This window comes from Chelon labrosus (assembly GCF_963514085.1).
Source record: "Chelon labrosus genome assembly, chromosome: 4".
Lineage (NCBI taxonomy): Eukaryota > Metazoa > Chordata > Actinopteri > Mugiliformes > Mugilidae > Chelon > Chelon labrosus.
This window is the reverse complement of record NC_140340.1, coordinates 7948297-8236654: the sequence shown is the minus strand read 5'-3', so window position 1 is coordinate 8236654 and position 288358 is coordinate 7948297. Positions and strand designations below refer to the sequence as shown.

Below are 288358 nucleotides of genomic sequence, written 5' to 3'. Positions count from 1 at the left end.
AGATCAGCTCTGGTCCAGCGTTTTTCTATCTCGACGTTTGCCCAAAGCATTTTACGCACACATTCACACCCTACTTTTGTTCACTGTCTTGCCTAAGGACACATGTGTTGGTTTAATTGTTGATGTATGTTTTATTATCACAGCGAAGAAGAGCGTTGATGCACGTCTTGTGACTTTAAACCGTTTCAGAAAGTTCACAAGTATAAACTGATCCCAAAAGATTCTTTCGACACATGCCAGCAGTAATATTTTAGCTGATTGAATAACTGACGCCTGCGCTGTTTTGGGCCTTCGTGGTGTCATTTCACGTTAACTTCAGTTGTCTTTTCACATCCTCGCCGCATTTTTCTGCAGAGGAGCGAAAACATATTCGTCACGCTCGTCTGAGCTCTTGGGGGACGCACGTTACACAACTTGCAACTTGCACCAACAAGTGTTTGCATGTTCAAATGCAGTTCTTGTAATTTGTCCTCCACAAATCACCATCATAACAAATCGGTGCATGTTACTTTAACGCCTCAGATGTTGCATGTGTGATGCGTCAGAGATGACTCAGCTTCGTCACTGTGTTCACAGTAAAATGTGCATTTTTGTCTTTCAACAAAGCAGAAAAAAAATCAAATATGCTGTCGCTCTTTATCGCCAAAGCGCGACGTGAAGCAGCTCTCTACTTGTGTGTAGTAAGATTTCATGGAGCAAATACATCTTGTATACAAATACAAATACCTTTTTGCAACACCCACAACAGCCCACTTTTCAGTATTGACAATGTCAGTGAGTTATCAAAAAACAGTTAGGAGGACACACAGCTGTGGATTAATTCTTATTCAGTGCTTTAATTAGTATCTCTAAAGTTCACTGTAATGAAGAAACATGTCACCCTGTGAAAGAATGCCTCACCGATGTATATTCGTATACAACGATCAGCCATAACATTATGACCATGACAGGTAAAATGAATAACATTGACCGTCTTGTGACAATTCAGTGTTCTGCTGGGAAACTTTTGGACCTGGTATTTGTGGATGCTACCGCCCACCTCGACCAGAGCAGACCAGGCACCCCCCCACCCCATAGCAATGACACTCCTTGATGGCAGCAGCCATCCCCAGCAGGATGCAGCCTGACACAGACACACACACAAAAATGGTTTAAGAACAACTAAAAAAAAAACAAAAACATGAAGAACAGCACAAGGTGTTGACATGGCCTCCAAATTCACTAGATCCCAAACTGATCAAGTAGCTGTAGGATGATCCACAGAGGCCCCTCCCCTCAACCCATAGGACCCAAATGTCCCCATTAACACAGACACCACAGGACACCCTCAGAAGGCCCATGTCCATTCTCTGATGAGTCACAACTGATCTGGAGGCACAAGGGAGACCTACACAATATTAGGAAGGTGGTCATAATGTTATGCCTGATTGGTGTATTTAATAGTTATAGGTCTCTTCACAGGTTCAGTTGACAATATAAAAGATTTATTCTTTCAATCTGAGCATCTGACCCAATATCATGAAAGGTATTAACACGCGGTTGTTCATTTTTTTTCCCAGTGGTCGTCTGCGCCGGCACCCAGAACGGCCTGAGCACGACGGGAAATTCAGACATCCAGTACAACCTGATGAAGAAGATGTACAGCGGCTGTGACATCGTGATGGGCAACCTCGAGATCACCATGATGGACCACAACAGAGACTTCAGCTTCCTGAAGGTGAGTCAGTGAACGCCGCATCAATGAGACTACTGTACAGAGAGCAGAGCAACTCGATGCTGTTCCCTTCAATGAATGTAGCTCATGTGAAGGTGAGTATTGAAAACTAGTCTATACAAGGATGTGAATCAACCTTTTCTACTCTCTGCTGTGGGAAACAACGGCACAAGTGAGGCTCCAGAAGAGTCACAGCATGCTCGGTTTGATGATATCATATAAAGCGGATGATGTCTCCGTCTCAATGAGCTCAATTATGTGTCTAACATAACAAGCAAACCACACCTCTGCTGCCAGTTTGTCACCTTCATAGCAATCCTCCTTCCTCATTGATTTATTTTTTTTTATTTATTAATCTTGCAGTCTATTAAGGAGGTGACAGGCCACATCCTGTTCGCCCTCAACGAGTTCAGTCGCCTCCCACTCGACAACCTTCGCATCATCAGGGGCTCCACGCTGTACGAGGACAAGTACGCCTTGGCGGTGATGATCAACTACCAGAAGGACGGGCAGCATGGCCTTCAAGAGCTGGGCCTGACACACCTCACAGGTACACAGGAAGTCACGCAGTTAATGTATGGAGTGTGCTTAAAGCGTGGGCAGGCCGTAGTGTAACTGCAGATAAGAGCGCAGGCTGGACGTGACAACCTGTTACTGTTGGGAGCTCTCACGCCCGCACAGTGCAGCCACACCTACAGAATAACGGTCGTACCGGCCACGACGTGTGCACTCGCGGTGATGTGAAGTCCCTGGAATGTCTCATGCGCTCAACCGCTCAACTGCCAGTGTAACATGAGCTCAAGCACATTATACTTCGGCTTGTATGAGTTGTAGTAAACAGCGAATGGCAGGGGTTTTGATGAGCATGAGTCACGGGCCTGTCGAGGCTTGCTTTGCTAATTGTCCTGCCCCGTTTTTTTTAATTTTATTTTTTTACGTGTGTGCCTTCCACAGAGATACTCGAGGGCGGAGTCAAGATCTTCCAGAATAAGTACCTGAGCTACGCCCCGCAGGTGAACTGGCTGGACATAGTGAAGGATGGGACGGCCGATATTATGATTGAGGACAATGGGCCTGAGAGTGAGTGCAAAGGACAATGACCACACATACACTGTAGGACATTTCAAGTCAGTAAAACTTGGACACAAAAGTTCACATGCCGCCTTAAAAATACGAGTAAACACAACCTGTGTATCAACTCAGAAAGTGTTTCTTGTTTCAGCTTCATACCATGAGTTAATACAACTTATTAGGTTACATTATCCATTGAAGAAACCTCCTTTTATCTTTTGAAATGAGCTCCCATACCCAAGTTAAGAGCATTTTAACTGTATTCAAATCACTTGCCGTTTTAAGTTGAGAGCCCTGAGGTTTTTAAATTGTTTCTACTTAGATTTTGCATCTTGACAACAAATGGCAAGTCTTAAAGTTTACCTGAACGATTCAACTCACATCTTGTTTGTTCAAAAGAATTTAGCCGTTTATGTGGGACATTAAAAACTGATCCACCCAAATTCCTGGTGGGGAAACGGCTTCTAAAATCAACTCATCCATTACACTTACGGTGCCAGTTTTTTACTGACGTTGTAGTACCGTGGTTTAATCCTATTTCAAAACTTGTTTTAAAGGTATTATCATTTTATAGTAACAGTTCTGTCAAATTAAAAAAATGCAGCCTCTATATTTCCCAATATTTGTAACATACCACCCCTCCTCCACCTCCATTGCTTTTTTCAACCCAAAACCTAAAGACACACAGACACAGTAAACACAGACAGAACTCACACAAAGTCCAGACAAATGAATTACTTCAAGTTTAATTTTGAAAACCTATAAAGTATAGTTCATGTCATGACTATTGGAGTTAAAGAGAAGAAAAACAATCACCTAACTTAATGGGGCGGAGATGTTTCACAGTGATAGGAGCATCAGTTACCTTAAAGGATGGATTCTGTTCATCACTGGCTGTGAAAAGACTATTTTAAGTGTAAGAAATGAGGAACAAATTCCACGCTTTTTGTTATCTGTAGAAATGCATTGTGACGTTTAGATTTCAGCTAAGGTAAAGTACGATATCTTTCAGAAAAGTCCGTGAAGATTCTCAATCATCCAGGTCATGGTCATATCTGAAAGAAGCTAGAACAAAAGCAACTGGACTTTCAGGGTTTCCTGAAGACATTTCAACATTTGGGCCAAGGGGCTGCAGTTCGAACTGACGAAGCTAGTTGTGGTGAAGTGAGGAAACGTCTTCAAGAAACCCTGAAAGTCCAATTACCTCTGTTTTAGCTTTTTCAGAGTCACAGACTTTTTGTTTGTGCACTGTGAACTTATCAAGGTTACGTCTTCCACCTCTTGCACTGAAAACTGAAGGGGATGATTACAGCAACCAGTGACTCTTTAAGTGTTAATATGAGCATCTAACACTGACCCTTTAATCACAGATTTATGGTTTGTTAAAATCCGTCTACTGACAATAAAACTGTATTTCAGAGCCCTGTGACAGAGCCTGTGGAGACGTGTTGTGCTGGGGTCCAGGAAATGACACATGCCAGATTTGTGAGTAACATCTAAACCTTTATCTAGAATCTCTTTATTTTACACACAACGACTCTGTTTTGTAATGTCGTGGACGCCTCGAGGTGTTATAAAAAATGCCTCAGAGATGAGTCATCATGGATGCTGGATGGATGGATGATTTACGTATTTTGTTTAACATTTTTAATCGTATTTAACTGTGTACATATAGATGATTTTAAGGATGTGTCACAGCTGCTGTGATGGATTAACAAATTAACAGACTCTCCACTCTCTTTTCAGTGACAAAAACAGTGTGCGCCCCTCAGTGTAACGGCCGATGCTTTGGTAGATACCCAAGCGATTGTTGTCATAATGAATGTGCTGGAGGCTGCACTGGTCCGCTGGATACAGACTGCTTTGTAAGTCTGAACTTTCAATATAGCTTTTTTTTGTTGTTGTTGACGTGTCACAATATGGAAAACATCGATGTCATAGCTTAGAATAACACCTTTTCATGTTATTTTAACATCGTTAACATTATTTCCTGTTGTGAACTATCCACATATCTGCTGTGGCAAATGTATCTCAGACCAAAACAGACAATCTGTTGGCTGTGTTTTTTAATGTAACACGCGTGATATTTTGCAGGCTTGCAGGAACTTTAACAACTCAGGATCTTGCGTGCCACAGTGTCCACAGACACTGATCTACAACAAGCATGCATTCAAGATGGAGCCCAACCCCAATGCCAAGTATCAGTATGGCACTATATGTGTGCTCCAGTGCCCCAGTGAGTCCCCACACATGCTGCCATGCGGTTTTTACGTTTGCTTCTCATAAAGCCTCAGTTGAGTTCACTGAAGGTTTAATTTAGCCACAGACCTTTTTTAATTTGTGTTATTTTCTTCTTCTTCTTTTTTTTAATAGTAAAGTTTATGGTGGATGGCAGCTCGTGTGTGAGCAACTGCCCGCCTGATAAAATGGAGGTGGTGAAAAATAGAGTGAAATGGTGTGCGCCCTGTGGAGGCCTGTGTCCAAAAGGTATGACGCAAGACGAAGCTACTGCTACACAAACATATCAAGACGGTTGTTTCATGCAACAAATAAACCACGCTAAGATAACTATCTACGCTGGTTAAAGTATCTTTTCAGTATCTCAAGTGCAATTTTACAAAATATGACTAAAGTAGTGAAACTGGTTTTTAAATTGTGCTTGAAGTATCCAACGGACAAGTCTAATGCAATGGAGCTAATTTTATACAAATCTTTACCTCTGGTTGAGTTACTTACTTACTACTTACTTAGTTCTCTGTTAAATGTGTTAAAATAAAAAATAAAAATGTGTTGTGTCTCCATAAAATCAACTTGAATCTAATCAAGTGCTTTGCATTTATACTCATGGACAGTAAACGTACCTTCCTTCCAGCCTTACTCAGATTTATTAACCCTTTCTTCTCCCTCTTCTTCAACTTCGCCCCAGTTTGCCACGGTACAGGAACTCGAAACAGACAAACGGTGGACGCTCACAACATAGACAGCTTCATAAACTGCACCAAGATCCAAGGCGGCCTTCACTTCCTGGTGACGGGGATTAATGGGTAAACGAAACTCTTCACTCTAGTTGTTTTCATAAAGTACAACAGAGATTTTACATAATTTATTTGTGCTTTACGGATGTTTTGGTGCAGATTGACTTTATTTATTTGTTTCTTTTGGCTCAAAGTGATGATTACAACGGCATACCAGCTCTAGATCCAGGAAAACTGAAGATCTTTAACACAGTGCGGGAGATAACAGGTGCGTATGTGCATGAATTGCTCTTTTTTCTTTTTTAACTGTCAATAGATTTGTTTTTTTGTTTTCCAAATGTTACGCCGTGGTGTTTGCCGTCTGGTTAAGGTCTTTATCTCCGTTTTCAGACAGCCTCATTATCCAGGCGTGGCCCGAAAACATGACTGACCTGTCGGTCCTCTCCAACCTCCAAACAATTCAAGGCAGGACACCTTACAAGTGAGCAGTTGTTTTTTTGTTTTCTTCCTTATTATTGTTTCTGTTTCTTTTTTTCAAGATCATCAACATCATTCATGTTCTAGGTTATGTTGAATGCGCTCTTTAATAAAAGCTGATGGCAGCTTTTATTAAAGAGAGCATTCGACATGTATTTAAACTGAAAAACTGAAAATTATTTCCATTTATTGACTTTATTAGGTTTGCACATAGTTACAGGTTTCACAGTTTGATATTAGAAGAATTATGTTTAAGCACCACTCAGTTCAAGTTGAGTGAAATGTCAAATCTTAAATAGTGACATTCATGAGAATTCACATTTTCTGTTGCTGGGAATCTATAAAATTTTATTTGTAAACCTTAAACTATTAAATTTCACAACATAACAAAATTGCAAAACCTGAATTTACTATGTGGAGTTTAAGCCTCAAACATAATCACACCATTGTCAACAACGGATTTCTAACACGTATTCACTTCCTGCTCTTACAGGGGTTACTCTCTCCTGGTAATAAAGATCCAATCCCTGACCTCCCTCGGGTTGCGATCACTGCAAAGAATAAACGACGGCGGCGTCTACATCAAGGGAAACAAAAAACTCTGCTACTACAACAAAGGCAACTGGACGCGCATCCTGAACAGCGGCTCCCAGACGTCGAAGCGCCAGAAGATCAACGTTAAGGAAAACCGACCATTCGCCCAGTGTGGTGAGTGGGTCATTTTAAACCACGTCGTTGCTTAAGGTAGGCCACGCCATGATCTTAAACACAACATCCTCTCTGTTCTGTTGTGTCTTCAGTCAATGAGGGTCACGTGTGCGACCCCTTGTGCTCCACGGATGGCTGCTGGGGTCCTGGGCCGAACCAGTGTGTTTCCTGTAAGAAATACAGCAGGGGAGGAACATGCGTGCCAGACTGCATGTTCTTATCTGGGTCAGTCATCACGAAATAGCTTCTGATATCGATAACATTAATAGGCATGTTTACCTTAATGTGAGTAATGTCAAGGGCTTCAGTGTTATCTATTGTCTGTTGTGAATTGCCCTTTTCCTGATTGCAGGGAGCGGAGGGAGTTTGCTACGCAATCAGGAGAGTGTATGCCCTGCCACCCTGAGTGTAAGGTCCAGGAGGGGCAGGAGACCTGCATGGGCCCGGAATGAAAATTTAATGAGTACATCACACCAGGCTTTAAAGGTCAAGGGAGATGAAATAACTTTGGGCTTAGGTGTTCTGCTGCCACCTTGTGGTTTAACAACAGCCATTACGATGCACCATGTTCAAATTAAAATATCTGCCTGTACTAAGTGTCTCTCTGTCTCCAGGGAGCAGATCAGTGTACATCATGTGCCAGCCTGCAGGATGGTCCAAACTGCGTCTCCTCGTGTCCTGAGGGTGTGATGAGCGGGGAGGGAGTCATCTTTAAATACCCCAACAAGCAGGGCCGCTGTGAACCTTGCCACCTCAACTGCACCCAAGGGTAGGGAATTACTAGAAAGCTGAGGTTATGTTTTTTTTTGTCTGTTTTTTTCCTTCAAACTAACTTATTTTGTATATTGTGTTCAGGTGCACGGGTCCAAAAATCGGGGACTGTGTGGGGTCTGCCCGGTACATTTCTGGGTAAGTTCACCTCTAATTTCAACAGATTCGGTGTAACATTTTAATCCAGCATCAAGTGCTAACCCTCTGACGTCTTCTTTTCCACACCTGTCATCAGACAAGCGGGTGGTCAGATTGTCATCATGCATTTTTCATTCTGTGTTTAAGGATTTAGACTAACAGGATTATTGTAACTGCTAAAAGAAAACATCAAAATACCTCCAGCAGACATGAAGGATTGTTTATTTCTCACTTATTTTTAGTTAAAGTAATTTCACAATGGTTTTCAAGCTTCGAGTTATATAGTTATATATATATATTTGTTAGACAGTGTAGCAAACATGACTTTTACTTGATTCAAATGTATAATTTATTAATGAAACTTTGATCTTCCATAATTGTAGAGAGAAAGACTGCACAAAAGGAGACCCAGCAGCGTCCTCTGTTGTTGGTAAAGTGTAAAAAGCTTACAGCACCTGGTGTTCCCAGGCGATCTGCCGTCCAAAGTCCATATCGCGACCAATGGTTGAGCGCTGTTCAGCAGAGCCAGCGCTCAACCCACCAATCGTTGAGCGAGGCACATTCGTACGGCGGCCATGACAGTCTGACATCGCAGTGGACAGTTTGAGTGAAATATTGATTAATGTGTATTGAAACGGTGCCGTTTGTAAGCCGAATAGTAGGTCGCGTGGCAGTTATACATAGGATTTAATTTTACGTCCCGACATTATGTATTGTATTCCAACTGTCTTCTTTATTTCCCTGCTTTTCTAACGGCAGTTCGGTCTGTAATGAGCGCCGTAGCGTACACTTCAATGGCGACCTCGCTGCATTTACACAACACATTGACGACTTGGCAGGCCCATAATCCAATTCTGACTTATTTATGTGTTGTGCAAACTACGCCGAAGTCTCGGCAAACGGTGTAAGATTTAAACAATTGTGGCAACTTGAGTTTTCCATAAGCGGTATAGTATTTTTCCAGCTTTGTGTGTGGTTGTTTCCGTTCCGCTAATGGAGTTTGGCGTTAGTGACATAGTAGTGAACGGGTTTATATGTTGCCATGGTTACCGGCCGCGTGTATGCTGTGATAACTGGTAAATCTCTTTCTACTGTGTAGTCAATGTGTTTATGTCGTTCACTGTCATATGTTCAACAGCAGATTTTGGTCACAGTGGGAATAAGTTACTATCACCAAATCACTATACATTCCTAACATCCAGCTCATGTACAACATAAATCTAATACTGCAGTATAGCCTATGTCACTACATTTGATAAACATCATTAAGTAAAATTATACCATTTATAACACCTGCCTCACCGTTACTGTTAATGCAGGTTCTGCTAGAGAGCCTCAACCAGCAGAAGACACTGGTAATGGTGTTCCGAGTTTTACTGGGATGTGGTTCGATTCCCTGCAGTGTCACTTATTGTTGTGGCAAGTATCAGGTCCAATATTGTTTTCATTCTAATTATTTCCAACAAATGTCACTGACTTTCATAACACCAGTTACAAAGAAGGAACACTTTTCATTCATATAATAAATTAGATGCAATACTATCTAATGATTATAGTGTTTACACATATTAAACTTGTATGATTCTTTGTAAGCAGATGCAGAGCCTCCTTCATACACAACACTACACACACTATATCAGCATTACATTGTAATATTGGCTGTTATATATATGCTTATATATTATTATTATTATTATTATTATTATATTTTGTTGAAATTGATTTGTTGTTTTTAACTGTTGTTTTGTTGGATCTGATATTACTTTGTTCAAGCAATTTGGGCTGCATTCTTGCATGAAAGATGTTCTGCTCTATAAATAAAGTTTATTATTATTATTATTATTATTATTATTATTATTATCATTATCATTATTATTATTATTATTATTATTATAGAATAGAATATATTTTATTGCATATTTGTTGCATAAGAATGTGTGTGTGTCCTTTTTTTGTTGTTGTTGTTGTTTTACATTGTGAGCAGAAAGACATCCAGTGCTTTATCTGACTCTAGGCAATCTGTTACTGCCATTAATAAAATTCTTTGTTTGTACATTTACTGGCTGCATATTTATTTGTATAAGATGTTACTACAAGTTTTCACTTCCCACCAATAGATTAGGCAGGATTTCAGAAAATGGGCTTATTCAACATTTTTAGGGGTATTCAAGGTTGCTGAATCCAAATCTGCTATGTGCCAGGCCTATAGGCCTAATAACATAGGCAATGTGTTAGGTGACTAGGATAGAAAATTTAAGTATCACATATCAACATGAAACCTCCCTGGCTTGTTCCTTATGAACAATATTAGTTGTTATTTTAAAGAAACAACTTAAATAAGTGAAATAAAAATAAAATAAAATAAAAATAAAATAAATCTCAATCTGTACACATAAAATATAGGATAAGAGCAGATATATAGACTAAACCAGGGTTTTGTACAGTGAGTATATACAATAGTGCAGATTTATTATTTAATGTTCATGTGGATGGTCTCACACTCTGTGACTGCTCAGAGTTCATCAGAGCGACAGCTATCAGGTCTTTTATACATGTCACTGTCCACCAGCGTCAAGGAAAGTGACAAAGCAGAAGAAAGCAGCGTCATTTAGCCACATCAATGCTAATGCGAGAATGTTGCTCTTGAAGTAGGCTACTTATTTAGCTTTAAGGATGTTGATCGCAGGAACTGGGTCAGAATGGGGAGGTGCCAAAGAAACAAACAAACCGAACTTAAAACATCTTAAACATTAGCTACAGTAGAATAGCATCTAACAGGTGGTCCCTCCAAAAACACTGTGTGTCGATAAGAAAATCAAGTTCTATTACAAACACACAAACATTTTATTTCTCACCGCAGATCAAAGTGTGGCTCAGACAGGATGTTGTCACCTCATCATTCAATCTTTCATTAGCCTTGATGTTGCAAAATGATGTCACTTTCTTCTGCTTTGTCACTTTCCTTGACAGCTATAAACACTCTCAGATGCTCTTGAAGGTGAACAGTGACATGTATAAAAGACCTGATAGCTGCCTCTGCTCTCGCTTACGGCCATACCACCCTGAACACGCCCGATCTCGTCTGATCTCGGAAGCTAAGCAGGGTCGGGCCTGGTTAGTACTTGGATGGGAGACCGCCTGGGAATACCAGGTGCTGTAAGCTTTTTGCACTTTAGCAGCAACAGAGGACGCCGCTGGGTCTCCTCTTGTATGAACGGGATTGTCTGAATTTACTTTTTACTCTGTGTGTCCTTTTCTTGTGACATGTGGTTGTGGTCAGATTGTCATCACGCATTTTTCATTCTGTGTTTAAGGATTTAGACTAACAGGATTATTGTAGCTGCTAAAAGAAGACAAATCAAAATACCTCCAGCAGAGATGACGGATGGCTTTTTTCTCACTTATTGTTAGTTAAAGTAATTTCACAATGCTTTTCAAGCTTCGAGTTATGTCGAATATATCTATATTTGTTGGACAGTGTAGCAAACATGACTTTTACTTGATTCAAATGTATCATTTGTTAATGAAACTTTGATCTTCCATAATTGCAGAGACAGCGACTGCATACAAAAGGAGACCCAGCAGCGTCCTCTGTTGTTGCTGAAGTGCAAAAAGCTTACAGCACCTGGTATTCCCAGGCGGTCTCCCATCCAAGTACTAACCAGGCCCGACCCTGCTTAGCTTCCGAGATCAGACGAGATCGGGCGTGTTCAGGGTGGTATGGCCGTAAGCGAGAGCAAAGGCAACTATCAGGTCTTTTATACATGTCACTGTTCACCTTCAAGAGCATCTGAGAGTGTTTATAGCTGTCAAGGAAAGTGACAAAGCAGAAGAAAGTGACATCATTTTGCAACATCAAGGCTAATGAAAGATTGAATGATGAGGTGACAACATCCTGTCTGAGCCACACTGTGATCTGCGGTGAGAAATAAAATGTTTGTGTGTTTGTAATAGAACTTGATTTTCTTATCGACACACAGTGTTTTTGGAGGGACCACCTGTTAGATGCTATTCTACTGTAGCTAATGTTTAAGATGTTTTAAGTTCGGTTTGTTTGTTTCTTTGGCACCTCCCCATTCTGACCCAGTTCCTGCGATCAACATCCTTAAAGCTAAATAAGTAGCCTACTTCAAGAGCAACATTCTCGCATTAGCATTGATGTGGCTAAATGACGCTGCTTTCTTCTGCTTTGTCACTTTCCTTGACAGCCACAGACGCTCTGGGGCGCTCATGAAGGTGAACAGTGACATGTATAAAAGACCTGATAGCTGCCTCTGCTCTCGCTTACGGCCATACCACCCTGAACACGCCCGATCTCGTCTGATCTCGGAAGCTAAGCAGGGTCGGGCCTGGTTAGTACTTGGATGGGAGACCGCCTGGGAATACCAGGTGCTGTAAGCTTTTTGCAGCAACAGAGGACGCCGCTGGGTCTCCTCTTGTATGAACGGGATTGTCTGAATTTACTTTTTACTCTGTGTGTCCTTTTCTTGTGACATGTGGTTGTGGTCAGATTGTCATCACGCATTTTTCATTCTGTGTTTAAGGATTTAGACTAACAGGATTATTGTAGCTGCTAAAAGAAGACAAATCAAAATACCTCCAGCAGAGATGACGGATGGCTTTTTTCTCACTTATTGTTAGTTAAAGTAATTTCACAATGCTTTTCAAGCTTCGAGTTATGTCGAATATATCTATATTTGTTGGACAGTGTAGCAAACATGACTTTTACTTGATTCAAATGTATCATTTGTTAATGAAACTTTGATCTTCCATAATTGCAGAGACAGCGACTGCATACAAAAGGAGACCCAGCAGCGTCCTCTGTTGTTGCTGAAGTGCAAAAAGCTTACAGCACCTGGTATTCCCAGGCGGTCTCCCATCCAAGTACTAACCAGGCCCGACCCTGCTTAGCTTCCGAGATCAGACGAGATCGGGCGTGTTCAGGGTGGTATGGCCGTAAGCGAGAGCAAAGGCAACTATCAGGTCTTTTATACATGTCACTGTTCACCTTCAAGAGCATCTGAGAGTGTTTATAGCTGTCAAGGAAAGTGACAAAGCAGAAGAAAGTGACATCATTTTGCAACATCAAGGCTAATGAAAGATTGAATGATGAGGTGACAACATCCTGTCTGAGCCACACTGTGATCTGCGGTGAGAAATAAAATGTTTGTGTGTTTGTAATAGAACTTGATTTTCTTATCGACACACAGTGTTTTTGGAGGGACCACCTGTTAGATGCTAATCTACTGTAGCTAATGTTTAAGATGTTTTAAGTTTGGTTTGTTTGTTTCTTTGGCACCTCCCCATTCTGACCCAGTTCCTGCGATCAACATCCTTAAAGCTAAATAAGTAGCCTACTTCAAGAGCAACATTCTCGCATTAGCATTGATGTGGCTAAATGACGCTGCTTTCTTCTGCTTTGTCACTTTCCTTGACAGCCACAGACGCTCTGGGGCGCTCATGAAGGTGAACAGTGACATGTATAAAAGACCTGATAGCTGCCTCTGCTCTCGCTTACGGCCATACCACCCTGAACACGCCCGATCTCGTCTGATCTCGGAAGCTAAGCAGGGTCGGGCCTGGTTAGTACTTGGATGGGAGACCGCCTGGGAATACCAGGTGCTGTAAGCTTTTTGCACTTTAGCAGCAACAGAGGACGCCGCTGGGTCTCCTCTTGTATGAACGGGATTGTCTGAATTTACTTTTTACTCTGTGTGTCCTTTTCTTGTGACATGTGGTTGTGGTCAGATTGTCATCACGCATTTTTCATTCTGTGTTTAAGGATTTAGACTAACAGGATTATTGTAGCTGCTAAAAGAAGACAAATCAAAATACCTCCAGCAGAGATGACGGATGGCTTTTTTCTCACTTATTGTTAGTTAAAGTAATTTCACAATGCTTTTCAAGCTTCGAGTTATGTCGAATATATCTATATTTGTTGGACAGTGTAGCAAACATGACTTTTACTTGATTCAAATGTATCATTTGTTAATGAAACTTTGATCTTCCATAATTGCAGAGACAGCGACTGCATACAAAAGGAGACCCAGCAGCGTCCTCTGTTGTTGCTGAAGTGCAAAAAGCTTACAGCACCTGGTATTCCCAGGCGGTCTCCCATCCAAGTACTAACCAGGCCCGACCCTGCTTAGCTTCCGAGATCAGACGAGATCGGGCGTGTTCAGGGTGGTATGGCCGTAAGCGAGAGCAAAGGCAACTATCAGGTCTTTTATACATGTCACTGTTCACCTTCAAGAGCATCTGAGAGTGTTTATAGCTGTCAAGGAAAGTGACAAAGCAGAAGAAAGTGACATCATTTTGCAACATCAAGGCTAATGAAAGATTGAATGATGAGGTGACAAAATCCTGTCTGAGCCACACTGTGATCTGCGGTGAGAAATAAAATGTTTGTGTGTTTGTAATAGAACTTGATTTTCTTATCGACACACAGTGTTTTTGGAGGGACCACCTGTTAGATGCTAATCTACTGTAGCTAATGTTTAAGATGTTTTAAGTTCGGTTTGTTTGTTTCTTTGGCACCTCCCCATTCTGACCCAGTTCCTGCGATCAACATCCTTAAAGCTAAATAAGTAGCCTACTTCAAGAGCAACATTCTCGCATTAGCATTGATGTGGCTAAATGACGCTGCTTTCTTCTGCTTTGTCACTTTCCTTGACAGCCACAGACGCTCTGGGGCGCTCATGAAGGTGAACAGTGACATGTATAAAAGACCTGATAGCTGCCTCTGCTCTCGCTTACGGCCATACCACCCTGAACACGCCCGATCTCGTCTGATCTCGGAAGCTAAGCAGGGTCGGGCCTGGTTAGTACTTGGATGGGAGACCGCCTGGGAATACCAGGTGCTGTAAGCTTTTTGCAGCAACAGAGGACGCCGCTGGGTCTCCTCTTGTATGAACGGGATTGTCTGAATTTACTTTTTACTCTGTGTGTCCTTTTCTTGTGACATGTGGTTGTGGTCAGATTGTCATCACGCATTTTTCATTCTGTGTTTAAGGATTTAGACTAACAGGATTATTGTAGCTGCTAAAAGAAGACAAATCAAAATACCTCCAGCAGAGATGACGGATGGCTTTTTTCTCACTTATTGTTAGTTAAAGTAATTTCACAATGCTTTTCAAGCTTCGAGTTATGTCGAATATATCTATATTTGTTGGACAGTGTAGCAAACATGACTTTTACTTGATTCAAATGTATCATTTGTTAATGAAACTTTGATCTTCCATAATTGCAGAGACAGCGACTGCATACAAAAGGAGACCCAGCAGCGTCCTCTGTTGTTGCTGAAGTGCAAAAAGCTTACAGCACCTGGTATTCCCAGGCGGTCTCCCATCCAAGTACTAACCAGGCCCGACCCTGCTTAGCTTCCGAGATCAGACGAGATCAGGCGTGTTCAGGGTGGTATGGCCATAAGCGAGAGCAAAGGCAACTATCAGGTCTTTTATACATGTCACTGTTCACCTTCAAGAGCATCTGAGAGTGTTTATAGCTGTCAAGGAAAGTGACAAAGCAGAAGAAAGTGACATCATTTTGCAACATCAAGGCTAATGAAAGATTGAATGATGAGGTGACAACATCCTGTCTGAGCCACACTGTGATCTGCGGTGAGAAATAAAATGTTTGTGTGTTTGTAATAGAACTTGATTTTCTTATCGACACACAGTGTTTTTGGAGGGACCACCTGTTAGATGCTATTCTACTGTAGCTAATGTTTAAGATGTTTTAAGTTCGGTTTGTTTGTTTCTTTGGCACCTCCCCATTCTGACCCAGTTCCTGCGATCAACATCCTTAAAGCTAAATAAGTAGCCTACTTCAAGAGCAACATTCTCGCATTAGCATTGATGTGGCTAAATGACGCTGCTTTCTTCTGCTTTGTCACTTTCCTTGACAGCCACAGACGCTCTGGGGCGCTCATGAAGGTGAACAGTGACATGTATAAAAGACCTGATAGCTGCCTCTGCTCTCGCTTACGGCCATACCACCCTGAACACGCCCGATCTCGTCTGATCTCGGAAGCTAAGCAGGGTCGGGCCTGGTTAGTACTTGGATGGGAGACCGCCTGGGAATACCAGGTGCTGTAAGCTTTTTGCAGCAACAGAGGACGCCGCTGGGTCTCCTCTTGTATGAACGGGATTGTCTGAATTTACTTTTTACTCTGTGTGTCCTTTTCTTGTGACATGTGGTTGTGGTCAGATTGTCATCACGCATTTTTCATTCTGTGTTTAAGGATTTAGACTAACAGGATTATTGTAGCTGCTAAAAGAAGACAAATCAAAATACCTCCAGCAGAGATGACGGATGGCTTTTTTCTCACTTATTGTTAGTTAAAGTAATTTCACAATGCTTTTCAAGCTTCGAGTTATGTCGAATATATCTATATTTGTTGGACAGTGTAGCAAACATGACTTTTACTTGATTCAAATGTATCATTTGTTAATGAAACTTTGATCTTCCATAATTGCAGAGACAGCGACTGCATACAAAAGGAGACCCAGCAGCGTCCTCTGTTGTTGCTGAAGTGCAAAAAGCTTACAGCACCTGGTATTCCCAGGCGGTCTCCCATCCAAGTACTAACCAGGCCCGACCCTGCTTAGCTTCCGAGATCAGACGAGATCGGGCGTGTTCAGGGTGGTATGGCCGTAAGCGAGAGCAAAGGCAACTATCAGGTCTTTTATACATGTCACTGTTCACCTTCAAGAGCATCTGAGAGTGTTTATAGCTGTCAAGGAAAGTGACAAAGCAGAAGAAAGTGACATCATTTTGCAACATCAAGGCTAATGAAAGATTGAATGATGAGGTGACAACATCCTGTCTGAGCCACACTGTGATCTGCGGTGAGAAATAAAATGTTTGTGTGTTTGTAATAGAACTTGATTTTCTTATCGACACACAGTGTTTTTGGAGGGACCACCTGTTAGATGCTAATCTACTGTAGCTAATGTTTAAGATGTTTTAAGTTCGGTTTGTTTGTTTCTTTGGCACCTCCCCATTCTGACCCAGTTCCTGCGATCAACATCCTTAAAGCTAAATAAGTAGCCTACTTCAAGAGCAACATTCTCGCATTAGCATTGATGTGGCTAAATGACGCTGCTTTCTTCTGCTTTGTCACTTTCCTTGACAGCCACAGATGCTCTGGGGCGCTCATGAAGGTGAACAGTGACATGTATAAAAGACCTGATAGCTGCCTCTGCTCTCGCTTACGGCCATACCACCCTGAACACGCCCGATCTCGTCTGATCTCGGAAGCTAAGCAGGGTCGGGCCTGGTTAGTACTTGGATGGGAGACCGCCTGGGAATACCAGGTGCTGTAAGCTTTTTGCACTTTAGCAGCAACAGAGGACGCCGCTGGGTCTCCTCTTGTATGAACGGGATTGTCTGAATTTACTTTTTACTCTGTGTGTCCTTTTCTTGTGACATGTGGTTGTGGTCAGATTGTCATCACGCATTTTTCATTCTGTGTTTAAGGATTTAGACTAACAGGATTATTGTAGCTGCTAAAAGAAGACAAATCAAAATACCTCCAGCAGAGATGACGGATGGCTTTTTTCTCACTTATTGTTAGTTAAAGTAATTTCACAATGCTTTTCAAGCTTCGAGTTATGTCGAATATATCTATATTTGTTGGACAGTGTAGCAAACATGACTTTTACTTGATTCAAATGTATCATTTGTTAATGAAACTTTGATCTTCCATAATTGCAGAGACAGCGACTGCATACAAAAGGAGACCCAGCAGCGTCCTCTGTTGTTGCTGAAGTGCAAAAAGCTTACAGCACCTGGTATTCCCAGGCGGTCTCCCATCCAAGTACTAACCAGGCCCGACCCTGCTTAGCTTCCGAGATCAGACGAGATCGGGCGTGTTCAGGGTGGTATGGCCGTAAGCGAGAGCAAAGGCAACTATCAGGTCTTTTATACATGTCACTGTTCACCTTCAAGAGCATCTGAGAGTGTTTATAGCTGTCAAGGAAAGTGACAAAGCAGAAGAAAGTGACATCATTTTGCAACATCAAGGCTAATGAAAGATTGAATGATGAGGTGACAACATCCTGTCTGAGCCACACTGTGATCTGCGGTGAGAAATAAAATGTTTGTGTGTTTGTAATAGAACTTGATTTTCTTATCGACACACAGTGTTTTTGGAGGGACCACCTGTTAGATGCTAATCTACTGTAGCTAATGTTTAGGATGTTTTCAGTTCGGTTTGTTTGTTTCTTTGGCACCTCCCCATTCTGACCCAGTTCCTGCGATCAACATCCTTAAAGCTAAATAAGTAGCCTACTTCAAGAGCAACATTCTCGCATTAGCATTGATGTGGCTAAATGACGCTGCTTTCTTCTGCTTTGTCACTTTCCTTGACAGCCACAGACGCTCTGGGGCGCTCATGAAGGTGAACAGTGACATGTATAAAAGACCTGATAGCTGCCTCTGCTCTCGCTTACGGCCATACCACCCTGAACACGCCCGATCTCGTCTGATCTCGGAAGCTAAGCAGGGTCGGGCCTGGTTAGTACTTGGATGGGAGACCGCCTGGGAATACCAGGTGCTGTAAGCTTTTTGCAGCAACAGAGGACGCCGCTGGGTCTCCTCTTGTATGAACGGGATTGTCTGAATTTACTTTTTACTCTGTGTGTCCTTTTCTTGTGACATGTGGTTGTGGTCAGATTGTCATCACGCATTTTTCATTCTGTGTTTAAGGATTTAGACTAACAGGATTATTGTAGCTGCTAAAAGAAGACAAATCAAAATACCTCCAGCAGAGATGACGGATGGCTTTTTTCTCACTTATTGTTAGTTAAAGTAATTTCACAATGCTTTTCAAGCTTCGAGTTATGTCGAATATATCTATATTTGTTGGACAGTGTAGCAAACATGACTTTTACTTGATTCAAATGTATCATTTGTTAATGAAACTTTGATCTTCCATAATTGCAGAGACAGCGACTGCATACAAAAGGAGACCCAGCAGCGTCCTCTGTTGTTGCTGAAGTGCAAAAAGCTTACAGCACCTGGTATTCCCAGGCGGTCTCCCATCCAAGTACTAACCAGGCCCGACCCTGCTTAGCTTCCGAGATCAGACGAGATCGGGCGTGTTCAGGGTGGTATGGCCGTAAGCGAGAGCAAAGGCAACTATCAGGTCTTTTATACATGTCACTGTTCACCTTCAAGAGCATCTGAGAGTGTTTATAGCTGTCAAGGAAAGTGACAAAGCAGAAGAAAGTGACATCATTTTGCAACATCAAGGCTAATGAAAGATTGAATGATGAGGTGACAACATCCTGTCTGAGCCACACTGTGATCTGCGGTGAGAAATAAAATGTTTGTGTGTTTGTAATAGAACTTGATTTTCTTATCGACACACAGTGTTTTTGGAGGGACCACCTGTTAGATGCTAATCTACTGTAGCTAATGTTTAAGATGTTTTAAGTTCGGTTTGTTTGTTTCTTTGGCACCTCCCCATTCTGACCCAGTTCCTGCGATCAACATCCTTAAAGCTAAATAAGTAGCCTACTTCAAGAGCAACATTCTCGCATTAGCATTGATGTGGCTAAATGACGCTGCTTTCTTCTGCTTTGTCACTTTCCTTGACAGCCACAGACGCTCTGGGGCGCTCATGAAGGTGAACAGTGACATGTATAAAAGACCTGATAGCTGCCTCTGCTCTCGCTTACGGCCATACCACCCTGAACACGCCCGATCTCGTCTGATCTCGGAAGCTAAGCAGGGTTGGGCCTGGTTAGTACTTGGATGGGAGACCGCCTGGGAATACCAGGTGCTGTAAGCTTTTTGCACTTTAGCAGCAACAGAGGACGCCGCTGGGTCTCCTCTTGTATGAACGGGATTGTCTGAATTTACTTTTTACTCTGTGTGTCCTTTTCTTGTGACATGTGGTTGTGGTCAGATTGTCATCACGCATTTTTCATTCTGTGTTTAAGGATTTAGACTAACAGGATTATTGTAGCTGCTAAAAGAAGACAAATCAAAATACCTCCAGCAGAGATGACGGATGGCTTTTTTCTCACTTATTGTTAGTTAAAGTAATTTCACAATGCTTTTCAAGCTTCGAGTTATGTCGAATATATCTATATTTGTTGGACAGTGTAGCAAACATGACTTTTACTTGATTCAAATGTATCATTTGTTAATGAAACTTTGATCTTCCATAATTGCAGAGACAGCGACTGCATACAAAAGGAGACCCAGCAGCGTCCTCTGTTGTTGCTGAAGTGCAAAAAGCTTACAGCACCTGGTATTCCCAGGCGGTCTCCCATCCAAGTACTAACCAGGCCCGACCCTGCTTAGCTTCCGAGATCAGACGAGATCGGGCGTGTTCAGGGTGGTATGGCCGTAAGCGAGAGCAAAGGCAACTATCAGGTCTTTTATACATGTCACTGTTCACCTTCAAGAGCATCTGAGAGTGTTTATAGCTGTCAAGGAAAGTGACAAAGCAGAAGAAAGTGACATCATTTTGCAACATCAAGGCTAATGAAAGATTGAATGATGAGGTGACAACATCCTGTCTGAGCCACACTGTGATCTGCGGTGAGAAATAAAATGTTTGTGTGTTTGTAATAGAACTTGATTTTCTTATCGACACACAGTGTTTTTGGAGGGACCACCTGTTAGATGCTATTCTACTGTAGCTAATGTTTAAGATGTTTTAAGTTCGGTTTGTTTGTTTCTTTGGCACCTCCCCATTCTGACCCAGTTCCTGCGATCAACATCCTTAAAGCTAAATAAGTAGCCTACTTCAAGAGCAACATTCTCGCATTAGCATTGATGTGGCTAAATGACGCTGCTTTCTTCTGCTTTGTCACTTTCCTTGACAGCCACAGACGCTCTGGGGCGCTCATGAAGGTGAACAGTGACATGTATAAAAGACCTGATAGCTGCCTCTGCTCTCGCTTACGGCCATACCACCCTGAACACGCCCGATCTCGTCTGATCTCGGAAGCTAAGCAGGGTCGGGCCTGGTTAGTACTTGGATGGGAGACCGCCTGGGAATACCAGGTGCTGTAAGCTTTTTGCAGCAACAGAGGACGCCGCTGGGTCTCCTCTTGTATGAACGGGATTGTCTGAATTTACTTTTTACTCTGTGTGTCCTTTTCTTGTGACATGTGGTTGTGGTCAGATTGTCATCACGCATTTTTCATTCTGTGTTTAAGGATTTAGACTAACAGGATTATTGTAGCTGCTAAAAGAAGACAAATCAAAATACCTCCAGCAGAGATGACGGATGGCTTTTTTCTCACTTATTGTTAGTTAAAGTAATTTCACAATGCTTTTCAAGCTTCGAGTTATGTCGAATATATCTATATTTGTTGGACAGTGTAGCAAACATGACTTTTACTTGATTCAAATGTATCATTTGTTAATGAAACTTTGATCTTCCATAATTGCAGAGACAGCGACTGCATACAAAAGGAGACCCAGCAGCGTCCTCTGTTGTTGCTGAAGTGCAAAAAGCTTACAGCACCTGGTATTCCCAGGCGGTCTCCCATCCAAGTACTAACCAGGCCCGACCCTGCTTAGCTTCCGAGATCAGACGAGATCGGGCGTGTTCAGGGTGGTATGGCCGTAAGCGAGAGCAAAGGCAACTATCAGGTCTTTTATACATGTCACTGTTCACCTTCAAGAGCATCTGAGAGTGTTTATAGCTGTCAAGGAAAGTGACAAAGCAGAAGAAAGTGACATCATTTTGCAACATCAAGGCTAATGAAAGATTGAATGATGAGGTGACAACATCCTGTCTGAGCCACACTGTGATCTGCGGTGAGAAATAAAATGTTTGTGTGTTTGTAATAGAACTTGATTTTCTTATCGACACACAGTGTTTTTGGAGGGACCACCTGTTAGATGCTATTCTACTGTAGCTAATGTTTAAGATGTTTTAAGTTCGGTTTGTTTGTTTCTTTGGCACCTCCCCATTCTGACCCAGTTCCTGCGATCAACATCCTTAAAGCTAAATAAGTAGCCTACTTCAAGAGCAACATTCTCGCATTAGCATTGATGTGGCTAAATGACGCTGCTTTCTTCTGCTTTGTCACTTTCCTTGACAGCCACAGACGCTCTGGGGCGCTCATGAAGGTGAACAGTGACATGTATAAAAGACCTGATAGCTGCCTCTGCTCTCGCTTACGGCCATACCACCCTGAACACGCCCGATCTCGTCTGATCTCGGAAGCTAAGCAGGGTCGGGCCTGGTTAGTACTTGGATGGGAGACCGCCTGGGAATACCAGGTGCTGTAAGCTTTTTGCAGCAACAGAGGACGCCGCTGGGTCTCCTCTTGTATGAACGGGATTGTCTGAATTTACTTTTTACTCTGTGTGTCCTTTTCTTGTGACATGTGGTTGTGGTCAGATTGTCATCACGCATTTTTCATTCTGTGTTTAAGGATTTAGACTAACAGGATTATTGTAGCTGCTAAAAGAAGACAAATCAAAATACCTCCAGCAGAGATGACGGATGGCTTTTTTCTCACTTATTGTTAGTTAAAGTAATTTCACAATGCTTTTCAAGCTTCGAGTTATGTCGAATATATCTATATTTGTTGGACAGTGTAGCAAACATGACTTTTACTTGATTCAAATGTATCATTTGTTAATGAAACTTTGATCTTCCATAATTGCAGAGACAGCGACTGCATACAAAAGGAGACCCAGCAGCGTCCTCTGTTGTTGCTGAAGTGCAAAAAGCTTACAGCACCTGGTATTCCCAGGCGGTCTCCCATCCAAGTACTAACCAGGCCCGACCCTGCTTAGCTTCCGAGATCAGACGAGATCGGGCGTGTTCAGGGTGGTATGGCCGTAAGCGAGAGCAAAGGCAACTATCAGGTCTTTTATACATGTCACTGTTCACCTTCAAGAGCATCTGAGAGTGTTTATAGCTGTCAAGGAAAGTGACAAAGCAGAAGAAAGTGACATCATTTTGCAACATCAAGGCTAATGAAAGATTGAATGATGAGGTGACAACATCCTGTCTGAGCCACACTGTGATCTGCGGTGAGAAATAAAATGTTTGTGTGTTTGTAATAGAACTTGATTTTCTTATCGACACACAGTGTTTTTGGAGGGACCACCTGTTAGATGCTAATCTACTGTAGCTAATGTTTAAGATGTTTTAAGTTTGGTTTGTTTGTTTCTTTGGCACCTCCCCATTCTGACCCAGTTCCTGCGATCAACATCCTTAAAGCTAAATAAGTAGCCTACTTCAAGAGCAACATTCTCGCATTAGCATTGATGTGGCTAAATGACGCTGCTTTCTTCTGCTTTGTCACTTTCCTTGACAGCCACAGACGCTCTGGGGCGCTCATGAAGGTGAACAGTGACATGTATAAAAGACCTGATAGCTGCCTCTGCTCTCGCTTACGGCCATACCACCCTGAACACGCCCGATCTCGTCTGATCTCGGAAGCTAAGCAGGGTCGGGCCTGGTTAGTACTTGGATGGGAGACCGCCTGGGAATACCAGGTGCTGTAAGCTTTTTGCACTTTAGCAGCAACAGAGGACGCCGCTGGGTCTCCTCTTGTATGAACGGGATTGTCTGAATTTACTTTTTACTCTGTGTGTCCTTTTCTTGTGACATGTGGTTGTGGTCAGATTGTCATCACGCATTTTTCATTCTGTGTTTAAGGATTTAGACTAACAGGATTATTGTAGCTGCTAAAAGAAGACAAATCAAAATACCTCCAGCAGAGATGACGGATGGCTTTTTTCTCACTTATTGTTAGTTAAAGTAATTTCACAATGCTTTTCAAGCTTCGAGTTATGTCGAATATATCTATATTTGTTGGACAGTGTAGCAAACATGACTTTTACTTGATTCAAATGTATCATTTGTTAATGAAACTTTGATCTTCCATAATTGCAGAGACAGCGACTGCATACAAAAGGAGACCCAGCAGCGTCCTCTGTTGTTGCTGAAGTGCAAAAAGCTTACAGCACCTGGTATTCCCAGGCGGTCTCCCATCCAAGTACTAACCAGGCCCGACCCTGCTTAGCTTCCGAGATCAGACGAGATCGGGCGTGTTCAGGGTGGTATGGCCGTAAGCGAGAGCAAAGGCAACTATCAGGTCTTTTATACATGTCACTGTTCACCTTCAAGAGCATCTGAGAGTGTTTATAGCTGTCAAGGAAAGTGACAAAGCAGAAGAAAGTGACATCATTTTGCAACATCAAGGCTAATGAAAGATTGAATGATGAGGTGACAACATCCTGTCTGAGCCACACTGTGATCTGCGGTGAGAAATAAAATGTTTGTGTGTTTGTAATAGAACTTGATTTTCTTATCGACACACAGTGTTTTTGGAGGGACCACCTGTTAGATGCTAATCTACTGTAGCTAATGTTTAAGATGTTTTAAGTTCGGTTTGTTTGTTTCTTTGGCACCTCCCCATTCTGACCCAGTTCCTGCGATCAACATCCTTAAAGCTAAATAAGTAGCCTACTTCAAGAGCAACATTCTCGCATTAGCATTGATGTGGCTAAATGACGCTGCTTTCTTCTGCTTTGTCACTTTCCTTGACAGCCACAGACGCTCTGGGGCGCTCATGAAGGTGAACAGTGACATGTATAAAAGACCTGATAGCTGCCTCTGCTCTCGCTTACGGCCATACCACCCTGAACACGCCCGATCTCGTCTGATCTCGGAAGCTAAGCAGGGTCGGGCCTGGTTAGTACTTGGATGGGAGACCGCCTGGGAATACCAGGTGCTGTAAGCTTTTTGCAGCAACAGAGGACGCCGCTGGGTCTCCTCTTGTATGAACGGGATTGTCTGAATTTACTTTTTACTCTGTGTGTCCTTTTCTTGTGACATGTGGTTGTGGTCAGATTGTCATCACGCATTTTTCATTCTGTGTTTAAGGATTTAGACTAACAGGATTATTGTAGCTGCTAAAAGAAGACAAATCAAAATACCTCCAGCAGAGATGACGGATGGCTTTTTTCTCACTTATTGTTAGTTAAAGTAATTTCACAATGCTTTTCAAGCTTCGAGTTATGTCGAATATATCTATATTTGTTGGACAGTGTAGCAAACATGACTTTTACTTGATTCAAATGTATCATTTGTTAATGAAACTTTGATCTTCCATAATTGCAGAGACAGCGACTGCATACAAAAGGAGACCCAGCAGCGTCCTCTGTTGTTGCTGAAGTGCAAAAAGCTTACAGCACCTGGTATTCCCAGGCGGTCTCCCATCCAAGTACTAACCAGGCCCGACCCTGCTTAGCTTCCGAGATCAGACGAGATCGGGCGTGTTCAGGGTGGTATGGCCGTAAGCGAGAGCAAAGGCAACTATCAGGTCTTTTATACATGTCACTGTTCACCTTCAAGAGCATCTGAGAGTGTTTATAGCTGTCAAGGAAAGTGACAAAGCAGAAGAAAGTGACATCATTTTGCAACATCAAGGCTAATGAAAGATTGAATGATGAGGTGACAACATCCTGTCTGAGCCACACTGTGATCTGCGGTGAGAAATGAAATGTTTGTGTGTTTGTAATAGAACTTGTTTTTCTTATCGACACACAGTGTTTTTGGAGGGACCACCTGTTAGATGCTAATCTACTGTAGCTAATGTTTAAGATGTTTTAAGTTCGGTTTGTTTGTTTCTTTGGCACCTCCCCATTCTGACCCAGTTCCTGCGATCAACATCCTTAAAGCTAAATAAGTAGCCTACTTCAAGAGCAACATTCTCGCATTAGCATTGATGTGGCTAAATGACGCTGCTTTCTTCTGCTTTGTCACTTTCCTTGACAGCCACAGACGCTCTGGGGCGCTCATGAAGGTGAACAGTGACATGTATAAAAGACCTGATAGCTGCCTCTGCTCTCGCTTACGGCCATACCACCCTGAACACGCCTGATCTCGTCTGATCTCGGAAGCTAAGCAGGGTCGGGCCTGGTTAGTACTTGGATGGGAGACCGCCTGGGAATACCAGGTGCTGTAAGCTTTTTGCACTTTAGCAGCAACAGAGGACGCCGCTGGGTCTCCTCTTGTATGAACGGGATTGTCTGAATTTACTTTTTACTCTGTGTGTCCTTTTCTTGTGACATGTGGTTGTGGTCAGATTGTCATCACGCATTTTTCATTCTGTGTTTAAGGATTTAGACTAACAGGATTATTGTAGCTGCTAAAAGAAGACAAATCAAAATACCTCCAGCAGAGATGACGGATGGCTTTTTTCTCACTTATTGTTAGTTAAAGTAATTTCACAATGCTTTTCAAGCTTCGAGTTATGTCGAATATATCTATATTTGTTGGACAGTGTAGCAAACATGACTTTTACTTGATTCAAATGTATCATTTGTTAATGAAACTTTGATCTTCCATAATTGCAGAGACAGCGACTGCATACAAAAGGAGACCCAGCAGCGTCCTCTGTTGTTGCTGAAGTGCAAAAAGCTTACAGCACCTGGTATTCCCAGGCGGTCTCCCATCCAAGTACTAACCAGGCCCGACCCTGCTTAGCTTCCGAGATCAGACGAGATCGGGCGTGTTCAGGGTGGTATGGCCGTAAGCGAGAGCAAAGGCAACTATCAGGTCTTTTATACATGTCACTGTTCACCTTCAAGAGCATCTGAGAGTGTTTATAGCTGTCAAGGAAAGTGACAAAGCAGAAGAAAGTGACATCATTTTGCAACATCAAGGCTAATGAAAGATTGAATGATGAGGTGACAACATCCTGTCTGAGCCACACTGTGATCTGCGGTGAGAAATAAAATGTTTGTGTGTTTGTAATAGAACTTGATTTTCTTATCGACACACAGTGTTTTTGGAGGGACCACCTGTTAGATGCTAATCTACTGTAGCTAATGTTTAAGATGTTTTAAGTTCGGTTTGTTTGTTTCTTTGGCACCTCCCCATTCTGACCCAGTTCCTGCGATCAACATCCTTAAAGCTAAATAAGTAGCCTACTTCAAGAGCAACATTCTCGCATTAGCATTGATGTGGCTAAATGACGCTGCTTTCTTCTGCTTTGTCACTTTCCTTGACAGCCACAGATGCTCTGGGGCGCTCATGAAGGTGAACAGTGACATGTATAAAAGACCTGATAGCTGCCTCTGCTCTCGCTTACGGCCATACCACCCTGAACACGCCCGATCTCGTCTGATCTCGGAAGCTAAGCAGGGTCGGGCCTGGTTAGTACTTGGATGGGAGACCGCCTGGGAATACCAGGTGCTGTAAGCTTTTTGCACTTTAGCAGCAACAGAGGACGCCGCTGGGTCTCCTCTTGTATGAACGGGATTGTCTGAATTTACTTTTTACTCTGTGTGTCCTTTTCTTGTGACATGTGGTTGTGGTCAGATTGTCATCACGCATTTTTCATTCTGTGTTTAAGGATTTAGACTAACAGGATTATTGTAGCTGCTAAAAGAAGACAAATCAAAATACCTCCAGCAGAGATGACGGATGGCTTTTTTCTCACTTATTGTTAGTTAAAGTAATTTCACAATGCTTTTCAAGCTTCGAGTTATGTCGAATATATCTATATTTGTTGGACAGTGTAGCAAACATGACTTTTACTTGATTCAAATGTATCATTTGTTAATGAAACTTTGATCTTCCATAATTGCAGAGACAGCGACTGCATACAAAAGGAGACCCAGCAGCGTCCTCTGTTGTTGCTGAAGTGCAAAAAGCTTACAGCACCTGGTATTCCCAGGCGGTCTCCCATCCAAGTACTAACCAGGCCCGACCCTGCTTAGCTTCCGAGATCAGACGAGATCGGGCGTGTTCAGGGTGGTATGGCCGTAAGCGAGAGCAAAGGCAACTATCAGGTCTTTTATACATGTCACTGTTCACCTTCAAGAGCATCTGAGAGTGTTTATAGCTGTCAAGGAAAGTGACAAAGCAGAAGAAAGTGACATCATTTTGCAACATCAAGGCTAATGAAAGATTGAATGATGAGGTGACAACATCCTGTCTGAGCCACACTGTGATCTGCGGTGAGAAATAAAATGTTTGTGTGTTTGTAATAGAACTTGATTTTCTTATCGACACACAGTGTTTTTGGAGGGACCACCTGTTAGATGCTAATCTACTGTAGCTAATGTTTAGGATGTTTTCAGTTCGGTTTGTTTGTTTCTTTGGCACCTCCCCATTCTGACCCAGTTCCTGCGATCAACATCCTTAAAGCTAAATAAGTAGCCTACTTCAAGAGCAACATTCTCGCATTAGCATTGATGTGGCTAAATGACGCTGCTTTCTTCTGCTTTGTCACTTTCCTTGACAGCCACAGACGCTCTGGGGCGCTCATGAAGGTGAACAGTGACATGTATAAAAGACCTGATAGCTGCCTCTGCTCTCGCTTACGGCCATACCACCCTGAACACGCCCGATCTCGTCTGATCTCGGAAGCTAAGCAGGGTCGGGCCTGGTTAGTACTTGGATGGGAGACCGCCTGGGAATACCAGGTGCTGTAAGCTTTTTGCAGCAACAGAGGACGCCGCTGGGTCTCCTCTTGTATGAACGGGATTGTCTGAATTTACTTTTTACTCTGTGTGTCCTTTTCTTGTGACATGTGGTTGTGGTCAGATTGTCATCACGCATTTTTCATTCTGTGTTTAAGGATTTAGACTAACAGGATTATTGTAGCTGCTAAAAGAAGACAAATCAAAATACCTCCAGCAGAGATGACGGATGGCTTTTTTCTCACTTATTGTTAGTTAAAGTAATTTCACAATGCTTTTCAAGCTTCGAGTTATGTCGAATATATCTATATTTGTTGGACAGTGTAGCAAACATGACTTTTACTTGATTCAAATGTATCATTTGTTAATGAAACTTTGATCTTCCATAATTGCAGAGACAGCGACTGCATACAAAAGGAGACCCAGCAGCGTCCTCTGTTGTTGCTGAAGTGCAAAAAGCTTACAGCACCTGGTATTCCCAGGCGGTCTCCCATCCAAGTACTAACCAGGCCCGACCCTGCTTAGCTTCCGAGATCAGACGAGATCGGGCGTGTTCAGGGTGGTATGGCCGTAAGCGAGAGCAAAGGCAACTATCAGGTCTTTTATACATGTCACTGTTCACCTTCAAGAGCATCTGAGAGTGTTTATAGCTGTCAAGGAAAGTGACAAAGCAGAAGAAAGTGACATCATTTTGCAACATCAAGGCTAATGAAAGATTGAATGATGAGGTGACAACATCCTGTCTGAGCCACACTGTGATCTGCGGTGAGAAATGAAATGTTTGTGTGTTTGTAATAGAACTTGTTTTTCTTATCGACACACAGTGTTTTTGGAGGGACCACCTGTTAGATGCTAATCTACTGTAGCTAATGTTTAAGATGTTTTAAGTTCGGTTTGTTTGTTTCTTTGGCACCTCCCCATTCTGACCCAGTTCCTGCGATCAACATCCTTAAAGCTAAATAAGTAGCCTACTTCAAGAGCAACATTCTCGCATTAGCATTGATGTGGCTAAATGACGCTGCTTTCTTCTGCTTTGTCACTTTCCTTGACAGCCACAGACGCTCTGGGGCGCTCATGAAGGTGAACAGTGACATGTATAAAAGACCTGATAGCTGCCTCTGCTCTCGCTTACGGCCATACCACCCTGAACACGCCTGATCTCGTCTGATCTCGGAAGCTAAGCAGGGTCGGGCCTGGTTAGTACTTGGATGGGAGACCGCCTGGGAATACCAGGTGCTGTAAGCTTTTTGCACTTTAGCAGCAACAGAGGACGCCGCTGGGTCTCCTCTTGTATGAACGGGATTGTCTGAATTTACTTTTTACTCTGTGTGTCCTTTTCTTGTGACATGTGGTTGTGGTCAGATTGTCATCACGCATTTTTCATTCTGTGTTTAAGGATTTAGACTAACAGGATTATTGTAGCTGCTAAAAGAAGACAAATCAAAATACCTCCAGCAGAGATGACGGATGGCTTTTTTCTCACTTATTGTTAGTTAAAGTAATTTCACAATGCTTTTCAAGCTTCGAGTTATGTCGAATATATCTATATTTGTTGGACAGTGTAGCAAACATGACTTTTACTTGATTCAAATGTATCATTTGTTAATGAAACTTTGATCTTCCATAATTGCAGAGACAGCGACTGCATACAAAAGGAGACCCAGCAGCGTCCTCTGTTGTTGCTGAAGTGCAAAAAGCTTACAGCACCTGGTATTCCCAGGCGGTCTCCCATCCAAGTACTAACCAGGCCCGACCCTGCTTAGCTTCCGAGATCAGACGAGATCGGGCGTGTTCAGGGTGGTATGGCCGTAAGCGAGAGCAAAGGCAACTATCAGGTCTTTTATACATGTCACTGTTCACCTTCAAGAGCATCTGAGAGTGTTTATAGCTGTCAAGGAAAGTGACAAAGCAGAAGAAAGTGACATCATTTTGCAACATCAAGGCTAATGAAAGATTGAATGATGAGGTGACAACATCCTGTCTGAGCCACACTGTGATCTGCGGTGAGAAATAAAATGTTTGTGTGTTTGTAATAGAACTTGATTTTCTTATCGACACACAGTGTTTTTGGAGGGACCACCTGTTAGATGCTAATCTACTGTAGCTAATGTTTAAGATGTTTTAAGTTCGGTTTGTTTGTTTCTTTGGCACCTCCCCATTCTGACCCAGTTCCTGCGATCAACATCCTTAAAGCTAAATAAGTAGCCTACTTCAAGAGCAACATTCTCGCATTAGCATTGATGTGGCTAAATGACGCTGCTTTCTTCTGCTTTGTCACTTTCCTTGACAGCCACAGATGCTCTGGGGCGCTCATGAAGGTGAACAGTGACATGTATAAAAGACCTGATAGCTGCCTCTGCTCTCGCTTACGGCCATACCACCCTGAACACGCCCGATCTCGTCTGATCTCGGAAGCTAAGCAGGGTCGGGCCTGGTTAGTACTTGGATGGGAGACCGCCTGGGAATACCAGGTGCTGTAAGCTTTTTGCACTTTAGCAGCAACAGAGGACGCCGCTGGGTCTCCTCTTGTATGAACGGGATTGTCTGAATTTACTTTTTACTCTGTGTGTCCTTTTCTTGTGACATGTGGTTGTGGTCAGATTGTCATCACGCATTTTTCATTCTGTGTTTAAGGATTTAGACTAACAGGATTATTGTAGCTGCTAAAAGAAGACAAATCAAAATACCTCCAGCAGAGATGACGGATGGCTTTTTTCTCACTTATTGTTAGTTAAAGTAATTTCACAATGCTTTTCAAGCTTCGAGTTATGTCGAATATATCTATATTTGTTGGACAGTGTAGCAAACATGACTTTTACTTGATTCAAATGTATCATTTGTTAATGAAACTTTGATCTTCCATAATTGCAGAGACAGCGACTGCATACAAAAGGAGACCCAGCAGCGTCCTCTGTTGTTGCTGAAGTGCAAAAAGCTTACAGCACCTGGTATTCCCAGGCGGTCTCCCATCCAAGTACTAACCAGGCCCGACCCTGCTTAGCTTCCGAGATCAGACGAGATCGGGCGTGTTCAGGGTGGTATGGCCGTAAGCGAGAGCAAAGGCAACTATCAGGTCTTTTATACATGTCACTGTTCACCTTCAAGAGCATCTGAGAGTGTTTATAGCTGTCAAGGAAAGTGACAAAGCAGAAGAAAGTGACATCATTTTGCAACATCAAGGCTAATGAAAGATTGAATGATGAGGTGACAACATCCTGTCTGAGCCACACTGTGATCTGCGGTGAGAAATAAAATGTTTGTGTGTTTGTAATAGAACTTGATTTTCTTATCGACACACAGTGTTTTTGGAGGGACCACCTGTTAGATGCTAATCTACTGTAGCTAATGTTTAGGATGTTTTCAGTTCGGTTTGTTTGTTTCTTTGGCACCTCCCCATTCTGACCCAGTTCCTGCGATCAACATCCTTAAAGCTAAATAAGTAGCCTACTTCAAGAGCAACATTCTCGCATTAGCATTGATGTGGCTAAATGACGCTGCTTTCTTCTGCTTTGTCACTTTCCTTGACAGCCACAGACGCTCTGGGGCGCTCATGAAGGTGAACAGTGACATGTATAAAAGACCTGATAGCTGCCTCTGCTCTCGCTTACGGCCATACCACCCTGAACACGCCCGATCTCGTCTGATCTCGGAAGCTAAGCAGGGTCGGGCCTGGTTAGTACTTGGATGGGAGACCGCCTGGGAATACCAGGTGCTGTAAGCTTTTTGCAGCAACAGAGGACGCCGCTGGGTCTCCTCTTGTATGAACGGGATTGTCTGAATTTACTTTTTACTCTGTGTGTCCTTTTCTTGTGACATGTGGTTGTGGTCAGATTGTCATCACGCATTTTTCATTCTGTGTTTAAGGATTTAGACTAACAGGATTATTGTAGCTGCTAAAAGAAGACAAATCAAAATACCTCCAGCAGAGATGACGGATGGCTTTTTTCTCACTTATTGTTAGTTAAAGTAATTTCACAATGCTTTTCAAGCTTCGAGTTATGTCGAATATATCTATATTTGTTGGACAGTGTAGCAAACATGACTTTTACTTGATTCAAATGTATCATTTGTTAATGAAACTTTGATCTTCCATAATTGCAGAGACAGCGACTGCATACAAAAGGAGACCCAGCAGCGTCCTCTGTTGTTGCTGAAGTGCAAAAAGCTTACAGCACCTGGTATTCCCAGGCGGTCTCCCATCCAAGTACTAACCAGGCCCGACCCTGCTTAGCTTCCGAGATCAGACGAGATCGGGCGTGTTCAGGGTGGTATGGCCGTAAGCGAGAGCAAAGGCAACTATCAGGTCTTTTATACATGTCACTGTTCACCTTCAAGAGCATCTGAGAGTGTTTATAGCTGTCAAGGAAAGTGACAAAGCAGAAGAAAGTGACATCATTTTGCAACATCAAGGCTAATGAAAGATTGAATGATGAGGTGACAACATCCTGTCTGAGCCACACTGTGATCTGCGGTGAGAAATAAAATGTTTGTGTGTTTGTAATAGAACTTGATTTTCTTATCGACACACAGTGTTTTTGGAGGGACCACCTGTTAGATGCTAATCTACTGTAGCTAATGTTTAAGATGTTTTAAGTTCGGTTTGTTTGTTTCTTTGGCACCTCCCCATTCTGACCCAGTTCCTGCGATCAACATCCTTAAAGCTAAATAAGTAGCCTACTTCAAGAGCAACATTCTCGCATTAGCATTGATGTGGCTAAATGACGCTGCTTTCTTCTGCTTTGTCACTTTCCTTGACAGCCACAGACGCTCTGGGGCGCTCATGAAGGTGAACAGTGACATGTATAAAAGACCTGATAGCTGCCTCTGCTCTCGCTTACGGCCATACCACCCTGAACACGCCCGATCTCGTCTGATCTCGGAAGCTAAGCAGGGTCGGGCCTGGCTAGTACTTGGATGGGAGACCGCCTGGGAATACCAGGTGCTGTAAGCTTCTTGCAGCAACAGAGGACGCCGCTGGGTCTCCTCTTGTATGAACGGGATTGTCTGAATTTACTTTTTACTCTGTGTGTCCTTTTCTTGTGACATGTGGTTGTGGTCAGATTGTCATCACGCATTTTTCATTCTGTGTTTAAGGATTTAGACTAACAGGATTATTGTAGCTGCTAAAAGAAGACAAATCAAAATACCTCCAGCAGAGATGACGGATGGCTTTTTTCTCACTTATTGTTAGTTAAAGTAATTTCACAATGCTTTTCAAGCTTCGAGTTATGTCGAATATATCTATATTTGTTGGACAGTGTAGCAAACATGACTTTTACTTGATTCAAATGTATCATTTGTTAATGAAACTTTGATCTTCCATAATTGCAGAGACAGCGACTGCATACAAAAGGAGACCCAGCAGCGTCCTCTGTTGTTGCTGAAGTGCAAAAAGCTTACAGCACCTGGTATTCCCAGGCGGTCTCCCATCCAAGTACTAACCAGGCCCGACCCTGCTTAGCTTCCGAGATCGGGCGTGTTCAGGGTGGTATGGCCGTAAGCGAGAGCAAAGGCAACTATCAGGTCTTTTATACATGTCACTGTTCACCTTCAAGAGCATCTGAGAGTGTTTATAGCTGTCAAGGAAAGTGACAAAGCAGAAGAAAGTGACATCATTTTGCAACATCAAGGCTAATGAAAGATTGAATGATGAGGTGACAACATCCTGTCTGAGCCACACTGTGATCTGCGGTGAGAAATAAAATGTTTGTGTGTTTGTAATAGAACTTGATTTTCTTATCGACACACAGTGTTTTTGGAGGGACCACCTGTTAGATGCTAATCTACTGTAGCTAATGTTTAGGATGTTTTCAGTTCGGTTTGTTTGTTTCTTTGGCACCTCCCCATTCTGACCCAGTTCCTGCGATCAACATCCTTAAAGCTAAATAAGTAGCCTACTTCAAGAGCAACATTCTCGCATTAGCATTGATGTGGCTAAATGACGCTGCTTTCTTCTGCTTTGTCACTTTCCTTGACAGCCACAGACGCTCTGGGGCGCTCATGAAGGTGAACAGTGACATGTATAAAAGACCTGATAGCTGCCTCTGCTCTCGCTTACGGCCATACCACCCTGAACACGCCCGATCTCGTCTGATCTCGGAAGCTAAGCAGGGTCGGGCCTGGTTAGTACTTGGATGGGAGACCGCCTGGGAATACCAGGTGCTGTAAGCTTTTTGCAGCAACAGAGGACGCCGCTGGGTCTCCTCTTGTATGAACGGGATTGTCTGAATTTACTTTTTACTCTGTGTGTCCTTTTCTTGTGACATGTGGTTGTGGTCAGATTGTCATCACGCATTTTTCATTCTGTGTTTAAGGATTTAGACTAACAGGATTATTGTAGCTGCTAAAAGAAGACAAATCAAAATACCTCCAGCAGAGATGACGGATGGCTTTTTTCTCACTTATTGTTAGTTAAAGTAATTTCACAATGCTTTTCAAGCTTCGAGTTATGTCGAATATATCTATATTTGTTGGACAGTGTAGCAAACATGACTTTTACTTGATTCAAATGTATCATTTGTTAATGAAACTTTGATCTTCCATAATTGCAGAGACAGCGACTGCATACAAAAGGAGACCCAGCAGCGTCCTCTGTTGTTGCTGAAGTGCAAAAAGCTTACAGCACCTGGTATTCCCAGGCGGTCTCCCATCCAAGTACTAACCAGGCCCGACCCTGCTTAGCTTCCGAGATCAGACGAGATCGGGCGTGTTCAGGGTGGTATGGCCGTAAGCGAGAGCAGAGGCAGCTATCAGGTCTTTTATACATGTCACTGTTCACCTTCAAGAGCATCTGAGAGTGTTTATAGCTGTCAAGGAAAGTGACAAAGCAGAAAAAAGTGACATCATTTTGCAACATCAAGGCTAATGAAAGATTGAATGATGAGGTGACAACATCCTGTCTGAGCCACACTGTGATCTGCGGTGAGAAATAAAATGTTTGTGTGTTTGTAATAGAACTTGATTTTCTTATCGACACACAGTGTTTTTGGAGGGACCACCTGTTAGATGCTAATCTACTGTAGCTAATGTTTAGGATGTTTTCAGTTCGGTTTGTTTGTTTCTTTGGCACCTCCCCATTCTGACCCAGTTCCTGCGATCAACATCCTTAAAGCTAAATAAGTAGCCTACTTCAAGAGCAACATTCTCGCATTAGCATTGATGTGGCTAAATGACGCTGCTTTCTTCTGCTTTGTCACTTTCCTTGACAGCCACAGACGCTCTGGGGCGCTCATGAAGGTGAACAGTGACATGTATAAAAGACCTGATAGCTGCCTCTGCTCTCGCTTACGGCCATACCACCCTGAACACGCCCGATCTCGTCTGATCTCGGAAGCTAAGCAGGGTCGGGCCTGGCTAGTACTTGGATGGGAGACCGCCTGGGAATACCAGGTGCTGTAAGCTTCTTGCAGCAACAGAGGACGCCGCTGGGTCTCCTCTTGTATGAACGGGATTGTCTGAATTTACTTTTTACTCTGTGTGTCCTTTTCTTGTGACATGTGGTTGTGGTCAGATTGTCATCACGCATTTTTCATTCTGTGTTTAAGGATTTAGACTAACAGGATTATTGTAGCTGCTAAAAGAAGACAAATCAAAATACCTCCAGCAGAGATGACGGATGGCTTTTTTCTCACTTATTGTTAGTTAAAGTAATTTCACAATGCTTTTCAAGCTTCGAGTTATGTCGAATATATCTATATTTGTTGGACAGTGTAGCAAACATGACTTTTACTTGATTCAAATGTATCATTTGTTAATGAAACTTTGATCTTCCATAATTGCAGAGACAGCGACTGCATACAAAAGGAGACCCAGCAGCGTCCTCTGTTGTTGCTGAAGTGCAAAAAGCTTACAGCACCTGGTATTCCCAGGCGGTCTCCCATCCAAGTACTAACCAGGCCCGACCCTGCTTAGCTTCCGAGATCAGACGAGATCGGGCGTGTTCAGGGTGGTATGGCCGTAAGCGAGAGCAAAGGCAACTATCAGGTCTTTTATACATGTCACTGTTCACCTTCAAGAGCATCTGAGAGTGTTTATAGCTGTCAAGGAAAGTGACAAAGCAGAAGAAAGTGACATCATTTTGCAACATCAAGGCTAATGAAAGATTGAATGATGAGGTGACAACATCCTGTCTGAGCCACACTGTGATCTGCGGTGAGAAATAAAATGTTTGTGTGTTTGTAATAGAACTTGATTTTCTTATCGACACACAGTGTTTTTGGAGGGACCACCTGTTAGATGCTAATCTACTGTAGCTAATGTTTAAGATGTTTTAAGTTCGGTTTGTTTGTTTCTTTGGCACCTCCCCATTCTGACCCAGTTCCTGCGATCAACATCCTTAAAGCTAAATAAGTAGCCTACTTCAAGAGCAACATTCTCGCATTAGCATTGATGTGGCTAAATGACGCTGCTTTCTTCTGCTTTGTCACTTTCCTTGACAGCCACAGACGCTCTGGGGCGCTCATGAAGGTGAACAGTGACATGTATAAAAGACCTGATAGCTGCCTCTGCTCTCGCTTACGGCCATACCACCCTGAACACGCCCGATCTCGTCTGATCTCGGAAGCTAAGCAGGGTCGGGCCTGGTTAGTACTTGGATGGGAGACCGCCTGGGAATACCAGGTGCTGTAAGCTTTTTGCACTTTAGCAGCAACAGAGGACGCCGCTGGGTCTCCTCTTGTATGAACGGGATTGTCTGAATTTACTTTTTACTCTGTGTGTCCTTTTCTTGTGACATGTGGTTGTGGTCAGATTGTCATCACGCATTTTTCATTCTGTGTTTAAGGATTTAGACTAACAGGATTATTGTAGCTGCTAAAAGAAGACAAATCAAAATACCTCCAGCAGAGATGACGGATGGCTTTTTTCTCACTTATTGTTAGTTAAAGTAATTTCACAATGCTTTTCAAGCTTCGAGTTATGTCGAATATATCTATATTTGTTGGACAGTGTAGCAAACATGACTTTTACTTGATTCAAATGTATCATTTGTTAATGAAACTTTGATCTTCCATAATTGCAGAGACAGCGACTGCATACAAAAGGAGACCCAGCAGCGTCCTCTGTTGTTGCTGAAGTGCAAAGAGCTTACAGCACCTGGTATTCCCAGGCGGTCTCCCATCCAAGTACTAACCAGGCCCGACCCTGCTTAGCTTCCGAGATCAGACGAGATCGGGCGTGTTCAGGGTGGTATGGCCGTAAGCGAGAGCAAAGGCAACTATCAGGTCTTTTATACATGTCACTGTTCACCTTCAAGAGCATCTGAGAGTGTTTATAGCTGTCAAGGAAAGTGACAAAGCAGAAGAAAGTGACATCATTTTGCAACATCAAGGCTAATGAAAGATTGAATGATGAGGTGACAACATCCTGTCTGAGCCACACTGTGATCTGCGGTGAGAAATAAAATGTTTGTGTGTTTGTAATAGAACTTGATTTTCTTATCGACACACAGTGTTTTTGGAGGGACCACCTGTTAGATGCTAATCTACTGTAGCTAATGTTTAAGATGTTTTAAGTTCGGTTTGTTTGTTTCTTTGGCACCTCCCCATTCTGACCCAGTTCCTGCGATCAACATCCTTAAAGCTAAATAAGTAGCCTACTTCAAGAGCAACATTCTCGCATTAGCATTGATGTGGCTAAATGACGCTGCTTTCTTCTGCTTTGTCACTTTCCTTGACAGCCACAGACGCTCTGGGGCGCTCATGAAGGTGAACAGTGACATGTATAAAAGACCTGATAGCTGCCTCTGCTCTCGCTTACGGCCATACCACCCTGAACACGCCCGATCTCGTCTGATCTCGGAAGCTAAGCAGGGTCGGGCCTGGTTAGTACTTGGATGGGAGACCGCCTGGGAATACCAGGTGCTGTAAGCTTTTTGCAGCAACAGAGGACGCCGCTGGGTCTCCTCTTGTATGAACGGGATTGTCTGAATTTACTTTTTACTCTGTGTGTCCTTTTCTTGTGACATGTGGTTGTGGTCAGATTGTCATCACGCATTTTTCATTCTGTGTTTAAGGATTTAGACTAACAGGATTATTGTAGCTGCTAAAAGAAGACAAATCAAAATACCTCCAGCAGAGATGACGGATGGCTTTTTTCTCACTTATTGTTAGTTAAAGTAATTTCACAATGCTTTTCAAGCTTCGAGTTATGTCGAATATATCTATATTTGTTGGACAGTGTAGCAAACATGACTTTTACTTGATTCAAATGTATCATTTGTTAATGAAACTTTGATCTTCCATAATTGCAGAGACAGCGACTGCATACAAAAGGAGACCCAGCAGCGTCCTCTGTTGTTGCTGAAGTGCAAAGAGCTTACAGCACCTGGTATTCCCAGGCGGTCTCCCATCCAAGTACTAACCAGGCCCGACCCTGCTTAGCTTCCGAGATCAGACGAGATCGGGCGTGTTCAGGGTGGTATGGCCGTAAGCGAGAGCAAAGGCAACTATCAGGTCTTTTATACATGTCACTGTTCACCTTCAAGAGCATCTGAGAGTGTTTATAGCTGTCAAGGAAAGTGACAAAGCAGAAGAAAGTGACATCATTTTGCAACATCAAGGCTAATGAAAGATTGAATGATGAGGTGACAACATCCTGTCTGAGCCACACTGTGATCTGCGGTGAGAAATAAAATGTTTGTGTGTTTGTAATAGAACTTGATTTTCTTATCGACACACAGTGTTTTTGGAGGGACCACCTGTTAGATGCTAATCTACTGTAGCTAATGTTTAAGATGTTTTAAGTTCGGTTTGTTTGTTTCTTTGGCACCTCCCCATTCTGACCCAGTTCCTGCGATCAACATCCTTAAAGCTAAATAAGTAGCCTACTTCAAGAGCAACATTCTCGCATTAGCATTGATGTGGCTAAATGACGCTGCTTTCTTCTGCTTTGTCACTTTCCTTGACAGCCACAGACGCTCTGGGGCGCTCATGAAGGTGAACAGTGACATGTATAAAAGACCTGATAGCTGCCTCTGCTCTCGCTTACGGCCATACCACCCTGAACACGCCCGATCTCGTCTGATCTCGGAAGCTAAGCAGGGTCGGGCCTGGTTAGTACTTGGATGGGAGACCGCCTGGGAATACCAGGTGCTGTAAGCTTTTTGCACTTTAGCAGCAACAGAGGACGCCGCTGGGTCTCCTCTTGTATGAACGGGATTGTCTGAATTTACTTTTTACTCTGTGTGTCCTTTTCTTGTGACATGTGGTTGTGGTCAGATTGTCATCACGCATTTTTCATTCTGTGTTTAAGGATTTAGACTAACAGGATTATTGTAGCTGCTAAAAGAAGACAAATCAAAATACCTCCAGCAGAGATGACGGATGGCTTTTTTCTCACTTATTGTTAGTTAAAGTAATTTCACAATGCTTTTCAAGCTTCGAGTTATGTCGAATATATCTATATTTGTTGGACAGTGTAGCAAACATGACTTTTACTTGATTCAAATGTATCATTTGTTAATGAAACTTTGATCTTCCATAATTGCAGAGACAGCGACTGCATACAAAAGGAGACCCAGCAGCGTCCTCTGTTGTTGCTGAAGTGCAAAAAGCTTACAGCACCTGGTATTCCCAGGCGGTCTCCCATCCAAGTACTAACCAGGCCCGACCCTGCTTAGCTTCCGAGATCAGACGAGATCGGGCGTGTTCAGGGTGGTATGGCCGTAAGCGAGAGCAAAGGCAACTATCAGGTCTTTTATACATGTCACTGTTCACCTTCAAGAGCATCTGAGAGTGTTTATAGCTGTCAAGGAAAGTGACAAAGCAGAAGAAAGTGACATCATTTTGCAACATCAAGGCTAATGAAAGATTGAATGATGAGGTGACAACATCCTGTCTGAGCCACACTGTGATCTGCGGTGAGAAATAAAATGTTTGTGTGTTTGTAATAGAACTTGATTTTCTTATCGACACACAGTGTTTTTGGAGGGACCACCTGTTAGATGCTAATCTACTGTAGCTAATGTTTAAGATGTTTTAAGTTCGGTTTGTTTGTTTCTTTGGCACCTCCCCATTCTGACCCAGTTCCTGCGATCAACATCCTTAAAGCTAAATAAGTAGCCTACTTCAAGAGCAACATTCTCGCATTAGCATTGATGTGGCTAAATGACGCTGCTTTCTTCTGCTTTGTCACTTTCCTTGACAGCCACAGACGCTCTGGGGCGCTCATGAAGGTGAACAGTGACATGTATAAAAGACCTGATAGCTGCCTCTGCTCTCGCTTACGGCCATACCACCCTGAACACGCCCGATCTCGTCTGATCTCGGAAGCTAAGCAGGGTCGGGCCTGGTTAGTACTTGGATGGGAGACCGCCTGGGAATACCAGGTGCTGTAAGCTTTTTGCAGCAACAGAGGACGCCGCTGGGTCTCCTCTTGTATGAACGGGATTGTCTGAATTTACTTTTTACTCTGTGTGTCCTTTTCTTGTGACATGTGGTTGTGGTCAGATTGTCATCACGCATTTTTCATTCTGTGTTTAAGGATTTAGACTAACAGGATTATTGTAGCTGCTAAAAGAAGACAAATCAAAATACCTCCAGCAGAGATGACGGATGGCTTTTTTCTCACTTATTGTTAGTTAAAGTAATTTCACAATGCTTTTCAAGCTTCGAGTTATGTCGAATATATCTATATTTGTTGGACAGTGTAGCAAACATGACTTTTACTTGATTCAAATGTATCATTTGTTAATGAAACTTTGATCTTCCATAATTGCAGAGACAGCGACTGCATACAAAAGGAGACCCAGCAGCGTCCTCTGTTGTTGCTGAAGTGCAAAAAGCTTACAGCACCTGGTATTCCCAGGCGGTCTCCCATCCAAGTACTAACCAGGCCCGACCCTGCTTAGCTTCCGAGATCAGACGAGATCGGGCGTGTTCAGGGTGGTATGGCCGTAAGCGAGAGCAAAGGCAACTATCAGGTCTTTTATACATGTCACTGTTCACCTTCAAGAGCATCTGAGAGTGTTTATAGCTGTCAAGGAAAGTGACAAAGCAGAAGAAAGTGACATCATTTTGCAACATCAAGGCTAATGAAAGATTGAATGATGAGGTGACAACATCCTGTCTGAGCCACACTGTGATCTGCGGTGAGAAATAAAATGTTTGTGTGTTTGTAATAGAACTTGATTTTCTTATCGACACACAGTGTTTTTGGAGGGACCACCTGTTAGATGCTAATCTACTGTAGCTAATGTTTAGGATGTTTTCAGTTCGGTTTGTTTGTTTCTTTGGCACCTCCCCATTCTGACCCAGTTCCTGCGATCAACATCCTTAAAGCTAAATAAGTAGCCTACTTCAAGAGCAACATTCTCGCATTAGCATTGATGTGGCTAAATGACGCTGCTTTCTTCTGCTTTGTCACTTTCCTTGACAGCCACAGACGCTCTGGGGCGCTCATGAAGGTGAACAGTGACATGTATAAAAGACCTGATAGCTGCCTCTGCTCTCGCTTACGGCCATACCACCCTGAACACGCCCGATCTCGTCTGATCTCGGAAGCTAAGCAGGGTCGGGCCTGGTTAGTACTTGGATGGGAGACCGCCTGGGAATACCAGGTGCTGTAAGCTTTTTGCAGCAACAGAGGACGCCGCTGGGTCTCCTCTTGTATGAACGGGATTGTCTGAATTTACTTTTTACTCTGTGTGTCCTTTTCTTGTGACATGTGGTTGTGGTCAGATTGTCATCACGCATTTTTCATTCTGTGTTTAAGGATTTAGACTAACAGGATTATTGTAGCTGCTAAAAGAAGACAAATCAAAATACCTCCAGCAGAGATGACGGATGGCTTTTTTCTCACTTATTGTTAGTTAAAGTAATTTCACAATGCTTTTCAAGCTTCGAGTTATGTCGAATATATCTATATTTGTTGGACAGTGTAGCAAACATGACTTTTACTTGATTCAAATGTATCATTTGTTAATGAAACTTTGATCTTCCATAATTGCAGAGACAGCGACTGCATACAAAAGGAGACCCAGCAGCGTCCTCTGTTGTTGCTGAAGTGCAAAAAGCTTACAGCACCTGGTATTCCCAGGCGGTCTCCCATCCAAGTACTAACCAGGCCCGACCCTGCTTAGCTTCCGAGATCAGACGAGATCGGGCGTGTTCAGGGTGGTATGGCCGTAAGCGAGAGCAAAGGCAACTATCAGGTCTTTTATACATGTCACTGTTCACCTTCAAGAGCATCTGAGAGTGTTTATAGCTGTCAAGGAAAGTGACAAAGCAGAAGAAAGTGACATCATTTTGCAACATCAAGGCTAATGAAAGATTGAATGATGAGGTGACAACATCCTGTCTGAGCCACACTGTGATCTGCGGTGAGAAATAAAATGTTTGTGTGTTTGTAATAGAACTTGATTTTCTTATCGACACACAGTGTTTTTGGAGGGACCACCTGTTAGATGCTAATCTACTGTAGCTAATGTTTAGGATGTTTTCAGTTCGGTTTGTTTGTTTCTTTGGCACCTCCCCATTCTGACCCAGTTCCTGCGATCAACATCCTTAAAGCTAAATAAGTAGCCTACTTCAAGAGCAACATTCTCGCATTAGCATTGATGTGGCTAAATGACGCTGCTTTCTTCTGCTTTGTCACTTTCCTTGACAGCCACAGACGCTCTGGGGCGCTCATGAAGGTGAACAGTGACATGTATAAAAGACCTGATAGCTGCCTCTGCTCTCGCTTACGGCCATACCACCCTGAACACGCCCGATCTCGTCTGATCTCGGAAGCTAAGCAGGGTCGGGCCTGGTTAGTACTTGGATGGGAGACCGCCTGGGAATACCAGGTGCTGTAAGCTTTTTGCACTTTAGCAGCAACAGAGGACGCCGCTGGGTCTCCTCTTGTATGAACGGGATTGTCTGAATTTACTTTTTACTCTGTGTGTCCTTTTCTTGTGACATGTGGTTGTGGTCAGATTGTCATCACGCATTTTTCATTCTGTGTTTAAGGATTTAGACTAACAGGATTATTGTAGCTGCTAAAAGAAGACAAATCAAAATACCTCCAGCAGAGATGACGGATGGCTTTTTTCTCACTTATTGTTAGTTAAAGTAATTTCACAATGCTTTTCAAGCTTCGAGTTATGTCGAATATATCTATATTTGTTGGACAGTGTAGCAAACATGACTTTTACTTGATTCAAATGTATCATTTGTTAATGAAACTTTGATCTTCCATAATTGCAGAGACAGCGACTGCATACAAAAGGAGACCCAGCAGCGTCCTCTGTTGTTGCTGAAGTGCAAAAAGCTTACAGCACCTGGTATTCCCAGGCGGTCTCCCATCCAAGTACTAACCAGGCCCGACCCTGCTTAGCTTCCGAGATCAGACGAGATCGGGCGTGTTCAGGGTGGTATGGCCGTAAGCGAGAGCAAAGGCAACTATCAGGTCTTTTATACATGTCACTGTTCACCTTCAAGAGCATCTGAGAGTGTTTATAGCTGTCAAGGAAAGTGACAAAGCAGAAGAAAGTGACATCATTTTGCAACATCAAGGCTAATGAAAGATTGAATGATGAGGTGACAACATCCTGTCTGAGCCACACTGTGATCTGCGGTGAGAAATAAAATGTTTGTGTGTTTGTAATAGAACTTGATTTTCTTATCGACACACAGTGTTTTTGGAGGGACCACCTGTTAGATGCTAATCTACTGTAGCTAATGTTTAAGATGTTTTAAGTTCGGTTTGTTTGTTTCTTTGGCACCTCCCCATTCTGACCCAGTTCCTGCGATCAACATCCTTAAAGCTAAATAAGTAGCCTACTTCAAGAGCAACATTCTCGCATTAGCATTGATGTGGCTAAATGACGCTGCTTTCTTCTGCTTTGTCACTTTCCTTGACAGCCACAGACGCTCTGGGGCGCTCATGAAGGTGAACAGTGACATGTATAAAAGACCTGATAGCTGCCTCTGCTCTCGCTTACGGCCATACCACCCTGAACACGCCCGATCTCGTCTGATCTCGGAAGCTAAGCAGGGTCGGGCCTGGTTAGTACTTGGATGGGAGACCGCCTGGGAATACCAGGTGCTGTAAGCTTTTTGCACTTTAGCAGCAACAGAGGACGCCGCTGGGTCTCCTCTTGTATGAACGGGATTGTCTGAATTTACTTTTTACTCTGTGTGTCCTTTTCTTGTGACATGTGGTTGTGGTCAGATTGTCATCACGCATTTTTCATTCTGTGTTTAAGGATTTAGACTAACAGGATTATTGTAGCTGCTAAAAGAAGACAAATCAAAATACCTCCAGCAGAGATGACGGATGGCTTTTTTCTCACTTATTGTTAGTTAAAGTAATTTCACAATGCTTTTCAAGCTTCGAGTTATGTCGAATATATCTATATTTGTTGGACAGTGTAGCAAACATGACTTTTACTTGATTCAAATGTATCATTTGTTAATGAAACTTTGATCTTCCATAATTGCAGAGACAGCGACTGCATACAAAAGGAGACCCAGCAGCGTCCTCTGTTGTTGCTGAAGTGCAAAAAGCTTACAGCACCTGGTATTCCCAGGCGGTCTCCCATCCAAGTACTAACCAGGCCCGACCCTGCTTAGCTTCCGAGATCAGACGAGATCGGGCGTGTTCAGGGTGGTATGGCCGTAAGCGAGAGCAAAGGCAACTATCAGGTCTTTTATACATGTCACTGTTCACCTTCAAGAGCATCTGAGAGTGTTTATAGCTGTCAAGGAAAGTGACAAAGCAGAAGAAAGTGACATCATTTTGCAACATCAAGGCTAATGAAAGATTGAATGATGAGGTGACAACATCCTGTCTGAGCCACACTGTGATCTGCGGTGAGAAATAAAATGTTTGTGTGTTTGTAATAGAACTTGATTTTCTTATCGACACACAGTGTTTTTGGAGGGACCACCTGTTAGATGCTAATCTACTGTAGCTAATGTTTAAGATGTTTTAAGTTCGGTTTGTTTGTTTCTTTGGCACCTCCCCATTCTGACCCAGTTCCTGCGATCAACATCCTTAAAGCTAAATAAGTAGCCTACTTCAAGAGCAACATTCTCGCATTAGCATTGATGTGGCTAAATGACGCTGCTTTCTTCTGCTTTGTCACTTTCCTTGACAGCCACAGACGCTCTGGGGCGCTCATGAAGGTGAACAGTGACATGTATAAAAGACCTGATAGCTGCCTCTGCTCTCGCTTACGGCCATACCACCCTGAACACGCCCGATCTCGTCTGATCTCGGAAGCTAAGCAGGGTCGGGCCTGGTTAGTACTTGGATGGGAGACCGCCTGGGAATACCAGGTGCTGTAAGCTTTTTGCAGCAACAGAGGACGCCGCTGGGTCTCCTCTTGTATGAACGGGATTGTCTGAATTTACTTTTTACTCTGTGTGTCCTTTTCTTGTGACATGTGGTTGTGGTCAGATTGTCATCACGCATTTTTCATTCTGTGTTTAAGGATTTAGACTAACAGGATTATTGTAGCTGCTAAAAGAAGACAAATCAAAATACCTCCAGCAGAGATGACGGATGGCTTTTTTCTCACTTATTGTTAGTTAAAGTAATTTCACAATGCTTTTCAAGCTTCGAGTTATGTCGAATATATCTATATTTGTTGGACAGTGTAGCAAACATGACTTTTACTTGATTCAAATGTATCATTTGTTAATGAAACTTTGATCTTCCATAATTGCAGAGACAGCGACTGCATACAAAAGGAGACCCAGCAGCGTCCTCTGTTGTTGCTGAAGTGCAAAAAGCTTACAGCACCTGGTATTCCCAGGCGGTCTCCCATCCAAGTACTAACCAGGCCCGACCCTGCTTAGCTTCCGAGATCAGACGAGATCGGGCGTGTTCAGGGTGGTATGGCCGTAAGCGAGAGCAAAGGCAACTATCAGGTCTTTTATACATGTCACTGTTCACCTTCAAGAGCATCTGAGAGTGTTTATAGCTGTCAAGGAAAGTGACAAAGCAGAAGAAAGTGACATCATTTTGCAACATCAAGGCTAATGAAAGATTGAATGATGAGGTGACAACATCCTGTCTGAGCCACACTGTGATCTGCGGTGAGAAATAAAATGTTTGTGTGTTTGTAATAGAACTTGATTTTCTTATCGACACACAGTGTTTTTGGAGGGACCACCTGTTAGATGCTAATCTACTGTAGCTAATGTTTAGGATGTTTTCAGTTCGGTTTGTTTGTTTCTTTGGCACCTCCCCATTCTGACCCAGTTCCTGCGATCAACATCCTTAAAGCTAAATAAGTAGCCTACTTCAAGAGCAACATTCTCGCATTAGCATTGATGTGGCTAAATGACGCTGCTTTCTTCTGCTTTGTCACTTTCCTTGACAGCCACAGACGCTCTGGGGCGCTCATGAAGGTGAACAGTGACATGTATAAAAGACCTGATAGCTGCCTCTGCTCTCGCTTACGGCCATACCACCCTGAACACGCCCGATCTCGTCTGATCTCGGAAGCTAAGCAGGGTCGGGCCTGGTTAGTACTTGGATGGGAGACCGCCTGGGAATACCAGGTGCTGTAAGCTTTTTGCAGCAACAGAGGACGCCGCTGGGTCTCCTCTTGTATGAACGGGATTGTCTGAATTTACTTTTTACTCTGTGTGTCCTTTTCTTGTGACATGTGGTTGTGGTCAGATTGTCATCACGCATTTTTCATTCTGTGTTTAAGGATTTAGACTAACAGGATTATTGTAGCTGCTAAAAGAAGACAAATCAAAATACCTCCAGCAGAGATGACGGATGGCTTTTTTCTCACTTATTGTTAGTTAAAGTAATTTCACAATGCTTTTCAAGCTTCGAGTTATGTCGAATATATCTATATTTGTTGGACAGTGTAGCAAACATGACTTTTACTTGATTCAAATGTATCATTTGTTAATGAAACTTTGATCTTCCATAATTGCAGAGACAGCGACTGCATACAAAAGGAGACCCAGCAGCGTCCTCTGTTGTTGCTGAAGTGCAAAAAGCTTACAGCACCTGGTATTCCCAGGCGGTCTCCCATCCAAGTACTAACCAGGCCCGACCCTGCTTAGCTTCCGAGATCAGACGAGATCGGGCGTGTTCAGGGTGGTATGGCCGTAAGCGAGAGCAAAGGCAACTATCAGGTCTTTTATACATGTCACTGTTCACCTTCAAGAGCATCTGAGAGTGTTTATAGCTGTCAAGGAAAGTGACAAAGCAGAAGAAAGTGACATCATTTTGCAACATCAAGGCTAATGAAAGATTGAATGATGAGGTGACAACATCCTGTCTGAGCCACACTGTGATCTGCGGTGAGAAATAAAATGTTTGTGTGTTTGTAATAGAACTTGATTTTCTTATCGACACACAGTGTTTTTGGAGGGACCACCTGTTAGATGCTAATCTACTGTAGCTAATGTTTAGGATGTTTTCAGTTCGGTTTGTTTGTTTCTTTGGCACCTCCCCATTCTGACCCAGTTCCTGCGATCAACATCCTTAAAGCTAAATAAGTAGCCTACTTCAAGAGCAACATTCTCGCATTAGCATTGATGTGGCTAAATGACGCTGCTTTCTTCTGCTTTGTCACTTTCCTTGACAGCCACAGACGCTCTGGGGCGCTCATGAAGGTGAACAGTGACATGTATAAAAGACCTGATAGCTGCCTCTGCTCTCGCTTACGGCCATACCACCCTGAACACGCCCGATCTCGTCTGATCTCGGAAGCTAAGCAGGGTCGTGCCTGGTTAGTACTTGGATGGGAGACCGCCTGGGAATACCAGGTGCTGTAAGCTTTTTGCAGCAACAGAGGACGCCGCTGGGTCTCCTCTTGTATGAACGGGATTGTCTGAATTTACTTTTTACTCTGTGTGTCCTTTTCTTGTGACATGTGGTTGTGGTCAGATTGTCATCACGCATTTTTCATTCTGTGTTTAAGGATTTAGACTAACAGGATTATTGTAGCTGCTAAAAGAAGACAAATCAAAATACCTCCAGCAGAGATGACGGATGGCTTTTTTCTCACTTATTGTTAGTTAAAGTAATTTCACAATGCTTTTCAAGCTTCGAGTTATGTCGAATATATCTATATTTGTTGGACAGTGTAGCAAACATGACTTTTACTTGATTCAAATGTATCATTTGTTAATGAAACTTTGATCTTCCATAATTGCAGAGACAGCGACTGCATACAAAAGGAGACCCAGCAGCGTCCTCTGTTGTTGCTGAAGTGCAAAAAGCTTACAGCACCTGGTATTCCCAGGCGGTCTCCCATCCAAGTACTAACCAGGCCCGACCCTGCTTAGCTTCCGAGATCAGACGAGATCGGGCGTGTTCAGGGTGGTATGGCCGTAAGCGAGAGCAAAGGCAACTATCAGGTCTTTTATACATGTCACTGTTCACCTTCAAGAGCATCTGAGAGTGTTTATAGCTGTCAAGGAAAGTGACAAAGCAGAAGAAAGTGACATCATTTTGCAACATCAAGGCTAATGAAAGATTGAATGATGAGGTGACAACATCCTGTCTGAGCCACACTGTGATCTGCGGTGAGAAATAAAATGTTTGTGTGTTTGTAATAGAACTTGATTTTCTTATCGACACACAGTGTTTTTGGAGGGACCACCTGTTAGATGCTAATCTACTGTAGCTAATGTTTAGGATGTTTTCAGTTCGGTTTGTTTGTTTCTTTGGCACCTCCCCATTCTGACCCAGTTCCTGCGATCAACATCCTTAAAGCTAAATAAGTAGCCTACTTCAAGAGCAACATTCTCGCATTAGCATTGATGTGGCTAAATGACGCTGCTTTCTTCTGCTTTGTCACTTTCCTTGACAGCCACAGACGCTCTGGGGCGCTCATGAAGGTGAACAGTGACATGTATAAAAGACCTGATAGCTGCCTCTGCTCTCGCTTACGGCCATACCACCCTGAACACGCCCGATCTCGTCTGATCTCGGAAGCTAAGCAGGGTCGGGCCTGGTTAGTACTTGGATGGGAGACCGCCTGGGAATACCAGGTGCTGTAAGCTTTTTGCAGCAGCAGAGGACGCCGCTGGGTCTCCTCTTGTATGAACGGGATTGTCTGAATTTACTTTTTACTCTGTGTGTCCTTTTCTTGTGACATGTGGTTGTGGTCAGATTGTCATCACGCATTTTTCATTCTGTGTTTAAGGATTTAGACTAACAGGATTATTGTAGCTGCTGAAAGAAGACAAATCAAAATACCTCCAGCAGAGATGACGGATGGCTTTTTTCTCACTTATTGTTAGTTAAAGTAATTTCACAATGCTTTTCAAGCTTCGAGTTATGTCGAATATATCTATATTTGTTGGACAGTGTAGCAAACATGACTTTTACTTGATTCAAATGTATCATTTGTTAATGAAACTTTGATCTTCCATAATTGCAGAGACAGCGACTGCATACAAAAGGAGACCCAGCAGCGTCCTCTGTTGTTGCTGAAGTGCAAAAAGCTTACAGCACCTGGTATTCCCAGGCGGTCTCCCATCCAAGTACTAACCAGGCCCGACCCTGCTTAGCTTCCGAGATCAGACGAGATCGGGCGTGTTCAGGGTGGTATGGCCGTAAGCGAGAGCAAAGGCAACTATCAGGTCTTTTATACATGTCACTGTTCACCTTCAAGAGCATCTGAGAGTGTTTATAGCTGTCAAGGAAAGTGACAAAGCAGAAGAAAGTGACATCATTTTGCAACATCAAGGCTAATGAAAGATTGAATGATGAGGTGACAACATCCTGTCTGAGCCACACTGTGATCTGCGGTGAGAAATAAAATGTTTGTGTGTTTGTAATAGAACTTGATTTTCTTATCGACACACAGTGTTTTTGGAGGGACCACCTGTTAGATGCTAATCTACTGTAGCTAATGTTTAGGATGTTTTCAGTTCGGTTTGTTTGTTTCTTTGGCACCTCCCCATTCTGACCCAGTTCCTGCGATCAACATCCTTAAAGCTAAATAAGTAGCCTACTTCAAGAGCAACATTCTCGCATTAGCATTGATGTGGCTAAATGACGCTGCTTTCTTCTGCTTTGTCACTTTCCTTGACAGCCACAGACGCTCTGGGGCGCTCATGAAGGTGAACAGTGACATGTATAAAAGACCTGATAGCTGCCTCTGCTCTCGCTTACGGCCATACCACCCTGAACACGCCCGATCTCGTCTGATCTCGGAAGCTAAGCAGGGTCGGGCCTGGTTAGTACTTGGATGGGAGACCGCCTGGGAATACCAGGTGCTGTAAGCTTTTTGCAGCAACAGAGGACGCCGCTGGGTCTCCTCTTGTATGAACGGGATTGTCTGAATTTACTTTTTACTCTGTGTGTCCTTTTCTTGTGACATGTGGTTGTGGTCAGATTGTCATCACGCATTTTTCATTCTGTGTTTAAGGATTTAGACTAACAGGATTATTGTAGCTGCTGAAAGAAGACAAATCAAAATACCTCCAGCAGAGATGACGGATGGCTTTTTTCTCACTTATTGTTAGTTAAAGTAATTTCACAATGCTTTTCAAGCTTCGAGTTATGTCGAATATATCTATATTTGTTGGACAGTGTAGCAAACATGACTTTTACTTGATTCAAATGTATCATTTGTTAATGAAACTTTGATCTTCCATAATTGCAGAGACAGCGACTGCATACAAAAGGAGACCCAGCAGCGTCCTCTGTTGTTGCTGAAGTGCAAAAAGCTTACAGCACCTGGTATTCCCAGGCGGTCTCCCATCCAAGTACTAACCAGGCCCGACCCTGCTTAGCTTCCGAGATCAGACGAGATCGGGCGTGTTCAGGGTGGTATGGCCGTAAGCGAGAGCAAAGGCAACTATCAGGTCTTTTATACATGTCACTGTTCACCTTCAAGAGCATCTGAGAGTGTTTATAGCTGTCAAGGAAAGTGACAAAGCAGAAGAAAGTGACATCATTTTGCAACATCAAGGCTAATGAAAGATTGAATGATGAGGTGACAACATCCTGTCTGAGCCACACTGTGATCTGCGGTGAGAAATAAAATGTTTGTGTGTTTGTAATAGAACTTGATTTTCTTATCGACACACAGTGTTTTTGGAGGGACCACCTGTTAGATGCTAATCTACTGTAGCTAATGTTTAGGATGTTTTCAGTTCGGTTTGTTTGTTTCTTTGGCACCTCCCCATTCTGACCCAGTTCCTGCGATCAACATCCTTAAAGCTAAATAAGTAGCCTACTTCAAGAGCAACATTCTCGCATTAGCATTGATGTGGCTAAATGACGCTGCTTTCTTCTGCTTTGTCACTTTCCTTGACAGCCACAGACGCTCTGGGGCGCTCATGAAGGTGAACAGTGACATGTATAAAAGACCTGATAGCTGCCTCTGCTCTCGCTTACGGCCATACCACCCTGAACACGCCCGATCTCGTCTGATCTCGGAAGCTAAGCAGGGTCGGGCCTGGTTAGTACTTGGATGGGAGACCGCCTGGGAATACCAGGTGCTGTAAGCCTTTTGCAGCAACAGAGGACGCCGCTGGGTCTCCTCTTGTATGAACGGGATTGTCTGAATTTACTTTTTACTCTGTGTGTCCTTTTCTTGTGACATGTGGTTGTGGTCAGATTGTCATCACGCATTTTTCATTCTGTGTTTAAGGATTTAGACTAACAGGATTATTGTAGCTGCTGAAAGAAGACAAATCAAAATACCTCCAGCAGAGATGACGGATGGCTTTTTTCTCACTTATTGTTAGTTAAAGTAATTTCACAATGCTTTTCAAGCTTCGAGTTATGTCGAATATATCTATATTTGTTGGACAGTGTAGCAAACATGACTTTTACTTGATTCAAATGTATCATTTGTTAATGAAACTTTGATCTTCCATAATTGCAGAGACAGCGACTGCATACAAAAGGAGACCCAGCAGCGTCCTCTGTTGTTGCTGAAGTGCAAAAAGCTTACAGCACCTGGTATTCCCAGGCGGTCTCCCATCCAAGTACTAACCAGGCCCGACCCTGCTTAGCTTCCGAGATCAGACGAGATCGGGCGTGTTCAGGGTGGTATGGCCGTAAGCGAGAGCAAAGGCAACTATCAGGTCTTTTATACATGTCACTGTTCACCTTCAAGAGCATCTGAGAGTGTTTATAGCTGTCAAGGAAAGTGACAAAGCAGAAGAAAGTGACATCATTTTGCAACATCAAGGCTAATGAAAGATTGAATGATGAGGTGACAACATCCTGTCTGAGCCACACTGTGATCTGCGGTGAGAAATAAAATGTTTGTGTGTTTGTAATAGAACTTGATTTTCTTATCGACACACAGTGTTTTTGGAGGGACCACCTGTTAGATGCTAATCTACTGTAGCTAATGTTTAGGATGTTTTCAGTTCGGTTTGTTTGTTTCTTTGGCACCTCCCCATTCTGACCCAGTTCCTGCGATCAACATCCTTAAAGCTAAATAAGTAGCCTACTTCAAGAGCAACATTCTCGCATTAGCATTGATGTGGCTAAATGACGCTGCTTTCTTCTGCTTTGTCACTTTCCTTGACAGCCACAGACGCTCTGGGGCGCTCATGAAGGTGAACAGTGACATGTATAAAAGACCTGATAGCTGCCTCTGCTCTCGCTTACGGCCATACCACCCTGAACACGCCCGATCTCGTCTGATCTCGGAAGCTAAGCAGGGTCGGGCCTGGTTAGTACTTGGATGGGAGACCGCCTGGGAATACCAGGTGCTGTAAGCTTTTTGCAGCAGCAGAGGACGCCGCTGGGTCTCCTCTTGTATGAACGGGATTGTCTGAATTTACTTTTTACTCTGTGTGTCCTTTTCTTGTGACATGTGGTTGTGGTCAGATTGTCATCACGCATTTTTCATTCTGTGTTTAAGGATTTAGACTAACAGGATTATTGTAGCTGCTGAAAGAAGACAAATCAAAATACCTCCAGCAGAGATGACGGATGGCTTTTTTCTCACTTATTGTTAGTTAAAGTAATTTCACAATGCTTTTCAAGCTTCGAGTTATGTCGAATATATCTATATTTGTTGGACAGTGTAGCAAACATGACTTTTACTTGATTCAAATGTATCATTTGTTAATGAAACTTTGATCTTCCATAATTGCAGAGACAGCGACTGCATACAAAAGGAGACCCAGCAGCGTCCTCTGTTGTTGCTGAAGTGCAAAAAGCTTACAGCACCTGGTATTCCCAGGCGGTCTCCCATCCAAGTACTAACCAGGCCCGACCCTGCTTAGCTTCCGAGATCAGACGAGATCGGGCGTGTTCAGGGTGGTATGGCCGTAAGCGAGAGCAAAGGCAACTATCAGGTCTTTTATACATGTCACTGTTCACCTTCAAGAGCATCTGAGAGTGTTTATAGCTGTCAAGGAAAGTGACAAAGCAGAAGAAAGTGACATCATTTTGCAACATCAAGGCTAATGAAAGATTGAATGATGAGGTGACAACATCCTGTCTGAGCCACACTGTGATCTGCGGTGAGAAATAAAATGTTTGTGTGTTTGTAATAGAACTTGATTTTCTTATCGACACACAGTGTTTTTGGAGGGACCACCTGTTAGATGCTAATCTACTGTAGCTAATGTTTAGGATGTTTTCAGTTCGGTTTGTTTGTTTCTTTGGCACCTCCCCATTCTGACCCAGTTCCTGCGATCAACATCCTTAAAGCTAAATAAGTAGCCTACTTCAAGAGCAACATTCTCGCATTAGCATTGATGTGGCTAAATGACGCTGCTTTCTTCTGCTTTGTCACTTTCCTTGACAGCCACAGACGCTCTGGGGCGCTCATGAAGGTGAACAGTGACATGTATAAAAGACCTGATAGCTGCCTCTGCTCTCGCTTACGGCCATACCACCCTGAACACGCCCGATCTCGTCTGATCTCGGAAGCTAAGCAGGGTCGGGCCTGGTTAGTACTTGGATGGGAGACCGCCTGGGAATACCAGGTGCTGTAAGCTTTTTGCAGCAGCAGAGGACGCCGCTGGGTCTCCTCTTGTATGAACGGGATTGTCTGAATTTACTTTTTACTCTGTGTGTCCTTTTCTTGTGACATGTGGTTGTGGTCAGATTGTCATCACGCATTTTTCATTCTGTGTTTAAGGATTTAGACTAACAGGATTATTGTAGCTGCTGAAAGAAGACAAATCAAAATACCTCCAGCAGAGATGACGGATGGCTTTTTTCTCACTTATTGTTAGTTAAAGTAATTTCACAATGCTTTTCAAGCTTCGAGTTATGTCGAATATATCTATATTTGTTGGACAGTGTAGCAAACATGACTTTTACTTGATTCAAATGTATCATTTGTTAATGAAACTTTGATCTTCCATAATTGCAGAGACAGCGACTGCATACAAAAGGAGACCCAGCAGCGTCCTCTGTTGTTGCTGAAGTGCAAAAAGCTTACAGCACCTGGTATTCCCAGGCGGTCTCCCATCCAAGTACTAACCAGGCCCGACCCTGCTTAGCTTCCGAGATCAGACGAGATCGGGCGTGTTCAGGGTGGTATGGCCGTAAGCGAGAGCAAAGGCAACTATCAGGTCTTTTATACATGTCACTGTTCACCTTCAAGAGCATCTGAGAGTGTTTATAGCTGTCAAGGAAAGTGACAAAGCAGAAGAAAGTGACATCATTTTGCAACATCAAGGCTAATGAAAGATTGAATGATGAGGTGACAACATCCTGTCTGAGCCACACTGTGATCTGCGGTGAGAAATAAAATGTTTGTGTGTTTGTAATAGAACTTGATTTTCTTATCGACACACAGTGTTTTTGGAGGGACCACCTGTTAGATGCTAATCTACTGTAGCTAATGTTTAGGATGTTTTCAGTTCGGTTTGTTTGTTTCTTTGGCACCTCCCCATTCTGACCCAGTTCCTGCGATCAACATCCTTAAAGCTAAATAAGTAGCCTACTTCAAGAGCAACATTCTCGCATTAGCATTGATGTGGCTAAATGACGCTGCTTTCTTCTGCTTTGTCACTTTCCTTGACAGCCACAGACGCTCTGGGGCGCTCATGAAGGTGAACAGTGACATGTATAAAAGACCTGATAGCTGCCTCTGCTCTCGCTTACGGCCATACCACCCTGAACACGCCCGATCTCGTCTGATCTCGGAAGCTAAGCAGGGTCGGGCCTGGTTAGTACTTGGATGGGAGACCGCCTGGGAATACCAGGTGCTGTAAGCTTTTTGCAGCAACAGAGGACGCCGCTGGGTCTCCTCTTGTATGAACGGGATTGTCTGAATTTACTTTTTACTCTGTGTGTCCTTTTCTTGTGACATGTGGTTGTGGTCAGATTGTCATCACGCATTTTTCATTCTGTGTTTAAGGATTTAGACTAACAGGATTATTGTAGCTGCTGAAAGAAGACAAATCAAAATACCTCCAGCAGAGATGACGGATGGCTTTTTTCTCACTTATTGTTAGTTAAAGTAATTTCACAATGCTTTTCAAGCTTCGAGTTATGTCGAATATATCTATATTTGTTGGACAGTGTAGCAAACATGACTTTTACTTGATTCAAATGTATCATTTGTTAATGAAACTTTGATCTTCCATAATTGCAGAGACAGCGACTGCATACAAAAGGAGACCCAGCAGCGTCCTCTGTTGTTGCTGAAGTGCAAAAAGCTTACAGCACCTGGTATTCCCAGGCGGTCTCCCATCCAAGTACTAACCAGGCCCGACCCTGCTTAGCTTCCGAGATCAGACGAGATCGGGCGTGTTCAGGGTGGTATGGCCGTAAGCGAGAGCAGAGGCAGCTATCAGGTCTTTTATACATGTCACTGTTCACCTTCAAGAGCATCTGAGAGTGTTTATAGCTGTCAAGGAAAGTGACAAAGCAGAAAAAAGTGACATCATTTTGCAACATCAAGGCTAATGAAAGATTGAATGATGAGGTGACAACATCCTGTCTGAGCCACACTGTGATCTGCGGTGAGAAATAAAATGTTTGTGTGTTTGTAATAGAACTTGATTTTCTTATCGACACACAGTGTTTTTGGAGGGACCACCTGTTAGATGCTAATCTACTGTAGCTAATGTTTAGGATGTTTTCAGTTCGGTTTGTTTGTTTCTTTGGCACCTCCCCATTCTGACCCAGTTCCTGCGATCAACATCCTTAAAGCTAAATAAGTAGCCTACTTCAAGAGCAACATTCTCGCATTAGCATTGATGTGGCTAAATGACGCTGCTTTCTTCTGCTTTGTCACTTTCCTTGACAGCCACAGACGCTCTGGGGTGCTCATGAAGGTGAACAGTGACATGTATAAAAGACCTGATAGCTGCCTCTGCTCTCGCTTACGGCCATACCACCCTGAACACGCCCGATCTCGTCTGATCTCGGAAGCTAAGCAGGGTCGGGCCTGGTTAGTACTTGGATGGGAGACCGCCTGGGAATACCAGGTGCTGTAAGCTTTTTGCAGCAACAGAGGACGCCGCTGGGTCTCCTCTTGTATGAACGGGATTGTCTGAATTTACTTTTTACTCTGTGTGTCCTTTTCTTGTGACATGTGGTCGTGGTCAGATTGTCATCACGCATTTTTCATTCTGTGTTTAAGGATTTAGACTAACAGGATTATTGTAGCTGCTAAAAGAAGACAAATCAAAATACCTCCAGCAGAGATGACGGATGGCTTTTTTCTCACTTATTGTTAGTTAAAGTAATTTCACAATGCTTTTCAAGCTTCGAGTTATGTCGAATATATCTATATTTGTTGGACAGTGTAGCAAACATGACTTTTACTTGATTCAAATGTATCATTTGTTAATGAAACTTTGATCTTCCATAATTGCAGAGACAGCGACTGCATACAAAAGGAGACCCAGCAGCGTCCTCTGTTGTTGCTGAAGTGCAAAAAGCTTACAGCACCTGGTATTCCCAGGCGGTCTCCCATCCAAGTACTAACCAGGCCCGACCCTGCTTAGCTTCCGAGATCAGACGAGATCGGGCGTGTTCAGGGTGGTATGGCCGTAAGCGAGAGCAAAGGCAACTATCAGGTCTTTTATACATGTCACTGTTCACCTTCAAGAGCATCTGAGAGTGTTTATAGCTGTCAAGGAAAGTGACAAAGCAGAAGAAAGTGACATCATTTTGCAACATCAAGGCTAATGAAAGATTGAATGATGAGGTGACAACATCCTGTCTGAGCCACACTGTGATCTGCGGTGAGAAATAAAATGTTTGTGTGTTTGTAATAGAACTTGATTTTCTTATCGACACACAGTGTTTTTGGAGGGACCACCTGTTAGATGCTAATCTACTGTAGCTAATGTTTAGGATGTTTTCAGTTCGGTTTGTTTGTTTCTTTGGCACCTCCCCATTCTGACCCAGTTCCTGCGATCAACATCCTTAAAGCTAAATAAGTAGCCTACTTCAAGAGCAACATTCTCGCATTAGCATTGATGTGGCTAAATGACGCTGCTTTCTTCTGCTTTGTCACTTTCCTTGACAGCCACAGACGCTCTGGGGCGCTCATGAAGGTGAACAGTGACATGTATAAAAGACCTGATAGCTGCCTCTGCTCTCGCTTACGGCCATACCACCCTGAACACGCCCGATCTCGTCTGATCTCGGAAGCTAAGCAGGGTCGGGCCTGGTTAGTACTTGGATGGGAGACCGCCTGGGAATACCAGGTGCTGTAAGCTTTTTGCAGCAACAGAGGACGCCGCTGGGTCTCCTCTTGTATGAACGGGATTGTCTGAATTTACTTTTTACTCTGTGTGTCCTTTTCTTGTGACATGTGGTTGTGGTCAGATTGTCATCACGCATTTTTCATTCTGTGTTTAAGGATTTAGACTAACAGGATTATTGTAGCTGCTAAAAGAAGACAAATCAAAATACCTCCAGCAGAGATGACGGGTGGCTTTTTTCTCACTTATTGTTAGTTAAAGTAATTTCACAATGCTTTTCAAGCTTCGAGTTATGTCGAATATATCTATATTTGTTGGACAGTGTAGCAAACATGACTTTTACTTGATTCAAATGTATCATTTGTTAATGAAACTTTGATCTTCCATAATTGCAGAGACAGCGACTGCATACAAAAGGAGACCCAGCAGCGTCCTCTGTTGTTGCTGAAGTGCAAAAAGCTTACAGCACCTGGTGTGCCCACGCTATCTGCCGTCCAAGTCCCTATCGCGACCAATGGTTGAGCGCTGTTCAGCAGAGCCGGCGCTCAACCCGCCAATCGTTGAGCGAGGCACATTCGTACGGCGGCCATGACACCGCAGTGGACTCTTTGAGTGAAATATTGATTAATGTGTATTAAAACGGTGCCGTTTATTAGCCGAATAGTAGGTCCCGTGGCACTTATAAACAGGATTTAATTTTACGTCCCGACATCGTCTCCTCCATATTGTGTTTCAACTGTCTTCTTTATTTCCCTGCTTTCCTGACGGCAGTTCGGTCTGTAACGAGCGACGTAGCGTACTCTTCAAAGGCGACCTCGCTGCATTTACACAACGCATTGACGACTTGGCAGGCTCATAATCCAATTCTGACTTATTTATGTGTTGTGCAAACTACGCCGAAGTCTCGGCAAACGGTGTAAGATGTTAATCATTGTGGCAACTTGAGTTTTCCATAAGCGATATATTATTTTTCCAGTTCTTTGTGTGGTTGTTTCCGTTCCGCTAATGGAGTTTGGCGTTAGTGACAGTTTCGGAACGGGTTGATATGTTGCCATGGTTACCGGCCGCGTATATATTATATGCTGTGATAACTGGTAAATCTCTTTCTACTGTGTAGTCAATGTGTTTATGTCGTTCACTGTCACATGTTCAACAGCAGATTTTGGTCACAGTGGGAATAAGTTACTATCACTAAATCACTATACATTCCTAACACCCAGCTCATGTACAGCATAAACCTAATGCTGCACTATAGCCTATGTCACTACATTTGATAAACATCATGAAGTAAAAGTATACCATAACACCTGCCTCACTGTTACTGTTAAAGGGGAACTCCGGCGCAAAATGAACCTGGGGTTAATAACACATGTGTACCGAGTTCGACCGTTCTCTGGTATTTGTTTTCATGCATTTGTTTTGTTAGTCAAATGTGACCAGTTTTCTTGCAAACCGCTATTTAGCGTATAACGCTAGCCTTCGGGGCACACGTACACATGAAAAGAAATCGCTATTTCTATACCACTAACAAGGCTCACAATATCACCACACTTACATTGTAGCATAACTAGGGTCTCTACATGTAAACCGGAGCATTGAGAACTTTGCAAGTATACAGGCAGTTTATTAAAAAAGGGATACAGTACCGTTCGCGTCTGGCCCGCCTATCCAGGCGGGCGCCATCTTGGGGAAACTGAACTGTCTGTTGCCGGAAGAAAGCACTGAGAGCACTGAACGAAGAGAGTTCTTCACACTTCACACTTCACACCTTTAGCACCACCCCCTGCACAGAAATCCAACCCAAGCATGCCTGATAAATCTTCAAAGCCATGTGGGGCCTGCCAAGTACCTCAATGTGGTGGGCAGCGTAAGAGGTACACACCCTTCAAGGACAAAGCTGCTGGAAGCAGACAGAAAATCTTCACCTTCTGCCCAGCAACAGGAAATCAACCACTTTTGGTTTTGATGGTGTCTATGACAGTTTTGAACACTTTAAAAATGTGGTTGATGAGGAATTAAAGAAAAGGAAAGTAAATTAGAAAGCCAACATCTGTGAGCTGATACAGATCCTCCCTCATACACAACACTACACACACTATATCAGCATTACATTGTAATATTGGCTGTTATTGTTAAGTTAAGTGAAATTAAGTTTATTGTCATTGCATAAAAAACATATACAATGAAATTTCGTTTGGTAGTCTCCTACAGCAGCAAAGAGCTAAATATCAATAAATAATAACTAGAAAATTCCCGCAGGAAATTTTGAGAGTGCCGAGTGGGCTGTTGCCGGGGTTCTGTATTGAAAAAGCACACCTCAAATAGTATTTTTTAACATGTATATTTACACACATGAGCCACTAATTCTAGCATTAGCCACAAATGTTAGCACGCTAGCTACTCATGGCAGTAAAGCATTAACCACAAACGTTAGCAATTAGCATGATGAGCTAGCCACTAATTTTAGCATTGGCTTAGTGTGGTATAGCTTCACAATACCCTCAAATAGTAATTTTTAACATGTATATTTACACACATGAGCCACTAATTCTAGCATAAGCTGCTAATGTTAGCAATTAGCATGATGCGCTAGCCACTAATTTTAGCATTGGCTTAGTGTGGTATAGCTTCACAATACCCTCAAATAGTAATTTTTAACATGTATATTTACACACATGAACCACTAATTCTAGCATAAGCTGCTAATGTTAGCAATTAGCATGACGCGCTAGCCACTAATTTTAGCATTGGCTTAGTGTGGTATAGCTTCACAATACCCTCAAATAGTAATTTTTAACATGTATATTTACACACATGAGCCACTAATTCTAGCATTAGCCACAAATGTTAGCACGCTAGCTACTCATGGCAGTAAAGCATTAACCACAAACGTTAGCAATTAGCATGATGAGCTAGCCACTAATTTTAGCATTGGCTTAGTGTGGTATCGCTTCACAATAGCTCGAGGCTAACTCCGCGGTTTAGTCCGCGGCGGTTAGCTAGCTGCTAACTCCGCTAGCTCGCTAACATACATGAGCTATGCTGGAAGGCTAGCCTAAGGCTAAAACATTGGGCAGCTAGTAGTTAACTTCTATTAACAGTTCAGCTATGTTGGGCACAAACACTTAACATATAAATAATTCTAGAAACTCACTTACCTAATAAAGTGATAGCACCAACAGAGGAGGGAGGGAGAGAGAGAGGGAAGGAGGGAGAGGGAGAGAGAGAGCGAGAGGGAGAGAGGGGGGGGGGGTCATGGAGTGTTCTGTCTCCCCATTGTAACAGTCTGAGAGTCCCTAATGTTTTGTCAGTCTGTGTCTGTAATGCTATAGTGGGAGGGGAGGTGGGGGGGTCATAGTGTCAGGTTCTGGCTCCCTACTATAGTCCTGTAATGGGTTTAGGGGGTCATAATGTTTTGGCAGTCTGTGTCTGTAATGCTTAAATGGAGTGGAGAGGGGGGGTCATAGTGTCAGATTCTGGCTCCCTACTATAGTCCTGTAATGGGTTGAGGGGTCATAATGTTTTGGCAGTCTGTGTCTGTAATGCTATAGTGGGAGGGGGGGGGTGGGGGGGGGGGTTGGAGTGGGGGGGTCATAATGTCAGGTTCTGGCCCCCTACAGTACTGCAGTAATGGTTTGAGGGGGTTTTAATGTTTTGGCAGATCCTGTTATCCACTGAGAACTCTTTTCCCGCCACTCGGGTCTGGTTGTCATGGCTACCAGGGTCAACTGCTGCTCCTTCTCCTTCTCCCTCTCACCTCTGCCTGAAGGTTGAATTATGCTTCCGCGTAGTGATCACGCAATGGTCACGCAATGGTCACGCAGTTGCTTGGACGCAGTGTGAGACCGTGATGGTTCTGCGTGGGGTTTACGTGTCGAAATGCATGCCACACCGGTAGAGGGCGCTATGGTTTTTTGTGACCGACCGACCGACACTCTTGTGACTATCTCGCCTCCTTATTTACCTTCCGGCTTTTGCCGTAGTCACAGTGAACGATGGACACCGAGACTAACTCCGCGGTTGAGTCCGCGGCGTTAAGGTAGCGGCTAGCTAGCTCCGTTAGCTCCGCTAGCTCGCTAACATACATGAGCTATGGTGGACGGCTAGTCGTTAGCGTCTGTTAGCAGTTTAGCTATTCACTGACCTAATAAGATGAAGGAAACGGGTCAGGGATGTTGTGTCAGGAGTTTCAGCAAAGCAGCCAGATATAATTTGTGTTTAAAATAAAGAAAAAAGGTCAAACATGACTGAGAAGTTGTCATTCAGTCAATGAGAAGAGCAATAGCTAAGAGGCCCAGCAGCTGTGTGAAAGCACCAAGGGAGACAGGGATGGTTTGGGGGGTTTTAATGTTTTGGCAGATCCTGTTTTCCACTGGGAGCTTAAATAGTGGCGCTAGCTGCTCTGCTTTCTCTGTCTGTCATTTTACACACGCAGATTCAAATTAAGTGCTAAGAACTACTAAAATGGCTGCCTAATGTTAGCATTAGCAGAGCCCGTCTACGGAGAGCCTTCCCACTCTCTATTAAGTCCCATTGTAACGAATTTTGGTTGCAGTTCCACCAGATTTCCACTGGGGGCGATCGCCATGAGTGCAACATGAATGGGACTCTATGGAGCTAAACGGCTAAATGTGTCTCTTTCACCCGATTGTCGTTGAGAAATCTCAGATTTGATTGTAGGTTTTGCAAGTTCAACATGGATTATAGGTCAAAAGTTGAATGAACGAGAACTTATGTCCTTTCGTTTTCTTACAGGTTGAGTTGTTGTTGCCCATAACACGCTAGCATTGTGCTAATGAACGCTGATTGGTCAGTGAAGGACTGATTACGACCAGATCCCGCTTGACGGCATCGTGGCATCCGAAGCGGGACCAGAATGTTAAGACGGACTTTTTAGCCCAAGTTTTTTTTTTTTTCGGCCCGGTCTTTTAAAACAACGAAACAGAAACTCTTCTAGCACGATTATTTACCCGTGTCAGCTGTGTTGTCCATGCCTCGAGAGAAAAGAAAGTGCAGAGCGCGAAAGCACCAAAGCAGTGACTGAAGGATTGCCGTAAAGCAGTATCTGGTCGTACGATGTGTATGACGTCATTGACATTTTAAAATACTTTTTAAAGCAAAATAAGTGACTCTAAAAAATCTAACACCCAGCAGTGTGTAATTTCTTTGCATCTCCTTTCAAATTCAATATTCAAATTACTGCACAAAAAATTATATCCTGAGAAAAGTGGATTTTGAGGGGTACTGCTCCATAGACCGCCATTCATTCTGCACTCGTCCTGAGAGCGCCCTCATATGGAATCAGAGTGGAACTGCAACAGTTCAGAACCCGGAAGTTCAGTGAGAGTGGAACTTCTCCCCATATTAGACGTTCTCTGGCATTAGGTTAATGCATGTCTTTAATTTTTAGTGGCAAGAAATTAGTGGCTAGCTATTCGCTAACATGCTAATGGTGCCACTAATGCTACCACCAATTTCTACCACTAAAAATTAGCATTAGCCGCTAATGGTAACAATTAACATGACGCGCTAGCCACTAATTTTAACATTGGTTTAGTGTTAGCATGTCTTTTAAGCCACTAAAAATTAAATACATGCTAATTGCTAACATGCTAATTGCTAATATGCTATTCGCTAACATGCTAATGCTGCCACTAATGCTACCACCAATTTCTTGCCACTAAAAAGTAGCATTAGCCGCTAATGGTAACAATTAACATGACGCGCTAGCCACTAATTTTAACATTGGTTTAGTGTTAGCATGTCTTTTAAGCCACTAAAAATTAAATACATGCTAATTGCTAACATGCTAATTGCTAATATGCTATTCGCTAACATGCTAATGCTGCCACTAATGCTACCACCAATTTCTTGCCACTAAAAAGTAGCATTAGCCGCTAATGTTAGCAATTAACATGACGCGCTAGCCAATGACAGACAGACACCTGTCATTGTTCAACTTAGGTGCCAAAAGCCAAAATGGCTGCCCCACATACCAGTTACTTATGTCAGTTGGAAGTTTCCCGCCTCTTTCTGTGGAGACCCTCCTCTTCTGCTGCGTGTGAGCGTGTGTATGCCCGTTGGGGCCTTGTTGTCACGGTTACCAGTTTGAATTTCAGTTAGAAGATGGCTAGAGGGAGAGAAAATGCTGAAACAAACCTCCTCGAACAGGAAGGCCTTGTGGCCAAACCGTGTTTCCAATCATTGAACCGACTTCACTTTGGGCATCTTGAGTCTTTCCTGAACGTCTAGATATGCAGTTTGTGGGTAAAATGAAGAAATGTGAGCTATAAAGAGCGATTCAAAGAAAGGATTGCTTCTGCTTTGCTCCAGAAATTTAACATGGCAGTCTATGAAGCTGTGGATGGGTGTTGCTGGCGCATCTTTGCGTCTCACGCCAAAACTATAAGACTTTACAGCTTTAGCAGACGAATTTGAGCGAGAAGACAAATTTTCCTACGTTTCTATGTATAAATTATGTCTGAGGTGTGAAATTTGTGGCCACGGGAGCAGTTTCTGTTTTATTTTTTGCCTATTTTCTTCTCTCCTCCTCACTCTACCTGCCACTCTAGCACCAACATTCCGCGCAATACACACCCATTATAAACCCTGAAATTTGAGTAAAAACCTACACAACTCTGAGGCTTCATAGTTTAAAAACGGTAAAAGTTGTCGATAAGTGAAGTGAATCGCTGAAGAGAAGGCAAGAGTACCTACGTTTTAAAATTTAAATGGAGTCTCTCGGTGAAAGTATGCCAGAGCAGTTCATTGTTGAAAATGTCTGTTGATTTTTTTTTTTTTTCGGGCTTCTCCATTCATTTCAATGGGAAATTTCTCGCGGTTTTTCGCAAATAAATTCGCGAAAAACTCGTCAATCCCTTATAAAAGTAATAGCACGGGATTCGGGATCAAAACACACGTTTTGATATATCATGTGTTGGGGTCCTCTCGCCGGTTCGGGCCGCATTAATCGGCGAAAAAGGGCGGAAAATGAATAATAAGTAAAAAAAAAAATAAAACTGCAAAGAAACACGCAGAAGATCAATAGTGGCCTCGTGTCATAGGCACTCGGCACTAATAATAAAACTGCAAAGAAACACGCAGAAGATTAATAGAAGTGTCATAGGCACTCGGCACTAATAATTAAGTGTTTGCACACATAAAGTGCAAAGTGTCAGTGTCAAATAAATACATCAACATATTAAAAACATAAGTTACATTCGGAGTTGAGCAAGAGATCCACAGCCCTTGGATAAAAACTGTTCTTTAATCTTTGGATTTTAGCCCAAAAGGTTTTCAGCCTTCCTGATGGGAGCCTGCTGAACAGACCGTGTCCAGGGTGTGCGGGATCCATCAGGGTTTTGGAGGCCCTCTTGTGTAGACGGCTCTGGTAGATGTCACTGAGGGAGGGAAGAGTGGAACCAACAATCCACTGTGCCGTTTTGATAACTTTCTGGAGGCTTTTCCTCTCAGCAGAAGTGCAGCTGCTGTGCCAGATCGTGCAGCCGTAGGAAAGATGCTTATATATTATTATTATTATATTGCTGAATCCAAATCTGCTATGTGCCAGGCTCAAAAAATTAGTTTTAAGCCTCTAATTTACCACAATAGCATAGGCCTATAGGCCTAATAAGATAGGCAATGTGTTAGGTGACTAGGATAGAAAATTTAAGTATCACATATCGACATGAAACCTCCCTGGCTTGTTCCTTATGAACAATATTAGTTGTTATTTTAGATATTGGATGCAAATTAGTGCATAATTAATGATGTAACTTAATTTGGATGTGAAAACAAAATTTCACATATTTTATAATACGATTATTTGGTTGTCTCAGGGTGAACAGTAATCTACAGAAGTTTCATGGCTATATCTATTGACTTTTTTACGCTGTTCATTTGTAATGCATCGTCAATGGGGTTCATATGATTATTTCTCTATATTGAGGAATTACAGCAGATTTGAATTCAGCAATCTTGAAAAGGCTTACCCCTCAGATGTTGTATTTACTACAAGCTTTATTCTCCATTCATTAATATATCAGTCATCATTAATACATCATTTGCTAAGACTCCACACTGTCTTAACGACCCCTGAAGTTCTTCCTCATCCTTGGCGCAGCCTGGGATCGAACCTGCAACCTTCTGCTCCGCAGCTTGGACCCCTCCATCCCCTCTTCCCAAGAAAAGTATTACTGATGACCCAGGTTGACTATATGGATTTGGGGGTGTCATTGGCCTTGGCCAAGCAGTCTCTCATTCAAGTACTAACCAGGCCCCACCCTGTGTAGCTTCCGAGATCAGGCGTGTTCAGGGTGGTATGGCCATAAGCAACAGCAAAGACAACCATCAGGTCTTTTATACATGTCACTGATCACCTTCATGAACATCTAAAGGTGAAAGTAACTTAATTTAGTCACATCAAGGCTAATTCAGATTCATATTCAGAATCAGAAAACTTTATTTGTCCCCTGGGGACACCACTAGGGAGGTGAGAGCTCCGGCCCGAAGGACATTCAGAGCTTTTGTTTTACTTTTCTTGGGGATAGGGATGACTGTGGAGTGCTTCCAAAGACTCAATGACAGACAGTAAAGGTCATGAAGAGCAACAGGATAAAAACGTAATTCTCCCCGTCGGGGAATCGAACCCCGGTCTTCCGCGTGACAGGCGGAGATACTGTCCACTATACTAACGAGGACTACGGCGCATGCTCAGTAGAAGCCGGAAGAGTCGGAAAAAGCGGAGAAAGGAGTATTGGCGCATGAGTGCTTGTTTTTGGGTGCTGCATGCGCTTAATTAGCCTGATTGGCACATGATCAAACATGATGTTCAGTCTCCATCTTAATCTTCATCACATTCATCATCCTCATCCTCAGTCATTGACGTCATCACTTTAGAACAGAACGAGAACGATGACATCAAAGGGAAAGTTTTTTCCTGTGATGTTCTTTGATGTGTTACGATGACGCCACACTCCGAACATCTTAAAGTCAAATCAGAGCAGAAGTTTCTCAACAATTAGCCACGATCAGCAACGATCAACGCACTCAGACTACCGTCAACCGACTCGCGTCCGTCAGACACAGTCAGATACTCCGAACAACCCGTTCACACACATCCGGCATCGTTAACCACAGACAACGAGCGCCACCTCGAGGATTTAACTGTAAACTACAGTTTCCTACAACTGATCAATCCTGATCATAAATGCCTTCACAGGCATCGAGAAGAGCTCAGGCTCGCACCCACCAGGGTAACTCTCAACATGCAGGAGTGCCCCCCAGCTCGGATATGCACTCACAACCCGGTTTGCGCAGAGCTCATGCTCGCGCCACCCAGCACCGCCAGCACCAGGATAACGTGCAACCTGCAAGAGTGCCCCCCAGCTCAGATAGGGGCTCACATGAGGGATCGAGAAGAGCACAGACTCACACCCCCCAGCGTCCCAGGCCATGGCACGACACACAACCTGGAGAGATGCATCAAAGCTCTGATGTGCTCGCAGTCAGAGAAGAACTTCATTTTGCGAAGAACCAAATTCAGGGGATGAAATCTGCATTGAGCACCATGTCAGGTCTTGCGACCCAACAGGAGCACACAAATATGCAGATGGAAATCAACAATCGCTGCTTACAGAGCAAGCTGGGCAGAAAGCTGTATATGGCCAACGAGAAGATCAGCCAGTTGGAAAGAGCTTTAAACGCCGCAAGGAAAGATGAGGAGCAGAACCTGATGAGAGAAGAACAAATCCGCTCACTCCGTGCTGAAGTAGAGGCATCAGAGAAACACAAAGTCTTCTGGATGAACACTGCAGACCGTCTGAAGGCTACCTATGAGAATGAGCTGACAAAGCTCAAATCGACATACGACACCCAGCGCAGCTCTGACCTGCAGCAAATGGAAACTGAATGTCAGAAGAAGGTGAACCAGCTGCAGGAGCAGGTCACCGAGAAAGACAACCTGATCAACACTGTAAGAAGTGACCATTTGGTCATTTCATCTGAGCTCAGCCTCAAACAAGCTGAACTGGACCAGAGCATCAACAAGTGCCAGGCTCTGGAGGAGAAGTTCAAGGAGGAGCTGGCTGAGAGAGAGGAGAGCTCAGAGACCAGACTGAAAGAGATGGAGAAGCTGTGGCTGGAGAAAGAAGAGGCCCTGAAGGAGAAGGCCAGCAAAGCCGAAGAAGACCTGAAGCTTGCGATCGCCGAAAACATCCGTCTTCAAGAGCTTGCCCTTCAGAACAAGAAGAAAACAAAGAAGAAGAAGAAGAAGAAGAGGGGCTTGACGCGTGAAAAGCAGCAAAACGGCAGCACTGTGTCTCCACCGCAGGACGACAAACGAGACAAGAAACAAAGCTTCTCTAGAAAACAACCAAAGACCAGTGATGATGAAGCTGTTGTATCTCCGTCTCAGGATGAACAGAAAGACAACAGAAACAAGAAACATCATGGCTTGTGGTGCAGAGCTCGCAAGATGATGAGCCGCCGCCGCAGCGACACTACACCGGACTAGACACCCCCCCCCAACCATTACCCTATCCCCTTCCCCCTTTGTGAAGTTTCTCAGTCATCCAGATCCAGAAATTTTAAACTTAACCTAACCACTAATTCTCTAATTTCAAACTTTAAATTTATAATTACATATTCCTCCAAATTCTACAGATAACTGGACATTTTTAAAAGCTTTAAAAGTGTTTTAAAAATGTTGCACCACTCTTGCTAGGGGCTTCCTCAGCCCTAAGAGATGAGTGGTGCAACCAGTCCAGTTGTTTTTGTTCATACACCATGATCTGGGTGACTGACAGTCTTCACAAACATTTCCACCCCAATAAAAATAAATAAAAAGCATTAACATTAACCTCTGTGAGAGTGTGTATTACCTTACCATCATATAAGTTAAACTGTGTACAGAAAGCACTAATCTGTATTAATCATGAGGTCAATGTCAAGTTAAAGTTTTATAGAAATAATTCAGGTTTAAATATTTATTTAGGATATTAAGGTTTCTGTGTGTTTCACAAATTGCAAAGTATTCAGAAATAGTTTAACGTTATAAACCATGAATTTGTCTTTTACGTTCTTTACTGGCCTCATTTAAAAACACCACATTAATTCAGAATTTCTCAAACATTATAAACCATTACAATAATGGATTTCCTGCTTGGCTGCAGAAGAGTAAACCTAAACATGTGTTTCAGTTTAAACCTAAAAACAAAAACTGCGAGGTAGAGAGCATTAGCGCATGTCTGGTTGTCTTTGGGTGCTGCATGCACTTAATTAGCCTGATTGGCCACACCTGAGAAGATGTGAATAAATGGAATAGTTGAAGAGGCCTGGACTAGTCTTTAGCAGCACAAGACTCACCATGTCTCACCTTTACTTTCTGTCTCTGTCCATTTTATGTTAAGGCCCTGGAGCAAGGCTACAAGTACAGTATATAGTCACTATGGGATTTAGGATTTATTTATACATAGAGACTGACTTTGATGCTGCTGTTTTGAGAATTTTACATGAGGAGCAGTGTATTATAGAAAACCCCAGACCTTTTCAGCCAAATGTTCCTCAATCCAAAGACGCATACCAGGAATCTATCCATTGAGCACATTGCACATGATTTTAATGTTTCTCAATGTCCTCAACTTGAATATAAGAGTTCCAGTCCAAAACTAAATGCCTTGATTTAGAGGGAAATATGGACTTATGTGATTTTCTGATTAGCTTACTAGCTCATTGCTCATTTGCCACCTTTATGTGCAATACCTGTGCTGTGAGCAGAGTTTACTGACTCTCTTTTATTTTAACAAAAAAAAACCTGTCACATGTTTCATTCATTCACAAGAAGAGGCCACAGCGTCCTCTGTTGTTGGTAAAGCATAAAAAGCTTACAGCACCTGGTATTCCCAGGCGGTCTCCCATCCAAGTACTAACCAGGCCCGACCCTGCTTAGCTTCCGAGATCAGACGAGATCGGGCGTGTTCAGGGTGGTATGGCCGTAAGCAACAGTAAAGACAACTATCAGGGCATTTATACATGTCACTGACCACCTTCATTAACATCTGAGAGGAAAACTAACTCAATTTAGTCAGATCAATGCTAATGAGAGAAGAGAACAAGTTAAAAAACAACATAAGCTACAGTAGATTAGCACCTCACAGCACCTCTAAAAACGCTGTTTCCATAAACGACAGTGGCTACATATATTAAATACACGTTTTCTAGATGTCACAGTGACACACCATTTCAGTTTTGCATAAATGTATTTAACAAGGTGCACCTGTTGGTTTTCTGGTGTCTGCTTCCTGATTGAGAGACGAGGTGACAACATCCAGTCTGAGTAGGGTTGCCGCCATCTCCCTGAAAAACAAAATAAATAAATAAAAAGGACACCTCATTGGCAGGGCCTGTTAATTGACAACATAATTAATAGAATAAAATAAATATCTTTCTTAAATAGAACCCTGTCCTGTTTACCTTAAACTGTATAAATTAATATAAAACAATAGAAAGCAGAACATTCCTCTTGTAATGGTGCCATAAGAAATGTGCAAACATAAGTTGTTGCTTTGTTGTCTTCCGGTGCCTCGACCAGTGAGCTGACAGCGCAATTCCCGCTGTCAGCTCATTGGTCACAAAGCAGGAGACGGCCTGGGAATCTTACCGTAGATGTTCATATAAAGCGCCCTGTTGTTCATTAATTCCATTGACATTTTACACAACATTTTTGATTCTTGCGGTATTACGGGACAAAGTGCATCCCGTTTCAGCTCAGTACTGGACGCGTACTTTTTCTAAATACGGGACGATTCCGTTTTTCAAGGGACAACCATAGGTCTGAGCCAGAATTTGATGTGTGGTGAGAAATTTAATGTTTGTGTGTTTTTTAAGTAGAACTTGATTTTGTTATGGACAAACAGCGTTTTTGGAGGGACTGTCTATGAGATGCCAATCAACTGTGCAGGTTGAGCTAATGTTGTATATGTTGTTTTTTATTATTTTATTATTTTATTACATCCTTAGTTACAGTTTGGCACTAGCTTTGATGTGGCTACTCTGACTTACTTTGGTCTGTTTTGTCTTTGACATTTAAAAACACAAAGATATTTATGAAGGTGATCAGCGACATGTATAAAAGCACTTCACCAACAACAGAGGACGCTGCTGGGTCTGCTTTTGTATGCAGTCTTTCTACAGTTGCAGTTCATTCTTTGCCAATAAACCTCAGGAAGATGAGGATAACTTGTGAGGGATTGAAAGTAGTGCAGTAACATATATACAGAATCAACAAGTTTCTAACAAACCATTGACTGAATAAACCTCAGGAAGATACGGATAACTTGTGAGGGATTGAAAGTAGTGCAGTAACATATATACAGAATCAACAAGTTTCTAACAAACCATTGACTGTATGATATAAACAAGGAGACCCAGCAGCGTCCTCTGTTGTTGGTAAAGTGTAAAAAGCTTACAGCACCTGGTATTCCCAGGCGGTCTCCCATCCAAGTACTAACCAGGCCCGACCCTGCTTAGCTTCCGAGATCAGACGAGATCGGGCGTGTTCAGGGTGGTATGGCCGTAAGCGACAGCAAAGACAACTATCAGGGCTTTTATACATGTCACTGATCACCTTCATGGACATCTAAAGGCGAAAGTAACTTAATTTAGTCATATCAAGACTAATTCAGATTCAGATTGAGAAACTTTATTTGTCCCCTGGGGACATCACTAGGGAGGTGAGAGCTACGGCTTGAAGGTCATTCAGAGCTTTTGTTTTACTTTTCTTGGGGATAGGGATGACTGTGGAGTGTTTTCAAAGATAGGGACCAAATCACAGACGGTAAAGGTCATGAAAAGCAACAGGATAAAAATGCAAATCTCCCCGTCGGGGAATCGAACCCCGGTCTTCCGCGTGACAGGCGGAGATACTGTCCACTATACTAACGAGGAGTACGGCGCATGCTCAGTAGATGCCCTAAGAGTCGGAAACAATGTTATGCGAAAACGGAGAAGAGAGCATTGGCGAAGGTCGTTGTCTTTGGGTGCTGCATGCGCTAAATTAGCCTTGTTCTATCGTGTGGCGTAGGTTGTTAAAGTTGGACTGTATGTAAGGATGAATCTCCCCGGTGTGTCGATCAGAACACAGGAAACTGGAATTATGCAAACCGATGTTTACTTGAAGTCAAGGGTACATTAGCACAGCAAAGCACAAAGGGCAAGTTTCCAATGAAATGTCTATTTCAACTCAAATATCTCTATGTGTGTATGTGTGGTCTGAAATAAAACAAAAGATACACCATATTTACATTAGTATCACCATACAAAACTATACAGTCATAACACTGACTTTGCTTATACTGCTTAAACTATACAGGTGAAACTAAGTTCTTCAACTATACAACCCCTATCATGCTACAATGGTGCCACCTAGTGGCCTTATGCGTCACTGGAAAGGGGAACGCACTGTCTAATTATCCAGCGACGTGACGGTTTAAATTGGCATGTATTCTGCGATATGTCTAACATGAAATACTGCAACAGAATCGACTGGAATGAGGTCAACTAATATTCTAACTGATTGCTAACTTTCCTCTGACACAAATCACGTAACATTCACACCAAACAGCAGCAGGAATCTAAATCATGAAATGAAACTTAACGGCAGAAAGTCCTTTGAAGTTAGCTCTATAAGCTACATGCAAACGGTTTTACAGGCGATCTCTGGTAAATTATAAACCAATCACTTGAATACTACAGTAAAAACAGACTTAACACTTAGTATTTGTACAGGGTTACTTACTTATTTTGGGCAATTACGCACACAAGGCACACAAAAGTTTTTTCTACCGAGTCACTGCTGCATCTAACTTTTAAGGTAAACTAAGAAACGGGAATGTTCTAACTGGCGCATGCGCACAGGGATGGCCTTTCTAACATAGCCGCCCACAAATTTGTGTCCAAATTTGACGCCTAGAAAGGCCACTCCAGTGTCCATTTGGGTCGTCAGGGTCGTCCTCTGTGTCCCGGATCTCTGGCACCACAATCAGACGGGCGATGGGCCTAGTGTAAACTCGGTCATGGGTCTGCATCTCAGCCGTCCTCACTCGTCCATCCATGCTTGGAAAGACCTTGGTCACTTTGCCTATCAGCCCTGATGACCGTGGTACTTGGGGATCAATCAGCATCACCACCATGCCGACTTCGACATCTGGAGAAGGATTCTGCCACTTCCCTCTGAATGCTGATGAATGCTGACCAAAATCTTTCTGCCAACACCTGGGAATGTCTCGTTCTCCTCTTGCTCAGCAGCTCGGACTCTGGATAAACAACTTGAGGTAGGGAGCTATCTGGCCACCCCATGAGGAGGCAACTGAGCGTCACTGGGTCTGCATCTGCTAAGTCCGTGGAAACATATCCGAGGGGCTTAGAGTTCATTATGGCCTCGATCTCAGTAAGGACCGTCCTAAGGACTTCCTCTGTAACAGTGTGGAATAAAGGGCTGCCTTGACCGAGCGGATCTCCCGCTCCCAAAGTGAGGAGCAGCAGGAGGTTTGTAATGGAAGCTGATCTGTCGCTTGGCCAGGAGTTGTTTCAGTTCAGAGCTCAGTTTACTGTAGGCATCTCTGAGTTCAGTTTTTCCCCCACGGAAGTTTGTGCCTTGATCAGAGTAGAGTTCTGCAGGCTTGCCTCGGCGGGCAATGAACCTTCTAAGGGCCATGAGGAAGGCATCACTGTCGACGGATGTCAGGATCTCTAGATGCACAGCCCTAGTTGTTAGGCATTTAAATATCAGGCCCCACCTTTTCTTGTTTCGGCGCCCCACCTTGATCAGGAATGGGCCTAAGCAGTCCATTCCAGCAGAATGAAATGCTGGTTTGAACAGCCTGAGTCGAGGTGGTGGAAGATCCACCATGTGGACCACTATGGATCCATATGCCTTCTCTGAAGCATCACAAAAAATGTGGATATTATGGGTCACCTGAGCATTGTCCAATGCTGATGGCAGGTAGCACCTTGGCAACACCATTTGAGGCATGTACTTCAGTTCTGATTCCCACTCTATCCAGGCTTGCAAGAGGTGTTTATCCCAAAGCTGTTGAACAATAACCCTTGCCCGGGTGGTAAAGGGTAGGAGAACTCCAAGAGGATCATATTGAGTGGCCAACACACGGTAGATGTTCCTCATGGTAGGAGCATTGTATGACACAGGTCTGTGTTTGAAGCCTAAGGTGTCAGTGTCACAGAACCAACTCAAGCCCAAAGTGGATTCTCTTACTTCTGCTTTGTCTTGCGAGAGCCACAGCTCCAACTTGGCAGATCTAGCATCAGTTGGGAGGTGACTCACAACGTCTGGCTGGTTGCTGGCCCACTGCCGGATGTCAAATCCTCCAGATGCTAGAAGGTCCCTTAACTTGTTCAGCAGATAACGGGCTTCCTGACTGGTTGTGAAACTCTGTAGACAATTGTCTACATAAAAGCACTTCTCCACAGAGAATCTCATGTCTTCTTCTGCTGTGCTGTGTGATGAGACATGTCTCTGCAGGGCAAAGGTTGCACAACAAGGACGGGAAGTGGTCCCGAAGGGTAGTACTTGCCACTCATAAATGTCAGGGGTGTCATCTCTCCTCATGTCGCGCCATAGGAAGCGTAGTAGAGGCTTGTCTCACGCTATGAACATAAATGACAAGCAAAGTTTGCCAGCAGTTTATTTCTGGGAAAGTGTAAAGTCTTCTCCTGGATATTTATACAGATTATACGAAGTCACTTAAATCTGTCAAATTAAGTCGAGGAAAAACGTAACAATGTTTCCGCCCGGTTTCGAACCGGGGACCTTTCGCGTGTTAGGCGAACGTGATAACCACTACACTACGGAAACTGCCCAAGACAATAACAAGTTGCAAAAAAAAAAAAAAAAAGCTACCAGCCTTTAGCCACACTGTTAGCCTGGATTCTGGATTTTATATCTAATTAAAAGTTTAAGTGGAATACACTTAAAAAATCAAAGTTAAATGCCATTACTATACAATCCTGAGTAAATTCATTTTCTCTTGGCAGCTATGTTTTTTATTATTAATGAATTTGTTTCTCTAACATCCGTAGTTACAGTTTGGCATTAGCCTTGATGTGGCGACTCTGACTTACTTTGGTCTGTTTTCAACTGTGCAGGTTGAGCTAATGTTGTATAAGTTGTTTTTATTATTATAATTTCTTTATTCACCTTCATGAACACGAAGATGTTCATGAAGGTGATCAGTGACATGTATAAAAGCCCTGATAGTTGTCTTTACTGTCGCTTACGGCCATACCACCCTGAACACGCCCGATCTCGTCTGATCTTGGAAGCTAAGCAGAGTCGGGCCTGGGTAGTACTTGGGAGATGTACTAACGGGAGACCGCCTGGGAATACCAGGTGCTGTAAACTTTTTATACTTTACCAGGGTTGGGTAGTAACTGATTACATGTAATCTAGATTACGTAATCAGATTACAAAAATCAAGTAACTGTAATCAGCCCAGACTACAATACAAAAATGCGTAATTAGATTACAGTTACATTGTTGGGGATTACCTGATTACATTTTATCATGCAAACAATGCAACTTTTTTATGATAGCCTAGCCAGTGTTTTCATTTGACAAGCAGCCCATTTGTTTGTTCACTAGATGTCATTATCATCCATTTGCCTGTGTAGTTTCTTGACAAGAAAAAGGTTCAAATCAAAACCCAAGATGGAGGAACCGTCAACGTCAACCAACCCAGATAGCAAAATCAGATTGGCAGATAGCAGACCGCTGGTGGCATGCCACTTGTGGTCCACCGTTGGACCACCATCTCTTGAAATTTAACTTATCATGAATATTAAGAAAATACATGAAATGTTATTAAAGTGATGGATGAAGTATAACTGAATAAATGAAAAAGGTTTTATACCAATAGTGACAAAATATTGGGGCATTTGATGACAACTCGCTCGCGGACCGCCAGTGAACCAATGAGCAAAACTCCAGCGGACTGCCAGGTCTATCCCCAGTGGGCTGACGGTGGTCCGCCAGCCTCTTGCTATCTGGGAATAGACCTGTTCCAGTCGGCAAAAATACGTTCAGTACTTGGCAACATAAGAGGAAAATAAGATTGTGTATGTCTTGTACAAGTTGTGTAAAAAGTAATCCTAAAGTAATCAGATTACGTTACATGTTTTGGGTAATCCAATAGATTACGTTACTGATTACAAAATTGCCATGTAATCTGTAATCAGTAATCGATTACATTTCAAAGTAATCTGACCCAACCCTGTACTTTACCAACAACAGCGCACGCTGTGACCTCTTCTTGTGAGTGAATGAGACATGTGACAGGTATTTTTGTTAAAATAAAAGAGAGTCAGAAAACTCGGAAAATCACATAAGTTCATATTTCCCTCTAAATCAAAGCATTCAGTTTTGGACCGTCACAACCACATTTTCACCCTATACACTGCACTGATACTTTATTTTATTTAGTTCTTCGTTTTTGAATTAAACAATCTATCACAAAATATGAAGCATTTTATTTAAAAGCACTATACGCATATTATATCAGCGCAATTCCTCCTCGTTGCCAACAAATCGCTGCCGTTGTGGAGCCGGAACCTTAGTTCCTGTTTTTGTTTTCTCCCGGCCCGTTTGGATGTTACACCCCAGACGCTTCCCCTGAAACAAGCGAACTCATTCAAGGGTTACTTGCTGAAGGTAAATTAGTCTTACAAGTTCAAGTGTTTTGAATAATGGCCGTAAAATGTACACGTATATTCTTTTAGGCATCGTTATATTGAGGGAGTAGTGATTTTTTTTCGTATGTGTGCGTTTTACGTGCAGTTGTTCATGTAACTGGCTGCGCAGGTTAGCTAGCACGCTTGCTCTGAATCGCAGCTAACTCTAGTTAGCTTGTCACCCGGTTTCACGGCTAACTTAAAATCAAAGTTTCCGCTTTGCTTTTTATGATTTCCTTCAGTTTTTAATTGTCCACGGGTCTCACATAACCATCTGATGTCTTTTGCAGGTCCTTTGCTAAACGTTGAAAGATGTTTTTGACCAGATCGGAATATGACAGGTAGGTCTGGCACAAACTGCTTTGTCATTTATTGAGCACTTTTGAGTAAGGATGAACAAACTAATGAGAGCCTAATAAAATTTAAGATGCAAGTACAGCGGATTGTATAATTTGACGCCACGGGAAAGTCTGAAATCCCTGTTTTCGTCTAATCCTTGTTAAACCCTTGTTTTTCTGTTAGCTAGTTAGCAGCTAACAGTCAAGTCTTAAGGGGAAAAAAAGTTGCTTTCACTTTCGGAATCGACACTTCATCAACAAAAATATACCGTTATTTTATAATTTATATATCACTTTTATGCCAGAGTTGTGCTACATTTTTTCCTCAAACATAATTTTTTTTTTTTATAGCAACTTTAACCATTTTGACTAATTATGTGTAAACACATCTGTTCTCCAGAGGTGTGAACACATTCTCCCCTGAAGGAAGATTGTTCCAGGTTGAATATGCCATCGAGGCGATAAAGGTGAGTATTACGCGCTGAAATTCCTCACGCTGGCTGATTTCTGTTGAATAGTAAACTTGAAAACAAGCGTCTCTCCATGAAAGCTCACCGGTTTTCTCTCTGGTCTGGCCTTGCACCCTTAGCTGGGCTCCACAGCCATTGGCATCCAGACATCGGAGGGGGTGTGTCTGGCCGTGGAGAAGAGGATCACCTCTCCCCTGATGGAGCCCAACAGCATTGAGAAGATTGTGGAAATCGACAGTCACATCGGTACGTGGAATAAAAACTGATTCGTTAAATCCTTAATCTTTACAAACAACTTATATGTGTTAAATTCTCACAAATGAGGCAGGCATTCAGTTGGTTAACTTACCCGGTTAATTGATAATTGTTTGCAATTGAATTAGTGGATTCTAAATGTATAAAAGCAAAACAATGTAGTAATATCAGTGTAGATATTAGAGGACATCACGTGGTTTCGAAAGATAGCAATAATGGAAGTAGAGATGTATACTGGGTGACAAATTTCCCTGTCAATTTCCCTGCGGGAACATCCCAAAGGGATCAATAAAGTTGTCTATCTATCTATCTATCTAAATGGAGCAACAGGTGGTAAGGTGTGAGATGAGACTAAATTGATAGAAGGAAACTGGCTAATTGTCCAAGATGCTTTGAATAATAAACAATCGGCCTCGATAATTTGAACCTGGGGAACTGCTACTCGTTTTATAAAAGCATGAGATTCTCTCAGCAAATATTAATCTAATTTTAATACAAACATTCTTCTTTCATGAAGTGAATTTGTGTATGAAAAGGTATTTACGCCATTACTTTTGAAACCATTCTCCTTTTACTTCTAGTGTCTTTAATACATAATACATTGGTAATTCCAAGATGTCTGTGTGACATGACCAGCGGCAGAATAACTGACAATGTTAAAATGATAAATATTGATTATCTGCCTAAATGCTTCAGGTGGTATGTCTAGATTGACTTTTAAAGTTAATAATCTGTCTGTTGTACCATACAATAGTTTATTTATTTATTTATTTATTTATTTAGAGGATGAGACAAGGACAAGTCTATCTTAATAATCCATCCAGTAGTTTCTCTCTACTCTTCTTTGCTCCAGCTACACTTATAAACCACTTAAGTGTATGAGAGGTTAGGCTCACTCACATCAAATAAGTTCACGGGTTTGTATGTATTACCATTACAAGAAAATACTTGAACCTTCACATTGTTATTGCTTAAATTTAAAGTTTTATCATGGTGAACGTTATGCCAATATTCACTCTAATAAAACGTTCCACCAGGTAACATGAATAGACATCACATTTCTCTCAGTTTGATGTTGCAAATCATTGCTCTCGACTACTGCATGTGAAGGACACACAGAGTCTTAATTTTCTTTCTTTCCACCTCCTAGGTTGCGCCATGAGTGGCTTGATAGCTGATGCTAAGACTCTCATTGACAAAGCGAGAGTGGAGACACAGGTATGAATTTTAAGCATGGTGTCATTTAAGCAGTATGCTGAACATGTGGTAACTCAGCAGTTAACAAGGTACTCTCCTTTTCAGAACCACTGGTTTACCTACAACGAAACGATGACAGTGGAGAGTGTGACTCAGGCCGTGTCCAACCTGGCGCTGCAATTTGGAGAGGAAGACGCAGACCCTGGTGCCATGGTCGGTCACAAAGCCAACCCTCGTAGCTTTTCAGACCCAAACTGTGGTGGTGGTGTCAAAGAAAACGATCATTTGTCGGTCTCTGATTTCTTACCCTGTGCTGTATTTTCTACAGAGTCGACCCTTTGGCGTTGCTCTTCTGTTTGGGGGAGTCGATGAAAAAGGACCCCAGCTGTATGTAAAGATAAATGTGTGACATTTAAAAATGTAAAGGATGTTTACTTGATCTTTACACCGATGCTTTTGTTTGTGTGTAATCCAGCTACCACATGGACCCATCAGGAACCTTTGTGCAGTGTGACGCTCGGGCCATCGGCTCTGCGTCTGAGGGAGCACAGAGCTCTCTGCAAGAGGTTTACCACAAGGTACAGAACACTACATATTGATATTTAACCTCTGAATGCATTTATACCTCTGTACAAGGGACCCAATGGCTATGCGTGACACTGTAATTCATTTGTTTCTTCCTGATACTGATAATAAAAATAGTTTTTCTTACGTATTTATCTCAAAACTGTATTGTTACGCCCCAGGGTATTTCATAAGATATATTCTTGTATAATGGTATGCTTGTGACATACCAGTATTGTTCATTTTGTCCCTTTCTCTGACGTTAGATGCTATGCCAGTGAAGATTTACCACAGATAGCTGTTGAGGATCAGATATTTCAAAAGCCCATTGGAGCGTGAAATATTACAGGATGAGAAGTGAATCTTATAAATCCATCTAGTTATTTGATGTCTCTCTCTTCTTTGCTCCAGCTACAATACTTATTTAGTGAGGGAACCTCATATAGTTACCTCAACTGCCAAGACTCTGCTGCTTTAAAAAGTAAAAGCAGTTTCCCAGGCCAAATGTTCAGCTTAGGAAACCGGAAGATCTCACAAACGCACGCGCTTGGAAAATATTGGCATTCAGCTGCTTTGGCCACGGCTACAGGAAAGGAACGGAGAGAAGTGCCACGACTTCAGATGCTGATGAAATACTGTAGTAGTCTTTAGTTTGTTCAAAATCAGAACGGGTTAAGATGGAAAAACTCCCACGGAAATGCTGGAGACGCCTCGTCTGTCCCATCTGCGCTGCGCTGATTACTGCGCTGACTAATTTAGGTTTGTTTGGTGTCGCAAACATGAAAAGTTACAGTTGACTGTGTGTGCAGGATGAGGCGGTAGAAACTTGAAAGCCATCTGCACAGAAGAATATTAGTGGAAAAAACATATTTTGTGTGCGAGTGATGTATAATCAGTAAATATAATCTTAAAATATTGCTTAATCCACTTTACATAAGTTCTGTTGTGAGTGGCAGGTGTTGGAAATCAACCCGTGCTTTTCAGGTTTAAAGGAAACAATGTGCTCATACCTTAAATATGTGGTAGTTGTTTAAAGAGGACTGAAAAGTTGTATATTTTGTGTGTCCCTCACAGTCCATGACATTAAAAGACGCCATCAAGTCGTCTCTCACCATTCTGAAGCAGGTGATGGAGGAGAAACTCAACGCCACCAACATTGAGGTTTGCTTCTTCTTGAACACTGACTTACTCTGAATGCCTTTAAATCCCTGATATTCATGCAGACTTTCTTTGTCCGTGTCTCTTCCGTAGCTGGCGACAGTAGAGCCTGGCAAGACCTTCCACATGTATTCCAAAGAGGAGCTGGAGGACGTAATCAAGGACATCTAGAGTAGAGAGACTTGGTCTTGGTTGGAGTTCTGGGCTGGCGAGGAGAGAAGATAAGCGTATGAGCGTACCTGGGTCGGATGTCACAACTTTCCAACAGCACATTCTCGATCTTGTTGCGGTCAAAAAGTTTTGTTTTTTTTGGCGCGCACACGAGGTTTCTATTTGCATTGTGCTGATTTTGTTCTCGTCTCCCAGTGTCTGAACATCTCTGTACAGGGGTCTGACCAGTTCTTACAACTGAGCGGCAGGTAGAAAAAGAATAACAATAACGGTGGGGGGGCGGGAGGGGGTGTATTTTTTGTTACGAATCAGTACTTCAATTAAACTCTTGTATTCAGAAAGTGATGGACTCCTTGCAATTTTGTTGTTTCTCTCTAATCCAAAATTATTTGTGCAGCGGGGCGGCACAGTGGAATGGTGGTTAGCACTGATGCCTCACAGCAAGAATGGTTCCGGGTTTGAATCCATGGGGCGACTGGGGTCTTTCTGTGTAGAGTCTGCATGTTCTCCCTGTGTCTGCGTGGGTTCTCTGGTTCCACCGTCCAAAGACATGCTTGTTAGGTTCATAGGTGATTCTAAATTGGCCGTAGGTGTGAGTGTGAATGGTTGTCTGTCTCTCTGTGGTAGCCCTGTGATAGACTGGAGACCTGTCCAGGGTGTGCCCCACCTCTCACCCGATGGGATAGGCTCCAGCGCCCCGCGAGACCCCTCACAGGATCAGCTATTACACAAGATGAATGAATATTTGTGCAACCACTGTTTTTTGTTAGTTTAAAAAACAAGTCACAAGTTTGCCTTAACTATATCTTATAGCTTATATAAAGTAGTTCTGTGCATAAATATTAGTGATTTATAACTAAGCTGTAAAGCCTCAGTAAATAATTCATTAAATATAAACATTAGTTAAGGATATGACGCTGTTTGTATGTGATGTTAGTTGGGGAATATGTGTCAAACCTGCATATATGGAACCACAAAACTGACAAGAGTAGTTCTCTATTATCAAAAAAAACAATAATAATGATTTTAAAATTAAATAAAAAATAAAATAAACTGAATAAAGTAGTTTTCCTGTGATTTCCAGTGAGGTAATGGAAAGTTTTCTTCTACAAGTTCATTTTTTTATTTATTTTTTTGGACTTCACAAACTTGTAAATCTTTCGCAATCCTACCTGAAGACTTTTTGTTCTGTTTTTCTCCATTTTTTTTCTTGGAATCTCAAACTAGTTCAGAGAATAATAACTCCGCCAGTTATCGAGCTTCCTCTGGTCGTTGCGCGCTCTTTCCACCGGGGGGCGGTGTAACACCAGAACACGTCCGCTTCTTTGGAGGAAGATTCCTGTCGTCCAATCAGATCGCGGGTTATTCTGGTCCTGGCCAATCACGTGGCGCGGTGGATGGGCCGTTGTTGAAGATGCTTTCTGGTGATGTAGCGGGGTGAGGGGTGGATGGAGGGAAAGGGGGGAGGAGGGGTGAATGTGGAGCCAACTGGTGGTGGGACAGTTGAGTTTCTCGCTGAGCCCGAGAAGTTAAGCGGTTTGGGTGAAATCATGATCTCTTGCATTTTGGCGCTCGGGCTGTTTTCGTCCACGCTGGGCAGATACCACCACCGAGCAGAGGACCCGTCCCGCGTGAGGAGGCTGCGGGGGGAGTTTGTCGTTGATGAGGAGCGAAGCATTTTGGAGAGCACGGAGCTTTTGAAACGCAGCGCAGGTCTGGATGAGCAGACATGCACAGCTTTGCCTGGAGTAGAGGCAGCGCTGCTAAACAGCACCAACTCTGTAAGTGTCTCCACAGCCACGATGTTGTGATTTGATAAGTGGGCAGGGGGGGATCTGCGTGGGGCATGGAGTGTGTCAGACACTCAAATAAATGAATCCATAGTTTAATAAGAAGTTCAACTTTACAGCGTCTTTAAATCTGACCCACGAGAAACGTGAATCATGCAGTTGAACTGATTAGTAATCGGTGAGTCGATCGATCTGTTGATTAATCGATTAGTGCGTCATCAGAGAACGTTTGACTAAACGAAAAGTGCCAAACATCTGATGTTAAAGCTTTTCAGAAGTTATTTCAGATTGTTTTTTTTCTCGTCTCGAGTTTGAAGTTGAGGACAGCTGTTCAGATAAAATGCAAATTGAAAACCTCCCTCAGGTACAGTCTCTAGTAATTAACATATTCCACAATTTGTCCGATGTTTCATTCATCAGTCGTCCTTTAATAAGGTAATAAAGTCTCTGAAGGCCATAATTAATTAATTAATTAATTGGAGCCTCGAGGTTTATTTCAAGGGATGGAAAAAAAACAAGAAGTGTTTATTATTCAAATAAATATGGTTTTTGAAATGTTTCTCATGCAAAGGTGACATGTTGAAATGACTTGTTATACCTAATCGATAGTCTGGGATTATTTCCATTATCAATTAATCTGGCAGTTTCTTCATTAGTAGGTTAATGAGGTTGTAAATTGTTTAATAAAGGAGTCTGAACAGCAAAAACAAAAATATATATTAAAGGGGAGCTACTGTTTTTTACAACCTGGACCTTATTTCTGGCATAAAATACGATATAGTGGGAGTGACTGGGGCACCGAAATGCAGCCTCTAAATAAAGAATAAAGAAGACATCATCTGGGGTCTGTAGGTCAATCTACAGACCCCGGATGATGATAACAGGTAACTCCGGACAAAACGGCGAATAGCACTAGCGTATCACAACAAAATATTGGTGAAATGATCAAGTTTTGCGGCAGATAATGTGTTATTTAGAGGCTGTGTTTCGGTGCCCCAGTCACTCCCAGTACATGGATATACGCTGATCTGATTATCTACTGAGGGAATACAAATTACACAAAAGTTATATGGGTGAGTAAATGAGATTATTTTATGCCAGAAATAAGGTCCAGGTTGTAAAACACAGTAGTTCCCCTTTAATAATCTGTGCTATTATTAAACATCTTTTGTCAGAATAGCTGCAGATTGATTGTCTGATGATCACCTGATTATGTTCAACTCAGTTACACTCTTTATATTTTTTTATTTTTATTGATCTAAATTAATGTAGGCCATCGGTCCAGGTCAATGACATTATGTCTGCAGACCGTGGTTCTGGTTTGTCGTGCTCTGATGGACCAACGATGCAGGATGAATGGAGAATGTAACCGCAGGCGTTCATAAACATTTAGTTGTGTGCTTCCAGGCTGATAACATGTGTTGCTCTCTCTCTCTCTCTCTCTCTCTCTCTCTCTCTCATACCTGGGATCAAGACGAATGCTGTCATGGTGATGGGGTGCGCGGTTTCAAATTATTTTAAGTCTGCATTATTTATTTATTTATTTACTATTTTTTGCTTAGTTTCTCATCTCACCCCAAACTCCTGTCACACAATAGACCAAACAATAAATAGCCGTGCTGAACATTTTGTAATAGGAAACCCAGCAAGAACAACCCTGTCGTCCAGGGGAATGTTCAAGAATAACAACTTTGTCCAAAACTACAGACAGAGCTCCACGGGACAGTCCTCCTGAAGTGTACACTCATGTGTGCTCGTGAGATGGAAGAAGTGGACGTTACATCATTTCTGGCTCAAACACCTGGTCTGGCTTTTGAGCATGAAAACGATTTGGTGTGCTCTCAGATAGCAGACTCCTCCCGTCCCCTCTGGCCTTTCTCCCACACAAACATTCCCCACCTTTTTATTTTTTTAATTTTTTTAGATTTATTCCGAACCTGATCCGATCGCCTGCGTGGACTGATGTCTGAGTCATCAGACCTGCACATTAGATCACACAAAGCATTGCATGCATTTGCATATCAGATCAGCTCTAACTCACTTCTCTGTTTGCTCCTTTTGGTAGTGTTTTGATCCTGGCTGAGTGCACCGAATGTGTTTTGTCAGCTCGCCCCGTGCGATTTATTTAGCTGAATCTGTCAGGTTTACAAAGTAGTGTGCTGTTTCCATCCCGTCCTTTAGCCTCTCTGGCCAAAAATAAATAAATAAAAAAAATAAAGCAGAGAAAAAACATGTTGTGTTTTCAGTGTGAACTGTAGCTGGGTTGCAGCCAGCTGTTGGAGCACCAAGAAAAGCAGCAGAGTTGATGTTCCACATGGTCAGAGAGAGAGAGAGAGAGAGTTAGTTAAAGTAAGGGCTGTTGATACACGGGGAGAGAAATCCAATGAATAATATTAAAGGAGGCACTGTAGAGTCAGAAGGTGGAGAGATGAAGTAGTGCTGTACACCGATCAGCCACAACATTAAAACCACTGATAGGAGAAGTTAATAACATCGACCATCTTGTGGCAATTCAGTGTTCTGATGAGAAACCTTTGGACCTGGCATTCATTGGTGTGGATGTTACTTAGACATGTAGCACCCACCAGACCAGGCACCCCCACCCCATAGCAATGACACTCCTTGATGGCAGCAGCCATCCCCAGCAGGATGCAGCCTGACACAGTCACACACACAAAAACACTTTAGGAACAACTAAAAAAAACCTGGCCTCCAAATTCACTAGATCCCAAAGTGATCAAGTATCTGTGGGATGATCCACAGAGGCCCCTCCCCTCAAAGATCCCCCCACACACTAACAACATTCTGTTGCCAGACACCACAGGACACCCTCAGAAGACTCATGTCCATTCTCTTATGAGAGACAATATTAGGAAGGTGGTCATAATGTTATGCCAAATCGGTGTATATAGTCTGTGTTTGCATCTAATTGTTTCCTCACTGGTACAGCAAATAGAAGCTTTATTATTAGTATTTATTTGACATTTCGCTGTTTTCATCTTCTCTTGGTGTGGGTTTGTCACAGCATAGCCAACAGCTTGGTTCATACTCCCAGAACGGTTCTATGCAGAGCAGTTTGCCTCAGCTTTTACACCTAAGCTCCAGTGCATTGACATCGCTCTGTATCATTATGCCGCTAAAACATTAGTTTGGAGTCAGAGCCGATGAATGTCGAACAGCACTCACTTTTACTGAAATCACTGCAGTGCAGAAAAAAAAGATAAGACATCCGAGCAGATGGCGCTTCGATGCTTCTCCGGGCCACCGAGAGACACGGACGGACCAATCACAGCTGTTGCGGTCTGCGGTCACCGCGTCGTGTTTTTCTGGGATGTTGCGCGTCAAGCCAGATTTATGCGTCTCGTTCCAGCCGCCGTTGTTTGCGCGCAGGCTGAAACTCGACACGGCTGACAAGATGTTGCGTTTTCGTGGTGTAATTACGAAATGACGCCAACGCACCAGCAGATGCATACAGTGGCCTAGGCCTAGGAGTGGGATCTGCCTTGATCCGGCGCAGAAGTCTACACCAACCATCAGTCACTAATTGATTCACCAGTCCATGACCTTTTCACAATGGAGGACTGACTTATTAACAGATCAAAGGGTTTGAATCCCATTTTTCTTCTGAACAGATAGATCCTCTGCCTTTTACTTCTTTTGTATTTCCGTGGGCATTAACAGAGCCAGCTTACCACTCTGCTCGAAGCCTGCTGCCGATCTGCAGGCCCGGCCTGTTAGATCAGAGCTCAGTGTTTGACCTCCCCCTCTGAAGTTTTATGTGTGTAAACATGGTTGAAGCAGAACTCGCTGCAGAGGGAATAAGGAGCTCTTTGTGTCGGTGTCTGACCTCTGAGGGAGGACTTCGCTGGGCTCCCACCAGTCTGCATGGATATACTGTATGTGCCTGTGTCTGTGTGTTGCTTGCTGGCGTGGGCCGAGCCGCACGGGGGGGGGGGGGGGGGGGTTGGACGAGCCTTTTCAGAGACGATCCGGACTCTTAAATTCTACACGTGATGCAGCATGAGGTCATGTCTGGTTTGTGAGGCCATGTCCACTGCTTTCTCGTTGCACACCCCATTGTTGTGCCCATCGCAAGACAGGACAGGACAGGGTACTCATTTTCTAATCTTTCCTGAAGCATTAAAGCACACACTCCTTCTTTACACTCCTCCGTGTGGATAAAAAGCATCTTCCGGCAGCTTCTAGCCGACCTGCCGTGTAATGAATTTGAAGTTTGTTTGGGTTTCAGTGAACTGGAGCTGGTCGAGTCAGCATTTGCCTAAGTTGTGGTTTCACAGGAACAGATGTGGGGGTAAAAAAAAACCCAAAACAAAACACCCCGCTGGTTAAATTTAACACAGGTGTACGAGCAGCTGGCAGAAACATTTGACCCGATCCTGAGACAAAACACAGCATGAAACCTGTTGACCTCGGCATTAACATCTGACTTTAAATAGTTGGAATTTCTGCAGATCCCTCACGTAGCTTCTTCCTGTCAAGTTTTGTGCAATATTGTCGAATCAGGATCTCCCAACATTGACAGTTTCAGAGTATTCTCTGGCATTTCTAGGACGGACGTTGGAGTCGGGTTCGTACAGACGGCATGTTCTCATGCTGAATTATGAAAACTTTGGTAATCCTTTCATTTTTTTTTTTCTTCAGTGCTCTGGTTCGTGAGCAAAATCTTGCAAGACTGTTAAAGGGGAACTACTGTTTTTTACAACCTGGACCTTATTTCTGGCATAAAATATGATCGTTTACTCACCCATATAACTTTTGTGTAATTTGCAGGCGTTCGGGAGATATTTAGATCTGCGTATATCCATATAGTGGGAGTGACTGGGGCACCCAAACGCAGCCTCTGAATAACGCATTATCTGCCACGAAACTCGTTAATTTCACCAATATTTCAAGGGTCCGTATCCGGGGTCCGGATGATTTCTTCTGACCTGGATGATGTCATCTCTGAGCGACGGTCGGCTTGTTTACCTGTAATTTGCTCCGCTCAGAGATGACATCATCCAGGTCAGAATACATCATCCGGAAGTCTTAGATAATGCGTTATTTAGAGGTTGCGTTTCGGTGCCCCAGTCACTCCCACTATATGGATATACGCAGATCTAAATATCTCCCGAACAACTGCAAATTACACAAAAGTTATATGGGTGAGTAAACGATCATATTTTATGCCAGAAATAAGGTCCAGGTTGTAAAAAAACAGCAGTTCCCCTTTAACAAAACCTTCTGCCTCAGATTCACTTCTGTCGCAATTAGCCTTCTAACACAATAATAAACTGTGAAATAAAGGTTATTATTGACATTGTGAACATTTTGGCATGCTCGCATTAGCGTTTAGCTTTGCTAGCACTAGTCTTTTATCAATTTTATCAATAATGTTGAAACAAATCTCCTTTCATGACTGTTATAATGTCCTGTTTATGTTTAAACTGTGTTGTTTAACCTTTATTTAACCAGGAAGAAATTAACTCGGGTTAGTTTCCAGTCACTCTGCGACATATTCCATGCAAGAGGTGCAGAGTGGACAAAAGCACTTTTACCCAATTCAGTACATGTCAAAGCCCTGTGATAGACTGGCGACCTGTCCAGGGTGTACCCCGCTTCTCGCCTGATGACAGCTGGGATAGGCTCCAGCAGACCCCGCGACCCTTAACAGGAATAAGCGGTTACAGAAGGTGAATGAATGAAAAAAGAAGTACATGTCAAAAATAACAGACGCATGTGTTCGGACAAAACCAGGAAGATCCCATTGACATTAAGAACCTCTTTTTCAAGGGAGTCCTGGCCAAGATAGACAAATACAAAACAGAGTCACGAGATTACACAGTTAAACACGCAGATTATAAATAAAAAAAAAAAAACACAAGTGCATATTGTAGAGTTGGCCTCTCAGTTTGGATTTAAAAGCGCTCAGTGAAATTAACTCGGTTAGTTTCTAGTCACTCTGCGACATATTCCATGCAAGAGGTGCAGAGTGGACAAAAGCCCTTTTACACAATTCAGTACAGGCCAGTGGAACAGAGTAATTACTGATCTTGTAAACGGAGAGAGTTAAGGACCAGCACTTCTCTGTGCAATTAAGGTACAAATGTAAGAAAAAAAGAAGGCAGTATTACCTTATAATGCAATAAATTTGGAGGATGCTGTTGGTGGTGCTGTTAAACTGGATTGATTTAATGTGTTTCTTTGTTATTTAGTCTAGCCCACGGACTGAAATGTCAAAAATAATAGACGCATGTGTTCGTACAAAACAATAAAAGTCAATAGTGCTACAAGCCGCAGGCTCTAGAATGAAAACACACTTGGGTCAGCAGTTCCCTTATTTGATTTAAAAAAAAGCTGAATACCATACCGACCTTCAGGAGGATAAGATTTAGATGTTATATTAGAATGGGTTTGTTTTAATAAAATGTCAAGTCTACTAACGGCTGTGTTCTTATGTTCAGCACGTTAAGAACGTTTTTAAATCATTTGAATAGAAAGCAGACACCACAACAACACTCATCACTGATAGTCAGTCTTTAATATGAGTGAAAATGGATGGTTAAACCTGGGTTCAGTTATTATGATATTATAACTGACGAATAAAGCTGTTTCTTTAGAAGCAACAACTTTAGAAGCAAGTTTTTTTGTTTTTTTTTCATGGCTCGACAGATTGAACAGACGTCTGCGAAGGAAAGAGCGGAGAAGTTGTCAGGCTGTTCAGTGATCTAAATATTAAAGAACAGATGGATGCTGGCAGCGAGGGCGCGATGTAGAGGTTAATGCAGCAGAGACGGAAAGTAGCGTTCACAGACTTGGACAGCCAGGCCGAGAGACTTTCCACTGGACTTGTTTACAAGGAGTTTTCTGCAGGCAGGCTGCAGACCTGGTCATCTTCTGTGGCTTTTTATTGGCCTGCACACATTCACACTCTACCTCGCTAGCTAAAAGAAAGGAGGGGAGAAACTTTTCCTCAGACTGCAGTTAAAGACGTTGCTCAGAGCACCAAACACTTGAACGCTAGACACTAGACTTAAAAATGTTTAGGTGAATAGGTGAATAGTGAGGCAAACATTTGTGTATTTCTTCTGTTATAAAATTTGGAATAGATTCACCCCTAATGTAGTGTAAATGTGTGTGTGTGTCCTTGTATGTGTGTGTTCATGCTGTACTGAGCGATTGTCTTGTTCTCTGGCCTCAGCTTTGTCATTTAGACAGGAATGTAGGTCACACACGCAGAGTGCATCCAAATGGGTGAGTTACTTTGGACAGTATGGACAATTTATCCCGGCCTCTCTCGGCTGACGTGTCCACTTTCTAATGAACGACTGAAACTCCATTACATTTTGTGCGTTTTAGCCTCTCTACTTGCTTGTTAATGTCCCGACGTACCATTTAGTGAGCAGTATCGCACCAAACTCCCAAATATTTCCAATAAGCTTGTGTCACCTTACATGGTGGTGGCATAGACTGTATACAAATATGGACAATGCATCCCCACTTCCTCGCATTGGCCAAACTGACGCTAGTTTCCCGGGACGCCATCTTGCGAGTTTGGAGCCACGTGGAGCTAAGATATATCGATGACCCGTCCTCACCTCACTTCCTCCAGACTCACTCGTGTTTTAATTTAATCAATACTCCACTCTGCTCTACCTCCACCAGTTACAAGGAAATGATGGATATGCACTGTACTTATTTAAAAAAAAAAAGAAATTCCAACTCTCACGCTTCAACGGGACCGCTTCACAGAGCGGTTGGCATGGCAACTTGTAGTCATTATGATGTCACATCCTGTTTTTATAGCGTCAAATAGGACTAGGACAGAAGAATGTACACTTGAGTATGCATCAGTATTATATTAACTACCTAAAATAACAAAAACCATCCTCGAAAGAAAATATTTGACGCGTATTTTAGAGTTTTGGTTTGGCCCAAGTCCCATCTGCTAACATAGAGGGGGCGGAGCTTATGACCTGTACTGCAGCCAGCCACCAGGGGGAGCTCTACTTGATTTGGCTTCACTTTAGAGGAGCTGATCCGTCGTCCATGTTAATACAGTCTATGTGTGGTAGTGACGAAACATTGTGCATGAATAACTCACTAACTGTTTTGTCTAAAAAATTTCTAGAAGAGTTTTTTTCTTCCTTTTCAGTTCACGTTCAAGGTGGACACCATGTCAGGTTCACTGTCACTGGCCTGGGTGGGCGATGGATCAGGGGTGAGTTCTTCAACGTGTACATAAGTATTTTGACTGTGAATGAAACCGATTTGGATTGATGTAGCTCCAAGTGTTGCTCTTCCCAGGTGCTGCTGGTTTTGACAACGTTTCAGGTGCCGTTGTTCATGGTGCGTTACGGCCAGTCCAACCTCTACAGGAGGTGAGAAATGCCTCACAGCGGGCGCCATACTGAACGGGTAATAGGTTGGTAAAAAGGTCCAACCTTTTTTTTTTTCTTTTCTGTGCACCAGTGAAGACTACGGGAAGACGTTCAAGGAAGTGACTCATCTGATCAACCACACCTTCATCCACACCGAGTTTGGCATCGTCATCAGTCCAGACCACTCAGGGAAGGTGAGCGTTGACGCTTGTGCAAACGCAGTGAGACATCCTTTACTGCAGGTTGACAAGGCTCATACCTCCCTGCTTGCATCTTGTGTAGGGCTGCTTTTGTTTTCAGTAAATCTGCTTGTGATTGTCCAGAAATTTAAGAAGAGAAAAGCAAATCATTTCAAAACCCGGCCTGGAGAATCTGTGTTTAAATATTTCTATTATCTGGTTAATTGCATGAAAGGCAGTTTTTCAAGTCCGTGTCTTTGCTTGGTTTCAGGTGATCCTGACTGGTGACGTGTCAGGTACCAGGGGATTCCGACTGTTTCGCTCGAAGGACTTCGGCTTGACCTTCGTTTCAACCGACCTGCCGTTCGATCCCCTCATTCAGATGCTGTACAACCCCAGGGACTGCAACACACTCCTGACGCTCAGTATCATGGTAGCTGCGTCCAGTTTCTCAATAATTACATTGATTTTAAGTCGAATGCTTACTTACTTCTGTTTCATGCTACTAGATTGCCAGTAATTAATAATAATAATTATAATAAATAAATAGTTTCACTTACTTGGCTGCTTTTTCCCTGCAGTTGGACCTGTGGCTGTCTGAGGACTTTGGCGCCACCTGGAGGAAGATCCATGACAGTGCGTGTTTGGTCAGATGGTGAGAACTGCTCGAGCTTTTTATTAAATTACAAATACACACAGGACAGGTGTGCTCTTATTGGTACTAAATATGTAACAGATGGCACAACAGGCAGAATTTGGGGACTCTAATATAATTACTGGGCTGGGCTGAACTTGGTGTTTGACTTTTCGGGTCGGGCTATGCCTTATAGTAAAGTTTAGCTCTTTTTTAACTTTATTTCTGTTATACTTCAGAATAAATAAACACTTCAGCAACAGTTTGCTTGCTAGAAAGTAGTCGACATGTGCGTCTGTTTTGTAAGAGAGTAGCCTCAGTGTGTGTCCTCTGCCCATAGTTGTTTTTCCAGCTGTCTCCTGCACCACTCTTGTTTCGTTTGAGCACCGGAGTTCACACGAAGCTGTGGCGTCAGCCTGCGGTTGTTAGCGCTGCATTGTGGGAACACTCTGATAGCTCCGCGTGACCACAGCTGTCGTTTAGGCTCTCGGCAGAAATCGGCCGCGGAGTGAGGGAGCTGAGGTCGCCATCGGCGCGCATCATGAGTCAGCAGCGGCATTCTTGCTCAGGCCGCAGTCCTTGAACCGGCAGAATCTGCGCGACTGTGTGGAAACCCTCCATCCCCTCTGTGGCGGTGAAGAACCACAGAGAGAGAGAGGGACTGGAGCGCAGCCTGCGGGGTTGATCGCTTTAAAGAAACCATAACCATAATCTGATTTCTACAAATTCCAAAAGAAGTGGATTTATATTTGAACTAGGACAAGTCTGAGAACAATTAGATCTTCGCCTCCCTCTGATTCCTCCCTTCACGGTTTATTTTTCTCACACACAGGGGTCCAAACAACAGCATCTACTTCACAACTAACTACAATGGATCATGCAGTGAGTGAAGTTAACATAATCCCCCATATATGAACGTGTTTAGAATTCAATAATACATCCACCTTTCTTCCTGTCAGGTGACAAAGGAATGCTTGAGTTGAGGAAGACACTGGACTACGGTAGAAGTTTCCAAACCATTGCAACGAGAGTTTACTCCTTTGTGCTGGGAGGAAAATTTGTTCTTGCTTCCATCATGACCGGCACGGTATGCGTGTGTTTCCTTTATTTGCCTTCAATGCCCCTAGGTGTGTTAACCTTTCTTGTACTTTTGCATGTTTCTCTGCATTTCTCTGTTTGTTTAATGGCATAAATGGTGATAGTGCATGTTTTTTACTCACCCATACAACTTTTAGATATTTAGATCAGCGTATATCCATATAGTGGGAGTGACTGGGGCACCGAAACGCAGCCTCTAAATAACACATTATCTGCCGAGAAACTCGTTCATTTCACCAATATTGTAATCGTACGCTAGTGCTATTCCCCGTTGAGTCCAGAGTTACCTGTTATCATCATTTGGGGTCTGTAGATTGACCTACAGACCCCGGATGATGTCTTCTGACCTGGATGATGTCATCTCTGAGCGACGCATGCTACTGCTAGTTTTTTGCAACATGGCTGAATATTTTTCCGATTCTGAGGTTGTGGACGAACCACAGCAGTAGCAAATTACAGGTAAACAAGCCGACCGTCGCAGGTGCGCACTGCGCTCAACAGATAATGTGTTATTTAGAGGCTGCATTTCGGTGCCCCACTCACTCCCACTATATGGATATACGAAGATCTAAATATCTCGCGAACGACTACAACTTACACAAAGTTATATGGGTGAGTAAACGATAGTATTTTATGCCAGAAATAAGGTACAGGTTGTAAAAAAACAGTAGTTCCCCTTTAAATGTTAAAAAAGTTTCATATATTTAAAATTTGTGAAACTCTGAATCTATTCCTGCTTCGCTTCTGTTTGTTGCTCTTTAACCCAACACAGTGACTAGACAAATGAATATAAAGCAGAACATAATCAAACCGGTGTGTCTGTACGTGTTAGGGCACAGAGCGCATGATCCACGTCTCGGTGGACGGAGGCGACACATGGAACATGGCTCAGCTTCCTACGGTCAACCACGACCAGTTCTACTCCATCCTGGCAGCCAATCAGGACATGATCTTCATGCACGTTGATGAGCACGGAGGTCAGAATTAGTGATGATTGATGCAGCTTATACTGTTTCAAACGGCGCTGTTTGCTGTGATTGTGCACGGGGACGTGATAGAAAACATTGTTATAAAGTTTTTATTTATTTATTTATCCCTGTCCTATTCACATTCAGTTATTTCATTAATCCATTTATTCTTGTTTAGAGTTATTAGTTAAGCTAGTTAGCTAGAAGGACAAAAGATATTAAAAGGCTCTCCTTACAAAAGTGAATGAAAATGAGTCAAAACTCAACAAGACTTCAGTTGCGTAGGCGGTCCATGTTCACACAGCTGAAAGAATATAGTCTCTAAGTGTCCTCAGTTCATCTTGGGTGTATTCAAACCTGTTTTTAAAGCATCCCGCATGTGATCGGATCACCCAGGACATACTTTAATACCGGTTCTGACCAGGGCCAAACTGTAGAGAATAATCCAAACCATGTGCTGTGTTTCTGTGTGTGCTGTGCGGACCAGACTCCGGCATTGGAACCATCTATGTGTCAGATGACAGAGGAACTGTGTTCTCCAAGTCCCTGGAGCGCCATCTCTACACAACCACAGGAAGTGACACAGACTTCACCGTTATTTCGTCCCTCAGGGGCGTCTACATGACCAGCGTGCTCACAGAGGGTGGGTTGACACAATGTTTTAAATGTTATGTTACCCTTATGTTATTTTTCATCCATGTAATTTGAAAAAAATGTACACTCAACAGTGTTTCCCACAGATTTGAAAGCAATGTGTGGTGGTCGGCCGGCGGGGGGGGGGGGGGGGGGTGAAAAGAATGATGGGATAGGGTATGTGCCCTGGGGGGGGGGGGGGGGGGGGGGTGGATTCCTAAAGGGATTTCCTAATTCCTAAAGGTTAATAATTAAAAAAAACTGTTAATAATTGGTTACACAGAACTTTATTACATTAATTTTAACACCCTATATATACACCGTAATTTCCGGACTATAAGGCGCACCTGAATATAAGCCGCACCAGCTAAATTTTGGGGAAAATACAGATTGTTCCATATATAAACCGCACCCGACTATAAACCGCACCCACACAATAAATCTTTCAATCAATCTTTCAATCAATCGATCGATCAAACTTTCACATCTTTGACATTACAAACAGCATTCGTGCAGTGCACAAATAATACAACGGCGCGCTTCCTGCAGTCATAGTACCGTAGTAGTGCAGTATAACAAAAAACAAAGCTTACAACGCTTGACGAGGCAATAACGTTAAATGGCTAAATTTAATTTGTTTGTAAAAGTGCTTGCCTGTAACACGGCAGCAAAAGTGCAGTAACCCGGCTGCTCAACAAAATAACCAGCATCTTTTTCGAAAACAGCCAACACAGCAGTAAAGGTGCAGTAACACGGCCGTTTACTGTATCAAAATAACCAGCCTACTATACCAGAAAAGTCAGTCAGATCGATCGCCTTTAACTTAAAAGCAGCTCTCGTACTGCATTTGGACTCACTTGGTTTGTTTTGCTCTAGTTACCTGGCGCCAACTGTCTGTCTCGCTCTTGCGCTTCCATGATAGTGCGCCCCTGGTGACCGTTAGCTGTAAAAATCCATATATCCGTTGTATAAGCCGCAGGTTCCAAAGCAAGTGACAAAAGTAGCGGTTTATAGTCCGGAAATTACGGTATGTGTGTGTGAGAGAGAGACGCGTGAGTGACAGAGAGACGAAGAGAGAGCAGGGAAAGGAAATGCAGCTGAACGAATACGCTGCGTGTTTTAAATAGCGTAAAAAAAAGAATAACGAAACGCAATATGTGACGGTCGGTGTTAAATCTTTTTTTTTTTTTTTTTTTTTTTTTTTTTTTGGGTCTGTGTTGAATCTGTGGCGGTCGGAGTTGAATCTGTGGCGCACCGCCACAGATTCGTCTATGTGTGGGAAACACTGCTCAATTTGATCTTAAATCAAGGTTTATGTTGTCAAAACAGGAATAAGGCTGTTACATACTCTGCCAGAAGCGAGAAGTTTATTCTCACATCTTCAGGCTGCGAGAATGTCGTCAGCTTGTTGGGAGTTCTCGCAGCTTGTTCTCGACACGTCAACTGGGCAGAACTTTTTTCTCATGTGGTGTCTGGTTACTGTTCTGTGATTGTCCAGAAATTGGAGTGGATGTGGTTCATGTGAAAAAGGGGAAATGCTAGCATCATACTGTGTGTGGGTGCATGTTGAAAGAACGCCATGATCTGACGGACACGGTCGTCAAAACGACTGGCCGACATCCGAAAATAATAAGAAAACTGCCTCTCATCGTCTTGTCTCCCGCATCTCCCATAATGCTTAGCTCATGTGATGTATACTGCAGTGGGAGGGCCCTATGAGGACGTTCCCAGAGTTCGGCACTAGAGTATCTTGTGAAGTGTAAATTACCTGGCCAAAACTAACTTTTTTTCTTGTTCTCGCAGCCCAAGGAGCGAGAACAAACGTCTCGCTTCTCATGGTGCATGTAACAGCCTTACTCTGGCTTTTTCTTTAGTAAAGCAGATTCATTATTTGCTTTGCAGATGCAAGCAGGGACTTTCCTTTCTCTGGGCATTTTTTGGAAACTCCAGTATGGAACAATGAGTTGGCTTCAGAGCAGTGAACACCCAAAATTCACATTGTTCCTTTTGCAATGTCAGTGATTTTCTTACAGCATAATCTTTTTTACTTTTTGCAAAAGAAAAAAACAACAACATTTGATTTCCACAGTGCAGCACTTAAACAGGGTTGTGTGGTGGTTAGCACTGATGCCTCACAGCGAGAAGGTTCAGGGTTTGAATGCATCGGCTGACTGGGTCCTTTCTGTGTGGAGTTTGCATGTTCTCCCTGTGTCTGCGTGGGTTCTCTCCAGCTACTCCAGCTTCCTTCCACCGTCCAAAGACATGCTGGTTAGGTTCGTTGGTGATTCTAAATTGGCCGTAGGTGTGAGTGTGAATGGTTGTCTGTCTCTCTGTGTTAGCAATGTGATAGACTGGAGACCTGTCCAGGGTGTGCCCCGTCTCAGGACAGACATCTGGACATCTGCTTGGACTTTGGTTGAAGTAAATGTGTAAACTTTCTGTTGTATTTGTTTTTCTTTGCAGATGGTGTAGCTGAAACAGTGATCACCTATGATCAAGGAGCGAAGTGGCAGCCGCTGCGCCGACCGGAGAACAGTCACTGTAACACAGACACCTCTACTAATAGACCTAACAGAGTGAGACGGATGCAAATCTAAATATTTCTTTATCGGGATGTGCATGTGGTCGGCAAATAGTCTTGATGCCTTTGTCGGTATACACTAATTATGTCACCAGACGTCACCCTCCTCATTGTGTCTCTACAGTGCAGACTCCACATCCATGCCTCCTACAGCACGGCTATGAGGATGAACGTCCCCATGCTGCCTCTTTCCCAGCCCAATGCCGTGGGGCTCATCCTGGCCCACGGTGAAACACGCGAGCACATGAAAATCCTTTCAAACGCGATCGTTGCGTCGGGTGTTTCTTTACACTGCGTCTCTTTTCTCTTCAGGCAGCATTGGAGATGTGGAGTCGGCTCTCTACCCCGACGTGTACGTGTCTGATGATGGCGGCTACTCGTGGCAGCTGGCTCTCAAGGGCCCCCATCAGTACGCCATCCTGGACTCTGGAGGCCTGCTGGTGGCCGTGGAGCACGCCAGCTCTGTCAACCAGATAAAGTGAGAAAGGATGATCCCGTTAAAGGGGAACTACCGTTTTTTACAACCTGGACCTTATTTCTGGCATAAAATACGATCGTTTACTCACCCATATAACTTTTATGTAATTTGCAGTCGTTCGGATGATATTTACATCTGCGTATATCCGTATAGTGGGAGTGACTGGGGCACCGAAACGCAGCCTCTAAATAACGCATTATCTGCCTCGAAACTTGTTCATTTCACCAATATTTTGTTATGATACGCTAGTGCTATTCCCCGTTGAGTCCGGAGTTACCTGTTACCATCATCCGGGGTCTGTAGATTGACCTACTAACCTCGACGACTTTGTTTATGATGGACGTCCTTACCGTTTTGAGCCAGAGTATACGGATGAGGAGCTCGTTGAAAGGAGGATGCGGAGGCAGAGAAGAGGAACAGCTGGCCAAAGAACAACAAACCGCGAATAGGCAACAGGTAACTCCGGACTCAACAGGGAAGAGCACTAGCGTATCATAACAAAATATTGGTGAAATGAACGAGTTTCGCGGAAGATAATGCGTTATTTAGAGGCTGCGTTTCGGTGCCCCAGTCACTCCCACTATATGGATATATGCGGATCTAAATATCGTCCGAACAATTTCAAATGACACCAAAGTTATATGGGTGAGTAAACGATGGTATTTAACGCCAGAAATAAGGTCCAGGTTGTAAAAAAACTGTAATTCCCATTTAAACAGCGACTTTGTTGTAGAGTTGATTTTGACGGCGTTTTCTTTGGGGCTTTTCCCATACTCTGTCCCTACACCTCTCAGGTTTTCCACAGATGAAGGGCAGTGCTGGCACACGTTTAACTTCACCAACGACCCGCTTCACTTCAGCGGCATGGACAGCGAGCCCGGCTCTCGCTCCATGAACGTCAGCCTGTGGGGCTACAGGAACGGCTTCAATAAATGGGTGGTGATCACTATAGACTTCAGGAAGCTCCTCACCAGAAACTGTGAGTCTACGGGAGAAGCGTTTGTTTGCCGTTAGGACCGGTGAAATTTCACTTACTGCATGTGTGTGCATGATTGTGCAGGCAGTGATGGGGACTATGTAGAGTGGCTGGCTCACTCTACAGAGACCAGTGGATCCAATGACGGCTGTGTGCTGGGCTATAAAGAGACCCTCTTACGCCTGAGGAAAGATTCAGTCTGCTGGAACGGGAGAGACTTTGTAGTCCACAGGAATCGGTCGCCCTGTCCATGCACAGAGGATGATTATCACTGGTATGTCCTTCCATTTACCTTCATGTTAGAGACCGAAAGTATATCCTTGCTTGATTTTTTTGTTGTGGTTTATCTAAAGAAATTTTCTTGGCTGTTATTTGTTTGTACCCTTTCCATTAAAAAAAAAATCATCAAAATATAGAGGTGCATTTAAAATGAGCTGACACCAGCTTTGTCCTACAGTGATTTTGGGTATTACCGGCCAGGCAACAGTTCAGAGTGTGTGGAGCAGGAAGAGATGAAGAACCGTTCTCTGGAGTTCTGTTTAAATGGGACCACTGAACAGCTGCAGACCAGCGGGTGAGGATGTGTATGATTCATGCCGACAACCTCTTACCAACCAGAATAAATTCTAGTACTGTGAGAAACACTGATCAGGCATAACATTATGACCACCTTCCTAATATTGTGTAGGTCTCCTTTGTGCCACCCAAAACAGTTGTGACTCATCAGAGAATGGACATGGGCCTTCTGAGGGTGTCCTGTGGTGTCTGGCAACAGGATGTTGTCAGTGGGGGGGCCTTTGAGGGGAGGGGGGCCTCTGTGGATCATCCCACAGATACTTGATCAGTTTGGGATCTAGTGAATTTGGAGGCCAGGTCAACACCTTGTGCTGTTCTTCATGTTTTTTTGATTTGTTCCTAAACCTTGTGCCTGGTCTGGTCTAGGTGGGTGCTACATGTCTAAGTGACATCCACATGAATGAATGCCAGGTCTAAAAGTTTCCCAGCAGAACAATGAATTGTCGCAAGATGGTCAATGTTATTTACTTCTCCTGTCAGTGGTCATAATGTTGTGCCTGATCTGTGTATGTACTGTACTTATCCTAAGAAATATACAATAGGTACACCAACAAATACAAGACATAAGAGAAAGAGACCCGTCACATGATGTGACGTCACACTAAGCCTTCGTTGCTGATAGATGTTGGTTTGGTGTATTTCTGCATTTTTGTACAAATATTTTTGATCCAAGCAGGAAAGGAGTTGAAACACATCTGTTTTATCAATGTTTGTAGAGGGTGCTAAAACCCCTCAGCACCCCTTCTTCGTCCGTCTGTGCCAATAGAGAGGTTTTTGAGATTCCCTCCACTTATAGTATAAATCTTATCAGCCTTAAGCTGCACTGTCTCGTTGTGAATTTTGTCTTTCGTGGATCTTGCCACATTTAAGCTACCGGAAGATTCCAGGAGACCGGTGTGAGGGAGGCTTCCAGCCAGAGAGGAAGGAGACTAACCTGTGGAGGATGTGTACCAGCGACGTCCTTCATCCCAAGTCTCTGGTCAGTGCCTCTCATTCTAAGAAGAAGAGACTACTGAAGCAAAACCAATAAAGGGACACTTCGACATAGACAGAGCTGAATGTGTAAAATGGGTTATCTTGTGTTGTAGCAGTGTGCCATGAGCCAAGTTTCCAAAGAAGTGTCGTGCAAATTCTAGAAAATCGGTTAAAGAAAATGCAGCTTAGTGTTTTTATACCCGCTAATAAAACATGAATATTTAAAATTGGGTGCACTCATGTACAGATTGGTAAAGGAAAGAACGGGCAGGTGCGATTAAACCATTGTTGCACACATGGCAGATCAAGATGCGATGAAATCATTGAACAATTTTCTTTCTCTGGAAACAACAGACTGAAAACAGTTCACCCAACGCTGCTGTCATAGTGGTGGTTGTCATGGCGATCCTCCTGACGAGTGCCGTCGCCGGTGTTTGGCTCGTGAAGAAATATGTCTGCGGAGGACGGTCAGTTTTTATTTATTTATTTATTTCGCATTGCCACCCACACACGTAGACATTGTTTACATTCCTCTTCTGTTTCTCTCTCTTTCTAACATTCACTTTTGTTTTCCATCAGGTTCCTCGTGCACCGATACTCCGTCATGAGGGAGCACGTCGAAGCAAACAAAATAGAAGGAGTGGATGATATTGACCCCCACTACATGGAGACGGGAAAAACACAGTACAACGAAGATTCAGATCAGGTGATGCTGTGTAAAACGCCGTACTTTTAAGCGAAATCTTCTGATTGTCCATCAGCTCAGTTATGTTGTTTGTGTCTCCTCGTAGGATCTCTTAGAGTAAGATTTCTCTCCCACTCAAAGGATTTAGAAGACTAAATGTAATGCAGTCTTTCACGATGCCTGGGCATTCCTGTTCCTCCCACATGCTGATTAACATCTGCTTCTCACTTCTCGCTATCCCCTCGTGGCTGGAAGACTCAGCAGCAGCGGGATGGCTTCTTCTATTGCTTCCTTGTACCAGTTGTGGCTCCCACAAATAGGCCCAGTGAAGGTTTTGGGGACAGGGGATGGGGATGGGTAGGGGTGGGGGGGGGTGAACCCAGTGCAGAACAGAAGAAAGCCTCCGGGCTCCCTGGAGAGCTTTTGTTGTCTCTGTCACAGAAAGTTCTGTAAAGACCGTTGAGCGTGAATACGTGCCCTGTTGCGCTCTGTATGTTTCTTTTTCATGTTGACCTGAGAAGAGATGGCCCTGCGCTGCAGAAGCACAATGCAGACGCTACAGCTTAGATATAAGGGCTTGCAGAGTGTTTTATTGAGAGCGAGGGGATGCTGAGCAACAGGACACGGAAAATAGTCTGTATTTCAGGATCCCGTCCATTAAGTAGTTTTTGTTCCCCATACATTTAAAACTTACAAGATACAGTCTTATTACTTGTAGTGGGCCTTTTAAACATTTATATTTCGTCAGTTTCACCAGTCACTAAAACTGGGCAATTGCACAGACTACCTGCTGTTCTTGAGTTCCCTATTAAACCATTTTTTTTAGAAATATATATATATATATATATATATATATATACAGAGAATTCCGTGACCAATAGTTCCTTTAGTTTTAAACCTTGAACAACTTAAAGTGGAACTGCCGTTTTATACTACCTGGTCCTTATTTCTGGCAAAAAATACGATCGTTTACTCACCCATATAACTTTGGTGTCATTTGGAGTCATTCGGACGATATTTAGATCTGCGTATATCCATATAGTGGGAGTGACTGGGGCACCGAAACGCAGCCTCTAAATAACGCATTATCTGCTGCGAAACTTGTTCATTTCACCAATATTTTGTTATGATACGCTAGTGCTATTCCCCGTTGAGTCCGAAGTTACCTGTTATCTATTCGTGGACGTGTAGCAGTTTGTTGTTCTTTGGCCAGCTGTTCCTCTTTCTGCCTCCCCATCCTCCTTTCAACAAGCTCCTCATCCATATACTCTGGCTCAAAACGGTAAGGACGTCCATCATGAACAAAGTCGTCGTCCACAACCTCAGAATCGGAAAAATATTCAGCCATGTTGCAAAAAAACAAGCAGTAGCAAATTACAGGTAAACAAGCTGCTCAGGGTGCGTGCGACGCTCAGAGATGACATCATCCAGGTCAGAAGTTAGTCGGTCAATCTACAGACCCCGGATGATGATAACAGGTAACTCCAGACTCAACGGGGAACAGCACTAGCGTATCATAACAAAATATTGGTGAAATGAACGAATTTCGTGGCAAATAATGCATTATTTAGAGGCTGCGTTTCGGTGCCCCAGTCACTCCCACTATATGGATATACACGGATGTAAATATCATCCGAATGACTCCAAATGACACCAAAGTTATATGGGTGAGTAAACAATTGTATTTTATGCCAGAAATAAGGTCCAGGTTGTAAAAAACGGTAGTTCCCCTTTAAGATAAAATTCTAAAATATAACTGTAATCAGAAGATTAAAATCAAATGCAAATGCCGGCTGTTAGAAGTGGAACATTATAATTTTAGAAGAACTTGTGTCTGTTATCAAGTGGACTTAATTCTCATTCAGGGAGGATCTGAAAGAAAGTGTGTGCAAAAAAAAAAATCGACACATACATAAAAGAATAGAGCTGCATCCAAACAAGAACTACACAGTGTAAAAAAAGGGTCTTTTTATTAACTGGCGAAACTTATGACATAAATGTTAAAAGGGTCTGTCATTATCGTGAACATAGAAAATGTAAACACTCTTTTTTTCATACCGTGCAGCTTAGTGCCGCCAATTTCTTTCAACTCTTCCGTATGTGTGGTGAAAAAGAAAGACTTGAATTATTGCCAAAGCACTTTTACTGTTTAGTGTTCTAATTTTAGAGGTGAGGCTTGAGCAACCTAACCTTAGTCTGGCATTATAGGAGTGTGAAGGTAATGCTAACACAAGGCCTTTACTTGAACTTTCTGGTAGTTTTGCTTAACATGATGCAACAGTGTGTTGCTGTTTTTGTTGTTGTTTGTTTTTGTTTTGATTTGGTTTATGCTTCCAGTATCAGACCAGTACGCATTTATCTAATGATCTTTATGCAGGTGCAGGCGTTAATCATCAAAATGACTAATTGTACTGTTTTAGGGTTTTTAAAATATTCACAGTAACGATAAATCTGTCAGATTTGGTAATAATTAACATGTACTTTACACAATTACACCTGTGTCTCTGTAGACACTTATCTGTTTTATATATGAATTATCTAGATGAGATGTTGGCTGGCTGTCATTTCTATTATCTGCAATGTAAGAAACTGCGACGTTTGACACACATGCAGGGCTTTTGGCTAATGCTTGTATTTTCCAGCAGAGGCAATAATATTCCAGTGAATAAGCTATTGTAATAAACCGTCCTAATGTCAAGGCGTATACTCAAGGACCGTTGGGTGGACTTTGTTCGAGATGAAAGCAAACGCATATGCTTGATGCTTCTTAATTTGGGCTACTCACCTGGCAACAAGAGACCTGGATTCAATGATTTATTTTTGCACTGTATCTACAGATCTGTGAAAATGCTGCATTTTGTAGTGCTCTTTGTACAGCCACGTTTTGTAAAGTATTAGGGCCACGGGTTGTGTCATTCTTTCCACCTTGTTTACTTAACTGTTTCCTAGGATATCAGAGATGAGTATCTCTGAACTAAGCTGTTCTGTAGCACAGATGTTTTATAACAATGTTTGCATTTATGGAACGAAATAACACTATCTCTTTTACACCTGTACACGTGTTTTGTGTTTTATTAATGCACAATTTCTGCACGTTGACAAAGCATGTTCAAAATACAATCTGCTACAATACGAGAAGTTGTTTGTCATGTTTTCATTTGGTCTTATAATTTAATATACTATGAGAGTTTGGTAATGTTCATGGGGGGGGAGAAAGGAACTGTAGGACGGGGGGCAGTCAGTCTGATTGGTCAACATAACGTGCAATTCATAATGTGCAATAACAAAAGCCATGTACAATCACCACAATCATAATATATATATAATTTAATCTTTATTTGGGTGTTGGGTACTTGGGGTATTCTTGTTTATATTTCTGAATATTTTGCACATGTATGTCCAACAGTGCTGTGTGTGACGGAGATGTCAATTTCCCTGCGGGAACCTTCAAAAGTCATCTATCTCATCCAACCATCCATCCATCCAAAGTATTAGGCACATTATTGCCGCCTTCCTGCAGTCACAACAAGACCAATTAGTTGGCCATGGCAATAAACAAGACTAATTAAAAACATGTGCACGTCTATAATTCACACAGCCTGGCCAAAAAAAAAGTCGGCACCTGGATCTAGCTAATCATATAGGTAGGAGCTTCCTATTGGATAATTACTGCATGGGTGATTATGTTTCAGCTGGCAACAAGTTATTTGACCCCAATTGATGCAATGAGTAGCTTCTCATTTCTTAAACAACCATGTCTAAAGACACATCCTGTGGTCTTGGAAAAGATGTTAGTCTGTTTGAGAAGGGTCAAATCATTGGCATGCGTCAAGCAGAGAAAACATCTAAGGAGATTGAAGAACCTACTAAAACTGGGTTAAGAACTGTCCAACACATTATTAAAAACTGGAAGTATAGTGGGGAACCATCAGAAGAGAGGCAGATGAAGTGATGCCTAGTGCCTACTGTACAAGCCTGCGGGGTCAGTGCTATGATCTGGGGTTGCTGCAGTTGCTCCGGTCTAGGTTCAGCAACATTATGTGTCCAAAGAATGAGGTCAGCTGACTACCTGAATATACTAAATGACCAGGTTATTCCATCAATGGATTTTTTTTTTCTTCCCTGATGTTCACGGGCATATCCCAAGATGACAATGCCAGGATTCATGGGGCTCAGATTGTGAAAGAGTGGTTCAGGGAGCATGAGACATCATTGTCACACATGGATTGGCCACCACAGAGTCCAGACCTTAACCCCATTGAGAATCTTTGGGATGTGCTGGAGAAGGCTTTGTGCAGTGGTCAGACTCTCCCATCATCAATACAAGATCTTGGTGAAAGATTAATGCAACACTGGATGGAAATAAATCTGGTGACGTTGCAGAAGCTTATCGAAACAATGCCACAGAGAATGTGTGCTGTAATCAAAGCTAAAGGCAGTCTAATGAAATTTTAGAGCGTCTTTGTTCACTTAATGCTGGTACTACTTAAAATGAGATACCTTTTTAAAAAGAGGTCTTAGTTGTGAACTAAACTGAGTTATACTTAATCAAATGTTACATATCAGTCACAATATTTCTAAGAATAAGTTTTGGCTAAGCATTTATAAATAAAATACCAAATAGAATAGATTTTAACTAGACAGTTCAAATGATTTTGTCAACTTATTAATTATATTATTATTAATAATGACAAGGATACTAAACTTTTTAAGAACACGTTACTTGAAACTGGACAATAAGATTTATGTTTCATGTAACAAACACGTGACAAAATAGATAAAGCTCTACTTTCAATTTTACTTTCCTTAACAATGGAAATGAATGTCCAGTATGTAATGGCAGCCAGTGACGCCGCGTGTCAAACACCAGGGGGCGCCACATTCTAACTACGTATCCGGAAGTCGTGTAGCCACACTCATCATTTTGAATCTGTAGTTCAGCTAGCAGCCTCCTGTTTGTTAGCATCGACTGTTGGAAACTCAACGTTTAGTTAGCGGTACATTTATAAGATGTGGACCGGCTGTTAACGTCAACACTGCGCGCGGAACAATGTAGCGGCTGTGAAGTAATGTCAACTCTTTACGGTGAGAGCGTTTAAGGAACGCATTGTTAAGCAACCAGCTAGTTAGCACACGTTAGCCGAGGCGTTAGCTAACACGTTTGCTAGTAACGGCAATTTACCACCTGCCAAAGTTACACAGACGTGTTCCAGTTTACGTGTCTGTGGACGGTAGCCTCTGCAAGAGTGCGTTTTACTACAGTAGTGTGCTCGAAGCTAGCTTGTTTATGCGGACATCGTTTATTTTGAGAAATGCTGTGACAAGAAGGAAAGTAATGGTGGAGTGGTGTAACGACTCTACCCGTGCAGCTGTCCGGTAGCCTGTTCGTGCGCAGGCTGCATGTCTTCAAACAAATTAGGCCAACGACTTTTTACATTGCGCATTTTTTATTCGTTTACTACCTTTATCGTTAACATTATCGTTAGCGTAATCAGGATACTCTGAGTTTATGGTGTGACATTGTGTTAGCGTCGTGGCCGTGGGTAAGATTATGTTTCGGTTAATTATTAGCTTGTCAAAGTCAAGCTCGTAATTACTGACACCCACGCTCAAATATCTGACTAGTAGTGAAACATTTTTATTTGACTTATAAGCTTCTCCCGACTGAAAATGACTAAGAAGTAATTAATAATTTAAATACTAATAATGTGATACGTGAAAATGTTAATTTATATCTCTTGAACAATGTCCTGTTGGGTTTCGTGACAAGTCATTTCCAGCCAGAAGAAACTATAAACATGGCATGAATATGAAATATAGCTTTATGCATTTGAAGACGGCTTTACACTGTATATTATAATCCAATACTTGTGTTTTTCAGACTTCGTTTCTTTACTATGAGCTCCCTACCAGCCCAGCCTCCAGCGGCAAGCTCATCCTGCAGGACGCTACCTGGAGATGGGAATCAGGTACAACTAATCAAAAACTATTAGCATACACTCACTTGCCTGTTCATTAGGAACACTAGTGAATAATATAAATGTATTCTAATATAACAGTCCTGCTTTGAATCTTAGCTTAATGACCGATATAATGCTCAGTTTGTTGCTGAAGCAGCGTTAGAAAGAGTTAATTCAACTGTATGATCATACTGGAGGACATAGCTTGTGGTGCTATTAAACACAAAAGTGTTTCTGTTATTTAGTCTAGCCCACTGACTGAAATGGGCTTCTCAAAAAAAATAACAGAAGCGTGTGTTGGTACAACACAATAATTCAATAGTTCTAGAAACCACAGACTACAGAGTGCAAGCACAGTTGAATCAACAGATCTCTCTGTTATTTTAAACAAATGCTGAATACCAAAACCTTCATGAAGATAATATTAAGTGCATGACTGTTATACAAGAATGCATTTTTGCTAGTGGACCTAATGTACTGGCAAGTGAGTGTACTTAAAGTTGAACTACTGTTTTTTTACAACCTGGACCTTATTTCTGGCATAAAATACGGTCGTTTACTCACCCATATAACTTTTGTGTAATTTGTCACCGTATATCCATATAGTGGGAGTGACTGGGGCACCGAAACGCAGCCTCTAAATAACGCATTATCTGCCGCTAAACTCATTTCACCAATATTTTGTTATCGTAACCTAGTGCTATTCCCCGTTGAGTCCGGAGTTACCTGTTATCATCATCTGGGGTCTGTAGATTGACCTACAGACCCCAGATGATGTCTTCTGACCTGGATGATGTCATCTCTGAGCGCCGCGGGCACCCGCGACGGTCGGCTCGTTTACCTGTAATTTACTACTGCTAGTTTTTTACAACACGGCTGAATATTTTTCCAATTCTGAGGTTGTGGACGAACCATAGCAGTAGCAAATTACAACGGGAATAGCACTAGCATACGATAGCAAAGTATTGGTGAAATGAATGAGTTTCGCGGCAGATAATGAGTTATTTAGAAGCTGAGTTTCGGTGCCCCAGTCACTCCCACTACATAGATATACGCAGATCTAATTATCTCCTGAAGGAATACAAATTACACAAAAGTTATATGGGTGAGTAAACGATAGAAATAAGGTCCAGGTTGTAAAAAAATAACAAAAAAACAGTAGTTCCCCTTTAATTCGTACATATATTCGTATTTAATGCTGTGCTGTTGTCCACTCAGGTACAACCAAAAGCTCCTCTCCTGCAGATTCTGCGTGTAGCCGGAGCCCAGGAAGATGTCTTCACCCTCAAAGAGGTGGGCCGTCTAATGAAATGTCAACGATGATTGTCTTTGCTGCTCGTTTCACTGTCGCACAATTATGGATTCATTGATCGTTTTTTAATACGCATTGGGCCGTATAGGTGATGCACTACTTGGGTCAATACATCATGGGGAAGCAACTCTATGACAAACAGAGGCAGCACATAGTCCACTGCCAGGATGATCCTCTGGGAGAGCTGCTGGAGGTGGAGAGCTTCTCCGTCAAAAATCCAAGGTATTCATCCACCTCAAAAAAATCAGTTTGTAATCAGTAATGCTGATATGTATGTTTATATATTGAATATGGAAAATTATTCTAAATGTTTGTTTCCTCATTTTGCAGCCCGGTGTATGAAATGCTCAAGAAATACTTGGTTGTGCTTGGTTGTACTGGTAAGTGATATGCTGACGTAATTCTTTTGTCAGTTTTTGTGAAATGATGATGTTTTGATCAGGCAGAATCAGAAAAGAACATTAAATGAGTGGATTTATTTAATGCAGGCTGCACATTATACACTTGTTATGTATTGACATTCAATCATGTCTCTTCCTCTGCGTGGTGTGTTTGATGAATTCTTGTTTTCATCTACGTCTTACCATGGTATGTGTCGGAGTGAAGCCTTGTCGGAATACGGCAATCTTTTTTTTTCCTTCACATTCTTTTTGGATATTCACTTTTTTTTGTGTGTGTGTGCGTGTTTGTAACATTTTTTACATCTCTTGTGGATGTGGGGATTCAACATAGCATCAGAAGAACACTTGTTCTTCCGAGCCACAGAAGAAGGCCTTAGTGAGAGAGTGTGTGATGCAGTAATTAAATAGGGGGGGTGTCCTTTTTCTGTTACTGTGTCTTATCTGAAATGCAGACGCTGCAGAGAATCTTTCTGTGGGCCGTGAATGTGTAGAGGGCGGAGTGGAGGATCGTGGTCAGGTAAAGCCGAAGCATGGTGCTCAGAAGAAACAGAGACCCTCAGCCTTTCTCACCTCACTACACACAACACGTTATGACAGGATCGGCAGCCAAAAACCTGGTCCAGACTTCAATTTGGCCTATTCAGATTGTAAATCCAGATAAGTTGGTCACTCGCAAGTTATGATGTGGACAATTTGTCCTCAAGATCTTGTTTGCCTAAGATACAGGTTATATCTAGTAAGGTATAAAGTGAGCTTCTGTCGGCTTGTGTGTACTGGGGAAGAGGAGGTAAAGGCTGCTGTCTTCGTTGGTGTGCATTTGTACAGAGTGGCACCGTCTCTGTACAGCCCCATCCTTGGTTTGGTCTGGTGGTATTGTCGGCACATTTTGTGACCCACCAGCTCCACCCAGTGGATGGGGGGCAGAGTCCCTGTCTCTGTCTGTGTCAGAGTTCTCTTCTCTGCTCCGATCTTTGGAGGATCACAGCTCCTGATCAGTCTCGGGCCTAATGATAACCCTAATTCACCCCTCTTCACCCTTCCCCATGTTCCTACACCCGTTCTTCCTATTCCCTCCAATATTTATCATGTACAGCTTACTCCATGCCATTTATTTAATACAATTTATCTCATTATCATTGACCCGCTGTCAGATTTGAGTATTTCTTAACAAATCAGTTGTATTTACAATTACTGCATGTGCTAAAACCACTACAGGGTTGAGAGAGTTTCTGAAATATTTGTATTTCCTTCTTTTATAGCTTTGATAAAAAAAAATTCTTGCTGGTGTATATATTACACAAACTTTGCTTGTGTTTCCTTTGTCATAGACTCTATATCTGTCTTCTTTGCTCTATCCTGCTTTCTGTGTTTAGAAGATAGAACATACTATATAAAAATTAAATCATCATAAATTTGGTCTTACTGCCATTGGAGTAACACGGGATTCTGTGATCACAGTTTAATTAATACACCAGCTTTTCTTTCTCTCTCTGTTTCGCCCACCCACTCAACATTTTGGTGCCCAGTTATATCTTTAAGTGTTTCCTCCCTCCCTCCCCAACTGGCCCATACCCTAATTGCCCAGCCCCTTGTTCCCTGTACCACCTCTCCATACTCGGAGGCCATTTTGAAAAGGAGCTGCGAGTCCTCCAAGTATACAGTCATGGCTCTGTGTCCTAATTTTTGTCCTACACATCTTCTTTCTCTGTAGATGTGTGGAGGTGTGGTCAAAGCAGGTATGGAGGCTGGCAGTGATAGGCCTCTCCTGCAGACCCCCTCCCAGAGACGACCTCGGGAGCCAGATGATGGTAATCAACAGTCTGTTACACAAGTAGCTCAGGCCTGCGCTCGAGCCAGGCTTCTTATATAAAGCTGAATTTAACTGTTCAAAACCTCTCCAGACTCTCTTGAAGGCCTCCCACGTTCAGCCTGCAAACGGCCCAAGCTGGATGTTACTCTGGATGAGTGGGACCTCTCTGGCCTGCCCTGGTGGTTTCTGGGTAATCTCCGTAATAACTACAGCCGCAGGAGCAACGGCTCCACTGACATCCACACTAACCAAGTAAGAAACCTGAAGTTCGGGCTTCATTTGTGTAGTTTCAGTCTCAAAAAAAAACTGACATGGTTTAGTTTGAAAATGGCATGAACTGGAGCGTGACAGTGGTGGTCTGACTGATATGTCAGCTGTCTCCTGCACAGGAAGAGGACACGGCCATCGTGTCGGATACCACAGATGACCTCTGGTTTTTGACCGAGGGAGAGAGTGAACAGGTGAGCGTGGAGATGAAAGAGGCAGCACTGGAAGAAGGCAGCGAAGGAGAGGCTCAACTTGAGGATGATGATGGAGGGGGGAAGGAGGAAAAGGCAGATCGAGAGGTAGGTGTTTGTTTAGGCCTTTGCTTTTATTGCTTCCACCTAAGATGCTATCCTGCCAGTTAAGATGCACTTGAGGTTTATAAAAAGTAACTTTCATTTCTATTGTGTGTTATTTAGATGTCGGAGGAACCAGATGAAGACTCCCAGTGTCTGAGTGATGACACGGATACAGAGATCTCCACACAGGTTTGTATCTTAGTATTTCTTAGTTTTAGATTTTTGTGGTTGTTGAGTAAAAGTACAAACACCAGACTTGCCCTTTTGTCCATATTATCCCTCAGGATGCATGGCAGTGCACAGAATGCAGGAAATATAACATACCTCTACAGAGGTATTGTGTTCGCTGCTGGGCCCTGCGTAAGAACTGGTACAAAGATGTCCCTCGACTCGCCCATTCCCTGTCTGTTCCTGACATCCCTGCGTGTAGCTCTCTCACTACCCATGATGACGAAGATGACAGCGACACAGGCATTGATGTCCCAGACTGCAGCAGGACCGTGTCCGATCCCGTCATCCTGCCTTCTCACTCCACAGCTGATCGACCATTACCCACTATGGTTATGGGGAAAGGCAAGGGCCCTCGGCCCTCCAACTTTCACAAGGATGAGCAGCTCTCAGGAGGGGAGAGTCAAGAGAATCTGGGCATGGAGGTTGAAGATGTTCGGCCCGAGGCACTGTTGGAGCCTTGCAAGCTCTGTCGAGTGCGACCTCGTAATGGAAATATAATCCACGGACGTACAGCTCACCTGCTTACTTGTTTCCCATGTGCAAGGAGGCTACATAAATTCCAAGCTCCTTGTCCAGGTTGTGGAAAGATTATTCAAAAAGTTATTAAAATTTTCATTCTCTAAAAAGCCCTTCAACACGTCTGTAAGGCTGTAGGGACCTAAACAACAAAAAAAAAAATACAACACACACTCTAAAACACATTCATCCATTCATCTGCATGCTCCTAGAAACATACTAAACGTGCACCTTATCCATCTTTAACATCTACAAAGATATACACAAGATATAGCACTTGGTGAAGCTTGCTCTTGGCTGCATGGTTTATTTTATGTCACACTGCCTCTGAAGTATTGCCGGATGAAATCCCTTGGACTTTGGTGCCACATAAAAATAAGGGACGTTCAAAGGAAGACATATTTATATATTTATTAGAAGATCACAAACTGTAGGAGTGCACAGTTGGTGTGGGCCCTTATTTGTTCTCATGAAGGTTTTTTTTTTTTTTTCAGGCTATGTGAATTTTCTGAGTGCATTACATTTGTCGAGTGGTGGCATTTAAGATCTGGTGTTTTTTTTTTTCTTGTGTTCGTCTTGTTTGACTTTGTTTTTCATATATTCACTTAATTCATCACCGGGACAAAAATGGAAATGTTCTTTAAGTATCTTTTGGCCTATGTTTTTCTCGTTTTGCGTTTAAATCCTTTTTGTGTCTCCTTAGCCATTGTGGCTTTGAGCGTTAAGGATAAGATTAAAACCAGAAAGGCAAGCTAATCTTGAAAAACAATTAGGGTTCTCCACAGTTAAATATTCAGGACAATATCTTACTAAGATTTCTTTTCTCTGAGCATAAGTTAATGTTTTGTAGATTACGGTAGTGTGTTGGCTTAAGTTCTGTTTCTCTCAAACAGTATTTTAAAATGTTGACTTTAACCTGCTCAAGAATGCACAGAAGTGTTAATTGTACATTTTTCTCTTGGTGATAAGTTGATGTTAATATGTATTCAATATTTACAAAATGCCAAACCAGGTATGTCTGCAGTAAGTATGTCATGTACGAGTTCAAATTCACAAAGGGTGCTTTCCATCCCTTCCTAAACCTAGAATGAACCATTTATGTATATTTTGTATTTAATTTATTTATGATTATGTTTTAATTTCGACCACAACCCATGAAGCAGACAAAGGCTGCACTTGTTACAGGGTTCTAATGTATTTTAATTTACATTAAACTTAAAAAAGAAAAAAAAAAAAAAAGTAGACGGGCCCAGTTACCAAATGCACCCTCAGTGAAAATGACTTATTTTCGGGGTGTTGGGGGTTTTATTTCAGCGTTACACTGCCATGTGATGACTTTGAATTTAAATGCTATATTATAGTTTTTATTTTAATGCATCTGCATTACCTGAAGATTGTATCGCAGGACCACGTAGATACCATTTCTTTTCAGCGAGTGTCGATAAATAAATACAGATGTACACATGTTTTCTTTTTGTAATTTAAGATGTCCAGTGACGGTAGACATTTAACTCTTGGCTCTGCTTGGTGTAAAGAGTGTATCATAGTTCTTGGATTTGCTGTTGACTTGCGCTTAATCTTTCTGCCAGCAGGTGGAGAGAAGTTGGGAGTATTGCAGCTTGCCAACAGAAACTTAACTGTACAGTACCAGTGACAGCATAATGAATATGATGTTGACTATATAGAGCATGCCTCTTGTCGTGACTATAGCCAGCACTGAGCTGGTGCCAGAGCTTTATTAGCCATGTAAAAGATTAATATAACCTGTTGTATTTATCAGCATTAATGTGCATCAAGAGAAGGAGACCTCTACTAGACACAGACCTCATATAAGCGGTGCAGTATACGTACCAGCTGTACTGGTTCAGATTGACCAACGTAATTGTGACAGTGACTGGCTTTAAGACTAATGTGCTCAAACATGGTACAGCTAATGCATTTTTTTTTTTTCTACTTGTCATGGAATAAAAACATGTTTGCTAAACGGTAAAAGAGTTAATGGTTTGATCTCATTCACCAGAGGGACAGTTGATGTACAGTGCCCACTGGTGAAGTGTGTGTGTGTGTGTGTGTGTGTTTGAAGAATAAGTCATTGTATGACAGGCCAGCTGTCATGTGTCTTCTCCTTCTCCGCCGGTCTCCAGCACCTGCGACTCTCCTTTGCTTACTCACTGTTCTCGTTCTCCTTCACCGTCTTATTTTTGTCTTGTTCTTGGGAAGTGGGGCAGACACCCTACCCTCTACAGTGTATATATCGCTGTAACACCGATACGTAAATACTGCAGCTACTTTAGCTCAGGGTGCTATTTAGACGAGGGTCATTCATTTGGGTATGCTTCCCCGTTTGTGGAAAGTCCCCTACCGTCTGAAATTGCCCGATGATTCAGTAAAGCACATGATCTGTATTTGACACGGAATATCTTGTTACTAAAATAACTGATTTGGTAGTGTTTGAATCCTTTAATTTATTATGTGTATGAGCAATAGGTTGAGGTCTAGATGAATCTCTTTTATTTGTTAATCTGTTATTAGATTCATGGTGGGTTAAAAATATAGAGATAATGCTACTTGAAGGGGAACTACCGTTTTTTACAACCTGGACCTTATTTCTGGCATAAAATACGATCGTTTACTCACACATATAACTTTGGTGTTATTTGGAGTCGTTTGGGAGATATTCAGATCTGCGTATATTCATATAGTGAGAGTGACTGGGGCACCGAAACACAGCCTCTAAATAACACATTATCTGCCACGAAACTTGTTCATATCACCAATATTTTGTTATGATACACTAGTGCTATTCCCCGTTGAGTCCGGAGTTACCTGTTATCTATTCGTGGACGTGCAGCGGTTTGTTGTTCTTTGGCCAGCTGTTCCTCTCTCTGCCTCCACATCCTCCTTTCAACGAGCTCCTCATCCGTATACTCTGGCTCAAAACGGTAAGGACGTCCATCATAAACAAAGTCGTCGTCCACAACCTCAGAAAATCGGAAAAATTTTCAGCCATGTTGCAAAAAACTAGCAGTAGCAAATTACAGGTAAACAAGCTGACCGTCGTGGGTGCGCGTGGCGCTTAGAGATGACATCATCCAGGTCAGAGGTTAGTAGGTCAATCTACAGACCCCGGATGATGATAACAGGTAACTCCGGACTCAACGGGGAATAGCACTAGCGTATCATAACAAAATATTGGTGAAATGAACGAGTTTTGTGGCAGATAATGCGTTATGTAGAGGCTGCGTTTCGGTGCCCCAGTCACTCCCACTATATGAATATACACGGATCTAAATATCTTCCGAACGACTCCGAATGACACCAAAGTTATATGGGTGAGTAAACGATCGTATTTTATGCCAGAAATAAGGTCCAGGTTGTAAAAAACAGTAATTCCCCTTTAATACTAGTTTGGACTTGTCTTTCAGTTCAATCTTATTTAAGGAATTGACATTTTGTGTGTTTGAGAGACTGGAAATATAAAATTAATATTAAGATAAAGGAACAACAAGTTGTCAGAGTAGTTTTGAATTGACTAAGAGATCCTTTAAGATCCAACCTTACCTACTGCTAAGTCTCTTTATTTAAATAAGGCCAGTGAATATTATTTAAAGCATTTATTTACAGTAAATCACTGGAAACATTAGATATATAAACAGGTGTCGGCCCGTGTTTTGCGCTGCAGCCTTAAATGTTTGTGTACCGAAATGCTTCCCCTCGCCCTGTGTCTAATTCAAGAATGGCATACTGCCCCGTCGTGGCGTCTGGTGCGTCACAGAGCGTCGACGCAAAGAATGGCATAACACCCCTGGTGACATGGCACCCAGAGCTTGGCAGCTCCAGAATGGCACGGCCCAGGGAGTGGTGGCGGTGGTGGGGGTGACGGTCGGGGTATGGGGGATCTGCATGTTTCCATGGCGACACTATCTCCATCCCAGCATCCCGGAATAACTTAGCACATTCTCTCTTTATCCTCTATGGCGTATGCAATACTTCCTACGGGGGGGTAAAATAGTTATTGCCCCGAGTCTTGTGGAACATTTTTATTGTTTTTCTCCTCTCGCTGCCTCTTGATTTATCTGCTCCCGTGAAGCTCATTTATAGAAACGGTATATGTCTGTGTCATGTCCTCCTCTTCCTTTCCGGTGTCCTTCCTGCATACCTCCTCTAGGACGGCGAGCCCCGACCTGCTTACCCTCCTCCGCTTTCTTCTGCTTGTGTGTCTGGATATCTGTAACTGTATCTGCGCGGTCGGGACCTTTGCTTTCTCACCTCCATACCGATGCACAGAGACACAAACACACACACACACACACACACACACACACACACACACACACATTCCCTCTGTTGTGTCCGACTATTTGGTCGCTCCAGAAACCGGGCCGCTAAATTTGTCCCACTGCTGACATGGGAGAAGGTCATCAGAGCCGGAGAAAAACAAAGACAGGAATACAGAAGGAGGCGTGTAGATGTGGAGAATTTGAAAATGAGATTATATAAACGGGGGAAAGATGGGAAATGATAGAGATGTGATGACAAGAGAGGAAAAGCAACAGAGCTCGTCCTTCCTTGTGTCTAATGCGGCAGGAAGATCGATAAAAGACGCAGGGCATAGTTTCCGCAAGGCCATTCACAGAAACCTTCAGGCGTCTACTCATTACAAACAGAATTCCACGGGCCATGTCGACGTGTAAACTGCTCTCAGATTAAACCTGAAGTTTACTAGCCAAGGTCCGCGCGGTCTGATTCTTGTGAGCTAAAGTTGTCGTCCGGCCTGCGCAGCCCGCCTGGAGCACCGTGCAGCCTGTGGCATCAATGGAATATATGCAATGCAAATAATCCGCTTGTTTGTAGCATTGGAGCACAGATTATTTACAGTAAATAACTTTAGGGGGACCATGTGCTGCGTTGGTATGTTAGTGGGAAGTGGGTTATGTACGAGAGTTTGTGTCTGTGTGTCGTCCGAGCCTCGCAAGCGAGCGGGGATGCCAGTGAAGGGAAGGGCAGCGGATGGCTCAGAGGCTCAGGCCATTCCTGCGATTTAACATGACACCACTTGCACTAAGACTGCGACAGCTGCATATGCACATGCCGGCCATTCTGTTTGTTGTAGGGGATTACTCTGCGATAAAAGACCCAGTGAGCAGCAAGCGTGGCCGGGCTACAGAACTACTGTTCCCCGCCCCCCCTGCCCCCTCCCCGCCCTCCGACTTAGAAAGCTTTCTCCAGGCCTCCAGAGCCTTGTGAAAACACAGGTGGAGCACTTCATTCTCAACGGCAATGAATGGGAGTATTCTCCTGATGATCGGCCAGGCCGTAGTAGTGTCACATCACCTTTAGGCATCTGTCAAACGCGACAGCGCGGCAGCTTATGTAAGGTTCATTACTCAACAGAAATAGTGGTAGCGCAGTGGTTCAGTAATCACATCTGACTGCTTCTGTTCATCTTTGATTAGTTTGCTTTTATTTTTTTATGCTTACTGATTATTGTTACTGTCATCTTTTACTAAAAAAATGTTATATATGGATGCTCAGTTATCATGGCGACAGGATAGAAACGGTTTCTGAGACGACCAATTCTCTTGCCGTCACCATGGTGACCATGTCCTCTCCCAAAGGCACTTAACGGCTAAATAATGTCGTTGCCCACCCAGGCCCGGATTGCAAACAGAGTGCTGCTTTCCAGTTTTTAGGAGTTTTGGCCTAAAAATTTGACATCACACTTAAAAAGAATTATTATTTTCCTTCCAGTTTTACTCCCACCTCCTCCCACAACTGTTTACATCTCGTTACGGGACAGGAGTTTAGCTCACCTCAGACATTTATTCGCTGTTATCAGGTGTATTTATCTCGACACAAACATCAATGATCTGAATTAACTAAATGAAGACTTTATGAGTTAATGAAATCCAAGTAAATGACTTTAAGAGAAAATACATAAAATCAATAAATGCACTTTTTAATAAAGTTGACTAAAGCTAATTACCAAAACTATGTCAATTTCCTAGCCATAACACCTTTTTTTTGCTGATTAGAGACACTTATCGGAACAGTTTACCTATAATTGGCGCAAAATATTTGTGGGAATTCATTCAGAAGTTTGAGACAAATAAAAAAAAATAAAGCATAATCAAAAGCGTGTGTTTTGTCATTGGTTTGAATCTTCTGCCCTGCGTCTTGTATCTCACATCCTGTACACTCCTCCACTGTTTTGCCGTTCTCCTCTTACATATCTGAGATTTCCCGACTGCGCTCAGATGACAGTTCTCCAGGTCAGTGATGATCTTGAGGCTAACCTGGGGTGAGGAGGACTGATCCCTCCCTCCTTCCCTCTCTCTTTCCCTCCCTCCCTCCCTCCCCCCAAGCTCAGCTGTCCCACAATGTGCTGCTGCTTGTCACCGAGGAGAAGTGGACCAGTGTTGCCAGTGACAGGGCAATCCCTGCACACGAATATGCACACACAGTCAAATAGTTTTGGCTTCTGCATTTTTAAACCATCACGCAGTTATCTAAGACTCAGACTGAAGGGTTATTGCTGTCAGTCTGGTTTCTCGTATGTGTTATTTAATATACGTATAAAGTATAAAGTCTAAAGTCTAATTTTAATTCCTCAAACTTCAGTAAAAATGTGTCTACTCTGTGTTCAGTTAGTCTCATTTGAATCTATCACTGTTTTTATCAACTGAATTTAAAAAAGAGGCGACAATAATGAGCACAGTAGCTGCAAATATTAAGTAAACACTTAATCTCTTCTGTTAAACTGTCTCAAGTGTTCACTTAAAAATGCTGAGAGGGGACTTGTTCCTCCAACAAGTGTGTCATCTACTGCAAAACACACACACACACACACACACACATTTCTCTAGTTCTGCTGACAATGGGTTAAGATGACAGAAGGTTATGAGTGACTCTGACACACTGCAGGACCCCCTCCCGGCTGTACCCCTGGGTCCAACACAGGCGTCTTTGTACTCGCTCCGCCATCAGTGACTATCCATCACAGCCTAACCTGACAGCCCACTGCAGCCCTGTGCCAAGCTACGGCTACAGCACACACTTTGGCCAGACCCCAAAACCGGAGCCCAGACCCCAGGGCTAGACCCCGACCGACCTGCCGGGTCCTGCTGAATCGCTGCCTAATCCTGGAGCTTGTCTTACGTTTCATTTAACAATGCGTTGCGCAATTATGCAAACGTTCAGTCGTTTTTGTCTTACAATTTTGATAATTTTAGGAAAAGAATAAGAAATTCTAGTCTCTGACCAGTAACTCATTGAACTAAAATGACCCAGCATCACCCTTAAATGTAAAGCAGCTGCCATTAATGATCGAAGTAATGCCTGTTCTTTTCACTTCAAAATATGTGTAACAAAAACACACCTATTAACATGTCCTTTAAAACAAAAGTCCCAGAATGTGAAGTAAATATTGGTCTACCGCCACAAAGAGGCGTCATCGGAGGCTGCTTTTTATCTCCTAAAAATCACCTTACTCAAATTGCATTGGCAAATTGAAGGATTAATAAAGTATTCTGGTTCTGATTCTGATTAAAGAAAGACTTTTTTCGCGTTGACAGTTTATAGAAAAGGTCTTAGCTGCTGTAAGAACTGTTTACTGACAGTTTTCAGGTAAGCTGCGTCTTCTGTGTCTGTTCAATTCAGTGTCACCAGAGATTTAGAGGGTTCGGGTTAGGGTTAGTGAAATGAGTGAATGATGTGAACGAACAGTATCAACTGTTGTAATGTTTCTAAGTTACAGTAAACACTTCTATTAATGTTTAATCGATGGTTCTAGGACTTCACAGTTGAGTGAGACGTATTCTGTGTTACACATTTTCTCCACACAACTTCTCAACTATTTCCTTTATACTGTAAAGTTCTTTTCAGAATCCATGGGCAGTAGACTACATTTATATATACGGATTATGTGATATAGAAACATTAGAGACGGTCAAATTCTACCGGGAGGACAAAAGGAAGGCTTGCCTCATAATAATAATAATTTTAAAAAAGCTAAGTACAAACATGTTTAGCATTGTATTTTGTCTTTTAGAACAACTGAAAGTGTGGACAGTTATAGAAAGAGAAAGGGAAACATGTGCCAAATGTCTGAGCTGACTCACTGACAGTGGTATGCACCATGCACCAGCACCCTGTACATTTTTTCTAAACTATAGCCACACAGAAAACCAATTCCACCCCCTTTTTTTTTTTTGGCGACAATCTAAATTAGTGTGATAAACCTATTGGTAGCGATGCACGGGGATGCGACACATCTCACACTATCTCAATAACTGCAGGCCACCTCTCCGCTGACCGAGGTTGTGTGTTTTGGCTCCATGTCCATGCCAGCGGAAGCCGGGCCGAATTAGCTGGTGAGCTATGAGGTGAGACATGTCCTGGGAGGATTAACACCCAGCGGCTAGGCTAACACTGCGACTGGCTGGAGGAGGTCAGGACAACGACCACCGCGCCCTTTTTGCGTGGTCGTCTCATTATTGTTTCCGAGAGTAATGTGAGCCAGTGTCAACTTGACTCACTGAGCCGTACTTTCCTGTACAGACCTGCCTGGTTCTGGATCTTGCATACTGTAGCTCAGAGGGTCACTTGCGTCACACTGTGCAACTGTCTCAGGAAGGAAACTAAGTGGACGCGAATGCCGGTTACATAAACCCTGGCATGAACTAAACGTTGACACGTTTAGCTTTGACCTAGCTGATCATTATGAATTGCTTCAGCTACGCACATGTACAAGTGTTCAACTGTGACCTAGATTGTGGTAAACAACAATCTCTGGCCTCATTTACTTCCCATCAAATACAAGGAGTCAAACAACTTCGTGTCACTGCATATCGCTGGCTCCCAGTAGAAGTGACAGCTGTCTCCAGACTGTCCCTACTAACCCCCCCACGCCCCTCATAGCCGAGCACTTCATGTATGGTGTCATAGAGAAGGGGACGCAAGTCTAGGATTATCTCATTAAGATCCCACGTCTTTGATCCGAGGTTATCTCTCCCATTTCCACGGCAACCTGATCATATCCTGGCCTCTTAAGACACACACATCATCAGCGCACAAACCCAGAGAAGGGCACCGGCACGCACACACAAACGGTCCTTAAAGCCCTAGAGAGCAACGGGCCCAACAGAGATGTGAAGCGTAGATGTGCAGCAACAGCTAAACGTCGTGTCAGATTTCTGGGGGCTCGTGCTAAATTTAACCCTGTGATCCTGCAGCAGGCAGAGGGGTTTAAATGCCAGCCTACAGTTGCTCCACACCAGTTGTTCTCCACACGTCTTCCACTCATCACAAACTCTGGCCAGGAAGAAGACAGGCACACACACATACAGTCGAACACACGCTCCAGACGTAGGACTGAAGACCACAAAGTGAAGACCAGTTCCAGGGGAAGCAGGGATCTTTGGCCCTTACATTCAGACCACGGCGTTGTCCAGTATGGAGCTTTTCGAGACCAACCCTTACTTCTTTCCTGACCAGCGCTTCTATGAAGGAGGGGACAGCTACTTCCCCTCTCGACTGCCCGGGGCGTACGACCAAACTGGCTACCAGGACAGGAACTCCATGATGGGCTTGTGTGGGAATCTGTCTGGAGGTGTTGGAGTTGGGGTGACGGGTACGGAGGACAAAGCCTCTCCATCCAGCCTGTCCCCTCACTCTGAGCCCCATTGTCCAGGTCAGTGCCTGCCTTGGGCCTGCAAGCTGTGTAAAAGAAAGACAGTGACCATGGACCGCCGCAGAGCTGCCACACTGAGGGAGAAGAGACGCCTGAAGAAGGTGAACGAGGCCTTCGACGCTCTGAAGAGGAGCACCCTGATGAACCCCAACCAGAGGCTGCCCAAGGTGGAGATCCTGCGGAGCGCCATACAGTATATCGAAAGGCTGCAGGCCCTGGTGTCCTCCCTCAACCAGCAGGACACAGAGACGGGGCAGCAAGGACTGCACTACCGACCCACCGCAGGCCAGCCCAGAGTGAGTAGGACGGAGGTGGGATGAGGAGAGGCAGAAGGTCACTGAGGAAAGAGCCGAAGGGCAAACAGAACGGACAGGGAAAAAAAAAAAAAACTATTTAAAAAGAGAAAAGAAAGATAAATATTACATAGATGTAAAAGTTTTTACTTGATAGAATAATCCACTCTGAAACTTGTTTGGGAATTGATTGCTATGAGTAAGTTTTGGGGTTTTACTTCGGGAAACGAGTTGGCGTATGTGTTTAGTCATTAAATGAACGTAAAGACATACATTCATATGTTTTCAGTAGTTTTTAACGTTCAATAATGTTTCAGAATATCCAACAAACTGTAAAGTTGCCGAAACACAACAAGAAACAGACTTGTGTAAATGTTATCATCTGTTATATTCGCGTTCTTTTCCTTTTTTTGAAGGAAAAGTCTTGTTTGTGTTTTGCCTCTGAGGGGTCACACTGTGTGGTATTACCCCGCACTGTAGTGTGTGTTGAGTTTCTCTTTGTGGGGTGGTGTTGTAACAGAGTGACTGACAGCAACTCCTGTGTGTGCATCTCCGTCGTAACAGGTGTCGTCGTCAAGCGAGCCCAGTTCGGGCAGCACCTGCTGCAGTAGCCCAGAGTGGAGCAGCACTCCAGAGCAGTGCACGCGGAGCTACAGCAGCGAGGGTGAGTAGGACTCCGTCCGATTAGACGGCGCAAACGAATCTACAGTATTCATGCACCGTCTCAGATGCTGATGAGTGTGTGGCTGGGCCTCTCTGCAGAACTCCTGAGTGCTGCCGAATCTCCAGAGCACGGGAACATGCATGCCCTGACCTCCATCGTGGAAGGCATCTCTGCGGCTAACGGACCTGTGGCCTTTCCCGTGGACATTCCCAAATAGACCCTCCAGCCAGCGGACCCATAGGTGCACAGACGGCTACAGAGAAAAAGAGACAATTGGTGATGGAGTCTGACAACCAGTCCCGAATTAAGTTAATTAGCTGTGCGTCCACTGACCTGTGTGTTCTGTCTTATGCTAAATTTTTATGATTGAACAATATTGTAACTCTGAATCTGAAACTGAATTCCTCCTGTTCACATTGAGGCCTTATTCCCTTTGTTAGCTGCCTTATCCCGTGGTCCAGACTGGTCTAAAGACACAGGAGCTTAATCTAACTACAGATTTAAGGACTTTGCTGCATGACCCCCCCAACAACTAGTTTCTAGAGGGCTTGCCTCCAGAACGATAGAGCCACAGAGGAATGCCTGTTTTTTCTCCTTACTTAATTTAAGTGTTCCTCTTTTCAAAATCTTTCCCTGATTGTTTCATTCTTTTTTTTTCGTGTGTGTGAGTTTCAATGCTTAAAAAAACCATGAGTTTATTTGTGGGGCCAATATGTACCGTGGCAGTTTTGACCAAGATCTGCTTAATTTAAACTGGTAATGAATGCTAGTGATGTAAATACGTTCCCTTTTTCTACAGAGTGGTTTTGCCATTTTATTTTTTATTTTTTTGCTAACTTATTTTTGACTTTTATAACTAAGATTGTTGTGTATTTGTAGATGTTCCTGAAAAGTAATATTTTCTGTTGAATTCTCGCAATAAAGACCATTTTCAGTAACGCTGCCTTGAACCGACGGTAACTCGGAAAGCAACACGACAGCCACACTTTTTTTTTTTTTTTTTTAGAAAACAGCTTTACTTATGTCTATATAGTGTCATAAATACAGTACACTTTTTTTTCCAATAGCCAAATAATAAAATCTTGATTTGTCAGCATTGTTTCACACCTGGAATAAAGACACAGTACTCATAGCTGCCACATAGCACGTTACACCTTTTAGACACCTTGGAAAAACTGTCAAATAAATAAAATAAATTAAAATAAAAAAAGAAGATTGTACACCCATCCAGCACTTCACTGGTTCATATGCTGTGTTCTCATTGGATGAGGAATTGGTCAGCCATGAGTACTGACTGCTCACCGGCAAGTCTCCATGGCAACTAAATGGGAGGTGACAGACGAGAAGATGAGACGAGTCCCGTCCCCTTCGAGCAGTTCGTGTGGTGGATATCATTGGCTGATGTTGAGCAGCAGTTTAGTTTGATTCGAGAGAACGTAAGGAACCGAGAGAGAGAGAGAGAGAGAGAGAGAGAGGAGCTACAGTGTTCACACTACCAGTTAAATCATGGTCACATGGCTGGGGGTCGGCCTTTCCTTTCACGCACTACAAGTCCCGAGCAGAGAGACCCATTCGCTCGCCGTCACACACACGCACACACACTCAGCTTTCATATTAAAGGATTCTCTCTATTCTAGGCTACATAGTGTCATACAGAAGGCGAGAGAGGTGGAAAGAAGGAGAGGTAACAGCTACATCGTGTCCGAAGAGAAGGAGGAAGGAGGAGGAGGAAAGAACGGGAGAAGAGGGGGAAAAAAGAGAAGAGAAGTTTGAAATTGGACCCATGAACCTGTGAAGAGTCCTTGTAGAAACACACACTTTCCACTTTAGTGAGCCCCCTCCCACCAACGAGTCACACACTTACAGCATACGGCAAAAGACGCACAAAGGTCCGACACAGAGAGAAAGAGAAAGAAAGAGAAAGAGAGAGAGAACAGTCACTATCGAATACAGGGCATTGGGTTTCATACAGTAATATCATATTGTTTTTCCATATATATTTCCAATATATATATATATTTATATATAATATTTCTATAAAAAACATAGGTCATCCATTTTATGTACAGAGACGATAAATGAGTAATACCTTGCATAACCGGTAGAAGGGTAATGTGCAGTGGGGTCTGCCATTTATACAAGTATTCATCATTCCCAAGTCCAAACCAACAACTGGTCACCATCCCCTCCTTCAAACTGCTCAACTCGTGTGTTATGCGAAGGACTTGATGACACAGCAAGATTGGTTTGGACTCGGCCATGTTGAGACTATTAGAACCAGGACAAAAACCCACAGCTGAGACCAAGGGAGCAGGAGCACAACACCACAACAACAAGGCTACTGGGAGCACTGGGGTTAAGAAACTGGGAGAGACCGGGACGAGCCTCCTTTACAGCAGCGAGCGCAGCCAGTGAGCACTCTCAGGGGTTCAAAGGTCAGAGTTGGCCTCTGTATTGCACGTGTCCGAAGGAGAGGTGAGAGGTGAAAGGTGGGAGGTGAGGCCGGGCAACAAAGGGGTGAAGCTTCCCCCCAAAGGCACCCAGGTCTCCCTCTCCAGATTTGGCATATCACTCTCAAAAGGCCGCAAGCATATGTCCGTATAGGTAATGAGAATGCACTGGAAAAGAGAGGGAAAAAAAAGAAATAGAGGAAAGTGAGACGGGGTACTACTACCTCTACTGGAACTTAGTTTAACCCTGACATGTACAACAATAACAGATTAATTTTAAATTAAACCATTTAAACAGCAAAAATCCATATTTTTTCTTTTCCCGAGCAGAAGACACCACTACTGAATCAAAATCTGGAGACAAGAAAATACTAAGTTGTCTTTGAGCCTCGGTATCTTGATTTTTCGGTTTAATGAGCCAGGACAAATTGTAATAACAAAATCTGTTGTTAAAAGAAAAGGGAGGTGTTTCTGTCTAATTTCTTATTATCAATCAATTCCACCAAAAAGACTAAAACCAGTGGTGTTCCCTGCCTTCTCTAGCTTGAAACCCATTTAATTTGCTTGATGTAAATGTTAAAGCGGTTAACCTGGACCTTATTTCTGGCATATAATACGATCATTTACTCACCCATATAATTTTTGTGTCATTTGGAGTCCTTTGGAAGATATTTAGATCCAGTGGATCGCTGCATATATCCATATAGTGGAAGTGACTGGGGCACCGAAACGCAGCCTCTAAATAACGCATTATCTGCCGCAAAACTCGTTCATGTCACCAATATTTTGTTATGATACGCTAGTGCTATTCCCCGTTGAGTCCGGAGTTACCTGTTATCATCATCCAGGGTCTGTAGATTGACCTACTAACTTCTGACCTGGATGATGTCATCTCGGAGCGCCGCACGCAACTGCGACGGTCGGCTTGTTTACCTGTAATTTGCTACTGCTAGTTTTTTTGCAACATGGCTGAATATTTTTTCGATCTGAGGTTGTGGACGATGACTTCGTTTATGATGGACGTCCTTACCGTTTTGAGCCAGAGTATACGGATGAGGAGCTCGTTGAAAGGAGGATGCGGAGGCAGAGAGAAGAACAGCTGGCCAAAGAACAACAAACCGCTGCACGTCCGCGAATAGATAACAGGTAACTCCGGACTCAACGGGGAATAGCACTAGCGTATCATAAAATATTGGTTTCACAGCAGATAGTGCGTTATTTAGAGGCTGCATTTTGGTGCCCCAGTCACTCCCACTATATGGATATACGCGGCGCTCCACTGGATCTAAATATCTTCTGAACGACTCTAAATAACACCAAAGCTATATGGGTGAGTAAACAATTGTATTTTATGCCAGAAATAAGGTCCAGGTTGTAAAAAACGGTAGCTCCTCTTTAAGAAGACTAAGCAACTTGCTAAGGATCTGCATATGCTCTGCGTTGTCGCAGTAGCTTCTGCGTCCATTTGAAAAAGTTTAAACTGCCTTTAAAGCTTCTGGGAGTTGAATATATTCTGGGGTTGTAATGTCTCACTCATTTAGAGGCCATGTTTATATTCAGATTTCACTTCCCTTTTATCTCTGTTTTGGTCTCGACCAATCACGTGCTAGCTAAAATTCTCAAGTGCAGCTAGTTGTCACTGTAAAGTTAGTGTCACATTCCTGCCACACAGCTGAGCAAAGCTGGTTAAAAGCATACTAACCCCCAGGGTTCAGCGCTATTTTGTTAACTCACCTGTTAGCATTAGCGCTCCTGTTAGTAAGTAGGGTGCAGTTAGCATGAATAGGTCCGCACTGTCGAGGGGTCGAGTCTCGGGGGCGCTGGGGGAGGAGCTTGAGAGCAGGTGGCACAGTGGCACAGCAGGACAGACAGATACAGAGCATGCAGTTAGTCAGTCAGACAGAAGCACACGTACATACAGAAAAATACATAGGTCACTTTTGTTAGCGTTGGAACACACCTTCCGGCTGGAGCTGCTTTTTAGATGCTAAATTCATAGAGGGTGGTATGGACATGGAGGGCATTCGGAAGCCAGCAGGCAGCGTTTCCATGGAGCCCGCCATCATCCCCAGACCCGCTCCTCCCTCACGTGCCCGAAACCTCTTGCGCCACGACGGAGACCGTCGAAAAGACTTGTCGTCTCCACTCTACAGCGACACAGAGGGAGAAGCAAGTTAGCAGAGTTTTCCCCCAACAATATCTTATTTGATCAAAGCAGCAGCTTGAAGAGGTCACCTCCTCTAGTCGGCGGTCGGTCCCCAGGGCTAACAGGTTGTTGAACTCCCTCTCTAGGACCTGGCGTGCCTGAAAAACAAATTCAGTGGCTGTGAGCAGGGAATAAAGTGGATCTGTGAACAATACATAGACAGTAGGTAATGGCAAAGCTTCTGTTAAATGTCCAGGAACAATCACAATGCACTGAAGCCTGATCAGGAAATACTGGAACAACAGAGCACCTTTGATCTGAGAGCAACTGTTAACTGGAGAAGTAAATGTTGGCAGGCAGAAGAAGGAAATGCTGACTGCACACAAACAACTAAAAAAGTAAATCAACCAATCCCATTAAAATAACTGACTGCTGGAAGATGGACTGGTCACAGAAATGCCAAAAGGGCTGATGTCAGCTTTAATTAGGGGTTTTAGTTAATATTCTTTAGTCCATATAACACTTTTAGCATTTTGAGTGTATTGTGTATTTTCTTCCATCACCACCTGTGTGTTCTGCATAGGAATCTGCAGGATGAGCGCTAGGCTGCTGTAGTCGAAGGTCTCATCCAGAGAGATAAGTGCTCCGTGAACGCCGCTCTCGAGGAGGTTGCCGCTGTACTCCCTCAGTCCAATGGACTGGACCCAGTGGATCACCTGCTCATTCGTCCACACCAAAACATCTAAAGCGAAACGGAGAGAGAAACCGAGGCAACATAATTTAGAGAAAGTGTATGAGAGAGAGAGAGAGAAATAAAGAGATAATGTGCATGTCCACATAGTGTCAACTCAGTGGCACACTCCCTTTGTTCATTTAAAGCGCAGCTGTCAGCCAGCTTTCCATGTTGGAACAGGCGGGGTGTGTGCATGTGTGTGTGTGTGTGTGTGTGTTTTCATGTGTGTGTGAACGGGACAGGATTCTGATTTGACACGACAGCTGAGTCAAGTTCATGTGCTGAACTCAAGGTCAAAAGGGCGAGAGGGCTGGCTAGACCTAAGTGTGTGTGTGTGTGTTTGTGTGCGTGTGTGCATGGAGAACTCTTGGCAAGTGGAGCTTTAGATCAAGACTGTAGGGCTGCTTTGGTTGGACTTTTGACAGTCGAAGGAGGAGCAGCTGGTCAACGTGCAGTCCAAATTGAAAATCTCAGATAAAACCACTAGGCGGTACTCTGGCCTGACGGCGGGCTGCCGGTGTGTGCACGCTCGTGAACCAGTGTCTGAACGTGTTTTATATGATTGCTTTTTTTTTTTAATCGGTGTGCATGCATGCATCGTGTTGTGCGCAAAATGTACCTTTCATGTCGTGTTGGCTGTCCTCTCTCCGCCGCTCCAGGTCTTTCCTGTCATAATTGAGTCTCTTCAAGCACATAATCCCATATTGAAGACTAGCCCTGTTACACACCCACACACAGACAAGCACAGGCACATATGCGACATTAGCCTCCTTCATTTACTAATGTATCCAGTTGGAAGAGGAGGCAGATTAATCTAATCGCTGTAGCAGCAAACCTATGGAAGCTGTCCACCATCTTGAGGTGACTCCTCAGGTCCTTCTTGGTCAAGTGGTCCAGCATGCGTGCGTCCACCAGACACTCCATGAAGTAGGAGCGGTACTGAGGAAGGCCGAGGCTGGGCAGCCATTCGTTCCCTATCCACTCGTGATTCATGTCTCCGTACGCCAAAGTCTATAGCGGGAACAGCATAAAATGATGTGTGTCTTTTTGTATGAATTAATACAACATAAGATATGTTTAAGTGTCTGGATCCAAATGTGCTGCAAGTCAAAATGCATTTTGAGAAATGATTATCAGCGATGATGACAAAAACAGCTCCATCCCGAGGCATGCCGGCGTACTTTCACAGCTTTCTGGGACACTGGGTCATTAAAATGGAACAGGGATGTTTTTAATGTTAGCAGTAACACCTGTGCTTCAGTGACAAACCACAGCCAGGTCCATATTATAGCACTATCTAAAATTGTGCATCTTGTCCTAGGATATTGATGTGCTTACTCTGGATAAAATATTTTACTTTGCATCCTTTTCACAGCTGATGTCCCTCCTAACAGATATAAGAAAGCAAACAGGAGACTGAAGGACAATGAATATTTTGCTTATATCTAACAACACCTATCTATCTAACACTGAGGAAGGCTAAGATATAACAGCCCACTTATCACAGGTCATCATAATATCAGTCTGAAGGTGAGGTTGCCCTTCAAATAAGTGTGTGTGTGTGTGTGTGTAGAGAGCTGGTACACTTTGGCTGTGTGTGCAGACAGATGTTCGCAGATTAGTGGCCTCACCTGTGCCCAGCTGCCCTCCTCATTCTCCTGAGTGGCAGCATGGCAGAGACATACATATACAAGGTTAAAGAGACAGCGGTTGATCAAACACACACATTCAGAAACACACACACACACACACACACACACACACAAGATTTTACTTTGCAACAAACCTCCAGTTAAAGGGGAACTACTGTTTTTTACAACCTGGACCTTATTTCTAGCATAAAATATGGTTGTTTACTCACCCATATAACTTTTGTGTCATTTGCACTTGTTTAGGAAATAATTAGATCAACGTATATCCATATAGTGGGAGTGACTGGGGCACCGAGACGCAGCCTCTAAATAACACATTATCTGCTGTGAAACTCGTTCATTTCGCCAATATTTTGTTATGATACGCTAGTGCTATTCCCCGTTGAGTGTGCAGTTACCTGTTATCATCAGATGATGTCTTCTGACCTGGAGGATATCATCTCTGAGCGGCGCGTGCACCCGCGACAGTCGGCTTGTTTACCTGTAATTTGCTACTGCTATGGTTCGTCCACAACCTCTGAATCAGAATAATATTCAGCCATGTTGCAAAAAACTAGGTCAATCTACAGACCCCGGATGATGATAACAGGTAACTCTGGACTCAACAGGGAATAGCATTAGCGTATCATAACAAAATATTGGCGGAATTAACGAGTTTTGCGGCAGATAATGCGTTATTTAGAGGCTGCGTCTCGGTGCCCCAGTCACTCCCACTATATGGATATACGTTGATCCAATTATTTCCTAAACGACTGCAAATGACACAAAAGTTATATGGGTGAGTAAACAACCGTATTTTATGCTAGAAATAAGGTCCAGGTTGTAAAAAACAGTAGTTCCTCTTTGACAGTAATAACCCGTCAGCACTCATACTATTACTCGAACTTAGTTGAATCAACAGAAGCACATAAAAATAAAAAAAACGTATTAGTGTTTGATGGATATTTAAAGAAGGGGGTCTTCCGGGATAGGACATATGTGTGTCGCGGTGGGGACGGCGTGAGCGTGAGAAAGTGTCGGGTGGGGGGGTGGGGGGTAAACGAGGGAGGGGAGCACCCAGATGGTACTGACCGCTTTAGTGGAGGAAGCCAGGTTCTCCATCTCTTCATGAGTCACCCACACATTTCCGGAGGACTGCTCAGAGGATGAGAACACACCCAAACGAAAGCACACATACAAACAAGCACACACACACACACACACACAAAAAAGCATCCAAGAATGCACTCATGTGTATATTTTCACACATACCATCCACACAGACACACACACACAGACAAACATTGTGTTGAGTGATGCCAAGTGAGGGAGTGTATTTTAGGCAGGTAGCTATATATGGCACTATTTGTGTGTTGATTTCCCAACAGTAACCCATGCACTGTGTGGCAGGTGAAAAGTTGAAAGCCTGAACCAAGCCTCTACTGTGGTCTGAACAGAAGAATAAAACAAAAAAGCAAAATAAAAGTGTGATAAGGCATCACGTGAAGGTGCAGAGTGAAGGTTAATAATAACAGTGGTGTTCATGTACTTATGTTTTTGCATTCCTATTTACATTCCCGTAAAAACATGTCCTTGTGTTCACGGGGGTGTGCTGGTTGCGTTCGTTTACCGTTCTGGACGTGAGCGGCGCCGAGGGGCTGGTGAGGGAGACCATCTCCTGGATGGCCAGGCGGAGTTTGAGTCGGTGGAGAGGGTTGCTGATGCCAATCTCCCTCTGGATCTCTGTGTCCGACAGAGCGGACATGATGGCTCCGCTCTTCACGTTGGCACGACAGGCCGCCACATACCAGGCTGGCATGCCGACCCACAGCTGGTGAGAGCCATCAAGACATTCAGCGTCAGCACCGTTGTCGCCATAAATGGTGGGGAACGAAGGAGAAGGGAGCGCAGATCAGACTGTGTGGTCGGTCTGGTACTTGATATTACGCCATTCCTCTGTGTATTGTACGTAATAACAGCCTGATAGTTTTATGGAAACGTCGTGTTGTTAAATAAGTAGAATACCTCGAGCCATGAGACGACGGTGGGGCCGTCCCACTGAGCAAATGCCAGACCTCTTTTTCTTGCATCTTCTAGGAGCTCGTGTCTGAAAAACAAATCAAAGAATGAATAACTGTAACAACTGGAGCAAATATTTTCAGACAATAAAAGTGCTCTTTTACTTTTTCTTCATCCTGCGGTCCCTCTCGGCCTGCGTGCCCAGCTTTCCCAGAGTCATAGTGTCACCGATGCCCATCTCAAAGTCTAAAATACAACGCATATGTGTCAATCTCTGCCTCTCTGCCTCTATATCACAACCGCACACTACGTGGGACAGAATGTGGTTATGGTATGTAGTCTGATGTGTACCTGATAAGGCTGGTAGAGGTTGCCCCTCCCTACCAAGAGTCTGCTCCATTCGACCCTTCTCTTTCTTCCCAAACAATCGGCCGATGGACGACTTGATTCCCTTCTTCTGTTTGCTACAACCAATTAAAAGAAGACCAACAGAAATTAATCGGAGTTGGTATGAAGCACAGAGTGACACTTGTTAAAGGGGAACTACCGTTTTTTACAACCTGGACCTTATTTCCTTAAATACAATTGTTTACTCACCCATATAACTTTTGTGTCATTTGGAGACTTTGGACGATATTTAGATCCAGTGGAGCGCTGCGTCTATCCATATAGTGGGAGTGACTGGGGCACCGAAACACAGCCTCTAAATAACGCATTATCTGCCGTGAAACTTGTTAATTTCACCAATATTTTGTTATGATACGCTAGTGCTATTCCCCGTTGAGTCCGGAGTTACCTGTTATCATCATCTGTGGTCTGTAGATTGACCTACTAACCTCTGACCTGGATGATGTCATCTCTGAGCACCGCTTGTTTACCTGTAATTTGCTACTGCTAGTTTTTGGAAACATGGCTGAATATTTTTCCAATTCTGAAGTTGTGGACGACAACTTTGTTTATGATGGACGTCCTTACCGCTTTGAACCAGAGTATACGGATGAGGAGCTTGTTGAAAGGAGGATGTGGAGGCAGAGAGAGGAACAGCTGGCCAAAGAACAACAAACTGCTGCACGTCCGCGAATAGATAACAGGTAACTCCAGACTCAACGGCAAATAGAACTAGCGTATCATAACAAAATATTGGTGAAATGAACGAGTTTCGCGGCAGATAATGCGTTATTTAGAGGCTGCGTTTCGGTGCCCCAGTCACTCCCACTGTATGGATATACGCAGCATTCCACTGGATCTAAATATCTTCTGAAGGACTCCAAATGACACAAAAGTTATATGGGTGAGTAAAAGATCGTATTTTATGCCAGAAATAGGTCCAGGTTGTAAAAAACGGTAATTCCCCTTTAAGATGCTTTGTTCACCCTGTGTGTCACACTCTACTAGCTGAGTGTCCGTATTTACCCTCGTCCATCCTCCAGACTGCCTGTAAATTGGGCAAAATTGGTTTCCAGGCGTAAACTGCGGGGGGAGGAGGGAGGTGAGGTCTCACACTTGATAGTAGCTTTGTCCACTTCCACTGGAGACTGAAAGAGTCACAAAATCAAGTTAGCTCGGTTGTGAAAAACATAGTTTAACAAAAGAAACCAGAAAAACTGTGCAAACTTACTGCTACTTTCCTCCTGTGTTTTCTCAAGTCGCTCGGCTGTTGGACAGAAACGAACATACTGCAATTAAAGAACTCTTCTTTGAAAGGCACCACGTTTGTGTGTTTGTGTGCTCTCTGACCAGAGTCATGATGCCTAGATGGTGGCTGGTGTTGCGCCCGTGGTGTTTCGGTGTGGAGTGGCCACTGGTGGGTGGGGAGGAGGAGGACGCCAGGGACTGAGCAGTGGCAGAGGTCGGCAGGGCCCGGGGCCGAAGCGTAACGTTGAGGCCGTCCATGCTGCCGCTGTTCACACGGGACTCGATCTCGTCCGAGCGCAGGTCCGCCGACTCTCTCTCTACCTGGATCATCCTGCAGGCACAGCCGCACAAAGTACACGGTCTGAGCCTGCCGTCCTTCATTTACATACACTCAATTTTATTTAGCTGCTTTACAACAAGCGTTTCTGTAATATTCTCAGGGAATCGGTTTATAAAAATAGGCAACAATTCATGATAAAAACCAGCAATGCTTAAAAAAATGATATAAATATACCATCTGTATAACCACGACTGTAATGCCTTGACAGAGTCTGGCTCCTCTGCAGCATAATCAGCCGCTGTTTTGCATTTTTTTCCTGAAGCATATTCTGAGGTGCCACAAGAGGACCCTGTTAATGTAAACTGCAATAAACAGCGTCCTCCTCCAGGATGAAGCTGAGCCGGTGAATAAAGGTCCTCATGCGAAAATGTAATATTATCATTGGTTATTTTTGCACAGTTTTCTGCATTTAATTTCATTCCTTCCTTGTGTATGTACAGTGTTAGTGCAACATTAAACATTCAGATACACAAGAAATAAAAAAGACACAGAATTCGAGATGCGTTGAAAGTTATCTTATACAAGGCATCTGTCATGGTTCTGTATTGAGTTTGATGTTTTATTTTGTTGAGTGCTTGGTTTCCTGTTAGTGTTACTCCCTGTGTTTTCAACTTGTGATTGATTCGTTGGTATCTCCTTGTGTGCTCCGCCCTGATTTGTTTCACCTGTGTCTCGTCACCCCTCTGCCTACTTGTGTATATATAGCCCTGCCTTCCCCTTCGTTCTCTGTTCCGTTGTACTTGTCACCCACCTGTATTCATGTCTCATAGTAGTTTTGGTCTTGTCAAATTTGGATTACCTGCCATCTCTGCAGCTCTCTGTTTTGTCTTGTTTTTTTCATTAAATGCATTTAGTGCCAACTAATGCCTCAGCCTGCTCTGTCCTGCGTTTGGGTCTTACCCCATTACCTGCTATGCCCTTGACAACATCGAGGCAAAAGGTTGTAATTGTATTGCAAATCCAGAACTGAAGAAGCTACTCGGATGAGTGGTGAAACGTCTTCTCAAAAAACTCTACAAGTCCAGTTGCCTTTTTTGAACCTTTTTTGGATGTACCATGACGTGGATGACTGAGAACCTTCACAGACAAATTGTACTGCAACCTAAGTATTTCATCCTTTTATCCAAAAACGACTTAATTGATATCCTCTAATATCGTTTATTAATTTGCATGTATTCCTTTTTGACGGCGTTAAACTTGCATCCCGGTATTTCTTCCTCTGTGAACCCAAATAAGGACGCAGATAACCGGATAACACTTTCATCAAAGGTTCCTTTACATAAACCTGGGTTTTGGAGACTTGATTGTCTTTGTTATAGAGACAATTACTAGGGAAATTAAATATTTCTACTACTTGACATTAACCCATAGTAGCCGGTCAAATCTTTCTCTTCTCTATTTGTAGTCCGTCATTACAGGTACCTGGTGCTTTGTTATTCTGATTGTGTTATGTATTAAAAGATAAACCATGAATGCGTGGGGCCTTTCTGTGTGGAGTTTGCATGTTCTCCCTGTGTCTGCGTGGGTTCTCTCCACGTTCTCCAGCTTCCTCCCACCATCCAAAGACATGCTCGTTAGGTTCATTGGTGATTCTAAATTGGCCGTAGGTGAGTGTGAAGGGTTGTCTGTCTCTCTGTGTTAGCCCTGCAGGGTGTACCACGCCTCTCGGCCAATGACAGCTGGGATAGGCTCCAGCCCCCCCGCGACCCTTCACAGGACAAGCTGTTACAGAAGATGACTGGATGAATGAACGTGATGTGTTATGGTGTGTGACTTAAATACATTTTTGTTGTATACTGCAAGATTTTTTTTTTGTCTTTTATTTTTAGCTGTGTCTCTGTGTCTTTTTACATCTCTTTTAACCAAGTAGCTCTCTGTCTACTGCCACTATCATCCTGTGCATCCTTTCTGGCCACAGGCCTTTACGCATTGCTTTAACAAGATGAAGCAGCAGCTTCTGTAGGATCCTCCGAATGTTCCATTTCTGGTAATTATTTGCGCGTTATCTCTAATATTGTGCTCTCCTCGCATCTGTATCCTGTTTCTCGTTGCTGCACTGACCCAATTTCCCCCACAGGGATCATGAAACTGTCATGTGCCGTAATGTAATGTGTCTGTAATATGCCACCTTATCTCTTCGTTGATAGCGTCGAGCTGCTCCTGCAGCATGAGAGCCAGAGTCTGAGCGTCCGACTGGCCGCTGGGGGAAAGCAGGGCCGAGCTAACGTCGTCATCCATGTCGGACTCTGCCTCGATGTCGCTGCCGAGGAGGTGGCTGACGCTCCCGCGCAGAGACGGGTAGTCCTGTTCGAACACCGCACACACCTAAACACAATATATGAACATGAGCTGTACGCAGACAACAACAGACAGCTTTACGCGCCTTCATTTAAACAGAAATAAATCTTAAACCTACAGAATGCACCACATGGATGAAGTCTAATCAAATGCCTACATGTATAAAACATGACACTTAAATAAATCGGTGGAGAGGAAATATTTGCCAAGTTATGAGAAGACGTGGATGAACTGGAAACTTACATCACACAGCATGTCCATGGCAGCAGGTGAGAGAGAGACAGGAAGACAGAGAGGTTAGTAGAGAATGGGACGTCAAGCGTGAAGCACTGACACTTACTGGCAAAGCAGACATGAACCTGGACTTAGCACCGGTAGGAGCTGCATGTGGTTAGAAGAATAGTTGAAATGTGATCTTGTACATGGTTAGCAATCCTGCCCGCTGTATGTATGTGTGTGTGTGTGTGTATGTGTGAGGAACTGTGGAGTTGCTTTGGCCTCATAAAAAACATTACAAGCACCTTGTTTGGGTCGTCCCGTAGCGCTGACAGCCTGCCCTTCTGCGCCCGCCTGATCACAGTTGTGCTGTAGTGGCCGTCCTGGCCCTCCACCACGGAGAAGCGGAGGTCGCTGGAGCTACCCAAGTGAGACCTGAGATCACAAACACAGAACAAATCACCATCAACAATGAATGAACACGCTGGGGTGTGAGCATTAATGTCATCGTAGGGACACTAGAGCGGAAGAACATCTGCGCGTACCGAGGGTGGGTTCCATCTCCAAACGCCCCGCTGCGGCGCTTCAAATGGTCGATCTCGTTCCTCAGTTTCTCTATCTCGCCAATCAGCCGTTCCTAAGAAGAGGAAGAAGAGGTGCATCCAGGGCAGAGGTGGAATTAAATTAAAGATATCTGGCACATACTTTCAGCATCGTATCGGTTTGTTAGTGCAGGTGCATTGAATGAATATTTTGGAAATACACTTTTTGGTTTTCTTGCAGTGGTTTGATGAGAAAATTGATGGCACTCTCATGCAGTGAAGATTGGAAGAAAGGTATTTTCCAAGTCACTGCAATTTAGGTTTGCACAGAAAACAAACAACACATAGATATAATGTGAGGCTTTGACTTTTCTGTGCCTGTTTCCAGTCTTCATGTCAAGCTACCTAGCCAACTAGCTGCTTCAAAGGTAAAAGGTAAATACCACAAAAGTGTAATTTGAGTAAATGTATTTGATTATGGGGGCGTGTAAGTTGCACAGGTGGTGCCCCGTCCTACTGACCCTGGTGTGGTGGAATTCCTCAAGCTGTTTCTGGCAGTTCTCGAGGTCTTGAATGAGGGAGTTCTAGACAATAAAAAAAATGCTTGGGTCAGAACATATTATTAATTTGGTCTGTGAGCCGAATCCATGTGTACGGGCCTTGCCTTGTCCTCCAGGGCGGCCATGCGTTCTTTCAAATGGAGCTGCAGCCTCTCATTGGACTCTGTGAGCAAACGATCCACGGTGTCGGATAAACGCTTGTTGTGCTCCTCGTTCATTTTTTCCCTCTGACGAGCCTGATGAGCAGAAAAAGGGGGGGGGGGAGTCCAGACGAGAGAATGACATCATCAAGTTTTCTCTTTGATACAGACTCCATGTGGGTGTATTTATGCAGCTAATCAAGCGTCTCTACACGGATCAAAGGATGAAGTGTGTGTTTAGCTGGGGATCACCAGCTGCCAGATATAGGTCTTCTTGGCCAACAATGGCTCTCGCTGCCAGAGTGATTTAATTACAGTCATTTACGGGATGATGAAAAACAGTTAAACGGCTTCTCTTAAACGGGGATCGCTGTGCTTAATATGTGTTCCGCAGTAATTTCATTAAAGTAAATTAAGGCGCACGCACATCTGCATCCTCTGAGAGCACGTTCCACTAAATATAGCCGTGAGATCGCAACTGAGAGAGGGAGAAATTAGCCGTGCGTGAATTATTCGGTCTAAAGATAGCAGCCAATCAGTCAGTCGAATGGAGGGGGGGAGAGGGTTGTGTGCATGTGTGGAAGCGGGGGTGAGTTGCAGCAAGATATGTGGATTTGGTAAGGATTCGTGCACTGGGAGAATGAAGAACTCTACTCGTTTCCTATGTGTTTCTTGCACATGTGCGTGTATGCATGATGGGGCACAGTGCTGAGAGTCAAGGCATCCAACCAATGTGTGGCATCCGCCTACACATACGCTCATTAGAGGTCACGGAGACCCTGCAGGGCCAGGGCACACTCATGCACACGCACCCTTCCCAGCTCTTGGTTCTTCTCCTCCAGTTGTGACTCCAGCTGTCTGAGCCTCTCCTCCACGTTGCCATGGCGCTCCTCAGCCTGCAGGGGGAGACACGCACACACAAGTTCAGCTGCCTCAAAAGTGATCTCTGTGTTTTATATCTGTAAATTACTGACTCTTATTTTATTTGCTATAACTTCTGCAGCTGCAGCGTGCACATGTGTGCTACCTTGGAGAGCGCTGCCACTCTCTGCGCCAGTTCAGCCTCCACCTCTGGCAGTGTCTCGGCCTTCCTCATGGTCTGAGCCAGCCTCTGCTCTGCCATCTCCAGCATCTCCTGCAGCTGGCGCACCTTCTCCTCGCTCTGACACACACGCACATTCAAATAAAGCAGGAGGGACTTTATTGCAATCACAAGAGAGGCACGATCAGTGTAGTGCAGCAAGGGCACGACACATGGACACTTGTTGGAGATGTTGCCGTGCGTCCCCTTGCGAGGCTGAACTCAGATTCACCCTGAACTACAAGTGAACCTTTGAGCAGCATGTTTCTGCTCCTCACTCGCCGACTATAAAAGCTCTTCAATACCTTAAATACATCAGCGCAGACGGCTGAAGCATGAAATATTAAAACGCAGCGCAAGAAAACGTGCTAAGAGAGCAAACATTAGCCAGAACCCACAAGTCGTATATCACCGCGCATCGAGACAAATGGGATTATTGTGGTGTCACTTAACAACACATTAGCGTTGTCACACAGTCAAAGAAGCTTGGATCTGGGAGAGTGATGAAACAACACATTTGTAAATATTGGTTTTCGTGACTGAGCTGTTGCTTTTTAAAGAGCATAGATTCATCTTAATGCAACATGGGGGTGGCATCATCATCGACTTTTGAATGACTGTGACTTTACTGTTTCGAATGATGATTACGCGGCCGGCAAAAAGTAAGGCTCGTTGATACTGATGCGTGTGTCACCTGTCTGTGCAGGGAGTCCTTGGTGGCCAGTTCATTCTCCAGTTTGTCGTTGAGGTCGTGGATGTGCGTGGTCTCCCGCTGAGCAGCCAGGTAGCGCTTCTCTAATGTCGTTATCCTCTCCTCCATGTCTTCTCTCTGCAGGCGCAATCCAAACAAACAACATACTGTATCTTTATAGTATTTGCACTTTTTTGTTTCCGATGACAGAAAACGAAACAAGTTTTTATACTGGGTGCAATCATTGTCCATCTCCATTACAAGATATTTATATATTTAAATATGAAGCTAATTTAAAATGAATACTAAAACCATAACTTAGCTATCACAGCAGATTGAGATTGAGAAACAGCTGGTAAAGAGACCTGGTTACTGTTAAAACATCTGTCTTGTCATTTCACATCTGTATTATGACTATTTTTAAGCACTTAGCTGCATATTTTGCATATTTTCTCAAATTTGAGTTGAACTGAACTTTTGAAAACATCTTTTTTTAAGTTTTTCCTTGATATAGATTTATATAATTCGCATGTACAGTCCATGAGAGCTCTCTGTCTCTATCATGGCACGAGGGGTTCACTTTAATATAGTACAGGTCAAATAAGAGCAGCATGTTTATTCCTTTGTTCCATCCTTTACTGTCACCTCTCTCTGTTCCCTCTGTTGTTTGATTGACAGCTCCTCGCTGCGGCTCAGCTCCCGCCGTGTGTTGGCGAGCTCGGCCTCCAGCTCGGCCACGCGGGCGTTAACGGTGGCGGAGTGCTCGCGGGTCTGAGCCAGCTCCTTATTGGTCCGATCCAGCAGCTCCTGGAGCTCAGACACCCGGCTGCCATCGTCGTGGGCGTCTATAGAGCCGTTGGGCAGTCTCTGTAAGGTGGACGCATCAAATTAACGGACACGCACGCGACATGCCTCTTAGGGCTGAGCTGCATAGATGCAAATGTACATGCACATGTTACCGGCCGAAGATATTGTGAGCTGTAGGATCAAGTTTTCGTGTGGCCTAGATTAAAAAGCGGTGGCTTTTGAGCACAAGGGGATGGGTTATGTGAGGTTAGGCGGCCCTGTTGTTGTTTTGAAGTTGTTTCTCTTCTCCACAGAGCTCTAAGTGCAGTTAATTCCAGGGCCTTGATTAAAGAAACCTTCAGGGACACATATTCAGACAGGCAACACAGTGGGCAGCCGATGTTAGCAGGACCCCCTCTGCTCCCTCATGTTCCCATTTCGCCTGCTCATGAACACCTTGCAGAATAATAAAAATACTCAATACTGGGGGAAAACAGGGCTAAATGGTGTGTGACTGTGTGAGAAAACACATGTGGTGATCTGCGCATTTGTGTATACAGCCAGTTTGGCCATACAAACTCACTAAAGGACTGTGAAAAGTGGATTATACACTGACAATGTGTAGTAATCTCTCGGTAAGACATGATCCCAAGTTTGTATTGGTAGGAGTCCCTGCTAGCAATTGAGTATTTCTATTTTGTGGTGCGTTGAATAAAAATATCCCCTAAAGGTTTCTACATCTGGGGGCAATAACTTAACACTGTTCGTCCTAATACTTTAATTATCGTCTCCTTGGCCATTTTTTGATAGTTTTCTCCCAGTTTCACAGTTTCTTAATAGTAGGGTATTGATTTTTAAATGCCCTTTTCATAAAAATAAACTGACACATGATTTGGCTTCTTTAGCCCTAGAGCCGCAGACACAGTAAGTGGATCTTGTTCTGTTATTCCTGAGCCAATACGGGAGAAGGCAATTTCCATCTAGATACAAACAGACTCTGCTGCCTAATCGTGGGGAGGTTTGTTACTCGGGACAGATCCAATCCCAGTTAAAGGGGAACTACCGTTTTTTACAACCTGGACCTTATTTCTGGCATAAAATACAATCGTTTACTCACCCATATAACTTTTGTGTCATTTGGAGTCGTTCAGATGATATTTAGATCTGCGTATATCCATATAGTGGGAGTGAGTGGGGCACCGAAACGCAGCCTCTAAATAAGACATTATCTGATTCGAAACTTGTTCATTTCACCAATACTTTGCTAGTGCTATTCCCCGTTAAGTCCGGAGTAACCTGTTATCTATTTGTGCACGTGCAGCGGTTTGTTGTTCTATGGCCAGCTGTTCCTCTCTCTGCCTCCGCATCCTCCTTCAATCTACAGACCCCAGATGATGATAACAGGTAACTCCGGACTCAACGGGGAATAGCACTAGCGTATCATAACAAAATATTGGTGAAATGAACGAGTTTCACGGCAGATAATGTATTATTTAGAGGCTGCGTTTCGGTGCCCCAGTCACTCCCAATATATCGATATACGTGGATCTAAATATCTTCTGAACGACTCCAAATGACACCAAAGTTATATGGGTGAGTAAACGATCATATTTTATGCCAGAAATAAGGTCCAGGTTGTAAAAAACAGTAGTTCCCCTTTAAGGCTCATTTAGGGTACTACGGGACATAGATGCTGTAACCTACATATGTAGCCTACACCAGTGCGAGCCATTTGTGCTCTCGTCAGTCTGGCTCGTTTTGTGAAAACACCACCTGAACGCTAGTCGGCGCTGTGTCTTTTTTTTCCAGTCGCGTAAATTTTTGTTTCTACTTCCTGCTTCACTTTCAACAATGGTGACTGAAACTTTCGCCTAAATTTCGCATTTGTATGACTCGCCTTTGAGTTGTACAAATGTCTGTATCTCAGCCTCCTCAGTTAACCTTTCCTCAATGTCTTCTATCTTTATTGATCCAAAACAACCAATTCGAAAATTGCGGAGATGGAGAAGCAGCCAGAAACTCTAAAGCGGGCCAATCCCAGCTCTAGACGTCTGCGTCACTGCGATGTGTAGTTACATTTCTGTGGAGGTGTACGTTGCACGTCAGGCTACGGCGCTAGGGTCTGCGTAGGGTCTGGGGTAAACTGCCTATTGCATTTCTGTGTGTGTGTGTAGATGTTAAAGTGTAGGAGGAAGACAGAAAGCCAGACAAATACTACGGCAGACGTAAAATAAACCACAGAGCAGAAAAACAATCACACAGCCAGGAAGACCTTCCATGTAGGTTTGGATCCATCTGTTCGCTCCATTGAGTCACCATCCTTCCTCTGCCTCACCATGTTCAACTGCAATGTAGATTAAAAAAAGAAAGCACTGAAATAAAAAAACTCACAAATTTACATCAGTTTCTTTTCTCTTAGTCAAACCAAGAAGAAAACCCTGACTCCCAAAGTGAAACGTGCGTCACAGGGGATGGTTAGCTTCAGTGAAGGTCTGCTCCTCTTTTAAAACTCTGTGATCAGTGCAACTTAACGAGCTTTGGCTTTAAATCCCATGTTACCTGCCTGCTGGGATTCTGCTTCGGCTAAGCCCGCTGTGAATATTTAACCTCACTATATCTTCAGATTTATTCCTTTGATGGCATTTTTACGTGTGAAAGTTTTACGTGTGTGAATAGAGGGACTGAGAAGACAGGGTCTCTCACCCAGCGTGGCACTTCGAAGTGTGTGTGAGATCAGGCTAGAGGCTTCAACAGATGTCTGCTCGGGGCGGAACAGATGTTTCACCTCCCAAAAAGCCACACATAGGAAACTCAGTCACATACAGTACATGCACACGGCTGCACGGCTCACCTCTTGCGTGGTAGTTGATAACTGTCCCTCCAGGGTGGCCACCCTCTCCAGAGCCACCCGGAGCCTCTCACGCACCTGAGGAAGCACATCAAGACACACGTTCAGTTCAGTCCCGCAAATCAACGAGTATAATTTATACTATGAAGTATCACTTAATAAGGCGTTAACTAGACTTTACTGTGTAATATTTTATTTCTCTGTAAACATATTGTAAAAATGTGTAAATGTGTGTAGTAAAAAAAAAAATGGGAGTAAGACAGTTAAAATAAAATAAATAAATAAATAAATAAATAAAATAATAAATTTAAATAATAAATTAAAATTACAAAAAAGGTTTAGTATTAAAATTAATACTAAAAGTAACAAAAAATAAAAAATAAAAAATAAAATAAAATAAAATAAAATAAAATAAAATAAAAACAAATTAAAATTAAAATTAAAATTAAAATTAAAATTAAAATTAAAATTAGTCTTTGTGTACAATAGTACAGGCAAAATAAATATATATAAGTTTGCATATGTACAAATCTACAAGAAATAGAAGTAAATAGTAGAAGTAAATATACACTATATACCTAGGAAGGATAAATAATAAAGTTCAATAATATGGATGGAAAAATTATTGTACTTTGGTTTAGTTTGCTGTAAATTCTAACACGTTCTTCATTTGTTTCAAGTTAAAAGCATTTCAGGAACCATCTCTTCCATCTCACGGAGAACTTTATCTTTGACACTGACTTCATTAACAACTTAAAAAGAAAACAAAAAAGAACAGTGATCGGAAGGAATAAGACACGAAAAGTTGTGGAAATACCATGTCATGAAGTGAGGCAGTTATGTCCACATCATTTGTTTGTAAGAACGGACAACAGTCCTTGTAGAGTGTGTGTGTGTGTGTATGTGTGTGTGTGTGGGTGTCCACCTTTTCATCCAGAGCCTTGTGGTGTTCAAACAGTGACTTCAGAGCTTTGAGGACCTCCACCTCGCTGGAGACTCCAGATGGCGGGGGTGCCTGTCTCTTCACCACTGTCATCCTCAGACTGCGTTCGTGACGAGACACCAGACACTCCAGGTGCTCCAACAGCAGCTACAGCACACACACATACATATATGAATTCACGCGGGGCCAAAGAGAATGCTAATACTGAGCTTCGAAACATTGTTTGTTTTCATCAGCATCACCACACACGTACCCTGGTGTTGTTCCTTTCAGCTTTCAGCTCCGATATTTCTTCCTCCTTCTCCAGCAGCTGCTCCCGGCATATATTCAGCTCCTTCGTCAGGGTGGCAAACTCCTACACAGCCGACACACACACAACGCACACACACACACAGAGGTTAGTACTGTTTTCACTGATAAACATAACGGGCGCAACTTTTGTTCAACTGAGCACAAATACAGCTGCAGTGTCTTGGTGGAACCGTACGTGGGTGTGTCCGGTCGGTTTGGTGGCCAGACGCACACACACACACAAAGTTTCTGGCACAGAGCAGCCCTGCATGAGGAGACTGTTCACACCTGTGTATCAGCAGGTGATGTTATGGCAGACTTAAGTAATGTGCGGGCTTCTTCAAGGAGAGGAACTGTTCTTGTGAGAAACATGCTGCCTGGGAAAGTTTTTGTGCACACAGACGATAAGGAGGGAGGCTACTCCAAGACAAATTAGCGACCAAATCCACGAAACAAAACCTGAGCTTTCTCAGTACCCACTTCCAGCCAATGTTCTCAGAAAAGGTGTTATGACGAGTTATTCTGCATCAAGGGTGAGATGCACTAGGCAGAGCTAATTTGTTCAAGAGCCAGAGGGTTAGTGGCTGCAACCCCGACACATGGACCACATGCTGTAATGTCCTTGAGCAAGACCCCGAAATCTTGAGTGTGAATCAGTGTACGCTTGTGTGCACAGGTGGCTAAATGTGAAACTGTGGGTATAAAGTGTTTTTGGGAAATATAAGACATTTCTTCATATTGTGGAAAAAAGCTAATACAAACAAATCTGAGATAACTAAGGACAGTAAACAGTAACACATCCAGTAAATTCAGTCACGAGAGGAAAAAGCTGTTTCTCGTTATCAAACTAAGGACAAATTAGACAAAGTGAATTCCAACCACTGCTGGAAAAGTGTGTATCACTTGTGTGACAACTGGTTTATCGATGTTCATTCGTCACGCTCCTCTAGTGTTGACAGAAGGCCGTGCACTTTACCGAGGCTTTTAAGCGCTTGCAGCTCTAAAGATGTGATGGAAAAACAAGACCGATGACTATGAGTGACTTGACCCGCAATGGTTTCTGCTTGGTCTCAGAGAAAATACTGGAAGCACAACATACAGTAAAATAATAACAGAGACAAGGCTTGGAATTATTTCACGTTCTTGTTAATAATTTGACAAGAGCATTGATAAAACTCTCAATGAAGATTTACTCTGCGGCCGTGTCCAGCTTGCATCATTAACCCTATTTAACCCATCATATCCTGTTTCGTTAGCGCACTTTAATGCTAGAATATGTTTTAGGTGTTTTAAGCTTTGCACAGAGCGTGGTTGTTTCCTACTACTCTCAGCATTTATGCTAAGCTAAGCTCATCTTGGCAATAAAGTGAATCCTAAAACAAAAATACATGTGCACCCATTGTAGTGATTGTTTTGATATCTCCTGTACCTGCTGCTGAGTGTATTACTTCATGTAGTTTCATCATCTCTCACGCTACTTAAGATAGCAGCGCCCTGTTTTACACTCCACAAGCAAATTTGATGGACATTTATGCCTCTTTGGAGCTGTAAACAGATGGCTCCATTAATTTTAATAGTTTGGGAGAAGACTGAAATGGAGCTGCAGCGTTTTTTTTTTATTTATTTTTTTACGCTGTATGAACTTTTATGGCGTTTCACCTGGCAGTTTCTCATTTCGAGGTGAACTAGTCCTTTAAATGACAGCCGTCAATGACTACGAACTGATAACAGAATTAAAGTGACGCGGTTGTTGACGTAACTGACCACTCACTGCACCTCGGCCTAACGCAGTCCAATATTTTCTCTGCTTTGATTGCACTGGAGCAAAGATGGGGTGGGTGTTTGCGCACTGGAGTCCATACAGCTGTGTGTATGTGTATCTGTGTGAGTCTGTTTGCGTGCGCATGTTGTTTGAACGTCTTTGGTGCTTTGTTGGCATTTTCTGTCGGCTTGGCTTCAGTCCAAACCAATACACAGAGGCTTATGCTCTCTCTGCTTGTCTCTGTCTCACACACACACACACATTTTACAGTCCTGGGGCTCCCTGCAGCTATGACGGTGCACTCTCGGTATGACTGACTTAGAGATTCTATCTTGAAGTTGAAATCTTAAACAAGTGCAGCTAAACATAAGAGGTGTTTGGACATGTATAACTTCAAGGTGGTAAACATTATCAGTAATGGCTAATAATGTAGTGATCTTAAGAGAATGTCCCATTTGCACTTTTCCACACCGCTGAGTGGGATGTGGTCATCCTGATGAGGGTGTGCTACGAATACTCATCTCTCTACCTTTGCACCATAGACTGTATAAAGATGGACGACAGAACAGTTCCTCAAAAGTGAAGCCAAACCAAGTAGAGCTCCCCCTGGTGGCTGGCTGCAGAATAGGTCATAAGCTCCACCCCCTCCATGTTAGTGGATGGGACTTGGGCCGAAACTAAAACACTAAAATACACATCAGAAACTTTTTTTTCAAGGGTGGTTTCTGTCATTTTAGGTCAGGGGTCGCGTTAACCGAATATTTTCCGTCATTGACCGTTTTTTTAAAACTGTGACGCAAAAATCTGAAGGCCATCCTTCATTTTGACAGATTGCAATTCACATCCCTGACCACTTGGTGGCGAGTGACGTTATTAATTGGCTCTTGTCTCTCATCGCAGTTTGTATTCCAAACACCGCGGAACTTTTGTCAGTGCACGATTTCCTTGTACACCGATTACACTGATGCACACGTCAGAGCTTGTGCTAACCATAGACATATATACATATTGTATATATGTCTATGTCTATGCGGCTAACGGAATTTGCATACCACAGAAGCACTTCAACCCTACGGTACCGTCTAAGAGCTGTTAGCGTTAGTAGTCCCGGTCCGATTACGGACAAGGCGGTGTGTCGGCAGCCCAAACTTTTTTTAAGAAATAAGAAAATTAAACGCTATTGAATATGTCATTATTATCATTTAAAAAAATTTAAGTGACGGGTAAAAATAGATTATGATGGGATTTTTATGACCCTGTCAGTCAAAATGACAGACAACGAAAAAGTCTTGCGCAACCTCTGTTTTAGGTAGTTAATATAATGTTGATTATACTGAAGTCCATTTTTCTAATTTAATTTAAAAGTTTCATTGTCATAAGTTTCATAGAAACAGGATGTGGCATCATGATGACTACTAGTTGCCATGCCAACCACTCAGTGAAGCGATCCCATAGGACCGTGAGAGTTGGAAAAAAATAAGAAATAAGTAAGTACAGTGTATAATCCAACATTTCCTTGTAACTGGTGGAGGTAGAGCAGAGCGTAGTATTAATTAAACAAAAACGCGAGTGAGTCCGGAGGAAGTGTGGGCGGGTCATCGATATCGTAGCTCCACGTCACTCCACTCTTGGACCTTGCTGCGCAAACTCTGGCTCCAAAGTCGCAAGATGACGCTGCCAGTATATGCTACAAAATAGCATCAGTTTGTCCAATGCAAGGAAGTGGTGACGTGTAGTCCATGTTTATATACAGTCTATGGTTTACACTGATATCAAAAGAGAAAAGTCAGTGTTAGTTATTAGAATAATCTGTGTTTATATGAGACAATAAACTACAACACAAAGTTGGATTATGTCACAAGGCGTGAATGTAATATAGATAAATATCATACGTTACTATATAAATAATTTAAACTATGACATTAATATTAGAGGTCTCATAAAAAATGTAAAGCGCGTTAATATTGATGTAAACACGTACCATTCGGCCCTGCTGAATAATATACGTAAAATATTTCCTACAGCTTTCTTGACACAGAAGCATAATTAATAACACTGTTCTCATTAATATACACTGAATATGACATTATATTGTTATCTTCTGTGGACATGGAGCCTTGGTCACAAATTTAACAGATGTTTTTAGTTTTAAATTAGATTTCTTCTGTCAGGAGGTCCGTGCCTTACAACAAACTTTTAAGGGGTTTGTGATATCAGTAGATACTTTTATTTTATCACATCAAAAATAAAATTAAATATAGACTGTAATATATAATATAGACTGTAAACTCAAAATGTAAATTAGATTTCGCTCATATATATATATACACACATTTACAGTACTGAAAACAGCTATGTGACTAAAGTGCAGTGGTGCAGTGGTATTTAAGTCCTGTTTAAGGCTCTGAGTTCAGCAGGCGGATGGCATGTGGATAGAAACTCTTCTTCAGCCTCTCAGTCTCAGTCCTCAGGCAGCAGAAACGCAGACCTAACTGTCCTACATTTCTCTTTGTTTGCATTCACATCTGAATATCAGTAGAAAAATGTGGGTCTGTGGTTTAAATGTTTTGTCCTGTAAGCTAAGGCCCGTTTACCATACAGATGGGACCATGTCAGAACAAGCAGGAAGGGCATATATTGAGAGCCACTCGCTGAGCTAAGCTGCTGAAAATTCATTCATTCTTTCATATTCTGTAACCGCGAGAGGCGGGGTACACCCTGGACAGGTCTATCACAGGGAGACAGACGACCATTCACATTACATCCAATTTAGAATCACCAATGAACCCAATGAGCATGTCTTTGGATGGTGGGAGGAAGCCCGCAGAGAGAACCCAGGGAGGCACAGGGAGAACATGCAAACTCCACACGGGATTTAAACCCAGAACCTCCATGCTGCGAGGTATCAGCGCTGAAAATTAATCAAAACAATTCAGATCCGAGAAAAGCTGCAAAACTCGTGCAAACTCTTTCGATTTCTGCTTTTCTATTGACTCTGCCTGTCACGCTGCAAGCAAAGAAGAAAAAAAAAAAGTAAAGTAAAAAAGCGTCAGAATCAGCAGGGACCAACTGCACAGGGAAGAGGGAGGTAAGGAGCGACAGGAGGAAAGGGGAAAATGGGTCAGCTTGTTCATTTTACTTTCTCTTATTCCACAGGGGTGCACCAATAGACGGGAGCTCAGCCCAAATCCACCAACAGATGTTAGAGCTCACTGTCTCTTTCAATCAGGGCAAAAAGGCTCAACACGGGCCACCTCTCACGTTTCCTACCTCCCATCTCTTCATCCCCTTCATCCCTCTGCCTCTTAAAAGCTCTCAGCGTCTCCAAAGCTTCAACAGCAAACGAAAAACAAATGGGAAAGATGCACGGACAAACAAGCAAGAACAGCTAAAAGTATGAATATATATATAAAATATAACACGTCACTGTCGAGACAAAAAAGAACCCCTCTATTTAATTTCTCATGAAGGCCCGTCCCGGGTCTTCCCTCTGACAGCTTCTACTGCATCTGTTCTCTTCTCCGCACACATGCGCTATCACCAAGCACAATATGCCATCCTAACCCTCCCACAAGAAAAAAAACAAAACATGTTAGCTCTGAAAAATCCCAGGATTTTCTTTTTCAACTTCACACAAAAGTCTGATACAGACGTGGCTCATTGACAGCAACCTCGACATCTGTCACAGAGCGTCTCATACGGAGCCGAGAGAAGGTTCTGGGTGTCTGGAGGAGCGCCCCGCTGCCTCCAACCACAATGTGAGATAGCGAGTGGTTACCAAATGCTGCTGAGCCTAGATATTGTAAAGGGATTTCTCTCCTCCCTTCCTTAAGCAGTTTGGGATTAAAGGATGGGGAATAAAAATGCTGTGTGTGTGCAGAGAGAGGAGGAGTGAGAGAGATCGGAGTGCAGTCATATAATTCAGTCTCTCTCTCAAGCACGATCCAAAAAATATATAAGGTTTATAGTGAGTGCTGATATCCTTCTCCGTGTGTGTGTGTGTGTGTGTTTTGCTGCATGATTGCAATGCGCTTTGAGGTCAGCGCTATAGAGAATTAACCTACACCACACACCTGAACTGTATCTGAAATCGTCCCCCTCGTTTGCTCATTCACTAGTCCCCGCGTAATAAAACGAATATGAAGAGTAGCCAGTGCCATAGTAAGCAGTAAACCGATATGGATCGTCTCAGGAGTAAAGACAAAGCATTGCATTGTGGGGCAGATTTAATAAAAACCTTTTCTTTCCCCTGTGGTAACTTTTAATAACTAGAATGTGCGTACACTATGTTGCACTGAAAACTCATGTGCATGTACAACTCGTGTTGATGTGTGAGTACACGGGAGGCAGGGGGCGGAGTTTCTCAGTTATTTCCTGTTTCTGAAATTTCTCTGTTGTCCCAAACACTGCTTAAAGTATTGTAGTGAACGGAACAGTAGCTGAGCTCGTGTCCAGGAGTCAGGGTTCATCGAACAAGATCCAACAACTGACTCCTGCTGGAAAGGACTCATTCCGTTGAGGAATTTAACCTGAGGTCTCCCTTGTGCCTCCAAAACAGTTGTAACTCATCAGAGAATGGACATGGGCCTTCTGAGGATGTCCTGTGGTGTCTGGCAACAGAACGTTGTTAGTCGGGGGGGGGGGGGGGGGGCTTTGGGGGGAGGGGCCTCTGTGGATCATCCCACAGATACTTGATCAGTTTGGGATCTAGTGAATTTGGAGGCCAGGTCAACACCTTGTGGTGTTCTAAAGCACTTTTGTGTGTGTGTCTGTGTCAGGCTGCATCCTGCTGCCATCAAGGAGTGTCATTGCTTTGGGGTGGGGGTGCCTGGTCTGGTCTAGGTGGGTGCTACATGTCTAAGTAACATCCACATGAATGAATGAATGCCAGGTCCAAAAGTTTCCCAGCAGAACAGTGAATTGTCACAAGATGATCAATGTTATTTACTTCTCCTGTCAGTGGTTATAATGTTGTGGCTGATCGGTGTGCATATAGATTAAACTATCACAAAACTGTACCTATATCCATATATCTTATGTTCTTTAAGATATCACTAGAATGTAAGTGTCCTTCTGCTGCATCTCAAATACAATATTTACTTTTCTCCTTGAAAACACTCTCTCTCTCTCTCACCACACGAGTACGCTGATAACTGCTCTCTTTGCCCGCACAGACGATCAAACTGCCAGCGAGTTCACATTGCTCCTCTGCAGCTTGTTGGAGAAATTCACTAACAAGTAGATGCGCACAGGAGCGAAGGAGGGTGGAAGGAGGCAGCTGCAGAATTGCACATTTCTACACTTTACCGTGTTGCCAAATAACTCCTGGATCTCTGAAATGATTCATCATCAAATATAAATCGATGACGGCCAGAGCTTGAGAAAAGTGAGGTCAAGCCGCGAGCGTCAGCTGGTGGGAGGAAAGGAAAAGTGGAAAATACGTGACTAAGCATGAGAGGAAGGAGAGTGGAACTGCGAACTTGTTCACACGTCATATGATTCACGGCGTTAGCGTTGAGTTGTGTGATTGCGTGTATGCTAATCAGGTAGGATGCTTAATTGCACATCAGCAGCTCGCAGCTCGTGTTTTGCGAATCTAAAAACAGAAACACAACACGTAAGACGTAGGGATCTCTCTTTTATATGTTTAGAAATAATCAGTTGAACAAAAGATCCTCTGAAAATCTAGCAGAAACTCAACTCGAAAGTGGCTGTGATTTCCCTTATTACATTTCGCTTTTTCTTTTTCTCCCATCAGGAAGTAGAGTTTACTCAAGTATCACAGCAAGGTATGACTGAAAGCCTGCAAATAGACCCGGAAGCCCAAAAAAAGAAAGTGTCTACTCTGTAGAAATACGATACACATTCTATGAAGCAACTGCAAAATAAGAATCGATTTCCACTGATGAAGTTTCATCTTCGCTGGATTAAAACCACAGACGTGTCCATCCGCGAGTGGATAAGCAGGGAAAAAAAACAAAAGCATCCTGGGATATTTTATTTTCATTTCACCTGGACGCACCAAAAGACACTAAATGCGCTCTGATGTAGAGCCCGGTCATTCACTAAGGAGCGCCACGGCGAAGATGAATGCAGGGTCAGGGATTGGAGAATGAGTGAGTCCCTGGGGAGATTCAGATATCACAGCTCTGTAACTCTTCACCACTGCAGAGGTGGCAAACAGCAGAGAGGTGGACTCGACCTTCCTCCGTCAGACAACTCTTAAACCACTCTCTCACACACACACACACACACACACACACACACACAAACAAAAAGGACAGAGCCACGCACCAACACAACACCTTGCCTGGGTGTTGGCCCTATAAGTAAGCAGTGAGTAATCTGTTGCCATGACGCCACCTTTCACACTCCTGCAGATGCCATGGCAACGCCTCATTAGGAAAGAGTTGGTAAGCTGCAGACGAACTTTGCGTGAACATTTCATCAGGCGAATGCAGATGCACCGAGCTGACGCACACAATAAAACACGAACGTGCACAAAGCTGCCGAGAGAATTTATCCCTTTGTGATGCCGTGCAGGTCCTTAAATGTTTCCTGAAAGTTTCCATACACAATGCACAACAGAGGAAGCACATTTTAAAAGCAACAACTTGCTTTTGTTTTTGCATAATGTTTGATTTCTGCGAGCTGTAGTAAAATTCGTTTTGAACAAATCAGCGTGTGAGGGTTTAATGCCAAGAAGACGACTCTCGACATCTCTAAAACACCGGCAACAAAAGTATAAACACAACTCAGCAAATCACACTTTGAACACCTTGAAGGGGGGGGGGGGTTCTTTCTTAAGTCCAAAGCGCAACGTGTAGGCCAGAGCCCAGAATAGCATCCATTCATGTATCCCAGTTTCCGTCATCAAAGCAAAACAAAACCTGCACCAGAAAAAGGGACAAAGAAGGAGAGGAAGGATGAGAGGGGGGAATACTTCCTCTGTTCGGATGAAAGGAGAAGCACAAAGAGTTTTTGTCGCGCATCAGTGGAGTCTGTCTCTGGCACGCGTGCCGTAATAAGCGTATGGTGAGTCAAGCGTGCACGGCGGTCTCAGAGAAAGAGAGAATACTTGCAATCGCTTGCATGACGGATATTTATCTCCATTATTTCCTTGAACAATGGGAAGTTGAAAACATGCAACTAACCACGCCGAAAAGCCTTACAGGAGGGGGTGTGCCCGCACTTCTAACCGACCTTCTAACCGACATGCAGCTCGCATCACTGAGAGGTATTAATCACTGTTTTCAGCTTGATTGAGGCGTAGTGGTGTGAAGGGAGGAAGGAGGGAGGAGGAGGGAGAGGAGGCCGTATCTCAGTCCTAGAAAAGAGTCATCAGCGCTGAAATCAATACTCAGGCAAGGACATGTGGAGACCGCAGAGAGAGCTATGTGAGCTGGAGGCAATCCTTCACTGGCAATATCCACAAACTGTACGGGTGCCGAGTCCCTACCTGGTACATGTAGGTGTTAAAGTGGGTCCCATTCTGAAGGTGGATCTTGACAGTTGGGTTCATGTTGAACGCTAAACATATCAGATCCTTCACATGGACACCCCATAAAAGGAGAGACAGACACAGGTGGCGGGCGGAGAAGGTGAGGATGGTGGAGATGCGGCTAGCTCCTCAAAATCCGGGGCTTGATGAGGCTCCTGCACCGCTCCCTCTGAACCTTTTGCCGCTGGGACGACAGCACTCCGCTAGTCAGCCCACTCTAACTACTACAGCACGGGACGGCGGGAGAGCGGGGGGGAGGAAGGGTGAGGAGAGAGAGTGAGAAAGGAAAAAGGGCAGAGAGGGATGGATAAACGTGGACAGGCAGGAAAAAAAAAAGAGCGGGAGAGCCGGACTGAGGTAAACATGCATCATTTTGATTTGATGAGCGAGAAGGACAGAATGGGAGAGGAAGGATGAGGATGGAGAGAGGAGGAGGCAGAGCAGCTCGTCGGGATCAGCTGATGGAGGAAGGAAGAGGCTGGGTTTTGACAAGGACTTGGGGCTCTGGCCACCTGTTCTTTATCGCACACACACACACAAACACACACACACACACACACACGCATGCACGTGGACATGAAAATCCCGGCACTCGGTTCAGACGGAGTTTTAAAGTCACATTTAGTTCTAATGCCAAGAAATTAGCATGAAATTAAACGCTCTATTTCCTCCTAATAAAAACTCCGGTCGGTGCTTACTCAACACAAATTCAAGAGCCCCATTTTCCTCCAGCGTGACATTGTGCGTGCTGATTCTTTCTATTTATAAACGGTAGCCTGCCTCGTCCCTTCCTCTCTTGGTAGGATTTCACAGAGCATGCACTTCACTGGAGTCTGAAACCCCTTCTAGTTCTTTGATATAGTGAAAAAATATGATTAATTAATCACCACAGTGCTAGTTTGTTTTCTGCAAATACTGATGTCTTTTGTGCGTGATTACAAATTGCTTTTAGCTCAATGGCCATAAATAAAACGTACCTAATTAGTGGGTCATTAGTGTGGCACCTTTCTGTGACTGTATCTTTTTGCTCTCTGCAGACCATAGGATGGTTAATACGTGGCACAATGGTGAGACCAGCAGCGATGGTGTACGGTTTAGAGACAGTGGCTTTGAGGAAAAGACAGGAGGCAGCAGAGCTGGAGGTGTTGAGGTTTTCTCTGGGCGTGACCAGGATGGACAGGATCAGGGATGAGTACATTAGAGGGACGGCTGAGATTAAGTTAGAGAGGCCAGGTTGAGATGGTTTGGATGTGTTCGGAGGAGGGATGGTGAATATATAGGTGGAACGATGGTGAGGTTACAGCTGCCGGGAAGGAGGAGATCTTTGGATGGATGTAGTGAAGGAGGACATGAAGGTGTGATAGAAGAGGAAACAGAGGATAAGGCGAAGATAGAAGCAGATGATTCGCTGTGGTGACCCAATCAGGCAAAACATTATGACAATTATGTAGGTCTCCCTTGTGCCTCCAAAACAGACATGGGCCTTCTGAGGGTGTCCTGTGGTGTCTGGTAACACAATGTTGCTAGTGGGGGGGGCTTTGGGTTAGGGTTAGGGTTAGAGTCCCCTCATCGGGCTTGTTCCAGTGCATCTCACAGATACTTCATCAGTTTGGGATCTAGTGAGTTTGGAGGCCAGGTCAACACCTTGTCAACTGTGTGTGCCGTGTCAGGCTGCATCCTGCTGGTGCTGTCATCAAGGAGTGTCATTGCTATGGGTTGGGGGTGCCAAGTAACATCCACACAGTTACGCACAATTAAAGGCGTGGCTGCTTTGAGTGGCAGGTGGGTACCTCTAGCTGTTTACCTCGGTGTCAGCCCCTCCCCTCAAGCCCACTCGGGCTCTACCTCTTCGCCCATCTGGGACTGAGTCGTGGGTTAGGAGGAGTGAGCCTATCCCAGCTGTCAACAGGGCAAACTCCACACAGAAAGATTCAAACCCGAAACCTTTCCTGCTGCGAGGCATCAGTGCTAACCACCACACTCAGTTCAGTCAGTAAAAGATATATAAAAATGCCCCTTTGACCACAACCACTGGGAGTGGCGGTGCATAAATGTAGAAAAAGACTGGAAAACGGTTCCTGTCTACTATTACTTGCTCTCACCTGGTTGTCAAGGAAACAGGGGTGCACAGGAGAACAGAGAGAGAGAGAGAGATAGAGCAGAAGATGACTGTGTGCAGAATACACGTCTCCTAACATCAAAACATGCTTTAATGACTGTTGGTGACTTCCATCATTAACTGACAGCAGCTGACTGCAGGCCTGGGCCTCAGCATGGCCAAACACGCTGGTCACCACTGCCGCCTAAGGTGAGTGGAGAGACAGAGACCCCTGCTGGCAGAGGAGGGTACGCACACAAACTACTGCTAAACCAAACTTAGAAACAGAAACAGGCCAAATAAGCACCTGACAGATAACCAGCTTTCGACAGTAAGCTTCCCTGAGTGAAAAAAAAGTCAAGAACTGCACATGTAATTCTTCAGGTCCCTGAGTGAGAAGTGGGAGAAGCAGGGAAGGCAGTGTGACAACAAAAGCTGGTAATAACTCGTGCATGGTGGCTGCGATAACTTCTCCTTGTCATCGCTTTGGGACACACTTGGCAGAACCTGGGATTTATTGTCAGAGACAGAAACTCAAGGCACCTCGACACACAAAACACTGCAAGACACACGTGCACACCGGCAGCGCGGAGAAAAACACAAGAAACCCGACATATTCGAAAGAGCATTTTCTGCAGCAGAATTCACAGAAATGGGAGACCTCAGACTTCTTCTGCTTCTTCTTATTTTTAAAAAAAAAAATTTAATCTGACAGCCTCTCACAATTTTCTCTTTTTCTCCTTTTACCTCTGCCTCCCCTCCCCTCACTGCTGCATAACTGCACTTGATTGCCTCTTTCACACTCTGTCTTTCCAACAGCCTGCTCTCTCTCATCCCTTTTTTCTTCTCGTGCTCTTCTTCTTCTTTCTTCCTCTCCTCCTACCTCTCGTCCCTATTTTTTTTTTTTCTCGAGCGTAGCTAATCTCAGCTGAACCTTCCCCCGACAGAGAGCGGCCATTTTGCACTGTAATGTACTGTAACATGGAGCAGAGGGCACCCTCGCATGTCACCGCCTCTATAAAAAGTTCACTCCATGAAATAAATTCACATATAAGCACAAAAAAAATAAAAATGCAGCGGGTTTAGGTTTTAGCACCAGCACACTGAATCCCAGTCCCAAACAAACAATGTTATAATGAAAAGAGACTTTCTTTCTTATAAAATCTAATAATTTTAAATGAAGATTAGCTTTAGTTTTGCTACTCTACTCTAATCCTGCTAAATCTGTGACATTAAAGGGGAATTACCATTTTTTATAACCTGGACCTTATTTCTGGCATAAAATACGATCGTTTACTCACCCATATAACTTTGGTGTCATTTTCAGTCCTGTAGATGTTTAGATCCAGTGGAGCACCGCGTATATCCATATAGTGGGAGTGACTGGGGCACCGAAACACAGTCTCTAAATAACGCATTATCTGCCGCGAAACTCGTTCATTTCACCAATATTTTGTTATGATACACTAGTGCTATTCCCTGTTGAGTCCGGAGTTACCTGTTATCTATTCGCGGACGTTTGTTGTTCTTTGGCCAGCTGTTCCTCTCTCTGCCTCTGCATCCTCCTTTCAATGAGCACCTCATCTGTATACTCTGGCTCAAAATGGTAAGGACATGTATCATAAACAAAGTCATCGTCCACAACCCCAGAATCGGAAAAATATTCAGCCATATTGCAAAAAACTAGCAGTAGCAAATTACAGGTAAACAAGCCGACCGTCGCGAGTGCGCGCAGCTCTCAGAGATGACATCATCCAGGTCAGAGGTTATTAGGTCAATCTACAGACCCCGGATGATGATAACAGGTAACTCCGGACTCAACGGGGAATAGCACTTGCATATCATAACAAAATATTGGTGAAATGAAGGAGTTTCGCGGTAGATAATGCGTTATGTAGAGGCTGCGTTTCGGTGCCCCAGTCACTCCCACTATATGGATATATGCGGCACTCCGCTGGAGCTAAATATCTTCCGTATGACTAAAAATGACACCAAAGTTATATGGGTGAGTAAACAATCATATTTTATGCCAGAAATCAGGTCCAGGTTGTAAAAAACGGTAGTTACCCTTTAAATGTGATTTAATGCACAGATTCATTCTACAGCCCTTGTTTCTAGTCTTTATCCTAAGCTAAACTAAGCTAAGCTAAATGTATTCGCGCCCAATTCCAAAGTTTTCATTTAAACTGCATGTAAATCAAAAAAAAAAAAAAAAAAGTAAAGGCTACGTTGGTCCACAACAAGCTGCAACACCAAATATGTTTTTTAATAGCAGCGTCATGCGGACAGGGTAACATTTTCTATTCGCACGATGAGGAAATTTGCAAGGCTGCATCGTTTTTTGTTTGTTTTTTTTTAACACAGAAGAAAACCACACTGACTTGAATGAAACTTGGCGTGTTCACTACATAGAACCAAAACCATAATTTATTCCCCTTTGTTGCCTAATCTCAACCACGGAGAGTGTGCGTGGGAATTCTAGTAACGGTGCAAGAGTCAAGCACTTTGCGCGCCTGCCATCCACCCTCAGCCTCGTCACGGTGACTCAAGCGGAAGAAAGAAATTGTGTGATGTACGTCTGAAACTGATATGAAGGAACTGGATAGAGAGGGAAACAGATATAGCCTGAGAGGTGCAACAATGAACATCTGGATTATGAAAGCTGAATGTTAGGAAGTCACGGTACAGATGTAAAAGTGTGGAAGTGGCGCTTGCATTCGCACGCACTGCCATTTAACCTGCAGATATCAGACGCGGTCATCACTCGGCGGAGATTTATCCGCCCCGTTTCACCACCGCCTTCCTCTCTCGCTCCTCCTGCTTCAGTCTCTTCCGTCACCTCCTCCCTCCTGCCTCGGCCTAAAGCACCTGTGTCAGCTCTGCCTCTCTCTCTTCTGCTGTCCTCATCATTCAGTCGGAGCGCGTGGCTTAGCTCTCGCCGTCTCTCCTTCACCTTGCTCCCCGTAAGCTCCCGGCCAGCCCAGAGGGAAGCCTATTACTACCACAATGCACACAATCATTGCAAACAGCACAGTTTGTTTATACAGTCCCTTCTGAAAACTCCATGCAGCACCAACTATTCTGCCCCAAAAACACAAACTACGTCAGTTCTACACTGTTTATTCAGAATAAAAATGAACTTAACTAGTTAGTCAGGGAAAATGCAAAGCTTTGGTCAAGTTTGACTTATTATTTTAATATATACACTCTCCACACAAATACACTGACTAATTTGCTGAAAAATGCTAACACACACACGTACTCCAGAGACCACGCAAACACACACACACACACACACACACACACACACACACACACACACACACACACACAGTGACTGCGTCCCAGCTGCTCTGTTTCTGCAGATGAAAGGGTATCACGGTTCTGGAGGAAAGCAGGAGATTCATCAAACACAGCTGTATTAATATTAATCTTCGCGCTCGGAGTAAATAAACTGCTCCAAGGGTGCGTCCGGCATAATTTTCAATAATCCCCCCTCTTCTAGATCCCTCGTGCAGCTAAAAATGGCTGTGAGTAATGAGCAGCCTAGGTGTGTCGGTGCACGTTTGTGGAGGTCAGGAACGCTGCTCTTGCCCTTCACAGAGCGCAAACTGCAGTGGCAGGATGTAACCCTACACCGCTGAGAATGTGGGTGTATGCACGAGTGTGTGTGTGTGTGTGTGTGTGTCGGTGTGTGTGTGTCTACGGTAAGTTTTACGAACTGTGACTCTAGTGACAGAGGATCAACAATCACCTCTCATGGTGCCTGAAAGTGAGGCACCACACTGCTGTCCTGCCCTCTGTCCTTCTTACTGGAAACACACGGATGGAGACATAGTGTGGAACTGAATAATAAAAACAAAAAGATAGGGATAGATAACAACATACACCAATCAGGCATAACATTATGACCACCTTCCTAATACAGTGTAGGTCTCTCTTGTGCCTCCAAAACAGTTGTGACTCATCAGAGAATGGACATGGGCCTTCTGAGGGTGTCCTGTGGTGTCTGGCAACAGGATGTTCTTAGTGGGGGGCCTTTGAGGGGAGGGGCCTCTGTGGATCATCCCACAGATACTTAATCAGTTTGGGATCTAGTGAATTTGGAGGCCAGGTCAACACCTTGTGCTGTTCTTCATGTTTTTTTTTTTTTTTAGTTGTTCCTAAAGTGTTTTTGTGTGTGTGTCTGTGTCAGGCTGCATCCTGCTGGGGATGGCTGCTGCCATCAAGGAGTGTCATTGCTATGGGGTGGTGGTGTCTGGTCTGGTCTAGGTGGGTGCTACATGTCTAAGTAACATCCACACCAATGAATGCCAGGTCCAAACGTTTCCCAGCAGAACAGAAACAAACTCTGCATGTTTTAAGAACCAGAATGTGGGATTTAGTGGCATCAAGACATGAGTAGGATTAAAATGTTACCTGTAATAGCCTTACGTAATCAAATTATAGTATAATTGTAATTGTAATCAGTTATAGTTACAGAGGAAAATCTGTAAATTAAATTACAGATGCTTTGCAGGAATGCCTTCTTTTGGCAACACCATAAATGGCAGGGGGTCTTCCAAGGAACTGTCTCTGTACAAGCTTCATTAAGCTATGACTTGTTTGAATTTGCACCGCTTCTCATCTTTTAATCAAATCGAGGTGCATTGCACTGAACATTGCTGCGTGTGGAACATAATCCTGTGAAAATGCTGATTTTAAGCTAAATTCCTCGTCAGACACCGAAGTCCTCTGCGAACGTTTTGTCCCGATTCTGCAGAGCTCTGGACATCGGGCCATGTAAGGCTCTGCCACCAGCTTAGGAACACATGAACACAGACACACACGCGCGTAGGAGAAGCGGCGGCAGAACACAGCTCTTTAAAGATGATTCGCCTCTAATCTGGTCTGTGCTGTGACGGCCATGGTACGAGGCATTACAGCATTGTGTGCACATGCGCATGTGTGTGTTAGTGTGTGTTCGTGTGTGCACATCCATCACAAGGCACTGGATGATTTATTTATGAAATGTGATTTTTTCTTTCTGAAGCTCTTCAGCCTTGTAACTCAAGCTCACACACACACACACACACTGGTCACTCTCAATCATACTTTACTGTACAGTATTTGCTCTACCAAGAAATGATTTTGTTTATTTTGGGATATGAGGATTTAAATCCTGTGTGTGTGTCACAGGCGCATATTTGATGGGTACCAGACTTTTTGTGCCTCTTTTGTGTTCATATGTGCAGTTACTGTAGCGGTTCCTTATTTTCCCACCGGTTTATTCCTCCGCTTTCCTTATGACTCACACAGTGGCAGCTCATTTTCACTGATGCTTTTCATGTCACAGTGTGTGTGTGTGCGCGCGCTCGTATATTTCCAAACTAGCCGTAATCCTGAACTGCCTCGGGGTCGTTCTAACGCGGTCAAATAATTACTTCGCTGTGATCAAGCTGCGTGTGCCGCACTCTTTCGAGGCCGGCGGATGAAAAAAAAACGAAAGCGAGAGGACGACATATTGGTGTTGGTGGGTGTGGCACATATTGCGTGAGTAACTTCTTCTGCTACTTCTTTGCTTTGTGTGTGTGTGTGTGTGTGTGTGTGTGTGTGAAGTGAAGTGAAGTCAGCCACACTGAGTGACTGGGTGAGCTCATCTGTTCTGGGGGTCTATAAATATTGTAGATGCCATGTGCCTGCAGTAGACCTTCTTAGCAAGCTACTGTATGATGTCATCCTGGCACACCTCTAACCAACACACACACACAAAGATGTGCTGCAAAAACCCAATATCCATGGCAACGCCGGGGTGTGGCAGGTACGGATGCACAGCTGTTTAATGAAACCAACAGCTCAAACTTCTATTTCCTCCCTTTTCACCACCTGTGTTCCTGAGTTCTTCTTCTCATCCTCCAATTCCTTCCTCCAATAAAGTCTTATATACTATATTTCCCAAACCGCCTGACATTTTAAAACAATGAATGAAGAACTGCCTGGCCAAAAACAAAAAAGTTGCCACCTGGATTTAACTAAGCAAATAGGTGCAAGGTCTAGGGTCTAGGTTCAGCAACATTATGTGTCCAAAGAATGAGGTCAGCTGACTACCTGAATATACCGAATGACCAGGTTATTCCATCAATGGATTTTTTCCTCCCTGATGTTCACGGTCATATTCCAAGATGACAATGTCAGGATTCATGGGGCTCAGATTGTGAAAGAGTGGTTCAGGGAGCATGAGACATAATTTTCACACATGGATTGGCCACCACAGAGTCCAGACCTTAACCCCATTGAGAATCTTTGGGATGTGCTGGAGAAGGCTCTCTGATCATCAATACAAGATCTTGGTGGAAAATGAATGCAACACTGGATGGAAATAAATCTGGTGACATTGAAGGAGCTTATGGAAACAATGCCACAGAGAATGTGTGCTGTAATCAAAGCTCACATGCGAGCAATAAGAGTTCTTGCATTTTCTGCATTGTTGCCTCAAAGTGCAGTGTTGTCACCTCAGATCTAACCGGTCGGGCAACTGGGGCCTCTTGTGCCTGGTGGTTTTCTCCAGGTGCTCCAGCATCCTTCTACCTTTCTACTGGCTGTAGGTGTGAATGTCAATGGTTGTTTGTCTCCTTGCTCCTGCTGGGACAGCCTATCCCCAGCTAGGACAAGCTCCAAACCTCCTGCAGCCCTATGTAGGTTATTAGGTAATGGATGAATTGATGGATTCTTAAATTAGATTCTAATCAATGTTTAATCAAATGGTTGTTTTTTTTAACATAGTTTGAAAGCTATCAGTTTAAACTCCAGCCAAGTTTGATTTCCCGTGGAATGATTCCCCACAGATGACACAACAAAGGGTTAGAAGATTTGCTGATGTACTTCTGAGTGCATCACAGGAGTGCTCCACAAAGTATACCCTGCCTGAAAGAATTAATTTACCTGCCAAACCAGCATGACTCAGAAATGGCTCAGTGAAAGATTCACGAGAGAGGAAAGTAGATTAAAGGGTATCAGGATCCAAAGTAGCTTCTTCTGTTTGGCCTCTTCCGGTTCATCATTGCGTTCACCCTCCAGTCCTGCACGGTCCTTCTGCCAGACTCACTAACACACTGAGCAGCCCACTTTGGCAGTCGGTCATCAGCGGCAATCAAGGTTGACGCCTTAAGAGAACTCCTACCCACAGTAACGACACAGAAACAACAGCGTTTAAGAGTTTAAGGCTCAGGCGGTCCATGCTGATGACATGAGGAAAATATGCACACACATGCACATAAACGGAGTCGCTGATCGTCGGTGTCCTTCGGGACAGAAGGTGTGAAGAAGTAAACATCATCCCCTCCCTAACCTTCCCCTATTTCCATGGAGACGAAATTTGCAGAGCTTTGAGAGGTGAGGACGAGAGAGAAAACCCTGAGTCTGCACATGAACACCCACGCACAAAGCTTGTTTAGAGTCCAAGTGACTGATGTTTATTGGGCACAAGGACAGACGGAAACACTGGCAGATCTATCAGGAACACTATATTTACATTATATGCCTAAATGTATACGGGTAGCACAGTGAAGCCAGGGCGAGGGGAACACTGGAGGGATGGACACGTATTCGGCTGGGTCAGCATTAAACAAGCGCCAACTAGATCGGTGGGTGAATTCCCACAGGGCGGTTGTGTGTAGCACATGTTAGTTCGTGTGTGTGTGCGTAAGTGTGTACCTGTAAATGTGATAACAATGATCCACCATAGGCATGAAGCGTCATTTACATCGGGGAGGGAAGGAGAGGTGATATTTGCCAAATGACGGGAGTAAAAATAACGCAGCGAAGACGGTGGAAAAGATCTGCTGACATGGCGCGCACACACACTTACGCACATTTAGATGATCTTGCAGTAATAATAAAGGCTCATTTTTTTTTTATTTATTTGCTAATTCTTCGATAAAAATAGTCTGCGCGAGGTAGTTATCTTAAGGAATTAATGTAAAGAATAAACTCGTGCTTGCAGAGCTGCAATTAAATTCCCCGGGGCGTGTCGGCTCAGATGCTCTAAATCAGCCCGGCTGGAAGGATTTAAGCAGTTGTTTATGGAGTTTTGCCGGTCAAGAGCAAGTGCGCGTCTGCTGCATTAATTGATAATCTGTAACCGAGTGTAAAGATGGACGACTTGATGAAACAGCAGGAATATTAACCCTTACAAATGATCGTAACTGCACAGTACTGCAAGGAGAGTACATGTCTGACCATACCGGTCGCGTGATGATGTCAATATGGCAAATTCATTAAAAATAATTTATGAATATATATCTACTCTGTGCATCTGCTTCCCTTGACTCTTCAATATGATGAGTTGAGCAAGGAGGCCTATCTAACTGATGATGCGTCGTTAGAGCACCATTCATAGGGAAAGAGGACAGGGACCAACAGCAACCCCCTCAACGACAGGTACGTCGCTGGAAACACATCAAACATGCTAACGCACATAAGACGGCATCACCCTGATATGTCTGTCACTGGTGCGAAGAAAAAAACGTGTGTGCAACAAGTTAGTTTAGTTTCCCATAATGAAGTTACCAAAGTTAGCTACCTGACTACCTCAGTTTATCCCTACAAGAAATTGTGCTTTTTCTTCTCCTCTGTATGTACATGTACGTACCGAACCGTGACATGTGTGTACTGTTACACCCCTAACATGTGTCTAGCCCTTAATGGACACAAGTCGTGCCAGCTTCTGGACATTAACAGAAACAACTCAAGCAGGTTTTCTGATTGGCTACACCCACAGAGGTTCCTATTTAAACCTCCCACCAGTCCCTTTTGGCCACTCGTCCGAGTAGCGAAACGTCTTCTCAAAAACACTCCACAAGTCCAGTTGCCTTTCTAGATATACCATGACCTGGATGACTGAGAACCTTCACAGACACGGAGGCCTGCTGTTATTTAGCGACCATTAATACAGTGTAGAGTTACAAAACACACTACAACATTATTATTTTTTAAAAGACGAAGAACGAGAAAGAAGCATCACAGGCTTTCAGTGTGCTATCTCTCTCTCTCTCTCTCTGTGTGTGTAGGACATGCTACGATGCGCCCACCACCCTGGAAGAAAGTCCACATTCAATCTGGACCAATTAAAGCACAGATCTGTGGGTGCCTGTGTGTTTGAGTTAGTGTGCGCTCCCTCCAGGGTCCCCCCCCCCCCCCACCGCTTGGCTCACGCAACATGGCAGAGAGAAGGGGAGAGAAGAGAAGAGCTTGTCATTGAGTTCAGCTGACACAAGATGCTGGCGTCTGAGAGGACTGAGAGATACGGAGAAGCCGCAAATGGACAGATTGCAATGACAAAAGGATGCGACTGAAACGGGAGAGGCAGAGGCTGGAGATGTAACTCAGCTACGAGCACTTCCTCTCTTTCGGCCTGCCTCCGTTTCTCATTCACACTTGTCGTCATTGACACAGGAGGACACATACTCACGCCTTATTGTACACGGGGCTTGCAATTTAAAAAAAAATTGAATTTCATTTTAAGCTGCCCTTGTGAAATTTTAAAAAGGTAATGGGTCACAACTGGCAAGTTTATAAATTTGTTATTTTACCAAGGTTGTGCCTTCAGCGCTCTTTGACTGAAACCTAGATGTAAAATATTATGCCGCTGAGGCGCGATCAATGCAGCAGTCAGAGGAGTTGACCTACCGACGAAATGAAACCGACAGTTTCAAATATCCAGCTACTGATTTATAGTTTGTCAAACAATTTGCTTAAATCCATAAAGTGACATTAAAACACAACCGTCCCTATCACGTACCGCTAGCTTCAAGTACTAACATTAATAAAAGTACAGGTTAGGGACACAAATAAATGTTTGTGTTTGCGTGAAGGACCTCAGCTATGTCTCCCTTGGACAAGTCTGTGAAAATCATAACTCAAAACTATTGACGACGAGTGAAAGCTGAAGGTCTTTCACTTGTTGAGAAAACCTGAAAATATTGGGTACTTGAACTGACTCACTCGGTTCAGTTATACATAAACGTAGCAACTGTAGTTGGGTTGTTTTGTTACAGAAACCACAAAGCACTGTGAATGTGCTAAAGCTCTGACTGACTTCTTATCCTTAAGAAACAGCAGCTATGACTTAGGTGCATGGCAGCAGTCAGAGCAATCCGACTGCACTAACCGACGGAGAAACACAGGAACGAAGCTGAAATAAACCAAACAGACAACTATTGATAGTACCGGTTTATTCAGACTCTATTCGGTTTGATAACAATAAAAAGAACTTTAAACTCCTTCTAAGCATATATATATGTATATGTGTATATATATGTATGTATAGTAAGTAGCAAGTAGCAAGTAGATCAGACCCAAGGTGCAGACTATGCAAAGATGGCCCTGAGACAGGGTGTAAGATGCTAGCCGTGTGTGGGACTTCAGCTTCCAGACTGACAAACAGGTTCTGGCTAACCAACACCAACATGGACATAGTGGTGGTAGACAAAGAGCAGAAGAAGGTGGTGGTGATAGATGTGGCGATACCAGCAGAAAGAAGGAACACGAAAAGGTTGAAAAGTACCAAGGGTTGAAAGAACAGCTGGAACAGATGTTGAAGGTCAAGGCGAGTGTGGTCCCCGTGGTGGTAGGAGCACTCGGGGCAGTGACCCCCAAAGTGGGGGAGTGGCTCCAACAGATCCCAGGAACAACATCAGAAGCCTCAGTCCAGAAGAGCGCAGTCCTAGGAACAGCTAAGATACTGTGCAGAACCCTCAAACTCCCAGGCCTCTGGTAGAGGACGCGAGTTTGAGGATGACACAGATACCACCCCAAGAGGGTGAGAGGGACGTTTTTTTATTTATTTTTTATATATAAATATACATATATATGACATTAAAAAAAATTTACGCATCTAAAATTAACACATTTAATCACAGTTTGCATTCCAAACAACGTGGAACTTTTGTCAATGCACAATTTCCTGGTACACCAATTACACTGATGCGCACGTCAGAGCTCGTTGCTAGGACTGATGTAACGCAACCTGATAGAAGCCTTGATAAAAGTGGAGTTTTGTGCAAATTGTGCCAAAAAAGAGTTTGCATACCACCGAAGCACTTCAACCCTACGGTGCCATCTAAATGCAAAGCATGTTGCAGTGAGCACAGAAACCGCCAGAGCTGTTAGCGCTAGCAGTCCCGGTCTGAATACGGACAAGTACTGAAAAAGTACTTAAAGTACTTAAAATGGCACTTTAACTTTAGGTCTGTTTTGGCCAAGGATATTTTCTTTGTTTTTCTACAGTTTTGAATTGAAATGCAATTAAATGTATTAGAGTTGCTCGCCATGTCCTGCATTTAATAAAGCACTAACTGAGAGCAACTTTTAGGATCTGAAACCAAACAGCTCATACCCATTTTTACTATGATGGCACCTTCATGTTTAGACTCCCATGATCGGAGCAGGATTTTTCCAGCAGCAAACGAAAGGGAAACGCGTACCAACCAAATTGTGTTTTCTTTATTAAAAAGAGCAATAATTATAGTAATTGCAGTAGTCGAGAAAAATCACTGTAATTTGAAATCTTTGTATCAATGAACAGCAGCTGTGAAACTGTTTGGTGGGAGCTAAACTAATTCCAAGAGGATGCACCGGTTGTATTCAGCAGGTTTATCTGTAACTAAACCATTTCATTGTCAGTGGGCCGGTAATTCATACCTTATTTAGGGATTTTCACAGAATAATTAAGCAGTTATCACGTCCATCACACACAAAAGAAGTCACTTAATTAGACAGGTATCTAATTCAATCAGATTAAGGCTGTCTGCAAGTGAAACACACTGGGAAGGATTTCACTCACAGTCACAGTTTCTCAGTGTGCGTGACTTCTTTCCATACTTGTTGCGTGTCTACAGTGAGAAACGGATGCCGTTTGAAGATTTCCAAGAGGCTTCTGAAGTCGCTGTCGCCGAGTCTGTGTTTGATCAATTTAAGTCTGATTTCATGTGCGTGCAAGAGAGACGGAGTGAGTGAGAGACAGCGCGAGTAAATGAAAGGGCTATTGAAGTGTGGAATCGAGGGCAAGAGGAGACATTGCGGGGCATACGGTGATGGAGAGAGAGAGAGAGAGAGAGAGAGAGAGAGAGAGAGGAAGGCAGCTAAGTGTGAATGATGTTCTTCTTGCACTGGGGCAGACCACGCCACAGCCCCTATTATTCTAATAGGGCATCACAATGCTTACTGACCTTCATCATCGACAGACAGATCTGGCCATGAAGATGATAGTGGATTGGTGTGTGTGTGTGTGTGTGTGTGTGTGTGTGTGTGTGTGTGTATTATTCAGACAATTACAATACGGTGTGGCGGGGTGCACTCCAGGCTTTCAGCATTGTAATTAAATGTACCGCACAGACATTACAATGCATTCACAGAGCAAATGGCGCCATTCGGCGCAATACATGGCTGCACACCCACACATGCATATGCAGGAATACCCCCGTAATAAACATAATGTAATGTTTTCAGGCTGCTACGTAAAGCCTCGTCGGACTTCCCGGCTTAATGAGCCTGATTTAGGTCAATTCAGTGCACACAAGCAATCGCTGGCGGACATGTGCACGCATGCGCTTCCACTTGATATGGTATGTTTAGCAAGGCCCCCATGAGTCTGTGGAGGTTCTCAGTCATCCAGGTCATGGTATATCCAAAAAAGCGTTGACTTGTAGAGGTTTTTGAGAAGACACTGCATCACTCAGAAACCGGACCAACCAGAAACCGGTGCAGCTAATCAGAAATTAGCTTTACACAAACAAGCAAGCTTCAGTGAGTGGTGAAACGTCTTCTCAAAAACCACTACAAGTCCAGTTGCCTTCTTTTAAACGCTTTTGTGGGACAAGCCCCCATAATAAAACTAAACTTGCCATCCGTCCAGCTTCGCCTCGCCAACGTGACGTCGGGCGGTGAATTCAATCACATCCAAAAACGTGCAGGTTTGAGCCCCGGCAATAACATCGGAGCCGCGGTGCTCCCGTCTCGTGGCGTCAGAGCAAAGCTGTGAGTACAAAGAGGTAGCTGGGAGATATGAAGCATTATCTGACAGAACGATAGCTAACTAATAGACCTCTCAGCACACGCGCTTAAAGCCATCACCGCTGATAAGACAGAGAGAGAGCGAGGCAGCGCGAGCCCTTTGAAGAGAGGGAGCACGTCAGTCTGTTGGTAATGTTAATATACGAATTGAATCCCGCACTGAGTCAGCTCCAATGTGTTCACAGACACAGCGGCTGATTTAAAACAACAGGTTCCTGCGCTTCTGCAAATCAATTAAACCGAAGGTGATAGAAAAGAAGCGGCGGAACAGCTTCAGCCCAAACTCAGAGAGAAGAGGGTACAGCTTGTATTTGTGTGCTTAAAACGCCGCTGAGTGTCTCTGCCAGCCCACGTGTCTGTGAATGGAGCTGGAAGTAAAATGAATAACAGACTGCAGCTGAGAACCGAGGCATGCCGTAGGTGGCTCTTTAAAAAAAATTTGTCTTGATTTAATGCGGAGACAAGAGGATCTGAGAGCTTTCTGTGGATGCGCACGCAAAAACAAAATGTCTCATTAGTTCCTCCAGTACGTACTCTTTGCTCTCCCGCTGTTAAAATCGGCTTTGGATGATTCTGTTCTGTCGAGTAAAGTCAGCGAGTGCCATCGTGTGCGCTTTAATGTCTGGCCAGCAGTCATGATAGCTCTCTGAGAATGTACATCTGTCCATGAGCCACCTCCAGGTCTGATTGTTTGCGCATGACTGTCGGCCCAGTTGGACACAATATGGGGAAGTGCTGACTCTTTGCTGGAACCATTTTATATCTTATAGCGTCGCTTTAGCATGGCTAACTAACTCAGTGCTACACCGTGGAATTGTCATATTCTGTGTTTTACAGCCCGGGTCACATTTTCAGTTATTTATCACATGAACATTTTATGCAGACACTTTATCAGGCAGATAGAAGACAAGATGGACTGTCCAGTTTAACCACTCACTCAAACCCAAACAGTAAACAATGAACCAAAAGATTTACATAACATTTCATTCCAGACCTATTTTTTGACTACTATGTATTTAGAAAATCTAATTAATGCTGTTCAAATCTGCATTTTTACTTATTCTATACATTAACAATGTATAATTTAACTTTTATGACACATGCCAATTGATAAGAACTCTATATTACCCAAGTCTGAGCTTCTTTTCATTCCTGTAATGTTTTTTTAAGCACGTTCATTTGTTTTATGGTCCATAACTTTACTGTTTCTTGAAACAAACATTTTCTCTTCTCTGCAAAGGAAGCCCGTTTAACCTATTTAACTATTTACCTTCTTATCAAGAAGTTGATATAAGTCTTATTCGGTTTAGAATTTGACTCAGAGAGCACGAATCTCTAACCAAGAATCAAGAGTTTGCAATCGTTTTGCACCAATCAGGAGGCCAGAAACTCACTGTGACTCACGATTAATGACACGTGCACCGACTGCATAGAAGACGTGGACATTCCCATTTCCTCTAAGTCTGAAAAAGTGAAGCAAATGCAGAAATGCATTCATTCCAATGGCGGACACAGGCTCAAAATATAATTAAGATTATATATAAATAAATCCCGATGAGTTTAAGGTCTTTGTCGCTAGTTTCAAGCCTTCTTCAATGCAGCACGGTGTGCCAAGTTAATTACGGCCCCGTTTTAAAGTCAGATGGACAATAAAGCAGGGCTACTTTGTGGGCGAAACTTGAAACTCAAAAGGGTAGTCTTTAAACCGACACGTCTGTGCATTTTACCCCTTGACGTTATTGGCATTTACATTTGTGTTTAAAGCTTGGTGTGGTGTCAGAAAATCAGTTCATTCAGGTGTAAATATCTTTGCGCAACTATTGATTTGCTATAAATCTGTGTCACAGTCCTTACGTCTGCAACTTCTGCGTTCTGTCATAATAAATGGAAATAATGGTCATTTTCTGTGCAGATCTGCTTCCAGTTCCGTTCTGCTCCTCACTCATCAAGGGGCATTAAAATGTTTCCATCAAGGGTAAATGTCACACGCAGATGCCCATTTATCACGATTCATATCCTGAATCTGATGCAACACAAATGATGAGCGCCGCATTGAGGTGGGACGTTCACATAGCGCGCAAATTCACACGGACAAATCCTTGACGGGAGCCATTAGCTTTAAATATACACCAATGTTTGTCCTACCACAGTGTCCTTCTCCCCAAATCCTGCATTTCACTTGCAGTGCCATGCTCTCAGATCTGTGTGTGTGTGTGTGTGTCTATGTGTGTGTGTGTTATTGACAGTCAGCAGCAGGGGGTGTGTGCTATGTTGTGAGACTCTGACAAGCTCTATTTCATGGAGCAGAAGAAGCATTTTGAAGTTCTTTAAATCCCTTTAAGGGTCCAGGCGGGGACTTAGCATCTGACGCCACCGGCTCTGTCGCTGCTTAATTCTTTTGCTGGGAAAGACTGGGGCCTAGAAGATGCCCCCCACTCCACCCACCACCACCACCACCACCACCACCACCTACTGTGTTTGTGTGTGTGAGTGTCAATCTTTGGAATAGATTTTATCTTCTCCTCCTGTATCTTTGCTCATGTATGTGCACACACTTTTAGAGGGTATAACCTTGAAGTTTATAACCCTTGGTATCCTGACACTCCCACGCTGTTTTAAAACACACACACTCCCCCCACCTCTCCACCCCAACCCCAGCCCGACGCCCACACCCCTCCCCGTTCACCGATGCCTTATATTCTATTCTGAGGGAGTTGCAGGAAAGAAAGCGAACTGACAGAGTTCCAATAGTGTAGTTGTTAAGACATGGCGGGGCCACTGTGGGCTTAACTGCTGGCTGGAAAACTTCATCTCACATCCCCCTGCTCCTCCTCCTCCTCCTCCTCCTCCCCCCCTTTCTCATTCTTTCTTCCCTTCCTCCTTCCTTCATTACTCTCGCCTTCCCCTCTGGTGGTCCTGCAACTCCAATCACTCTGCTCTTATTACCAGGGAGAAGGAACTCACACACTCTCTCTCACACACACACAGTGGGTTTTCGTTCTTCCCATTACCAGAGCATGTTCCTTGCCGTTTGGGACCGCCAGGTACACTTGATTCGGCTTCTTTTTTTTTTTTTTTTTTCTCGACTCTCTTTTCTGTCTCTCTTTGCTGAATCTTACTCTGTCTTTGTATATCTGTCTCTCCCTCCCACCTTTCCTCCTTTTTCACTCGCCTTCCTTCTCTCTCCCGTGCAGCCGGGGGGACAAATTGGCGCCCGGCTGAGCTAAATGTGCCTGGTGCTGAGAGCCAGATGGTACTGGCAGAGGGATGGAGGGAGCAAAGGATGGATGCCACTGAGAGATGGAGCGTCTAAGTCATGGCGTGGCACGGCAGCGTGGGGGAGCTAGCTTTGCACACTAACAATCTATTAGAGCTCAGGGGCCTGAAAGCTGTGCACGGGCTCTTGCCAGGGTCCGGTGCGACCTGCCCACAGGAGGGGCATGAGTCAAGGCTGGACGCCGTGCAGGTTTGTGGAATGACCTGCCGAGGAGCGGAGGGAAACAGAGTGACGGATGATGCCAAGATGCAGCAGGAAAGGATGAGAGGATAAGAAAGAGACAGAGATAGGGAGGTGTGATGCCAGTCAGCTGCTGGGAGGAAGATATGTTGTTCACTGCTCGCTTCTAATTTGTTTCTCTTTCTTTACAGATCTGACCACAGTAATGAGCAGAAGCACTCTGTCTGTTCTCCCAAAACGTTTAGGCCAAAGCATGCAATTAAAGCCTTTTTGGAACCAATTTGGATGTGTTTTTTCATCTATTAAATCAGTAATAAAACCTTGTACCGGCCAAGTTAATTGCCCAGATTTGGAAATGCATCAAAACTGATAAAACATCTAATAAGGCAAGACACACAAGCGGTGAGACGATCGGTTTAACGGTTTAAAACAACTACCCTGGCAGTGTTGTGCAAGTTCACACTAAACAAGAACTGGTTCAAAGTTCAGTTCACACAAATAAAAGCGAAAAGGTTCAAGTCCAGATTGAGTCTACGCTCCCGTCCACGCTCACAGTTGGAAAAATGACGCGTTCAGGTCACAGTTCACAAAAGTATGAAAGCATTCAGTGAACGGTTCATGCACAATACTGCCCCCCTGGATTAGATACGCTGTCAGGGAACACGTATGGCAAAGCATGACAGTCATTAAATATCCATAATAGTGCAACCTTAGTTATTGCACACATTATTTTAAGGATATAGTTTATCATAACAATTTATGTTGTGCAATATCATTTAAGGACTTTGCAGGATTAAGTTTATTATTGAATAATTTCTTTATCAGCTTCTGCACTTTATTTACATGTGTATTATTTCAGTAGTAATCTATGAACACCACCCATAGTCAGAGAGAGATTAATTTTAGTTGTTCTTGATTCAAAACTGTAATCACCATTACGCCCACAACCCACAGAGTCTGGAGAACGCCACGCCAACATAACAGGGTTACTCAGTCAGACATTTTACTTAATAAAGTGACTCAAATATTGTGGGAAAGCATTAAACCACTTCTGATCGACAGACTGCTCGTTCTGTTCAACGGTGCAGAGGCATTCTTCAGTGTTAGCGATGAACTTGGTGAGCGCTACGCTACCATAACACATTAGCAAAGCTAGGAAGAATGAAGCAGTAAAAAAGCAAATTGTTTCTTTGAACGCAGACTTACTTAAATTCTCTTCATATTAAGTTTAGAGAGTTTGTTTTGATTTAGTCAAGGCTGGAGGTGTCCATCTCTTCAGCCTTGGGGTTAAGATACCGAACCATGAGGCACATCAGACCCTCTCAGGCCCAACTGTTCTGGCACAATCGCACTGCAAATAGGAACTCTGAAAGGAATCCAAAATATACCATGACCTGGATGACTAAGAACCTTCACAGGCAACTCTGAAGGGACGTAATAGCTGACTGGCAGCATAGCAATGTCACTCATGTGCAACGTGCAACGTCATATAATATTATTGCATATAGCCGAGGCTAACAATAAAAGCTGTTATTTGCATGAACATTTTACCAAAGTTTAAACTTTTCTTTGCAACCACTGAACCGATCTGAACCACTCACCATTTAAATGAACACACTCTTCACTCAGGTTCCTTTCTTGCCATTCAAAGCTTTACAACCAGCAGTGCACATTACAATGAAATGTCCTTTCCCTGACTCACAGCAGCAGCTACATAAAGAACACAGCTCAGAAAGCGATAAAAACATATATAGAATTATTATTTATAGATATCTATGTATAAAAAAAAATGTGTATATTGCACTGGGTGATAAATATTCTGCACATTGTGTGTTTTGTCCATTTTAGGGTTGGAGTTATTTTCAGTTCAGGAGTCTGACGGCCTGTTGGATAAAAGAACTTGTAATGTCTGAATCTTTTAAGGGACATGTCGTTGCTCCACTGTCTGCACTTAAAAAATAAATAAAAAAATAACCCAAAATACTAAATAAGGATAGGTAAGAATAGGTTAGGGACAAAAAAACATTTTGTGTACGGTAAGGAGTGGATAGCACATTCACCTTGGCTTAGTAAGTAAGAACGTCCTGTCTTTCAGTCTCATACCCCCCCCTCCCACTCCCTCCCTCCCTCTCTCTCTCTTATTCTTTCTCCTCCTCTTTTCGCTCTCGTACAGCGTTTCTTGGTGACATTCAGCTGCTCACTTCATGCTCCATTTTCCTCCACATCAACCCAAATTCCAGTATTTGGCTCTTACGTAACGCCACAGCACAAGATTTCGGATTCAGCAGCAGACCGATGGGATGTGTGGCAATTCTTCGTCTGACTTTGCCCACCGTCCTCAATATTCTCCTATCGTGGTGCAAAAAGCTGCCTCAGCCGTCCATGCATAAGCAACTCTCGCCGGAGGCACGGTCGCTCACGCACACACATAGAAACACACGGGTTTTGGGACGGCGCTTACTTTTAAGAAAATACAGGCAATTTGTGTGTTGTTATTTGTTGGTGGGCGGGTGCAAATATGTAGAGCTGCTGCGCAGTATTAGCGTTATTATGGACTTATCTGTACTGTTGATTTTGGGCACTTTGAGCACATTTTCTATAAAATAAATACTTGATTATCAAAACAGTTGATCATTTATTTTCAACTGACTCAACTAAATATTCTGTAAACATGAGTAGTAGCCTGTGCATTGCTGTAACTGTGTATGGAACGCTCAGGTCACCTCCAGATACCTGCAGAAGAAGACCACAGCGTTCCCTCTTATTTTCTCTGCCGTCTAATGTATATTAGCTTTGACACTCTTTCCCTCTCACACTGTACCTTGTAAGCAAAACACACCTCTGGTAGAGTAGCGGCGATGGCTCGGTACCAAGCCTGCGAGGCTCACTTCCCTTGGCACTGGTTCAAGTAGTGTGAAACGCTGTTTTCTGTATTAGCTGACACATCTATCACCGCTGGAACTGAAATATAAATCCATATATTTAGTCAATGCAAAACTCCCATCGCTTAAGGTCAGCAATCGGGCGCTTTGTCCTTTATGTGTGGTGACGACAGTGATACATTTAAACCACGGCAAAATACCTTTCCACCTTGACCTCTGACTGCACCGAACCAGACAATGGTGCAGTCAGAGTTGTACTGAAGTATACTGTACAAGAAACCAGCGGGTATTATGATGACCTGTTAGGATTCCTAAGTACATGAGTTGGTACAAAACCTACATAAATACACAGATCAAGCATAATATTATGACTACCTTCTTAATATTATGTAGGTTTTATCCTTGTGCCTCCAAAACAGTTGTGACTCATCAGAGAATGGACATAGGCCTTCTGAGGGTGTCCTGTGGTGTCTGGCAACAGGATGTTGTTAGAGGGGGGTCTTTAGGTCCTGTGGGTTGAGGGGAGGGGCCTCTGTGGATCATCCCACAGATACTTGATCAGTTTGGGATCTAGTGAATTTGGAGGCCAGGTCAACACCTTGTGCTGTTTTTCATGTTATTTTTTCTGAGTTGTTCCTAAAGCGTTTTTGTGTGTGTATGCCTGCATCCTGCTGGGGATGGCTGCTGCCACCAAGGAGTGTCATTGCTATGGGGTGGGGGTGCCTGGTCTGGTCTAGGTGGGTGCTACATGTCTAAGTAACATCCACACCAATGAATCCCAGGTCCAAAAAGTTCCCTGCAGAACACTGAATTGTCACAAGATGGTCAATGTTATTCACTTCTCCTGTCAGTGGTTTTAATCTTGTGGCTGATTGGTGTACAGTCTACAGCTTAAAATACAGTTACAGTCAAAATCTATCTGATCAAAGAGTAAGGATGCTCCTGTATGTACTTGCGTATATAAATGTCTCAGAGTCCTGGTCCTAGCAAATTGACTATCCAGACAAACTGACTAAACAAGCAAAATAAATGATTTGATCAGGAAGGTGACAATGAACCCAACCAGGAGTGCTACGAACCCAACTATGCCCTATGTCTGGCAAACACTGCTCATCGTGTGTAACACCATCCCTAGGGTGGAACAAGGTAGGGGCAGCATCATGCCATGGGGGAGTTCTTCTCTGCAGCAGGGACAGGGAGGACTGGTCAGAGTTGACGAGAGGGAAGGACAAACCTTCTTCAGGCTGCAGAGGCTTCACGCCGCCGACAAGTCAACCTTCAGCGCAGCAAATGACGCAACGCATACAAACCATGACAACACCAGAGGGGCTTCCGTACAATTCTCTGCCTGTCCTAGAGGGGACAGACTTCAGCCTTGTAAGACATCTGTGGAGAGATCTAAAGATGGCAGTTCCCAGGCGCCTCCTATCAAATCTGACAGGGCTCGGAAAAAAAAAAACATGATAAACTGCCCGAATCCAGGTGTGCAAAGCAGACTGAAAACTGTAATTGCTGTCAAAGAATTTAGACATGTCCAAATACTTTTGCAAATGACAGATTAATAATAAAATAATCTGAAACCACACTTTCACTTTGTAATTGTGGCTTACTGAAACGCTTAAATGAGCTCTGCGTCACGTTCCCTTCCACCAACACTTTATAGTGCTGCAAAAACTCAGACGAGTTTCTACGTCCTGCTTGACTTTCAACAACGGCGGCTGAAACTTTCGCCGAAGACGAGTCGCACAAATGTCTGTATCTCCGAACCTCCTCAGTTAAGCTCGATGTGTTCCCTCTTTATTGATCCAAAACAATGGAGAACAAGATGGAGAAGCAGCCGGAAATACTAAAGCGGAAACACGCTGCTACCAAGCGGACCAATCACAGCTCTTGCGGCCTACATCGCCACGGCACGTAGTTTCATTTCTGGGGAGGTGCACGTCAGGCTACGACGTTAGGGTCTGCGTAGGGTCTGGGCTACAGCGTCAGAAGCTAAACCGCATATTAGACAAACAGAGACAGTGTAAAAGGAAGAGACAGCTCAGTCGAGATGCATAGATATGAGAAAATTCAGTAAACAAAGAAGAAATAACGTGAAGAATGAAAATACACTGAAATATTCAGTGAAACAAACACTGAGAAGACTATTGTCACAGCTGGATTTAGATGTAGAAGATACAGCAATCTTGTAACATTGATCCTTAAGGCTGAATAAGGATCGAGACTCATACACATGCACTGGTCCGTGCTTCTTCAAAGAGGCACGAGGCCGTGTGCGTCCATGTGTCTGCACAAGGGGTAAACAGCAATCACTGCTACGTAGAAGTCAAAGGGCAGGTCAGTGGTATGTGTGGGGTCAAGTAAACAACACGACACGCAAAACCTACAGATACACGTGTACAGTGGGCGTGCAGTAGTGGGAAGTGAGAAGGTGGAACTCTGGAACAGGGACAGTTGTTTTGGAAGGGCAGTGAAGTGTGTGTGTGTGTGTGTGTGTGTGTATGTCGGTCTTTATCTCTGTGTATTTGTATGCTGTCAAAAATAGCCAGTGTTGTGTCTGACTGGAACAGGTGTCCAAACATCATAGCACACACACACACACACACACACACACACACACATCCCACTATAGGTGCACAAACCACTCTGAAAAACTGAGTTTGAGAAGCTCCGGATACGGTGCAATCGCACATTAAAAAAAACCTAAATGATAAATCTTAACAAACTCTGCTTTTAGTGCGGAGATAAAATATAGATAGCGTCCAACTCAAGGAAGGTGACATCCATCAAAGTGAATCATTTTACTCTTTTCCAAAATGTCAAACTACTTTATTCAGCCATTGCTTTCTAAAAAATAAATGGCCGTTCGTGTTGAGAAAAAAAAAATTGTCAAAGGGGGTATATCAATTTGCCTTTCAAAATAATTGAACAGTGACCTGCTTTGTTTGGACACATGGCGTTCATTCACCCACTATCTGCCACCTCTGTGTCACACACACACACACATATGCACACACACGCCTGCTTTACAACACATTTCCTTTGACACCGTCAGAACAGTTTTCTTCACACGGACGAGGAACAATGTGTGTGTGAGCGTGTCTAATATAAGCGCCAGTGCACAGCCAAAGCATGCGTGCGTGTGCTTAAAGCCTAATTTGTCTATGGGCCAGCCCATCTCTGAGGGCTGTATTAGAAGCATTATGCACTGTAATGGGCTGACATGTTAATCTGAAACTCTATTCTCTGTAGCTAATGAACGTATCCATCCCATTCTCAGTGTGTTTGTGTGTGTGTGCGCGCGTGTGTGTGGTAAAATGGCAGTGTTGTCCCGTTTTTATGACGAGGCGAACACAAATTCGAACACTGACGCCAAGGGGATGGGGCTTTATGTTGCCTTTAACGCTGACAACGCTGCAGAGCGCTGAATTCTGAACCGCTCGCGCGGGTTGTTTGCACATGTGTGCACGTTTTGAGCGTGCATCTTTGGAGGAGAGGCGCAGATCTGACATTTCTGGGTCAGACCAGTCCCATGGAGTCAGGAAACCAACGGAAGACATGACAAAACACACACACACACACATGCGTGCAGACACACATAAGTGCATGCCCTAGTAGGTGAAGATGACAAACGTTTGTTAGGCAAAGAGAAAGAGAGGAGTGCTTACATTCGGGCGAAAAAAAAAAAAAGAGGCAGCACCGCCATGCCAACACCCATTCATCACTCTGCACCACAGGAGCAGAGTGGACTGAACACACACACAACAAACATGTAGACACTAAGTACTGGAGGGCTACACAGCAGAGGAGGCAAGAGCCAACACAAAAACTGTGATATTGGCATAAAGGCACCAGCTACGGCCACGTTGAGGCACGAATCAGCCTAATTACCACCGACACATATAGGATCGTGGGGGTCAGGAACATGGCAAACAGCTACAGTACTCCTCTACTATATTCATCACACCCCAACTTGAGACATCAGACACAGCGTGGAATTTTTATTTTTGCACACTTCCCCCTCATGGTCGCAAAATAATGCACTGTGCATTTTCCAACAATGCATCAGACAGACGAAAACTGAGAAGTAGAAATCAATCGCATATTTCTGTGTTGCTTCACCCGCCATCCAACGCATCGCATCCACATCCACATCCACATCCACGGCCTGGAAATGACCACTGGTGCGTTGTCCGTGTGTGCGTGCATGCATTGTTGGTTTGTTGGGAGCGAGAGAGATGGCTCATGCGTGTGCACGCCAGCCGTTAACGTCTGCATAATGTCTCTGAGGTCTATGACTGTATAACTAATACTTGTATTATTGCTAGAATAAAACATTACACTGAACCAATGCGGGATTAGAAAACAAGCATGACAGCCTCTTCCCACTCTCTCATCTCTCCCTCTGCTGACACACACACACATTACATTCGCACACAGACATGCGTGTGTGTGGAAGCAAGCAAGCAGCCCAGGGCCATGTACACTAGCAAGCAGCCATGTTCCTTTCACAAGAGGCTGCAGCGAGCCTGTCATCGTCAGCATGCTACTCTACCCCGCTCTCTCTCTCTCTCGCTCTCTCTCTCTCTCTCAGGCACACACACCGTGCTGTGACATCATGCCACGCATTTAGAGCAGAGGGTCAGAGGGTAGCGCAGCTCTGTGTGCTGGGGCTTCATTGTCGTCATGCTCGGTGACTGCAGCAGCCCTTTTTTCAGCTCGCTTTCTCCCAAATGCACGCTTAAACACACACAGGCTGCAAACGTCAAGGATATCCCGATTTCAAAATCAGCTCCTTTCACCCCCACTGACACTGACAGGCAGGTCACCACCTACAGAGGTGAGTTTGCTTCCACTCAGAAAATTACAGGTCTAAGCTCTGCCCCTCTCGTCACCCGCCGGCTCGGCTCTCAAACATCTGGCTCGGGCCTCCAGGGTCAACAGTCCTCCGTCTACTTCCTACAGCCACCTTGCAAACGTTACCTTTAAGCCTACTAGACATTTAGATCCTCCTTTCTGGCATGCAGCCACTTCAGAGCTTGTGAAGCTGTATGGGCCGTGTACAGCCCCGTCATTTTCACAGTTGTCCTCACGGTGATATCTGAGGACTTGAGGGAGAGATAGGGTTTCCCCAGCCAGAGGCGTTTGATGTTTTTGACACCGGGGCCATGTCAAGATCAGGCCTTGGCGATATGGTGCACGCTTTATAAAACCCTGATTATGTTCTTAATTTGAGCTTTTATCAAATTTCTCTTTGACTTAACACAACCCACTTGATATAAGTCTTAGTAAGACATGGTCTTCTGGGGCCAATGAGCTCGAGGGCCCCATAGCTTTGTCACTCTTCTCAGCTGGTGATGATCACCACTGCTGACCTACGACCTGATCTTCTCACATCACCCACAAACAACATCACATACCACTAAAATGATGGTTCCTCTAATCGCCACTAGCCCCACACACTACATCCAGACACCCTCCCCCTTCCGAGGCCGGCTTCTCCTCACCTGAGGCAGCGCGGCGTTGATCTGCCGCTGGAGCACGTCCCTCTCGTGCAGCGCCCCCTGCAGCTTAGTCTGAGACTGAATGAGGGTCTCCTGAGTCTCCCTGAGGGACTCCAGCAGCTTGTCCCTCTCGTCCAGCATGTTGACCATCAGCTGCTCGAAGTTGGCCTCCTGGTCCGAGCCGTTCGGGACGCCGCCTGTGCCTCTCGGAGGACCGGCCGAGTCTCCTTCGCTGATGGTCGGCATCACCTCGCACATCATCTTCCCTGCTCTGAGTTCCGGGCAACGCTACAGTGTCTCTGTCGGGGGATTAAGAGGGGAAACGGGTGGGCTACACTCCTGATAGTCAGACTTAACAATAACTGATAAGAGGGCCTATTAACGCCTGTAGCAACGGACCTCCAAAGCAAATAAGACGCGCACCTTATTCCCATCAGGCTAGCCTACAGTGTATTTCTAATGGATCAAAACGTGCATTCTCAAGCTTTACATCCCCATACCTGATCAGAGGGACTGAAATGATGAGATGGCGGTTGACCTTTCATCCATATTAACCGGCGTTTGTTCACCCCGTGAGCAGATCCGCCCTGCCCGGCGCGCCATGCACTCACATGTAGAAATCCCGGCGTGATGTGATTGACAGCTCAGGGACGGACGGGTACGTTTGGAGGGGTGTTGCCCGCGAGCACGACGGAGATCATAACACATTGGCAGAGAAAAAATGAATAAATAAATAAAAACAAGAGGGGGAAAAAAAATAAAATCCGAGTTGAGATCTGCGTCTTTATTATTCCCGTGGATAGCGAGAGCGAGTCTTATCTGCATCCGCCTCCTTCGCTGCCATCTCTCCACACCGCCACCGAACCGACTCTCACTCCTCCTCCCACACACACACACACACACACACGGTCGCTCTGTCACACACACACACACACTCACAAGGGAATCTGCAGTTGTCACTACGCGGTTACAGCTCTAGAAATAAGGGACCAACTCCCCACCATCGACCTATAATAAGCGTCTGCACCACACGCGCCTGCAAACAGTGAAATTCAGATGGTCATTTGCGCCATCTGCAACAATCACATTCCTGCACGTGTGCCGTGTTAGCGCGCACTCGAACCTTGGCTGATAAAAATCTAATCAACTTTTCACATCAGCACCACTAAGCTCGTCCCTGACCTGACGTCTACTGGGACGTCCATCGGCATCAGTCTGACCAGTAGTGGCGCCTCTGAGTGCGCAGCGCACCCTGCAGGATGGCAAATGAAGGGGCCGTGAGCGAGGGGGGCCAGGAAATAGGCGTCACCCTGAATCGTGTGGTTTGCTGAATGACTGACACTGAGCCTCACTCCATTAAATTGCCTTGTTGTTGTCATTTAACGACGCCAAGGCCCTGAAGCGAATCATCTCTGTCAGTGATCAAGATCTACACCTGGCTAGGGGTAGGGGACAGGTTCGCTCTAATGTCTCTGTTCACAGCTCCATGGGGACACAATTACATGGAGGCCTCAGTAAATATATATATATATAAAATACAACAGATGGAATTTCTGGGGCTACTTATATGGTGTAAATAGTGATTTCATTCAAATTTGGAAGCATTTAGGGAGCTCTTCTATTAACCAGGTGCCTTCTACCGTAATAAAAAACATCTTCAAATGATGCAGATAGTGCTGACGTGCAGAAAGTTTAAGGAAAGGCGCTGAAACAACACATAAATGTGAGGCATGTGTATTTTTTTATCCGTAAGTACACAGCACTAGGAGGAGGCTATAGTCAGGGACAAGCAGCATGAATCTCGGTTTCCATGTTCAAATGATAATGGTCGCTTCAAGTATTTATGATATTGCAGCTATTCAGCGTAATGGTGCAGTCATGTGTGCTCCCCCAAAGCTGTCCACGTGCGGCGAAAACACAGTATTCCCTGTTTTGGCAGAACACATTAATTCTCTCCCAAATCATGTTGTGTTTTCTGATCACCATTTACATATTGAAAGTCAGCTATAATCTGTGTTCCCTTTAAAAGATCAGCACTGAAATGATGGTTTTGTTCTGTTTTTTTAGTGTATGGAGTAGGAGATTAGAAGCCTACATTAAAGAGATGACCAAAAAGACTGACTTATGACTGATTATTCCATAACCAGACCAGGATTTAAATGTACAGAGGACTTTCCTTTGCTATTTTGCAGGTACAGAAGCAAGACTGAGGTCCCAACTCTCAGCCTCAGTCATGCTTGCAAAGAGTCGGTGGGATGGTGAAAGAAGTGACGGGTATTTGTCGCCATCTAGCGGCGAAACAGATGATCTCGAGCAGCGCTCCAAACTAGGTTCAATATCTGACCACAAGCCTGACCTTGATGTATCCTGACAAAAACACTCGGCCTTACCAAATAAAACCAGTAGACGTTCAGTTTGAGCTCAGTATGTATTGTACTTTGACAGCAAAGTCAAAAGAAACAGAAAAAAAACAAAGCTGTTGAAGAAGAGGGCATAAAAGTTTCTAGATTTGCTCATTCAACCCTTTCTCACAAGGGAATTATTATCATTATATCATAGCATAGAATATCATAGCATATTATGCATCGAACAGCAGATTTGGGGGGTTGGCAACATAGATAATAAGATAATAATAATACTTTTGTCCAATGTCTTCTTTCTTTTACTAAACTTAATGTCTGGGCAGCTTTAATAGTAGCTACATTAACAAAGTATCTATACTTTCCTGACATTCAAGATTCAAGATTCAAGATTTCTTTATTGTCAGTTTCTCAATACGTTCACGACATACAGAAAAATCGAAAAAACGTTTTTTTCTCTCTCTCTCACATAAAAAAAATAAACCCTGAGTAGACGAAATGTGAATGAAGTTGGCAGTGAAACAGTTACAAAGTAAACATTCTGGATATATATATAAATATAGTGAATAAATAGAAATTTCTATGTACAACAGTGCAATGTATGGTTACAGCTTGGATTTTCCCAGTAAATGTGCAGTGACATGAAAGATAGATAGATAGATAGATAGATAGATAGAAAGTTAAAGTCTTGAATCGCTTATATTGCAAGACACATTTAAAATGTCAAAAAATGTCAAATTAATGGCCTTTATTTTATCAGCATGTAACGATGGGCCACAGTCTACGGTTGTGTCCACAGTCGCCGGCAGGGGGCAGTAATGCGTGTCTGCAACAGTAGTAGAAGAAGACTCCCCCCCCACCCCCACCTCCCGTCCCCCTAAGAACTCTCGCGTTATCTTCAGCCCTACGTCATTCCATGATGGCTGAAGATCCTGGCGGAACACTTTTCATTTTCTCTCTCATTTTTCTTTCTTTCTCTTTACCTCGGCTTGCCATAGAGACATGGCAGGACTCACAGCCCCGTTAAGCGTCCGCAGATCGTTGGTGTCGAAATGCCCAAGAAAGGGAACCGAAAACGGCTGAAGTTCAAGGCCGGGGACGTTTGTTCGGAATCAGGTAGGCTACGTCTGCTAGCCGTTAAGCTAGCTCGTCCGCAGCTAGCAGTCCACAGTCCACAGTCCAGCGAAGTTGGCGCCGCTCTTCACCACGTTTACTTAGTCAGAATGAAAACCGCTAGACGAATGTAATGTTACTGGTATTTAAATGTTTAACAGTGGCTTCGGCCATTTTAAGCTGTGTTTATCTGATAAAAGACAAATTCATTTGCAGGCACGCGACAGATAAGCAGGTTTCGGTGTTGTTATTGAAGTGTGTGACCCCGCCCCAAACTAGACTTGGACATTAGGTTTAGATAGACTTTTATCATCCGCAGGGGAAATTGCTTGGTCACAGTAGCTTGATTGCATGTAAAAACACTATTGAGAACCACAAGTTAAAAGAAAGATAAAGTTAAAATGAAATATAAATGTACAGGAAGTGGAGACTGAAGTAAATGTATATTATAGTCATAGGAAGTATTAATAATGTGCATTAACTTTAATAAGCTGGAGTTACCTGTTGCAGAAAGGTAATTTGTTGTACAGCTGGATAGAGTAGGGCATGAAAGAAGTCCTGTGGTGTTCACTGTGGGAGCGGAGCTATATCAGTCTGCAATAGCAAATTAATAAAAAGTCTGCACGTTTTTATTTTTGTCCTAGTTACTGTTGCTGATTACGCTGATGCCGATCCAGCCGTTGTGAAATCGGGGAGGGTGAAAAAGGCGGTTGCAAATGCGATTGAAAAAGAAGGTAAGAGATGTCCCTAAATTAAAAGATTGAGATCACGGTGACATTTTGTTTTTCTTTTTTGTCTAAAAAGGAGATACAGTCGCTTAACTTGCTAATCTCTCTCTCTCTCTCTTTATATATATTTCAGTGAAATTACTCTGTGGCCTGGAAGCATCTCAGGGTGCTGTAGAAGAGGTCCTCTCGTCTGCCATAAGTGTCAATGCAGACGCCGTGGGAAGCAGTGATGATCTAGACCCTGAGGAAGATGGTGAAAGTGAAACTAAAGCTGTCCGCAAGAAGAAAAACAAGCGGAGAAAGGGTATTGTTTCTGTCTTTTTGAGTATGTTAATGGTTAATAAAACATGTTTAATATAGATGACTCAAAGTTTCAAGGCTACAACAAAAACTTATGGTATTTATTGTGATGTTTGCTTGTTGGTCTTCACAGAAAGCAGTGAGAGCAGTGATGGTGGGGAATATCCTGTGGACATTTGGTTAGTGCTCTCCTCCTATATTCGGCCTGAGGACGTGTGCAGATTTTCTCTAATCTGCAGAAATGCCTGGACTGTGACTTGCACTGCAGCTTTCTGGACTAGACTCTACAGAAGGTGAGATGGTTTTATTGATCATTTGTGCACAAGTTATTGATGAAAGTATTGGCACTGAAGAGTAAAGTGTTATTTGGTTTGCCTTCAGATAAACAAGTTGGAGTACTTGAAATGACTACTTGGAGTACAGTGTGAAACACTGAAAGCAAGCAATGATAATGATGCATTTGAGTTTTTTTTATGTCACTGTATAGTTTTATCAGTCATTGTTTGAATGTGTATTATACAGACAGCCCAGTGATTCAATCATGGAGGAGTGGAAGTGCCAGACATTGAGGCTCCTACCCTCTAGCATGCACATCTAGACACGCAGCACACATATACTCAGTATACGCATCAGAAAGAGTATATTACACAAGTTAAACAATTTTTCATAGGTCAGAATAATATTGCACAGGTTGAAATGAATTTTATCAGATGAAAACATTGGAGTTGTTTTTTGGAAATATTAAAAACAAAATATTGGAGTAATATTGCAGAGGTTGTAATACCATGCAGTCAAAATATTCATTTCCTTGTTAATCAAAGATCCTTGGTGCTGTGACAGGAGTTCAAACGTGCACGCTACATGATTAACACATCTTATGTCTTTTTAAAGGCACTACCGGATCGACGTTGATCTGCCGTTTAGGCTCCAGCCCGACTGTATCGATAGGATGCGCTGTCTGCGAGCCTGTGTGATTCGCTCCCTGTTCCATTTGTATGAGCCGTTCATCTCGCGCGTGTCAAAGATCCCTGCACTGCCAGAATCCACGCCCACAACTTTGATCAATTCCAAGGTCAGCGATCGTTGTTTCGAGGGGAAAACTCAGGGTTAAATGCGCCAGTTAACAACCAGCTTTGTGAAGAGAACGTGGGCAATTTTAGACTTGCTTGTGTTGAACTTGCTTTCATGGGGATGACATGGGAATGCTTGGTTGTACTGAAACATCTACCCTCAATTGATAGCACGTGGTTTGTTACATAATGGCTCAACAGAAAATGCATATTTCTCAGTTAGATCTTTACATTTTATTTTGTTTTAAGGAACCAGATAACGACAAAGATTTCATGCTTGTAAAGAAGCAAAACTGATCTAACAGCTGCTTACATTTCTTGTTGCAGTGTTTACTCTTCTGGGTCAAAAAGATCTCAGGGACACGGCCAGAGTCCTTGTGGGAGTTCAGCTTCAAGTTTATTAAGCAGGTAACATTGCTTTTTGGAACAGTATAAATGTGTTTTTCATCGTGTTAGCTTAACAGTTCTTAAATGACCTATTGTGGCTTCTACTGTCATGCTTCATATTAAATGTTTCTCTGTTCATCTCCTTTCCAGCAGGGACACAGTAAGAATGGTTGTGCCAAATCCTTGTGCATGCCTAGACAGTATGAAGATGTTCATTTGAATCCGGACTCTGACTGCTATATGCTTCAGGTCACCACCCTCAACTTCATCTTCACTCCCGTGGTCATGGGCATGACGTTGACCATGGCAAGTAACTCATAGTTTTTAGGAGCTAAACCTCTTAACTATTTGCTTGTGTAACTCTGATTGTAATAGATAATCAAAATTTCATATCACACTCAATCTGCAGCCTCACCACTAGATGGCATCAAATCCTACACAGTAGTCCTTAAAGGGACCGGTTTATAAGTTATTGTCTGGAAGCATCCACAAACAAGAGGGTTATTGCGGTTTTATTTGATCATACAATCTCCCAACTATTATGTCAGTTGAGTTGAAAGGCAGGTACCTCTCCCCCCATGGTAGAAAACAGTTTTATGACAAAGTTAACGAGAACAGTGAGACGTTTCACACATAATCTTTTAAAAGTTTTATTTGGCATTGTTAAATAGACATGTTTGGATAGGTCTATTGACACAAAGGTTTATATATCAGGAAGGGTGCCTGTCCAACTCTTATTCAAACACCAGGCTGGAAGACTTCAAACAGCTCTTATCTGTTATTTGTTAACAAATAGCACCTCTCCTAATCTGCCCTTCTTTCTTTCTGCCTCTCTCATAGTTTACAATCAATGTAAGCACAGACATGCGTCACCATCGCGTCCGCCTAGTCTTCCAGGATTCGCCCCTCCATCGGGGAAAGAAGAGAGGAGATCAAGGCGGCACCCAGGTGGTGTTGGATCCCGTACAGAGTGTGAAGCTCATGGACTGGTGGCATCCACAGTACCCCTCCTTAGCCCACACATAAAGAGTCCTGCCCCGCTCAGTTCCTGCCACAGTGGAGCGCCAAATCAAAAGCCCTGCTGTAAAACAAAAAACACAATAACACCCAGGGTCATGTTCAGTGAGAGATATTTTGCACATACACGTTTTGATTGTTTGAAAAATAAGCCGAGATTGACTGTCCTGCAATAAATCCCGATTCGGTCCCATCTGAGAGGAGCATGTGTATTTGGTGCAACCAGTCGCAGTCTGCCAGTAATTTACACAGTCAATTTAATACTGCATGTTGAACATAAACATATCACACACTTTCTGGAAGAGTTCTTGGAGCTCATGGAGGGATTGGAGTTTGTTGTCCTCTCTGGTTTGTTTTCATGCCCACTTGAAAAATCACCCTTGCTTGAATTTTGACAATGTTGTATCAACAAAGTTGTATTAATCTTTTAAAAGCCGTTTTAGTTAATTTGCTTTAAGGCAGCCTTACTTCGTATTATGTGAAAATGAATAACTGCTCTACACTGAAGCGGCCAAAGAGAGGATTTACCTCAGACATAATCTACTGATGTGGCCAGGGTTTTCTTTTTCTTTGTTTGGCTAAAACATCTTGATTGTTTTCTTACTGGATTACCTGAGCTGTAACCGACTTTCAGTTTCCACCTTGAATGGCTCAGAGTGTTAAAAATGAACTGTGTGTTGAATGTGAGTAGAATTTTACCAATCATCTAGCATTGACATTTATTTATTTAGCCACAATCATTTAATGTGGACTGATTTCCACATTTACTGTGAAGGAAAATGGCATTAGATTCACCACATACGCTTGAAATAATGCAATTTTAGTTAATGGCGTTACACCTTAGCAGAGGACGGATGGATGTTCTAGTTTGCAAGTGTTCGATTGTTTTAGAAGGTGGTTTAGTTTAATCAATAATCATCAAAAAAAAAAAAAACTTACTGAACTGAAATAAAGACAAACTGCCCATTCAAAGGTCTCTGTTCTTGTCCATGAATTGTTGAAGGAGAATATATTTTTGCTTCCCTCCTATGGTCATACTGGGTATTGCCTTACTTGAACACACGAGACACCAACACCACTCAGTCACAACATTAAAACCACTGACGGGAGAAGTAAATAACACTGACTATCTTGTGACAATACAATGTTATGCTGGGAAATTTTTGGACCTGGTTACTTAGACATGTAGCACCCACCTAGACCAGACCAGGCACCCCAATGACACAGCAGCCGTCCCCAGCAGGATACACACACCAAAACAGTTTAGGAACAACTCAATAAAACATTCCAAATTCACTAGATCCCAGACTGATCAAGTATCTGATATTAGGAAGGTGGTCATAATGTTATGCCAGATCGGTGTATGCTTCACATAAGGGATAGTTTCTGGATTTCTTGGCTCCAAATAATCACAGGATGACCTCGTTGATGTCTCTTAATATACATATATGCCTTTGTGACTTTAACGTGCTCGCTGGCTGAAACAAAATGCAGATATATTGAAAGAGACGACAGTCACATGATCATCTGCATTAGTGGCTATTAAGAGCATAAGGACACTGCAGTCATGAATTTGACAACTAAATGGATGACCAGTATGTGAACCCGATGGCTAAAGAAGTTTGAGGAAGGTCTCTCTAAAAGGGAAGAGAATTATGAATACTCTGATCTGCAAACTTAATCACGAGCAAGCGCTCCCTTCATGTAGGTCTGGGGAATATTTTAGCCAAAGTTGGAGGACTTCTCCATTCGCAGTCAGATGGCATCACGTCATCGCCTCAAAATACCTCCGGACGCGAGGAAACTCCATTTCCCATAAACCCACTCGCGCTTTGCCATTGGCGGTGGCACAGGTGACCGCAGACGCTCTGAGTTGTGACAACATCTCTCGACCGTCAAAACGAAAACAAATTACCCACCGGAGTGGAAGCGGTTGTACGCGCCGTGTCAGTGTGAGGAAATACGGAGAAACTTAAAGCTCTTTAACTTTTCAGTTTCCCCTTTCGGGCGCCGCGTTTCTTCCGATAGTTGCTGCTGACGGCTTTGGTGTCAAACAGAAGTGGACACGCACTTTTCCTGAACCTGACTCCTTTACTTCGTTCTGTCTGACCTTCAGAGCGGGTAAGTTCCATTTCAACACTGCCGCTGAGACGTAGCCTCTGCTAAAACACCACCACCCCTGCAGGAACCACACACGGCTTATTTTTTACAAGTTTATATTCGCGAATATATTAATATATTTCTAGTTTCCATGCAAGGCTTTTTAATGTATTAGTTGAAAAATAAATCCATTAAAAGTTGCCACATGTCCTCAGGAAGTTACAGCCACACTCTTGGCTTTGTATATTTCCTAAATTGCTGCAAAAGTGATATTTCTTTCCCTGTTGCCACCACTGTTGTGCATGTTTACAACCACTGTTATTTGTAAAAAAAAAAAAAAAAAAAAAAAAATACTGCAAGAATCTCAAATCACTGCATCGTAGAGGACGTCTGTTAAGATTGCATCTGTTGCCCATAATAAGTTTATTATGAGTCTGAGCAGAACAGAAAGACTTAATAATAGATTAACACATTTCCTGTAAACATTCGTACACTGAGTTTTACAAAATTGAAGTGTAACTTTAATTGGGAGGCTCACTGTGTCAACAACAACAACTTTTCTGCTGCCATTTTTGACAAAGACCCCTGTACGCTGGCTAGATCGTAATGCACCTCTTCCCCTTTTTTTACTGTCATCGACAAGACTGCAGAGAGCTGCCCCCCTCTTTGCCATTTATAAGCTGCAGCCAGGCCAGTATCAGTAACAACACCTCAGCCTTGGGGCATGCTGCTATGTATAAGCTGTGACTGTAAACTGAACGGCGGACTGTAATACGCTGTTGCTTCTTTGCTTGAAACCCCTGCCTGGTGCCAACACCAAAATAATGAAGGCGCCACTGATCATTCATGCCCTCTTTGTCCCCTCTCTGCACAGTGGGCCTTATCTCGGGCGCGTGTATTATTAGTGTGTGTGCATGTTGAGTGAAAAAGGACAATTTGCTGCTTGTTGCCGTCCAGCAATGAAAATATTCAATTCCAGCATCGGCATACGAAGGTGTACCTGGGATTCAGGTGTATTTTTACAGTGAAATAGATATTTTAACTTGGTTTACGGTAGCGTGTACTCAGACTGTCTGAACGAAGGTTGATGTTCTTAGTGATTCGCCTAGAAATTCACACAATAGATAGGGTTGATCACTGTTGCCATGCTAAACTACCATGCTCATCTGAAGACTTTCAGGTTTCTGAGAATCAAAAAGCAGGACTGGAGCAGGACAGACTCTGTCTTTTCAACTCCTGCTCCAGTTAAGTTCTAACTTTATTACCTCCGCAGGTATTCGATCGGCTGACCTACATGTGTCCTTAGATCACTGCGGCTGAGCAGCTGAGCACTCAGCTTCCTGCTAGGAACCACTGGCAGCTGTGTGCATGTTTTTTTTTTTTTGTTTTTTTAGGTCTGATAATCCTAAGAATTCCTTTTATGCACAAATTTTCCTGGCAAAAACGTAACAATATGTCTACCAACATGCTCGCTACGCAGCCGGCTACAGCACACGCATGCTTGCTAGCTTTCTCAGTTTGCACATGGAGCGGGAAAGTCACGCCCCTAAACAGATGGCTCGTCCAATCACCTGCCAAGTATTTTTTCGCGCGGGCTCACCCTTATCCGAGCAGTCTCCAAGAACGACTCTCCACATGGTTCTGTGCGACAAATCTACCATCTGGTGCGTCAGGTTATTTAGACGTTAGCATTAGCACCGGTTCAGCGGTTATCACGCCGAGGCATGAAACGCTATGTTGACAGCTAACGAAATGAGTCACCCGAAATAGGACAACTGGAGCTCAGGTGTCCGTGTAACTTCACTGTGTGATTATTAATGACGCGAAGTGTGATTCATGGGTTTTAGAGGAAACGCTGCGATTACAGGTCACGTGTATTATGTGCGGAGATGTCAGCGGTAAATATGTTTGGGAGACAGAGGGAGACGGAGTGTTTCTCTTAATCACACTTTGCTTTGAATCGCTTCCAGTAAGTTGAGTTTCACACAGAAGTTGCACCAGATCGCTGAGGTCAGTTTACCACACTTGACAGTTCATGTTTCTTGGTGACACATTAATTTATGTATATGGGTTTCACTATAAACAGAAATGTGATACTAGAGGATCGCTCACTGTCACTGAGACGCACAGACTTTCACGGATGAGTATCTTGAATGGGACAGGGTGCCGCTATAGGTCTGAGGAAATAATTCGTATTTAGATTTGAAAATTCGAAACTTCTCTACCACTGAGTTTGACTATTCTCTCCTTTTCCACTTTCCCGATCTGCCTCTTCAGTCCAGGAATCCATGAATGAAAACATTCCTGTTGCGTAACCCAATCAAAAAGATAGATTTACTGTGCAGGGGTACTGGCGCAACCACATGTCAGCAAGCCAGTTTAATTGAATTTTTGTCTTATAATTTTATCATGTGCCTTCTGGTGTGTTTACATAATGTTCACAAGAATGCCTCTGAGTTCAAACCCTGTCAAAGAGCTCATAGAAGATTAGTGGAATCAGTGGAGATGTATCTGCATGATGCTGCATAACAGAGAGTCACGGTATTCTTCGATGATGCTAATAAAGTGCAAGGGGAAATACTGTATGTGTAAGCACAAAGTTGTCTGTGTAGCTGTTTAGTCCTTTTCCTGCTCTGCTTTCAAAACACACAAATGTGTGTGTGTGTGTGTGTGTGTAGACTCACAGCTGAGAACGAGACAGATGCACACAGAGAAACCAGCGGGGTTACAGAGTTCATGCGGTTTGAAGGGGCCAGTGTCAGTAAACACATCGAGCTGTGAGGTCACTGTCAGTGAGGTTAGAGGTTACCGGCCAGTATGCAGAGCAGGACAGACGCCTGAACGACCGATTGCGCTTTCTCTTTCTCCAAAAGCACAGCTGCAACTGGCTCAGGTTTCATGTGGATGAAAACAAAGTTGAGCTGAGTATGAAAATGTAACAGGAGAGGTGCCTGCTCTTACCGTTTTAATTAAAAGCGTGATTATAAGGACTGCCGGTTTCAGTATTTCTTTTCCCTGGCTTGTGTTTGTTTGTGTCTGTCCGCATTTTCGTGTGACCCACTTAAACTGCACACACGTGCACAAATTAATGCAAACACTGGGTTGTGGGTATGGAAAACTGTGTGGGTCACGTCTTCTGCCTCACTGGCCTCACGTCCGCTCCAAAGTGTTGCCGACGGGATTAATTTTCTTCAGGTAAACAGAGACAGACAGCCACACACACACAGGGGCACGGACACACACACAGTTAGACACACAAGCACACCGGCCTGGTTCAATGGATGTACTCTAGTGTGAAAGAGCATCATCGTGTGTCAACACGGCTTCATCCATTTGCCATATGGACAGATCTCCTGTGACCTGGACAGTTCTCTCACTGCTTTGTGTCTGGACCAGGATAAGGCTGTAAGAGGAACTGTCTTGGTGGTCTGTTGGATTTCCCTTAAAAGAAAAAAAAGGAGAAAAAAAAAAAAAAGACCAAACACCAGACCAAGCTTCAATATCAATTGGGCTCTGAAGCCTGGAGATTTCCCGAAAACCACGGAGATGACAGCCTGGCATGTGCTGTATGACAACATGACCCATGATCTATCAGAGGTGAGTGTGGGTGGGACAGTTTAGTTCATGTGCTGAATGTGTGACTCCACTTCCTCATCTTATCTCCATTCCACTATTTCACATCCTCTTTTGACTGGCTGACAGTAGTGACAGTTCTTCCCAGTCTCTATTTTCTGAGTAAGAATGGCGCTTCAGCTGCATCTGTGAAGCAAACGCTGCAGCTGCCCAGCTGTGTGTGTTTGGACAGTTGGCTGGATAAGTATGAACTGCAGGGATCAGTTGTAGCTGGTGAACGTGGCTCTCTGAAAGCGTACCTCTTTCACTGCCATATTTTTATCTCTCTTTTTTTAAAGCTGTTGCTGTTGATGTTGTCTAACCTACTGAATGATCTCCTGACTTGTTTTTGCTGCACTGCCACATTAAATTGTGATATTTTCCTAAAATTTGCCCTAAAAACTGTTGCCCTCAAGTAGAATTCATGAAGTCGTCTCACCTGTAGTTTCAATTCTTCCAGGAAACACTTGTAAAATAAAAAAAAAATAGACTTCAAGGCTCAATAGAGCACCAAAGATGTGAGCTAGATGTTTTGTCTGCCTATATTTAACCTGTGAAAAGGAATCTTCCTATTTTAGCCACCAGCTGTTAATGCTGTTAAAGTTTATTGCAAGTCCCTGTCTTACTTGCTAGAAACCTTCATATGTTCTCTGAAGACCGCTCCCTTAATACTATGCCCCTTAGGCACTTCGAACAGGTTTTTTTTTTACCATGTATTCTTTCCAGTGATAATGGCTTGAGACAAATGGCAATAGAAACAAAAAGTTTTATTTTTTCTTATTATCTTAAAAAAAAACAATTAAATTGTGATTTCAGGGCCTCACGTGGGGAAAAAAAGCAGCTTGTGAAATCACGTGAATCATGACATGAATGTGCCAGATTTGTTCATATTAGACTTACATTTGATAAGGGATGCCAAAACCTAATGATTGTCTTCAATATGAGGCTGGTATTAAGCTCCTTGGAGTGGACCTTTTAGATTAAGGTTGTACAAACCCCCCTTAGCTTGTAGCCTTTCAGTTCAGAATCAGATACAAGGATTTGATTTCCTCTGTGATGTGATAATAGATCAGACCGTTTGCACGTCTCTAATGTCTTACATCAAAACATATTTTCCTTATCGATGTATATATCACGTAACCTGAAGCTGCTTGGAGTTGCTAGAGTTGAACCATTCAGTCTGCCTCCACTATTGACACCGAACCCAGCCCTTAAAGCCATCTGTCTGAACATCCCTCCTTTTGTGTTTTTTTACTGCACCACACGATCCCTTTCAGTTCACAAATTGCTGTTTAAAAAAAACCTAAACAAAACCTTAAAAGGAAAACTTTTTGAACTTACCTCGTGAAAGAATCCAATATTCTGTCACTACCTTTTCCCTTTTCTTGTTTAGTATTACTCTACATAGGTGTTTCACTTTCACCGTTTCTGCTAGATGACTAAGAACAGGAAGCTTTTGTGGGTCCCTCTGTAGCAGCCCAATCTAAGTTACCAGGTAGCCTTATGAGCCTGAATAAAATCAGCTTCCTTTACGTTGTTACGTACTTACTCAAGTGGAATTAACGCTGTGCTTGTTTGCTAATACGTTGCCCTCGATCGGTATCGAGCTGCCTTTTATGAGGAGTGAAATACTCATAATGGAAATGATCAAGAACTGAACGGACGCTCCCGCTCTTACCTGCGGGGAGTACAAGCGATGAAAATCACAGTTATATTAGTAGCTGCTCTGTACTCTGCTCAGGTTTCTGATAATCTGGTAATCTCTTCCTCCTCTTTGTTAAGATTGCTCATAGTCTATGGCAGAATCATCTGATATACAGTACCGCGATACAGTGATATACTTTATGCAGCCGCGTGAGAGACGGAGCGTTCCTTTGTCTGCACCGTTTAATCAAAAATGACCCCCTTATTTTTTTATTATTTGGGCAGAGGTCAAGAAATAGATGCTCATTTGACAAACGTGCACAGGCCACTTGCGTTTTCAGACGTTTTACATTACCCCTTTTCTCTCTTCCTCTCACGGTCTGAAGTAAAGGTAAAAGTAGGGGAAAGAGAGTTAGAGGGAGTGGAAAGTTATGTAAAGGATCAGGTTTTGGTGTGTGACAGCCAAAGGGAAATTATTTGTAGGCGCCTTATCTTTCAACTCATCTCCCAGATGCCTTCCATTCCATCTGCCCCATACATAGAGGCTCTGGTCCGTGCAAAAACAAAAAATGTTGCTTGGTTGGTTACTGCACTACTCTCTGTCTCTCCTCTCTCTCTGTATTACACACACACATTGACATTGAATCCGCTGTTGTTTACTGAGTATAAATAGCAGATCATTTATATGCGTCAGATAGAAATAGGGTGCTGGCGCCTTAATGCATTTCCACTGGAACATTCTGACAAAGCTACCTGCAAACTGTGATGTAGTTTTCGGTCCATTGACATGTCATCATGCAAAAATGTATTTCATTTCATAGATATTATTCACATATTCCATATTTGAACAAAGACGTGGGGGGTTGGAGCATGTGATATGAGTCTTTAAGGCACGAAAGCAAGCTCCATACTCACGCACGCAACTTGAGGTCAACTCATGTATGAGGAAGTGCTTCAGGTTTTGCTTTGTTTTTCTCAGAACCATATATCACTTGAAAAGAAAATAAGTCTTAAGAAAAAAAGTGGATGCTGGAGTTTTAACTCTCTGCCGCGCCCTCTGGATTGTCCTTTAAACCCGTCACCAGGGATTGTTTAAACTAGCTACTTGATTACCAGAGATACCAAAAATACCAAACATGTCATGCTGATGAAAAGGATAACGATGTGTTAAAACATGGTTTGAATATTTCAGTCATCAACAACGTAATGCAACTTCCGGTACAGAGTATACTACACATATACAATACAAATAACACAGATCAAATATTAGAACTTGTCTGGCATTGTCAGCGGGGTCAGACTTTACTCAGACGTACCAACACAGGTCATTAACACCAATATACCTACAATAATAGCATATATACATAGTATTTGTTTGAAACACCTTGGCAACCATGGTGACTGAGGGAATGAACCCAACGATGGTGAGTATTTTGATTGTTGCGTTTGTACGTGCGTGTTCAGATGTATATTTGGGTCTGGCCTCCCCGATAGGCCATTGTCAGAGACTGTCTTGGGCAGTGATTTCCACTCCCACTTGTATGAGTTACGATTGGCTAGGCCGCACAGGAACGCAGCTTCCGCCACCCAATGAGCATAGGTCTTTGAGGGGTCCTGCCCCCGGACCGAAATAGCCCAGTAAATACACTGTGGGCACCATGAGAACCGGAGCTGGCCCACTGCTGCATGCTTTGTGTACAAACAAGGGATTCTTGTCAGCTGGGTTGTGCCGAACGATGCTGTGCAGTGTTCTCCTCTGTTGTGATTGGGACAATGGACACGAGGGAGAGTGTGGATGAAGAGGTACAAACGGCAGGGGTAGAGGGGGGGTATTAATTGCAGTTCTCTTGCCCCAAAAACACATCACGCGTAGGGAGTCCGTCAGAGCGGCTCTGCCTCTGCACCTTTACGTGGACATTTGTGTGACAAATGCAAACTGTCATGTGCTGCCTGTCATTTCTCATTTTGGTGTAATGAGTTGACTCTTGTTGTCTCTTTCACTTAATTAAAAACTTTTCTTTGGAGATTTTGCATATAATAAACTCCCTCCTTATTTTTAGACCAGTTTTTAATACCGTGGAGTGAATTAATTTAGGTAATCTTGCGTTATTTTTTAGGTCAGTGTTCTGTGGACGGGTCCATGGACGTACCTCCTACACCTGTTAGTAATCACCTAATAATGCAGTAACCTGACTTGACTTTTCAGTAAAATGATGGAAACTCCAGCAATTTATCGCTATAGAAGGAACCCCCTTTTTCTTTATTATGATAGCAGATATGCTGATTCATTGCCTCGGGTTCAGAAATACATAAAGCCACAGTGACAAAATAAGGAATTGCCTCTAGGTTCCTCATGTGTTTTCTGCACGCATACGTGTAGGTGTTACTGTATGCAAATCCTCTGCACTGCTTTTAAAAAAAGGGAGGCCGGACCGAAGGAGGAGTTCCACATCAGAGAGTAAGAGAAAGACAGACGGGGAGAGAGAGAGAGAGAGAGAGAGAGAGGGAAAAGATTGCCAGACACAGGGCTCTCCTTGTTGTTGGCGACAGCTTTACGGCTAATTTAGGGGAAGAGGAGGAGGAGGAGAGCGGTGGGAAGAGGAGGACGGCTAGGAAGCTGAGCTGGTAGTTGGAGGGGGGAGGAAGTTGACTAATAGTGACTGCCTACTGTAAGCCGGGGAGGGAGAAGGAGTGCCGACGCAAGCAGTGAACCAGCATATACACGCACAAGTTGGCTCGGCCTGGAAACAACTGACTGTCTCTGTGAGCTGGTGTGTGTTTGTATTAACACGTGGAGGAGCAGATTTCACCTGGATACACTATGCTGTCTTTGGGATAGTTAGAGAATTGCTGGTAAGAATGTTAACTTTATACATATTGTACTCCTTACTATACTATACGCATCAGTATCAGTGCTTCAGAGCTGCATCTGTTCAGTCAGAAATTATTGTTTTCTCTGTGACGAGCGGTAATTTTTTGAACTTGAATAGCAGAAGAAGCGGGGGAATTTGTGTTGGTAGTAAACCCCTTGTTACATACTGACCTTTAAAACACAGAAATAGAATCTGGAGGCATCGCTGCATTGTTGAGCAATAAATTGATTGTTGTTTGTGAAAGCGGACTGTCAGAGTGTTCAAATGTGTGGCAGTGTCTGGAGGGGAGCCAGTAAAGAGGACTACAGTTTCCCAATCCTTAAAAAACTCTCGTAATGTTGGTGCTGTTAGTTAAATTGATAGTAGTACACCTACGCTACCAGAGGCTGACAACATGCATATCATGGATGAGTGAAAGTACAGCACATTTCGTTTGTGACAGTGAAGAGTTTTTTCTTTTTCTATGTCAATATCCCAAGACGTTACAAGCAGAGATTTTATTTCGCACTGCTCACTTCTAGAAATTGTGGTGTGACGAGCAGGTTTAGTTTTTTCCCCGGGTTGCCTGCAGAGGAAGTTGCTTCATCACTTACAAGACTGGGAGTTGTGAAAACTGATGGGGAAGTGATTCGCTGTGGTTCTTATTGATGATGCTGGTCTATTGTCCTTCCTGCGTCTCTTTGTGTTGCACTTTGATTGGTATCTCTGAAAGTGTGTTAGAGTTGATAATCTTTGGCTGTCCTCCCGTTTTCTTTACGGCCGGTGGAGCGGGGTGAGCTGAGGGAACCGGGGAGCGAGTCGACGGATCGTTCTGGAAAGGGGGCTTTGTTGATCGACTATAAATAGACAGTTTAGAAGGTGACAAGCACAGTGATTCACACACAGCGTTGACGGGTTATGGTGATTCATTAAGATGACCTTCTGAAAGTTGGTTACTTAGCAGAAACTCTTGTCATTCCTGTCAGTGAGCACTTTCGGCTTGTAAAATACACAATCAGTCTACCTCGAGTTAATAAACTTAAGGCCGCTGACACTCGCATCATTAACCATGTTAAAATAGAGGGCAGTGTTTTGATATTATTATTATTATTGTCTTTCTATACTTCCTGGTGAAGGTCCTTAAACTTCTACTCATCTGACACCAACGTGGCCGAGAATTAGCTCCAAAAGAGCTGCGACAATTTCACTACACAAAAAAGGGACACTTTTTTAGAATATCTAATATCTTCTCGCCACATGTATTTATACTCAGATCTAACATGGTCCATTGATTCACTTGCTTCCGCCGTGGAAATTCTCCTTTTCTGTGTTCTTCAGTGTGTGTTGCACACCTGCAGCTCCCCCCTCTTGAATACTCCACTTCCTCCTCTGCTGCTTTTTTTTTTTTTTTATTTATTCACAGCTACCAAAAGTCCTATATTTAATTTTTACCTATTTTTTCCATCTGTCATTTGTTTTTGCTGCTTTTTTTTTTTTGCATTTTCTTTCTCCTTTCACACTTTCATGGCTTCCTTCATCTCTTTCTCTCTCTCTCTTTGCCCCATGGCTTCCCCCGGTCATCGCCTCTCTCCAGCATCCAGACATGTAGTCAGCAGTAGAAGCCGAGCGTTTAACCTCTCTGTGAACTCTTTCTTCCTCTTGAACAGGTAACTTTGCACACGTGTCTGTGTACTCCCGTCTGTGTGCATTTTTTTTTTTGTGCGTGAGTGTGGAGCTTCCCTAAACGCTGCAAGCACTCACTGCTCGAATGACTTACAAACAAGATAAGGAATCGTTTTTTACTAGGATCCCTCGTCCTCTCTGGTGTGCATGCACAAACGTTGTATGCTGTAACATAATACGTGGTATCTGTTGTGCTTAATATAAATGTGAGGTGCTAACAGGGAGGTTTTGTTTTTTTATATATATGTATATATATCAAAGGCAGCAATTGACCCAACAAAATGATCTGTCTGTCTGCATGTCTATTAAGTGTGTGACCAGAGCGTCAGGTGTAAGGATCCTGTTAACTTCCAAACCCAGCTTTGTCTCTCTAGTTGTACCATCCTCACTCACCGCTTGGGGTTTTAGTTTATATTGATACTGTAGGTCTGGTTGCATGTTGTTTGTAAGAGTCTTCTCTGAAGGTGTCAAACACTGTAGATCAGTAAATTCACATGCACACTTCACCCCTTCTCTATCTCACACCCACCTCCCCACATGCAGATGTATGTGAATACACACACACACACATAAACAAAAAAAAAAGAAAAAAGAAAAAAGACGCACCACGGCTCAGTGGAACAGGGTGTTCCTGAAAAGGAGAACAGAGAGCAGCGGTTTATTTTAGTCATTAGAGCGGGCAGACAGATACTGTAGCTTAATGCAGAGAGGGGTGTGTGTTCGTGTGTGTTGACGTGTTCCTGAGCAGGGACGGAAAGGCTTGTTAAATGTCAAATTGGCAATTAATTTGAACGCGTCACCGAAGCCAAAGCGTCGTTTTCAGAAGTCATACGAAGGCTACAACGTGATTTATCAAAACACAAATGAGCTTGCCACGGGTGGGGTTGAACAGCTCGTGCTTTCGCTGGCCAGATTGAAATCGCTCCGTGTTGTCAAGCCACGTTCAGACACTTGTGTGACCTTGGAGAGATTCCTCCCACCCCCTGCTCACACCCGCTGTCCTGAACTCATTCACAAAGGTTCCACACTTTAACGTGTGCCTGTAAATTCCCTTTCGGTGTTGCCGTTGCGCGGCTTCGGCCACACGCTTGCGAACGCGTGCGTCCGCTTTTGCTAGAGGGCACCTGAGTGTATGCGTGCATGCACACATCCCGCATATACTCGGCCGCTGCTGGATGCCAAAAAGGCCTCCCTTGGCATCGCACAGCCACTTCTAAAAATATGCTCCACATAAATTAACACCGCGTCTCCGAGCACAGGTGCCGTGGCCTCGCGCTACCCGCCACGTGTGTGTACTTCTGTGTGTGTCGATGAATGTGTTGCACTTTGCACGGAAGGGAGGCTGTCATCACGCAGCCGCTTCAATATATTACGTGCGTTGCTTTGTGCGTTATACGCTTAGTGTTGGCGCCTATGTTTGTGACTAATATGTGGGACAATCCAGAGTTGGCCTCTGACCCGGGCTTCCTCCGCTCTGTGTCCTCCTACTGGCTGTCAGCGTTTGAAGTGAAGGGGGCTGCGACATTACAGCGTCGGACGCACAATGGCTGCTGTGTGCTCATACTGCGTCACAAATGCCCCCAGTGGATGTCAGTGCAATGGGAAGGCCCGAGTGGGAGATCATGCTGCCTGGTAGCAGTGTGTCACCATATGATATCAGGAAGTGATATCTAGTCTGTGTGTGTATGCATTACAAGACAAATATATATCTATATATATGTAATGTATCACAGCTTAGTCATAGTTGGAGTAAGTGTGATGCATACGCTATGTGTGTTAGAAAGTCGTCCAGTGAAATGTAAACATTGCAGCTTCTGCATTCACCACCGCCACCAGCAGCAGCAGTTTCATTAAAAAAGCCTAAAAACCCTTCAATAAGACATCAATTCTGCATCTTAGAGCCTTTATAAATGCCACAAATCTGTGTTTCTTTACAAAAAAAGACAATAGAAATGTTTAATGTTTAAAAAAAAAAACATTCCTGTCTCAGTGTTAATTCTGTGTTATGGACTCGTGGCTGTATGTATCTCTAGGCCAGAGTAGTTTGGAAACCTGACTCTATTTGTTACTCTATAGTTCCAGTTCCAGTGGCCAATAATGTATTCTTGGGTTTGAATTTTTCCTTTATTTGTAGATTCGTTTTCTTACCTTAGACCCTCTAAGCACAGAGTACGTGCCCTTCTCTGGCTGCCACTTCTGCAGCACCTTGCCAATTGAGTTTTAAGATGTAATCGCCCTATTTGTCAGACCCTATAAATACACAGTGCTACATTCCACTTCTGTGTGCATGTGTGTGTGCGCACGCTTGTTTGCTTGGCTACGTAAGTAAGCACCTTGATAGTTACTACTACTACTACTTCTACAAGGGAGCTCTAGTCATTTCAAGTTGTCCCAGCGGTATCAGTAGACGTGAGGAGTATTTCAGCCAGTTTGTAGCTGCATGTGTGAAGTTAGCCCGTCTCAGAGTCTGCTACAAGTTTGTGTTGTGTATGTGTGTCAATGTGTATCTCTGCATGGGTGTGTGTTTTTCATGTGGGCCAGCTAATGGGCACAAAGCGGGCAGTGTGTGCCCCCTCGGGTGCTGAAATGTACACTTTGGACAACAGGCGGCTTCAGTCCTCCTCAATAGGAGCTGCCCTTCTTATTGTACCTCACGCACAATGAGCTTTTCTCTTCCTCTCTGTCTTTTCTCTCTGTGTCTTTCTCTCTTTATGACCATGTACAGACAGTGTTTCTGATGAGAGAGTGGAGGAATCGGATTTAGACCGATGCCACACATCACCATAATCACACACATTGATTAGAGCAGAGACCCGGCCCCGCTTTCATCGCACCTTCGGCCCCAGACCAGCCGAGTCATTCAGTGGATGAACACAAGTCATTGCAGAAGGGGAACTTATCGTCGCAGGGACTCCCCACTGCATGTTTGTTGTTGCGTGTGTGAGCGCAGAGGAGCAGATGTTGTAAAGGGGTGGTGGGTGTTCCCCTCATCTTTCACATGACCACCCAAAAACAACAAGGCCACATGACTGCCACATGACCACAACATCATAGAGGAAGTTATCTTCATTTTACCACGAACTGGGGGCAACACATTATTACGGCCCTGTGTTGACGGTAACAGCAGACATGACAGTCAAATAAGTGAAGTGATCAGATGATTACTTAGTACTTGGCAGTAAAACAATTATGTGAGAGACAGGTAGTTTTTTGTTGATTTAAAGACATTTTATGCACTGAAGCAGCCTGATACTGTTTATTATAGAGGCAATTGCTTGAGTCTCCCGACAGTCAGTCATGTAGCGGTGAACTCTATAAGACAAGGGTTTGAACAACTTGTTTAATGATGTTAAATAAGACTCGGTGCCTCTGATTAACTGGGAACACTGGGTGCATCTGCATATTTAAAAGGTATAAAAAGAAAACATTGTGATTGTTCTTGAGCAGCAACATCTTGGGGAAGTGGCTGCTAAGTGACACACTGATTTAGATAAACTTTACTGGACATCCTTTCGTTTCTTGCAGTAGCTGGTCATGTGCTGCATGTTTCTGTTTACGAGCTTGCCATGTTCATGTCCACATTCACGCCGTAGCGTCGTAACTTACATGAACTCTTTTTTGTGCTGGTTATCTTTAACTCAAACTGTCACTGTTAAACAAACACGCATGAGGCTCACACGGTTGTAACATTAGGCGTGCCTAACCGCAGTTTACAGCTCTGTAAACATATTTTAAAATGTGTATCAGAGCATTTCACACCCCCATCTTGCTACCAGTGCGCTCATTAACAAATACACTTCAAACCGGGCTTCTCGTCGGAGATTAGTGGGTGTTTACACTGCGTGTTGAATACTCTTCTAGCATCCAAGTAACTACTGATGCCTGTTTCCTGTTATCTCCTCCCACAGTTTCCTCTACCTCTCGGGCTGGACTGTGGTGCATTAACGGCGGGTCGCCCTCCCCTGCCCCCTCGCCCCCCAGCAATGGCCACGCGCATTGGCATGCGGATGCAGGTACGACACAACCACCATTCAACATTCATTAAAATGTACATGCAAGACTTCCATTGCCTATGGGCATGGGCTATGTTTGTGGTTTAATACAGTCGAAATGGAAAAGAAATGTATTTAAGTCAGTTTAATTTGGGCGTGCAATTTATTTGAAGAGCATCTATATTCAGCAACTAGTTTTTAGACTCATAAATCTGGCTATTTGGCCCGTGTGTGTATTCAGTGTGTTACATAGCTTTCTTACAGGGTGGTTTAATAGATTTGTTTGTCACCTGTTGCGCTCCGCTAACAAGCAGAAGGCCAGAGAAAAAGCCAAAAGTAACTTCACACTTCCAGAGTTATTTCAGATCACTTTAACGAGCATGCCTTTAATATACCGTGTGTGTGTGTGTGTCCAGCTGATGCGAGACCAGCTGCAGCAGGAGGAGCAGCGCGAGCGGCAGCAACAGCAGCAACTGCAGCAGCAGCACAATGCGTCCCTGCAATACATGCAGCATCGCATGGCTGGGCCACCTGCACCCAGCCCCGCCATTAGTACCCCACAGCATTACCAGAGCATGCAGGTCCCCGTGGAGGTTCTTAAGGTCAGTGGGGCCACAGCCAATGATTTTCATTATTGATCAGTCAGATATTGACTGCTGCTCAAGAAACTCAATTTATTCTACACTGTAAGAAAATCAACAGGTGCTTAATAAACCACCAAATGATTGTTTAATAGTTGAAACTATAGTACAGTTTTCTGTTGGTATAATGTAATTTAATGAAATTGCAGTACAAGGTTGGTGTGTGAATGGAAGACTTGTTGATAGGTGCAGTTTTTGGGCAGACAAGACTGACAGGGACCTTTGGTTTGATCCGTTCAGTGAACACAAAATCCCCGTCCCTTTGTCTGTCCACCACAAAGACAAAGCATCAAACATGCCCCACCAATGGGGATAAATGGTCATGACCATTAATCCGGGTCACATGTTGCTGTAAGGCGACCGGGACAGGAAGGTGCAGTAGAGGCAGTCAGGACTCCACAGGGCGTAGTGGCCTCTAACTCGGCTGCGCTGCCACACAGAAAAAAGGCAAATAGAGAAAAATGCAGTGGAGCAGCAAGCGGGTGCAGAGACAAGAAGCGGGAGATAAGAGAAGTTTGACATGTCTTGTGATAGGGCGGACAGGGGAGATGTAGATTGTCTGAGTCAGGCAGGGACAGATAAAGCTGAAGTGACATTTTGCCCGATTCCAAAGATGCCTGTGCGTGTCCTTATCTCTAATGGTGTGTATGTGGGTTTGTGCAACACTCCATGTGTGGTGCTTTGGGATGGTTTGAACTGTAAATCTATATAATGTGTATGTACTTTTTATTGTCTGGGGCAATTTGCTGCATTGACAGATTACACTGTGTCCGTATACGTAGCTGTGTATGCGGGTGAGTGGGATGGTGTTAGTGAAATCTCTCCGTTTGGAGTCGTCATTGTCTTTCCTGCTGTAGATAAGATGAGCAGTCTGTCTGTCAGGGTTAGGGTTACCCACCGGGCCTGTCATTCCTCCTGCCGCTTGCTCCTTTGGATCAGGGCCAGATCAGGTCGAACAGTTATCTCTGTATGTTGTGTTCTCCAGGCTCATGTAACTCATATTCGCATATGGCATGCACATATAGAAAATACCACAAAGAAACACGTATTTACGGAAATGCTTTTGGTTCATTTAATCTAATCCCGCTGGTTGTAGAACTGAGGGCTGTCTGGGGTTGAATCTTTTTCTGTGGTAATGGGGCTGATGCCTGCTATCTGCTGAGCTTTAGTCTTTGATGTGAAGGAATGAGGCCAGCCCACTGCTCTGTGTAGCCACACGAGAGAATTTGGCGAGGTTTTACTCCTGTAGGCATTACTACTGACTTAATGCTACTACGTCCTCGTGCCATAACTAAGTTGAAGGAGTCTGAAGCACATCCTTAAAGGAGAACTACTGTTTTTTACAACCTGGATCTTATTTCTCTCATAAAATACGATCGTTTACTCACCCATATAACTTTTGTGTAATTTGTAGTCCTTTGGGAGATAATTAGATCTGCGTATATCCATGTAGTAGGAGTGACTGGGGCACCGAAATGCAGCCTCTAAATAACGCACCCGCAATGGTCGGCTAGTTTTTTGCAACATGGCTGAATATTTTTCTGATTCTGAGGTTGTGGCCGAACCATTGCAGTAGCAAATTACAGGTAAACAAGCCGACCGTCGCAGGTACGCGTGGCGCTCAGAGATGACATCGTTCAGGTCAGAAGACATCATCCGGGGTCTGTAGGTCAATCTACACACCCCGGATGATAATAACAGGTAACTCCGGACTCAACAGGGAATAGCACTAGTGTACGATAACAAAATATTGGTGAAATGAACGAGTTTCGCGGCAGATAATACGTAACTTAGAGGCTGCGTTTCGGTGCCCCAGTCACTCCCACTATATGGATATACACAGATCTAATTATCTCCCGACTGACTACAAATTACACAAAAGTTATATGGGTGAGTAAACGGTCGTATTTTGTGCCAGAAATAAGGTCCAAGTTGTAAAAAAAACAGTAGTTCCCCTTTAAGCTAATGCAAGTGCATCCATCACCTAAAATAAAATCTAGCGTTGAAATCGATGTCACTGTTTTTCACAGTCGATAGTTGGATTTAGAGATTAAAAAAAAAATGTATGGTCATACTTAACGTGTTTTTTGAGTCAAATGGTCTAAAGAAAAAAAATGGGGGAAGAAAATGCATAATGCAGTGAATATGAATAATATATAATATAATAACATCCTTGTGCTGTCTACTTGTAATACAGGTAGAGACTCACCTTGAAAATCCTACAGACTACCACATCCGCCAGTCTCGCAGGCAACAAGTGAAAGAATACCTGTCAACCACCTATGCCACCAAACAGGTCAGTCTCACATTAGACCAACTCCAAGTGTAAATGGCTGTTTTCATTATGTCCATATACTACTGACTCACATTTATGCACCATCACCACCCTCTTTCTCTGTGTTTCCCTAGACGGTCCAAGCCGTAGCGGGCCTGGTGCCTCCCTCTCCTCCCGCGAACATGGTACCTACAGGGGGCTCATCATCTGCGCCCCCGCCTCTCCACTCCCCACACATGCGCACCGAGCAGCTCATGTCTGGCAACAGTGCCCCCAACAGCCCCATGGCCATGCTCAACATTGGCTCCAGCCACGAGAATGAGGTGAGGTAGAGATGCCTGTGAGCGTGGGCAGACGGCAGCGCAAACATAAACCCATAAACATTAATTCCAAGTCCACGATTTACAGGAGCCACATTGAACAAATATCTCTGAAATATGACTTAATTACAGCCCTATATAAAATTATGGGGGTTGAATATTACCCTTGAAGGGACGTTATCTTAACGTTTTATGAAAGCATCATAATGATTTAATTGGTCTCTGGCAGGATGGAGCAGAGTTTGTAAATTCGCTGGCGTTAATGTTTTGTGCATACAGTAGGCGTGCGGACGAATGTGTTGACTAACCGACAATAACAGCAACTGGCAATCAGTGCAGTTTAAATGCCACATAATGGCCTTGCACCAGTAATTACAGCTTAACAAGTGATAGGGAAGCAGCCGAACGTAACAGCCTTTGAACCTAGAAGACTTTGACCGACTCTCTTCTTTCGGCTCACGACCTCTCTTCTCCCTGCGGCTCTCGAGAAGCAGTAATCCTACCACTTATCCTCTGAGAGACAGAAGTCTTTTTTTTAAAGATTAATCTTGAGTGAGGCATGCACCTGCGGGGGGGGGGGAGTTTACCTGGATTCCTAAATGACATCAAGTTTCTGGTAATTTAGGAAAATCTGCAACGGTTGTTCCCACTGTGATATATTCAAATGTTGTGCTTCCCCAGTTTAAAAGTCACGATGTGTCACACAAGTAACACTTTCATTTTCTTTTGTTTTTTTTAGATGGAAGAGGTAATTGACAATATCATCAGCATGCAGTCCAGTTATGATGATATTCACGCGTACATCGATCCAGTCCAGATGCCAAACACAGTAAGTAGTGATGAGTCAAGGAATCATTCATTGTCTTCTTTGTCTTTTCTACGAGTGATGCACTTTGCATCCAGTTAACGTCTCTTTCAGTTACATGTTTTAGGTTAAATTGTTACCAGAGCTTTTATAGAGGATTTTCTTCTCATTGAGCAGAGGGGTTAAAGATGGAAGCAGTGTCACAGACTGAACCCACCGTGACTGTGTGTTTTGCAGCAAATTTCATAATCTGCGATTTTTTTATTTTTATTTTTTTATTTATTTATCATTTGGTGATTTTCCTGTTGGCATGGTAACTTGCCAAAAACAAAAAACAAAAGATTCTTAAAAAATAGGTCATATTATAGCGCCTGTTTGGGGAAGTATATATATTTTTTGTGTCTCATAAAAATAAAAAAATTGACCTGGAACACATCATCTCAAAAAACATGTCAAGTCTCTGAAAGCCTTGTGTGCTGCAGGTTTTATTTTGGGCCCAGTCTGACCTAAAGGACTCTTGAGTTTGGATATTCCAGACTTTTCAGTAGTTTCCTTCATCACTATTCCTGCATCTATATCATCTTTCTCTCTGTACGTGCATTTATTGTTAATGCTCTTAGTCCTGGATGCTGCTATGAGGTATTGTGACGGTGTTCGTGGCGCTCTTAGTTCTGCTATTGTTTGAAAGCAGCCATTATAATTTTAGATAATAATTTTACTCCAAATTCTTTATCGTGTTCCTGCACGTGCCCACGGGAGGTTATGAGTCTGTGTAGTTTGCAAACACAAACACAAACTCTTACTCGTACGCACACAAAAGCGGCGTATGTAATTGGCTTAAACCCTTAAACATTCCGTCCCTAAACCGTGCTGGAAGTAGTTAGGAACCGCAGGGCAGACATGTTGAGGACTGTACAACGCTTTGTATTTGAGGGAACAAACTCGGAAAATTAACAATTAAACTACCAGCAGTTAGAGTTCAACTTGTTTACAAGACATTTGGCGAGAGGGAGGTGGAGAAGGAGAGGGGGAGGAAAAGGAGGGAGGAGGGAAAGGGGGATGAGGGCAATTTGTGCAAGGGGAAAACAGGCTGAAAGTCCAGTTAGGGGAAAGTTCACTCTTGTTTGGTGGAGAGCAGAGGTAGAAGAAAGACAGGAGCGGCGGCGCCGGGGTCATTCTCTCAGGACAGGGGCGGCATTGCCAGAGAGAGCTGCATGTGCTGCTTGTGCCCGAGAGAGAAGAAGAGAGCGGCCCACCCTTGTATGGGAAGGAGTAGAGGATGAAGGAGATGAGTAAGACATATGCCATTGTGGAAGTGATTGAAGGAGAACAAATTCAACTGGTAAGACAATGAAGTGCTTGCGGTTCTAAGACGTTAATGTGAGTTTTGCTTTAAAGTCGGAGCAGTTGTTTGTTTTAGCTTTTCTTAGACGGCATAGTAGTGATTTGAGCTGCCACAGTTTAGACGGATGCAGCAGCAGCAGCTCTAACTCCCAGCCTCAAGTCCCTGATTATCAGACGAGACACAGAGCAGTGGGGTGGGGGTGTTTTCCTTTTTCTGCTTTTTTTTTCTTTTTTTGCATGTGATGTCTATTTCTGCAGGACTAGAGCTGAGATTGTGGCACATTTGAGCTCATACTTGTCTTCATGTTGGGGTTCACCGTGTAACTGGAGTGCAAATAGTTGCTGTGTTAAGGAAGAAAACCCAGATAAAGCCTCCTGTAGCTTTACCTGATACTGCTCTGTGTGGCTGATTGGTTTAATCACTCTTTTGCGTTCCCACACACATGTATTTGCTTCACGCCGACTGATTACATTACCGATCCACCTTAGCCCGAGCAGTTTGGGGGAAACTCGCACGACAAACTGGCCGAGAGAGAGCAGAACCAGTGTGTTAATAGCGCTGCAAAAAAATTCCAGCTTTATTCCCGACTGTCAGAACGGCGAGTGAAACTCACCTGCTAATCCTGATGGGGATTAAAGCAGCAAACTCTATGGAATTCTAGGAATCCCAAAGTTTAGTAAAAGCCGGGAACACCACCGAATACCAGGCACAAGTGAACAGTTTGACTCTTAAGTGTGTGTGTGTGTGTGTGTGTGTGTGTGGGTGTGTGAAAGAATCCCAGTCATGCTTGATTGCTAAATTGAATTAAATGGACTCTTGCTGGAGTCAAGTATGGAGGTGAGTTTCACAGTCAGACTGTTGTCCATGTGAGTTTTCTATCATCTGCAAGAATCTTCAGATTGAGACATTTTATTAGTCTTTATTTGGGTTTTGTCACTTATCAAGATGCAGAGATTTGTTTCAGATTGATTTTCCTACGAATAATAGTATTTGAGGGGATTGTCAACTGCTCAGTCAAGGACACCATTTCCACACTTCAACAGCTTAACGTGCAGCTATAGCTGCAACAAAGTGCATCAATACGGGAAGAAGAAGAAGTTTAAACCATTACAATATAATTTCCTTTTTGCTCTCAACAATATATACTTCATGTGTTCTTTAGATCTCCTGGGAGTGTACAGGTAACATGCAGAAAACGAAGCCGCGGAGGTGTCGGTGTGCATCGGTGTGCGTGCATGTGTTTGATATCACAGCTCGCACGGTAGCCAGAAGATTAAGACACCCTTCTCCTTTGAGTTCGTTATCTTTCAGGCCTCATTAGCGGTGGCAGTGTCGTGCTTGCCCTTGCTTCCGGGAGCGTGGCACAGTTGCTTACGAGGCATAAAAATTCCATCGCACCCAATAAGCTGTACAATTAAGAGGAAATCACTTCGTTTTAGGAGCCCTAAATAGCCTGTGTTTTGCAACGTCTAAAGTGCAAGAGTTTGCGGAGACCACTGGGCAAGTTTAAGTACAGTAGCTGGCTAAGACAAAGGAGAGGAGCCGTAAAGAGAGATAAGACGGATAGCGTGATAGTCAATCATTGCTGTGTGCCTGGCAGGCTGTTCTCAGGTGTGATATTTTTGCATTATCTCCCACTATCTGCTCTTTACAGCGCAGTAAACACTGAAACTGACTGTATAAGAGACACTTACCACAGTGTATGAAGTTGTAAATGTGTTGTATATAAGTAACCTGCACCAGCCTGACCTGACACCGGCATTTGACACGTCTTTACTTTTGGATTATCGATTTTTAAGTCGGAGTTCATGCATCTCATGTTGTTATTACATTACAAGTCATATTTCATGTTCTGGGACGAATGCGGGGAGGGGAAGCTTCCACTGTCTAAATATTCAAAATATTTTCTTGTGGTCTCAGATTAAATAGTAGTTGCAGAAAGGAACACATCAATGCTCGGCTACTCTCTGCATTACCTTGTATTACAGCTGCAGTTTTTTTGTGTATACTGTTGCTTTTCTAAATGTGTGCACTTGTTTTCTGTACCCCTGCACCCATCCACCAATCCAGCTCCCTCTATCAAGCAGCCACCTGGACGTGTATTCGGGTCCTGGGATGAAGGGGCCAGCCATTGCCATGACCAGCAACTCCTGCCCTGCCAACCTCACCATCAAGCGAGAACTGTCAGGTGCGAAAGTCGAAGCATTTAACACGAGCAGCAAATTTGTGATAGCTACGTAACTGAGTCTAAACTGTGTGCCTCCGTTGTGTAAACGCATTCGTGTGACATTTGTCGACGATGCTGACAGACTCTAGCTCCCAATGCACGGCGCTTCCTCAGCCGTTAGTTAATCACTTTTTGTTTTGGCAAAGACGCAGAAGCCCGTGCGCTGGCCAAGGAGAGACAGAAGAAAGACAACCACAATCTCAGTGAGTCTTTTCTGCCAACTTGCTCTTTCGCCAAAAACATTCTCACCTCTTGCCTTTAGCAACAGTTTCATGCAACACACACACACACACACACACACACACACTCTCACACACACACACACACACGCCATAATGTGTTGCTTGCAAAAACTGTTTTATACAGCCTTGTGCTGATTTAGCTGACATGGTGCAACTAGTGGGTGGATGGTTAACCTGGTCTTTTCTGCTGTCCTGGCACTTAAGTGTAATTGCCTGTGACTGTGTGTGAGTGTGTGACTGTGAGTGTGTGCCCAAATGTTTGTCCCTTTTTGCCCTTTATTGTATATTTCCAATAAGCGCTGATGTGTGCTTCCACTGTGTGCACCATGATCCCAACCATCAGCTAGACTTTCAACCTTGCTGGGTCACTTTTTCTTACTCTCTTTTTGTTCCCTTTCCCTGGCCTTTGATTACTCTTCACATTGCCATCGTCTTCATCGTGTGATGTCCTCTGTGTCCTCACCCATGTGTCTGTTCTTCCCTCTGCAATAGTTGAGAGGAGGAGGAGATTCAACATTAACGACCGTATCAAAGAGCTTGGCACCATGATCCCCAAAACCAATGACCTGTGAGTTTATTTTACTTCACTGTGTCACTGATGTTAATAAAATTAAACCATTTACTGCCAGTTACTTATGTACGGACGTCGCCTGTATGTACTCTACTGTGTGCATAGTGACGTGCGCTGGAACAAAGGAACTATACTGCGGGCGTCTGTGGAGTACATCAAACGCATGCAGAAGGATGTACAGAGGACCAGAGAGGTGGAGAACAGCTTTAAACGGATGGAGATGGCCAACAAACAGCTAATGCTCCGCATCCAAGTAAGACAATTACACTTACAAACACATGTGCAAGGACTTGGTAAAAGAAATAACGCTCACGACGTTGCTGTCCTCCAACCTTCCACAGGAGTTGGAGATGCAGGCTCGTCTGCATGGCCTGCCCAGTACCTCCCCCTCTGCCATGAACCAAACTGACATGATGGGCTCTTATATAAAACAAGAGACCGGCCCAGAGGATAACCTCTCTCACCCCCAGGTACAAGGCCACCACCAGCCCCAGCACCTACCCCATAACCAGGCTCACCCACAAGCTCAGCAGCACCACTTCCTCCCCCAGGCCCACCTCCACCCTCAGGGCCATGCCCAGCATCAACTTAGGCAGCTGCCACAACTCCCACAACACCTCCAGCCCCAGCCGCCCATCCAGTACCCAGCTGTGGGCAGCTCCCAGCCCTTTGACTTTGCCCAGTCGCTGGACTTGTGCGATGGAATACCCGGATTCTCCGACGGCATGTCGGGGCTGGGTGACCTGGGTGGACTGGATGTTCAGGGGAGGAGAGGTGATTTGAGCTTCCTGATGATGGACGAGCCTTTGTCCCCCATGGGCGGAGACCCGCTGCTCTCTGCAATGTCCCCCGAGGCCTCCGTCGACTCCAGCCGCAGATCCAGCTTCAGCATAGAGGATGGAGACATACTGTAGACACGTGTACACGCGAGGTTTCAGAAAGGTTGAAATAAAAATACAAACAGCACATACACTGAAAGGAATCAACACACCGTACAGTTTTAACACAGAGACACTCGTTCAATTATCTCCCCTTAATGAGCAGAAGAAGGCACGCATCGCTCACACAGATGATCAATGCTGTAAAAGTGCAAACATTTGCACACGCGGACACAAATGGAACGGCACGCGAGTGAAACGGAGAAGCTTGAAACTCAACAGACTGAGCAAGGTGTGAACCAACACTGCCCGCCAGGTTCGGGGAGCTGTGCAGCTCTCTCGGCCCCGTTTCCATAAAGGTGGCCCTGAATCGTAATTGAACAAGCGACGAAACCAGCAGTTAATTAGATTGACGTTATCAGATGCAAGGACAGCCGGGCGCATTGTCTCACGCGATAGAGGACGAGTTATTTGCCCCTCGCACCAACCTCTTTTAGTAACCATAAATGATTGAATGAATGATAGTGTATAAAATGGAAATAGCTTTACGGCTCTGCATGCATAATTTATCCCGAGGGGATGCAGTCCAGTCACATCGACCTGCGTCTCGCTCTCGTTATTCCACAGTTCTTTCACAGTTCCGCGTGAAGTGTCCACATCTTTAGGAAACACTGTAAAAGCTCTGAACAAATAGAATACTAGGGGGCTTTTCATTTACTCCACTTCCCGCTGAAATAACCGCCTCCTCACAAACACGTGCACACCCACTCACAGCCGTCACTCCGCTTCTACGCCTTTTAACACTTGACACTGTCACGACCTCCACTCGGAGACGCTGTAACAAGAGTATAGGAAGAAAAAGCAGCGTTTTTATGGTCTTCAGAAATCAGCGTGCTATCCAAATTCTGTGAGGTGTCAAACTACTCAGGTACTGTAGCAGAATACACAGGATCAGTTTTAACCTGAGCTGTGTCAGGGCCTGTAACCCCTTTCCCGTGTGCCTTTTGATTTTTGCAGCCGCTGCTCTTTAAAGGCACATTTTTATAGGTTGGAGGTCATGGGCTTAGACTTAATATCACGTTCAATTATGCCTGTAAATGCTTTACAGCGTGCTTCAACTATACCATTGTTAGTCCAGGAGAAAAATCATCATTTTTTTCTCTACTAAGTGTCTTTGTGGGGTTGGTACTGGAGGTCCAGGTGAAAAAAAAAAAGAAAAGATTTGTGGGTTTTTTTTTTCTAGCAGACAGCAGCGGTTGTATAGTCTTCACACAGCATTACTGCACCACTTGCATGCTTTCACACTCACAAACAGGCGCGCATTAAAACACGCTCTTCACGCGTGACCACACACACACACACACACACACACACACGTTATGGCGCTCACACACATGTACGTAAAGTGCGGGACGCCCGGAGGCTGTTTTCAGATCAGCGCGTTAACAGCTTCGGCCTCTTCCCTCGTGAGTCGAGCGAAGCTGCCAGCTGCAGAGGTAGAGCTCAGGTCAAACCGCCACCTAAAGGTAATGCTTTACGTCAGGAGCAGGTCGTGGTGGACGTGTGCTGTATCTCTGCTCTGGTAGACCTGGGGCTTAGCTTTGATTTGATATAGCTTATGATCAGAACCGATAATTATTATTTTTTTTTGATTAAAAGAAGAAGTGTTCTTTATTATATAGTTTGTTGTTTATTTTATCTCCCAAAGCACTGGAAACTATATTATTGTTTTGACTTTGTACATGGAAGAATTATGGAATAAGATTTATTTCAGATGTTTTATGCCACTAAGCCACTTAAATGTATTTTATTTGTATTTGTTGTTTTAGTTCTATTTCAATTTTTATTCCAAAACAACCCTTTCTTCTTCTCAGAGCCATTTTCTCCAGAAGTACACTGTAAAGGCGCTTAAGCCGCCGACGTTTCACTGGAGAAGGAGTGGGGAACCATTTTTTTTCTGAACGTCCAGATCTCGTCTGATTTTAGAGAGATGAGATTATGTTTGTGATTGTGATGCCATGTTTATATGCAAATTTCTAGCCAGACGTAGATGAAAGGTGATTTGACTGAACCCTAATTACTCATTTGATGAATGTAAGGTTTACCAGTGGTTCTGGTCAGACTGAAGTAAGTCAGCATTTTTTGTTTTTTTTTCTCTTCCCCACCTGCCTCTGTCTTCCCTGACTTTGGTTTCTATGGAGACTGGAAGACTTCTGACTTCACATAAACTCTGAGCCAGGGATTTGTGATTGTCCCATATATGTACCGCTGACTCTGCTTGTGTCATCGTCCAGAGTTGTGCCTTTTTTCCCCTGTCAGCCACAGTTTGACTGTTGTTGTACTGTCATCCAGCCAACACTCCAAAGAGCTTGTCAGGCCTCTTCTATTCTTCCACTAGAGGGCGCTCTGCAAGGCAAACCACACAGGGAAAAGTGGTTCTGAATTTACTGCAGATATAAAATGTTTTACCAGAATCCATTCTCTGGCTCGTAGTGTTTTGTTTTTTTAAGCTGATATGACTTGATGTGTGCGTGCGTATGCGTGTTTGCATTACTCACAACAGTTTTCCACATTATGCACTCACTCTTTTTCCATTTTTGGACAAACATCTTGTCTGTTGTAGCTCGCTCCACTTGCAGAGTGATGAATGGGTGAAGGTAAAGTTCTTTATTTGTCATTATACAACACTGTACAATGAAATTGCATGGTCGGGTTGAGGGTTAGTCCAGAGATTCATCTGCTCATGAAAATCATAGTTCAGTATACACTCACTTGCCAGTTCACTAACCATAGACCAGAGGTCTTCAACAGGGGGTCTGCGACCCCTAGGGGGTCTGCGGAGGTACTGCAGGGGGGTCGCGAAGTTTTGGTTGATTAGACCACAATTTTTTCGACAAATTTAAATGTCTTTCAATACACGTATACATAAGTAGGGGGTCCCCGCTCCATCTCTCCATCAGTTTGGGGGTCCTTGGCCTCACATTAGCGATGCCTCGGTCGCAAACGAGCCGGCTCTTAGAAGTGAATGAGCCAGCTCCCGTAGTTGGGAGCCGATTGGAAGCTGATTATTTTTTTTTCTTGTCTTTTTTTTTTTCTGTTAAAGCCGAACGTGATTGGTCAAGATGTATGGTAGCGTCCGTGTGTCCACAGGGAGCACAGTAGCACAGTAGCACACAAGCAGGAGGCAGGTAGACAGAAACTACATGCGCTAAAAAGTGTAAGGAAAATGTGCTCGATGGTACAAGGCAGAGTGTAGACTGTGTAAAGTTAAAATTTCATACCGAGCAGGCTCCACAAACAACTTGCACAGAGACACATGCAAATTGTCCATCCTTCAGTGCCATTAGAGGAGAAAAGACAAGCAATGGAACTTGCTAATGAAGGGGCCAGTATGTCCACTGTAAGTGTTGCTGCAGCATCATCCAGTACATCACCTAGCCAGACCTCTATGAGCCAGTTTTTGCAAAAGACTATACTCATGCTCTCAATCCAATGTATGCACTTCCAAGCAGGACAACCCAAAAAATCATCCCAGGCCTATATGACAGAGAATGTGCTTCACTCCTAGAAAGGGCCAAAAAAGCCACTGCTGTATGTGTAACAACGGACTGCTGGACATCTCGAACCACCACATCCTACATGTCAGTTGCATACCACTTTGTTGAAAATTACAAAACAGTGTCCTGTCTTGATTCAAATAAATCTATTTAAAATAATAAACATTTGATATAATGTATGTCTTTACATTAGTAAATCATTTTACACAATACACATCATTTGGTAATAAATTAATTTAAGCAACAAAAAAATCTGAGGAGCCAAAAGAACCGGCTCTCTGAAAAGAGTCGAAATTTCCATCACAACCTTGTATTGGCCAAACTGACGATATTTTCCCGGGGATACGGGCAGCGCCATCTTGTGACTTTGGAGCCGGAGTCTGCGCAGTACGATCCGAGAGTGGAGCCACGGGACCCGCGATAATGATGACCCGCTCACACTTCCTCCAAAGGCAATGTTGGCTTATACACTTATACACCGTAGGCCTACTTATTTTTTTTATTTTTTTATTTTTTTACAACGCTGGACCGCTTTACGCAGCGGTTGGCATAGCAACTGGTAGTCGCCGTTATGTCACATGCTGTTTTTATAGCGTCAAATAAGTAACTAAAACGAAACTTATCCAAAAAAAATGCACTTGAACATTCACCAACATTAGATTAATGACATAAAATGACAGAAACTATCCTTGAAAAAAAATTATTCGACGTGTATTTTAGTGTTTTAGTTTGGCCTAAGTCCCATCCACTAACATGGAGGGGGTGGAGCTTATATGACCTATTCTGCAGCCAGCCACCAGGGGGAGCTCTACTTGCTTTGGCTTCACTTTTGAGAAGCAGTTCCGCCATCCATCTTTGTACAGTCTATGGTACAAACAACAGTCCTGCACTAAATCCTAACTTCATGAAGGTTATGGCATTCAGCATTTATTTAACATAACTGAAAGTGTTTTCATTTTGGAGGCCGTGGTTTGTAACTGTACCGTGTTGTACCGACACATGTTTCTATTATTTTGACAACCACATTTTAGTCAGGGGGCTATAGGCTAAATAACAGAAGCACTTTAATTCCATCCAGTTGAACAGCACCACAAACTACATCCTCCAAAAACAATGATACAGCTGAATTACCATCTTTCTTACACTGTTTAAACCATGATTCATAAAGTGAACAGTGTAACGTAGGGAGGGATTCAGTGCAGGACAGTTCAACTAGAATGCAGTTGTTTTCTCTAGTTTACCCAATTAACTGACAAGTGAAGGTACAACTTTGAGCGAGCGCGATGCGGAAACTTGAAGCGATACTTGACTTCTCAGTGGAGCAAGAATTACCTTGTGCGTACAGGAAAAAGAATGAGTAGATATACTTTATATGGTAAATATAATTCCAGGCAGTATTTTTATGTCTTAGATCTTTCTTTCTTTCTTTCTTTCTTTACAGATAGATAGATAGATAGATAGATAGATAGATAGGACTTTATGTATCCCTGTGGAGAAATTAAGGTGTTACAGTGGCTGGGAACAACAGAGATAATACAAAAAATAGAACAAGGAAAGACAAGAGAAACTACATCACAGTAAATATGTTAAGGTACAAAAAATATTCACATATTTCATCAGGTTTAAGTAGCTAACCAAAAAGATGAAAAACCGACAAGTGTTAATCAAAGGTTGAGGTGTTGAGGAGGCTGAGTATACATAATGACATTCATGAATATCATGAATAAAGACAAACTCCAGTAAGAGTTGCACCAAGTATTGCAAGAAAACTTATAGCTGAGTATAGTTGAGTATAACTTTAGAAATGCTGAAGTTAAAGATTCTAACTGCTGCTCCTTCTTGCACAGTGGGTGCAGCAGTCTCTGGCTGAAGGAGCTACCTAAAGTCCCAGCTGTCTCCTACAGGGGGGTGAGAGGGGATGTTCTTGATGTTTGATAGTTTGGCCAACATCCTTCTCTCCCCCACCTGCTCCACTGAGTCCAGAGGACAGCACAGGCTGGAGCTGGCTCTCTTCATCAGTTTGTCCCTGTCTGCGACTCTAGCCACACCGGTCTACAACAGCAATTTTTCAATGTAGTGCACAATTCCTGCAAGTGGCCAAAGCCAAGGTACATTAGGAAACGAAACCAAATTGAGATAAAGCAAAGAAAAGAATACCTCGCTGAGTGAGGTATTTTTACAGGCTTGTTGACAGAACAACTAGAAAAGCAGGAGTTTGGCTGGAGCATGAACATTTACCAACCAATAAAAGTGTAAGACAATGAATAGATGTCGATGATATTTCCTGTACACAAATGAGAGTGTTTGTGTTTCGGTGCCTGTTATTTTGCATGAGTTTAAAACCCATAAAATTCCAGCATGTGTCCACCAGGGAGCACCAGAGATCTATTATACTGCAGAAAAAAACCCTGCTCCTCTGTGATATTACTGCCACAGCAGTCACAGAGAGGAGGACTGAGCTGCATGTGCAATTAACCTTTTTTTTTTTTTTGAAAGCCACTTAAGTAACCGATCAAATTTTTCTGCTGGTTCACAAATGGCAAGCAGAGTGTTGCACAGTATGTTATTTTTTAATATTATTATTATTAATTTATTTTTATTTTTTTCTGCAGCAAAAAGAAATAACTGTTGGAGGATATTGATAGCATTCTTAATTTTTTTAATTTTAAATTTTTTTGCACTTGTTAAGCAAAATTAAAAATGTTCATTAAATCTAAGCACAGCGGTGCGTCTATGCCAGAATACACACTCAAGAAGAAAGCATACTGGTTCTGAGAAAGGAAGTGTTTTGGTGTCAGTTTGGTAAAATCACCCTGTTTTTTTCTTTTTTTTCTTTCAGAGGTGGTGGCCTTCATATTTCATATTTCATATTCCACATTTCACCTGCCTCCATCTTTTGTTGAGCTCTTTTCTCCTCTTTTGCAGCTCTTTCCGTCGTCTCCTGATGTATTAGTCCGGGTCTGCTTCAGGATGATCCATAAACCGTTTAACAGCCTTTCTTAAGTTAAATCGGGGTAATCTTATTCCTCATCCTCATGCGCACACACACCCGTGCGCGCACACACACACCCGCTGATGCCGCAGAGCATGTTAAAGTGCGGTGATGGTGTCCGCAGCCCATCCACAGGCCCATTCTCCTGGGTCTTTATGATGCTAATGTACTTCCCGGTCTAATAAATCCCTGTAGAGCCGCAAAGAGTAGATCTTATGGCTCACTCCGATCGCCACCTTTTTGCCCGTCTCCCCCTCCAGCACACACACACACACGAGCGCCGTTATTACTGCCGCGGAAATGCCTGCCTTGCACTTCCACAGATACTTGGGTGGCTGTTTAGCAAGAGGGAGAGAGGCGAGGGGTCGAGACAAATCAAACATGAAGGTGCAATTTAAGGGATGTTGGCACGGGATTGCAGAGCTTGGCCCTGGCGCAGGGTGCAGCGGGGTGAGTGAAGGGAGACGCGCTGAGAAGTGCATTTTTCTCTTTGTCTGATGGACGGGCCTTTTTGAAGTTTGGCCTAGCACCTGGAGCACCACCTCGCCCTACAAAGAGACGCAGAGGAGGGAAAAGTAAAATAATAATACTAAGAGTTTTTTGTTGCAGAGCTAAGGATGGAAACCAATCCTCCTTTTCATCCTTTCTCCTCCTCACCCCAACTTCCGTCTCCCCACCCTCCTTCCACAGTCTTCTTCTGGCTGATTTGCTTGGTGTGAATGTGTGTGAGTGTGTGTGTGTCCTCCCCACGTCCCAGGGGAGCAGTGTGTCACTCAGTTTGAATCCCGCGGAAGAGAGGTGAAAGGGGGCTGATTGAGCTAATTTAGCCCCTGGACGGGAGAGCAGGAAAGGCCTCACCCTCCGCTAATAGACAGACATCAAAATGGAGATGAGGGGGAGGCGGGGTGTGTGTGAAAAGGAGCGGGAGAAGACAGGGAGGAGGGAGGGCCGTAAAAACTGAGACGACTTTTTGACGGATTTATCTCTTTTTGTCCGAGGCGGTGTGGAGAAAACTTTTATGAACACTGAGTGACATTGTGAAGTTGGTAAAGGTTTTATGCGTGTTGCCTGGAATTAAAACCTGCTGATATTACTTATTGATCCGTCCTCCTCCATTAAGATGCCCTCAATCACGGCCGTCTTTATGATCTCTCCTGCCCGGGCCACTCACCGTACATCCTCCTCCTGACAGGAAGACTGCCGCTCGCACCAAAAAAAAAAAAAAAAATACTGGCTTTTACCACATGGATGGAGATTGGAGACACTTTTAATAGTTCCTGTAGGACCTGATGGCCCGCTGTCAAAAAGGCTCTAATGGAGATGGCACGATGACACAACATTGATTTTAAACCCGTAATTCAATAACGCTGCAGGTTGTCCTAAAGTTTTCGGGGGCGACTCTGACTTGCGCGGTTTTCCACTTCTTCTTTTTTGATTTTCATTTCACGTATCGTGCAAGAGCTCAAAGAATACTTGTGTGTTTCGTAGGTGAGTTTCAAGCGGCGTCCACCTGCGGGGTAAAAACGGAGCTACCATCAAAAAGACAAAGCCACCACTCTTCCCTTTCCTGTTCCCGCAATCTCTCTCTGACTAACTTGGCCGCCCCGCACCTCCTGTCCTTCTTCATTCCCACTCCTCCTGCCCCCTCTTTATTCCGCCGCTCCTTTTGTCCATCTTCCTCTACATATTTAATACTCTTCGCTGACTCCCCATAACCTCTCGTGCCTCTATTCCTGAAAGAGAAGGAGCTCAAATTGGCCTGAGAGATGAATAATGTAGCCGCCATTAACGGTGGCGTGGACGGATCAGTCGTCTCGGCGTGTGCGGAGAGGTGAGCTGCAGGAGAGGTGAGTACGACTGGATGGTGGGGAAAGGGGGGGGGGGGTGCTGTGGTCTCGGTCTTTATCATTCTTTCTAACTTTTACTCAGACTGCAGGTGAGGAAAGTGGTAGAAAAGGGAGGGGGAGGGGCGTATCCTGCAGAGAATATGATGGTTCTAGTAAAAATGTGTGGATATGAGCTGAGAGTCTCTGATTGCATGTAAATCTGCTGCAGAAATTCACTTTGAAATACAGCAACTAATCTATGATGAAACAGTTGGTTCTTTGACTTTTAGTTCTTAATCACAGATGTAATAAAGGACATTTCGGGGGAAAACCATAATTAAGATTTTTTTTTTCTCCAACCCCTCCTAAAATCATAAAAAATAAATTCAGCTAAGCATTCTTTCTTTATTGATGAAATTCAATTTTGGACCGAAATGAAGTCCATGCATCGTGGGCTCTTAACAGGAAAGCCCCCCCCCCCTCCTCGTAGCATGGCCAGTAGGGGGAGTTAGTGGTCCACAGCAGTGCAGCGCGGAGCAGAGGGGGACACTCGAGGGCCCCGGCGACGCTTCCCGGCCCTGAAATTGAATGTGTTGTTTGGAAATGCTTGTGAATGTCACCCGCCGACAAGAAAGAACATCTGGCTGCAACCTTTGTGGAATTAAGACACGGTGTCATGTCTTAATTCCACCGGAAGGCCGAACCCGGGAAAATAATAGGCAAGCTGTTGTGAATGATCAAAGATGGAACACAAATGTTTCCACGTCTTTCAGGTTCGGGGGGTTGTTTGAAGAGGTGCTAAATTAAGCTTATCGTTGTTAAGATAAATAATGTGTCTGACACGGAATTTGACACATTTTGAAGGTTAACCACTCCGCCCTGTTCTCCGGTAGTTGATGAAGCGACTGTTAAAGTGATGACTCTTGCATCGTATCTTCAGTGCAGACTCTAAATTTATCTCCAGCAGGATCTGAGCTCATGGACACTATCGTCGTCCTTGAAGACCACAAAAAAAGATTACCCGCCAGCTAATGATCTGCTGCACTGGATTCATCGTAAGCCCCTGAGATCTGTTTGTTTTCCTTTGCCGTGTTTGTTTCTCTATCCACCGATCCATCCACCCATCCATGCGGCCATCCACTCATCCGTTCATCCATCCACCTCGCAAATCCCCTCCCATCTCGCCTGGCGCCCGCCGTGAGTGAGGGGCTGTTTCCGCGAACTTACAGTCTGAAGGTTGCGAAGATTTGACTTCTTTTCCATACCTCCCTGAAAAGCAGCATAGATTATACAGCCTACAGCTTTTATCACATGTACGCCCTTCTTCAAGCTTCTTTTTATTCTCATCCTCCCGTCTCCCGCCTTTCAGAGACCTGAAGATAACGGCACGCCACATGACGCCATTGTCCTCCCTCTCTCTTCCGTAGGTGGAGATTTAAAGTTCTGTTTTAAAACTGCCACTGCTCCAATCCTACTTAACCCCCCCTCGTCTTCCTCCTCTTGTCTCCCCCCTTCCTCCTGAGTATACTACCTAACCCTTCTGAACTTCAGTCAGAGTTACTGAAGACCCGGAGTACACTGGGGAGTCAGCTACACCGCTGAGAGAGAGACAGAGATAGACAGAGACTTAGCTGCCTGCTATTCCACCACTCTCCCCGGTAATAAGAAAAGTTTCTGTTCTTTTCTGTGTTACAGCGGGGAGATAAAACTAGGGATAACTCGCACTCGCATGCGCTTCGACACACACAGACACAAACACAAATCTGGCAAGACACAAAAAAGGAGGCAACGACGTGGACAAAGTGGCACTCTCTCTCTCTCTCTCTCTCTCTCACACACACTTGAGCTTCACCCCGGCATATGAAGCGTTTTGCACAAAAACTCCTGCAGACAAAGGGAACGGAAAAGACGAGAGGAGAGGAAAAAGAAACAAGTTCAGTCCGTAAACGGCTCAAAAACCTGATTCGAATTAGAGGGCGATTTCCACAAAGGTCAATGTATTCAGCTGATATCCTGAGAGGGAGGAAATTTAATACCCCCTTTTTTGGTTGAATTAATTAATTATAATATTAGGCTAGCTCTGGGGGCCCTTTTCTTCAGTGATTAAGTGAGCACATATCTTTAAAAGACTGTGTTGGTCTCTCGGGCCCTGGGCTTCTGAACCTTGGGGTGAAACGGAGAGAGAGAGAGATGTATTATACATGAGAGGACGGAGAAACACAGACCAGTCTGCTCACCTCCACAGCGAGACGCACCGCGAGACACACCGTGTTCCTTATTTAGACCTCAAACGGCACTTGTCGCCCCGTCCTGCCGAGGCGCCTTTTTTTTTTTTTTGCCCTCCTCCTCTCGTCCCCTCGGTGTTCAGCGCTGCACGGCTCGAGTCTAAAGGTCTCGGGATAACAGGTGGTTTTTAGATCCGCGTCGATCCTTATCTTGGGAAAAATGCAAAGAAGCCGCGAAAGTATTTATCCTGCAGGCTGACCCCCCCTTTAAATTATTAATATATTAACCTGTAACCAGCATTTTAAAGTCACAGGTCAACAAGGTGACGCTAATATGAAATGCATACTACGACGCACATATTTTCTTAAAGTCTCAAAGTTTGTAAATGCCGTATTTCACTAGTTATCTTTATTAATCTCAGCAGTAAAACACTTTAAACTGAATAAAAATACACTATAGGTCGACTGTCTGTGTGTGCATCCTATATTTACATGTAAAATTGTTCATGCGCCTTAAATGACACAACATTCAAGTACATATACAGGATGAGGGCCATACAAAGTATGAATATTCATCTGCTTAGTTGCTTTACAGATCCGTATAAGCGTTATGTATACATTTACTTGCACGTATGTATACGCATGTCTCTCCCTGTGAATGCTCTAACCCCGGGTCTGACCCAGCGATGAGCTCCTAGCTGTTAATCATCTGAAGCGTGTGTGTGTGTGTGTGTGTCAGTGTGAGTGACGGGTCTTTGACATCAAGCCTAAATCATGGCTGCTTAATGGTCGTTCTCCCTTCCAACAGAGGTTGATGATGGAGACAAAGAGGAAGGGCAGTGACGACAAGAAGGTGATGACAGGGTGGAAGGGTAAATTACGGGATGCCGCTAGAGGAGGGGGTGTGCGAGTGTGTGTTTGTGCGGTGTAAACAGATGCACGTGGAAAAAAAAGGGGGGTGCTGTTCAGCTCTGCACCCGGGACACATTTAGGACGCAGACAGACGCAAAGTGACTCTTGCCTTCTGCGCGCTGCATCCACCTCCATGCAAAAGGGGGTTGTGGTCCAAAGTCAGTGAATGCTTCTGACTAACACTCCCCCTCCCCAGTATACACACACACACATATACACACACACACACACACACATAGGCATCCTGCCCCCACTTCCTGACCCCGCTAAACATTCAGGTACAATTAATTATTCCTCCCTGATCTAACGAACGCGGGCGCACTGATTGGACACCCCGGGGGTGCAGGGGGGGGCCACTATTTTAAAAACACTTTCTGGTCATGAATTTTAATCACTTCAAATGTATTGATAAATTATTAATTAAGTGACTTTAAGTGATGCCAGGTGGGCATAATTTCGGGAAGGAGTAATAAAAATGCTTTTGGGGGCGAAGTGCTGTGGTGTGAAAGCGGAGCGGAGGAGCTTGTTTTTTTTTTTTTCACTCTACTCTCTTTAAAGCAGCTGTTTTATTTAAAAGGGATTTCTCTCGGAGCGTTCAACAGTCTACCGGGCTTATTTGGTCAGACGGAAAGGAGCCGCCATTTTGCAAAAATTAGGGCCACTTTTCATTCTTTGTTTTATGCCAGCCGTTGGGCTCCAGTAGCAGTAGTAGTAGCTGAAGTAATCTTGAATGAATAGTATATTTTTCTTGACATATAAGCAATTTTATGTCATGTAGCTGAAGTTATGGAAAAACAAACACAGCCTTGGTTAAAAGCCACACGAGTCACAGGCGTTTCGGGGGCGTCACCTCGCATAAACACTTCATAACATCGCTAATATTAGTCTAATGTTTAAAAACTGAATCTGAATATGTGCGCGACTCCTTCCGGCAGCTTCAGAGTAAAAATACAGCGTGTTTAAGTGTGGGTTCCAGTGTGCCCGGGCCGCCGCTGTCTGTTCTGCACGTTCTATAGGTTAACCTGCCGAACAAGACCCAAGCGGGAACAGCGCAAATTACAAATTACCTCCCTTATTAGGCCTGACCCCGAAATTTCCTTTCATGAATATTCATTATGGCGGTCGCTCGGCACGCCAAGAAATGAATTTGCCCTCTTCTCGGAGTGGACTGTGAATAAGGAATGATTAATGGAATTCTGCGTGGTATGAATCCATCATTCCTGGGACGGAGGCTGGCCTGGTAATAAGGATCCAATTAGAGCCACAGTGGGTGGGACACAGCGGGAACCGTGGCAAGACAGACCCTGTAACACCTACACACACACACACATGCACACACACACACACACACACGCTAACATACTCTTGCATTTTCTATCTCTACATTTCATTACAAGAAATATATTAATTTGTAAATTTACTGCAAAGCGCGGCTAACTTTTTCCAGCATCGCCCTCTCTTTGCATCCGTGTCTTGGGGCGGCACCGAGCTTCTACCCTTCCACCTCTTTTTATTTTTTTTTCCCCCCAGTACACCTCTCCTCTCAGCGGGGTGGTTTTTTTAGCTCTGCCGCCACCTCCACCTCTCCCGGTTAATTTCATGTTCTGGTGCATCCTGAGACAGCTCATCCTGCTGCCAAATATTTGTGTTGGGAGACCGGCTAATCTGGAGCTGGGTCCATGTTCCTATCAACACACACACACACACAGAAAAGCAGGGCACTGTCACACTGTCACACAGTCATCAGAGCACAAGTAGCTAAGCAGGTTTGTGTGTGTTTGTGCATGCGAATGAACGTGGAGCTGCTGACGCCAGTGTGTGTCTTCGAACCCTCTTGACCAGTGTAGTTGTAGTTGTAGTTCGGCTGAGTTGCAGAGCATTAACGGCGCATCCATCCGTGTTCACTGCCGAAGTGTACAGTAACTGCTGTGTTTACAGGTGAACGGATGAGTGGAAATATGAAGGCATGACCTCACTGTAAAGAAAGGGATTCTTAGTTTCTATCTGTCTTTCACAGACGGCTGAGGCAGCCCAGACTAAATTAGGATTTGTGCAAGAATGCTGTGCAAAATTTTAATGTATTGTTCTGCTAAGTCCGTGTTAATTGAAAATAACCCATGTTTCACCTGTGGCCAATGTAAATTCCACTTCCTGGAACATCTTTATTGTTCATTCATCCATTTCTCCCGTGTCCTCTCTCCTCTCCCTGGCTTTAATGAGGTGTTCTCTTCCTCCGTCTCATAAACTAAAACCTTTTAGATGAATTACACCTCCTTAAGATTCATCTCCAGCGCCGTGGCTTTTTTCCCCCCCTTTATGATTGTATTTAATCCACATCACATCTTTATCCGAAACAAATACCCCCTTCCTCCTCCCCCCTCCTCCCTCCTCTCCTCTCATGACACCTCGCGGAGCTCGGGCGACAGAAGAGGGATGTTCTTGTGAAGGTGCGGAGACGTGGAGACGTGCCAGCCCCGGCCAGCTCAGCCCCGCTCTCTGATGATATCCTCGATAAGACTTTTAGCTAATTACCGACCGCCGCCTCTGAATGCAGCTTCGGAGAACAGAGAGGCAGTGAACCTGCCTGCTAGCTCGATGGAGAGGCAGCGGGAAAAAAGAAAAGGGACGCGGCTGTTGAAAGAGAGACAGATTAACATTTGTTCTTTTACATGCCTCCCTCTGCCACACACACAATAACTTTGCTTATACTAATTAACAATTAGCAAAGACTGGTTGGCTAATTGTGTTATTGCTCCTAATCAAGAGGCTAATTACCAGAATGTCAATTTAGATTTAATTACTAAGTGCTTTGTTAATTCCCACTGAGCATAAGTTACCCTTTCTCTCTCTCTCTCTCCCTCTTTTTCTCTACCTCCCCACCTCTCTTCCCCGTTTTCTCCCTTTACCCCCCCCACACACGTTGAACCTTTGGTGTGTTCACTACTGGTCCTGTGTTGGGTTGGGTGTATGTGTGTGTGTGTGTGTGTGGGGGGGCAAATACAGAGATAAATAAGGCAAGGTGTTTGAGCAGGGGGACCAAGAGGCACAGGCATTAATGAACAGCTTTTACCGCCGGGCCTCCAATTAGCCAACTCTCTCCCGCCAACATCACAGAGAGGAGAGATCCACAAAGATCCACTCAGGCAGCCCCCCCCCCTCCCCCCCCCAACCTCCACCCCGCCACTCTCTCTCTCTCACCACCTCCAGCCTCTCACAGCTGTCCCTGACACTCCACGGACAACATCCGCTGCACGGAGCCCCCCTCTCAACCACCAGCCTAGAATGACTATGAATCAGCACCCCAACAATTTCTAAGCTTATAGTTATTTATTTTTTTCTAATTTAATTGCTCATTTAATAGATTTTGTATTTCAATTTAAAATTTGTATCACAGCATTTTCTCTTTCTCTCTCCCTCTCTCTTTTTCTGCACACATGTTAAACCGTCACAGTGGTTATAATGAAGGCTCATTTCGTATTAAAACTGTCTCTTTTTTTTTTTTGTCCTTCTTGTAATATGTTAATTTTAACATGATAATTATAATCATTTATTTTTATTTACTAATTTATCTATTTTCATTCAAGATGAACGGTGGCAGTTTCTCCTATAATTCCCTCTTCTGATCTACGAGGCTCTCCTTCGCAGCTTGGCGCCCGGGACATGGATTTAATGTTCATTACTCGTCTTCCTGCCTCGGACAAGGCAAGCAAACCACAATATATCATACACACGTGCATACCTAATCACATTCCCAATGAGTACTACATTTGTTCTGTCCCAGAAAGCCATTCATCTCACTGCAGCGTTTTTTTTTTCCTGCTTAATTCACTCTCCACACTCCAACGCTCGGTCTTCGGCGACTTGTTGCCCGGAACAAAATGTTCAAACTCGGGTCTCGCCGTGAACGTCGCTTTACCTGGCGCCTGCCTCTTTTATGCAGGCGTCCTCTCCAGCCACTGTTTGGTGCTGTTGTCTCACTATTATCCGTCCCCTCGACCACTGCTGAAGATGAGGTGGGGGGTGGTGGAGAGGGAGTGAACACATACATGCGCGTGTGCACCCACACACACACACACACAAACACACGCGTGCACATCTCCGTCTCGAAAAGAGCAAGCGCTTTCACTCTCCTCTCTAACTGCCTGGCTCCTCACGCTCCTGCCAAAATACCATAAGACAGGGTATAATATATATAATTATCCCCACTTACATTAGCCATTATGCCAGTGGAGCATTGCCTGCAGAATGACACACGACCTGTCAAGACTTCATTCACGCCATTAATAAGCGTCATTAGTGTCTGCTTTGAATACCCCTCTTGCACACTGCAGTCATTTCAACATGTCATAGATTTTAATTTGAGGGTAAAAATAGCTGTGAGGATATTATGCACTCTCCCAGCCAGTCTTTGTGGTCTTCTGATGGGGAGGAAGTTCACAGTGTGACCTTGGATTTTCTCTTTATTGGAATTATAACCATTACTGTTCTTTAGTGCTGTGGGCCAGCTTCTACCGGCAAGGCTGCTATGCTTAGTGCGCTCCGTCTTTTGTGACGCCCATCAACGGCGTTCAAAATCAGAAATTTTAAACCATTAGTTTGTCACAAAGGACGTCAAGGCGATTGACCGGCATCTTATGTAGACTTATACAAAGTGGGTTAACTGCCCTAGATTATTTCAAAAACAGAATGCACTTAAGGACCTTATGTCACCGTGGCCCACTGAGAAATGTCAGCTGTTCCCACCGCTACATAATGAGCACCGCATAGAAGCAGAGGTTGATCTAATAGTCGACGATCAGCAGACTATTTAGAGAACAACTAGCTTTGACATATTGTACATACATATTGTTGACATGCGTGGAAGTATAGGGCCATCTCCGACGCATATTTAGGTGATCGTCTCATTCACCGAGCTCAAATTATGTACGTTCTCTGATCGGCTTAATATGTTGGCCAGGTCTCATGAGATGATGTATGAGTAGCACGCCCAGTCACGTGAAGTATTATGCACACAATGTCCATCTTTGAGATATTATAATCAATTTAAAGCTATATTCTGCGAACCGGTGGCATTATTGATGTGCAGCTGGCTGTCGACAGCTCGGGGTGCAGCGGCACATTAGCTTAACAAGAGGACACGGCCAGGGAGCGCTGTCCAGGAACTGGGCTGCAGAAAGCAAACAGCCATCGATGCGTCTTTGCTCAAACTGCTCTCCAATGCCAACAGGGAATCTGTCGTGCCGGCGCCTCCGCCAACTTTACGGGAGAGTGATTGGATTTGTCTCACGATGCACTGGACAGAGGTGTTCTGGAGATTTCCCTCAAGATCCCAAGGAAAAGAAACTGGAGAAGACGACCAAGACCTGCAGGATCAAGAGAGCAGATGACGTAAAGCTATGTTTGGCCAAGAAGGTAAGAGCTTCCGGCTAGAGTAGCGTAGAATAGGTACAACATTATATCAAAGTATTTGCACGTTTTGTCTGTGTTTTAGTCGAACTAGTCGAATAATCATTATTACAGCGGCCTTTACTTTCTGAAAACATAGCCAGCTGGTTTAAAATGCCCTCTGAATAAGTTGGACAGGTTGCACGTTGTTGCATGTAGGCAGTTTAATAATAACAGCTTTCAGGAATCTTTAAAAAAAAGAAGGGTGGCTGCTCTCCAACTGCTCTGGTTTAAAATGCCCTCTGAATAAGTTGGACAGGTTGTATGCTATTGCATGTAGGCAGCTTAATAATGACCGTGCATGCAGGCAGCTATTGACAGAGAAGTTTGCTCAGTCAGTATTCCGCATATGGAGAAATTTCTTGCTTCAACTGAGTACAATTACTATCAACCCTAATTGCATAACATGCACATGAAAAGTGAAAAATAGCTCTTAAATAAATATACAGTAAATGTAATTTTTGGTCATTATAGTGGGAACAGTGTGTAGCGCTGGTGCCTCACAGCAAGAAGGTCCTCGTTTTGAATCCCCGGGGCGGAGAGGGTTTGACTCTCAGGGCCTTTCTGTGCGGAGTTTACACGTTCTCCCCGTGTTTGCGTGGGTTTTCTCCGGACGCTCCGGTTTCCTCCCATCATCAAAACATGGGTGCTAGGCGCCGGGTCAGGTTGGCCCACGGTGGCTCAGGACTAACCCTCCATCTGACCATGCAATTTCGTAGTATGATGTGTAGTGTATACGTTGTATAATGACAAATAAAGCACTTTACTTTACTAACTCTGTAACAGCTTGTCATGTGAAGGGTCACGGGGTTGACAGCTGTGGCCTATCCTGCAGTGGCCATTGGGCGAGAGGCGGGGTACACCCTGGACAGGTCTCCAGTCTATCACAGGGCTAACACAGAGAGACAGACAGCCATTCACACTTACATGCACACTTACGGCCAATTTAGAATCACCAATGAACCTAACGAGCATGTCTTTGGACGGTGGGAGGAAGCTGGAGTACTCGGAGAGAACATTTTGTTTGATACATACGTGCGCTTTTGTTGTTTGGTATTTGCCCCCTACCTCAGAGGATGGAGGCAGAGCAGCCTTTGATGGAGTCTCAAATCTGCCTTCATAAGCCAATTTGAGATCGCACCTAAAACAGTCTAACTAATCTTTAAAAAGATCTATATTCTCTTGAGGACACACTGTAGGATAAAAAAAAAAAATGCTTACGTTGTTCCTCATGCCCTCTTTTCAGTGCTGATTAAGTGTTTATAGACAGTGTGTGTGTGTATGCTAACATACGTGGCAGCACGAGTGTGTGTGTGTGTGTGTCACTTCAGCTCAGGAACGAGAGGCACTGGGGAATCTCCCACAGGTACCGTACTTGATGAGGGTGCATGCGTGCGGGCCCGTGTGTGTGCGTGAGACACAGAAAGTGAGACCGTCCCACAGGTACAACCGCGCGCGTGTGTATGTGTGTGTCTCCGTGTGACTGTCCCACAGGTGCAGAAAGTGTTTGAGCCTCCTGACAGGCTGTGTCTTTGATCGTTTGGTGAGTCGGTCCTTGTTTGCCTCGCCTGCGCGCAACTGCTGTAGGGGCTAATTAACCAATGAAAAGACTTAATCACTAGAGCCTGCTGTCAACTGTACACCTTGGCTTGCTTTCAGAAATCTTTAAAAAAAAAAGAAAAAAAGAAGGGTGGCTGGGGGTTGGGTGGGTAGGAGGAAAGTTAAAAGAGGTGTTTATTTCATTTTTTTCCCCTCCTCTATATGATCTGTGTTCAAATAAAAATGGTTATAACGATCTTCGGCTATCTTTAATTTCCTTCCACGAAGAAGAAAAGGACTGAGAGAAAGAATCAAAAAGACGCAGCCATTAATCCTGATCAGTGACCCGTCACAGCTTTCCTCTGAAAAAGAGAGAAGGAGGGTAAGGAAAGGAAGAGGGGAGGTGAGGACAGGACAGGTATGGACGACTGACACACCGTGAACCTCTCCTCCATGTAAAGAGCCAATTAGAGGCAGGAGAAGCGTCTCCCGTTGCCCCGGTCACCTCCAACACGGTGGCCCCTTCTCCTCTAACACTCCCCTTCACTCACCTCCCATCAGCGAGCTGCCAGCCCCGGGGGCCCGCATGCTGTCACGGCTGCTTGCCTCCGACCCCCAGTAAACAATCATTACATAACAAACACAAACTGATATATGTGTGTGTTGGAGTGACGACCTGCAAGTGGCCGCTGAAGTTTACTTTTTTTATTCGCATTGCCCTGCAATTAGAGTACCAGCGTCAAGCACAGAGATGAGTATTCTCACACTGGACCCTGGTGTTCAGCGGCAAGAGGATGTGTGTGTGTGTGTGTGTTGGTGTTTTAATTGGTTTTTGTTGTCAGTGTCATCTTGTCACTATCTCTTCATGCAGATCTCGCTGCCCTTTGTAGTGCCTCTCTGACTTACCATATTGAGGGTGTCGTGTTTTTTTTTTTTTCTCCCCCAGAGTGATTTATTTATGTCATTTCCATGCAATTTATACGTTATGACCTGGTCAATTGCGGCGGTGACTTTATATGAAAAGATCAGAATTGCCGCGTGCTATTTATTTAAAGTGCACTTCCTTGATTTAATGTAAAGTTTCATGTGTTGAATTGTTTCCCCTGTATTTTTAGCTAATAACTAGGGGTGGGACTTTAACGCGTTAATTACGATTAATTAATTACGAAAAAATGAACGCGTTTAATCGCAGTTTGCATTCCAAACAACGCAGAAGTTTTGTCAGTGCACGATTTCCCCCAACACCGATTACACTGATGCACACGTCAGAGCTCGGCTAACGGCTACCAAAATGGAGGAATCAGATAAAAGCACGTTGCTAAGACTGATGGAAGGCAAGTTTTATTTAAAATAAATAAATAAATAAACAGATGGAAGCCTTGATAAAAGCGGGGTTTTGTGCAAACTGTGCAAATAAAAGAGTTTGCATACCACCGAAGCACTTCAACCCGACGGTGCCATCTAAGAGCTGTTAGCGCTAGCAGTCCCGGTCCGAGTACGGACAACACGAGTCGGCAGCACAAACTTTTTTTTTTTAACCATTTAAAGTCCATACTGTTCTGAAAAATACTTAAAGTACTTAAAATGGCACTTGTTTTGAATTGAAATGCAATTAAATGCATTTTTCCAGACATTAAAAGAGCTTGAGTTTACAATATTCATGTATGTGTCTATTATTTGATTCAGTCGTCCACAAAAATCCATTTAAATTAAAAAAAATTGCTTTTTGGGGCAAATATTGTCATGCTATTAAAATGCGATTAATTAACATTAATTAATTACAAAACCTCTAATTAATTAGATTAATTTTTTAAATCGGGTCCCACCCCTAATAATAACATGTAAATAAAAGAAAGAAATGTCATATATTGAATTAAAATATTAGGAAAATTGCATTTGTATGTAAAGTATTACAAAAAGCTGCCACGCATGAACACTAAAGTAAATGCAAAAGTGGTTTTCTTCCAAACAGGGCCCAAAATCAGAGACATTTATAAATGTTCGAATGGAAGCAGCAGAGTTACAGGAACAAGCAACAAGCAACACATTTGGGAATTAAAGTCACAGGAAATTATAAACTGACCGTGAAAGAAAAAGAAAGAGAGAGCTTTTTTTAGGAGGAATTAAAAAATTGTCCAAATGTAGATTTCTATTAACATGTTCCTCAAAATATTTAAACAACAAGGATTTTTCAAAGCCCGGCACACACAGAGATGAGGCATTTCAGACAACGTCCCATAATTCGATATCTTTTCAAAAAAAACAGCAAGGACCTTCGGGACAATGAAAAGATCCCGCCAAATTATATGCAACGGAAAGAAAAAATATAAATAAATAAAAGAAACCGCTGCGATGCTGTAATTTGAATAGTTATCTAGCCCCCAAAATACACAATGCCGCCCTTTCTCGCAAGAGGAAAAAGAACATGCCAAAACCTTGACAATATACAGGCCAGAGCGCTGTCAGTCCATTAAAACAGGGAGACAAAGGCGAACCTGGCAACCAACAGAAAAGAGGCTCTGAATGTAATCTGCATTTTTGGAGCTATTGACTTCATGTCCTTGCAGAAAGCAGCAATTATACAGACCTACAAGGACAATTATTACACGATGCCAGCCTCATAATGTGACACTGAAATCACAGAAGAAAAGCTCCACTGGAGGGAAAAACATATCTTGTTACGTAACGGTAAATTCAAAGTTTGTTCAAGTTAGTATCAGTGTTAGACTCTCTCTGATGTTCAGATGTGTTCGTATTATTATGAAGTGGTTGAATTGGTTAGTGTGGCGTCACTCAAACAGAATTAGATGACTATTTAATGACTACGTTAAATACATTAATGGCTATAACTGGGTGAAAATAGAAAAACAAATGGCATTACTCATATGATAAAACAAATGTAATACACTGCCTGGCCAAACTGATAGCAAATAGGTAGGAGCCTCCTATTGGATAATTACTGCATGGGTGAATATCTTTCATCTGGCAACAAGTTATTTAACCCCAACTGATGCAATAAGTAGCTTCTCATTTCTTAAACAACCATGTCTAAAGACACATCCTGTGGTCGTGAAAAAGATGTTAGTCTGTTTGAGAAGGGTCAAATCATTCATCTAGGGAGATTGAAGAAGCTACTAAAACTGGGTTAAGAACTGTCCAACGCATTATTAAAAACTGGAAGGATAGTGGGGAACCATCATGATCGGTGTTCACTTAAACGTACGAAAAACAACAGTAGAACTCAGGGCTATGTTTAAGAGTGAAAGTAGGAGCATTTCTACACGTACAATGTGAAGGAAACTCAAGGGATTGGGACTGAACAGCTGTGTAGCCTTAAGAAAACCACTGATCAGTGAGGCTAACCGGGAAAAAAAGGCTTCAATTTGCTAGGGAGCATAAAGATTGGACTCTGGAGCAATGGAAGAAAGTCATGTGGTCTGATGAGTCCAGATTTACCCTGTTCCAGAGTGATGGGGGCATCAGGGTATGAAGAGAGGAAGATGAAGTGATGCACCCATCATGCCTAGTGTCTACTGTACAAGCCTGTGGGGGCAGTACTATGATCTGGGGTTGCTGCAGTTGCTCAGGTCTAGGTTCAGCAACATTATGTGTCCAAAGAATGAGGTCAGCTGACTACCTGAATATACTGAATGACCAGGTTATTCCATCAATGGATTTTTTCCTCCCTGATGTTCACGGGCGTATTCCAAGATGACAATGTCAGGATTCATGGGGCTCAGATTGTGAAAGAGTGGTTCAGGGAGCATGAGACATAATTTTCACACATGGATTGGCCACCACAGAGTCCAGACCTTAACCCCATTGAGAATCTTTGGGATGTGCTGGAGAAGGCTTTGTGCAGTGGTCAGACTCTCCCATCATCAATACAAGATCTTGGTGAAAAATGAATGCAACACTGGATGGAAATAAATCTGGTGACATTGCAGAAGCAAATGTGGCGGTCCAACGAAATATTAGAGTCTGTGACTTTTTATTTTTTTCGGCCAAGCTGTGTAATTGCACACATTCTCACTCTCACAGCAGCAGGATGGCAGAAGTAGCAAATTACATCAAGGCCCGATCAGTTGAAGTGTACCACAAAGTTTGAGCAAGCACAATGGCAAAAACCCTGCACCTGTTATGTGTAAGGCAGTTGTTATCGAGGCAGAAATGTTAACTACGTAGAGAATATGCGGCACTGATGTGGTTCGTGCGCAGCGCTTGAGCGAAAGTCCAGCAAAGTCGCAACCTCCCGCCCACAGATTACACTCTGCTTTTGACTTCTGAATGCCAAACCTCTCGCCTTCGTGCCCTCGTGCGCCAACAGAGCTGCATCTGGATCAAAGACGCAAAACTTAGAGGCGAAGGAAGAGTAAAGAGGGAACAGGCTGGTGGGATTCACAAAGAGACGCAGGGAGCCCATTTAGGAAGGCAGACAGATAAGAACAGATGGTATAGAAGAGAGGACTAAGTGGGGAACTAATAGACGGTGTGGGAAAGTGATGAGAAATGAGTTGCTGCCTAAATACCCTCCCTCCCTCCCCCCCTCGCCTCCCCCCTCCATATTTCCCCTCTCTCATTCTCTCCTTCAGCTCTCCTCTGAATATGAGTGACTGACAGGGATGTTAAGTGCCGTTTGACACCAAAGATGGAGGTGACTATGTGAAGGTAGCTATCTGACAGAGAGGTCTTTCGGTGTGTGCGTGCGCGCACGTGCCGGGATGGGGTTGTGTAATGAATTAGAGACATGGGTCCGATTAAAATGACTGGTAATTTCTCCGGGGAGATGAGAGCCTTGGAGCAGCATGAATCAAACGGCTGCCAGGATGACTCACCAACGCCGTGGCTTCAGACGGAGACGAGGAGCGCTGGACGGAGAGAGAGAGAGGGCTGGAGAGGGTGGCCGGTGGGCTGGAAGAAGAGCTGGGCGAGAGGGTGGGAGAGACGTGAGGCGGGTGCCGGGGGGGGGGGGGGGGGGTGTACAGGGCGTGCGTACGTGTGCGCTGTCCAGAGAAGAAAGGGAGATTGAAAGAGTGCTATTAGCGCTCATGAAGAAATATAGTGAGATAGAGGTGACAAGATGACGGGGAAGGGAGGGGTGAGGAGGGTGAAGGGAAAGGTCTCAAGCATCACTAGTTTCAATCTGTTCTCACCATTCCCACCCGTATCTCTGGCCTCATTGCAGGTGACAGCAGCATGGCTAAATTACCTCCTGCTGGCACTCAAATTAAACAGGGCATATAGCGAGGGTGAGAGACAGTGAGAAAGAAAGGGACAGGAAGAGAGAGACCGTGAGTGTGAGTGTGTGTGTGTGTGTGCGGGGATGCTTATGAAAAGAGTGTCCATGGTCACATTAATGCAATTTCTCTCTCGATCCCTCCGTTCCCTCAGCCCAGCCCTGGATAATGAGCTAGCGAACACTCTCCCTTCCCCCCCACTGGGCCTACCTGCTATGCACAAAAGGCTCTGAACGCTATTTTTGGAGCCCCTCTTCTCATTTATTTCCTTGATTTGGTGATGATAATAATCATTGTGGCTTGAGGTGCCATATTCAAATTAACTGCCATTCCTCCAGTGCTATCGGCCCAGCATCACCCTGCCCGCGAAAGTGTCCCCGCGCCTCGTTCCGCCCGCCTCCGCCGCTCCTCCCCTACCCTCACCTCTCCTGGAAGCGGCAATACAAAGACCATTGAAGCAGCGCCGCCTGATATGTTTCCTTGTTGAGCTTATTCAAATCAGGTGTTTGAAAACTAACCTTGTTTGCATTGTAATGTCTCGTGGCAGCGCATCTGCAATTGACAATTTACTGATACAGGCCTGTAAGAGGGGCCGGGTGCGGCGGTGCTGTGAATATGAAATGAATTAGATTCCCGCCTGTAGTTATTCAGATCAGAGTGTAACATGATCGCTTACATGAGTGGGTTTGAATGGGGGGGTCTAACTAAATAAATTTGATTTGGAAAGGGTGTGTTTGGCAGGCAGCGCTACCCACCAGGTGCTGCCGCGGATAAAGCAAGCAGTTTATTGTACATAATGGGATGCAAGAGTCTTTACATATACATGAATTCTATTAGGTGTCGCCCGGCGCTGGAGGGAGGCACAAAAGGCGGCGGTGGCGGCAGTGGCGGGCGCTCGCTGAGAGGAGGTGAGGGAGAAGCTCACATCCGTCAGCCGCCTGATGAAGAGATTTCTGCTCTTCCTCCGTGTTTGTGTGTGTTCTCCAAAAAAATAAAGAGATAAAGAATGCCGCTGTGCCGTCACTGTCGCTTTGCACTTTTTTTAAGGAACAAAGCAAATAAAGTGTTTCTGTGAGACAAGAGACACCTGGGGGATACCTGTCACCTGCAAGAGATTGTTCTCAGCACTGAAACAGATGTGTGTGTGTGTGTGTGCACGCTTGCCAAGCCGCAGGTTTTAACCTAGGGCTGCTTGAAACCTTGGCTGGTGTGATATTTGTGCAGGGTGCTACGACGGCAGCGGCGGAGTCGCGGGGTTCTTCAAACGGCGGAAGTTTTATCGAGAAGTAGAACAGAAGCGATTTCTCCCGTCTGTGGCACTTCGGTACGTGGGCATCTGTGTGCTTTATCTGCGCGAGCTTAGCAGCTGCCGCGGGTGATCTGGGGCTGGTCAAGGCTAATGGCTGACTTGTTTTCTGGTCCAGCTGAGCTCTTAATTACATGATTGAGCTTGTTATAGCCTAATTAAAATTGCAAAACACAGGGCAGAGAGAGAGAGAGAGAGAGAGAGAGAGAGAGAGAGAGAGGAGGAGAGTGGATGAATGAGGGAGCAGAGAGAGAGGGAGAGAGTTAGACAAGCAGAGAGTTAGACCCCATCTCTCCCTCCCCTTTATTAAACTGTTAACCCACGATGCCCCTATCTCTCCCCTCCTCTGCCCCCGGCTATTTGGAACAGGCCGTGAACCGCAGCCATAATCAGCCTGCCTACATTTCAATAACGCATTTTATCATTTAACCTCTAGTCACACACATCAAGGTGGCGCGAAAGCATGTTCCATTCGAGGAGGAGAGGGGAGGGGCGAATCGAGGTAGGGAATTTGCGTCGATAAGAAAGTTAAACACGAAAACAAAATTACCAGCGAGTTATCGCAAGGGCCCGAGGACAGGAGGAGGGAAAAAAAAAAAAAAAGTTGACGAAGTTTGCGTCTTAGACACAAGAGGGAGGGGAAGGAGGGGACAGTGAGAAGAGGGTGAACAGTGTTTTTGTTGTTCAGCTTTGTGAGAGTATACTTTTGGGTCAATTAACAATAAAGATCAATTGATATCTCTTCATCCTTTCTTCTGTGATTTTTAGCCCGCAGTAATGAGATAAATATTTATGAAGGCAGAAAGTCCCCTGCCTCCCCTCCTTGTGTCAAATGCTCAGTGTGATCAAAGGCTCAGCCCAAAAACACACGACACACTGAACGCATCAAGGCTCTGTCGGCATTGTTTTTCTGCTGTCCCACAGCTCGAACACACAGAAAACTGTTCTGAACCCCCCTCACCCATACGGTCCACGAGAGAGAGGGAGAGAGGGAGAGAAAAAAAAAAATCGCAGATAGGTTTGGGACCAGAACGCTGTCGCTTTAAGATAAAATATTCTATCTTCTACATCATAATTATCTCCTTAAGGTAGAAATATTAGCATATCCACCAATCTTATTATCTGAGAAATTGGCTCATTAAGTCGACTGGCTCCCCTTGCGCCCACCTTGTTCTTCATTGTCCATACTTCATCAGGGAGGGAGGCTGCTGAGGGGCATTCTGACTGACAGGAGGCACGCGGCACTCGGAGCGGGCCTCTGTGGGGACCGGCCCGGGCCAGCACACGCTGATGGGACAGCGCTCTAATGTCCTGCGAGGGGAAAAAGAACAAGAAAGCATCCTGGCTGCTGCTGCTGCTGCTGCTTAAGTCACATCTCAGAGCTAACTCTCCCTCGAGACAGGCAGAGATGTGCTGTGGCCTAGTGCAGCGTCGCTAACGCTTTGTGATTTCAGAACCTTTGAGCGTGGGCAATTCAGTGAAAATTGATCAACATGGCTTGTGGCAAGATAAAAGTTGCAGAACACGGTTTGACCTTCGCCGAGTCGCGCTTGACGCCGGCCGGCTGTGAGGGAGAGGGAGACCCCGCCCGGGGATGAGGGCTAAACCCTGGACGGAGACAGTGTTCAAAGCCCAATTTATGGTCTTAAAGAGCAAAGCATACATTTGCTTAGTAATCAGAAAGACAGGCTTTCCAAATTACATTTCCTGTGCTATTAGATATTAATGACATGCTGGAGAATAGCCCTGGCCTCTAATCTGCGGGATTTAATCCCTAGAATGAAACCTGACACCCGTGGAGGCTAATGAAATCATCCTTTTAATCCAGGGAAATGTCCCCCATAAGCCTGCAGCTTTAGGAAACCACGGGACGCATGGACTGTGCAGCGGACAACGCGGCGCGGGATAAGTTTGGGCTCAGGCGGAGGACTGGAAGGAGAGACACACAGCTAAAAGTAGATGTTTGAATGTTTTTTTTTTAATCTGAAACAAACAGATAAACAGGGGTAAAATAACTTGAAAATTATATTGTGGTGTGCGATTAAAGACGAACCAATCTTTTTGACGTTTCTCCAAGAACACAGAGATGCTTCCACACAATACAGGAGCTCTCCCTCTCCCTCCCTTTCTCTCCCTCTCTGTCTGTGGCTGTATGGGATTGAGTTGTTAATTAGAATCGTGGCCAGGCCAAATGAATTCAGACCTTCTTCCTTCTGTAATGGTGCTGCAGACCCCAAGCTGTGGGCTTTAATTCTCCTCTCATCAGTCTGATGGAAAAATCACCTCGCCGCCATTCAGCTCTGCCACTCATTAACCAAGCCAAGAAAAGGTGATCGGCACAATGGACAATTTTATTGTGTTTTTTTTCCCCCCCTAATCTTTTTTCTTTTTTTGATGGCGCACGTATGCATATAAATCATCCTGTAGCAAAAAAAAAAAAAAAAAAAAAATGTGTGCATATGTATGTGATTTAAAAATGGGGAGAAGAAGAAATATGTAGAAATATGTAGACAAGCGTTCTCTCTTTTTATTTTCACACCAAGACACTGCACAGAATTGATTTTACACGAAACAAGTGCAATGGACACGTACGCACCTGCCGTCCCAGACGCCACATCCAGGTGCACGAGCCCCTCCTGCATATATGTGCACGCCTAAGTGCCCAAATACTTGCGAGGGCGCGGCCGCTCTGCTTGTGTGCATTAACGGGCCACGTGTGAGGCATGAGGGGTCGAGTTGTGATATGCTTAACAGCCAATTTACAAAGGTCAGGTGAGCGGGATCAAACGGGTGGGAAGATCACACCTCACACTCCTAAATGAGAAACAATCACCCCTGCAAAGGTCACGGAGACACAGCCAAGGATTAGAATAATAGAGCAGGCCTTCTGCTCCTCGTCCTCCTCCTACCTCCTCCTCGCCACAGGGGGTACGGCGAAAAACAGCACAAGGCGCCTCTCTCTCTCTCTCCATTTATTTTATTCTGATTCCTCATCTTCACTTCTCCAGGTAATCTCACTCGGTCTGTTTGAAACTGACCGCCGATATCGTGAAATTGCTGATTATCAAACTCGGCTGGTCTCAGATAAGATAAGAACTTCTTTGCAGGGAGCATGTATTTAAATAAAACGTATTAGTAAGTGGTCTTTTTTAAATAATAAATAATATATATGATTATTACTCTTAGCCCCTTTTTTATTAACTTTGTAATTAATCTGAAATACAATTTAAATTCATTGCATAACATAGACGAGCCTTCCACAGGTTACTGTCCATGGAAATTTGTGACTGACTTGGAGCATGAAACGTATTAAATATATATGCATATGATGTTAAAAAGTATATGCATATTTATCATTGGAGAGAAATGTATGAAAGAAAAGTAAAAAAAAAAAAAGATTTGAGGCTGGCAGGTTGCAGGAGGAAGTGTTGTCCAGCCTGAAGAGATGAGCAGATGCACAGAGAAGCAACAACAGGGGGCAGTGTTGGGTCACACTAAACACCCAACTCTCAGTCCACTTCTCTCTCTCTCTCTTCCTCTCTCTTCCTCTCTTTCCCTCTCTCTCTCTCTCTGGCCACAGTCCAGTCTCGCCACCTTTCAGGATTAATTACACTTTTTCAATTAATGTTCTAATGAGAGCTGCTGGTGCAGAAGTCTGATAAGGCAGTTAGGCAGTGAATGAGAGAGAGAGAGAGACGCACAGAGCAGAGACACAGAGAGATGTACTTACTGCCATGATTGATTGGAGTTAACAGATGCTGATGGGGTCGATACAGTAGCAGGAGTTCGGGGGCGACCAAAAGAAAAATGGAGGTGAACAAATAAACTAACAAACAAACAAACCCACGCTGAGAGTGGGGTAATGCACAAGTGGAATTAAAGCACACACACACACACACACACACACACAGGCGGCATGCTGCGATGAGGGTGTTCGTTTTGGTGACACAAACCCACACATCTGCACACTGGGTTTCCATGGTAATGAGCTCAACTGGTGCAGGAGGGGACCCCTCTCTCTTCCACACACACACACACACATGCGCGAACTTTGCCGGCACGCACCAGGGGACCTGTCAAGTATAAATTAGCGCCGTTGATGTGTCACAAGATGCCCCCGAAGGTCATTAATTGGTCAGTGATTGGAGGTTGGCATGTCATTTATATGAAGATAATTTGCATAAGGCAGCAGACTACTTTCCCCTCAAAAGCATTTTACAGATTCTATATGCTGAAGCCCACTAACTAGGCCTTCTTCTTCTTCTTCTTCATCCCCAAGTAAGACAATCTGCTTCCTGAGTGGCTGCAGCTTTAGCTTCCCCCCAGCAGCACAGGGCGTCCTGTAAGCGTGCACATTCATTTTATTGTTTCATTTAATCAGAGTTCAAAATGCAATAAAATCAATTTATCTGCATGTAGCGATTCAAGGCCGTGACGTCCGACAGCCATTCAGATACATGTTTTAATTAATGCTAAACATATATATATATACATATATATCCATATATATTTTTTCATCCCAGTGAAAACATCTGCAAGTTTGGGGAGCTTTAGAATTTCTGAATTGTGCTACGGACAATGCGATTTTGCATATGCATGGCTATTTAGTCAAACAGAATACAGCCATATTATCATTTTAAAATAAGTCACTGAAAGAATAAGTACATTTTGAATGAGCGGAAATGAAAATCAATGGAGATATGATTAATCTTAAAGGGGGCCCATTGTTAAAGAACCAGAAACAGATTGAAGGTCAAAGGGAGGAACAAAAAAGAGGAAAATCCCTGACTTTTCCCATGACATCCCTTTCAAATGTGTGGAAGCTGACTGTTCTGGGAGGACAAAGGAGAAGATAGTGGGTGTGTGTGTGTGTGTGTGTGTGTGTGTGGTGAGAGAGGCTGAATGACGGAGGAGAGTGTAGAAATATAGTTTTTAATTTAAAAAAAAAAACACTGAATGTAATTCTCGCTAATCAGAGCAAACCATTACATTACGTTTTACACTTTTAAAGATAATAAGAATTAATAGTGTCTTGTCTGTATATGCATTAGTCCGTATATGTGTTAGTTAAGAGTTTGTCAAATTAGAATACCATTTCCTCTCATGTACTTACACAGTCCTCACCAAAGGAGAATATGAAAGTACGAGTGTGAGAGATTACTTTTCTCTCCACCGCTGAAGCTGCAGCTGCTGCTTTCTTTCTCCCCCCCACCACACACACACTTTCTTTCTCCCTCTGTTTCATTTTCTTTCCCTCTTTTGCTCTCTCTCTATCCCTCCCTCCCTCCCTCTCTCTCTTCGTCTCATTGCCCCATAACCACAGAGAGATGAGTTCAAGCCACCATTAAAGCGTTAAAAATTTAAATATATATAAAAAAAAAAATCTTAACGCTCTTTTTAATTAAAAAGGATCCTAATAATCCACATCATATTATACGTCGCAGATTCATCGGTCAATTTAATAACAGTGAGGCTTTTGGATCTTAATATCTCTGCTACCAGGTTTCCTTCATAACTGAGAGCCCGTGTTAATTACAGCAGAGCCTAATGGTGGGGAATATTCAGGGCCTCTCCATGTTTTGATAAATGGCTTTCCACTAAGATTTATTCCTAATTATCTCATTTGTCTTTCTCCATTACTTTTTATAGCTTAAATTTATGAAGTCATTAAGACGTTAGTGGGCCTGATAATGATTAGGAGAAGGAATTGTATGAAAGTGAATTATATGAAAATGATTATGGCTAAAGGAGTGTTTAAAATGAGGGCTGCGGAAGCCTGAATATGTGTGTGTCTGCGTGTGTGTGCATGAGGAACATGGCTTTGTTTGAAGGTGGCTCATGCCACCCCCATCCGCCCTGTCACCCCCCCCCCCCCCATCCATCCCATCCTGCCCAGTTGATGCTACCACCTCTCACCAGTGGAAGTAAGCATGATAAAACATCTTTGTCGCTCTCCTCATCCTTCTGCGTCTCTCCTCCCTGCTGGCTCGCTTCAGCTCATATGTCTGCTCCATCCATCTGTCTGGTCTGACTGTGCTAACGTGGGGCAATGTTCCCTCTGCGTAATGAGAGAGATGATCTCTTTCTGTGAGGTACTTCTACAGATACACACACACACATACGCAAAAGAAGTTTTTCTTCCACCGCAATTGACTTGTGTTTAATCTTCCTCTGCCGTGGAAGATAATGAAACACATAAATACAGTGGCCCACTTCTGCATTTGGGGTTTTTATAGTGCACGGACTCTCTAGTACAGCCTCTGCAGATAGCGCTACGGGAAACTGCAGCAGACTCACTGTTTGGTCTAAAACGCACATGTATGTTTGACAATTGCTATTCTGAGCTTAAACTGAACCTTTCTGGCAGACACGCCGGGCTCCCCTCTTGTCATTCTGGGCCCTCCTTGTTTCCCAGCAGTCAGCTCCTCACCCTCCTGAACCTGTTCTCTGCAGCCCGGCAGGCTGCGTGCCAGAGATCATAAGAGGCAGTGCAAGCCCCTGCTTAATGAATTAATTATTTGATTGTTTAATCATCCAGATGAAGAGCGTCTTTAACACTGGTGTTAATTAGCCAACATCTGGGCCAGTCAGCGGGCCAGCCACACAGAAACGGGGAGCCACGGCAGCCACACACTCCACCTCTCTGCGTGGTGTCAGCGCCACAATGTCTTTATCTGATACCCTACTGTCGACAATGCAAGGAAAATAACATACGGCAATGAAAAAAGTTTTTGATATGTTTTGTATTCGCCACTTGTAAATCAAAATAAATGTCTAGGTAAGATAACCCTTTCACAGAACTCATTCGTGTCTCTGCATTCATTTTCCCTCTCACCTTTACTTGCCTCACCCACGTGCAGTGCTGCCTCTCGCCATTGGGAGGAGCAATGCCTTTTCTTTTGACCTCCCCGAGACAGTCCTTGAGTTCACTTCTTCTTGCCACACATCTGTCCACAATATGATTACTGATAATGCGCTGACTGATAATACATGCAGGTAGTGTGCAATTTTATACTTTCAAGTGACACCAGCGTGGGGCGTTCAAACCGTAAACACGTGCACTCCAGTCATCATTTATTGTAAAAGGCAGCAACAACATTGCGTCTCACATTATGCTCTTTGTGCAAAGGTCTTGCATTGTGTTCTGCTTTTTATTCTGCGACTGGAATTTACATGAAGATTTAGCAAACCTGAAGGTCGTGTATTCCTGTCTCTCTCTCTCTCTCTCTCTCTCTCTCTCTCTTTTTCTTCTATTCGATCTTCAGTGTTAAGGAAGAAAGAAAGACGCGGCGCATTAAAAGACAGCAAGCAGTGGAGGAAGGATGCAGGAGTTTGTGGCTCTCTGGTCTGATTAAGACCACTTCAGTCTGTCTGCTGCTACTTCACGCCAGCGACGGGCGCCATCATTGGACGAAGGGAGGACTGGAAAGGTGTGTGTGTGTGTGTTTAGAGAGGGAGAGTGGTGGAGGGGGGTGGAAGAGGGATTCCCTTTAATTGCAATCATTCTGGCAGCACTGCAGGGATCTACATGCCGTGCATACAATTAGAGAGGAGAGGAGAGGAGAGGAGAGGTGTAGCTGCTGCTCCTACCTTTTCACCTCCTTTATTTCCGGCAGTCTTTCCATGACAACACTTCCAAACCAACCCTAAACACATGCCGACACTTTTTTTTTGCCAGGGCTCCTGTCTGGAGAGAAGTTACCTCTTCAGTTGGCAGCAGCGTCCTGATCGTCTGTTTGTACATGTTTGTATGTGTGCTTTCCGCGTGCAGCCGAGGTTAATTGAGACACGCAGCTCATCTCTGCCCCGATGAGGGTCAGAGCACAGAGGCAGATCTGCATCCCATTAATCTAACCCCAATTTATGCTGCCACACACTGTCACTCGCGACCGTACCCATTAATTTAGACCCAATTTCTGTTATCCTCAGCTGCTGTGATGCATGCATACACACCACACAATCACAATTGCCCACAGTAGCAACTCACACACTCACAAAGCCGACAGTAGCTCATGCAGGGTCGGTATAATTTACCAGCAATGTGCGATCTGCAAGGTAAAGAGTAAAGTTAAATCAGCTGCTGCAGGGAGAAGAAATCATACAACGGCCGCCACGCCAGCGCACACCTTTCCCAGCGACACCCTCGCACAGTATCTCACATCCGTGTGGCCTCTATTATTCCTGCATAAGTTCCTCGCAGAACGCTGGCCTGACAGAAGCTAAACCCTGCAGCACCCAGGAAAGGAAAGGCAAATTAACCAGCTTCACTCTAACACTGAGGGACCATTAAAGTCGAAACGCCTGATCTCCCTGCCTGGTTTTTCCCTCTCCATCCTCTCCCTCGTTCCTCTCTCGTTTTCTCACTCTCCAGCAGGAAAGGTTAACCGTGAGAGGCTCTCAGAGACACTCCAGCAGACACACAAGTGATCTTTCCTTTAATTGGCTTTTCCACTCCCCTTCTCCTCCTCTCTTCTCCCCAGCAGGTCAGCGCCGTCCACTGCAGGGCCCGACAGAGGACACACACACACAGAGATGCAGAAACACACAAAGCCAGCCAGGCTGAACTGAGGACTTGATGCACTGGGCAAGGTATGTATATATGTGTGTGTGTGTCTGTGTGTGTTTAAATATCTCCATCCGACCAGTCAATCTGTCGTTAGTAGTACAGAAGTAGCAGTGCTGCGTAATTGAGCTATCTTGCTCTCGGGCCTCCGTGATGTCCTCATCCATGAAGCAGCTGACACCGTGGCTCTACTCCTCACTGTCACACAGAGAGGGCACACTGGAAATTCATAAGGAGAGCACTGACAGGTCTGGAGCCATTATCAGCCACGGTGCAGTCTAGTTTTTGTCAGCGGTGAGTGTTACAGCCCTCTGCTTGCTCCAGAAACAGAATTTCGAAAAAATGAAAATGTTTTGGAGTAGGAAATAGAAGTATGCAGTTTGAAAAAATAAATACTTTCAAGCAGACTCTAGTCTCTGTCAGAATGATAAAAGAGATGCATGTATTCTGGCACAATGAATGCTATTGTTTCAGAGTTGGCTTTGAGGCCAAGCTGAACTCCTGCCACTGAAAACAGAGCAGAGAAAAGTTATCCAATTCTATAACTTCTCATCACATCTGGAAAAAATACTTAATTGTGTTCTTCTAAACTCAATCTGGCAGCCAGCAGATCTAGATAGGAGAAAGAGAATCACAGTGTGAAATGAGCTGCACGCTACACTGACTTACCAGTGGTAGCCTAGAATCAGAGCGAGGGGACTAGACAGGGCGGTTCAGGCGACGGCGCCCTGGACTCAGTTATGCCGACTATTCTGCCTCATCTCGCTCTATGCGCCGGGCCTCGACACAGCCATTATCCACAGGGTGCACTGTGTCAGAGGACATCATTACCAGCTGTCTGCAGAGCTGCCTCTTTCCCCTATCTCCACAGACACCATCCTATCTAACGGCCCGGTCCGAGGAGAACCGGGACACGGCCGGCAACTGAGAACAGCCTCATTCCCACCTGCCACAGAAACAGATAGGACACCGAGATAGCTGCAGCCTGCTGGTGACTTTCTAGCCTCCGTTGGGCTGATAATGGAGTGAGGCTTGTGACTCATCGAGTCAGAGGTTCAGATGTTCAGTCCCCATCTCGGTTGTAAGCCTTACCGAGATGCAGTGTTAAAACTTGGACTGCTGCCGTACAGGCCACCTTCAACGTGACTGAACCCCTTCAGCATTATAGGTTTAAAGGATCTCTCTATCAACAATGTGAAAAAACTACCAAAATATTAATCGTATAAAGTCTTACTCATCCCTACTTATTCCCCCTGCTGCTTTTTTTTTATTTCCACCTGAAAAAACACCCCTGTATTTAGTCCGTTACAGCTACAAAACTGTAAGGCCAAAATGAACGCTCTCCGGTTTTTATGGGCGAGAGACACTCGAGAGAATTTTGTAATACAATTACCCTCCTTATCCCCATCCCCAGGCCAGAGGGAGATCTGAAAAAAAACTCCAACAGAATTTACATTTTTACATCCACCCCAATCAAACCGTATGATGGAGAGTAATTAAAAAGCCCATAACAATGAGTCACTGATAGTGATGGAATTGAATCTGCCCTAAAAAATCCTCAACTGCCACTCCGTCACATTTGATGCAACGAATGAAGCACGATTTAAAGGGGAATTACCGTTTTTTACAACCTGGACTTATTTCTGGCATAAAATACGATCGTTTACTCACCCATATAACTATGGTGTCATTTTTAGTCCTTCGGAAGGTATTTAGCTCCAGTGGAGCGCCGCGTATATCCATATAGTGGGAGTGAGTGGGGCACCGAAAAGCAGTCCCTTAATAACGCATTATCTGCCACGAAACTCGTTCATTTCACCAATAGTTTGTTGTGATACGCTAGTGATATTCCTTGTTAAGTCCAGAGTTGTTGTTCTTTGGCCAGCTGTTCCTCTCTCCGCCTCCGCATCCTCCTTTCAACGAGCTCCTCATCCGTATACTCTGGCTCAAAACGTTACGGACGTCCATCATAAACAAAGTCGTCGTCCACAACCTCAGAATCGGAAAAATATTCAGCCATGTTGCAAAAAACTAGCAGTAGCAAATTACAGGTAAACAAGCCGACCGTCGCAGGTGCGCGCGGAACTCAGAGATGACATCATCCAGGTCAGAGGTTAGTAGGTCAATCTACAGACCCCGGATGATGATAACAGGTAACCCTGGACTCAACGAGGAATAGCACTAGTGTATCATAATAAAATATTAATATTAATATTAATATTAATAAATGAACAAGTTTTGCGAGAGATAATGCGTTATTTAGAGGCTGCGTTTCGGTGCCCCAGTCACTCTCACTATATGGATATAGTTCGGCTAAGCAGCCCCCTCAGTGCAGGAGACACACATTTGAACATACTGTAATAAGCGACAGTCTGGTTCCTGCACGAGAAGCTCCAGAGTGGAAGGGATTAAAGTCTACAACCATGCTTACCAATGTAATCAAGCCTCTTAGTGTGCTAGCGTCTGTGCGAACACATAAAACATAAAGTGTGACTGAGACTGATTGGAATGTCATTAGATTTGTAATATAAATTACTTATTTAATTTAGACCTGATCATGATGCCAAGTTAAAAGCTGAGGCCGAAGTGCTCATGATTCATCCTGAACGTAAGAAATCCATCTAAGAGCACTCAGGTTATTTTACTCAAAAATGCAAACGTTAATCTCAAGGTGGTGCCCCTCCTTTGTTTCTATGCCACCTCCATCTTTCTGCCTCTACCTGGCCGGCCTCAAGCAGACGGGTCCTCCCCATATGAGCTGGGATGTGCTCAAGGTCCCTTTGCCTTAGTGCTTGCTCCGGAGGTTTCAGGCTCTGGGTTCTCTAAAGCGTCTTGAGACAAATTGTTTTGACAAATTGACGCTGTATAAACAGTCATGCAGTTACGTCGCTTGGGAGCCACAAATGACTTTGCAATATTTTGGCACAATGTTGAAACGTCTTACCGCGCATGTTAAAACTTTGATCTGCATGAGCAAAAGCCAGAAATACGATATTCGGGGGGATTCATTGTCCTCCGAAGGAACGAATGTCTGACCGAATATCTTGACAGTCCATCTAATATACTTCCATCCATCTACTGCATGTCTTCCAGAACTGCAGTCCTGTTGCTCTTGATAATCAACAATACAACAATAGTTTTTGTGAGAGCTACATTCAACCAAAGAAATTATTTCTATAGTAAAGGCTATGCCGGCTACGCTAGTTGGTGCTGTATCTTTTTTGCCATTCGGGTTAATTTTTGTTTCTACTTCCTGCTTCACTTTCAGCAATGGCGACTGAAACTAGCAGAAACAAGCTACTACCAAGAGGACCAATCTCAGCTGTTGCGGTCTGCACTGTCGCCATAGCTACAGCATCAAATTGACGCAGAAGCCTAAACTGCCTATAACTGTGAATAGAGCAGTTAATGGATTATCTACTGTAACAAAAACAGTAGTTCGCAGTTGTAGAGGTCATCAAATAAGTGATAACTGCTGCAGTAAAATAAAGACTGTGTTAGATTTCAAGTCTTTTTTTCTTCTCCACATATGAATGAAAAGAACATGCTTGCGAGCTCGCCTTGGAAACCGGCGTCTGTGATCGCCGTGGTCTTTCTGATGGAGGCCTGTGATGTGCCGGAGCCGAACTGTGTTTGAAAGCCACCTTCCCTCCGCGGCGGACGCAAGGCAGCAGGTGGGCAGCTGCACAAGAGCAACAGGCAGTGAAAGGAAACGGCGGCCTCTGAGGTTGTCATGGCAGTCAGAGCGTTATGACCCAAACAGTCTCCGGGATATTACCCCAACCCAGGCTGCTGTCCGTCTCCTGAACCCCCACTCCCCCACACCCCTCCTCCGCCTCCCTTCACACTCGCTGTGGTGTAGGTCTTGCATTGAAGTGAACTGGTCCAGATCTTTTTGAATCCTTGCCACCTCAACCACCCACACTGCTGTTACTGTGTCCTTTTTTATTTCTTTTAGTCACACGTTCAGACAATGGTCCAGGGAAGGTCTGCCTGGACGAAGGACAGGAAATAAGTGTTTATGCGGACGAGGCGCCCCTTCCTCTGTGTATGTGTGTGTGCTTCTGAGTTTCACCTTCCCCTTCGACACGCTAACTCTCTTCCTGAAAATCATTTCTCTCACACTTGATTTTCTTAATCCTCACTGTGTCACTCCCCCCTTCTTTTCTCTGTTTTTACTGGCTATGGAAAACAATGGAGTTTTGTTAGTGGATTTTGCCTTTATGGGCACATTCATTTATTTTTTTTCTCTCTCTCTCCAGATGATTCAGTAAATGTGTTCACATTGAGTTTTTCAACTGGCTGCCCAAGGCTCCAGTTCTGCAGTAGGTCACTGGTGGAGTAGACAGTACTGTGTGTACTGAGTCCAAACAGAGACCAAGCAGAAACCAGAGAGGCTGTTTAGACCTGTGGGATGTTGACTTGTTGCTGTTGCATTCTGTGTATGTGTGAGAGGGTGTGTGCGCGCGCGCGTGTGTGTGTGTGTGTGTGCGGGTGTAGGGACAAGGCTCTGGTCTGTGCTCCCTGTTTGCTTAAGGTGGCATGAGTCAGCTTGACTCAAAAACAGGAGTCTGTTTTCGTGTGTCCGGCCAACTGCCTGTCTGACATTTAGCTAGCTTTCTCTTCCACACTTCGCACACACACACAGATACACACCAAACACACACACTTACTCTGTGGCAAGTCAACATCACCGTGCGGAGCCAAACTGCCCCGTATTGGCAATCCATCGACCCAGTGTTCTCTTTTAAATAAACATATATCTAGTTTCACATTTTAATATTACTGAATGGGGTGTTTCAAGTACCAAAGGCAGAATAAGGTAAGGTGAGCAGTAATCCTGTAGCTGATTCAATGCTGGGGAGCGAGGTGCAGATTCGGGTCACATTTGGTGGTTCAGGCAGGATGGGAGCGAGCTGTGACCTTGGGCTGGTTTGGGAGTTTGGGTGGTTGAGGTCTGGGACTGGGAGGATGAGGATGTGTTAGGAAGGCAAGTCTCCACGTCTGCTCCTCTCTTGCGCCCCTCACATTGAAGCCGCCGCGGTTATGAGGAGCTAGAAGGGTTTGGCTCAAGGCCAGAAGTTGCATAATCCCACCCTTAAACCAGTGGGGTGCCACACTTCTCCCCCTCCCCTCCGCATCTTATTTCTCTTTAGTTTTTGTCACCTCAGCTCTTAATCTCTTTTGCTTCATTTCTAGTTGCTTTTTTTATCTGTTTCACTTTATCCGTGATAATCATGCATGCATAGCCCATTTACCCAGCCCCTCAGACGGAGCGTCCCTGATCATCCATTCATTATAGTTCTGAAGGGTTGACTGCTTCATTAAAGAGAAGCTTGTCTCGTGATGATTTATTAATGCCTTTAACAAACACAAACCGACACGGGTTTTGAACTACAAGGCTAAATCAGTACACAGATAAGCATGTTGGGTTTGTTATTTTTTGATTTCATGTGGATTTACTACTAAAGCATAAGGCTGATGGTGTTCTGTATGTAGGGGTCAACAAATCCAAGCAACACTCAGAAACAAGCAAAGTGTACGTACAACCAAATTCGTAGCTTTCCATTGTTAACCGTACTTAGCCACACTGTCTGATTTTTTATAGTGAACAGTGGCTCAGCAGTTCCCCAGATAACGAATGCACAATTTAGTCCCGACTGAGTAACAATTTGTTGAAACGTACAGAACCCAGAATAATTAGAAATTAATGAAAGACAAACTAAGGCATTGTTTTTAGTTCTCTAGCGAATTTGGAGGCCAGGTCAACACCTTGTGCTGTTCTTCATGTTTTTTTTTGTTTTTTTTAGTTGTTCCTAAAGTGTTTTTGTGTGTGTGTCTGTGTCAGGCTGCATCCTGCTGGGGATGGCTGCTGCCATCAAGGAGTGTCATTGCTATGGGGTGGGGGTGTCTGGTCTGGTCTAGGTGGGTGCTACATGTCTAAGTATGAATGCCAGATCCAAACGTTTCCCAGCAGAACACTGAATTGTCACAAGATGGTCAATGTTATTTACTTCTCCTGACAGTGGTCATGATGTTATGCCTGATCGGTGTATATTCTAACTTCTGCCACATTTTCTCCTTGCAGGACTTGCAGTGAGCACGTGATAGTCCTCACATGCTGCACAATGTCACTCCAGCCATTTGGCTGTGGACTATCCAGGCTATTTGGCTGAATGTGAAAACAAGCTGAGCAAATTAGCACTGATTAATTATCCATTATTGAAATAAATTATAATGTCAGCTGCATGAGTTTTACTGTTTTTATAAGGCTGTGTATGAGTCATCAGGCTAAATACACAAGACTTAAAGCAGCAGCCAAACAGGAGGACTACTCCTAGCTAGCCGAGAGCCAACATTTAGGCAGTGTTTTATTGTAGCGCTGCCAGCCCTGGGTATCTGGCATCTCCCACCCACACAGATGAAAGCCAACTCTTAAGTGGCGATGTCTGCTCTGAATGCACCTCCCCTGTCTGACACAGGAGCTCTCCTCTCGAAGAGAGAGAGAGGAGTGCCAAAACTGGGAGGGAGCTAATGTGTGTGTGTGCGTGTGTGTTTGCTAACATGGCGCTCATTATGCATTCAGTTAGGAGTTATATCTCCCCCATCTTTCAATTTCTCTCTTTTTATTGTTCGCCTTTCTCTCCCTTTATGCTGAATTCACAAGCAGCTGGGGTGGATAAAGCATTTTAATCATCCCCAACTGATTTCTTTATGCATTTGCTTGCCTTCAAGTTGAGGCAAGGGTAAAGTTATGGTTGTGGTTGAAATTTGCAAGAGGGGCTGTGGCTGGTGGCATAGGAACGGGGTTTTTACCTCGAATCCTGGAGATCAGTTACGTACATTGCCACATCCCTGCTCTGAGTTTGTGCAGTACGTGTCAAGCTGCCTTTCCAGGACAGTCGATAATATTTGTAAACCAATGGGTATACAGATTTGTTATGGTCACATGCGGAACAAATTCTCAAATTTTACATCAACCTGGATAGAGCAGCACATACAGTAAGCAGCACATAGTCTTTACCTGAACTGCTGTGTGGAACTGACCAAACTGATGCCAGGTCGCCGTATCAGATTGATCATGAATTTCCTGCTGCAGTACAGGTATACATAGCGATTAAACCAAATGACTTTACCATGTCTCAGAGTGGAATCTTCCAGGTGATTCATCAGCGATTCATTATCTAACGGATGCTCCAGCTGCAGAGGGACCTAACGCACTAGATTAATCTCTCTGTCATTGTCTTATAAGGAAGATGTATGGTCATTGTTCATCAGAGCAGAGATGAAGTAAGGGGGCGGGTTTGTATCATCGACGGACATGGACAGTTGTAATGAGAACATCACTCCAACCACATACAGGGAGTCTGGTGGCTTTCGTGCTTCTGTCCTATAAGAAGAGGCCTCGCTCCAGACCTCCACTCTCAAGCTGCTGCAGAAAGCTTTCCCCCGTCTCGCCTTTCTCACATCAACTGACGTCAAACTGCATATCGGATGGTCTGGAATACTTTTCAAGGCTCACGGATGCAAACGTTCATCCGTCCACTGCCCAGCGTTCCGCCCACACTCTCAAAGCGCAGGCCCCGCCGCTCAGCTGCTGCCGCTGCTGCTGCTGCTGCTTCCGTGAGACCGAGGCAAAAAACAAATGTCTCAGCCCTGCCAGCTCCGTGCGTACGCATGCGTTTGTGCGAGCGTGCATGCGCGTTGAGTGTGTGTTCCATGAGAGCCCACCGAGCTGCGGTTGCCTCAGTAGTTCTGCAGCGGGAGTAATTCGATACGGCGCACACACATTTTTGTTGCCGATCCAAGCTTGTCCGCCTGCCACGATTTTGGTTTAGTTCAACTTGTTGTAAAACACTGAGCACCATTATGGAGGAGAACATGTAATCTGCATCCAATGAACACAGAGTGCCATGTTATGAAATATAATCCTTTAACGAAGCTGATTTATCGGCGCGGTCGTTGATTCTGCGTTTTAATGGGCTTTAAAATTATATTTCATATTTTTATCAGACAAACTGAGCTGGAAATATCTTTTTGAACTTTAGGTAATCTCTGCAACCTCACTCCACATGGTACACAACACAGTCTCTTCTCTTTAATACGCTCTTTCTTTCTGTGACCCCCCCCCCCCCCACTCCCATGTAGGAAGAAAAGATGTTGCTTTGTAGGAAATCACTGGCAAAGGCTCGACTGACTCACACAGCTGCCCCCAAAGAGCTCTCCTCCCTCTGATTTACAGTCAATAGTGCTATTACAGATACGTTATTTACTTGCACTTTTAGTCCAGCTGCATCAGTTCCTGCGGATCGTGCGGGGGCTGCGCTTTTAATTCTGATCTTTAGAGACATGGGATGTGGCGAGGTAGTCGTGCCATTACTGTGTGATAGCCACGACTTGCGCCTGTGATGCTTGACTAAAAGTTAATACCGCATTGTTTAGGAGCAGCAGTGCTGGTATGAGTCTCTTGGGCTGTGGCTTGGGAGGTGGTCCACTTATCACAACACTGATGATTCCATCTGCAGCCCCTCTGCATGGCAGTTTGTCCCCTGGCAAGACGCTGACGTCTGTCCCACTACCTAGCACGCTAGCTCACACCCCGTTAGCCGAGCTTCGTACCACTGAGGTCAGGTAAGGCCTCTAAATGCCGACCACTTCTTATTGGACTTACTGTAGAAAAATCCCCACACATGCATGAGTCTAAATGTCTAAATGTTGATGTTAAACGCGAAGGTGTCGAGGAGTCGTATAAACACGTGTTATCCCAGAGCAGGAGCGGGAATTCGTCTCACTCCCGAAGACAAATTCCTGCTCTTAATGTGTTGTCAACCAACTGTAAGTGATTCTGGATGTTTGGGAGCCTCGGCCTTGAATGTATACAGATGATGCACTGGTGAACGGTGCACAAACCGACACTGCATAAATACTGTCCTGAAAACTATAAATTCAAACCTACGCATTAAATGCAAGCCGTTCCAACTGACTAGGCGCGTGCGCGACTGTGCGCAAGGAACAGTTAACAATCTCAGAGAGGGAAGATTTTACCAGGCGATTTAGGTGACATTGAAAACATACTCCATTTTATGCTTCATTGCTCCTTACGAAGATTTAAGAAGTGTGCACTTCAGAAAAATGTCCTCCCTCTATGCTGATTTCTTCTGCTCGGATGATTATAAAAGACTTATTTGCAAAGACTTAGAAATTAAAGGAGACTTACACTCGGGCGCTGGATGAGACAAAGCATTTCCTGCAATCTGATAACCCGGGTTTCACACTGCACGACAAAAATACAGTCAATCAATCAATCACTAAGGACCCCACCCACCCCCATCACAGACTGTTCACACTCCCACCCGAAATGTAGGACCACGAGACTGAAGAAGTCCTTTATTATCTTCTAGATTCATGGACTAAAACCATGGACTACTCATGCCACACAATGCACCGTGTTTCAGTTTCTGTTACTTTATGGCACAAGCTATTTTATATTTTGCATTATATCTTTTGATAATTTTCTATTGTTAGGCATTCGGGTGGACAGCAAAAGAAGAATTTCATTGTACAGGGAAACATGTTTCTACACCGTGCACGTGACAATAAACTCTTTGAATCTTGAATCTTGAAATAATCAACGTGCCGGATGTTAGCGTCATGAGTGACAACCAGTAACGTGTGCATTTATTTGAGTTTTTGTGCATTTGGGCACAAATGAGCCGCCGGCTTGAAAGAAAGAAGAAGGTGAAATGATATTCAAGTTCGCTGCGGCACCCCGGTCTCTGCGTCTCTGCGTTAAATCCCCTGCCAAGAGGCACGTTTGGATTCGTCGCTAAATATGTTGCCGAAGCACAGATGAAAGGTGCAAAAAATTGAATTACAGCTACACAAAGGATGCACAATGGCTGACATTGTAATAGAGGTCCTGTGAGAACACTTTAACAATAGCCCTTACAGATGTATCCACACATGAAGGTTACGCGGTTGTCGTCGCATACAATAATCACATCAGAAAAGTATCGGGCGCATTGTGTGAGCTCTGTGTGTGTTGTGGCATTCCTTTGACCCACTATTAATAATAAATCGAGTGTTTCCTTTTCTAGGTGTCTCTCTGACTTCAGTGGAGGAAGAGAGAGCTGTGTTTGGTGGGAGCCAAGGGCAGGCTGCTTGTCATGTCAGGAGTATTAATTTATGATTTCCATCCCAGCTTCTGACCTCATCACCTCCATTAGAATGCAGCCTTTGTAATTTCATGGTTAATATTCAATAGCCACTTGTCCCCTGCGTCTGCTTTGTGCATGCAAAATTGCTGAGGAGGGGGCGTGGATCATTTATTATTTTTTTTATTTGCCCTTTTGCGCATGTGTTTGTGCATGCGTGTGTTCGTGAAAAAGGAAATGAGGGTCGACTGCAGAACGGCTTTCTGCAAAACAGTTGCAGATGTCCGGTGAAGTCCTCTGCGTCTCTACTCCCACTGAGGAGCTTGAATTGCCTCTCTGTCTGACCTAAGTCATTTGTATCGCCCCCACCTTTACACACACACTTGTCTCTCCTCTGTCTCCCATTCACACATTCACATTTCGATGCATGGAGACACGCGCATAACGTACAGTAGCTGACCCCTTTGGCCCCGGGGGCCCGAATTCTGAGCCTCTTATCAGTGAACGGTGCAAGAAACAGAGGCCGGCCAGTATCTCGCACCCAGTGGACAGCACACACAAAAGCATGCACGCACACGCGCGCACGCACAAGAACCGAAGACAGAGACTGTTTTCACGGGACGTCCAGTAAGTACTGACCACAAGAGTTGAAATAAGGAGAGAGTCAGAAGAAATCTCAGGATCAGTGAAAAGTCCTTTCTGCGCACACTGACGTCTTGGCCTGGAAGCACATTCCTACCGAACGACTTTGGCAAAGCTTTAAAAAAACACATTAGAGAGCTCTGTTCTGCATGAGCCCCAATATCGCTCTGTTTTCTCCCTCTTTCTCTCCGCCGAGAGCTCGCAGACGGCTAATCCGACGCGCCGATGCTACATCTGCTGATGGTAAAACATGCCTGTGTGTAACTACTACCTCTGCTTCCACACTTTCTTGTTGCTAAACTATCTTGTCCTCTCCTCGACCCCCCCCCCCCCCCCCCACACACATTTTCGCAAGTATGCAAAAAAAATTAAGGAGTCTGAATACTTTCTGAAACAGCCACAGTTGTGCCAAGGCCAGCTTGACCCGTATTTTAAATTCTTTGTGTTAGCAAGAATCATTTCGCAGGCCTGTTGCGCGGAGACTTTCTGTTAGGGTGGACTGTGCAAACACAAGGTAATGATTTCGTAATGTGTATAAGAATGAGTGATACATCACGCTTGGAGTTCACATTGTTTATTCAGTATTAAACAAACAGATGATAATGCGACTTCCAGGACAGCAACTCAAACCGACATTAAATTGGGGGTAGTGTAAACAAATTGACATTATAGTGGACTACAGTCTAGTAACAATTCAGCCGGGCGAGGGTAACTTTCAGACTATTAGCGGGAGGTGGCCAGCCCTTAAAAACCAATGTCCAAATTCCATCCCATAACAACATAATAAATCCATAAAGTCAACAGTCTGACATTTCTGTGGTCCATGTAATTCTAACAAAAACACTTCTAATACTGGACATGAAAATCACTTAAAGTAAACTTGAGTTTTCTTCCAGTATTACCGCAACGGCTCGACTGAACGCGAGGGGAGTACTTGGAAACGAGATGACGACCTCTCTGGTGCAGACGCAACATCAGATCCACATCTCAAAATTCTCTCGAAATTCCAGGGATTCAGTTCGTGCAGGGACCTCTCTATGTCCATCTATTGTTCTCCGTCACCAGACCGACCAAACGGCGTTTTCGTGAATAGTAAATCACTTCTCAGTCAAGGAACGAAGTAGGATTTAATGACTAAATCGTTAAAAAGGAAACGATTTAACAACTTAAATTGGTTTAGTCTTTTTTCAACCCAGACCTTTCATTAAAACGTTGCTTCACCTTATTTATTTTGAATAGCACAACCAAGCTTTAGACCTGACTACCTTCTCATTGCACTTTACAGTCCGTCCGGAGAATGGGCTCAAAGAGCTGGGTGAAGATATTGTATTTTGGGGACACAGCATGTAAAACATTCATTCATTCATTCATCTTGTCTGTGAAGGTTCTCAGTCATCCAGGTCATGGTATATCCAACAAAGGTTCAAAAAAAGGCAACTGGACTTGTAGAGTTTTTTGAGAAGACGTTTCACCACTCATCCGAGTAGCTTCTTCAGTTCTTCAGTTCATCTTCTGTAACCGTTTGTCCTCTGGAGGGTCGCGGTGGGGCTGGATCCTATCCCAGCTGTCACTGGGCGAGAGGCGGGTACACCCTGGACAGGTCTCCAGTCTATCACAGGGCTAACACAGACAGACAGACAACCATTCACACTCACACCTACGGCCAATTTTTGCACAAACTGTAATCCAGTGATAAAAAACTGTTTTTATTCTTTGTCCACTGTTGTTAACCTGGCTGGCCTTAGGCAGATGGGTCCCTCCATATGAGCTGGGTTCTGTTTAAGGTTTCTTCCCGTTAGAAGGGAGTTTTTTTTTGCCACTGTTGCATTCAGGCTTGCTCTTGCTCCGGTTTCAGACCGGATGTTGTAAAGCATCTTGAGACAATTTGTATTGTTATTGACGCTATATAAATAAAATTGAAACTGAAATTTATGGGGTGAGGAACCATATTTGGTAACTTCCAGACTCATTTTAAACTGTGTCACCGTGTCTCTCAGTGAGGTGGAGAAACATGTGGTTTTCACTAAGACGATCAGCAAAGAACGAGGCAACGTTCTCAGGCCAAATGTGATCTGCAAGGTCCTAACCTCTGCATGAATGCTGAGCGTAACTGCTTTATTGGGTTCCACGAAGAAGAAGAAGTGGCCTAACGTTGTCTAATGTGATAATGTTGACAAGCGCCTGAATCAGCACTTATGTTCTAATGGTCTAAAATACAAATTTACATTTGTTTTACAACTTAAGGGCAATGAACCATATATGGTAACTTCACTGACCTTGATTTTCTATGTGAAAATGTACAATTTTGAAAAAAAAAGTAAAACAAAAAAGTTAAAAAGTCCTCTTATGACCTACAATAACACTCAAGGGTTGAAATTTTTTCCAAGTATTTTAATGAGTGTGGGTTAACAAACCAGTGTTGCTAAAGAAACCGTTTCCATTTATTTATTTATTTATTTTGATGTTGCACCAGATATGCACTCCGATTAATTCTTTGGTTGGTCTGGTGACAGAGAGCGGGTCCCGAGACGAAGCGCCATTATGAGAATCTGCACTTGGAATGTTTTTTTTTAACACAAACAAATAGCACGTCGTCACTTCCATACATATCATTATACTGTTTCATTAGCTCTCCCTTCATAAAACTCTTTGTAGCCTACTTTATAAAATCGCATCATTTTCCAGGGCTCTCCAGGATTTCGTTTCAGTTGAGTTTGATCCCGTTGCATTTTTTTGAACAACTCAAAACGGATCTTGCATTTTCCGCTTTGCCGATTGCAGCTGGGCCGCCGTAGTGTATTCTCATCATCAGTTTCAGATTCCAACCCTTAAAATAGAGTTAAATCCAACACAGCCACATTAGCACTTCTAAGTACAGGAGGTCTAGAAACTAAGGTAAGTAAGAGCAAACTCTTCAGTATTACCAAGAAAAAAAAAAAAAAGAAGGTGTTTCAACAGACAGGAGAAAGAACTGTGTCAAGTAATTTTAAAATGCACGACAGATCTAAATGACATCTCAAGAGGTATTGGGTTGGAGAAGGTATGCGCCGGAGCATGTGAGAGTGCAAGCCTGTTATCAAAAGTGTACCATTCATACTACGAGCATATGGATCGAACTTAGCATAATGTCTTGAGATTTTCACTCAAGGAATTAAATTAGATGTTGAGCAATGTCTGCTTTACAGAGAGAGCCCGGCAACACCCGATAACACAGAAATGTGATTTTCACATTAGAGGAGAAATGCAAATATCTTAACTAAAATCTACAAAACAAGGATTAATACAGATTCGGTAAAGACGAAGGAACCTACTTGAAAATTCAGGCCTTAAGCTATAAGCCAAGGCCGCTTGTTCACATAGCAAGATCGACAGAGAAAAAAATGTGTTCAAAAGGAGATGATGCCTTCCAGTCCTTTTACCGGAGGAGCAGGAATTCACTGAATACAGTCAAAGCCTCTCCAATGTAATGTAAAAGTAAACAAGACGTGAGACGTTAAACTAGGAGAGATTTTTTTGATTAACAATGCTCTCCCTTCACATGTTAGTGTTACAGATGCTATCAACCGTTCTCTCTGCGGCGTCCACTACTTTACAGTACTCATTTATTAGGACCCATCTCCAGGTTGACGCGCCACTCTCTCATTAATCTTTAAATCTAAATCTATCGATTAAGCAAAGATGCATATGAACAGAAGAGATCCATCTCCGATATTGCCACAAGCCACCATTTACGTTTTCTCAGTTTTGTACAATGCGACAGGAACAGCGACGGCAGCGGGTTCGAAAACCCCCCACTTGGACCGCGCGTGTCACAAGGGCCACTGTAAGCAATAAAACTGGAAGACTTTAACCTTGCCAAGGACAGGAGGACAGGCTAGGTTTCTACTGAGATCTGAGCGTCCATTTTCCCATTATGCTGCTGCTCTTATCTACAAAAACACTAAAATCCGGTTAACTGGAGCCATTTTCTCATTTGCCTTTGGAGGTCATTTTTCATGCGTGGAGAACTCCAGTCATTCAGATGACACAAGGGGCTCTATTGTAATAATATCTTGTCCGGTGAGCTCTCAGAAGCCCAGTCTGCGCAAGCCCAGCAGACACTCATAGGCCACAGCTGGAATTCACTGTGCACCATACACCCAGCTGTGTAGGAATAAACCAACAGCAAAGACAAAGCAGGGAAGGTTGCTGTCCCATTGGGTGATCAATAAAGGAATGTCGAATTCACCAGTGACCGCTCTCAGCATCTTTTGCTTGGCAAACACTGTAGGAAACACTGGACATATCGCGGAGCCAACTAGGCCAGCCAATATAATGTGAACACACAATGCTCAGGCAGCAAAGACTGGGCGTAGCTCTTCTTAGCTCTGATAAGACGCTGGTCGGAGTTGTTCCTGGGCTCGTGGGAATGCGTAGCAGACGTCTACTTCGCCACCGTGCGGCGTTGGCTAGGGGCCTCAGGAGGAGAAGCAAAGGCTGCAGCACTCCATGCAGATCTCTAGGCAGTCTGCGGACTCACAGCAGGCGTCGATGATGCCACAGTCCATGTCACAGGGCAGGTCGCAGTCGCCACACTCCTCCGACGCACAGCAGCAGCAGAAACACGAGTCGTCCCCCGCGCAGGAGCCGCAGGTGGCACAGTCCAGCACAATGTTGCACAGAGTCAGGAACTCACAAAAGAGGCAGGCGAGAATACAGTGAACGCAGCAATCTGCAAAGAAAGAGACAAAGTGAATTTCTTCATATTATTATTCTTATATGATTAGTTTATTTGCATGGAAGCAAACACAGTGTCGAAATCCTGCTGGCAGTAGCACACTGACTCACAGTCTGTCATCTTTAGGGAGTTAAAAAAAAAACTCATTCCTAGTCTCGCTAAATGTTTTTTGGTAAGAAGGCTGTAATTTTACCCCTCTGCTCAACAATGTGCCCACTTCTTCTTCTCTTGGCTGCGCGCTCACTATTATAGGTAGTCATGTAGAAGCCATGACAACGTGTACTTTTGGGCCTTCTATTTCAAGTAAGTGAACAGAAGAGGCTGCCTCCTAAACTGACACTTACCTCGAGGTAAAAACGACTGTACAATTTGAAGTTTGTCATTACTGTTCAGTGGCGGTGGATCAAGTCGGCTTGTTTTTAAAAAACAGAAAAGCTGACACGACCACTCAAACCATGATAAGAGGTTGTGGAGTAAACCTTTATTTGAAACGAGCCAACGGAGGAACGCTGCTCAGGTTGGGTTTTTGATTCTTACTGACTTTTTTTGTTGGAATTAACAGCTAGTTTAGATTTGTAAAGCACTGTACTTGAAATAAGTTAATTATCTTTTAGCTGATTCTTTAAATTCACTGGGTTAGAGAAAATATGCCAGGGAGGATTCTGACCGTCTCCTCTGACCAGACACTTGGAAAAACACTTGCTATCTTTTCCTGTCTCGCCTCCTGTTCCACACTCTCTTAACATCCATATCTGTATCTCACCGTCCTGTGCCTCTGTGGGAATGTGGGAGCTGTTGCTCTTGGAGCTGCTCTTGCTCCTCTTGCTGCTCTGGGAGGTGATGGAAGGGTTGGACTGCAACTTCTTGGTATGCCTGGGTCCCGCCGAAGAGGACGAGGAGGTGGACGAGCCCCCTCTCGGGAGGGAGCCCAGCTTGGGATGCTCGTGAGGTCCTCCGTTCCTGACCCCGTTGGACTGGAGTGTATGTGTGTGAGGCGTGTGGTGTGGACAGTGTGTATGAGGGGGGTGCGTGTGTGCGTGGTTCTTGGCTCCGTTGCGCAGCTGGCCGCTGGGTTGTGTCCGGCACGGCTGGGTGTGGTGGATGGGCGTCGATCTGGCTGCTGGTTGAGCTGTGGATGCAAGAAAAGTGAATCCAGTTAAAATAGACAATAAATTCAAGTCAAGCTTTTTAGTGTTCAGTATGTCTGTGAAGGTTCTCAGTCATCCAGGTCACGGTATAACCAAAAAGAAAGGCAACTGGACTTGTAGAGTGCAGTTCTGAGTGACTGGTGGGGACAGTTGACAAAAAGTAACCCCCCCCCCCCCCCCCCCCCCCGACAGTTAAGTATCTAGTCAAGCATGTTTCTGATCAGCTATGAAGAAGATGCTCGGATAAGTGGCGAAACATCTTCTCAAAAAACTCTACAAGTCCAGTTGTCCAGTGTCAGACTTGCTCATGGCTGATTGACTCAAGACTTTGGAACTAGCTGTATTGTACTATAGTGGTCCGTTACTTTTGCTGTTGCCCTAAAGGGATCCCTTCCTCAAGATGAGTTGCTGACATGACATGAAGTTATAAAGCCTGTGTCGCCACCTATAATGCACCTGCCCTGTGTGTAGCTCTGACTGAGGCCTCTCTCACTGAGTATGCAGACTGATGCAGCGTCCAATTACGAGGCCCACCCTATGGGCAATAGCCCACGGGAAGAGCAATGGTCTTTCTGAGCTGACCCCTCATCCTGCACGTCTAGAGACTCTTACACAACTAGAAAGGGACAGCTGGGAGGAGAGTGAGACGGGGAGAGGGGGATTTTTTTGTCTCTTGGAAAGCTCTTCAGTAATCTACATAATGCTTTCTGAGAATGCAAGCAAGTAACCGGGGCTGGCTTCTTTCACTTGTGTAATATCGTCAAAATTAGGAACATCCTGTCTCAGAGTGATGCTGAGAAACTAGTTCATGCATTTGTGTCTTCCAGGCTGAATTACTGTAATTCATTACTGTCCGGCTGTACAAATAGCTCTTTGAAAAGCCTCCAGTTGATTCAAAATGCTGCGGCAAGAGCATTGACAGGAATTAGCAAGAGAGATCATGTTACTCCAGTTTTAGCTTCCCTTCACTGGCTCCCTTTAAAATATAGAACACATTTTAAAATCATCCTCCTTACACACAAGGCCCTTAAAGGCCTAGCTCCATCATATCTCAAAGACCTCATTGTACCGTATCTTCTCAATAGAGTCCTTCGATCTCAAAGTGCAGGCCTACTTGTGGTTCCTAGAATTTCTAAAAGTAGAATGGGATGTCGAGCCTTCAGCTATCAGGCTCCTCTCCTGTGGAACCAGCTTCCAGTTTGGGTTAGGGAGGCAGACACCCTCTCTACTTTTAAGGTTAGGCTTTCCTTTTTGATCAAGCTTATAGTTAGGGCTGGACTGAAGCATCCTTAGTTATGCTGCAATAGACCTAGGCTGCTGGGGGACGATGCACTGAGCACATGTCCTCTACTCTCTTTTCTTCTCTCTCACACCGAGCTCCTATCCTCTAATTTCTTTCCTCTGGCACCAAGCTCTTGTCCTTTAATTTCTTATCAAATTCCCTTCTCTCCTCTCTCTTTTCCCGTGCTCTACCTGGCCGGTCTTAGGCAGGTGGGTGCCTTCATATGAGCTGGGTTCTGCTCAAGGTTTGTTGCAGTTAAAAGGGAGTTTCTTCTTGCCACCGTTGCCTTCATGCTTGCTCTGAGGGTTTCAGGCCAGGTTTCAGACAGGATGTTGTAAAACGTCTTTGCATTATTGACACTATATAAATAAAATTGAATTGAAGTGAATGCACTTTTCATACAACATATACCATATCCGCAAATAGGAACACTTTAAGATGGGCATATGTATTAATCTTGGCTCAGTATGCTTGGTATGTTTTACCTCCAACAGCTCAGCTAAAGAAAAGGAGGCAGAAAAGCTCACCTTCACTGCCAAGCCAAACACACACCCTGAAAGTAAGAATAAAATGGATGTCTGGTTTTTATATGTTATGGTAGTATTTAATACCAACCTATTGAAGCCCTACATTTTTTTATTTTTTTGTGACCAGGAAGCATATGGTGCTGTGAGGTGTGGTACGACTCAACAGAGCTTTAAAAAATAAGCAGACGGACACATACAATTCAACTGTGCTAAAAGGCAAAACAGGGTGTGATCCTGCTACCTAGCAATAAAACAAGTCGGGCAGTAAAAGCAGACCTTCGATAACCACTTGGAGACAGATAACCCGACCCGGCGTGTTTTGATTGGCTGATGGGTTCGGTCACGTATCCAATCCGGTGTTATTAAAGATTCTTTCATTCAGCGTTTTCTAACTTTGCTCCAGATGTTTGGCAGGCTGCAGGGTCAGAGTGTGTGTGTGTGTGTGTGCATGAGCGTGTCGACGTGCATGCATTAGCTCGGGCTGCAGGGCTGGTGAGAAGAAGACATACTTTCTTCTCTTAAGTATGTCAAAAGTCAATACCTGCTGCTCCCCTGTGTTATGTCTTTCTCTTTTCCCCTTTTCTTCCAAATGTCAACCTCCTCCTCTTTCTTGTGGCTCCCTTTTAGCCCTTTGCACAACTCACTTTGTTTTAACACCCTTAGTTGGCCGGGATGTCGGCTGGTAAGAGAAGAAGGGGATTAGAGAAAGGGGAGGGGGAGGGTGTGCACAATTTTTAACTATTCCCCTTGGTTCTGTATTGTGCTCCTGGGGATTTTGAGTTGTTGAGAAATTCATACTTCTTATGAGTTTGTGGTGTGTGTCTGAGTGTGTGCATATGTGTGTGTGTGTGAATACAGTACATGGGCGGATCTGGCAGGCAGACAGACAGGGAGAGAGACGGGGAGTCAAGACTGTCTCCAAACAGAGCTTGAGGTTAGGCCCACTCACACACACACACACACACACACACACACACACACAAATGCAAGCAAGAACACGTGTGGACACACACTCATGCACATGCACACACACACAGAAAAAAAAAAAAACAAGGTCCCTTTGTCTGCGATCAAGAAAGTAAGGAACGGAGAAAGATGGAGTGAGGAAGAGAGACTTGAAGAAATAGGTTGATGCTTGCGCGTTGGGACCAGGAGGATGCATGGGTGTGACTCACAAACACAATGATTCAGCAGTGGGAGCTGGTTAAAAATAACAGCAAGATAAAGAGCCGAATGACTGCGGGATTAACATGATGACACTGGGAAACCACACAGTGCGCGTGTGTGTGGTGCTAATACAGCGGCGTTGTCCAGTCTGGTCCTGCAACCTCTGCACACGGACAGTACCATCTGTGCAGATGTGTTCAGCCCGTTGGGGAGAATGAGTGAGTCACCATCAATTGAATGCTGCAGCACACTGCCGTTCGCGCACCCTCCACCTCTTCCTCCTGCTCCTGGCGGTTCTCAGCTACCCTGTACTTACACACCTCCCTCCCAGACCAGAGAATCGCTCTCTCTCTACTTATCCTTTGCCGGAATGAGTCAACAGAATGACTGTGAATCCTGTCTGTCTCTGCTCCAGCTGCTTCACCCAACTGTCTGTGCTACAATATGTCTGTGTTTCTAAAGTGTGGAAAAGATGGAATACACACATGAGAGCAAACGCGAATAAATTTGAGCCCTAATTACAACAATACATGTTGCAATGTTAACTTACAAATGTATGCTTTTTTGCAATACCAAGTAGAACACAGTGTCTATCAATCCAAGATAAAAAAAAAAAAAGTGTCTACTGAGCTCGACTGGTACAAATAAACTGGTGCAACATTTGCGCAACGTTTCAAAATCCCAGTCAAACTGCACCGAAGTGCCTGTAATTTGCCCCAGAACCCGTATTGCCAATCGACTCCCTTCTGGGATTTTCTTTCATAGTTGCATTGTTTTAAACTGCAAGCCAAAGCATAAGTGTCAAGTACTAAAACTGTGTGAATTGGAAAATGATATGCCGGTGCCGTAAAATGCTATTTAAAACTGTTTTCAATGAGACATGCCCACATCTCTGGCTGCTTTATAGCGCCCTAACCGACATTACAGTGTAAATGAGGCCAGATTTAGTTGCACCCAGTCACTACACGGAAAGAATCATGTGACAGCGGATTTCAGCGCACAAGACTGGTGAGTCAGGATGAGGGGTGAACTGGATAAAGTTGTGACTCAGTGTTGGCAAAAATGTTCAAATTTTTTTCGAATCTTATGACTTTTATCAACCTTTCTGTCTTTATCTGTTTTACAGAGAGTATTAAAACATACACCGATCAGGCATAACATTATGACCACCTTCCTAATATTGCATATTTCTCCCTTGTGCCTCCAAAACAGTTGTGACTCATCAGAGAATGGACATGGGCCTTCTGAGGGTGTCCTGTGGTGTCTGGCAACACAATGTTGTTAGTGGGGGCCTTTGGGTCCTATGAGTTGAGGGGAGGGGTCCTCTGTGGATCATCCCACAGATACTTGATCAGTTTGGGATCTAAGGAATTTGAAGGCCAGGTTGCACCTTGTGCTGTTCTTCATGTTTTTTTTTTAGTTGTTCCTAAAGTGTTTTTGTGTGTGTGTCTGTGTCAGGCTGCATCCTGCTGGGGATGGCTGCTGCCATCAAGAAGTGTCATTGCTATGGGGTGGGGGTGCCTGGTCTGGTCTGTGTGGGTGGTGCATGTCTACGTATGAATGCCAGGTCCAAAAGTTTCCCGGCAGAACAATGTATTGTCACAGGATGGTCAATGTTATTTACTTCTCCTGTCAGCGGTTTTAATGTTGTGGCTGATCTGTGTATGTGCCCAAATCCCCCCATAATTTGTGTCAGAGTCTTAGTTTTTCTGAGTTTAACATCATTCATAATGAGGAAAAGCAGATACTCCTGAAGTTGCGCTACTCCTATCCAGGTGTGGCGACAAAAATGCGGTTAAGCATTTGAAGAAATGTTGAGTAAGTCATCAATCTTGCAATTTCTTTTTATAAAACAAGATATAAATATGGATAAAGATATTGTTCGCCAGATGTAAAGTATTTACATACAGTAGGCCGCATGGGATCAAACAATCTGAGCACTCATAAAATTGATCGATTGCAAGTTGATTGATGTTTTCGTGCTGCTGAATGTTTGCAGCAAATTCTTTTCTATGCCACAAAAAAAAAAAAAAAAAACAGTTGTGGGCATGAGACTTTTAAATTATGTTTCATAAATTGCCAAGCTCTTTGATTCTGAGTTCCCATGAAAACATTAATTATGATGTGAGTTGATGCAAACGGACAACAGCAACTGGAAAAAGAAAGTTCTGGAACAACTTTTCTTTTGACTCTCTTTGATTCTCAGCTATGAACAGAAACAGAGTGTGCTAATACTTGAAGAAGGAAAGCGGAATAACATACAACAACAAAACTAATGGCTGATCTGAAACATCAACCAACCATTTCGTGCACACGTGACTCCTGACATGAAACCTGTGGTATCACCCATGCACAAAACTACGACACTCTACTCCTTGTCATGTTATTGATCTGACGGTGAGTTAGTTACGTGTGCCTGTGCTTAAATATGAGCAACAAAGAGGCTGCAAATTCAGATTAAGACACTAAACGAAAGAAGAAAGGCTGAGAGAGAGAGAGGGTGACGTTAGTCATTGCAACAGAGATGGCAAACAGCTTAGGTCCAACATCTAGTCTCTAATTAAAAGAAACATCACAGTTCTGCTAGATTTCCCGAAAACAACAAGACAATAACAAGCAGCATGGCTCAGCGTTTCTCTTACACTTTCACGTACATGAGTGGGTCATGTCTCCTTTCTCATTTACCTTCATCTAATCCAGTAAAAATATCTAAAACCGATAAAAATAAACAAAGTGGACGTCTCATAAATGCTACTGTGATCCTGTCAGTAATTAATTACACGTGTCATTGTTTCCAGTCCGAGCGAGTGCAAGCAGTTAAACATCTGCGAACATGTGCATCCTGCTGTGGCCGTGACGTCAAACGCGGCATCGCGCTCATGACATCACCGACTCCAGTGTGTGCGTCTGCGTGGGCTCGAGCCCCAGCGGTCTCTCACATGTGTTGGCGGCTCTCGCTGCGCGTTGTTTCAGGCAGCTCGTCGCGAGGCCCGGGGCCAGACACATTCTGCAGCTGTGATGTCATCAGCGCGAGACAGAACACACGGGTGGGAGAATCTTTTTGTTTGTGCTTCTGTTTCTTCACACTCTCGCTCACAAACACGCGTTCGCAGATGTCACGCAGCCATGATCTCACCGCCGAACTGAGTCACGGCTATTTTATAACGTCTACGCGCTCGTTGCCACGCCAGATTCTCAGATGATTGACTCATGGGCTGCAGATGACATATTTCACCTGCTTTCATGCTGACAGAAGCTCACGAGGCTCTCAGAAAACACACAAACCAACTCACACAGACAAAAACTAAACAGACAGTGACCAGGGACAAAGAGACAGATGTGTAATTATATACACAAGCAGACATAAGCTGACAGTGTTCACCTGTGAAAAGGACAGTTTGGAGACCTGCACTGTTTAATTTGTGGTTCAAGTCCTGCGAACACATGTCCGATTGTGTAAGTTGCAGAGGGAGGAAGCCATGGATGAAGGGAGGAGGCACATGAAGGCTAAACCAAAGCCAATGAAGACTGGTGTGCATGGCGGTACATTTTGTTCAGGCCTACTGTAATTGCACAACCCTCGCTGCACAGCATATGGAGCCGGTGGGTCTCATAGATTTTACTGGGACGTAAAATAAAGCAGAGTGAAAGCGAGCGAGAGAGAGAGAGAGAGAGACAGGGAGAAAATCAGGCCCGAGCCTCTCCGTCTTCCAGCCTGGGCCTGAAAATAGACAGCAGACGTGACAGGTACAAACATACAGACGGCAGACGTTCACACACCTACTCATTTCGAAACACTGCATTCACCTACTTATCCATTTCCTGCCTGAAATGTGGGTTATTCAGCTACCACAAACTAGCTATTACAACAGGGGCTACTTTCTGTGTTCGAGCATGTCACCCATGACTGGCCCTGGATTCCAGGAAAAGCGCTCACAGTTTTCTAACGCGCGCTCGGATGTCAGCCGCTCTTCAAACCTCTTCTCACCCCTAAATTCTTCCTTTCATTCATCACTCATTCACTTACGCCATCGCTTCTTTTCTCGGAATGACAGGAAGGACAGATTTAAACCACTGAAGAGCAGTTTTTAGGTTAGCGGCCAACACTGAGACAACTAGGCTAGAATTTTGTGGGTGTTATTGTTGTGGAGGCTGGCCTTCAAAAGGAACAAATGACATACTAGAACTAGCTTGAGAATTAGGTTGAGATTCTTCTTATTTCAAAGCAGAGTGAAAGCAAATAAATGTGGTGTGGTAATGGCATAGCATGCTTGCGTAACCTTTGGCTTTGATACAGAGGGTTGAAGGGACTGCACATAAAGGAAAGTGAAATAGAGTCCCTCTCTGCCTGAGATATAACCGCTGGAGTCGTATCATGACGGGGGGAATGGGTGGTGTTGCTGATACGGTGAAAGAGAACCTCAAGGTATTGTCATGCGCCTTATCAGGGAGCTGCTGATACGCCCACCGTGCAGCGTAACGACTGGAAAGCTGAAGATTTTGGAAAGCAGATCAGACTTGGAGAGCCGAATGTAAACAAAGCACACACAATATGAGACATAATCATCTCCCCTTTTGCAGTTTTCTCCCTCCAGCGGTGCTGCCAAAAACCTATTTAATTTTACAGCAGTGAAAAATGTTATTGGCACGGATCGGTAGAAGCCGTTTCACAGATGGAATAAATAGGGAACATCAAACAAAATAAAACAGAAACTCCAGGTTCTGCCATACAAGTGAAAATAAAACGATTTGTAATAATGAAAACGGGTAAAGTCAATATCGAGGAACGTTATGAAACAGTCCTAAACGCCATGTTGCGTGGTTCAGTCCATTTTCCTACATGGGCAGGCAGAAATAGAGTTTTACATTGTTGTGGTTTATTTCATTTTTCTGTTTTAATCACGTCCCCGAAACTGATGGACGAACCCAACGAGGTTCACAGAGAGAGACAAGTTCAGTGGCAAGTCAAGTGAATGGACAAATGATTGGAAAGGTGTCTGAATTTGTGAGCACATGGAAGAAGTTTGACTTCATTGCTTTCTGGCAGGAAAGGGTTTAGGAAGTCACGTGAAACGGCATAAAGAGCAAATCTGAAACCAAATTTCTTGCCATCCGAGTATCTTTACTTATTTTGTTATCTTTGCTTTTTTGTTGCAGTTTGCTAAGTTTAGGCAACGGAATGACTTGGTTAGCTTCATAAGATAATGCTTCAGATAAATCTTTTCACAATGTATTAGAATGGCGACATCGACTGGAAAGCTGAACATCAAACAAAATTAAACAGAAACTCCAGGTTCTGCCATACAAGTGAAAATAAAACGATTTGTAATAATGAAAACGGGTAAAGTCAATATCGAGGAACGTTATGAAACAGTCCTAAACGCCATGTTGCGTGGTTCAGTCCATTTTCCTACATGGGCAGGCAGAAATAGAGTTTTACATTGTTGTGGTTTATTTCATTTTTCTGTTTTAATCACGTCCCCGAAACTGATGGACGAACCCAACGAGGTTCACAGAGAGAGACAAGTTCAGTGGCAAGCCAAGTGAATGGACAAATGATTGGAAAGGTGTCGCAAGGTGTCTGAATTTGTGAGCACATGGAAGAAGTTTGACTTTGAAACCAAATTTCTTGCCATCCGAGTACCTTTACTTGTTTTATTATCTTTGCTTTTTAGTTGCAGTTTGCTAAGTTTAGGCAACGGAACGACTTGGTTAGCATCATAAGATAATGCTTCAAATAGATCTTTTCACAATGTATTAGAAAGCCTATCTGAGAGAAAGCCCAGAAGAGATAAACCCCCATCTGCAATTTGCCATTAACTTGCAACTTTCTACTGACCTCTAACCATGAGTGCACTGCAGGCTAAATCTACAGGAACCCAAAGGTTGCAAATAATATGCACAATAACCTTAGGTGGGGTTTACTTGAACTTCCTGAAGTGGCATTCCACAGCTCCAGCGTGTGATTCATAAAAAAGTGAAAACAAATAATAGCATGCGATCCAGGGAGACACAACAAGGGAGCAGAGCTGTTTAAATATTGAACCTGAAGCCTAAAGTGAGGCCTTGAATGAGTGGCACCACGTCACGACAACGGAAATACACGCCCATACTATCGTTGACTTGTAGACTTAAAGATAAACTGTTGTAGATAGTAGATAGTAATCATGCAGAGTTGCTGGGAAGGAACTTGGAAGTGAATGGAACAAGCCAACCCGAATGTGACTTCAGGACTTTGGCTCTCTATTGATCAAATCCCAGACCATTTAGGGGGATTTATTTTGATTTGACCTACCAAGATGTCCAGTGAACCCTGAATAATTTAAGAGACTAGTAAATGGAAGCAAACCCCACAGCGCCAGTCACACCCAGCTGTTGTAGTCGCCGTGACACCGTAACAACCCCGGCTTCAAATAAGACGTGAAGAGAAGAAAATCAGAAGAAAGCGGAAGAAAAGGTGTTTCATTTCCAGAGTGTAGGTTCAGATGTAGACTTTGGTGTATTCAGAAATCAGAAACTTAACCTACTTAGCTGACAACATAGATATTTCTGTCTGTGTGTATGATTACCTGACCTATTTCTTCAGGGTGTGCAAATTGTATTTGTTAAAGGTCAGGACAATGTGACTCATCAGATCAGTAATGGAAATAAAACTCTCACCGGCCTTTTTGTGTGTGTGTGTGTGTGTGTGTGTGTGTGTGTGTGTGTGTGTGTGGTGGGCGTTTTACTCACATGTGATACTCTTGTTGGGTGTCGTGAGCCCCGAATGTGAGCGGCTGCTGTTGTAATTGCAGTTGTCTCCATCGTCGCCTAGCAACCTTTCCGAGGGGCCGTTTGACCTCAATATGAGGGGCTCAGTATAGATGTGGGCCAGATCTACAAAACACAAAAAAACGAAACACACAAATAGGTACATGCAGTTAAAACACATTCAAAACATTCAAAAAGAGCACAGTGAATTATATTCATGTCATGAACTGATCAAATCTCTCTTTGCGCATTAGTAAAGCATATTTCACAGGTCATTCAGACTCCCAGTTTCCTCCTCTATTATCTGAAATCACCAGCAAACCATTTTCCCACTGGTAGTAGCCTTGTCTACTCCCATGTCATTTCCCATCCACCAGCACTTAATTAATTTGAACAGTTCTGCTGACTTCAACAAAGCAGAAGATTTTGTCTGTTGGTGTGTGCTCTGTCCTAAACTTGCATCTGGAAGCAGTTAAATCCAACCCCTTGTGACTGTTTAGGGGTCTATGTGCATGCTTGTGAAACCTGAAATCTGTGTGGGTCTGCATGTGCATGTGTGTGTGTGCATGTGTGTGTGAGTGAGAGTTGATGTGTGTTTTAAACGAACACATATAAGACATACACATAATATACCTGCAGTAAATACATGTCTGGGTGTTTTATGTGTCCAGGTACCATGCAGTCCTCTAATGAAGCTGTTATTATTCAAACGCACACATATATACACAGCACGCACACACACACACACACACACACAACACACTGAGGCCTTCAAAGCAAGGCAGGCGCGGGCCTCTCAGAGGTGCAGACTCATTCCTGGGCAAATGGGAGCCAGCTGGGCTTGATAAACACACACACATGCTCACACACACACACAAACCAAACCACGTCCTGTGCGTGGACTCAACACTTCCCGGCTGTGTTTATTTACTCTATCCACTCTCCCTCACTTCTCTATCTGTCCTCGCGTTCCTGTCCACTGCCTCGCGCACTCTTTCTCCCCAGTTCACATTCACTCTCGACTCTCACAAATAAATTCCTTTGCATATTTGGCGTAACTCTCTGGATTGATTCCCACTTATATGGCTAAACATATATGCCGCCCGCGCAGAGTTGATCTCGTCTGAGTATATGCTTCGGGAAATGTGAAAAGCAAAGAGGCCAAAGAATCTAGGCAAAAAGAAAATGCTGATCTGTAGGAACGAGAGGAGCAGTTGGCACAATCCATATATTAGGGTCGGATATTGTTGATACTTTGGGCCTACATATATGTGTGCAGCAGTTGAAGAAATGCAGAGTTTAGCATTTCACCGATAAGCATACATGATTGTGATAGAGGAATTTCAAAAATTTGTCAAGTTGTTACCACCACCAAAGTGATCGTTGGGTGATTTTGTGCCAATAAAAATAATTAGTACAAATTAAATGACATTAGATTCATTTGAAATTAAGAAAAATTAAAATAAGAGTTCACAAATATTACGTGGAACAGAAACTGACCAAAAATTGCGATTAAATGAAATTAAAGGATTATCTTATCTTCACAACAGTTACTGGCAAAGATTGTTAATTAGATTGTTTCTAGCCTGCAGACAATTGCAAGATTTATCAAATGGGAAAATGACAAAATTCTCATTTTGAGGTATGAGAAATCCTTTTTCCGAAACTTTTTTTCCAGCTGCATCAATTATTCCTTTATTGATATTCGCTTAAGTAATTAGTTGGGATTTTCCTATTTATTTCTGCACCTCGCAAATAACCACCATGATACTGACTGAATTTATTGACTGAATAAAAGAGACTCAGTAACCTCACAGCAATACCATTGCTGATAAATCAATGATTTGTTGATTTACACACTGAAATATCATAGGTTTCTTTTATCTTTACAAACGGTATTGGTAATATTGGCTATTAATGGGACTGTTTGCTCTGTATAATTAAAATGGGAAACATATTGTGCAGTTAAACAGGAACACTACAATACACTGACACCATCTGTGCTTCCTACAAAATAATGTGCAAATCAAAGCTCCTGGTCTCGGTCATGCAGGTTGGTCTGACCCCGACGAAGAGGAACAGTGTCTTAAGCACTGGGCAAGACCGGTGTTTACTTTTGCTTGTGCGAATTTGTGCGTCCGAGTGTATGTGAGCGTGTCTTCACAGGCAGTTCTGTGTATGTGAAGTCGTAAACAGGACCTGGCGGGATTGGAAGTACTTCCTGGTCTTCCGTTCTGTTGGACAGTGGTACACAAAAAAAACCCCACACCCATAGTGTGCACTAACACAAACACAAGACATGTACACTCCAATTGTTCCCATATTCATCACCAGCTCCTATCACACACACTTTTGTCTCTCCTGCATGTGGAAGTCATTTCTAAGCCTCCACGTTGTATCTATTAGACTCAATCAGCCTTCCTTTAGATATGAAAGCCACCAGTAAGACCTGCTGCTGTCAACACTGCCGACAGAATAGTTTAGAGATGCATCAAGGACAAGTGTATAAACTATGTATGTATGCTGCTGTATGGTATATTATTACATCCATTCAGCCATCCATCATTATTTGCATAAACTTTAGACAACAGTGTTTAAAATGTGGTGGTATCACACTATACGATCCATGATATGTTTTTTTTTTTTTTTTTTAAATATGGATAATATAATTCAAACAAAAATCCCTTTGTGCTTAAATCCTGTCTTGTCTTGTGTTGTTCTGTTCTCATTCTCTGGAGGTGGATTTTGGGGGCAATTATGATATTATGAAGGCCGCCCAACAGAAGCCCAGCGTAAGCAAAGTTCAGGAAAAGAAAGGCCAGTATTCTTCAGGGGAAGGTCACAGGACATCACAACAATAGTTTCAAAAAGAATCCGTTATCACTTCGCTGGAGAAATGTGTGACAAAAGTCAGAGAGAACACGGCTGCCCTTGTTGGAAAAACGTATGTCCAAATCAAATGGGCTTTATCAGCCTTGAGAGTACACAGAGAGTATGCTCGGAGCAGGATCGCAGCCATGCAGGGCCCCTGGACAGCAGCTTGGAGGGTTTCTGGTCCTTGTTCAAGGCACCTCAGCCACAGACAAAGGGGATTTGAAACAGCAAACTTAAGAAGTCAATGCTGCTTCTCTGAGAACTAAATAAATTATCTTTTTTCCACATTTCCTGGCTCTCTTTGCAGCAGCCGTACAGTAAAATACCATGAAAATACATGCAATGAATACACACACAAAGTATATGCACGCTGGTACACCTGCACATTCCCACTGTGTACATGCTCAGTCATCTGATCTCAAGAATATATCCGTGCATCAGTGCACTGGCCTGTCACGTACTTAGACTTCTGCTACCAGTGGAGCGCTACGGGTTAAAAGTGTCTTGTGATTTAGCTAGTCAAAGCATTCCCTCTGTAAATCTACAAAACCACGATTGTTGGAACTAAACACATTCCCATCAAACACGCAGTGCCATCCAAGCAGGCCTTCAACCAATCGTGCGCTGGCACCGGCATCAAACCACCAAACCGCTCAACCTCAGAGCCATTTTTGAGATCTGAGGGAAGATGAGCCTCTAATTAAAATCAGACCAGAGCAATCAAGAGTCGCTGAAGAGATCTGGCTGCGTGTTTACACGCGAGGGCGAGCATGTGTACTTGTTTGTGAATGCTCGACTTGTGTACCTGTGTACGCGCGCTCGTGCACGCTTGTGTGCATGTGTCAGTGAAGGGGTGATTCGGAGGAATTTCACTCGGCAACATACAGATCCCATAGGGTAAAAGCTATTTATATAAGCAGGCGAACAATGTGACATATCCTGAATCACCTGGAGGGGAGCACTTCATGCTGTTCCTCTGGGCTGGGTGCAATCTCAGAGGGAGGGGGGGTCGGGTGTTGGTTCATAGAGAACAGAGAGTTTACCCGCTTCCTTTCAAACTGCCTCAACCCTGTTTTAACAGCCTCGCCACTACTTCTGTGGAGGCACAGAGCTCTTATGCGTACGCACGCGGGGGTCTCTTAGGTGTATACATCCCTTTGGCACACATACAGCACATATATGCACTTTCTCATCACTAGCTGAAAAAGGCATGCACAAATCCAACACATGAGGTAATAAAGTGAAACCTTCATCTCTGATGTCAAAATATCTTTGTAGTACATTTGATCGTACGTTTCCCAATCACAATTAAAAGAAGCTTTATAGTAAAAAAGAAAGAGAAAACATAAGTTAGGGTCCATGGAAACTGTGATATTTTATTTTTTATACTCCCTGAGTTTGCGTTGTGAGAATAACACTTAACATGAATGATTGTCCAAACTGCAGCCTGCCTTGAAAGGACCTGACGATAAAGATAAGACTAGAAAGAATAGTAAAGAAGCAGAGTGAGATAAGGTGAAGAGCAGCCGAGCAGAATAATGTTCAGCAGAGCAGAGTTAGTGGTGAAGATGCCACAGTAGTGGTCTCTGGTCTGGATAGCAGTAATGACTGGAACTGATTGAAACCACACAAGCACGGGGGGTTCTGACCGAGATGAGGGGTGATACAAAGAGAAGAGCACACAACTACAAGTAGTGTGGTGGTTTGTATCTATAACCCTCAACGGATAAACACATCTGTACATGCACACACAAAAAAAAAAAAAGAAGAAGAGGCAAACGTTAAGCTGCAATCCAGCCAAAAGCAAAAAAAAGCACACACACAGAGTGCTGCACTGGAATATGGCCAGAATCAGAGATTAGAGTTGCTGTGAGAGAACGTAAGCTCATTAAAGACAAAAAGTGTCTGCTGTTGAACAGGCTTAAGGGGAATTTAATTGTGTTACTTTGTCTATAGGATTTTTCGGGTTCACAGGGAAATACAGCGGCTTTGCTAACTGTATCCTATGCTGCTGCATCAAAGACCGGGACAACCGTGATCCAAGGACAAGCACTCCAATGATCAGGTAAATATATACCATGGGATTTTCCAATCAGCAAGACATATGCTAGAGATGTGTTATTGGTTGTCTTTATGAATTAAAATAAATTACTGGTATTTGTCACGTGTCAGATCCCCCCCACAGAGGGTAAGTCATCAGACGACAGCTGATTGGTTCTCGTCTGATGACTTACCCTTTGTGGCATACGTGTCAAACATACGGCCCGGGGGCCAAAACTTGCCCGCCAGAGGGTCTAATCTGGCCCGCGGGATGAATTTGCGAATTGCAAAAATTACATTGAAGACATTAACTACAATTTTTCCAATAAAAGTAATTACCATTGCTAGGGTTCACATAGATTTAGTAAGAGTTGTGGACATAACACAACACTGAGACCTAGAACTAAACAGAAATTGCATTTCTGTTTCTTAAGAAATTTCCAGTCATTAAATTTAAACATTTTCATAATGTTCTTTGCACTAAAACAAAGGGACAACATTTGGAGTTGTCGTTATTTACAGGTAAATACGCTATCGTGTTATTGGTCTGGCCCCCTTGACGTCAAACTGGGCTGTATGTGTCCCCTGAACTAAAATGAGTTTGACACCCCTGCTTTGTGGGGTCAGTGTTTAAGAGACATTGAGGGTAGAAAGCCAATGTCCGGGTAACAGATAACTGATGTTATAAGACTGTTCTGTTCGATGTGCACTCATTGTTCAACATACAACTTCAGACAAAATGAAGTTGGAGTCGAGAGACAACATCTATAGCCACGGACATAAAACTCCCGGCAACTTGTCAACAGGGTATTCCATTCTGATACACTCATACTACATATTCTGCTTGTTCCTGTACACATATCTGTTCACTGAGATAACACAACACATAACTGGAACCTAAAAAAGACAACAATGACACACCAGAGAGGGTCACCATCACCGCTTTATCTTCCCAATTCAATAACAGGCCCCTGACTCAAGTGTTTCCCAAAGAGAGACAGCCTTCTTGACGGTTTGTACGATCACACCGCGTCGACATTATCTGTCTGCAGTTTATGACGAGCGTCATGAGGATTAGAGACTGTACTTGAGCAAGTCACTGGTGAGAGAGAGAGGCCACCAGAGCAGCAGCAGCCGATTCTCAAATGTTTGCGAGGTGGTAAAGGAAAATAAAGCATGCTCATTTTCGGCGTTCAAATATGCAGTAAAAATGCCTCAAACTGCTCCCAGTTTATTTCAACCTCTGTGAGAAACCAAATTAGACACAAGGTTCAACAAACCTCAGGGACCAAAAAGGGACACATAGGAAAATGGCTGCACACTGGAGCCAAGAGGGAGATAATATAAATGTAGTTCAGACTGTGACATAGACGGGGGGATTTATTTTAAATGACGACAGCGCCAGACTGAACACGAATGCTAATCTACACACAAAAGGAGGGGGCGAAATACCTAGAAAGCAGACGATTACCTTCTAAAACATTAACTCCCAACTTGTGCAGAGGGGCAAACAACACATTTGTACCATGCAGAATAACACACATACCCTTTTACAGACTAAACAAAACTAAATCTGATAAAAATCTGTTCTTTCTTGTTGCGTCAGTCTATCAGAAAGAAGTCAGACAGTCATTTGCAGTTTTAATCCTTTGGTTTTCCTTTGGTGTTGTTGGCAAAGTCGTTGGATTTAGTTATGTCTGGACAGAGAGCGCAGACTTAATTCTGGAGGAAGGTTCGTCATTCGTGCTGAATCTTCTCCCCTAGCTTTTTAGGTGGTGTTTTATAATATATATACAAATATATTTTTTAATCTTTTTTAAACTACACAGCTTTCTCCTGCTGGTGAGACGTGTCTGAAACAGAGTAAACTTAAAGTTTTATTAACTTTCTAATGATTCCCGTAGACAACTCAATGGCTGCCATAAGGAACAAGCTCACGGCAATGAATGGTGATAAGACCGAACTATCTATCATGTGCTTAGAGCTTTCACTCTAAAATTCTACTGTTTATTTGGGAGATAAGCAAGACTTACTTCTCTGTATTCAGCACAGAAGGTAACGCTAAATGATATTTTCAGCTTAAAATAATAGCAACCAGCGTTCCTTTCCTTCCACTATAGCTTTTCTTCTCCACACTTTAGATGTGCATACAGTTTGGCATGCGGAGATCACTATAACGAAATAACTGCCAAGTTTTTCATTTTGTTTGGCCACCTTGAGAAATTTAACATTAATCAGCTGCAGCTGACTAAATTTGCTTGCCACGGTTGGCAAGCCGCTGGATGAGGCCGACGAAAGCTTGAACCTCCTACCTCTTAAGACAATGATAACGGCACAGCTCATACCGTGGCTCGTTTAAAATTGCATTCTTCAAATGGCATTTTTGGAACAGAACCAAATTAAATTGTCCGGACAGTTGACGGGGAGAAAGGACAGAGAACGACAGAGAAGGAAGGAAAGAGGAAAATAGTCCAGCATGTGCCGGTGAGAGGCTCCTACTGTATAAACAGAGAGGCTCATTGCATCTTCATGCATGCCTGAACGACAGCAACACTCACAACAAGAAGGGACGCACATCTGTCAACACACCTATCACCTTTTTAACACCTTGTAATGACTGAGCAGAACGTCTTCATTTACTGCACAAAACACTGTTAATATATAAATATGGAGAGGTACAACTCATCCAGTGCATCGTGAATGGCTGGCTCTCATGCAGATGCCCTCAGGTTATTGTTTGTGGTAGTTAAATCGCTTTTTTGCCATTACTGTCTTTCTAGTAATTCAGCAATTCAATTGATTCAAGTCTCATGCAGGTCTATGCATGTGCCTGCAGAGTTGTCCAAAAGCCTTGAAAGTACGCAGAGGGCTGGGTTGGTGGGTGGGTGGGTAGGTGAGGGGGTGAATCAGAGCTGAAAGCAGGGCCTTGTTGCCGTCAGCGGTAGCCTAACCCTCCACACCCTGGCTCACCTACCTACCCTCGGCCTACGCACACACACACACAGACCAGACAACCAAAAGACATCTAACTTTAGTGGGAGAAGCCACAGTTATATGTTGTGTTGATCCACTGCCGTGTAAGTACAGCTAGGACATGTCTGGGCACAAACCACCTGTTTAATAACTGTATAACTCTTTAGGAATTATCATTAGATCTACTTATGCTCATCGTGGTAAACCGCAGTGAAGCCGAGAACAGGGCTGCGTGCGTTTCAGATTCAACAAAGCAATCGGAGTGGATCAGGTTGAGACTTGTTTTTTGAAAAATCTGAACAAAACAAAAACAAACAAACAGAAAAAAAGGTCCATCAACCATTGAACATTTTTGTGGCAGGTTCCCATGGCTACAAGCCACTTAAACCTCTGCACACTACCCTACTGTTAACCACACCTACACTAATTACCCCACAGGACCTGCCCTCTGATCTACAGTCAGTGCCGTTGTTTTTTTTCACTGAAGTTTGAGGGAATCTGAGTCACTTCAGCTGATCCTGGATGAGTCACAGAGGCACAAAACTGCCTGGAGTTGAGTCCACATCCTCCCTTCCCCTCCCCAGGACCAGTCAACTCACACCATGACCAATTTTAAAAAGGGAAAGGGTCATGGGTTCATTCCCAAACTCCCAGGAGCGCCATTGTGGTATTTAGGCGTTCCACAGTGCTCAATTGGTCCTGACCCCTCAGATCATCCAAGGTGGTACCCCCCCACCCCAGTCACACACACACACACACACAGACCAGTCTCCAATCACCTCAACACACAGCAGTTGTTTCCATCACTGAAGAGGCCTCTGACCTAATGAATCACAACGACATCCGGCTAAGATACGGGACATCCAGAATGTCCACACTAATATATTTTTGTTTTGTAACACACACCTTTTGCTAAGTTTTCTCGCTTTTAAAAGGCATTGGAGTGGCCTGGTGCTGACTCCACTTTAAATTGAAAACTCCACGATTATGTTTTAGTCTGGATGAGCACAAGAGGATACTTCTGGAAACGATTGACGCACGCACCTACATCTGCTTCCTGATTGGGTCTCAGCTACGTTTCCTTCTCTGATTCGTCACGCCCCTATCAAGTGACCCTTTTCCAGAAAATAACAGAGGCATCAGCCCACCAGTAGTTACTTCAACACTGTTAACTAATTGCAGCCGTTGCTGACCTTGTTTTCTGTGTCAGCAGCTGTTAAATTCTGCATTTTTTTTTTTTCTTTCATGCAGCCACTGCCTACATGCGTAGAAAGCCAGCTGTTATTTGAATGATTTGCAACAATTCCTGTGTCCCAATGTGGAGTGATATGCATTTCCAGGAGTTATGGAGAAAAATTGTTGCTGGAACGCGGATGAAATGCACATCTGGACAATGATTGTTTTTGTTTTAAAACACTATTTTGAAATGAAAAAAGAATTGTTTGGATGTAGCCAAGAATTTCTACTATTGGCAATTACTAATTACAAATCAACAGTGATTTGGGACTATTCGGGTGCAGGAAACAAACATTAACCTATATACACCTACATAGTTTTGCTCCCCTTTTCATAATAAAAGGTTTAGTCTTTTAACTAACTACTTTCATAGGCAGCCACATTTATATACAGACGCCACACCAAAAACAACAGCGGGGCCTTTACAGAGTTTGGTATCAGCAGCTGCAAACATTAGCAAGTTTGAGGCACGTTTGGACCCATCACACAACTTCAACTTTTCCTGGGGTCTTTTGTTCTTTCTTCCAACACATAGAACCACTCACAGCTAAACACTACTGGAATGAAGTGAATGCTCTGTGTGTTTTCTGCTGCAAACAGGTCTCTTACCTTCACCAGGACAGGGCTTCGGGCTCGGGCAGCTGTCTTCTCTCTCCACGTCTGAGGTCGTATGTGAACTTGGTTGCGGAGCCGGTAGACCGGGGTCTCCATCATCAGGTGGTTCCGGAGAGATGGCAGCGGCATTCCTCTCCTCGTCCATGGGAGTAGGCCTGGCTCTTATGGGAGGAGGTGAATGAGCCTGAAGCGGAGAGAGGAGACGGTATTAATAGAGATTGGGGTGATCGCATGGGTCACGTGAAAGATTTCAAACTGTCTTTTTAAATGAACCTAACGAGCTGTGCTTCATATGGAGGTGTGTGGTCAGACACACTCAGCAGAATGATGTCATGAAACAGCGCTGTCAGAGCTAAAAGATATAATTATACTTTTAAATGATTGTTTTTAGTGTCTTTAAATTTACTTGGTGCGAAATAACATCAAAAATGGCAACTAAAGTTAAAACATGAGACAGAGAGAAAAAACAAAAAAATGCACAGTAAGAAATTAATCATAATAAACAAACCAGCACTGTATTCTATAATTAAACTGAACAATACCGAATGTTAGATTATACGTCTGTCGGTACAAGTAATGTAGCTGAATTTTATAAACTTGGATTTGAATATTTGTGCTAATTTAGTTTGCTAGATGATGGCAAGTTTCAGCTAATATTTATATGTAACTGTAAGGCCACTGTTTAACATTTCTAAATGAGTTAGCAGCAAGAATAATACTTGTAACCCTCCTGTCTTCTTTACATTCCGTAGACGCCCCTTGTCCTCTCAGTTAAAAATGACCCAACCTCACTGAAGATCACTGTGGATACTATTATTATTATTGTTATTTCAACACAGCCGTCGTGTGTTTCCTTTACTAAATTACATTTTTATTATAATTTCTTAAGGTGGCAAACAACATTTATTTTATTTTTTTTTCAATCAAGTGACAGAACTTGTACAGCCCAAGAAAGTATCACAAATGTGCAGAAAGCAGCTTCGAATGCAATTTCCCGAAGGCACTTCCAATAATAGTCAAACGTGAACAACATAAACCAGCAAGGCAATCTGAGATGGCAACCACAACCACTACAGGACAAAAATTGCCCTTCCACTCTTTTGCATCCCAGACTCTAGATGTGGCCTCACCTCGTGACCTGTAAACTAAGGCTGAGATTAGCAACCTTAAGTCGATGCAGGTCAGTCTCATCCATGCTTTTCCAGCTGTCTCCATACTTTTTCAAGCCCTCCAAAACTGTCATCTCCAGGATGATTTTTTATTTTATTTTATTTTATTTTTCGCTAGCTGGTTTGGTGAACAGGGGAAATGTTGAGGCGATGACTTCCTGCCCTGGTTATCATGTAGTACAGCTTTAGTAGACATATGAATAAAGACAATATTTTCCTTTTTCTTGTGTTGGGGTCACTTTAGGAAAAGTCATAACATTTAAGTTTTTGTGCTGTTAAACACAGTTTTAGGGCCATTTTTTGACATGAAGACACCAGGACGATTAAACAGACAGGCAGGACGACAGCTCTACTTTATACTAAATGTTTTTTTAAATGTATATAATCAGTTCTTACCTGCTCATTTCCTGATTTAGGCCTACCTGTAATCGCGACACAGCAGCTCTGATTTACGATAAACACCGCAGCCAATCACACTCGAGCACCGCGCGCGTTCTATAGCTCATTAAGATTCAGCTTATATACTCCTCACGTGCCAGTTTGTGTTTGGTGCGCGCCTGCCAAACAGCAGCTCAGCTGGGCAGCTGTTTGCGCGCCCCCGTGGCTCGCGGATCCGCACTCTCTGCCCCCCACCCACCCCCTCTCCAAAAAAAAAACAAAAAAACAAAAAAAAACAGTTTTGACAAGCCCCGAATTTATTAGTTTAGAGTTCACATCGCTTCGTAAATATTTATTTGTCCTCAAAGATCCGAACGGGGCTCGGTTTAGAAGTTTTGCAATGAGTTTACAGAAGTTTCGGGAAAAGAGGACAGTCGTCGCAGCGCACCCTCACAAAAGTCCCAAAGCTTTAACCTTAAATCTGGACTTATAATTTAGGTTTTAGCCTACCTGTATGAAGAGGTGTTCTTTGAAATGTGGAAGATGAACGCAGTAAATGTAACTGTTAGATAATAACGGGCGTATTCTGTTTACCTTTATTGCATGTCAGCGCTCTGTTTTCCCAAAACGAGTCCCTGCACGCACAAACCCAACTCATCTCCAGTGTGGGGATCCTTTTTTGTTTTTTGTTTTTTTCTGTTCGTGGGTTTATACCTCAGAAACAACTTAGAGCAACAACAACAGCTCAGGACTCCTTACCTTCTCTCTGGCTGGGACTCGAGTGCAGCCGAAGCCTTGCACTAATTCATTCTCTGATCACTCCAGGTGGACTTGAAGCCCTCCGGGACCTGTCCTGTCCCCTTTCCCCTCCACTCTTGTCACTTTCCACGACCACCAAAATCTCTCCTCGGCTCACGCAGGTGACCTAAACTCCCGATTCAGTGCATTTTTCTCTCCAAGCGGGGATAGTTTTCTCTCCGCCTCCAAAGTTTCTTTCTCCGGCTCGCCCCGTCCTCCAGCAGACCAGATGTTGGGAAGTTTGACTCTGCAGGCAGCTCGCTGAAATCTCTTTGTCTGCGCTGCAGCTTTCCCCAGAGTTCACTGCTGTTTCTGCAGCCACAGTCCGAACACAGCAGCGGATCTGCTTAAAACCTTAAAAAATGAGCGGTGTCCGTTGTGTGCATTCGCTCTCGCCTCAGTCCCCGCTCCCACTATACTTGCCTCAGACTTCTGCTGTTGGACAGGAAACAACAGTCAGCAGTGATTGTGCTTCCTCCGGGCTAGAAAGTAGTTGGGCTGAGCTATACTGTCATATAATTACCGCTTAACCCGAACCAGACACGGCACTAACACAGGCAAGCTTTCATCAGGAATTACGAGCTCAGAAACCATATGTCATGTCATTAATAATAGGCAAACAGTTTGTGAGAAGAACTTTTTATTTGCATTAGCACCAGTGCAGTTGCTGCTGCTGCTATTTAAATGCAACGTGCACTCACTGACCACTTCATTAGGAACAAACGTGAAAGAAGATAACTAATACATCCTAATGTAACAGTCCTGCACTAAAGGACGTAGCTTTGTGGTGATGTTAAACCGAATGAATTAAACCCAAAAGTATTTTTTTTCATTCAAAATTACAGTTCAATAGCACTACAAATAAATAGATAGATATTCAAATGTACATCAGCAGGTCTTTCAGTTATTTTAATCTAATGCCAATACCATAACCTTCTTGAAGATGACATTTAGCACATGACTTTATTAAATGCATTCATTTTCTCTAGTGTACCTAATGAAGTGGCCAGTGATTGTTTCTCCATCTATACTAGCAATGGCATTTTATACTATCATAGCGAACTTATTATCGTTGCTGGTTTTGCCTTATGGTATAACAATACACACCAATCAGGCATAACATTAAGACCACCTTCCTAATATTGTACAAGTCTCCCTTGTGCCTCCAAAACAGTTGTGACTCATCAGAGAATGGACATGGGCCTTCTGAGGGTGTCCCATGGTGTCTGGGAACAGGATGTTGTTAGTGGGGGGGGCCTTTGGGGTCCTATGAGTTGAGGCGAGAGGCCTCTGTGAATCATCCCACAGAATATGGAGGCTGTTTTTCATTTTTTTTTTAGTTGTTCCTAAACTGTTTTTGTGTGTGTGACTGTGTCAGGCTGCATCCTGCTGGGGATGGCTGCTGCCATCAAGGAGTGTCATTCCTATTGTGTGGGGGTGCCTGGTCTGGTCTGGGTGGGTGCTACATGTCTAAGTAACATCCACACCAATGAATGCCAGGTCCAGAAGTTTCCCAGCAGAACATTGGAATGTCACTCTCCTATCAGTGGTCATAATGTTGCGGCTGATCGGTGCATGAACACAATGCACATAACAATCACAAGATAAGATAAGATAAGATAAGATAAGATAAGATTCGATTCTTCATGGTTTGATAAGATTCCAAACAGATGTTCAACACTCCGACAAGAGCTGACCAAACATTTGTTCTTCTGCCGCCCTGTCACTGCTTTTAGTTTACGCGCTGCCGTGACTCAGAGTGGAAATTTCCCTCTTCATTCGTCCTGGTGAACATGGTGTCTTTAAAGACCAAACAGCTCATTGTGAGAATGATTCATCCTAATGATGGTAATACTCGCGAGCAATTACAAGAAACCAATCCAAAATACATTCCCACCTTGTACAGGCATCAGATGGCTATTACGCTGACAACAACATGTGCCTTATTGTGAAACTGGTCCGTCGTCAGTTGCGTCACATCGCGAGGTGGATAGGTGAGTTGCCCTTTCGTTACGCTGTGATTTTCATAAACACACTAATGGATGAGTAATGTGCATGAATACACCCTGAATGTGCTCAGAGGTGTGGAGAATAACTCTGCTTTGGGAACACGTTTATTACATCAAGCTAAAAATACAAACACTCAGGGAGGTTAATGATATGCATGCTGTTCACACACACAAGTATACACAAGAGGAGTGACTGTTCTCAGGTATGCGCAAGAAAGACTAAATGCAAGCCCTGCAAAATATACTGAAATGTATGAAACCGCCTCATAAATGATTAGAGATTCTATCTCAGGGCTAACACAGAGAGACAGACAACCATTCACACTCACACCTACGACCAATTTAGAATCATCAATGAACCTAACCAGCATGTCTTTAGATGGTGGGAGGAAGCTGGAGTACCTGGAGAGAACCCACGCAGACACAGAGAGAACATGCAAACTCCACACAGAAAGGCCTCAAGGCTGCAAGGCATCAGTGCTAACCACCGCCCACAATTGGAACAAATAAGAGAGGGTGAACAGCGCTGCAAACCTGTTTAAAGCTAAGGCTATACGTCTAGGATCTTGCGTGAAACAAATGACAGGAAGGGACTAATCAGTTGCGGTTCTTGGGTTACATCCGATGCCGATGGATACCGCACATGACAGACAGGCCTCGTCTGCTCGTGCCATGTTGACACCTGGAGGTTAGCTGCGTTTCCCGTGATTGATGTTCGCAGGCGTGACAAGGGCACCGGGTAATTCATGGCGGCGGATCTTCTAAGGCCTTCTGAGGCGGGCCTCCGTTTTTACTAACAACTGGATGTCCTCCCACTCGGTTAGTCTGCGCAGTCACTCATCGGAGACAGTCAGACTCGTGACGCTGAAATATTTGTAGGTTTTGCTCTCTGTGGGGGGCTCAGCGTCGGTCTGGGCGAGAGGGCCGGGGTCTAGTTCAAGCAGGATTCTTGCTTTTAGTTTGTTCGTTCTTTTTGTTTTTGAAATAAATCCAGGTATGCTACTTATAGGACTAAAGCAGTGATTCCCAATCTGGGGTACGCAAAGTGACATAGGGGGTACGTGAAAGAGTTGATTACATTTTGAAACTGAAAAAACGGATAACGGGTTGTTTTCTCATTTTCTGATTCTCCATCTAAATGAAAAATCAAAAGACTGTTTTTCATGTGAGTCAATTATGTTAATAGCTAGATTGTAGAACAACTGGCTTTGAAGCTATGTATCAGTTTGCTGCTAATGTAGCTAGCGCTAGGTCACCTAAATAAGAAAGACGCCGATTCCCTGAAATGTCTGTGATTGGTGGGCAGGTGCAAATCTCTTGATGATATAGCTATACTCGCTACAGTTATTTTCCCCCCAGAAACAATCAAATCTTGTTCTTGATTGGGTCTTTAAATTATGTCGTCAACAATTCTGATAACTTTCTGTCATTTGAGCTGTCAAGTCATCAGTCTGAGGTAAACTAGGTCGCCCAGCTAACCGCCAAAAATGGATAAATGGATAAATGGCTAAAACGGATAGATTGCCCTTCCAGAGAGACCTCAACTGCTACCGCCAGTTAGCCCACAGGCGAAGATGCACATGCCAGCGACAACAACCCTGGCTATTCCTCAAGTCTATATCTAACTTTGACCGGGATGCTAGAAGCAGTGCAGATGTGGCTAGAAAAGCTGCTAGCATAGCCACGGACGGCGATGAGGAGTCTGAAGTGCGCGGGGGTTCATGGCTGGAGGTCAAATGTCTGAAGGGGTAACGGGCTGTGAAAAGTTTGGGAACCACTGGACTAAAGAATAAAGTTTAACAGACATAGAGTTCACATTATGATTGAACTATTTTGGTTTCAGGTAACGCTTACGGACGTGAAATTGAGACATCATTTAGAGACGCTGGTGCCTCAGTGTAAATGCTGCTAATGGAGGTCTTTAAAAAAATAAACCAGTAGCCGTATTTCAAAGTCTCCTTGAGGTAATTCATATCAACACATTTTGAGTAGTTTCCCTCCCTCCCCGCTGCTTCACACGCATAACTCACCAATTTGTCATCGACTGCGGGGGATTTTGAACAGGGGTGGGCCGAGGGCACTCCCACGTTGTATCATATTAAAATTCAGAGTTCATTTCGGCTAATTCGCGCGATCACAACGTGTTAATGAGGAAATTCTCGTCTTTTATCCCATATCATCATGTCAGCGAAAAAAAAAAAAAAAGGGACTGCACACAATTACAGTGTGGAGACAGACAAATAAACTGCACGCACTAGGCTTCAAAAGACCCAGACAGTTGTTGCCACTACACTGTGGCCGCATTAAAGTCGTGTGTGTTTGTACAAGATTCAGTTCCTCCACCTACTCCAGCGGTGAACAATGAGAGCCGGGAAATTATTTTGTC

General features: G+C 43.7%; 9 protein-coding genes across 20 annotated transcripts in view; 7 read left to right on the top strand and 2 right to left on the bottom strand.

Annotated features, from left to right (window-relative positions):
• Window positions 1-9886, top strand: part of LOC311486418 (receptor tyrosine-protein kinase erbB-3-like) — an 11134-nt gene extending 1248 nt beyond the window's left edge. The window contains exons 2-17 of one of the 2 annotated variants that reach the window (XM_084542263.1): window positions 1560-1717; window positions 2078-2264; window positions 2669-2794; window positions 4205-4270; window positions 4532-4650; window positions 4880-5021; window positions 5159-5272; window positions 5712-5829; window positions 5955-6028; window positions 6151-6241; window positions 6731-6945; window positions 7038-7170; window positions 7298-7391; window positions 7560-7714; window positions 7801-7854; window positions 8238-9886. In XM_084542263.1, the coding sequence (XP_084398389.1) occupies window positions 1560-1717; window positions 2078-2264; window positions 2669-2794; window positions 4205-4270; window positions 4532-4650; window positions 4880-5021; window positions 5159-5272; window positions 5712-5829; window positions 5955-6028; window positions 6151-6241; window positions 6731-6945; window positions 7038-7170; window positions 7298-7391; window positions 7560-7714; window positions 7801-7854; window positions 8238-8295 (1904 nt within the window). In that variant the 3' untranslated portion in view covers window positions 8296-9886. Of the gene's footprint in view, window positions 1-1559; window positions 1718-2077; window positions 2265-2668; window positions 2795-4204; window positions 4271-4531; window positions 4651-4879; window positions 5022-5158; window positions 5273-5711; window positions 5830-5954; window positions 6029-6150; window positions 6242-6730; window positions 6946-7037; window positions 7171-7297; window positions 7432-7559; window positions 7715-7800; window positions 7855-8237 lie in introns of those variants that run through there. The other variant, XM_084542262.1, reaches the window with a different exon arrangement.
• Window positions 9887-76473: 66587 nt separating this feature from the next.
• On the top strand, window positions 76474-81035 carry psma5 (proteasome 20S subunit alpha 5). Its single transcript, XM_084543604.1, has 10 exons — window positions 76474-76557; window positions 76868-76918; window positions 77316-77382; window positions 77505-77631; window positions 78791-78858; window positions 78943-79050; window positions 79166-79224; window positions 79313-79415; window positions 80476-80562; window positions 80653-81035. The coding sequence occupies exons 2-10, from the start codon at window positions 76890-76892 to the stop codon at window positions 80728-80730; spliced, it is 726 nt and encodes a 241-aa protein (XP_084399730.1). The 5' UTR covers window positions 76474-76557; window positions 76868-76889; the 3' UTR covers window positions 80731-81035.
• Window positions 81036-82250: 1215 nt separating this feature from the next.
• LOC311486634 (sortilin-like) lies at window positions 82251-101000 on the top strand. 2 transcript variants are annotated; one of them, XM_084542559.1, is made up of 20 exons: window positions 82251-82511; window positions 90676-90741; window positions 90828-90901; window positions 90993-91095; window positions 91352-91513; window positions 91662-91735; window positions 92547-92596; window positions 92674-92801; window positions 93645-93789; window positions 94268-94423; window positions 96877-96989; window positions 97119-97221; window positions 97307-97472; window positions 98267-98451; window positions 98533-98722; window positions 98906-99022; window positions 99895-100003; window positions 100354-100466; window positions 100579-100705; window positions 100791-101000. In XM_084542559.1, exons 1-20 carry the CDS (start codon window positions 82281-82283, stop codon window positions 100803-100805), a joined length of 2427 nt encoding a protein of 808 aa, XP_084398685.1. In that variant the 5' UTR covers window positions 82251-82280; the 3' UTR covers window positions 100806-101000. The 2 variants fall into 2 exon arrangements, with proteins under 2 accessions (XP_084398685.1, XP_084398684.1); XM_084542558.1 differs by having other exon boundaries at window positions 100579-101000.
• A 4613-nt stretch (window positions 101001-105613) lies between these two features.
• On the top strand, window positions 105614-113486 carry mdm4 (MDM4 regulator of p53). 3 transcript variants are annotated; one of them, XM_084543362.1, is made up of 11 exons: window positions 105614-105769; window positions 106566-106653; window positions 107863-107937; window positions 108045-108178; window positions 108287-108336; window positions 108810-108874; window positions 110069-110165; window positions 110259-110419; window positions 110557-110733; window positions 110851-110919; window positions 111015-113486. In XM_084543362.1, exons 2-11 carry the CDS (start codon window positions 106582-106584, stop codon window positions 111582-111584), a joined length of 1470 nt encoding a protein of 489 aa, XP_084399488.1. In that variant the 5' UTR covers window positions 105614-105769; window positions 106566-106581; the 3' UTR covers window positions 111585-113486. The 3 variants fall into 3 exon arrangements, with proteins under 3 accessions (XP_084399488.1, XP_084399487.1, XP_084399489.1); XM_084543361.1 differs by having other exon boundaries at window positions 110542-110733; XM_084543363.1 differs by lacking the exons at window positions 105614-105769; window positions 106566-106653; window positions 108810-108874 and having other exon boundaries at window positions 110542-110733.
• A 7206-nt stretch (window positions 113487-120692) lies between these two features.
• On the top strand, window positions 120693-122649 carry myog (myogenin). Its single transcript, XM_084543617.1, has 3 exons — window positions 120693-121464; window positions 122026-122125; window positions 122224-122649. The coding sequence occupies exons 1-3, from the start codon at window positions 120931-120933 to the stop codon at window positions 122340-122342; spliced, it is 753 nt and encodes a 250-aa protein (XP_084399743.1). The 5' UTR covers window positions 120693-120930; the 3' UTR covers window positions 122343-122649.
• A 3442-nt stretch (window positions 122650-126091) lies between these two features.
• On the bottom strand, window positions 126092-179990 carry ppfia4 (PTPRF interacting protein alpha 4; the record flags this gene model as incomplete). The annotated part of the gene is made up of 29 exons (XM_084542959.1): window positions 126092-126407; window positions 126536-126722; window positions 126811-126879; window positions 127288-127463; window positions 128074-128171; window positions 128290-128465; window positions 129086-129112; window positions 130178-130240; window positions 130716-130916; window positions 131111-131192; window positions 131269-131350; window positions 131456-131568; window positions 132518-132639; window positions 132723-132758; window positions 132842-133070; window positions 135208-135404; window positions 135899-136028; window positions 136139-136230; window positions 136657-136719; window positions 136800-136931; window positions 137648-137731; window positions 137863-137997; window positions 138611-138745; window positions 139253-139474; window positions 141666-141737; window positions 142245-142319; window positions 143167-143331; window positions 143438-143539; window positions 179733-179990. 29 exons carry the CDS (start codon window positions 179988-179990, stop codon window positions 126349-126351), a joined length of 3582 nt encoding a protein of 1193 aa, XP_084399085.1. The 3' UTR covers window positions 126092-126348.
• A 3026-nt stretch (window positions 179991-183016) lies between these two features.
• On the top strand, window positions 183017-187676 carry tmem183a (transmembrane protein 183A). The gene is made up of 8 exons (XM_084543910.1): window positions 183017-183205; window positions 183847-183936; window positions 184064-184234; window positions 184364-184523; window positions 185122-185302; window positions 185628-185708; window positions 185838-185993; window positions 186528-187676. Exons 1-8 carry the CDS (start codon window positions 183142-183144, stop codon window positions 186711-186713), a joined length of 1089 nt encoding a protein of 362 aa, XP_084400036.1. The 5' UTR covers window positions 183017-183141; the 3' UTR covers window positions 186714-187676.
• Window positions 187677-187818: 142 nt separating this feature from the next.
• On the top strand, window positions 187819-215569 carry tfeb (transcription factor EB). Of its 4 annotated transcripts, none has more exons than XM_084543908.1 (11): window positions 187819-188825; window positions 202504-202608; window positions 203004-203189; window positions 205426-205524; window positions 205638-205826; window positions 206563-206652; window positions 210044-210161; window positions 210353-210403; window positions 210935-211010; window positions 211119-211266; window positions 211355-215569. In XM_084543908.1, the coding sequence occupies exons 2-11, from the start codon at window positions 202579-202581 to the stop codon at window positions 211925-211927; spliced, it is 1560 nt and encodes a 519-aa protein (XP_084400034.1). In that variant the 5' UTR covers window positions 187819-188825; window positions 202504-202578; the 3' UTR covers window positions 211928-215569. The 4 variants fall into 4 exon arrangements, with proteins under 4 accessions (XP_084400034.1, XP_084400032.1, XP_084400033.1 ...); XM_084543906.1 differs by having other exon boundaries at window positions 210347-210403; XM_084543907.1 differs by lacking the exon at window positions 187819-188825 and adding an exon at window positions 190036-190048 and having other exon boundaries at window positions 210347-210403.
• A 41287-nt stretch (window positions 215570-256856) lies between these two features.
• On the bottom strand, window positions 256857-284394 carry mdfi (MyoD family inhibitor). 5 transcript variants are annotated; one of them, XM_084542099.1, is made up of 5 exons: window positions 283925-284394; window positions 281613-281802; window positions 271863-272006; window positions 261770-262135; window positions 256857-261000 (listed from the first exon to the last, which is right to left on the bottom strand). In XM_084542099.1, the coding sequence occupies exons 2-5, from the start codon at window positions 281761-281763 to the stop codon at window positions 260747-260749; spliced, it is 915 nt and encodes a 304-aa protein (XP_084398225.1). In that variant the 5' UTR covers window positions 281764-281802; window positions 283925-284394; the 3' UTR covers window positions 256857-260746. The 5 variants fall into 5 exon arrangements, with proteins under 5 accessions (XP_084398225.1, XP_084398228.1, XP_084398227.1 ...); XM_084542102.1 differs by lacking the exon at window positions 283925-284394 and adding an exon at window positions 283760-283839; XM_084542101.1 differs by lacking the exon at window positions 283925-284394 and adding an exon at window positions 283210-283310.
• Between the last annotated feature and the right edge of the window lie 3964 nt (window positions 284395-288358).

Bases quoted from the DNA above. Each gene is read 5' to 3' on its own strand.
- psma5 (XM_084543604.1), top strand. From the start codon at position 76,890: ATGTTTTTGACCAGATCGGAATATGACAG. The intron at 77,383-77,504 runs GTGAGTATTACG...TTGCACCCTTAG, and splicing joins ATGCCATCGAGGCGATAAAG to CTGGGCTCCACAGCCATTGG. The intron at 77,632-78,790 runs GTACGTGGAATA...TCCACCTCCTAG, and splicing joins GGAAATCGACAGTCACATCG to GTTGCGCCATGAGTGGCTTG.
- LOC311486634 (XM_084542558.1), top strand. From the start codon at position 82,281: ATGATCTCTTGCATTTTGGCGCTCGGGCTGTTTTCGTCCACGCTGGGC. The intron at 90,902-90,992 runs GTGAGAAATGCC...TCTGTGCACCAG, and splicing joins CAGTCCAACCTCTACAGGAG to TGAAGACTACGGGAAGACGT. The intron at 100,004-100,353 runs GTCAGTGCCTCT...TGGAAACAACAG, and splicing joins TCCTTCATCCCAAGTCTCTG to ACTGAAAACAGTTCACCCAA.
- mdm4 (XM_084543361.1), top strand. From the start codon at position 106,582: ATGAGCTCCCTACCAGCCCAGCCTCCAGCGGCAAGCTCATCCTGCAGG. The intron at 107,938-108,044 runs GTGGGCCGTCTA...TGGGCCGTATAG, and splicing joins ATGTCTTCACCCTCAAAGAG to GTGATGCACTACTTGGGTCA. The intron at 110,734-110,850 runs GTAGGTGTTTGT...TGTGTTATTTAG, and splicing joins AGGAAAAGGCAGATCGAGAG to ATGTCGGAGGAACCAGATGA.
- myog (XM_084543617.1), top strand. From the start codon at position 120,931: ATGGAGCTTTTCGAGACCAACCCTTACTTCTTTCCTGACCAGCGCTTC. The intron at 121,465-122,025 runs GTGAGTAGGACG...CCGTCGTAACAG, and splicing joins CCACCGCAGGCCAGCCCAGA to GTGTCGTCGTCAAGCGAGCC. The intron at 122,126-122,223 runs GTGAGTAGGACT...GCCTCTCTGCAG, and splicing joins GCGGAGCTACAGCAGCGAGG to AACTCCTGAGTGCTGCCGAA.
- tmem183a (XM_084543910.1), top strand. From the start codon at position 183,142: ATGCCCAAGAAAGGGAACCGAAAACGGCTGAAGTTCAAGGCCGGGGAC. The intron at 183,206-183,846 runs GTAGGCTACGTC...TTTTTGTCCTAG, and splicing joins GGACGTTTGTTCGGAATCAG to TTACTGTTGCTGATTACGCT. The intron at 184,524-185,121 runs GTGAGATGGTTT...GTCTTTTTAAAG, and splicing joins TGGACTAGACTCTACAGAAG to GCACTACCGGATCGACGTTG.
- tfeb (XM_084543906.1), top strand. From the start codon at position 202,579: ATGGCCACGCGCATTGGCATGCGGATGCAG. The intron at 211,011-211,118 runs GTGAGTTTATTT...CTGTGTGCATAG, and splicing joins ATCCCCAAAACCAATGACCT to TGACGTGCGCTGGAACAAAG. The intron at 211,267-211,354 runs GTAAGACAATTA...AACCTTCCACAG, and splicing joins AGCTAATGCTCCGCATCCAA to GAGTTGGAGATGCAGGCTCG.
- mdfi (XM_084542099.1), bottom strand. From the start codon at position 281,763: ATGGACGAGGAGAGGAATGCCGCTGCCATCTCTCCGGAACCACCTGAT. The intron at 272,007-281,612 runs GTAAGAGACCTG...TGTGTTTTGTAG, and splicing joins GAAGCCCTGTCCTGGTGAAG to ATCTGGCCCACATCTATACT. The intron at 261,001-261,769 runs GTGAGATACAGA...CTTTCTTTGCAG, and splicing joins TCCCACAGAGGCACAGGACG to ATTGCTGCGTTCACTGTATT.